The 284,446-nt window shown below is 34.1% G+C and overlaps 31 protein-coding genes, 1 long non-coding RNA gene and 2 other non-coding genes across 53 annotated transcripts; 13 read left to right on the top strand and 21 right to left on the bottom strand.

The window, feature by feature from the left end:
* Positions 1–7,909: 7,909 nt before the first annotated feature.
* Positions 7,910–11,703, top strand: LOC129891692 (F-box protein At-B). The gene is made up of 5 exons (XM_055967137.1): positions 7,910–7,993; positions 8,171–8,429; positions 9,070–9,278; positions 9,892–9,982; positions 10,122–11,703. The coding sequence occupies exons 2-5, from the start codon at positions 8,208–8,210 to the stop codon at positions 11,433–11,435; spliced, it is 1,836 nt and encodes a 611-aa protein (XP_055823112.1). The 5' UTR covers positions 7,910–7,993; positions 8,171–8,207; the 3' UTR covers positions 11,436–11,703.
* A 454-nt stretch (positions 11,704–12,157) lies between these two features.
* Positions 12,158–18,162, bottom strand: LOC129891691 (COP9 signalosome complex subunit 6a). The gene is made up of 9 exons (XM_055967136.1): positions 17,758–18,162; positions 17,321–17,409; positions 16,120–16,213; positions 15,785–15,846; positions 15,610–15,688; positions 15,373–15,465; positions 15,000–15,100; positions 14,669–14,724; positions 12,158–12,559 (listed from the first exon to the last, which is right to left on the bottom strand). The coding sequence occupies exons 1-9, from the start codon at positions 18,035–18,037 to the stop codon at positions 12,478–12,480; spliced, it is 936 nt and encodes a 311-aa protein (XP_055823111.1). The 5' UTR covers positions 18,038–18,162; the 3' UTR covers positions 12,158–12,477.
* Positions 18,163–23,216: 5,054 nt separating this feature from the next.
* On the top strand, positions 23,217–24,919 carry LOC129893197 (scarecrow-like protein 18). The gene has a single exon (XM_055968687.1). The coding sequence runs from the start codon at positions 23,341–23,343 to the stop codon at positions 24,616–24,618; it is 1,278 nt and encodes a 425-aa protein (XP_055824662.1). The 5' UTR covers positions 23,217–23,340; the 3' UTR covers positions 24,619–24,919.
* Positions 24,920–34,099: 9,180 nt separating this feature from the next.
* Positions 34,100–37,878, bottom strand: LOC129891690 (probable protein phosphatase 2C 6). Of its 2 annotated transcripts, XM_055967135.1 has the most exons (5): positions 37,345–37,878; positions 36,278–36,655; positions 35,335–35,452; positions 35,000–35,223; positions 34,100–34,852 (listed from the first exon to the last, which is right to left on the bottom strand). In XM_055967135.1, the coding sequence occupies exons 1-5, from the start codon at positions 37,627–37,629 to the stop codon at positions 34,337–34,339; spliced, it is 1,521 nt and encodes a 506-aa protein (XP_055823110.1). In that variant the 5' UTR covers positions 37,630–37,878; the 3' UTR covers positions 34,100–34,336. The 2 variants fall into 2 exon arrangements, with proteins under 2 accessions (XP_055823110.1, XP_055823109.1); XM_055967134.1 differs by having other exon boundaries at positions 35,000–35,452.
* Positions 37,879–43,218: 5,340 nt separating this feature from the next.
* LOC129891689 (uncharacterized) lies at positions 43,219–45,629 on the top strand. The gene is made up of 3 exons (XM_055967133.1): positions 43,219–44,047; positions 44,668–44,913; positions 45,347–45,629. Exons 1-3 carry the CDS (start codon positions 43,382–43,384, stop codon positions 45,479–45,481), a joined length of 1,047 nt encoding a protein of 348 aa, XP_055823108.1. The 5' UTR covers positions 43,219–43,381; the 3' UTR covers positions 45,482–45,629.
* Positions 45,630–45,972: 343 nt separating this feature from the next.
* LOC129891688 (uncharacterized) lies at positions 45,973–52,733 on the bottom strand. Its single transcript, XM_055967132.1, has 9 exons — positions 51,625–52,733; positions 50,602–50,731; positions 49,552–50,057; positions 49,070–49,150; positions 48,848–48,946; positions 48,143–48,256; positions 47,975–48,058; positions 47,161–47,232; positions 45,973–46,800 (listed from the first exon to the last, which is right to left on the bottom strand). The coding sequence occupies exons 1-9, from the start codon at positions 51,943–51,945 to the stop codon at positions 46,534–46,536; spliced, it is 1,674 nt and encodes a 557-aa protein (XP_055823107.1). The 5' UTR covers positions 51,946–52,733; the 3' UTR covers positions 45,973–46,533.
* A 13,386-nt stretch (positions 52,734–66,119) lies between these two features.
* LOC129891686 (uncharacterized) lies at positions 66,120–85,471 on the top strand. Of its 2 annotated transcripts, none has more exons than XM_055967130.1 (10): positions 66,120–66,309; positions 70,305–70,471; positions 71,733–72,246; positions 72,559–72,706; positions 73,200–73,310; positions 76,025–77,006; positions 81,581–81,760; positions 82,579–82,648; positions 83,971–84,155; positions 85,080–85,471. In XM_055967130.1, the coding sequence occupies exons 2-9, from the start codon at positions 70,334–70,336 to the stop codon at positions 84,141–84,143; spliced, it is 2,316 nt and encodes a 771-aa protein (XP_055823105.1). In that variant the 5' UTR covers positions 66,120–66,309; positions 70,305–70,333; the 3' UTR covers positions 84,144–84,155; positions 85,080–85,471. The 2 variants fall into 2 exon arrangements, with proteins under 2 accessions (XP_055823105.1, XP_055823103.1); XM_055967128.1 differs by having other exon boundaries at positions 66,120–66,330.
* An 842-nt stretch (positions 85,472–86,313) lies between these two features.
* Positions 86,314–88,171, top strand: LOC129891687 (photosystem II 10 kDa polypeptide, chloroplastic). The gene is made up of 5 exons (XM_055967131.1): positions 86,314–86,612; positions 87,313–87,371; positions 87,551–87,606; positions 87,703–87,755; positions 87,923–88,171. Exons 1-5 carry the CDS (start codon positions 86,459–86,461, stop codon positions 88,015–88,017), a joined length of 417 nt encoding a protein of 138 aa, XP_055823106.1. The 5' UTR covers positions 86,314–86,458; the 3' UTR covers positions 88,018–88,171.
* A 3,075-nt stretch (positions 88,172–91,246) lies between these two features.
* On the bottom strand, positions 91,247–97,119 carry LOC129891685 (DNA repair protein recA homolog 1, chloroplastic). Its single transcript, XM_055967127.1, has 13 exons — positions 96,779–97,119; positions 95,890–95,981; positions 95,405–95,480; positions 94,997–95,059; positions 94,671–94,800; positions 94,460–94,545; positions 94,245–94,370; positions 93,819–93,923; positions 93,672–93,728; positions 93,189–93,251; positions 93,039–93,115; positions 92,496–92,568; positions 91,247–92,075 (listed from the first exon to the last, which is right to left on the bottom strand). The coding sequence occupies exons 1-13, from the start codon at positions 96,980–96,982 to the stop codon at positions 91,968–91,970; spliced, it is 1,260 nt and encodes a 419-aa protein (XP_055823102.1). The 5' UTR covers positions 96,983–97,119; the 3' UTR covers positions 91,247–91,967.
* Positions 97,120–100,719: 3,600 nt separating this feature from the next.
* On the bottom strand, positions 100,720–106,006 carry LOC129891684 (NAC domain-containing protein 21/22-like). The gene is made up of 3 exons (XM_055967126.1): positions 105,669–106,006; positions 103,004–103,284; positions 100,720–101,409 (listed from the first exon to the last, which is right to left on the bottom strand). Exons 1-3 carry the CDS (start codon positions 105,853–105,855, stop codon positions 100,852–100,854), a joined length of 1,026 nt encoding a protein of 341 aa, XP_055823101.1. The 5' UTR covers positions 105,856–106,006; the 3' UTR covers positions 100,720–100,851.
* A 7,115-nt stretch (positions 106,007–113,121) lies between these two features.
* LOC129891682 (uncharacterized) lies at positions 113,122–122,182 on the bottom strand. Of its 11 annotated transcripts, XR_008767227.1 has the most exons (14): positions 122,019–122,182; positions 121,772–121,867; positions 121,012–121,092; positions 120,343–120,417; positions 119,738–119,818; positions 118,679–118,818; positions 117,744–117,995; positions 117,091–117,265; positions 116,870–116,953; positions 116,586–116,718; positions 115,927–116,120; positions 114,551–115,051; positions 114,353–114,418; positions 113,460–113,506 (listed from the first exon to the last, which is right to left on the bottom strand). XR_008767227.1 is itself a non-coding variant. In XM_055967121.1 (12 exons), the coding sequence occupies exons 1-12, from the start codon at positions 122,142–122,144 to the stop codon at positions 114,863–114,865; spliced, it is 1,626 nt and encodes a 541-aa protein (XP_055823096.1). In that variant the 5' UTR covers positions 122,145–122,182; the 3' UTR covers positions 113,122–114,862. The 11 variants fall into 11 exon arrangements, 5 of the variants coding, with proteins under 5 accessions (XP_055823096.1, XP_055823097.1, XP_055823098.1 ...); XR_008767222.1 differs by having other exon boundaries at positions 113,122–114,138; positions 114,353–115,051; XR_008767225.1 differs by having other exon boundaries at positions 113,122–114,418.
* Positions 122,183–128,552: 6,370 nt separating this feature from the next.
* On the bottom strand, positions 128,553–128,648 carry LOC129893657 (small nucleolar RNA Z122). The gene has a single exon (XR_008767544.1). It is a non-coding gene; the product is annotated as a small nucleolar RNA Z122 (small nucleolar RNA).
* Positions 128,649–128,911: 263 nt separating this feature from the next.
* On the bottom strand, positions 128,912–130,909 carry LOC129891681 (uncharacterized). Its single transcript, XM_055967120.1, has one exon. The coding sequence runs from the start codon at positions 130,435–130,437 to the stop codon at positions 129,223–129,225; it is 1,215 nt and encodes a 404-aa protein (XP_055823095.1). The 5' UTR covers positions 130,438–130,909; the 3' UTR covers positions 128,912–129,222.
* Positions 130,910–135,547: 4,638 nt separating this feature from the next.
* TRNAH-GUG (transfer RNA histidin (anticodon GUG)) lies at positions 135,548–135,619 on the bottom strand. Its single transcript has one exon. It is a non-coding gene; the product is annotated as a tRNA-His (tRNA).
* Positions 135,620–137,478: 1,859 nt separating this feature from the next.
* On the bottom strand, positions 137,479–143,545 carry LOC129891680 (uncharacterized). The gene is made up of 4 exons (XM_055967118.1): positions 143,248–143,545; positions 140,846–141,010; positions 138,839–138,896; positions 137,479–137,872 (listed from the first exon to the last, which is right to left on the bottom strand). The coding sequence occupies exons 1-4, from the start codon at positions 143,525–143,527 to the stop codon at positions 137,866–137,868; spliced, it is 510 nt and encodes a 169-aa protein (XP_055823093.1). The 5' UTR covers positions 143,528–143,545; the 3' UTR covers positions 137,479–137,865.
* Positions 143,546–146,288: 2,743 nt separating this feature from the next.
* Positions 146,289–148,790, top strand: LOC129891678 (uncharacterized). Its single transcript, XR_008767221.1, has 2 exons — positions 146,289–146,531; positions 148,390–148,790. It is a non-coding gene; the product is annotated as an uncharacterized LOC129891678 (long non-coding RNA).
* A 1,145-nt stretch (positions 148,791–149,935) lies between these two features.
* Positions 149,936–152,445, bottom strand: LOC129891677 (pentatricopeptide repeat-containing protein At1g79080, chloroplastic). Its single transcript, XM_055967116.1, has one exon. It carries the CDS (start codon positions 152,087–152,089, stop codon positions 150,356–150,358), a length of 1,734 nt encoding a protein of 577 aa, XP_055823091.1. The 5' UTR covers positions 152,090–152,445; the 3' UTR covers positions 149,936–150,355.
* A 673-nt stretch (positions 152,446–153,118) lies between these two features.
* On the top strand, positions 153,119–153,874 carry LOC129891675 (SEED MATURATION PROTEIN 1). Its single transcript, XM_055967115.1, has one exon. The coding sequence runs from the start codon at positions 153,283–153,285 to the stop codon at positions 153,685–153,687; it is 405 nt and encodes a 134-aa protein (XP_055823090.1). The 5' UTR covers positions 153,119–153,282; the 3' UTR covers positions 153,688–153,874.
* Positions 153,875–153,961: 87 nt separating this feature from the next.
* Positions 153,962–164,870, bottom strand: LOC129891674 (uncharacterized). Its single transcript, XM_055967114.1, has 16 exons — positions 164,648–164,870; positions 164,374–164,559; positions 163,438–163,617; positions 162,253–162,661; positions 161,918–162,036; positions 161,770–161,847; positions 161,094–161,234; positions 160,551–160,595; positions 159,452–159,618; positions 159,227–159,305; positions 158,273–158,355; positions 157,848–157,977; positions 157,320–157,452; positions 155,987–156,153; positions 155,393–155,585; positions 153,962–154,569 (listed from the first exon to the last, which is right to left on the bottom strand). Exons 1-16 carry the CDS (start codon positions 164,765–164,767, stop codon positions 154,364–154,366), a joined length of 2,436 nt encoding a protein of 811 aa, XP_055823089.1. The 5' UTR covers positions 164,768–164,870; the 3' UTR covers positions 153,962–154,363.
* A 2,636-nt stretch (positions 164,871–167,506) lies between these two features.
* Positions 167,507–177,364, top strand: LOC129891673 (uncharacterized). Its single transcript, XM_055967113.1, has 11 exons — positions 167,507–167,941; positions 168,899–169,087; positions 169,388–169,441; positions 170,171–170,281; positions 172,338–172,400; positions 172,548–172,802; positions 173,261–173,407; positions 173,514–173,541; positions 174,386–174,456; positions 175,720–175,779; positions 176,696–177,364. The coding sequence occupies exons 1-11, from the start codon at positions 167,720–167,722 to the stop codon at positions 176,762–176,764; spliced, it is 1,269 nt and encodes a 422-aa protein (XP_055823088.1). The 5' UTR covers positions 167,507–167,719; the 3' UTR covers positions 176,765–177,364.
* A 1,538-nt stretch (positions 177,365–178,902) lies between these two features.
* Positions 178,903–179,517, top strand: LOC129893195 (auxin-responsive protein SAUR76). The gene has a single exon (XM_055968684.1). The coding sequence runs from the start codon at positions 178,952–178,954 to the stop codon at positions 179,339–179,341; it is 390 nt and encodes a 129-aa protein (XP_055824659.1). The 5' UTR covers positions 178,903–178,951; the 3' UTR covers positions 179,342–179,517.
* A 922-nt stretch (positions 179,518–180,439) lies between these two features.
* On the top strand, positions 180,440–187,095 carry LOC129891672 (protein NARROW LEAF 1). The gene is made up of 6 exons (XM_055967112.1): positions 180,440–180,591; positions 181,664–182,156; positions 182,476–182,619; positions 183,437–183,677; positions 184,894–185,394; positions 186,320–187,095. The coding sequence occupies exons 2-6, from the start codon at positions 181,668–181,670 to the stop codon at positions 186,742–186,744; spliced, it is 1,800 nt and encodes a 599-aa protein (XP_055823087.1). The 5' UTR covers positions 180,440–180,591; positions 181,664–181,667; the 3' UTR covers positions 186,745–187,095.
* An 880-nt stretch (positions 187,096–187,975) lies between these two features.
* LOC129891671 (uncharacterized) lies at positions 187,976–191,596 on the top strand. Of its 2 annotated transcripts, none has more exons than XM_055967111.1 (4): positions 187,976–188,106; positions 188,368–189,457; positions 190,611–190,988; positions 191,271–191,596. In XM_055967111.1, coding segments are annotated over exons 2-4 (1,410 nt in total). In that variant the 5' UTR covers positions 187,976–188,106; positions 188,368–188,427; the 3' UTR covers positions 191,273–191,596. The 2 variants fall into 2 exon arrangements, with proteins under 2 accessions (XP_055823086.1, XP_055823085.1); XM_055967110.1 differs by having other exon boundaries at positions 190,611–191,046.
* Positions 191,597–191,815: 219 nt separating this feature from the next.
* Positions 191,816–195,903, bottom strand: LOC129891670 (protein Iojap, chloroplastic). Its single transcript, XM_055967109.1, has 5 exons — positions 195,591–195,903; positions 194,421–194,547; positions 193,419–193,557; positions 193,209–193,297; positions 191,816–192,307 (listed from the first exon to the last, which is right to left on the bottom strand). The coding sequence occupies exons 1-5, from the start codon at positions 195,789–195,791 to the stop codon at positions 192,174–192,176; spliced, it is 690 nt and encodes a 229-aa protein (XP_055823084.1). The 5' UTR covers positions 195,792–195,903; the 3' UTR covers positions 191,816–192,173.
* Positions 195,904–202,341: 6,438 nt separating this feature from the next.
* On the bottom strand, positions 202,342–207,131 carry LOC129891669 (cleavage and polyadenylation specificity factor subunit 3-I-like). Its single transcript, XM_055967108.1, has 4 exons — positions 206,772–207,131; positions 206,356–206,517; positions 206,166–206,263; positions 202,342–202,781 (listed from the first exon to the last, which is right to left on the bottom strand). Exons 2-4 carry the CDS (start codon positions 206,506–206,508, stop codon positions 202,712–202,714), a joined length of 321 nt encoding a protein of 106 aa, XP_055823083.1. The 5' UTR covers positions 206,509–206,517; positions 206,772–207,131; the 3' UTR covers positions 202,342–202,711.
* Positions 207,132–207,220: 89 nt separating this feature from the next.
* LOC129891668 (porphobilinogen deaminase, chloroplastic) lies at positions 207,221–209,908 on the bottom strand. Its single transcript, XM_055967107.1, has 5 exons — positions 209,652–209,908; positions 208,781–209,186; positions 208,004–208,210; positions 207,716–207,893; positions 207,221–207,615 (listed from the first exon to the last, which is right to left on the bottom strand). The coding sequence occupies exons 1-5, from the start codon at positions 209,843–209,845 to the stop codon at positions 207,503–207,505; spliced, it is 1,098 nt and encodes a 365-aa protein (XP_055823082.1). The 5' UTR covers positions 209,846–209,908; the 3' UTR covers positions 207,221–207,502.
* Positions 209,909–210,680: 772 nt separating this feature from the next.
* Positions 210,681–211,996, bottom strand: LOC129893020 (transcription factor JUNGBRUNNEN 1). The gene is made up of 3 exons (XM_055968510.1): positions 211,701–211,996; positions 211,156–211,460; positions 210,681–211,073 (listed from the first exon to the last, which is right to left on the bottom strand). Exons 1-3 carry the CDS (start codon positions 211,921–211,923, stop codon positions 210,681–210,683), a joined length of 921 nt encoding a protein of 306 aa, XP_055824485.1. The 5' UTR covers positions 211,924–211,996.
* Positions 211,997–214,598: 2,602 nt separating this feature from the next.
* LOC129891666 (molybdenum cofactor sulfurase) lies at positions 214,599–228,771 on the bottom strand. Of its 3 annotated transcripts, XM_055967105.1 has the most exons (22): positions 228,557–228,767; positions 228,351–228,449; positions 228,096–228,154; positions 227,578–227,738; positions 226,371–226,525; positions 225,917–226,043; positions 225,220–225,322; positions 225,082–225,127; positions 224,762–224,800; positions 224,528–224,684; positions 223,723–223,810; positions 223,253–223,369; positions 222,147–222,224; positions 221,943–222,044; positions 219,908–219,998; positions 219,633–219,737; positions 219,368–219,432; positions 218,214–218,365; positions 216,136–216,368; positions 215,475–215,611; positions 215,209–215,319; positions 214,599–215,111 (listed from the first exon to the last, which is right to left on the bottom strand). In XM_055967105.1, exons 1-22 carry the CDS (start codon positions 228,672–228,674, stop codon positions 215,001–215,003), a joined length of 2,454 nt encoding a protein of 817 aa, XP_055823080.1. In that variant the 5' UTR covers positions 228,675–228,767; the 3' UTR covers positions 214,599–215,000. The 3 variants fall into 3 exon arrangements, 2 of the variants coding, with proteins under 2 accessions (XP_055823080.1, XP_055823081.1); XR_008767220.1 differs by lacking the exon at positions 214,599–215,111 and having other exon boundaries at positions 216,173–216,368; positions 228,557–228,771; XM_055967106.1 differs by lacking the exons at positions 227,578–227,738; positions 228,096–228,154; positions 228,351–228,449; positions 228,557–228,767 and adding an exon at positions 227,269–227,535 and having other exon boundaries at positions 226,371–226,490.
* Positions 228,772–239,645: 10,874 nt separating this feature from the next.
* Positions 239,646–241,389, bottom strand: LOC129893191 (zinc finger protein CONSTANS-LIKE 9). The gene is made up of 4 exons (XM_055968679.1): positions 240,856–241,389; positions 240,355–240,495; positions 240,141–240,284; positions 239,646–239,862 (listed from the first exon to the last, which is right to left on the bottom strand). Exons 1-4 carry the CDS (start codon positions 241,315–241,317, stop codon positions 239,752–239,754), a joined length of 858 nt encoding a protein of 285 aa, XP_055824654.1. The 5' UTR covers positions 241,318–241,389; the 3' UTR covers positions 239,646–239,751.
* Positions 241,390–244,748: 3,359 nt separating this feature from the next.
* Positions 244,749–248,812, bottom strand: LOC129891665 (uncharacterized protein At4g15545-like). 4 transcript variants are annotated; one of them, XM_055967101.1, is made up of 9 exons: positions 248,403–248,812; positions 248,189–248,257; positions 247,010–247,063; positions 246,693–246,756; positions 246,485–246,556; positions 246,134–246,400; positions 245,805–245,850; positions 245,643–245,721; positions 244,749–245,530 (listed from the first exon to the last, which is right to left on the bottom strand). In XM_055967101.1, the coding sequence occupies exons 1-9, from the start codon at positions 248,697–248,699 to the stop codon at positions 245,438–245,440; spliced, it is 1,041 nt and encodes a 346-aa protein (XP_055823076.1). In that variant the 5' UTR covers positions 248,700–248,812; the 3' UTR covers positions 244,749–245,437. The 4 variants fall into 4 exon arrangements, with proteins under 4 accessions (XP_055823076.1, XP_055823078.1, XP_055823077.1 ...); XM_055967103.1 differs by having other exon boundaries at positions 246,491–246,556; positions 248,403–248,806; XM_055967102.1 differs by having other exon boundaries at positions 246,693–246,753; positions 248,403–248,806.
* A 634-nt stretch (positions 248,813–249,446) lies between these two features.
* LOC129891664 (uncharacterized) lies at positions 249,447–253,991 on the bottom strand. The gene is made up of 3 exons (XM_055967100.1): positions 253,539–253,991; positions 250,748–250,936; positions 249,447–250,221 (listed from the first exon to the last, which is right to left on the bottom strand). The coding sequence occupies exons 1-3, from the start codon at positions 253,719–253,721 to the stop codon at positions 249,805–249,807; spliced, it is 789 nt and encodes a 262-aa protein (XP_055823075.1). The 5' UTR covers positions 253,722–253,991; the 3' UTR covers positions 249,447–249,804.
* A 1,127-nt stretch (positions 253,992–255,118) lies between these two features.
* Positions 255,119–255,961, top strand: LOC129893190 (uncharacterized). Its single transcript, XM_055968678.1, has one exon. The coding sequence runs from the start codon at positions 255,155–255,157 to the stop codon at positions 255,755–255,757; it is 603 nt and encodes a 200-aa protein (XP_055824653.1). The 5' UTR covers positions 255,119–255,154; the 3' UTR covers positions 255,758–255,961.
* Positions 255,962–256,228: 267 nt separating this feature from the next.
* LOC129891663 (probable LRR receptor-like serine/threonine-protein kinase At1g56140) lies at positions 256,229–264,247 on the bottom strand. Of its 2 annotated transcripts, none has more exons than XM_055967098.1 (24): positions 264,002–264,247; positions 263,257–263,434; positions 262,878–262,949; positions 262,720–262,791; positions 262,558–262,629; positions 262,364–262,435; positions 261,595–261,666; positions 261,416–261,490; positions 261,192–261,263; positions 261,022–261,093; positions 260,857–260,928; positions 260,571–260,642; positions 260,423–260,488; positions 260,222–260,287; positions 260,049–260,102; positions 259,898–259,962; positions 259,191–259,570; positions 258,855–259,053; positions 258,609–258,773; positions 258,144–258,262; positions 257,716–257,926; positions 257,371–257,602; positions 257,132–257,282; positions 256,229–256,823 (listed from the first exon to the last, which is right to left on the bottom strand). In XM_055967098.1, the coding sequence occupies exons 1-24, from the start codon at positions 264,087–264,089 to the stop codon at positions 256,455–256,457; spliced, it is 3,066 nt and encodes a 1,021-aa protein (XP_055823073.1). In that variant the 5' UTR covers positions 264,090–264,247; the 3' UTR covers positions 256,229–256,454. The 2 variants fall into 2 exon arrangements, with proteins under 2 accessions (XP_055823073.1, XP_055823074.1); XM_055967099.1 differs by having other exon boundaries at positions 261,595–261,654.
* A 14,324-nt stretch (positions 264,248–278,571) lies between these two features.
* On the top strand, positions 278,572–279,560 carry LOC129893189 (auxin-responsive protein SAUR71). Its single transcript, XM_055968677.1, has one exon. The coding sequence runs from the start codon at positions 278,785–278,787 to the stop codon at positions 279,172–279,174; it is 390 nt and encodes a 129-aa protein (XP_055824652.1). The 5' UTR covers positions 278,572–278,784; the 3' UTR covers positions 279,175–279,560.
* Positions 279,561–284,446: the final 4,886 nt, after the last annotated feature.

The raw sequence follows: 284,446 nt of genomic DNA, 5'->3' as shown, positions 1-284,446 counted from the left end.
CATCTCATTTTAACCTCAATGAATACTACTTGTGCGTCGTACACGCTCATCTTGCACAAAATAATTATACCATATTTCAAATTATATATCATATGGAGAATATTTTTTTTGTTTTTTTTGAGGAATTTAAAATCTAGAGAGTGTCCAAATTATCAATTGTGGTTGAGGGAACAGTTTTGTCAGTGTATATGCCCACCACACGAGTGAAAATAAAGGACCACAAAGTTGAATCCAATTCTCCTGTCTTATACTCCTCCTTTTGCCCTTTGTTATTACTAGATTCGATTCCCCTCATTACATAATGCCAAAAATTGTCAATATCACTCTATACAGACTCAACAACTACTGTTTTTAAGGCATAATACATAAATATGACTATTAAATTGGCTTTAGCTAACAATTATGATATCTAATTTTACTAATGTATAAATAGACACTTTAACTATCCAAAATTTGAACAAATAGACACATTCGTCCTACATGAAAATTTTGTGTCTTACGTGGCGTCTTACGTGTATTGTGCCACGTAGGACATGTGTGTCTACTTGTTCAATTTTATACAAGTTTAAGTGTCTACTTGTGCATATCCAAAATTGAAGAGCATAAATATGAAATGAGGCCAAGTTAAAGGGCTTATTTATGTATTATGTCTTTTTTTAACTATGTGGTCTAGTTATCACTAAAATAAAAGAGAATTATGATATTTTTGAAATTTGAAATTTAGCAAAGTCAAAAATATGTTATGTGATTTTTTTTCTATTTGTTCAAGTTTTAATGGACAAAATTACTATGTATTTATGTTACTAGAAAGTAGCATATTCTTTAGTGAATTAATCGAGATACACACAAATTGATTGAAACACTAGCGACAATAAAAGGTTTCATGTTCGAATATCAGCAAAGAGTATAAATCTTGGTGACCAAAGTTACTCGAAACTTGTACCCGATAAAAAATATTTCCTTTGTCTCAATTTATATGATGTAATTTGAATTTCGAGAGTCAAACTTCTTTATTTTGATTGTCTATTTGGACATAAGGTTTTTTAATTTATTTTTTTTACATGTTTAAAAATCACATAAAAAGTACTACAAATTAGAACAATCAATCACGATAATTTTTTGTATGACTCTCAAAATTCAAACACTATCATATAAATTAATATAAAAAAAAGTAATCGCTACATAATTAAATTAATCTATGTACGTCCAAACTGACTCAAAACCTACTGTCATTAAATAAAAAAAACTCAACAATATTTGATAGCATTCCAAAGAAGCAGATTATCCACTGCTTCTTTCATCTCGCTTCCCAATCCTAAGATTACTCCCACATTGGGGAAATTCTTGAGGCAATCTGTTTGGTGTGATTATTAATTAAACAATATAAAAAGAAAGTTTTTAAAAAATATAGTAGTAGTATTAATTGAATATAATTTGTTGCACTATGACACACCGGAATCCTCGCAAAGAAACCTGGCTGATTTTTTGACCGTCTTTTTTATACTTATATTCCCTAGTTTGTTTTAATTTAAAAGTATTTTAATTTAATTGGACATGAATTTTTAAAAAAAACATTTTTTTTTGAATTATATGATTTTAAATTAAAAATATGTGTAGTCCTTTAAATTTTATAATCTTAAATTTGCATATTAAAATTAAAAAACTTACTAAATATATATATTTTTTTTAAAAAACAACATTCTTTTAGGATCGATAAAAAAAGTAAGACATTTGAATTGAAATGGAGTACTTATTAAAATGTATCCAAATAAAATGTATCCATTATCCTAGTATAGGCTTTAAGTCTTGTACTAGCCGAAAGAAAAACAATACTAGTAAGGAGAGAAACAAAGATTATATTTATCGGATAAATGATGCTCCATCAAATAGAACAAAATTCATCTAATAAATTGGAAATTTATAAAGGAAGAGTTTCACTAACCATTTTAAATCAACCATCAACATTTAATTAGGTATTTTAAATTCGAGTCATGAGAATGAAAAAATTCGAATATTGCAATGGGTTGTATGAGATGATATCAATCATCAAGAATCATGGTAAAATGAATAAAGTCGCTCCATCCTTTACTAGATGATTTGAATTTATTATGAAAATGAAAAAAATCAATCATAAAAGATTATAGTATGGATCAGGAAGATCTCTCTATTGTTCATTTAATATATTGAGTTTGAGTCATGAAAAGGAGATGAAAAAATTACACTCGGACGTGCTTTTATATTTGATGAACCTTGTGTGATTCGTATTTGAATTAGTTGAAATCGAGACAAAAAAAAACCATTTTAATGGGAGGAAATTAATTTTAATTAAATAATTAATTGGGTAAATGGGCCCATAAATCCCAATTTTGGGGAAGTAGGCCCGTAAGTACAATAGGGCCACCTAATTCCTTGAAAAATGAAGGGCCTGGGCCCAATAAGCATCACGGCAGTCGTGCACGAGTGGCTGTGGGCCCATTTTTGCCAAACATTTGACTTTCCGACCATTTAGTTTTCAAAAGGCTCCAAATTATACTTTTAAATTTTCTTTCTAAAATCCAAATTAGACTGTACACGTGTCCAATTTTTAGTGAATATTGAAGTTAGTTGGATTATTGTACTCTTTAGAAAATTTAATAGGATAATTATGTGCATTAGCTTTAATAAGTTGTACTATGATCCAATTGAAGTTATTGTGTCTAATTAAAAGAGAATATACGTTTTATGTAATCAATTTACCTTTAGAAATGTCTAACAAAAACTCTCAATTATATGGATATCAATGATAAAATAGACATAAAATGATAAATTATTCATTGATTTTATAAACTGGATAACTAGACAAGAATTATTGGACACCTCAACATAATATAATAAATAAGTAAAGTTGGACGGATGAAGTAATATTTAAGGAAGATCATAATTGGGGTTAAAAGAAAAAGACAAGTATAGTGGTGGCCAACACATTATTGCCTTTAATTCACTGTTAACTCTTAAAGTAATATGAATATGGAAATTAGACTATAACTATCCCTCTTTTTCTCTACTCTTTTTTTTCTCTTTCTAATCTTTGGTCTAAATAACCAACTAACTCGTGACTTTTACTTTATATATATATATTTTTTTTGCTCTTGACTTCTTATACCCTACCAAATAAGAATGAAAAATTATTAGCTGACACGTAAATAATTGGGTGAAACAACTATTCAATTGGACTTTCTGATACGAATACTATTCGGTTTATCATCGCATAATTTAGACAATTATTTTTATATTTCAGATAACATTTAGACCATCACTTCTCTGAAAGCATGGTTCATGAATCTTGACCCCTCACTCCTTTGAGCTAGTTCATTCATTGAGTGATCCTATGCTCTCACATTTAAATGTTTGTTCATCGTTTAGACATGTGAATGAGATTCATGTTCATTATAGTTGTCACGATTACAGTTTTTCGCACATGAGTAGTTCTGAAACTAAAATAATAGCAATAATTTGGACTTCAATTCTGGAAATTAGTTGGGCCTGGATTTTTTGCAACATTATTACATCTTAGAAGTGATAAATTCAGCCCAAGAATATATAACTCGTCCAAGATTAAACAGATTGAGTTACAAACTAATAATAGAGATGGGTTAAAATGGGCTGAACCCATCCTAAGCAATTGGGTAATAAAAGGATTGAAATGATGTAACCCGAGCCCAATGGGTTGAAGAGTTGCGCATCTTCAAATTTAATTTTCTCACCACTACTTCATTTCTTTTCGTAATATATGATTTAACAAATTTAAATGCTCATGCTAAATAGTGTATTCAGCATAAGGATGTATAAAATAGTATATTTTTTTATTCTTTTAGGGAATATAACCAAGAAAATGCACTATTACACCAACTTATTTATTTTTGAAACTTTTTTAATGTGGAGGTGAGTTTCTAAAGTGACTAACTAAATCATTCTCTAAAAACTCATATAAGACCATTAATTTGAAGGACAAAAATCGAAGATCATTTAAAAGAAGGGCACTCATGTGAATGACCCCCTTTGTAATCTAACATGTTAATTAGTTCTTGAAGTAACGCCTATATATACGAGGTATTATTTTGTAGATTGAAATATAAAATTCTTCTGAAATAATCTCTCCGCTCCACAAAGGTAGATATAAAATCTACATATATCTTAACTTTTCACGTTTTACTTGTGAAGTTATACAGAGTATGTTTTTGTGTTGTTGTTATCTCTTCTAATATGTTGAATTTTCTTTTAATCTTTTTTTGTTATTTGTTACTAATTTGTAGTTGGATGAACTTAATGAATCTCGGAGATACATTTGATTAGGTTATTCGTTTTAACAGATCTGAGTTTAAACAATCTATATTGATTTGCACATGAATATATATCTATAAAATTACATTAATATGTTATGATTGTACTGCTGAATAAGGAAAAACATGGCGATGTTGATCCAACGAAAAATAATCTTCAAATTTCCCCTTTAATAAAAACACATAATAAAGTGAACTCAAAGTACTTGTGAGTAGCTTTAAATTTCATACAATGATTTTTCTCTATTAAACTGTTTTTAAATGTTCCCATCTACCACAAGTATAATTCATCAAGTGTTCATTAATCAGAAGTCAAATCTAAATGTTTACTATTAATATTAAACTAGTAAAGCTATCCGCATATATATATATATATAATTTCTTAATTTAAATGAAATATTATGTAATATTTATATTTAGATTAGTGACAGAAAATATAATATAGATCTTTGTCTTCATTCTGGATATGATAGTTCATTCATTTTTCTTTAATATGTAAAATAAATTATTTATTTATTTATTTTAACGTACAAATCTTTCATACGTACACAATAAAATAAAATATTAGAATATATGAGTGGTGAAGTAAATGAAATAATTAGAGGTTATATTTTGAAATAATAATCTACTGTATTAAGTTGAAAATATTATTTTTTGTTTTAATTTTCTATATCTTTTGTACGAGTACGATCCTCTATGCATACACGGATTTGTTATAAAAAAGACTTTTGAACTTTTACATTGTGGCTTTATTATTACATATGTTTACTATAGTCTTTTACACATTAAATAAATATTTTTAAAATTTATGAAAATGAAACAAATAGGAGTTATGAATAATGTTTATTAGACATTAAATACATTAATTATTATGCATTAAATTTTTTTTGTAAAAATAAATTTGAACCAAAAAAATAAGAGAGGACATTAAATAATAATAATAAAAAAGATAAATGATTTGACTGCAAAAGATGTGTTACATGGCTGCATAAATCACAATTAAATAATATATAGACAGATTTTTATATTTATGTAGTTAAGACATACAAAAAAAGGGGAAAATTACGCAGATAAGCAAATATATACTAATTAATTAACTAATATAACTAGAATTTAAATTAATTATGGCTCGAGACAAATATTTAACTGTAATTACAATTTGTGTTTTGTATAATTCGCGCGAACGACACGATTATACAGTTGAGTTTTGTATAATTCGCACGATTGATACAAACTTTGTGCGCGAATCAAATTGTATAGCGAAATATACAAACATTATAAATTTTATAGCGAATTATACAAATATTTTGCATGAACTGTACAGTGAAATATACAAACGTTATACAAAAACTGCGAATTGTATAGCGAATTATACAAATGTTGTGCGAATTACACAAACGTTGCTATAACCATAGCTATGAATTGTAATTTGCAAATTATGGAGGATGATTAAGATATTTTTGAGTGATTATTTGCGAAAGGGCCCCCCCCCCAAAAAAAATAAATAAATAAATAAATAAATAAATAAATATATCCTCTTACATTCATAATGTAATAAAAAGGAAAAAAATAAAATTATAAATAAATTTCAACCAAGAAAAGAATAGTTACAAAAATAAAATCTTACATACATAAAAGAATAAACAAATTTTCTCTACGAGAAAAATAAATATAAAATTGATCATCAGAATTTTTTTGGTTGAAATAAGATAATTATATAAATTATGCTTCATAATAAAAATTGGATCGTGAGAACTAAAAAAGTAGTGTTGTCTCGACCTTAGCCTTCTTTTCTATTTAGATTTCCGTTCGTGATCCCAGCCCTGAAATCCTTTGTTCGCTGTCCGGGGAAGAGAAAAGAATCTATTCGGGAAGTGCCTTAGTTCACGGTGGCAACTTCATCCCATGCATCCTTTCACTCTCATTTGGTCTCTTCCTTCTAAAAAATAAAGCGAAGCAAAGCGCATGGCAAAGAAGCAACTAGCTATTTGAAATGGATGGTGTGAGTTTGTCAAATGCTCGACAAGCTGCTACATTAGCGGCATCGGACCAATGATCACCCATGACTTCTGTGGCACACTAGTGCAGCAAAGGCCCCCTCTCCAAGTAGTCAATCTATTCTCTCGTGGAGAAAGCCTTACTCTCATTTTGTTGTCAGTAGGTGTAGCTATAATTCTATTACAAGCCAAAGCAAAAAAATCTCTAGCAAAAATAATTTTTTATTATGCTTCAAAAAATTTTCTTCTAGGCCTTCCTTTGCAAGTAGATCCACCACCATGTTTTGTTTCCTAAATTTATATCAAAGTCCTCCTCATATGCTACTACTTAAAGATTTTTTAAAAACATAATTATGAATAAGGCGTATACTATGTTCCAGAGCCTTTAGTTTAGTTCGTGTATATTGATGTGATTGTTCTGCAAGTCGACATGAAACTAACTTGCTAGCATGGAATTGCAACAATAAGGAATGAAGGTTCCGGTTGCAGTAAATGTCTCAAAGCTAGACTTGAAGCATGCTTCAAGTGGAAACTGTCTCATCCATCTGAACAGGACAACTGAATGAATGCCGCTGACCATTGTGATCGGTCGATTAGTGGCCATGATTAAGACGCACATAAATCAAGCTATTCACGGGAAAAAAGGTCAGAGGGCCAAAAAAATAAATTATTTAATTATACTAACATAAAACACAAGAGAAATATACAATTGTTAATATGATATTGCACTATGTGTGATATTTATAATATTTCTATTCCAATATACCAATTCAAAAATAATTATATCAAAAAAGGAAAAGAAATTTAAACTATACAACACATCTGTAAAATAAAAATAAAAATCGAGTGTATGATATTTATAATATTTCTATTTCATTATACCAATTCAAAAATAATTATATCAAAAAGGGGAAAGAAATTTAAACTATACAACACATCTACAAAATAAAAATGAAAATTGAGAGTTCTAACAATTCAAAATCATAATCTCTTGAGATCTAACAAATATTATAATCGCTACACTTTATAATTATTAAATTAGTGTTAGACGAAAATTGACTTTTCGACCAACCACACAAAATGATACATTAAAAATATCACCACTCAAATGGGTAAATAATCAAATTGTCATCATTCGTTTAAGATGAATTAAAAAATACTATGATGGCTCCATTGCTTTATATGTTTATTTTATTTTATTTTGTCTGTGATTCAGCACCTTAGTATGATTGTCGTGAAGATTTTTTTGATCATATATATACTAGCTAGGAGGAGGATAACAAATATATAAATAAATATATTCTAAAATTAAGAAAACACAACCAAATACATAAAAATGAAAAGAAAGACTTGAGAATGATTTTTTTTTTGTCTTCATATTCTCCTTTCTTGTTATAATTCACAAGCTAAAGTGACGGAGAAAATAAATATGATTAATTCTTTAATTAAAAAATAAGAAAAAATAGAAAAAAATGTCAAAAAAGGGAAAAAGATAAATATGAATGCCTTAGAGAAGTGTCACATCACTTTATCTAAATTTAACTTTATATTATATATAGATTATTCATAGTGGTATTTATTACTACTAGTATTATTTTTTTCTACACTAATTTTTACTGATTTACTGTATTTTTTCTTATACTATTTTTTAGTATTATATGATTTACTTGAATCAAGGTATGTTAAAAATTGTATGCGCACTATACGTTTTCGATTTCACTTGTCAAATTACGCTGTGTATAATGTTGTTGTTGATTCGCCATGGAAAATGGGGAAATTTATGAATTGTTTTCAGCAAATGCAAATTATGAATTGATCGATTTTTTGGTATTTTTTTTGCTGGAAAAATGGCAGGAAATTGAGGAATTAGGTTTTGGTATATGTTTCATCCATGGCCGGAGCTTCCAAGGAACACCATACCGGAGATGGAGGAGGAGGAGGAAGCTCCAATGGCGATTTTGAGCCGTCAATGGATAAATTTCCAGACCATATAATAAGTCGTATATTGGAAAAATTGGATTTGGGATCTCTTTGCACCGCCGCTTGTGTCTCTCCGACTTTCAATTCCGCCGTCGCACAACTTCTCCCTTCTCTATCGTCTCTCGATCTTTCCGTACGTCAATTTTATTTTCCTAATTGAATGCCCTAATTTTATTGATGTAGTAGATAAAAAGGAGTTAATTTAGCAAATTAACAAAAACAATAGGTGATTTCGTGTATAGAGTTACTTGTATGCTGTTGCTGTTCGGAGGTGACAGGTATTGCATGAAATTAGTTGAGTGCATGCAAGCTAGCTTAGACACCACAGTTAACAAAAATAATAATTTCAATTCAATTCTATCGATTTGATGTTAAGTGAAATATGCTGTACCTCGATTATCTAAATCTTTTGTTAGATTTGTATACTTGATTGATTATTACGAAATGAAATGAGTGTGAATAGAGTGGATTAGAACTCCAGGACTTATGTACAGGAGATCATTTAATTTAGGATTGAGATGTAGTTGATTGATTGATTGAGTATCTTAAGATTGCTTTGGCAGCGAGAATTATTTTGAGTTAATTGCTGGTTGATTTGGATTGACCTATTTCTGATGAATCTTATGATTATTGAATAGAGTAAAATGCATATGGAGAATGTGTATAGATTGGGATTGATGTGTAATTGACTGTTCATTTGACCATCTTTAGTTTCGCTAATGCAATTTCTACTTCTGGGATGAAGTTTTAATACTAGTATCTTTGATTTACAGGGATTTTATCTGGATGAAGAGACTCTAAAACATGTCGTGTGTACGGTCCAACGAGCCAAGAGTTTAACTATTGATTGCCTCCAAATGAAGAATGACACCTCCATTTTCAATATTCTTGGTGAACATATTGAAGACTTGAGTTTGCTCAAATGTTCCTCTCTGTCTTACCACATTCTTAGTGCAATTGGAGAAAGATGCCCCAACTTAAGGTATTCTCCCATGTCAAACTTCATTTTTGCTACTTTCAACAATTGATATATATTGGTTTTTATTATGAAATGCTTCATTGGTTTATGGTTTCACATCTTTGATGTTAAGAGCTTTACAAGTGGTTGCAATCATTTTATCAGGGCTTAGAAGGCGTCAATCGCCTCCATTGATGGATTTTCAGACTGTTATTATCCTGAAATTCTCTCTGCATAAATGAATTTTATTTAGTTCTCATAGTTCCCTTGAGCCATTACATTTTAACTTGCTGAAGCTGATTTGTATTTTTTTCCCCGATATATCTGAAGCAGATTTGTTAATTTGTGAACCAATTCATCTATCTGCTGAATTTGAATTTTTTCTTTGTTGACCCTTGATGGTATCTGAATTTCTTTAGGCTGTTTGGGTATAGAAAACTGTCAACTGCGTTAGCTTTTGTGCTTGGCATTCTTTAATTTCACTCTATATGTCCACTTTCAGAAGATGGAACAGTCCAGATAATTAAGTCAATTGTGGTTACACCAACAATATGTTGCTTTCATACTCTGTCATTTATCCCTGGATTTGTTTCCAATGTATGTTTTCTTCTTTCCTCTTTTCCTTTTTCTGAATCAGGTCCCTGCTTATTGAATTTGCCGGGTGTGAAGCACCACAAGTTTTCAAAAAGGAACTTACAGAAATGCTCCAAAAGTTGTCCTTGTTAGAGGTAAAGTATTCTCATCTTTCACATACTTCTCCTCTCTTTCTTCTTCAATTGTTCCTAGTGCATCTTCAACCTTATTACTCTTAAAACAGAGAGTTATTCCTTTAGAGTGTCTATTTTATGAACTTTTCCTTTCCTGCAGTCGCTATCCATAAAAATCCGAGGGAACTACTTTGATATATTTGATCTACGACCTCTTGAACTATTTCTGCCCAAGAGTTTAAAAAAATTGAAGTTACAGCAAACGGAGGGACAGGAATTTGTCCATTGGTTAGATAAGATCAGGGATATCCCTTGGTTCAACTTGCAAAGCTTATCTCTTGTCTTGGACGTTATATCAGATAATCTTCTCATGACAGTTGTGTATTCTCTTCCTCTTTTGGTAGAGCTGGATCTTGAAGACAGACCTTTTATGGATCCACCGCTACTGGACTTGACCAACATTGGACTACAGTCTCTGCAGTTCTGCAAGCTCCTAATTACCCTCGCAATTGTTCGAAGTAGTATGAATTGTCCCACTTCATTTAAGAGAGTGGACAATATGGGCATGTTCCTTCTTTCTGAGGGTTGTCGAAGGTTGGAATCAGTGAAACTTGGTGGGTTCGCAAAGGTTACTGAAGCTGGGTTTTCGTCAGTTCTGTACTCATGCCGGGATCTGAAGAAATTTGAAGTGTTGACTTCGCCTTTATTATCAGACTTGGCGTTTCATAATATGATAGGAGTTGCAAGGTCCTTAATTGAATTAAGGTTGTTATCGTGCAGGCTTCTAACTAGTGAAGCTTTGGAGGATTTGTCCTCATTTAGTAAGTTGGAGGTACTTGACACAAGTGGGTGCAAAAGCATTGCAGACCCCTGTCTCTTCTACATATCAAGTGTTACTACACTCACAAAACTAAACTTAGCAGAAGCTGATATCACTGATATGGGTCTTGCTTTGCTTGGTATTGGAAACTTACCCATTACACAGCTGTGCATCAGAGGCTGTAAGAGAGTAACTGACAAGGGAATTGAGCGTTTATTTCGTGCTGAGGGGAAAATTTGCAAGACGTTATCATTGTTGGATGTCGGTCACATTCCCGGAATAACTGGTGCAGCTATATTTACCATTGCATCTGCTGCTAAAGCATTAACTGATTTATGTCTAAGGTACTGCTTTCATGTGACTGATGCTGCAGTGAAGAGGTTGGTGGATAGACCAAATTACAAGGGTAGTCTACTGCAAAGACTTGATCTTTTTAACTGTCGAAGTCTGTCTGGTGATCTGATAATGCTAGTTATGCACAAGTCTTCTTACCGTGGTTTGCGCTGGCTTGGTGTTGGAGGTACTCTGTTAGTCAATAAAAGAAACGATTTCTCCACAGTATGCAATGCACGACCCTGGCTGGTTGTGTGTTTTGATGGCTGCGAATTTGGGTGCCATGATGGTTGGCAATTTCATCGGACCATTATGAATTAGTTAATAGAAGGCGATTTTTTGAAGAGGAAACTCTACAGATCAAGATGGACCCGCTCCAAGTTCCTTTTTACATCTTAGTATTATCTCAATTAGGTACCTCCATATTTGAGTGTGATGCATGTTGGATTGCTTCCTAGGTTGCAGCAATCACTCTTTTGTGTCTCTTTTTGTTCTGCTTATTTTAGCCTTTTCCCCTAGTCTAGGATTATTGTGCTTTATTTGCTCTCTATTGTAATGAAATTGCAATGAATAAACACCTTGTTAGAAAGATCTATCTTCATTTTATTTGCACTGTTTAGAATGAACCATGATCATTGATAAATTATATTTGCTCTCTTAATCTATATTTATTAGCCCACTATATTAAAAATAGATGTCCAATTTTACTTGTCAAAGTTCAAAAAATCAAGATATAATTTACCCTTTTTGTACTTATTTTACCCTTATTATTTAAGTGCTATTCATTTCCCAACATTTAGATCACAGATTTAAAGTCCAAACGCCAACTTTTAGTAATTAGAAGGGTTGGGGTTGCAGGTTATGGAGGAACGCAAACATGTATTAGTAATCAGTTTAGGTTTAAAAAGGTACAATTAAACAATTTACAACAAAATAAGCCTATTATCACATAAATCATGTCTTCACGCATATTTGGAAGTATAACTAGTGCCACCAGCCTGTAATAGATTTTACAGTTGGAATCGATGCAAGTAATACCAGTATACGAGTAAAATCAGTACTTGCAAAACATTACTGCAACCAACCGGGTAAGAACTGGACCAAAACATTCTCTGATTAAAAGCTTCTAACATCTAAAGACGAAAACCTCAACCACTTTCTGGCACGTCCATAATTGTGCCCACAAGAATCGCAGGTAAATAACATATGGGGAAGCGAAAACTGAGGCAAAAGAAAAAACTAAAGTTACTACTTCGATTCCTATATTCCATACATGTGATTCCTAAACTCGCAAAGATGTGGCTACTTGCCACAGAGGAAACTCAATAAGGGCAAGAAAGCAATCTCGACAATACATTAACTTTCAAATAAAAGCAGTTCGGCCGCCCCTCCTACTATGCCTTTCGTATGCAGTGTTGAATTTGTCAACAAGCTCGTTCATTGTACTGCAACCATCAAAAACAAAAACATTAGATTCTTTATGATTTGGCTCATGGACATCACTAAACCAGAGATGACCAAGCGTGTACCTGCTTGCACTACAAAATTTGTGGTAACACTTCGTGAGAACCACTTTACTTGCAGTGTTCCGCACATACAGGCCCTATTTTAATACTACTGATTTGCAGATGAGGTTTTACTAATAAACAGTTTTGACATGATTGACGAGCTTAATTGACAGATGAAGCTGCCTACTGACATGCTTAATTGAGAAATGAAGCTGCCTACTGACATCATCAATATAGAAGTCTTTTCAAGATTCCTATATTATTATGAACATAAAAGTATAAAACTATCAATTGGAAAGAGGAAAGCCCATGGGTGTATTAGCATATCCTCACTGCTTCATACCTCTCAGTATATCACAGCAGCCTCAATTAAGTACCTTTGATAAATTCTATTCCTTTTTTTTTATCAGGTAAGATAACTACTACCTCCGATGAATTTATTTCTTCTATCCACTGTAGTCATCAGTGTTATCAAAGGCGAAAAGCGCAAAAAAGCTCTAAGGTCCATTGGGGCTTTAAAAGCAGAGCGCAAATAAAAGTGTGGCTTTAGTGAAAAGGCGCAAAGGGAGAAAAAGATACAAATATATATGTTTAGTCCAAGACTAATAATTATAAATATGAATGACAAATATATGACCAAAGAAATTGAAAAAAAGGTATACCTCTCGATGGGAAATGGAACTTAGATCACGATGTGAAGGCCGTAAGTCGGGCGGCGGCCATAACATAAGGGATCTCAGTTTCCTAGCAAGTCAAAGGGAGACCACGAGGGTCTTGGCTGAACCATCTACGATGGGGGAGCTAATGCACAGGGAAGAAGCTTAGATAAAAAAATACGTTCTTGCATCGCTTTTTTTGTAGAAAGCTCGACCAGCGAGAAAAAGTGTTTGGCCGAAGCCAAAAAGAGGGTGACCCACTTTATTCGCCAAGCGAATGATCTTCGCTTCGCGGGAACAACAAAAACCACCATCTTTTTTGGTTGTTAAGTTATAGCAGGACTGAGCAACATCCAACAGCTCCAGTCCTTCTGGTTTGCACTAAAGGGGGCCCTGAACTCAATGAGAGTGGGGATTCGCTCCTCTTATATTGAGTCGAACCCCTTTCCTTACAGTCAAGTGGCCCAAGGGCCCCTTTAGAGATAGGGAAAACATTTGCTTCAGGTTGCTAAACACCATTCGTGGCATTCTTGCCTTGGCTGCAATCTGTCGGTGAAAACCTCCTACTTCACAGCGGGAGATTGTATCGGTGCTATAAGGCTTATACATAATACATAACCAAAGGAATAGGCCATGTGCAACAAACAAAGTACAAGGATAGCACCGTACCCTCGGCCCCTTGGTTAGCTTGCTTGCTTTCTACTAATGGTAGGGGTTTAAGCGAAAGAAAGGAGAGAACGAGTGGGTCCCCTATTCGTATCATCCGGATGAAGTGATAGGAGGTGATTCCGTTCAGTCTATCCAGCGGCGCCTTGGCCGTTATCAATCATCTATCACACTTTTGCATTGTTCTTCGGAACTACTTATGCATCAGGTGTGGTAATTGGTCTTAATACATTCTTGGTTCATTATCCATTCACTAAGAAGATTTCATTCTTGGCAGGGCAGCCTTTAGGCTATCAGTGAAGGACTCTCGCCTCACCCGCCCGTTTGGCTTATGGCATTATCGACTGATAAAGTGAAATATTAATTGTTTAGTGTCACTTCTTCAAAAGAGGTTCATTGGCAAGGAAAAGTTTGCCTTAGAACCTTGATGACCACACTGAAGCGCACATAAAGCGAGGTGAAGCACTAAACACGTTTTGAGCCTCGTTTCAAGGTTAAGAGCGCTTAAAGCACGCCTTTGACAACACTGGTAGTCATTATCATTATTATTATTATTCCACCAAGGTCCACTTTAGTCCTAAAAACTACATTACACTGGAAAATATATCAAGAATGAAAATATGAAAGATAGGAGGGACGAAAAGTTGAGCTACTTTACCAAATCACAAAATAACTTATCTTGATGATCAAATAAAAAAATTTGTAGAAGCCTCAAACATCATACCTAGAGCAGTTGGTGAACATGGCGAGGTAACTAACTAATAATGTGTCATTATACTCCTGCACCAAAAGAAAGAACAAATTATAATGATAGAATCAGAAAGCAGTCAAAATATATTAGGTGCACTACAGCAAATATAAGATCTCTAATAAGCAATTTGCAATCAATCCTTGAACTAGTAGTCAGCATTTAAAGATCTTGAGGTTCTTATCATGGAACCAATAAGAGAAGAAACCCAGTGAACTCTAGTGAAGATACACACACAAACAGACAGACAGACACAAACATACATATGTATCTGCAACTCTACTGAATAAGCTCAAAATGCACTCACCATCAAGAAATCATCTTTAAATTTCTCAGACTCTATAGCTGGTAATCTTCTTAAAAGACTAGAGACCTGCCTCAAAAGTGAATTATCACAGGGGATATCACCTGCACCCATAGCAACTACAACATTAAAATCCTTGGATAATTGAAGAAACTCATGAGGAGCAGAAATGTCAAGGGAAAAGACAATCCCCTACACTCATACAGTTTCTAAGGCTATCAAGCATCTGGACTCACTGGTCCATCTAGGGAAAACTTAACATTTACTCAGGTTGTATAATATAATAAAATTTATCAGGATTAGGCGAGTCCCAGTTAAAGCACTTCCTTCACAATCAATTTAAATGTAACTTCAAGTCCCAACTAGTTCTAGATACCTTTTTGCATTGCAAGCAGATAGTGATGTAGCACTCTGATTCTGCTATTCAGCATCTTAATGGCACTATGTATGCCAGTAAGGTGGGCAGCCACTGAAAAAATAGAACATGTAAGTCCTAAACAAGCTCTGCCATTGTTGGGCAAAGTGGAGAAGATAAATATAGCAGATGATTCTAGTTTTGTTAAGCACTGTTGCAAGCTTGGAGTTGGAAAAAAAAAAAGTTAACGGTGCTCACACTGAGTTGCAGCAGAACCTCCATCAGATGGTTTAAGATGAGCAACATGATCAACAGAAATCCGTTCAGCTTCAACAGTCTAGCAAGAAATAAGATATTTCAAAAACAAAAAGGACTTGATTAAGGTGCTCCCAAGAACTAGCTGATCAGACAACATAAATTGATAAGAATGTACCTCTATCTGGTAGCTTGCTTGGACAAAAATAAGTTGTGGGATGCCATCAATGACGTGCAACTCTTGGTACCAACAAACAGTTTCAAAACAAAAATATTAGGCACCAAAAGAACTTTTTTCACAAAAACAGTGTCCCAGCAGAAGAACCCAGTCCACAAGCTTGTACAAGAGCTTTGAGGTGATAAATTTAGAACTTAAAAGGCTGCAGCTAGATGATGTTAATAAATATATTTTTTTCTAACACGGACAACAAGACAAATTTCTGCAAATAAAAGTTGCCACGTTGATTTCAGATATTCGTCATATAGCAATGGTCATATTGACTAAATACGCACCACTTTCATAGATAGTAAGTGGCAGGTCCTTCTGTGCATGATTGATGGAAGGATTGAGAAGCACGTACACAGGACTTTCATTGATATCCATCAACTGATACAAAGGAATATATAACAAGGTTATTTATCGCCGAATACAAAATATTCTTATTGTGGATGGACAATAACTAGGGAAAGAAATACAATCTATTAGAAAGATAAACGAATTAATCATATCCCCTAATAAAGTAATATTTGAATCACAGGACTTGACTGGCATATCCCATGCCCACCCCACAAAATGAAACTACCTTCACAAACAAAAGGAGATGTTACAATAGCCCTACTCCACTAAATAATGATTGAGACTATGAAACATCAATAGCATTTTTCTTTTCTCTTGTAATTCTAATGTTCAAAGATATATGATCAAATCATTCCCCATAGAGAGTATAATGCTAAGGCATCTCGTATAAACTGATCCTCTTGTGATAGTTTTCCAGTACGAAATCATCCAAAGGTTATGACACAGATGTCAGCACCTCTTCTTCACTGTGATACCATTTGCGCAAGAACAGACAGAGAATATGATCCGATAATCTTTTTATATACAAGTATATGTGTAACACATGCTTGTTATGGTGCCAATTCTCCACCTCCTATTACAATTTTTGCTTCACCTCTATCTACCACAAGTGAATTGAAAATGCAGCCATTTGTTTTCTTGAAATACACATTTTTACTACCCTTTAGATGGCCCAGTGGTTTGGGCTCGGGACTTCCATATTGGAGGTCTCAAGTTCGAAACTCCTTGTCCGCGAAAGCAAGGGGTTTGCCTTCTGTGTCGAGCTTGTCCTAGTGCTGGTTACCTCTCATGTGTGGTTTGTGAGCTATTGCATAGGAGCGGGGTTTTACCCTGTGTACACCCAAAAGGTAGCGGCTGCGACTTTCCCTTATCATCAAAAAAAAATACACATTTTTTACCGCAAAACATTATTTCCTTCATGAATAGCATCATTCTATAGAATTTATAGTCATCTTTTCCCTTTTACCAGATAATCATCCTCTCTTTCGCACACAAAAAAGTACTAGTTATCTTAAGTTCTATCTTTTTCCTCTTAATTAACAAGCAAAAAGAACATAAAGTGATAAATAAGTTTGAAAACGAAAAGAATCCAATAAGATGCTCAAAGACAAGTTTTTGGAGATGATAAAAACTCACAGCTTTGTGAATATGCATATCCAATTCTTGTGCATCACTCCCCGATGAATACCATCCCAGTACATAAAAGTTAGGGAAAACCTTCTTATCTGCACAAAAATCCCAACATTAGTACTATGAAATACAAACTTAACTGTAAATAAAATTTTAACTATCAAGTTATCAAAAACCAGCTACAAGCAATTGTTAGTTTTAAGCATAACTTGGTAATTGTCTATTTTGGTATAGTTTTTTTTTTACAGTGTATGCAAGATAAGCTCATGAAAGGATATAAATTTCAAGCTCAAATTAATTCGAGTCGCATTATGGATGATTGATCATTAATATGCTCTATTCACGCTCATATCATTCTAATACAGAATAATTTGCCTCTTAAAAATCAAATTAACGATTTTCTAGAGCTGGAATCAAGACTTCTAAGGGCGAAGAAAACTCACAGAGCTCCTGCTTCTTCTCGAGGAAAGCGCGGTCGAGGGAGTGAGTAGCGGGATCATAGAGAAGTTCGAAGCTGTTGAAGATCTCGACAGTACGGCCACTCTGTACGCCGATGACACAACCGAAAACCCTAGGAGGTACGGAAGGGGAATCGGCACCGTTAGAGGAGTGGGAAGGAGGAGGTTGAGACTGGGACTTGACACGAGTGTAGTGATCCGATACGTTGAGTATCACCAAAGGATGAAGCTTAAATGTCAAGCCGCTACTCGATGATGACGACATTCTCGCCGTTCCTCTTCTCGGAGTTTCCTTCCGGTTCGCCGGAGAACAGATTTCGGAGAAGAGAAGAAGGGTAAATTTCAATTTCTGCCGTGGGCTCTAATTCATTAATTTTCTTTTATTGTGCCTTTAAGCTATTTATGTATAGCATAAATAAAAAATAAAAAAAGAAGGGAATAAAATAATTTTATGGAGTGCCAACTGTTGGCTTTTTTTTCTTCCGATTTTTATCTCTATCTGGCATCCGATTCTTGCACTGTGATCACAGCTAATTCAAAATCGTGGCACCCAAGACCATTAAAGAGAACACATACATTATTCGTATTTTTTCATATTTATCGTTTAAACGTAAGACCTTTTATTATATAAAGAGAATATATTCATCCACCACAATTCTCGATAGTTATATACTCACTCCACACCACAACATCATACTATTAAGAGAACTAAAAAAAAAAAAAAATTTTTTTTGTTATTGTTATATAAATTAGTAGATTCTACGAAAAACTGTAACTTTATTAATAAAATTTTAAGGAGTTTCCTTTGACTTCTAAAGAAGATATTTAAATCCTCTTAGAGAAAATGAAGTAACACTATTTTTATTTTAAATTAAGTGTTTTATTTTTGAAGGAATTAAAACAACTTGATCTTATTCAAAATTTATTATGTACTTCTTTAGTAACTCTATCTTTAATTTGATCGTGTAACTGGGCTGGGCTTCTTTTATCAAAATTAGGAACATATAGGCCTAAGGGAAGGAGAGTGAAATTTTGGGCTTGAAGTCAATCTAGAAAATATGGGGGCCTGTGTATAATCAAAACTTCATGATTATTTCCATCTTATAATGTAAAATAGCTCATGAGTTTAAGATTTCATAATTAAAACTTCATGATTATTTTTGTTACATGACGAAAATGCCTAGCCCATTATGTTACTACTAAAATGACGTGGGAGAGGGATATTGAGTCCATAATCTATCGTATGTAAATTGTTTGGGCGTGGGTTCCTCAAATTATTATTATTAGAAATAAGCCTTTCGTATTTGGAAAGAAGTATTAATTACAATAAAACACAAATTTATAGTTAAACGTTTAGCATTATTTGAAAAACAATCTACACAAAAAAATAAAAAAATTAAGAAGAGATTTTTTAGTCGAGTCCGCCTAGAAGTCTGGTACAACATACACCATTAACATATTCAGTGTAATATAAGTAGCAAGGTATGAGTAGGTTGGGTAGTTTATTACGGACTTTACCGCTTTATGAAAGGTAGAGGGTATATTTCAATAGACCCTTAAAGGAAAAACTAATTAAAATAGTTTGGTAAAAAAAATAAAGAAAAGTAAAGAAGCCACGATAATATATATAAAAAAATATAATACTATAATCAAAATACAATAAATAACAAATAGTAGCAGAAATCAAAGAATTAACAAGAAACTACTACTTAATCAATTAATGTAGAAGCTAAGGTGCATATATTGAGTTTGAGTTATAACAAATTTTAATATTACAAATCTCATATTTTAACGAGAGTCTTACCTAAATATATATCTTTGAGCAACTTAATAAGGTAAGAAATTAAATTCGTTACACTGACATTATATATAACTTAAATTGCGTATTTAGTTCGACTGGCTAGTTGTTGAAGATAGCACCGACTTCACACGATACCTCTGATTGATCAAATCATGTGTATAGGTTACCCTAATTAGAACAAAGGTTGTAAAGGAACTGGTCGACGTTATGCACACTATTTGGGAGTTTGTAATATTCCCTTTTGTTCTCTTGTCATTTGTAGGCATCAAACTTAGACATCACAGCATTATACTCTTTTACACGGCACATATATATATACTATCACTTTTCACCTTTTGTAATGAGTTAGAAACACAACAACCATCTCTTTCATTTGTCAATACTCCTCCAGTTTCAATTTAATTATGTGAAGGGCGGGATTGGAGTACAAACTTAAAAAACACTTAATATTGATTGTGAATTTGGGAGTTTGAGTTAATAATGTTGAGAAAATCGTAATTCAAAAATAATATTGTTTGACTTCTCAAATAATAACACCTTGATATAAAATGAGACGAAAAGAGTAAAATTATAAGCAATATTTTAGAGAATGAGAAGAAGTGAAGTTAAGTCTTTAGATTTATATGGTTGAATGTATGTGTAAGGAGTATATTTTTTGTACGTACTAAAGTATATATTTATGTTTGTGATACCTTACCCACTACTACAAAATCTTATTTCACTGCTTTTTAAAGTAGATAACGATGCCGAGGACATGAATTATTCTTACAAAGTTCACGTGCAACGTACCACAATCATATATTGCTACTTAATTGATACTTCATCCCTTACCGACTTCTGGTCGTAATCAGACAGATTCAATATTTGGAATTTATAAATTTATATTACGATCTTGAGTTAACATGAATTCACGAGAGAATTCATAAATTACTAGCTAGATTTGTCTCCGGATGTGATGAAAAAATGAGCAAGATAAGTAAGTTTAATTTATAAAAGCGTGTAAAAAAAATAGACAACTAATATAAGACAAAAAAATATTATTTTTCCTCTTTTAGCTAGGTTTGAGCGAAGGTTTTTGTCTTGGGAGTTTAGAGAGGGGTGGGATAGTGCAGAGTTGCCTTTATTCAAGAAGTGTCAATTAACACAATTTTATCAAATCACTACGTTATATAAACAAATAAATTTTTGTTAATACGTTTACTTCTTTATATCGTGAATCCTCCTCATAAATTTTTTAAGGTATATTAACTTTGCTTTGGGATTGTTCCTAAACCCACGTGGTAAGGCAGCCACATGATTTGCATATATCTTATCATCAGAAAGAGAAATGAAAAGCCACTAAAGTCGTATCCAAGCAAAATAAATAGAGACAAACTAGGAAATTATATTATCTTCTTTGGTGGAGGGGTGGGGGTAGGGGATGTCAGTTACTCACCTAGTCTTACATTATATAAATTGTATACTACGTGTGGGGTGCAAGTCTTTGGACATATTTAAGGCTTTGCGTGTATTTATTGTTGTTAGGTGGTACTCTCATTTCACAACTTTTTCCCTTCCTTTCCTTTCCCACACAAAGGGGAAAGTAAATATACAAGAATTTTTTGTCCACCTATATATAGTTTTCTTCACTATGGTTATGGTTATGGTATATGCTTAGCTCTTGATCAAAACATAATCCCAAAAGAAAAATGAAAATGATCGAGGCATATTTCTAAATATTTTGTCTAGAGTTGAGAATCATGTGATCTACTGACGGAAGAAATCTAGTGAAAAAAGTCATAAAATAACACTAAACATAATTTTAGGATATTTTTTTGTATAAAAAATAAATTTGAGCATGATAACAAGAAAATAACATCACATATACGATCCAACTTCCTTTGTCTGGTAATTACCGATTGAGAGAGCATTATATTACTAAGTATCCTATAATGCCAGTCAGGACTCAGGTTCATGGAACGAAGATGCGTCAAGAAGTTCTTTTATCATGATTGACATAAATTTGAGGGTTATATTAACTAGTTAGATCCAAGGTTTCTTAGTATGACATTATTGCCAGACACAATTCTATTATTCCACGTGTCCGTCCCAACTTGGGGACTCATGAACTTATAGCAAAATTAAACGGAGTTATATATAGTTCGGCTTTCGCCTAATCTTTAGTAATGTTTTCATGACATTTCAAATATTGGACCCACCATGTTATGTTTGTCCACGCACCAAAAACCCACACAGTGGGTGTGCAAGAGGGAAAAATGCTCAATTATCTCACATAGGTTGAAGGAATGAGTTGTTATCTCCTCATAATATGATTTTAGGCAATAATTATCTCCTTAATTATAAGCTAGTTTTTAAAGTTTAATAATACGAGAGTTGATGACAAACACCTAGTTATCTATTCTTGAGTTATCCAAATGTCGGACCTCCACGTCTTATACTTCAAGACATATATTCTCTAGTTTGAGTATATCACTAAATTGCATTCTTAAAAAAATAATTAATCTACTCAAACTAGAGAATATTTGTCTATAGGATTTTTATTTTTTTGAATTAAGACAGAGATGGATAAAGCCATTTGATAGAATAGGATCGCATAATTCATCAACATTCATATCATCATCTTTATTTTTGTCGATAGTCTATTGAAAACAATCTTCTTACACTTTCACATAATGGTATGAATAACATTTGTCACGTCCTACCCTTTTCAGATTTCATTTAAAAAATTTCAGTGAGTATATTGTTGTTTCATTGGGAATTAAAGTAGTTTTAGAAAATTCCTATTTGGTGCTATATTTGGGCAAAAATGCCTTAATTTCAAAAAGTCTTTATTATAAGTTTTTCAAAAAAGTTAAGATTTAATTAATTAAGATACATGGAAGCATATTATATATGTCGGCTGACTAATAGTGTGAAGTTTCACACACGGACAAGCCACACATAATATATGGTCAACATAATGGATATTCTATCCGAATCAAGTCATTATCAACCTAATTGGCATCTTAAGTATAACTACAAAAGCTACTTTTTTAGTTTTTGTTTGCAATAAACTTAAATGCTAATTAGCTTTTGTAGTACTAATTATTCTGCTAGATCTCCTCATCTCAGATTATCCTTGTCTAAAAGAATCATTTCCTTATTTATACTTTATTAGCATTGATTAGTTCTGTCACAAAATCATAGAACTCAGAATTAACTCTTCCTTAACATAGTGTCACATATTTGTACGAGTTCGTTCGATTAGTGGGATAAAAATAATAATCTCGATATATTTCATAGGATTATTTATTTTGTGTTTGGTAATAAGTATTATTTAATTACAGGATTATTTTATCCCACTATTTTGGTAAAAATGATGTCATAAGGTAGATAAAATAATTCAATGAAATATTTTTGTCTATCCCATCCCACCAATCAAACGACCTCCGGAGTATAGTTCCTATATAATTTTCACATCCTCTTATTCAAGTCGACTCTATATTTTTCAAAAATATTACCAAAACGTGTTGAATATTCTGAAAGAAATAATTCAAAATATCAAACGCTGATGTGATAATATTTTTGAAGAGCGCGACCAACAAAATATTTTTCAGATGCCAAAACCATAAATTTCCCCTCCTCCATCATTGAACCCCCTCTGTCCTTCTCCCCAGGCCCCCTTTTTCCCTCTCTCTCTCTCCTTTATTTCTCTTTTCATAAGCATATACTTTCTCTCTCTAGGGTTTTCACTTTCACCTGAAATAGTGTTCTTAAATTTGAATGATATGTTAGGATCCTTTGGTTCATCATCATCTCAATCTCACCCTCATCATGATGAAGAATCTTCTGATCATCAACTGCGGAGATTCACCGCTGCTACTACTATCACCACCACCACCACTACTTCGCCGACTATTCAAATCCGCCAGCTACTCATTAGCTGTGCGGAATTGATTTCGCGGTCCGATTTCTCGGCCGCGAAAAGACTGCTTACCATATTATCAACTAACTCTTCTCCTTTTGGTGATTCAACTGAACGGTTAGTCCATCAGTTTACTCGCGCACTTTCTCTTCGCTTTAATCGCTATTTATCGTCAACCACCAATCATTTCATGACTCCTGTAACTAATATTGTTGAAACTGCTCCAACTGATTCTTCATTAGCTCTAATTCAATCATCTTACCTTTCTCTAAACCAAGTCACACCTTTTATAAGGTTTACTCAATTAACCGCTAATCAAGCGATTTTAGAAGCGATTAACGGTAATCATCAAGCAATTCACATCGTTGATTTCGACATTAATCATGGCGTTCAATGGCCACCGTTAATGCAAGCTCTTGCTGATCGTTACCCTGCTCCTACTCTTCGAATCACCGGTACTGGAAATGACCTTGATACCCTCCGTAGAACAGGTGACCGTTTAGCCAAATTTGCACATTCATTAGGGTTGAGATTTCAATTTCATCCTCTTTATATTGCCAGTAATAATCGCGATCACGATGAGGACCCTTCGATTATTTCCAACATTGTACTTTTACCTGATGAAACCCTAGCTGTCAACTGTGTTTTCTACCTCCATCGCCTTTTAAAAGACCGAGAAAAATTAAGGGTTTTTTTGCATAGGGTTAAGACAATGAACCCTAAAATTGTTACTATCGCGGAGAAGGAAGCAAATCATAACCACCCTCTTCTTTTACAACGATTCATCGAAGCGTTGGATTATTATACAGCTGTGTTTGATTCATTGGAAGCTACATTGCCACCGGGTAGTCGAGAGAGGATGACAGTTGAGCAAGTATGGTTTGGGAGAGAGATTGTTGATATTATCGCGATGGAAGGAGATAAAAGGAAAGAAAGACATGAAAGGTTTAGATCATGGGAAGTAATGTTGAGGAGTTGTGGATTTAGTAATGTTGCTTTAAGCCCTTTTGCATTATCACAAGCTAAGCTTCTTTTGAGACTTCATTATCCTTCTGAAGGCTATCAACTCGGAGTTTCAAGTAATTCTTTCTTCTTAGGTTGGCAAAATCAACCCCTTTTTTCCATCTCTTCGTGGCGTTGAGCTAAGTTCAGGGGTAATTAAGACTACTGATAGTTTAGGATGTATCTCAAGAAAATGCGTGAAGTTTTGGGGGAAAGAAAACCCTAAATAATAAGATTTTCTAACGAGGTTGTAGTAGTAGAAATTTGCATGGTGAAGGACAACGAAGAGGTATTGAATTTTCATGTTTTTTTTGTCTTGTTTTATTTATTGATATGAATGTTTCAAAATTTTAACATAGAGGTCTAGGTTGATGATATATAGTATTTAAGTTAACTAATCTTTGTCTAATGCAAGATCCTGATCAACTTATTTTTATTTTTAATTATTTGTTGATGTTGTTGTTAATGAAAGATTCTCATGTTATAACCAAATTGTTAGGTAAGTTGCACTTTGGAGTGGGAAAATGATGTATATTCCAATTAAAGGTTTTAATTAACCCTACCATATATTGTTTGTTTTATTAATGGTGGATGGTTTCATTATCTTTCACTTTATAATGCTAATCATGCTTCACCGTTTCATTTAGTACTTTAGTTGTAGACTGTAGAGTACATTTTTGTTTATTTTATTATATGATTCCTTATCAAAGTCTTTATCTTGTTGCATTTTCTTATTGTACTTCACAAAAGATTTGTGGTATTAATGGAAAGTGGTCACATTCGGAAAAAGATACGGCCAACAAGAAAGTCACTGTCTCTATTAATGAAAATTGGAATCAAGAAGAAAAATAATTTATTTTTGAGATAGTAATAATTATCATGAATTAAATGATCAATCCAAACAAGTTCTGTACCCTATATATTTTCCTTCCCCTAAAATTTCTTATACTATGAGATTTTGTTTCTTCTTTTAAAATTAAGTGTTTTTTATTTAATGGAAAGATGAGGAGGAAGAGATTCTTGAACATGCATGAGAATTGTTGTTATTGTTGTGTCTTTGAAATAGGACCATAATCAATTGCCCTAAATTGTGCCCAATTGTCCCCTCAACAAAACCATCAAAGTTGTCAAAATAGGGTTATTCTTGTTACCCACTTTGCCCCCAACCCCCCTACAATGGGATCTCTCTTGTGTCTAGTGTTCATCCCTAGGACCACCACTCTTTTAATTTAAATTTACATCTTTTAAGCTTTCATTTATTCATAAATTTAGAATCAGATTTTAAACTTTTACTTCAAATATATGTTTGGCCAAGAAATTTGATTGGAGTTTGAAATTTATGTTCAAAATATTTTCAAGCTCTCAAAAAGGGGCTCAGACAAGTTTTTAGAAGAAATTTCACTTTCATATACAAAAATTTCAAAGTTTTCAAAGTTTCAAATTTTCAACTTCAAAATCTATGTTTTTCTTTATATCATGTTGTAACCATGCCTTGTTTCATCATACTAATCAGTGGTGATTTGATGTAAAGTTAACATATCCTTATGGTTTTTAGGTCAATAAGCAGAGAAGAGATGATAAACTGAAAAGCACTGTATATGGTGGGCAAGAAAAGAAGGAAGAGTTTTTATTTTTTGTTAATTATATATTTTTAATGGCTAGGGAGTAGTAGGTGATGTATTTGACAGGTTGATAAGATGGTTACTAATAGTTGATGTATTGACAACAATTCACGCAAAAGAAACTTTACTTTACTGTACACCTTTTTTTTATCAATTGATGATCATAACAAGAATAAGGGGTTCTATTTTTTCTCTGCATCAATTCTTTGTTTGCTTGTGAGAGTTTTATGTTGATGATAGTGATAACAGAATATAAATATTACTCTCGGTCTTTCAATTTATGTGAAAGTATTTCATTGAATACGTACAAATTTTAAGAAAATATAAAAAAGATTCGTAAAACTTGTGATTTAGAATATAACAATAGGCACCAATACATATTTGGTGGAATTCAACAAGTTGGAATACTTGTGGTCTAGAATAGACTATAAAAATTTCTTTGACTATAAATCATACTTCCTCAGTTTTAATTTGTTTAGAATAGGCTATAAGTACTTCTTGTCTAGAATAGCCTATAGAAATTTCTTTGAATATAAATCATATTTCATAGTTTCAATTTGTTTATCTATTTTTTATTTGACAAGAAATTTTAAAAAGTAAAGAAGACTTTAATTATATAGTGCTAGCTAAACATACGTAGAATATATTAGCATATCTTTTAATCTTATTGTTCTAAACATGTCAGGTGAAAAATTAGAATTAAAAAGTTTTTAAAGATGAAAAGAGTTATTTATTTTTAAACGGGTTAAAAAGAAAAATAAGACAAACAAATTGAAACAAAGAGTTAGATTTAAGTTAAATTAGTAATTTCTTCGTCCCAATTTATGTAGCACACAATTTCTTTTATTTTATCCCAAAAAAATATTACTACATTTCTTTAATCGAAAAAATTTTACTTTAAAATTCTACTCTTTTCGTTAATGAAACAATTTAGAATCATAAAAATGTCTAAGGTTTGTTTTAGATATAAAAAAATGACATTAGGGAGTACTAAATATGAAAAAATGACATTCTTTTTTGAACAGATTAAAAAGATAAAAGAATAAAAATAATTTGGAAGGGTGGTGGGGTGGGTGGGGGGGGAGGGATTATTGTAAAGTGATGGATGGATGCATCATACATATGGTTGATAAGATGGTGCAAGCATGGGGGAAATTATGCAACTTACGTCAACTGAGCTTCCATCCATCTATCTTTTCTGTTGTTGTGTCTGATCAAGAGAATGCTTGTATATACTTATAATCTGGTCTGAAAATTCCTAACTCTTTTTTAAAAATTTAGGTTCCCATCAATGTCTTTTTAGAGGAGCATATTATTATAGGTTAATATATTAAACCTAGGTCCTCGTCTGCTAGGTTTCTAGTTACCCTTTGTTTTTAATTTATCTTCCTTGGTAGGGCATAATACTCTTTTTCCTTGGTATGGTCTCTTTTAAGTTTATGACTTCTTAGTTTAGAAAAAAAGTAATTTACTGGTTATGGATTATTACTTTTAATAAATATTTAAAATAATTATAAAGTTTTGGTTAAAAAGTTATTAGATCTGTGAATCCATAGCTAAAATTTTAGTTTGGCTTGTGTATTTGATATTCGTTTTGTAGTTCTGACTAATATGGATATTTAATATTTACTAAAGAGAAAAGCGTTTTCTACTAGCTCAAACTCAATGTATCTAATTAAGGGTAACGGGGATATGTATCTTCTTTTTTTTGGTAAGAAAGGGATATATCATATTAAGTAATATGGCATGAGAGAGGTGAGACAGAGAAATTTCCAATAGTGATAGTTGAATTTAGGAATAATACATAAATATTACCCTTAATTTGGCTTCAGTAGTAACTATGACCTTTAACTATACTAGTGTACAAGTAGGTACTTTAACTATTCAAAACTTTAACAAATAGACACATTCGTCCTACATGACAATTTATTGTCCTACATGGCGTCCTACATGACAATTTATTGTCCTACATGGCGTGCTATGTGTATTATGCCATTTGGGACACTTGTGTCTACTTGTTCAATTTTATACAAGTTTAACTGTCTACTTGTACACATTCAATGTTGAAGAATAGATGTCAGTTGAAATCAAGTTAAATGACATATTTTGTTTATGTCTTGAATTTATCAAATGGGCCGCCCCAAATATGGAGTTTTCCTTTTTATTTGAATGATCCATTCTTATTATTGAACCTTTGACCTTCGTTTGATTTCGAAGGCAGAGTTTGAATTTAAAATTTCCGACTAAAAATAATAAGATCTTATTCATTGCACCATAACTCTCAGGATAGAATATATACTCAATCTCTTATGATCTTGAATACATGCACGATCATATGGGAAGACCAATCTCCTAAGTTTGTATTCATTATCATAAAGTTTTATGAGTATCTAGCTAAGCTTCTTATTTATTTATTTTTTGATTTGTCCTAAAAAGAGTATTTCTTTCCATACTTAGTTTTTCAATTCTAACATCAATGACAAGTTTATATAAGACCACAAGATTTAATTAAAAGACTTCAATACACATTTTTAATTTAAGATACAAAATTCAGTTCTTTTTCTTTATTTCTTATACTTCGTTTCGTCAAACTAAGAATATTTAAATTTGGACAGAGGGAGGTGTAACTTAAACTCAATTTTATATATATATATGCTTGATTCTAGTTATGAGTGGTTTTTGCATTGACCTAATAAAGAGATAGAAGAGTGGTTATGCAAAGGAATCTAGGTAAAGCTGAGGTTGTGGCGTTAGGGGCAATGTAGAAATTAAAGAAATTAATTATTTATACTAACGATCTATATTATTTGTTTTTTTCCAAGTTAACCTACGTTGAAAAAGGATTGTCTGGTACACTAAGTATTCTACAGTCACGTATGAGTTCAGAGAAGAACTGCACTATTAAGAAATGATGTATGCCATATACTTTGATACAAATATCAGTAATTGATTTCATGACTTGAACCCGTTATCAGTGTAAGAGAAAGGAATCTAGGTAAAGAGGTTTGTGGGGTTGGGGGCAATGTAGTAAAGAAAGGTGTAAAATCCAAGAATTATGTTTCCTCTAATAACAATAGCATATCCTACAATTCGTGCTTTTTGTTTCCTCTCTCAAGATAACTACTTTTGATTAATTATTATTAATATAAAATTAAACTAATGAATGACATCCTTATGGAATCTTACGACTCCGATCTTGTCATATACTATTAAATTACTACTTTACAATATAAATTATTTAATTAATTTGTCACTTGTTAATATGATGCTCCTTTAATTATGCTATAGCTTTTTGAGAAAAAGCAAACTAAAAAACAAAAAGGATATACTTATTACTACAAAAAATTATGCAAATGGGGCATCTTCCCACATTTCTTTTTGTGTTGCTTTTCACATCGTCAAATCCCACAATAATGCTTAATGCCCCCATAACTATAAGTCTTTTTTTAATTATTTTTTTTACTAATTAATGATACATTATTCTATTTATTTAATAGGCATAATGGTTATATCAACATTAGCTTATTTTAGTGAAATTAACATAATTTCAACACCTCAGACATACAGAATTAATGTATCAATATCAAATATTATGGTTTTTAATTAAGTGTTAATAGATTCTCTTTTGTCAGCAAACGTCATTGCATTAATAAATTTATGATATATATATATATATATAGGAAATCAACAATCACATATACATAAAATTAAAATTTTAATCTAATTAAATAATGTAATTTTTCAACGAATAAGGTAACTTCGCCACTGATAAAAAATAAACTCATATTCGAATATATAATTAAATTATAATTAAGATTAAGGTTTATATCCTCTTCAATGTTTCTGTTGTTTTTGTTTGGTAGAGAAGTACATTTTAAATCTATAATGGATAGATATATGAAATTGCCGCAGCAGTTCGAAGAATATTCATATCAAACGTACAAGTAGTTTATGTTAGTTTTAATTGGATGCTCTTTACGAACTAACCATAAACATTAGTATTATATTTTTTATTTTAGGATATAGTATTAAATTGTAATAGTACTTAATGACAAATTAAATTAATGTTTTTGTGGACTTCAGAATATCGAAAACATGGGGACAGTCCCCTCCTAAATCCACGGGTTATTGCGCAAAATAAAATATTAATTCAAGTTTTATTTTTATTATAATAACTTAATCTCAATTAGCATCAATTTTCTCATCAAAAGTCAAAACATAGAGAAATTAAAGAAACAATGAAATGCGGACATCCAGTTTAAGGGAAAAAATGAGAGAGAGAGAGAGAGAGAGAGAAATATAAATGAAGGTATAATTTTTTTAAAAAAATTAATCTACGTGAACGAATTTCTCTCTCAAATTATAAATTAAAGGTATAAATTTCTTTTATATTTATTAACCTATAAAGTTTTTTTTTTATTTTTCATCCGGTGTCTTGTACCCGTATTGGAGTCCTGACTAAATTCGGATCGCGCACTACAAGACTCATTCAGGGATAACCCTCCAACAAGATTGTCTTCATACACATGGCTTGAACCCAAGACCTCTCGTTAAAGGTGAAATAGTTTCACAACTGCACCACAACCATGTTAGTAACCTATAAAGTTCATACATCCGAGTTACCTAAGCTTGTTTCTTTCTCTATTGTTGCGGCCAAATTTTGTTAGGAGAGAGGAAGTGGTGGAATTCAAAATAGGAATAAAAGCTATTTGGTTCGATCGAATTCACTAGTAAATATCCTAACTTCGTGTTTGGGATGGTATGCTTCCGTAAAGGTGTTTCATATAGTTTTCCATCAAAAAAAATATAAATATCATATTATATTATGTAAAATCATCATGAAATTGACAAATTTTATGTTGATCGTTAGTCTACAATATTTTTTTTTCTACTAGTGTTTAAGACAAAAATGTGAGCGAGCTCACCCACATAAACCATTTATAAGATTTATGAAAAGAAATATTTAGCTTTAACTCTCAAGATGGCACGTAAATTGGATCGAATGAATAGTAACATAATGCAATTATGAATGGCAGGAAAATGGTTGGTACATTATTTCAGTTGCAGAGTTTTACATAATTTTGTAAAGTGAAAAGGGGGTATGGGGTGTACTGAATCACAAGTGGATAATTCACATCAAATTGCCATACAAGAGAAATATGTGTATAGCATATATTCTACAAATATATAAATATATATATATATATATACACTTGATAGGTGAGCAGATGAATGACATGTAATCCAAATCAATCATTCCTTCACGTAATAGTTTCATTTTCGAAGTGATAGATCCTTGAGCCACCCCCGACTCCTGCAAGCAACACCCCACCCCACTCCCAACTCATGATGAATGATGATCATTCTTCTTTTTCTCCGGCGTAGATATTTATATTGAGAATCGATTAAATTTAAATTCGCACATTATAAAGCGTGACTTGATTGTATAAAAAAATAAAAAATCAGACCTACTGAATTTTTTTAAAAATAAAAACCGGGATATGTAATTATGATAAATAAGACAAATTCTCTATTATAACAGATAGTAGTATTCTAAAGGACAGTCTGGTGCACTAAAGTTCCCGCTATGCGCAGGGTCCGGAGAAGAGCGCGACCACAAAGGTCTATTGTATGCAGACTTACCTTGCATTTCTGCCAGAGGCTGTTTCCTGTTAGTAGTATTCCGATGATATAAAAACTTCTTACACTGATAATGTATATACTCGTTACAAAAACTCGGAAAGATGATGCTGAAATAAAAAATATTTATAAGTAAATCATAAGTTAAAGGGGGTGAAAGTGACCAACTTATATTTTTGTTATTTGGCTTATTTTAACTTAGAAACCACTTTGCATAAACAACCTCTATTTATCAATTTGAGCAAAGACAAAATGGAGCAAAAAGTTAAGGGTATAGGATTTTGTTCATTTGAGGAAACATTAGTAGCAGATTGGATATTCAGAGTTGTTGTGGGTAAAATGCATTTATTTCACTTTGCATTTATGGCGTATTTTGTATATAGGGCTACCAAGTTTTTTTTTTTTTTTTGGGGGGGGGGGGGGTTAAATTTTGGTATTTTATTGATGAAGTAATGAGTATAAACACCATCTTACACTACTTTGGGCAAAGCTCATTTCCTACATGACCCAAGTAGGAAGGAAATAAACAAACAACCAAAAACAAAACACCTAACACTTTGAACCTCCCTGTCCCATCTATCCTTTTGCTGGAGTTACTCTCAAATAGGGACATTTTAGTTTATCACTATTAATGATTTTTTTTCCCGCTACTTCCAAACTGCTGAAATCTTGGTAATTGTACCCTCTTTTATCGATTGCAGTATTTGCCAAGTAGTCTGCTAGTTGATTTTTTTTCCTGAGAATGTGCTGGAATGTATGTTGTTTGTCCTGTAAGGATGTTTTAATTTCTATCACCATCTCTATGATTCTCCAGGTACATGACCATTTTCCTTCTAGAATCTTGTACAATAGCATAAAGTCTATTTGAATGATTATATTATTGTGTTGTTTCTGCCTGCTATGTTTACATGCTTTTAGAATCGTCTTCGCCTTTGCTAAAATGTTAGTGGTGTTTTCAATAATAGCTCCCTCTGCATACAGTAAATTTCCTCTTTCATTCCTCAAACAAAAGGCATAGATAAAGGAGGGACATGCCCAAATTGTTCAATAGATATGGGCGTGCTACATAAGTTAAGCAACACGCACCAAGCAAACCATATGCCCCCTTCGGGCGGCAATCGGAGTTCAAAATTTAAACTTTATGAATTTTGAATGAGTTGCGAAACAAACCTAGAATGATAAAACAAATAAGAACGAAAACGTTAACACGTGTTATTTGACTTTCTCTATGCCAAAACGGTATAAATGACATATACGGTGTTTCTTGACAATTTCTCGACAAATTTTCTCAACAAATGTCATTTAATTTCCCTTATGTTATTTTTTTTAATTCCATAATTGGGATTCATACAAACCACAGGTAACAGCCAAAAATAATTTTGACAGTGAAAAATAATTTTGTATCATTCCCAGGTCTAAAAGAATAACACTATAACTCTACTATATAGAAAATTCACTCCCATCTTTTTCTTGCTCTTTATTTTTTACTCTAGTAAATTGTACTACAAAAAAATAATACAAATATTGTAACCCTTTTACAATTCCACCATATTCCTGACTTTTACAAGAAAAAAAAATATCTTTGGTTTTATTTATTTAATATATGTCCCTACTCCCACTGCAAAATAGCAACTTGGCAATTGTAGTTTTAGTTGGAGTGCAAGCATAAAAAAGCTGCCAATTCTTGGAATTTTACTTTCCTCACATGTAAACTGTAATTGGGATGATTTGACACACTTGAAAGTCCACCCTTTTTTACCATATTGTTCTTTCTTCTTTCTGGTGTTCTTAGGGAACCTTAATTCTGTTTTACAAATTAGTAGTATTTATTCTGCAATTATATTAAATTTTAGGTACAATAAGTAATGTTATCATGTATGTATAACAATAAATACGACTCAATTGATTATATGAATCTTCACTATTCGTGTTGCCTCATTTAAGAAAAAAGAAGATTCCTAACATTTCAAACAACAAAAAAAATACACAAATTAAACCATCCATTATGATTTATGACAAATTCCAGATCCAACCAATTTGACATTTGGGCTTTGATTGAGCTAAATAATGCAGACAAAAGATTTTGGCCCACACTCTGAAAGAATTTCATAAGGGTATATAGGGAAATAGACCAAATATATTTGATATGGAGTGCAATAGAACTTAGCTCAATGGATCAGAATTCAAAGGAGACCTAAAACACAAATCTTCATTGTTCAGCAATATTCAAAAAATGACCAAAACAACCACCCACCTAGAGTGCACCAGAGGGGGATCTCATCTTGGACATGAAAGTAAAATACTACTCAGTAAAAGAAAATGTTATTTCTTTCTGAGACCTCGCGTCGTACTCAGATGTGATCATCAATTATAAATATCCTACCAAAAAGCATTTCCAATTTGGATAGTCATCAAGCATAGAAGCTGTTTTACATTCCGGGCAATTTTCTAGCCTTTAAGCTTATACCACTACTGCTGCTAACATGTTTTGATTTACAAAATCTTTGAGAAGCACAACATCATATATGCAGAAAATGCTAATACAAATCACTTACATTAGCCTTGGCCCTTGAGGTATCATGCCTTGATGTCTTACTACCATTTCCTCCGACTGGCTGACTTTTTGTCACCAGACAAGAATCTAGGAAGACTAAGAAGGCTATTAACCCTGGTAACTCCGTCGAGGGCTGACCATTCCTGATCTTCTGCAGTTGAAAGGCACTCGGCTAGGCTTCTCTTAGAATGTCCAAGACCCTTATCAGCTAGCGGTTCTTTGATTGACTCGTCAACAGGAACTATCTCACTGGCATCTTTCGTAGTACCTGAATGTTCAAGAACTGCAATATGAGAAGCTGAAACAGTATTACTATCTACACTTTCAAGGTTGCCATCTGTAACAATTGTCTTTTGTGTCGCTGTCACTACGGCATCAGGTGCAGGTACACGGTCCAGGAAAAGGCATACCACAGCACAGTCATCAGTCTTTGATGTGGGGTACTTCAGTCTCCAAGCTCTTGTCGCGCAGTCCACAAGAGCTCGGGCAGCTGTAGCACGACTTGGGGCTGAGGCCACAATATCCACGGCTTCTTTATTAGAAAGGACATCCCAAACCTACAGAGAACAAGCAATTACATCATGAGACAAAGCTAAGTGTTAATAAATGGAAACAGACTAAGAAGGTGAAATTTAGTCTGTGTTTCCAAGAGATTAGATATGATTTTCTTTTTGTAGTGAAATAATGTTAGGTGAAATAAATACCCCATCAGTTGCTAGAACAACAAACTCGTTCCTATCAGTAATGCGGTGGTAATACACATCAGGGACAGAAATTAAACCAAAATCTTTGAGACAAAAATCACCAAATGCTCTGGCCATTGCCAAGCCAGGAGAGTCACTGTTTGGCAACCATACACGTGCAACCTCTGGCTCATCTTGCAGTGCAAAAACCCTGCCTTTGTATTTATGTATTCTAGCAGCTTCTCCTACAAGACAAAACAATTGAAAATTAAATTTAAGCACTTTCTTCAAGAAAAAAAGACAATTAGATTTCAGCTTCTCAGTGGTAATGTATTGAATCAAGAAGAAAGAGAGACTTGGAAGATTAGGCTTCAAATCTACTGTCAACTGTACAGCCATTAAATAGTTGTCTTTGTCTCTAGTTGCCAATACTGCTCTTGAGTCACCAACATTACCAACTATTATGTCCTGGCCCTGAGACACCACCAAATGATCAGTTAAAATGCTTTTGGGATGCTAAGCAATTAGGAAAGAGCTACAATAACAAAATATTTGGCAGAATCATATGAAACCCCTCCCGCTCAGGCTTAATATCTACAAGTAGTATTTCAACATCATGTACAAGTCAAGTGAGAAGTTATAAGAAAATTGCTTCAGTATAACAAATAAATATTTTAGACCAAGAAAATATCTTGATAAATATAGTTAACTACAAGAAGACAATATTACAAAACATCCAGTAGAATGAGAGGGCATTCAGTAGAGAACTTTTTGTCAAGGACTCCATCAACCTACGTATGTAACAAAATTTTATTGAATGATATTTGAATGGATAGCAAGACGCAGTACATAAATGAACTGTATCATGTTTTCATGTTTGATGTAACCCATGTAGTAGTACAGGCAAGGACATCAAAAGTGATAATCCTTCAAAAACAAGGACAATGAATAGCTCACTAATTGCCTCCAGGGATATGATCTAGGGGTAAGCGTGCAGCGCGAGATGTTCTGATTAGGCGCAAGTAATGTGTTTACACCCTTGCCATAGACAAACGACTGATAGTTAAGTGGAAAACAGAGGTTTATCTACAGAGCATAGAACCGTGCGCTACTAGTCCTCAGGGATTTATTGGCTATAAGAAAAAAGTAGCTCACTAATTTACTTCAATAATTACTGCATTCCTATTTATATTTATAAGCACCCAAATATTTTTAATTTTTTTTTATCAGTAAGCAGCCAAATCTCTTTGAAACGTTAGGAAAATCAACCTGGTTTATACAAAATAGCTAAATTATTACCTGCATCACCAAGGAAACAGCAGTTGACCCACTACAGAAACAATCAATAGTTGGGTGCAACTTGAGTTCTTTATCCATCGACCGGAAAGCTTTTAACATTGATCTTTTAAGGGGAAGATGTATTTCTGGGAACTTTTGGTTGCTCTCAGCTTCCATAGCTTCAATCAAATCATCATCCAAGACATCATCAAGATGTGAACCTCCATTAGTATTTCCGTTCTCAGAAGTATTACTTTGATCACCACTGGATTTGACTTGCCACTCTGAACACAGGAGAAACGGAAGAGTATCTCGAACTTTCCTTGCCACCATATGGCCATAGGGACCATGTCCATCAAATACTCCGCAAAAGATTGTATCACTTCTCGAGCAGAAATTCTATTGTAGAAACATTCCAACCAAGTCATAAACTGACCCAATAGATAAGAAAAAATAATTCTTTGTTTTGACAAGAAATGGAGTCAATGAACTGCACCATAAAATAACTACACTTTCGCAGGACTTGAAAATTTCGATGCAAAACTGGAATAGTTAATTGGGTGAAGGAAGTATCACAAACAAGAACTACATAAGTTATTTTGCTAGTCCATCTACCATAATTGATGGATGAGAAGATCATAGATATAACTCTATGCATAAGTAAACGTCAATCTACACACTCGAAATTCAGATGATCCATAATTAAACTTACACCGGCCATCAACCCTCCTCATTTATCCATCCGTGGAACTGGCTATGTGATAGATAATTAAAAGGTTCAATTTTTAGATATCTAAGGTCCTATATGCACAAAATAATTGAGGATTTGGTTACTTATATGACATAGAGGCATTCAACGCAGAGAAAACACAAAATTCCGATGATTCATAAGTTAACTTGCACACCGTCCATAACCTACCACAACCCTCCTCATTTTATCCAGCCTTGGAACAGGTGACAGATAATTAAAAGGTTCAATTTTTCGACATCTAAGCTCCTATATGCACAAAAAGTTAGATGATTTGGTTACTCATGACATAAACAGAAAAACACATAAATTAATTGAAGAAACAGAGAGAATTGAGGACCTCCCAAACGATCATGGCATCTTGATTAGTTCCTTTTTTCCCTTGCTGAGTGTGTAGGCAAGCACGGGAGGTGGCTCCATTCCCCAAAATCCTTCCAGGAATATGATGCAGCCCCTTGTCCTCACCCCCTCCTCCACCAACACCACTTAACTTGCTTAAAAATGTGCTGAAATCGCCACTGTAACTGTTCTTCTTCAACTTGGAATCAGACCTTCTGCTGTCATTCTTACCATCCCACAACCCATCATCGCTCTTGCTTTTACTTGAAGAGTAACAAATTCCCATTCCCCCTTTAAAACTCTCTGATTTTGAAATTTATCAAATAAAATTGTTTTCTGCCAAAATTCAGCTGGATTCACAAAGCATAAAAAAATGAAATTACTAAGACTCGAAGAATTCAGTACAGAAAAATGAGAAACTGAGACAAGGAAATTGATGGATCCAAAAGATTGAAGCTGAAAAACCCTAGAGATTACAAGAAAAAATAATTGCAGAAAGTGATAGAGGGATTCAGATATAATAAAAGAAAAGATTGTAGTAATAATAATCAGGTGAGGATGAGTACCTTCCAATTTATGAATAGTATTACTATTTCTTATTAATATTTATTTTTATTTTGTAAAAACACCATATAATTAGCCATGAAATTTTAAGAAAAAAAATTAAAAATTTTGTGGATTTAAAACAAACTTTAAATACCGTCATTTATACATTGATATTGTGAAATGACAAGTATTCATAAGGACGACATATAAATAGGAATAAAGGGAGTATAAATCATTTCATTAAAACTAAAGATAAATTATTTCATAATTATATATAAAAAAGGTAATGTGATCGAACATATTAAAAATATATAGAGATCGTTTGATAAGATGTATTGAAAAAAAAATCAAAAATACTATATGCATTAACTTTGTATATTGTATTACTGTATTTTGTTTGATTGTATAACTAATACATGGCAATCATAAAATTAGTAATATAAGAATTTTTACTTGCATATATTAACATGATTAAAAATGTAATTGTCCCTTAAAATATTTTTCGCATTCTTTATACTGTATTTGTGAAGGTATTGTTATAAAAAATAAATTAGAAATTATGTAATGCGATGTTATTTTATACACCTTAGCATACTACCATACGTTCTCAATTAATTATATTAATTAACGTTGGTCGTGTGCGGTGAATTGAATTGAATTAAATGCAATTGCAAGTTGACTATATTGTACGTCGGCTCCCTAAGTCCCACGCGGCTACGGCATTCCCTTTAAGGTCAATAATGTCAAATTACAAAAGTAGCCCATTTGCTTTGACAATTTGCTTTGGAACCTTGTTTTTAAACTCTCACGTTTTATTACCTCCTATACATTTGAAAACCTTGATTTTTAGCCCCTTTCTAACTTTTTTCTAATAATCATGGTGTTCGAGCTAATTTGTTCACAACTTGACTAATTACACAAAGTGTCTATTATATCTTGATAAGTATAAGTATTTGACAACTTTGTCCATCATGATTTAGTATATTTTTTTCGACTGAAAAATAGATATGAGACCTTTTGAACCTTATTAGCCATTGAACATTTTTCTTTAGTAATTTCTCTAACCACACTTCGAAAAATCGTTAAACATGAAAAAGTTAGAAAAGGGAACAAAATGTATGTGGCATTTAATTAAACGGATTAGTATATAGTAGGATAATGTATCGTCTTTGACTTCATTAACATATACTATATGAAGAAATTAGTAAACATCTCAAAGGAGAGTCTTTTATGAATTAAGAAGAGTCTGATGAAAAACATTTTTTAAAAAAGGTTCTATGCCGGTTTTCTTTCTCAATATTGTTACTTTATCAACTTAGTTAACATATACTATGTCTATTATACTCCCTCTATTGTCCTTTGTAAAATTATAAATATAATTTTTCAAGTAGTATGATTTATCTCCTAGAAAATATAAAACTTTAATAAATGAAAGGGCAAATATAAAAAAAGTTTCAAACATTCATCTTGAACTTTAAACAATTTAATTATTTTGAACAATAAAAAAAAATTAAAAATTTAATTAATATAAAATAGAGAGTGTACTAATTATTTAGAGTGGAAAATTTAATGCAATGTCAATCAACTAGTTAAAGATAGTAAAGGGAAACTAATAAATCAAACCATAATTAAATGAAAATTATAAGGGGTGGTGGCCATAGGGGACCAATATGTTGTAGTCAACATGTGGGAGACCCTCCAATTTATTACTCCATAAGAAACATCTAGAGGTTCAACCATCTCAATTTTAACAAAAAAAATCAATTCTAAAATGGCATATTATAATTTTTTTAAATTAAATTATAAAAAAAACATTTAAAAAATGTAAAATTGTTATTTTTATTTAAATTATAAATAGATATAAACCATTATTTTCTTTTAAGTTATAACCTCCTCAAGATCATAATCACATGTGACATTTATAAACCATTATTTTCTTTTTAGTTATAACCTCCTCAAGATCATAATCACATGTGACATTTCAAAATTAAAAGAATTATTAGTGTTTTATTCGCGAATTGAATACGGTTTATGACTTATATAATTAAGTTATTTTTCACAATTTTCTATGTAATTGAGGTTTGACTTTTTACTTTATAAATAGAATAATGTATAAAGTAGGTGAATTATAGGTAAAAGTAGCTAAAGTTATAACATCATCTCCTACTAAGAGCTTTTGATAAATAGAATCTTTTAAAAGCCCTATCTTGAACAAAGAGCTGAGAATCCAATGCTACAATTCTCTTGTGCCCTTCAAATATGATACTACTATTAAATATTTTTATTTTATCTATAAATGTATGATTTAGGCCCCATTTGGCCTCAAGTTTTTACATATTCTTAGCAAGTTATTTTTAAAAGAAATTTTGATAAAATTGCACCATGCGTTTGGCCTCAAGGTTTTCCAAATTTTGGTGAAATTTTTAAAAATATTATTTTATATCTGTAAGTTTTAAAAATTATTAAAAATACCCATAAATTTGTGTTATCATTTTATAATGAAGATGTTTCGTTAAAAAAAATTATAACAGAATTGATAACAATCAACAATAACAAAATAACATTATATACAATACATTAATTATTTCATTTAACATATACTTAATGATGAAGAATTAAAAGGATCGGTGGATATTTTTATAGATAAGTTTTATTTAAGAGGGATTCATGGTATTGATTGATCATATTAATGGAGTAAATTGATAGATAAATATTTAGTTAAAATTAATAAATGATTGATGTTTTATAAAATATAAAAATTTGGGGTTATTTTTAAATTTTTAAAACTTTTCAAGTTCCCAAGTTCTACTTTTTTTTAGAACTTGGAACTTGGGGATTTTGCCAAAAATATTTGTTAAGTAATGACAAATTTTATGGACAAACAGAAGTTCCCAAAAATTACTTGGGGCCAAATGCTACATTAATATTTGGTATAATAACTTAATCCCTCAATCATTGATAAGTTTTATTTTAATTTTTGTGATATATGATACAACATATTTAACCTTCTAATAAATTAAAATATTTACTTTTTAAAAAATAGAAAATATTTTATATTTAAAATATAATAAAAGTATCTTATCTTCATGTATAGAGTAACAATACAAGTTCAACTTAACACATGGGCGATTAAATTACAAGATGATTAATAATTTTAAAAAATTGTAAAAATTTCACGAGCAAAGAATCAAAAATGCATATTTCCAATAATTAAAGATTAAATATGATTAGTCAAATATCACATGGATTAAAATAAAAAATTTATTTATGAGATCAAAAGTTCTATTAAATGTAGTACTTTGTATACGTAAGCACTAAGTATGTAAATTTTATGTCGTAAATTTGTTTTTTTTAAAAGAAATTAATATCTAAATCCATACCAAAAATTAGATAATCAAGAACTTGTTTTATAGAGAAAATATTTTTAAAGAAAATTGGGAAAAAATCAACAAAAAAAACAGCTTTAATGTGAACTAGTGTCCTCTTGCCTATTTAAGGTATTGTCATGCTGTCAAATGTCATTTTTAACCGACAAAATAAAAAATGAAATTAGATTAATACCCAATCCAGATACATATAATAGCTACATACACCTAATTTAGTTGTGGAGTATATCCATTTCTGTTGACTATTTTAATGTCCAAAGCATACATGACTTAAGCATTAAAACCACATTTTGTAACTCACTTATCTCATCAAGTACGTGATGAAATAGTAAGTATTTAATTATTTTTAATTAAAAAACTTAAATGTTAAGTAGCTTTTGTAGTTTACATATTCCAAATAAAAAGAAATGTTAATTATAGTTGATTTGCAAAGGGGAGATTGTTAAGAGAATATTGTCTTTACCTTAGCAGATTGAGCAATGTGTCATTGGAGGCATGTTGATACCTTTTGTTATGGCAGGATCAACTATAGGCCTTGCTATATATTTCCTCATTCCAAGGCCAAGGAAACATACTCTCATAATCGTGAAAACAAGACTCAAACAAGAATAAGATAAAGAGGATGAAAAAGCCTAGTAATATCAAACTTGTTTATCCTAAATTTAATTTTCGCACAATTCAAATATATTTTATGATGGATAAGAGAAACTCTCATATAGGTCTTGATAGTACTCTGAGTCGGATTGGATATGATTGGTCTTGGCTAAATCATAATCTTGTTTAAACTTAGGACATCTTGATTTAGTTGTTCCTTCTTTTGAGTTGAGATTCTGAGTTGATTTGATCCTACCCTGATGCATATTTCATCCTGCCATTTTACATACTCGTACATTCCACGTACTGACGTCATTTGGCCTGCATCGTTTCATGATGCAGAGACAGGTACTAGAGATCATCAACAAGCGCACTATTGAGGATCTATTCGCTTCCAGCTAGTTGGTGAGTCCTCCCTGTGTTCGAAGGATACCGCAATTATCTTTTTAGCTTTGAGTTAGTTTACCTTTATTTGATTTGTGGTAACCATGAACCTGTCATTGGCACCTCTTAGATTGTTGACAGAGGCTTCATAGACTAGAGTGTGGATGATGTTGATTTGTTCGTTTTGACTAGTTTCATTCTTACTAGTTGTTGATTGGATATGTAGTTGGCCTTTGGCCTTATTTATGAATAGTATTCTTGTGAGTTGAGTCTTCCACTGATAGAATGTGACTGAATGAAAGTGTGATTGGACTAAATGGTTCGCTTGAAGGCCAACAATGGTTTTCGAGTGCCAGCCACTTCTGGGCGTGACAGCTTAGCCCTGAATCGGATAACCATAAATTTTATGAGAGGTTTGTTCACTCCCCTTTAAGATTAAGATTGTCTATAGAGCATAAATCACATATGTGCCAATGATATATCTAATGTTAAATTAGGACAGAATATCTATATTTGATGCTAGGTTAAACGATGGTCATGAACAAGGCAATAAAAGGATAAAATTGTACTAAGTTCGTAATCAGCAAGCAACAAGTAATTAAAGAAGAAACATCAAAAACACTTGCATACTTCAAACGGCGACATGTTCTTTTTTGTATCAAATAACAAAATTAGGTAAATATATAATCCAAACAGATTTGAGTAACAATTTCATGATTCAAATCGGACTGACTGACTGACTGACGAAGAACATCTCTATAACCTAATATCAATGATTATGTCGGTTGAAGAGTTATTGAGGTGAATAAAATTATATAACATATACAAATAAGGCATAATACAAACTAATTAAATACTTATATACCAAAGGCCTAATGAATTTGACTGTATATTTATTACAAATATTGAAATTGTATAACCATAAGTCTATAACTGATATATTGTACAGCAAATCATAGATATGAATCGAAGAGGTTAAAGTGATCTTTCCGTTATTAGTAATCGAAACAAAAAATTTAATTGGACCTCAAATCAAAACAAATAGCAGATAGCGGGTCAAAACCCAACAAAAGAAATGGGGCTAAACTATCCGAAGGAAGATTGAAACTTGCCTGGGTGTCGAAGAAAATGAGGTTGAGCTTCATTCGACCCATTTCATGTTGCTCTGTTTCATCTCCAGCAACCTCAGTGAAACCTCAAATACCGCTATTTTTAAGGCCATCGGCCTTCAAAACAACCATATCAGACCTCAAAAAATGGCACCTTTGGGCTAAATCCCTAACTTCTTCTGTGGGTTCCACTTTCTTGGAACTGGACAATGGTCCAGACTCAGAATTGTTGTTCAGGGAGCTAAATTGGCTTGTTGAAGATGTAATTGAAACACCCAAGTCGTTCTTGCAACAACCCCACAAAAATTACAATGAAAATAGCTCAGTTTCAATTCGGGCGTCTTTGGAACAACTGTATATGTTGTGGAAACAAAGGGTAGAAGAAAGAAGGCCTTTTCAGTATGTGGTTGGTTGTGAGCATTGGAGGGATTTGGTTTTGAGTGTTCAAGAAGGGGTTTTGATTCCAAGGCCTGAGACTGAGCTGATTGTGGACCTTGTGGATGATGCTATTAAGGAGAATGAGGAGTTGAGGGAAGGATTGTGGGCTGATTTGGGGACTGGGAGTGGTGCACTTGCTATTGGGATTGCAAGGATTTTGGGTGGTTATGGTAGAGTTGCTGCTACTGATTTAAGTCCTGTTGCTGCTGCAGTTGCATCTTATAATGTGCAGAGGTATGATTTGGAGGTTAGTATTTTGTGCAATTTGCTTGTTGCTCTTAGTATGGTTTGAAATGAGCTTTGATGAGAGCAGGGATTCATATAGCCGACCCCGACTTGTTTGGGACTGACACGTAGTTGTTGTTGTTGCTCTTAGTATGGTTTGAAATGAGCTTAAATGAAAGCGGGAATTCATATAATCGACCCCAACTTGTTTGGGACTGAGGCGCAGTTGTTGCTTGTTGCTCTTAGTATGGTTTGAACAGCTTAAATGAAGGTTGGGATTCGTAGAGCTGAACCCAACTTGTTTGGGATTGAGGCGTAGTTATGGTTGCTTGTTGCTCTTAGTATGGTTCCTCTTTGAGACTTTACTTCTGTATTACTGTATTTTCATGGTTGATTTTCTCAAGCTGATTGATCTTTAAAGCTAACTGATATAGTTGTAGAATTGGCTAGTTTAGCAAAAGTTGTGATTTTTAAATATTTGTGACTGAAGAAAAATGGGAATTTGGACTTTCTTGATCATAAATCAATATTTTATACATTGTTATAGAATTAGTGAAATGGAGGGTAATCATTGATTAAACTTTTAGGGATGCAAAACTTGAATACATTGTAAACTACATATGTCTTGTTTGTTTGTGCCAGGAAAAAGTCCATGTAAAGCAAGGATCTTGGTTTGAGCCTTTGAGAGATGATGAAGGAGAATTTGTGGGACTGGTCAGTAATCCACCATATATTCCAAGCAAAGATATTGGTGGACTACAAGCTGAAGTTGGTAGACATGAACCTAGGCTAGCGTTAGACGGTGGAGCAAGTGGTATGAATGACCTTATCCATCTCTGCAATGGGGCTGTTTCAATGTTGAAACCTGGCGGTTTCTTTGCATTTGAGGTAACTATCCATGTTCTGGATCAAGCTTTTTACTCTTTCCCGTTTAACTTGTCATTTGATAACGTCAAGCTGTGGCACCCCATTGACTCACAATGACTAATCTTACAAGATGAATTTTAACTTCTCACAAGTCCCCTTGATTTATTCATGAGTGTGCATTCTTTCTAGGATTCTCCACTAGTTTGGCAAGGGTTTAAGTCACCTAAATATTGCAAGAACAACTAATCTGGACTGAAAGATATTACAGGTTTGTAAGAGTATATAGAGACGCAGAATGCTAATTTCTTTCTTAAAAAAAGAATGTTTGCTTATTGACTGTTAAAGAGACATTTAAAGCAGGACCTAATAGGCATGTTTAGTTTTGTACTCTCATTGCAAAAAAATTCTACATTTTATATTTGCTTATTAATGTCCTTTCATCATGTTGCTGCAGACAAATGGTGATGAACAGAGCGAATTCCTAGTCCACTACATTGATACTAAGAAGAAAGGTACCTTCTCTAAAGTGAAGATGGTATCAGATTTTGCCGGCATCCAGAGATTTATAACAGGATTTAGAAGAAGATGATCTATGACATTAGCCAAAGAAATTATACGAGGGAACGCATGTGGAAGAGCCGGGGGTGGGGATTCAGATTCTGTTCTCTTGGGTTTGAACAATTCAGTTTTGCTCTTTGGACTTTACAGAATGATATATTATCTCAGATTGTCTCTGATCTTGTGCAAAGAATCTTTTACTTCTCTATAGGCAAACTTCAGTACTAGACTGTATTCTGAACAAAACTATTAAACTCTTTGCAATTTATGAAATTAGGATCAGATTTAACATGGGCTAGTGTTTCAGTTTGGTTGAAAGATGATTATGATCCAACTAAAATCTTAATTGTTCCCAACGAACCATAACTGTTTAATGCTTATTTGCTCAAACAACGATCTAAAAGTTGGACTACATTTGCACCTGGGAGATCCAATTCTATCTCCAAAAAAAAAGCGAGTCTAGTGTACTAAACTTCCGCTATGGGCAAGGTCCAAACTATTAACTTTCCATAAAGGTATCGGAAGAAAAAAAAACGAAGATCTTGTATTTAAATATGTGGAATGCAGTGGGATAATAGTATGAATTGTCCTACAATTGCACAGAAGAGTACAATTTTTCTCTGAAATTTATTGTACCTCAAGTAGTCCAAGTCCAGGCAGGATCATCAGATGTACAAAGATTTGCTCAGTTTTGTTCCTCCTAATCAATTCAAGGGATCTAGCTCAAAACTAGGCATTGCAATAGATAAATGCTGCTGGATAATTAGGATACGACATATCCAGTGTAATCCCACAAGCAGAGTTTGGAGAGGATGGAGTGTACGCAAGCCGGATAATTAGGATGATATATACAAATGGATCAGCTAACCAGCACATTTATACTTGTTTAGTCAAGCCAACAGATGGGCTTCTCCCTTGATGAGAAGCTCAGTCATCTCCGTTTTGATGCATATGAAACTTTAAGATATCGCATCATGTCTTTTTATCCTCGTTTTTCATTTTGTCCTGATTTTAGGGGCAGTGGATGTTGAATCATCACAAATATGGCATCCGAGCATCGTAGCCATTTTTTATGCGTGTAACTCATGAAGACCTTCTCCATTGCTTCTTTCCTTTCATCTGATTCAACTTGAAAGGACTCCAAGTCTTTCTCCGCTTTGGTGTCTCACAAAAAAGTCCAGATGCTAGAGCTTGCTGGAGCCACAGCTCGAATTCTTCATCTTCATCTGTCATCTCAGCATCAAAATCCCACGGATACCTACTTGAATTGGATCTCTGGGATGATTTCTCTAAACCAACCATGTTCACATGGAAACTCGGCCTATGGGTATTGGGTCTACAAGCCATACCCTGCACAGAGGAGATTGGTAAACACAAGTACTAGCAGCAAACGTCATATTTCTATCTTTTTATAATAATAGTTTTCATCCGAGGAATTCTCTACTGCTTCCACAGGAGCAGTAAACGTCCGGTGCATATTCAATATTTTATTTTTTTTCAATAGGTTGGACAATCTTATCCATCAGCTTCTGTCACACATGTATACAGTAGGTCGATTTACCAAACAAAAAAGACTATGGCAATGTTGTTTAGACTGAATGCCATTTAAGCAGTGATGTAAGAACGAAAAAAGAGTCAATTGAAGTGTCTTACAGACGAGTCTACACTTTTATCTGGTTTGGTACATGAGTAATAACAGAGATTACTGACCTGACATATGGCCCATTCTGACACATCAAATATCTTGCCCTCAGCACATACAAAAGCACGAGGTATCTCCGCCTGAAGGAACATTACAAAGAATGAGCATCTTATCAACAAAATTACATGTGAAAGTAATGGAGACCACTGTTCACATGCAGCTAGATGCTAACTTCAACTCTTTGAGTTGACCTTTGACTAGTACTGGCACACTAATTGGCCAGTGTGTGAACAATTTGCTTGCACCCTCTAAGGACATAACATTTAATTCATAGACATTTAAAAAGTGGAGAACCACCCTACATACAGTAACTTGATCACATAAAGCATGTTGAGACTTGACCAAACCAATTTGAAGCTTTGTAATGAAGTCAAAGTGACCATTAAGTACAAGAGTCCAAAGATTTTGAAAGGTCTAAAAGTATTTTTTTGATAAATTGCTTCCTACAATATCTATTGAGAATCGAACTAGACAATAATGATCAAGTATAACGTGCCATTTTTTTATGACCAAAATATCCATTTGGGGTCAACCCCCCTTAGGACCAACCGCAGCTTTCAAAACGCAGAGACAATGGACCCACTCCTCTACCCTTCTCCATTTAAATGCCGAACTTAGTTCGCATGGTGCAGGGCCTAAGCATAAGATTTTCGCCTTCTTTGAGAACCCATAATAAAAAGTACTCTAATTCCAAGATTTTCAGGAAATGATAATTTGTTCCTGAATGACACTTTTATCTATTGAACTGGTAAATGAACCAAATTGAACACTACTTCACATGAACCTTTCAAGAGAATATAAATTACTGCAAAATTGAGATACCTTTTGTGGTCGATTAAAAACCAATGATCCTTTGTACTCTACCCATCCATCCCCATCTTTGGCTTGGTGATATTGACAACAATCCTGTACACAGTAGCTTTCATTAAAATTTGAACAAGCGAAAGAGAGGAACAGCAACCATAACAGACAATTTAATGATTGCCCAACCTGGCACCATCTTGCCTTGACCTTTGTCCTGTTGGTGCAGATCCAAATGTGTGAGTTGCCACATTTTGTGCAGTGGATACGCCTCGACTCTTCTGAGCAGTAGTTGGAGGATTCCTGCACCATACCAGATAAGTCATTTGTAAAGTTTAAGTCTTCCTGTTGAAGGATCTGAAGATAAAACTTTGGTACCTTATTTATGACCTCAAAGAAATTGACATGGAACTGGTGGTTTGCAAGAAAGGCATCCTTTATTTTTATTTTTTAAATCAATCAATAACTATTTACATGAGTTTCCCTTAGTAAAGATCATAAAGCTGAACAGGTCTTAGATCATAGCATAGAACTTCTCATTCCAAAAGAAATTCTTTCTTCTGAAAGTTCCAGGATACCTTACAATTTCTGCACACTCCTAGAAATTGTTGTTTCACCTTAAAGGCTAATCACGCTTTGACATGGATCTTATTGATTGTGAAACAAGTATCACATAATTTAATTCGGTGCCATCATTGAAGGAAATAGGGCTACAATAGATAGTTCAAATGAAGGACAGGACAGACACTGAATCTACTCTTTCCCAGTTAAACTGATAAAACTAGTTCTCATTGAAACTTTTCCCACTTTGATAATTTTGTTTGCAGGATAAGATGTTGAATCCTGACTGGGTTACTGGAGATTAATGAAGTTTAGCCAGACACTTGAACGGACCTGGTTGGACGTGCTAGGTGATTTTTGCATTACACTCTTAGATTCTTCCTTTCTGAGTTGCTCATCATAGTCTCGCTTCTTGACAGCATCGGAAAGAACCTGAAAAGCAAATGAAAGTATAAGAGAACCATAGCAGTATGTTTGCATCTCAAAAAAATAGGAAGCAACAATAGTATTATAACAACAATTAACAGATAATTTAGCTTTTAAAATAGGGATCACCTCATATGCACATTGAAGTTTCTTAAATGATTCACTGGCAAGTGAACTTCCCATGTTTTTGTCCGGGTGCACAAGCATTGCCTGCGGATTACATGTATATAAAATTAGCATCAATATGTACTTCGTCTTGACAGAAGGTTATATATCATTGGATCAGACATTAAATTTTGTTATCTTGCGTCAAAGAAATGTCATGGACATTTTGATGCCTAACTCAAACCCATCAAACTAATCAAAAGGTTTAACATCTCTCAGATTATATCGTTGCACACAATATTTCCAGTACCCCAAGTTAGTAATATAGATTTGAGAAATAAGGAGATCTAAAAGGCGGATGAGTAATCAACATCAACATGATACATTCTAATTTGTTAGGCTAAATTGCAAACAGGACTCAGGTAGATGTCCCTCAAACTCATCACTTGACTTTAAAGCCTGTCACATGATAGATAATACATAGGCATGAAAAGAAAGTAGCATACCTTTTTACGATATTCTTTTTTCAACAATAAAGTGTCAATTTTCTTATGCCGAGAAACCCCTAGTGCTTCATAATGATCTGCACTATCTAATATCCGCTTCATCTCAATAATTGAATTGGCATCTTCTCTAACTACTGGCTTAGCTGGGGGTTCTATCTGTTTGGTTACAACTGATGAAGTAGAAGTAGAAGCAGCGTCGCTGAATGTTTTGCAAGCGTGAACCTTTTCAAACTTTTGAGGTTCATCCACAGGAACTGATGACTCATAATCTGTGGAGAAATCATCCTCAGTAAATGTTTCAGACTCTTTAAAATCTTCAACATGTGTGCTTTCACTCAAATTGTCACACCACTGGAGTAAGTAGTTCACTAAGTCATTTGAGAGGAAAGAGAGATTTATTGAGAGACAAACTCCAAGCCATCCAACCCGAACTTTAACACAATACATAGCATATATGGTAGCCATTAATACCACAAGTCTTGCGTGGTTTAAGGAAAATAGATAACCTACAAAACCGCAAAGTCAAGTATCAAAGGATGCATAACTTCTGAAAATACGGTATATCATATATACATATATTGCACTGGAAAAGTAAATTTGAGAAATTTATCAGATAGAAGCAATACCGCAAGGTGTTTAAAAACAAGTCAAACAAGTAGGATCAAATCCATAATATCATCTTTCTGTCCTATTTTAAACTTTCCTAGTAAGTTGCATGTGTTCCCAGTGCAGGGAAATTACAAACTAACAACCTAGATTCAGTCCACACATCAAATACTCCAGATATGTCTACAGCAAGATCCACCTGACTGGACTGAGATAATACCTTTCAAGATACTTTTGGTTGCATATAAGATTTAAACAAAATCTCAGGTAATGAAGAGATTCAAGTTAGTAATGGTGTCACCCTTATAACGGTGTCAAGCTATCTAGTTGTGTGTCTATTTATTAGGTCTCATTTTTTACTGAATAGAACGGTTTCATCCATGAAAGAAAAGAACCAATGCACAAAAATTTAAGCAATTTGGTTGAACTACGAAACAAACCTACCTCCAACTATGAACAATACACCAGTAATCCAAAAGTTGGCATACATCCACAAAACTAAAATAGCGAAGAGCCCAACAATGAAAAGCCCAGGAGTGCAACCCAAATACTGAACAGCAGCCCCTGCAGCACCCTGAAAGGCAAATCAACATAAAATATCATCAGCACCTCACTAGTGAGAATTTGAAAAGAAAGTGATTCTGCAAAAGAACACTGAACAGTCATTTTCAAAAAAAAAAAAAAAATAACAACACTGAACAGTCTCAAGAGACCATTTGAAGCGGGAAATGAAACAAGTAGAATAGCATACTGAGTATATTTTTTCACCAAACAGAGAGGCCAATGAGGAGTAGTGGCACAAGACTAAACAAGAAGCTAGAAGAGACTTTTTTTCAGAAACCATCTATTTTTTTCCTTTATTCAAGAACAAGAGATGAAGTTGAAGTTCAAGCACTCTAATTGAGCTATAAATTATAATAACCTATTTGAGTTCGGAAAATTTTGAATTTCAATATATACTTCAGATATCTGCATGGACATTCGTATGGCCTAAAACACGGGGACAAGAGTGGTACTTTGCTTTTATCTATAGTACAACCTTCAATGAGTTGGATATCTAAGTAGGTAAAACTAAATCCCCAACATAATAATCTTGAACATCACTGCGCAACATATAATTGCTCATGTGACAATAAGACAAAGTTAACTTATTTGTTTTATGAAGACTATGAAAAGATCATCACAGGAACCAAAAACTGTAGTACTTGCTCGTAGTATCTACTACAGCATTCAATTCATGTCCAACTTGACCAATGAGCTTTAGGTAAATAACTTAAACATCAATAAACCTGCAGATATGTTCAAGTTCTTATTTTTGATATGTCATTATATGCCTTACTAAAAGTACAATGCATGTGCAATAAAATCCAGGATCAATCTAATTAATCACCAATTAATGAAGAGGAAGCAGATCTTGCTTGCTCACAAATTAGACAGGAAACTAAGAGAAATGGAATAGAAGCATACCATACTAAGGAGCACATAGACCAGACAAGACAATGATGTCAAACTTAGAAAACAGCTCCACATAATAAGGAGCAATGCAGCGGATCCAAGTGCAAAGAACGATCGACAGCCCCGTACTAAACAATCCTTCCAGTATCTGAACAAGATAAAGAGCAATTTTCCCAGTATTGCACATCCACAGCAAACAATTGGCCAAATCCGCTCATAAAAGATTCCAACTTTATCCCGAAAACAGCCAGCAGCTGTCCTTACAACCGAATAACAATCTTTCTTTGATTGCAACCACATCCAAGCTTGTTTAAATAACCCAATGTCCTCCATTACTAAACTAAATATACACAACTAACTGAGGAAAAAAATAACCTAAAATACCCAAAACCCCAAATTTTCAAAAAAAGCTATTGGTACCCATCATTTTGATATGAGAACAACTCATTTGACCAAACCTGTGAAATCATCATAGCATGAATAACAGTCATTATCTGCTAATCTCACTAAAGAACCCTTTTTTGAGCCATATAAAACAAAACCCAGATCATAAATTCGTCAAATCCAAACACCTAAGTAACAGAAACAAGTAAAGACAAGATCCAAAAGATTCCATCTTCACCCAGTATTAGATGGAGAGTGGCAGTTGGTAGATGAGATAAGAAACCAAAAAGACAAAAAACAAAAGAAAACACTAATTTGCTTCACATGTACGTTTCTAAAAAAGCAACCCCCAATAAATATAGACACAAGACTCGCACTTTTTTGACTTGAACAATCACAAAGTTTCCATCTTTAACTGGGTTACAATAACCATTAAGAAAATCAGTTAAAACACAACTGTCCGCCGGTTAGAAAAAGAGGAAATACAGAGTGTATTGTAAACGAATCTTGATTCTTCTTCTTCACCTTTTCTTTATCAAAGTGTGATTTTTCATATTTTGGGTGAAGAAACCCTAGGCTTTTTCAGGGAATCCTTGTGAAAAAGGTGTTAATACATAATGTTAAAAAGTTTCAAAAAGAAAATAAGCCCAGAGACAGTGTGTGTATGTGTGTGAAAGAGAGAGACAAGAGTGATGATGATAGAGAGAATGTGTGGAATTATTTTTTTAGTATGTGATTGTGTGAGAAAGAGAAGTTTAGTTTAAGCTTAACAAATAAACAAAGGATAATAATAATCATGAAGATTTATATATTGCTCTTTCGATATTTATATTAGAGTTTTATTAATTTAAATTACATCCATTTAAAAAAAAAAATATTCATTAGATATTTAATATTTATATTAAAATTCAACTAATTATATTATATATTATGATAATACTAATAATCATTGATGAGACCCGTATTTCCACTGTTTTATCTTCCTCTTCTTTTTTTTCATTTTATTTTGCTTTTTCCCCTTTATCCAGACATAATTTTGGGGGGTTTAAGGTGTTTAGTTGAAATGGATTGCATGACACAAGAAGGTGATGTCTTTTGTTTGGATATAGATATAGTTATAAATCTTAATTAAAAAAGAAGAGTGTTTGAAGTTGAATTTAGAAATTGATATTTAAAAAGTTTATAGTTATGTTTTAACGTATATTTTATTTAAAGAAATTAAAATTATATTTATATGAGTGAAAATAATTAATTACTCTTTTTTAGTATAATTGTAGAAAATTTATTTGTATTACATAATCATATGTGTTGCTGTTTGATTTTTCTGATTTGAATTTAATGAAATAAATATACTTACAAAACATTTAGGGCCGTTTGGTTATGGGATAAATATAAAGCTAATACATGAATAATTTTGGTTATTCGTGTATTAATTTTATACCATGTTTGGTTTACAAATAGAATAAAAGTTATTCACATATTACTTTTATACAATGTTTGATTGCGTTTTTTGTAATTCTGCATAATTAATACTTACACAACTTATGAGAAAATTTATGTATAAGTTATGCCGGATAGAAGGTGGAATAAGTTATGTGGGTATCAGTTATACATGTATTAAAATAACAAATTACACATTTACCCTTTTTCGTCTTGATTGTTTGTTTTTTGGGGTTTTTCATCCGGTGTCCGGAGCCCGTGGAGCTCCGACTAAATTCGGATCGTGCACTGCAGGGCCCATTCAGTGGTGGTACTCCCAACGGAATTTTTTTCATTCTCAGGCTCTAACCTGAGACCTCTGATTAAGGGGGAAGCAGTCTCACCAGCTTAATTATATTCAATACAAATTACTTATTTAGTTATTTGTTATTTACATTAATATCTTAGCTATTGGTATTTATTTAAATTTTAATGTGTTATTTAGATAGTTATATATTTTAGTGAGTGTAATAAATATTAGCTCACTAAATATTTTGAAATTAAAAATAAATAAATTAGCTTACTAATTATTTTTAAACTCTACTAAATAAACCTGCATAACTAATACAAACATAACAAAAGTCTACATAACTAATATTTGCATAACTTTAACCAGTAACCGAATGACCCTTATTTATAAAAAGTGGCAGAATAATCTCCACATGCGTCAAAAATTAATTGGCAGACGCAATTTTTATTAAAGATTTAAGTTTTTAATTTTAAAAACGTTTCAAAAAAGATATATAAAAAAAGAAAGGAAAAAGAAAAGAAAAAAATGACATGTCCAAATAGGTTCTTACTTTACTATAGGAAGAAAAACAATAGTATGTACTAATATTTATATTTGATATTAAAAATTAAAATAAATCTATATACATAAAAAAAATTAATAACATATTCAATATAATCTCATAAATGAGGTCAATCAAAGATATTTATATGAAAATTTTATCTTTATCTTATAAAAGAAAGAGATTATTTCAGAAAAAAATCTTTTATATTTATTACTTAGATATAAACAAAGAATTCGGATAAAATTTTAATTCAAACTTATTCATATATATTCATGCACTGGAGTTAGAAACCAATCATAATTTTTTATTATTTTCGAAACATGTCGAGTCTAGTTTAGTGTAATGTAATATAAAAAGATTAGGTAAAAGATTGGTAATATTCACAACAAATAAAGAGATATTAGTCCAATAAGTTAAACCAGTTGATAAGAAGTTAGATCCAAACAAAAAATAAAAATTATGTTAAAAAATTGTGTTCCTTAATTGGGGCCAATTATTATGTAAGCAGACAAAGCTAGCTGGTTATATATGATTCATTGTCTTCTCCATTAGTATTACTTCCTCCGTTTTAAAATATTTTCACGTTTCGCATTTAATTAAATTATTTAAATTTTTATTAATATTTTAAAATATATTTTTAACTATCTTAATATAATAATACTTATAATTATAATATATTTGTATGATTTTTAAATATTTAAAAAAATAAATTAAAAATTTTAGGAGTAATTTCAAAAATCTCCTTTCACGTTTTAGCTTTATCATAATAATTTTTCTTGTGGTTTACGATATTACACTTACCTGACTTATCTTAAATTTATTATAACAATTCTTTTGATCTGTGAATTATTAAATTGTTTTTTATAATATGACTAATTTGTCCTTTCTAATATATTTCTGTGTTCAATTAATTTTGTAAACTTTTATTAAAAAAAGAATAAAATATTAATAGTTCATCTTCCATTAATATAGATTCATTAATTATATTTAAAAAATAAAATAAAAAATCACTTTGTATATGCTTATGAATTGAAGTCTATACATGTGTGTGATCTCTTTGTGGAGAACAAAATCGATCATTGCATTTACTTCAAAATCAATTGAAGTAAATTCGTTATTCTCACTCTCTATGTTGAAGATGTTTTACTTGATAGTAATATTTAGAATTGTTACATGAAATTAAGTATTTATTGAAAAACGTGATTGATATAAAGTATCTCAAAAATTCATCATGTATTTTGGATATTGAAATTCGATGAGATAAATCTCATAAGTTATTGAGATTTTCATAAAAAGCCTACATTGATGGTATTTTGAATAGATTTTTCATTTTTTTAAAAATGTTAACTGAAAGATGTCTTTATTATGAAACTGATAAGTTAAGCCTAGACTTGTGTTTTAAAAATAAATCTCCAGAAAGAATTCATGAAAAAAGCGTCTTATTAAATGTTGTTGGAAGCCTTCTGTATATACATATTTGCACTCATCCTGACATTTTTTTAATTGTTGATGCTCTTGAGCATTATCATATTAATTCAAAAGGCATTTATTGTTGCTAAAAAATAATGATGTACTTAAAGAAGATAAGAGATTCTATGTTAGTATACAAAACAGTTAATCGTCAGACTTCACTAGATGTCTTTATAATTTGAGGTATACTTTTAATTTTATCCTCACATTAGTAGGGGTACAATATCTTGTGAGGGTGTGAAGTGGAATCTTACAACATTTTCAATTATAGAAGTAAAATTTGTAACTTCTTATAACAGCTACGCAAGTTATTTGGCTTAAGAGTTTTATTTTAGAGCTTGAGATAGTTGGTTCCATCTTTAGATTTGTGAAGATTTATTGTGACAACAAGACTATTGTATTTTACTTAAAAAATAATAAACTTCTAAGCACGTGAAAATAAAAGATATGGCTATGAAAAATATTGATATTGCGATGAATATATATCCACTAATCAAGGGATAGAAGCCTATAATTTTAAGCAACACGTTCATAACATAGGTGTCGTTGAATCGCTTTATCTATTAAGTTAGTGAAAATATTTATTATTATTATTTTTATTTGTTATTAGACTCTTTTATCGTATTGTGTGGGGTATGGTGATATTATTTCCTTTAATTGAGACATTTATGTTATGGTAAATTTTGTTATTATTTATGCTATCGATTATCATTATGCGCATTTTAGTGTTGTTTTATTATATTAAGGCTTGTTATCTTGCATGTTGGTTATGTCTCATGATGTTAAAATATATATACATTTTTAAATATAGATCAAGCTTGTAGCTCATTAATTAAAATAAAAAAGTCCAAACAATTCCAAATGATATGTCTAAAATAGATCCTATCTAAATTACATAAACAAAAATAAAGTAAAAAATAGAATTTGAAAAGAAAATGACATGACCAACATCAAATAATTATTTGATTTTTCAAGAAGCTTCTCCCGGCCTAAGACTTTTCATTTCCTCTAACTTAGATTTGTTTACTGCTAAATCACCTCACTGATTCATTTACCTTCTTCACCGATGAAATTTATAAAGTTATTACTCATTTAGCTACGTTGATGTTCAACTTTGCCTTCTTAACCCAACGGTGATGAGGTATATTACTTGACTTTCCGAGGTATATTACATGCCAAAAGAAGAAAGCATTAGCTTTACATACCTCTTACGGATTACTTTTAACACGTTCGCCTCGTCGTCTCTTGAACCTATTTAACATGAAAGCAATACAAGCATCAACAACCCTCGACTTTCCAGCGTCTTAAGTTACATACGAGTATTCATAGAACTCATCTCCTCACTCGCCTTCTCGACTAGTCCTTAGTTAGTTAAGGAGTTAACGGAAATCAGGCAGCACCTTCCCTATAACATGCCCTATCCGAATTTCCAATTAGATCCCTAATCACTACAGCCAACCAACAACAACAACCTGCAGCTCATATACAACTAAAACACGGCAACATTACACAACATAAGCTCCAAACAACTTGCTGAAAATTACGATATCAAAATAGGGTTTTTAGTCTTTATTTCACAAAATCTTTAATTGTACGAAACGAGGGGTCATATGGCTAAAACCAGCAGCCCCCACACCTCTTTTAGAATACCTTTAGTCTCTGAAACACACCACCACACACCTGCAGCAGCACACCATAAGCACAACACCTTGCTTCGACTATAATTTAACTATAGCGACTCCAATTTAGCTTGCTTCGAACGTTAAATATTTCTATAATATTTTTACACTTCAAGCATCATACAAGGTATGTAATACACCCTATAACAATACCATAAACTTAAAATTGGAATAAAAGATCTTACCTTACCCGAAATTGGCCAAAACTCGCCAAATCGCGCCTCAGAAACTCTTCAAACTTGCTGAAATCGCGCGGACTGCTTGTTATCCATTTGGTGCTACTCCAATCCATGATTTTATACTATTAATACCTCTATACCATCATGGTATATGCTAGATAATTAATTTACGGAATGAAATCAGGACTTACCATTTTTTTCCTCCTGAGCCGTCGCCCTTTTCTCTCTTAGATTAGGTTTTTTGTTTCCTTTGCTTTGCTGAAGTTTTGGGATCAAAATAAAGTTATGAATCATGTAACATGTATTTATAGGCTGCCTAGGGAGGTGAACATGTCATCCCCTAAGGGTGTCACGTGTCCAGCCCTATTAGGCCACCGCATCCATGCGACCAATGAGGGGCTGCCACATGGCAGTGGGGTCCACCCCAAGCTGCTGCATCATCTACTTGACCCTAAGTAGGTGCATCACCTGTTTTTTCAAGTAGATGCATCACCTGCTTGCTTCGAGTAGGCGCATCATTTCCTTATTTCTCTTTCGTGAGCTCGTAATCTCGTCTCACTTCACGAGCCTATGTATTCTTTGCTACTTAAGCTCGATGTGTATTCAAGGAGCTTAGTATGTAAAATGTCCCAAGTAATAGCTTTCACATGTAAGTTGAGTCCTACGACTCACTACTTGACCTTCAACTTCTTCCGGATTCTTATAACCCTAGTTTCAATCTTCTCTCTTATGAAGTATCTCCTTCTCCTTTTCTTAGGATTATTTGATAGCGTTATAGATTATCCGACTCACATGACGACTTCTAAGAAACTTAAGAGCCTTCGCAGAAACTTAAGAAGCTTAAGAAGCATTCCAAGGTACAAAAGTCTGGGGTGTAACACATTGAGTCAGTTCCTAAATCAACCTAAAAAATCTCACATGGATGCTACACTAAGAGTAGTCAGGTACTTAAAAAGACAACCTAGACAGGGCATACTACTCTCAAGCTGCTCAAACCACCAGGTTAGTGCATATTATGATGCAGACTGGGCTGCTTGCCCTCTAACCAGGAAATCTGTCATTGGTTACATGATAAAGATTGAAAAGTCGTGATATCATGGAAGGCCAAGAAACAGTCCACAGTGTCAAGGAGCTCAGCTGAAGCTGAATATAGAAGCATGGCTTTAACTGTGTCAGAGTTGGTGTGGCTGCTGGAATTGTTGAAAGAAGTGGAGGTTGGAGTAGAGTTGTCAGTGCAAGTGTATAATGACAGCAAAGCTGCAATTTCGATTGCTGCCAATTCAGTATATCATGAAAGAACAAAACATATAGAAATAGATTATCACTTTATTAGAGAAAGGCTGCAACAATGTTTAATTCAAGTAAACTACCTACCAACTCAAGAACAACTAGCAGACATACTAACTAAAGGATTGTCTAGAGCCCAACATGAATATATTCTATCCAAGCTAGGGGTGTTGAATATCTTCACACCTCCTAGCTTGAAGGGGGAGTGTTATAATCTAAGAAGTGTAAGCAGGGGCATTTTAGTCCTTTGACAGAAAGCTGTTAAAACTAATTAACTAACTGATCAGTTAGTTAATTAGGTGTGTTGGTTAGAACTGATTGGTAGTTAGAGCTAAACCACTGCTAAATGCATTAACAACAGTGGTTGATGTATGTAAGAATGTGCCAAAAAAAATAATAATACAATGAGCTGAGATCTTCTTCTCTCCTCTGCTTCTCCCTTTTCCCTCTCTTATGTTCTTCATTTTTCAACTATTTTCTCAACAACTTTAGCTTAGTATGAGTTGGTTTCAAAAATAGATTAGTTATACTCAATTAGCTTAGGCCCCAAAAAAAAACTAAGCCCAAAAGGTAAAGGACTAGCTCTAATCTAAACAAAACATACAAAAAATAAAAAATAAAATCTAATTAAGAGAAGCCAACAATCACTGTCGGAACTCTCTAGAGAACACCAAAACTTCATCTTCAACCGTAGCTCTAGCGACCTGTTGACAACGGTGATGATGAGAAAGGGTAGAAGCTCGAGCAAAATTCACATTGGGCGTTTCAGATCCTCACAAACGCTGTGAATTTTATCTCAATGAACACCTCTTCAGCTTTCAACTAAACATCATCTGCTGTAAAATCTAGCTCCCTCTGAAGAACCTTGAAACGAGCTAATAAGGACGTTTTAGCCTATCATTTTCATTATTTGTGCAGGTTGAGTTTCGAAAAATTAATATCACTGCAACAAATTTGAATCTGATAAGTTCAAACATCCTAATAACTAAGCTCACAGACTTTAACTATTCAGACCATTCTTATCTTACACATCTGAATGTTGTATTTGTTATGCATCTTTTCTGTGAATTCATATTGTTATGCTTCATGATGACAATTTTTTTATGATGTGCATGTTGATTTAAAGTGTACATACTATTGTGAAAAATCGTTTGAAGGATCAATAGTGAAATTGCCTCGATTTGAAAGTTTGTAATTTGTGCTATACTATCAAAATTTGATTTATTTATGTCCATAACTGAAAATTATTTTTATTTTTAAAAAAATCAAAAAATACTATAATTAATTTAATATTGTCCAAATGGAGGATATTAGAATTATCTATTAAATATGAACTTATTATTATGTTTTAGTAAAATGTGTTGAATGTTTATAGTTATTGGACAAGACACAAATTAGTATTTATGTGAATTTTATATGGGCCAATACCCATTTCATGTAAATACGTGTGTGGGCTGACAATAGTGTACGGCTTTTGAAGATTGATGAATTCGTAATAAAAAGGCACATTAGATTAAAACTTTTTAAAATAGAATATTAGGTTAAGACTTTTAAATTTATAAATAGAGCTGTCAAAATGGGCTTGGCTCGTGAGGTTGGCACAACCCAACTCTTGAATTAATCATGGTTGAGCAAAAAATTTTCAATCCATTTAGGAATGAGGTTTTTAGCCCAGCCTCTTTTAGTCCGCCAGCCTCATAGGCTCAACCCGCGAACCCTAGAAGCCAGCATGTGGATCTTGAATTTTAAAAATATTTATTGTATATATTTTAAGTAGTGTTTTATTTTGTCAAATCTTCAGCAACTAGACAATTGAAGTTATTATAACTATGAATCTTTGACCTCTTTTCCTTTTGTGTTTATGCCTAATTTCTTATTTCTCTTTTCTTGTCTAGTTTATGAAAAAAATTATCATGTAATGTGTGTTGTTTTGATGAATTGTGTTATGATATTTGTAAGTATTCCACTAAAGTGTGTGCAACTCATGGACATGTGAATTTTTGACATATTGGTGTTGTGTTCGTTAATGTTCGATAGTTTTTTAAGAGGTCAGTGTTGTCCGTCTTTTGATTGAAGGACCAAGCTGTCCCCCTTAGGGATGAGTTGTGCTGCTATTTTATAGGCCCTTTATTAAAAAGGGTCAGCCCATTCTAACCTATTTAACTCGCAAGCCTTTTAGGCTAGGTTGAGTTGGGTCAGCCCATTTTTTTGACAGCTCTACGTATAAATATGAGGATAGGTCTCCCTATCATAGCTTAACCTAAACACATTCTTATAAGATTTGAGCCGTCATAAGCCAAATGAGAAAAAAAGGCAACCCTCATCGTTTTCGATTACTCGCAGCTTTACCAGATAAACGTACGCACCATTTTTTCATGTAGTTCATATTATTATACACGTTCTTAATTTATGTGATTGTTGTAATTATGTTTCTCAATTATTTAAAACGTATGAGATGAATATTTCTGATCCCCCCCCATCAAATCTAATTCTACCTTGTTTGTCGAAGTAAAAAAAATCTTATTCAAGTATTCGTGCAAATTTACGTTTAATTAAGTGAGTGAATTTGGCACATTAAACTTCAATAAATTTTGAAATTAAATTTATTTCACATTTGATTAAAGATATTTGCTAAAATCGATATTAATGTTTATATTAAAATTTTGATAAATTGTATATCTTATAAAAGATGGAACTGATATTCAAGTTATAATCCTGATTAAAATTCTAACATATCTTAGTTTTGAACTAAATTATCTATTGTCCCTAATAGTTCAAGAAGCCACAATATTCCTCAAATCAATGGCTTTAATGAAAAGGTAAATCACAAGAAAAATCATGAAATAATTAAGACTTAGGACTTGTTTGATAGGTAAATTAGAGATGAGTTATACAAGTATTGAATTCTACGTTAATAATATCATGTAAAGGAGCGTCTAGACTGAAAATAGGTTCTTGGAACATTGGAACGTTAACGGGTAAATCCATAGAACTGGTTAGGATTCTAAAGAAGAGGAAGATTAATATAGCCTGTGTCCAGGAGACAAAATGGGTAGGCTCTAAAGCTAAGGAAGTAGACGGGTATAAGCTTTGGTTCTCTGATAAATCGAAGTATAGGAATGGGGTAGGCATTTTAATAGACAATGATTTAAGGGATCAGGTGGTGGAGGTTAGGAGAGTCAATGATAGGATGATGTCGATTAAAATGGTCATTCAAGAGATCAAGTTGAACATTATTAGTGCTTATGCGCCGCAAGTGGGCTTACGCGAGGAGGATAAGAGGCGCTTTTGGGAGGATTTGGACGAGTTCGTGGGAGGCATACCACATACTGAGAAGCTTTTCATGGGAGGGGATTTCAATGGGCACATCGGGTTTATTCCAAGAGGGTATGATGATGTGCATGGGGGCTTTGGCTTCGGGGACAGAAATGGAAGAGAAATCTCACTTTTGGATTTCGCAAGAGCTTCCGGGTTGGTGATAGCCAACTCGAGTTTCCCAAAGAAAGAGGACCACTTGATAACCTTCCGTAGTTCGGTGGATAAAACGCAGATAGACTTTTTACTCCTTAGGAAGGATGATAAAGGTTTATGCAAAGACTGTAAGGCCATCCCGATCGACAACCTTACAACCCGACATAAGCTCTTAATGATGGATTTATGGATCAAGATGACGAGGACGAGGAGGGTCGGGGAAGAACGACCTAGGATCAGATGGGGGAGTTTGACAATGGTTAGTGCTTCAGAGATGGGAGAGAAATTGAAGGATATGGGGGCCTGGGATAGTAGTGGGAATGCGAACGGTATGTGGGATAAGACAACTAGTTGTATTAGGGTTGTAGCAAGGGAAGTGTTAAGAGTCTTGACAGGTAGTCATAGTCGACATCGAGGGGACTGGTGGTGGAATGGAGAAGTACAAGGGAAAGTGGAAGCAAAGAAGGTGGCGTATGCTAAGTTGATGGAGAGCAAGGATGAGGTGGAGAAGTGGACGAATGGGGAACTGTATAAGATAGCGAGGAAGGAGGCAAAGTCGGCGGTTGCAATGGCAAAAACGGCAGCTTTTGAACGCCTTTATGCTGAATTGGAAGAGAAAGGCGGGGACAGGAAATTATTCAAGCTAGCCAGGGCTCGGGAGAGAAAGGCACGAGATGTGGATCAAGTGAAGTGCATTAAAGACGAACACGGAAAAATGTTGGTAGAGGAGACCCTTATCAAACAAAGATGACAGTCATACATCCATAAACTTTTGAATGACAAAGGGGGCAGAGAAATTGTGTTGGGAGATTTGGAACATACAGGAAGTAGTCACGATATTGGGGGTTGTAGGAGTATTAGGGCGATGAGGTTAAAGAGGCCATTCGTAGGATGCGCTGGAGAAGAACGATCGGACCTGACGAGATCACTGGAGAATTTTGGAAGAGTGCGGGCTCGGTAGGTTTGGAATGGCTGACTAGGTTATTTAATGTCATCTTTACGACGGCAATGATGCCCATAGAATAGAGGTCGAGCATTATGATCCCTCTATACAAAAACAAGGGGGATAGCCAGAGTTGCGACAACTATAGAGGTATCAAGCTTCTAAGCCATACTATGAAAGTGTGGGAAAGAGTGGTGGAGATGAGGGTGAGGAGAGGCGTGTCTATTTTAGAGAACCAGTTCGGATTTATGCCGGGATGCTCAACTACGGAAGTCATCCATCTTGTGAAGAGACTAATGGAGCAATATAGAGAGAGGAAGAGAGACTTGCATATGGTATTCATCGACTTAGAAAAGGCCTATGATAAAGTCCCACGAGAGATACTATGGAGATGTTTGGAGGCTAAAGGTGTACCTGTAGCGTACATAAGGGTGATCAAGGACATGTACGAGGGTGCCAAAACCAGGGTAAGGACAGTAGGAGGGAATTCAGAACACTTTCCAGTTGTGATGGGGTTGCATCAAGGATCAGCTCTTAGTCCGTTTCTATTTGCCTTGGTGATGGATGTATTGACGCGATAAATTCAAGGGGAGGTGCCATGGTGTATGTTTTTTGCGGACGACATAGTCCTCATCGATGAGACTCATAGCGGAGTTAACGCTAAGCTGGAAGATTGGAGACGCACCTTGGAGTCTAAATGGTTTAAGTTGAGTAGGACCAAGACAGAGTACCTAAAGTGTCAGTTCAGTGAGACTCCTCAAGAGGTTGGCACGGAACTTAGGCTCGGGGACCAAGCCATCCAAAAGAGAAGTAGTTTTAAGTACCTTGGTTCTATCATGCAAGACAGCGGGGAGATCGACGAGGATGTCACACGTCGTATTGGGGCAGGATGGATGAAATGGAGGCTCGCCTCCGGTGTGTTATGTGACAAGAAAGTGCCACCACGACTTAAGGGCAAGTTCTACAAAGTGGTGGTTAGACCAGCTATGTTATATGGGGCGGAGTGTTGGCCAGTTAAGGTCTCACACGTGCAAAAGATGAAAGTTGCCGAGATGAGAATGTTGATATGGATGTGTGGGCATACCAGGAGCGACAAAATTAGAAATGAGGCTATTCGAGACAAGGTAGGAGTGGCCCCGGTGGAAGACAAGATGCGTGAAACGCGACTGAGATGGTTTGGGCATATGAAGAGGAGAGTCCCAAAGGCACCTGTGCGGAGATGTGAGAGGTTGACCATGGATGGTTTCAGAAGAGGTAGGGGTAGGCCAAAAAAATATTGGGGAGAGGTGATCAGACAGGACATGACGCATTTATGACTTACCGAGGACATGACCTTAGATAGGAGGGTGTGGAGGACACATATCAGGGTAGAAGGCTAGTACATAATGGCATTATTCCCTCTTATCCGTAGGCGTATTAACGCACTATGATTTCTTGTACTCTGATTTATGTTATTAATGTTATGTTATCTTATGTTATTTATGGTATTTATGTTATTATTTGACGATATCTACTGTTTTTTTGTGCTTTGATTATACTGTTGTTTGGAACTCTTCCGTTATCTACTTTCTTACTTTTAATATTCTTGTCTGACTTCTTTTCCTATACTTTTATTGAGCCGAGGGTCTTTCGGAAACAGCCGTCCTACATTGGTAGGAGTCAGGTCTGCATATACTTTACCCTCCCCAGACCCCACGATGTGGGATTTCAGTGGGTTGTTGTTGTTGTTGTTGTTTGACAAATAACTAGGAGGTAAGTTATTCATATTAAAACCAATATTATTTTTTGGTAAGGAATTTGAGTTTTGAATCGTGATTTTAGATTGCATGTCCAAATGCTAATTTGAAATCATGAGTTCCTATCATATGTCCAAACGCAAGCTAAATACAGACACCATATAAAACTACTGTTAATGAGTGTAACATAAATTACAATTAAAAAATAAAATGAATATAAATGAATAAATACACATTCAGACTGAGACTCTAATATCACTCTTTTAAAGAAAATTCACGACCACCACAGTAAAATATTCATCGATCTAACATTATCACGATTGACTTGTCCCCTCCATGATATAACAATCTGACAATTTTGTATAAACTCAAACAACTTCAAATTAGTTGTAAATCTAAAACTTCACCGAAAGAACACATTTTTTCAATATAAAATTACTATCTTTTGTATAGACAAAATGAAGAGTTATTAGCTTGTGTTAGGGCATATGATACGAAATCATGATTTCAAATTAGCATTTGGACATGAGATTTGGAATCAAATTCTCCAGAAAAATGATTTGGGATCCAAATCAGGATTCAACTTTTAAAAATATAAATCTTAACACATAAGTATATATTTTGTAAAAGAAAAAAGGCCACTATTTTAAAATTTACAAAACAAGACTCATATTCGACATGAAGAGACTGTTTGTACTATGTAAAAGAGTTATATTAAAGAATAAATAGTTACTATCATTGTTAACTAGTGAATCATTATAAAATTATGTATATTTAAAAAATTATAATCATAAATATTTATTTATAAATGACGATGCACATAGCTCTTATCAATAGTTACTATAAAATATTCATATGCATTTTGAACTATAATTTATTCATTTAGTAAGATTATATAAAAATATTTTTTTTTTTCATAATTTTAATTTTTCACAGCTTGTGATTAATGTTTACTAGAAAAAGTACTAACTTATAAAATTCAAAATATATGTGTAAACAAAATTTATGTAATCTAATTTCATATTATGATTTCAAGTTGATTTTATATGACATATCCAAACAGATCCCAAGAATTTAATATGGTATTTTAAGCAAAAAAGTTAAACGCATTGATCCCTCCACTTCTGCTAAATAGGATGCATGAACTGCAAAAATATGCAGGAAATCTGATTATTCTGTAGTTGTTTAGTTTAAGCAAACCAAGGGTTTCAACGAAAACTGCTGCTAGAAGCTCAAGTTTCCTTCTGCAATTGTTGCTAATCTCTACAGAGGAAGGTTTTCTGTACCTTGAAATTTGTATGGAAATTGATTTTTTACTTGTTTTTGTTGCATGATTCTGTGTGGAGAACTTTGTTTATTGTTGTTCATTACTTCAGCGAAAGAGTTTCTGTTCCTTGAATTATTATGCAAATGGATATTTCTAGTGTTTCATTTTTCTACTTTTTGCTAGTACTTGTTTTATTTGTTTTGGGTTGCATGCTTATCTAGATCTGTGCATTTATGTTTGGGAACTTTGTATTTGTGGGTTTTCATAAGTAGATTCAGAATTATAAAACCCTGAAGCAATCTGTTTTGCTCTTTTGATTAAAAAAAAAAGAATAAGAATAGTAGGCCTAACTCAATCCTAAAAGCTAGTTTATAAGGGGAGAGGGATTGTCCAAAACCATATAAAGAGACTAAATTCCCATCCTGTGAACATGTAGGACTCCAACACCCCTTGCATGCCCAGGACTGGATATCTGGAGCGTGGGCAATATAATTGAGATGGGATTGACTTTGATACTGTAAAAACATGGTACCTGGCTTAACTCAACCCCAAAAACTAGCTCAAGAGGGGAGGATTGCCCAGATTCATATAGGTAGACCACCAGTCCATTCTCCAACCAATGTAGGACTTTGACCCACTCTAACACCCCCTTCATGTCCAGGCGCAACTGGAGCGTGGACCGGGAGCCCAAACGGGGATGAACCTAGCTCTGATACCATATAAGGAGACTAATCCCATCCCGTGGAGATGTGGGACTCCAACATCTGTTTTTTTTGTGGTGAAGTAATTAAATTGTATTAGAAAGGCATCAAGGAGATGCAATGGTTACAAACTAGAAATAAAGTTGCTTCAAAGATGAAATTAACATGAAGCTAACTGTGCAAAAACCTGTAAAGCAGCCAAAGAGATAAACCCCCTTAAACCCTACTGTGCTAGAGGTAGGGAGCTAACAAAATCCAAAAAATTATCCATACTGTTTACAGGGGAGAGAAGGTGCCAATTATAAAGATTAACTAAAGCATGGGAGTTGATATTCCATCAAAGCATCTGCAGTTTCTCTCTTTCCAAATGCTCCAAAAAATTACTATTGGGATCATCCTCCAGGTACTTTTGATGGTGTTATCAACTCTCTGACATATCCAGCTAGCATAAGCATCTTTGATGGAGTGGGGCATAACCCATTGGAGGCCAAACAATGAGAAGAAGAAATGCCATATGCCAACTGTTATGGGGCAGTGCAAAAAAAGATGGTTGACACTTTCATTTTCTTGTTTACAGAAAAGACATCTGTTGATGAGAATGATGCCCTTTTTCCTAAGGTTCTCTTGTGTTAAACATCGCTTATGAAGGGCTGTCCATGCAAAACAGGAGATCTTAAGAGGTTTCTTGGTCCTCCAGATATGCTTCCAGGGAAAGTCTTCAAGGATGCCATTCTGGGCACACCAATAGTTGTAGCTTTCCTTCACAGTGTAGATCCCTTCCTTGGAGCTGCCTCAAAGTAATCTATCTGGATTGTGAACATCTAGGTTACAGCTTTCCAGTGTTTGTAGCAGGAGAAGAAGTTCATTAATTTCCCAGTCCTGCAGATTCCTTCTGAAAATGGTCTCCAAATATTGTCATCTCTGTATTGGGCCACTGTGGCTTCCTTGTTGGTGGCTATCTGCAACATTATAGGAAAGGACTCCTTCAAAATAGTGCCCCCAATCCACTTGTCTAACCAGAATCTCATGTTGAGGCCATTGCCAGGTTTGAAGAAAACCAACTGAAGAAACTCATCCTGGTAACTACTTATGTGTTGCCAGACCCCTACACCATGGGGATCTTTGCTGATCTTTGGACTCCAATGATCATGAGTTCCATGTTTTGCTTTGATGATGTCCTTCCAATACCCTGCCTCATTTTGCCCATATCTCCAAAGCCACTTCATAAACAGGCATTTTGTTGTGCATCTTTAGGTCTCTAATTCCCAACCCCCCTTGGGCCTTGGGTAGAATAACATTTTGCCATTTCACCAAAGAGAACTTATGAGTTTGGCTGTTACCTTCCCACAAGAATCTTCTCCTTAGTCTGTCTATTTGCTTCATGGCTGAGCTTGTCAAAGGAAATAGGGACATACAGTAAGTAGGAATGCTGTCCAGAACACTGTTGATTAGAGTGAGTCTGCCTCCAATAGATAGGTACTTAAGCTGCCATGTAGTTAGTCTCTTCTCCATCTTTTCAATTACTCCAGTCCAGATCATCGAGGATTTGAATTCAACACCTAATGGTAAGCCCAAATAAGTGGCAGGAAAGGAGCCTATGTTGCAGCTAAGGATGTCAGCTAGTTCCTCTAGATTGGAGACCTCATTAACAGGGTATATAACGCTTTTGAGCATGTTGATGTGAAGACCAGAGATGGATTCAAAGACCATGAGGGTAATGTTAAGGTTGCGTATTTGTTGACTATCTGCTCCACAAAAGATCAAGGTGTCATCTGCATAAAGAAGATGAGAAACAGTGAGGGTAGTGGAAGGATCACTGCCTACCTGGAACCCTTGAATCCACTGTAGCTCTTTGGCCTTTGCTAGCATTTGTGAGAGTCCTTCCATTGCCAAGATAAAAAGGAGAGGGGATAGTGGGTCTCCCTGCCTTAGCCCCTTTTTAGAGGAGAAAAATCCCACAGGGCTCCTGTTTACTAACACTGATAGTTTCACTGTCGAGATGCATAAAAAGATCCATCTGATCCACCTATCTCCGAACCCCATTTGCTTTAAGATGTTGATCAAGTATGCCAAATTTAGTTGATCAAAAGCCTTCTTTATGTCCAGTTTACATAGGATCCCAGTTTCTCCACTTTTGAATTTCCAGTCTAGAACTTCATTGGCAATCATGGAAGCATCAGTGATTTTTCTATTCTTCATGAATGCACTCTGTTGGCCAGAGATTAGAGAGCATACCACTTTTTTAAGCCTCTCAGCTAGAGTCTTTGCCAATATTTTGTAGACACTGCCTATAAGACTTATAGGCCTAAAATCTCTGAGTTCCAGTGCTCCAATCTTCTTTGGGATGAGGGCAATGAGGGAAGCATTGCAATACCTCACCATTTGGCAATTCTGATGGAAGAAGTTAAGTGCTTTCATTAGGTCAGATTTGATGAAGCTCCATGATCTCTGAAAGAAGGCCATGGTGAAGCCATCAGGGCCTGGGGCTTTGTCTGGAGCACAAAACTTAAGGGCTTCCGACACTTCCTGCTCATTGAAAGGAAGCTCAAGTTCATGCGGGACTCCAACGTCTTTCTTCTGTGAGAAGGAGAAAGTTATTTTGTACCCAAAAAGGGCCGCATTGGACTCGCCCAAATAGGTTAAAGGGGAGAAGTTCATGAGTCTAGTGTTCCATTTTCTATTTTTATGCTATTTCTAGTTTTATTTGCTTTGATTGCATGATGGATCTGTGACATTTGTGTGGAGAACTTTGTTTTTGTGGTTTTTTCATTAAGTAAATTCATAATTGTAAAATCCTGAAGCATTCTGTCCTGCTCGCTCTTTAGCGAGAAGAAGAGAATTATTTTGTACTCAGTGGAATCCTTCGAAAAGGGACCACATTGAATGTGCCCATATAGGTTAAAGTGGAGAAGTTCATGAGTCTAGTGTTTTGGTGGTCCCAATGAGCTGCTCATTTATAGAGCCTTTCTCTAGGTAATTACTGTAATATTTTATAGTACCGTAGTTGATTGGATATGGGCTTATTGTAGTGACCCCGCTAGTGTTTTGGTGGTCCCAATAAGCCGCTCCTTTCTAGAGCTTTTGCTCTAGCTACTGTAATATTTTATGCTGTAGTAGATAGGCAATGAGCTTGTTGTAGTGATTCTGTATTTACTTTCGCTGGCCTTTCTGTCCCTCCAACATGATTCTGCATTTTGTGTGGAAACTTTGGTTTTGCATTCCTCTTTACTACTGTGCAATAGTAAAACCATGAAGCAACTCACATTTTGGAGTATCTGATTTTGGTTCTTTATTTTTATTAGCTTGTTTTCTTGCTGAGCAAAGGACAAGAATGGAATCAGAGTTGGTTCCTACTGAGGAAATGGTGAATGCATTGCTGGAATACTTAGTTGGTCCTCGGTTGCCTTTGAAATCATCTGGCTTTAAGGAACCTCCCACTCTGTCTCAGCAGCAGTCTGTAGCCAAACAGGTCTCTTTGGTTTCTTCCCACCCTTTCCTAAGGATGTGGGTTCTCTCTTTACCTTGTATACTCATTGCATGGCGTTTTTTTTGACACGATCTTTGACCCTTGACATTTGAAAAAGGAAGCATGCCTGATTTCATTCTTTTAATAAATTGATTTCATTCTTTTCTTCATTTATTAACTTGTTATTCCTTTCAGATATTCCTTCTAGTTTAACACTTCCGAGGATGTGTTACAGTAGCAATGTGTTTGAATAACGAATAACAGAAGTGCATGTGTAATCATGTATAATGTATTTAATGATGTTGTATAAACTCTTGATGCTTATAAAATTTTACCCTAATATACACAGAGCACAAAAAATCAATAACAATGATCACATTGTACAAATGCACTAATTACTACAGTAAACAATCAAACAACAACTTCTCTGGTACATACCCATGCTATTTCTTCTTTCAAGTGAACAACAACAACAATTAAAATTGTGTATCCTTCACAATCAAATTCAAAGTTCTTTTGAAAATAATTTTAAAAATATGGATAATCGATAAGTTTTCAAACTTATACACACTGATGATCTCAAATCTTTTATTGGTCTCCCTAGTCCCTATGTCAACTAAATTTCTTCCTGTATCAAATTTTGAGGCAGTATTTAAGAATTTTTATTATCAGTTTGGACACAGCTAGTTTGGGATTGAGGGATAGTTGTTATTACTGTTTGTTAATCTGTTTGCTGCTTCATGTGTCTTTTCTCCATTCCGCTGTTTTTCTTTATGTGAAAAATGTTGTCTTTTGAGATAGGTAACAATGTTATTATTCATCGGCACAAAGATTATGCAAAAACCATATTTACATTTCCAAGAAGGAAAAAAAACTCCTACAAGGATCCTATAGTACCTTTCTAGTGTTCAGCATCATTCAATAATTGTTTATACCAAAAGTGAACCAAAAACAAACAGTTCATCTTGATCTTCTGTATAGGGTTGTAGTTATCATCAAAACATCTTCAATTTCTCTCCTTCCACACAGTCAAAACTCACACACAGAGGTACTATTTTGCCTCCTCTTTTCTGTCTTGCAAAACCTCCAGCACTGTTCCAACATTCTAGTAGCCCCCCTGTAGTCTTTGGCATATTCCACATAACTTTTAATAAAATTGAAGTATGGATCAGCTTTGGCAACTTTACAAAAAATTGTAAGTTTTCCAATAAGATCTCCGGCTAACTTTTGAATTCTTTTCCTTCTTCCTTTTTTCCTTCTTCAGTTGCATGCTGTTGTGTTACTTTACAACTACTACCAGAGGAAGCAAAATCCACAGGCACAATATTTGGATTTTGAGTCATTTTGCAAGTTGGCCATGACTCTGAAACCGGCTTTGATGTCATATATGAAGTTCATGAATCAATCTGATCCAACTTCCACCAAGGACATGAATAATGATCTCTCGGTGACTGAAAAAGCAATTCAAGATGCTTGCAACATATCTTGTGCTTTGGATGCCTCAAAAGATGTTCCATCTATAAACAAATGGCTAATTTCGAAAGTTTCTGTCTTATTACTAGACTCTAAGAAAGAAACTTGTTTTCTGAATTATTGTTCTGTCACTGAAGGGGTCTGGTCTCTCATAGAAAAATGTCTTGAGCTTCCCACTGCTGAAATAGAAGGTACGGTGGAGAGAAAAAAGAGGCGAACCAGTATGAGACCAGTGACAGTAGAGCAAAAAGATGATGACTCTGGATTTCAGCAGCTTGCATTTTTGGCTGTCAAGGATGCAACAGGTACGTGAATTTCAGCATTATATTTGTAATGTATATCTAGATTGGCAAAAGCAATTTGTGCCTATTCTGCTCTAGAATAACCAGACAATCATAAGTTGATTTCCTAAGTTTTTTGAATGGCTTTGCTAGCAACAAGCCTCTTAATTAGAGTTTTCTCATGCCTGGGCAGAGGAAGAATTGATTAACAGAGCATTGACGTAGGCAGTTGGATCTTTCTGTTCCGGTTTATAAAAATGAACTGCTTAAGTAACAGGTGTGTCCTGATTTAGAGAGCATTTTATTATGAATGATACTTTGCTTGATGTGGAGCAGGTATTTCTAAGACTGACCTTGTGACTTTGGAGAAGCATGTGGTATATTCACTAACAAAAGAAAAGACTGCGTCTTGCTTTTACATTATGCAATGTACCCGATCAATCAATCAAGACATTCTAATTTCTGTCAAGGAGATTTTTGAGAGGTTAGTTCTTGTCGTGTTAACTGCTTTGGCTAGAGAATATTTTTTTTTTTATCAAGGGTAGTGTAAGAGATGGGCTTTTTCAACAAGAACTCTTGTATATCTAATCTTAGAATAGTTCATTTGTTTAATGATACTGCTACCATTTTTGTGAAGAAATGATGTGATGGTTTCTCAAGTTCATCAATTAGTACTTTCTTTGACACTATCATGTGAGTCAGTAGAATGATTCATTTGTATACACTCTTGTTCTTTGAGAGCAACTCAAAGTAGGTTTATGGCGTTAACTATGCCGAGTTTGAAGATTATACTTTCGTTCTGTGTTGTTATGAGTCTAACATTGATAAACTTAGTCAAAGAACAACCCCTAATTATTCACTACGTAAAGAAGTAAGAATAGATAATTGCTTGTATAATTTGTCGATAGCATTAATTCATGTATTCTGGTACCTTTTTCTACTAGAAAATGAGAAGTGATCACTGTTTATCTGAGTAGCTTACAGGGTCCATTGGTGAAAAGGAGTTCTGGTAGTTGGTCCGCTACAGAAGTAGTTGAGTACTTTCATCTGCTTCCCTATGCCAGTGTCATATCAACCTTTTTCCTGAGGTATCTTCAATTTCAATTGGCCTTTATTTGTGGTGAGCTATCAATAGATTTTTCTTTTATAGTCATTGCTGCCCGGCTTAACATGTCTTTCTATCTCAGCCATATTTGCTTAGTTCCTTGGTATATAGAAGACTTTCAGTCACATCATTCATTCCTTCTGAAGCTTGAGTACATTTGGATACTACTATATTAACCTTTATGATAGAGTTCTTATTCTAGGTTTATGCCCTTCAAGTTGTACATGTATACTGAAATTGAACCTTGATGCTTGGGCCTAGCTGTTCTTGAAGCAGTCCACATGCCTGCTTAACAACTTTGTGTGATCAAATTGACAAATGCCAACATATGCGTAGCTTATGTTTTGTGCTTTTCGCTTGATTCCATTAGGCCTTACAATTCATTGAACAAGACTTGTACAGTAAGGAAAAGATAAGGAAATTAGTTGCGAATATGGTGCTAAAAGAACATCATACCCACCTTTATTTAGAGAACTCTTTTTGATAACAAAGAAATCCCGGCTAGTGGTGCTTGGTTTGAAACTTAGTAGATAACAACCCCTCCTCTGCCCTTCTCCACTTAAATACTGTCTGCGGCAGGGGTTGAACCCATGACGTGCGCCGAACCACACATCACAAGCTGCACTCTTACCACTAGAAGCCCTGGGGATGTAAAGAGCTTTTATTTTTGAGAAACAGAAACAACTGATTTATTTAGTAAGTTGGTACTAATTTGTCATCAAATTTCTTTTAAGGTAATGTATATTAATTGTACATAACAAACTTACTTGTAAGATTGAGCTATTTTCAGTTGAATAATGCGTTATAGTGAAAGATTTAGTGCTCTTCAGTTCTGTTTATGCTGGGAGCCTATACTGTATAAACTATATGTATGTGCATTGACCTGATCAAAATATGTATCCATTGAGTTAAGGTGGGGGAAAGGGGGGGGGGGGGGGAGCCAAGGTAACAAAAACAACAACAACATACCCAGTGAAATCCCACAAGTGGAGTCTGGGGAGGGTAGGATGTACGCAGACCTTACCACTACCTCATTGAGGTAGAGAGGCTGTTTCCGAAAGACCCTCGGCTCAAAAGTCACAGTTCCAAGTACGAGAGAAAAACAATATATATATAGCATAATGAAAAAAAATGAAAAGCAATGCAAATTTTACAAGACAAGAACAATAACGATAGTAAAGTAATGCAATAATCAAAGGCAATAACAACACAACTATAAAGGCACGCCTAGACCTACGACCACCCTAAACCGGCATACGACAAGACACCATTCTATCCCTATTAGCCTTCTACCCTAATCCGCTACCTCCACTCTTTTCTTCTAAGGTCATGCCCTCGGTGATATGGAGTAGCGCCATATCTTGTCTAATCACCTTTCTCCAATACTTCTTCGGTCTACACCTACCCCTTCGCATAGCCCCCAAATCCAACCGCTCGCACCTCCTAACTGGTGCGTCGACACCCTTCTTTTGCATATGCCCAAACCATCTCAGTTTCGCTCATCTCAGTCTCGTCTTCCACAGATGCCAGTCCCACCTTCTCCCGAATAACCTCATTCCTAATCTTATCACTCCTAGTGTGTCCACACATCCATCTCAGCATCCTCATCTCCGCAACATGCATCTTCCGACAATGAGAGTTCTTTACTGTCCAGCACTCCACTCCATATAACAATGCTGGTCTAACCATCATTCTGTAGAACTTACCTTTAAGTTTAGGTGATACTTTCTTATCACACAAGATTCCAGAGGCAAGCCTCCATTTCATCTACGCTGCCCCAATGCGGTGCGTGACATCATCATCGATGTCCCCACTACTCTAGATGATGGATCCAAGATATTTAAAGCTTTCTGTCTTGGGGATAGGTTGGGTGGCAAACCTCACTTCCATGCCCTCTTCATCCATCGCAACACTAAATTTGCATTCCAAGTATTCTGTTTTGGTCCTGCTCAATTTGAACCCTTTGGACTCCAGCGTTTGTCTCCAAACCTTCAACCTATCATTAATTCTGTCCCGAGTCTCATCAATCAAAACTATGCCATCCGCAAATAGCATACACCATGGAGCCTCCTTCTGAATAGACCGTGTCAGCTCATCCATCACCAAGGCAAAAAGAAAAGGGCTCAGCTCAGATCCCTGATGTAGTCCCATCTCAACAGGGAAATGCTTTGAGTCACCTTCCACCGTCCTAATCCGAGTCTTGGCTCCAGCATACATGTTCTTTATTGCCCTAATATACACCATCGGGACACCTTTAGCCTCCAGACACCTCCAAAGAACATCCCTCAGAACTTTTTCATATGTATATTTTACTGTATTGCACATTCTTCTCTGTTCCAATTGTTGGTTTATGATATAAGAGGTTATGCGACTGGAATTTATGGTATTATGTTGCCCATCTGTTCAAGTTCTCTTGAGTCTTTGTCCCTGAAGTTATTTACAATGGAGATAATAGATTGGGTGTAGGTTCTTGAAGTAGCAACAAGTGAAAGCCTTGGTCTTGTCTTGTATTTGATTAGGTTACGTGGCTAGCTGTATGGAAGGTATTTAGATTTCTTTATAAGCTTGCCCTTTTTCATGCAGTGTATTTAGGTTTGTTATAAACAAGATAGAAAATATCCCAGATCTGACATGTCTTTGACAATTATATTTTGTATGGTCTTAGCACTATGTTGACAAGCTACTAAATTGATGCAGGGAAGTTTCTAGTTTGGAGGGCTCAAATACCAGAAGCCATAAGGATATAACAGACAATTGTAAAAAAGAAATTTCTGAGAGCAGTATCCAATTGGTTGATCAAAACTTGGGCAATGTAAGCATCATGACTGCCACAGGTTCAGAAAGTGCTTGCAGTAATGTGGCCAATGACGTGTATGACAGAAAGGTAAACCCTGCAGATTCTTTTGGTGCAGAAGTTGTTGCCACCAGGGGTTGTGAAAGGAATAAAGGTGGTGGTAAAGTCAAAAAGACAAGTGCTAGTAATGGAAGCAAGAGCGTAGAGGAGAAGATAGAAAAGATGGAAGCAAAGACGCGTGATGAAAGTTATGAAGCTTTAATTGGAACCAAGTCAGATTGTATAAACCTTGAAATTTCAGAGGCAAAAAAGGGTGATGGTTGCCATGAAAAAGTTGGCCGTTCTACTGTTGGTCAAGAAGCAACTGCAGTAGGTGGCCGCCATAATATATGGAAAAGTGAAGAAGCTGGAAGAGATAGTTCAATTAAAAATACAGGAATTGTAGTTCCCAGTGGTGATAAGTTAACTGGTGTTAACTTGAAATGTTTAAATGATACAAGTAACAAGGTACAACATGAAAATAACAGAGACTATGAGGATTCAACTGTAAAAGAACTGCATGCTATCATCAACCACCCAAGGACTCCACAAGAGAAAACTGACGAGCTGGTGAAGTCCACTAAAGGCTGTGAAATAAATGATTATAATGATATGGGGTTAGCTGGTGCTCATCTTGAAACTTTGGAGGTGAAAATTAATGATGGTTATCACTTTTCTAGTTCTCCTACAAGGCCTCAGAGGATGGATATTGATGCTCGTATTCCCTGCTCCAAAAATGGAAATAACAGTAAGGATTGTGAGCTCATCAAAGAAGTTTATCATCAGCAGAAAAAGAGGACGAGGGAGAGTTGTGGAGGAATCATTGGAAGTGGTATAATTTGCAAGGTAGACAATTTCAGTTAATGTAGTAAAAAAAATTGATTTCGATGCATTGCTCTTGTTTGTTTTTACTAATCCTCCGTTTCTCTTTTCAAGAGCATTCATGAAATTGCGCACTTGGGATGAGTTAGTGATCAATATTTTAAACGAAAAAAATTTCATCTAGAAATAGCAGAATTTTATTTAATAGACCTCTTTTCTTCTTTTTCAAATTTTTCTAAAGTTGTGTATGCTTTGCGAGTCCCACAGCAGACATTAATCCATTCCTTGAATTGCAGTTCTTAATGATAGTATTAGTAGTAGTGACACTAATAAGCATAATGGTATGACATTAATAAGCAGTAGTAATACTGCTAGTTATTATTGCAGAGATTTTGGATGGTATACATTATTTCTTTTAATGTGTCTTCCTCAAGTCTTGTACAGGGGACGCATCCACTTGATACCTTGATCTAGTATCTGTAATTATAATTTTGCATATAAGCAAAATTTGGTAATCTTATCAAATAGAAGTAACTAGTCATTGTAATGCTTCATTTTCCGACCTCTCCCCCTTCAACTTATCATAATTCATACATTAACGTGTATGGTCCCATTGGTATCAATAGTGTTCGAACACTTTCCTATTATGTGTATTAGCAATCGTTATTACCTTATATAAAAATGAATGTGCAACAAACTAATTTTCCCTAGCTTACATGTTAATTTGCACTTCAAAATAATATCTGGAAATGGATGTATAGGCCTCCACGTTTTCTCTTGCTTTAAAGGATCTTGGTGGGGGTGCATTCTGAGCAATATAATGTAACCATGTGTAGGATTTTAGGTCCAGAGTATGTTAATATCTAGCTTAGGCAAATGAAATCAATTTACTTCGAATAATACAAACCAAATGCTTTCTTAGCTTGTGTTTAGTCAAATAAGTAGTATGTGATTTTCAGTGATATTGTTTGTAAAAAAGCTGGAGGTCTTCCGCTTTGAGATTTCAACTCACTAGGCAATTTATTTATGGCCGATAGGTATCTCAACCTGCTGGTTGTCGGTAAAAGTTGGTTTGTTTCTATCTTATATTTTATTTTACTTTTGTTGAAGTGGTGTTATTTCCAATTTAAGCCTATCTTTTCTTCTTTATCCATGCTATATATGAGACCTTTGTGTTGCTATCTTTGTGATTGTGTTCCACATTGCTAGTGAATCCTTCCCTTCTCATGTTGTTACAATGCTTAACTAGCATGGACATCAAAGAAAAAGAGTTTCCTTATGTTACAAGATTGAGAAGAGCTTCAACTTAGTTAAATGGATGGCAGTTCAACAAAGCAAAAGAGATGGGGGTTTGGGAGTAAGAAACTTAAAGCTACACAACAACAACTTACTTAACAAATGGTTATGGAGATGCAACTTGGAAGATCAAGCTCTATGGAAGGAAGTCATTCAACACAAGTATGGTTAGGAAGGTCAATGGTGTTCAGAGGAAGAGACAGATACATATGGTGTGGGAGTATGGAGAACTATAAGAACCCTATGGCTGGCTTTCAAAGACAACGTAAGGATAAAGGTTGGCAGTGGGAATAAGGCTTTATTTTGGAAGAAAGACTGGACTGGTCAAGGGTCCTTGAAAAATCTATTTCCTGGGCTGTTTTCTATTTGTCTAAATCCTGACAGCAAAATACAAGAGGTTTGGTCTCCACAAGGATGGAATTTGATTTTTAGGAGATTTCCTAATGACTGGGAAATAGGGTGGGTATCAGATATGCTAGCTTTGATTGGAGACTTTCCTGGCACAAATTTGGAAACAGATAAATTGCTGTGGAGGCATCATACTGATGGTCAATTCTCTGTGAATAGAATGTATAAGAGGAATCTAGCCACAACTACATGGAAAAAATCAGTGCCATGAAGTGCTATCTGGAAGAGTGTAGCCCCTACTAAGGTGAAGTGTTTCACTTGGTTGGTAGCCAGGAGAGCTTGCCTGACACATGAAGCACTTCAAAAGAGGGGAAAAATTATTGCCTCAAGATGTTGTCTTTGCAAAGAGGCTCTAGAAACCAATAATCACTTGTTCTTCCACTGCAAAGTAACAACACAAGTATGGGCTCTATTCACCAATTTAGCTAGCCTTAATTGGATTATGCCAGAACATACATCAAACCTACTAAGTTGTTGGGTCAGAAGGGGAGGTAGCAAGAGCCAGAAGAGGTGGTGGAGAACAGTACCAGCTTGTATCTGGTGGATCATATGGAAGGAGAGAAATCAGAGAATTTTTGTACGGAAATAATGCACTATAGAGGAGATTAAGTGGAAAGTAATCATCACTTTAGGTTTTTGGTGTAAAGAAATGAATATAGAAGAAGAAATTCAACTAGTGGATTTCATAGAAGCTCTGTAAGTATACCTGTTTTTTTTTTTTTGTTTCCCTGTAAGTAACACTTTTGGAGGTGACCAGCAGAGCCCTTAATGCTGAGGAATACAAAGTTACCAATTTCAAAAATTTATGCTTGAGAGTTGAGATAACCGATGAAATGGTAGCTTGTAAAAGAGATACTACAAGAAGTTGATAAGGGAAAAATATTGTGGTTTTAATGTGAGTAAGCGGAAATAACAAACTTTGCCTTTGCACAAAAAAAGAAGTTTAAAGATTGGATGGTCTAAATTGGAGATCTAGGTTTAGGGAATTTGTGGTGGAGGTTATAATTTTATTCTTCGGGAAGGACATACAACCGCTACCCTTTTTTGATGATAGTGGTGTCTAGGCCAACCTGTGCCCCACCTCGACAGAAGTACTTGTTAATTTTGCCCACCAAGGCTTGGGTAGATGAGAAGAAATCACTTAGTGTTTTTTTTCTCTGTTATGGGATTTGAACCTGAAACCTAGGTTCTTTACCCACTTCATTTCCCACTAGGCGACGCTCTTGAGTGCCAGCTTAAGTTGATGAATGCCCTTTTCTTTTCCAATTTTTTTCCTGGAGATGGGAAGAGGGGTCTTCATTTTATTGTTGTTAGAATAGGAATAGCTATATGCAATCCAACTTAGAATAATAATAGAAATTGGAATATTAATAGGAATAGATTAGTAAATATCCTACTTGGTAAATGATTGTATTGTAGTGTCTATAAATAGGGTCTCTGTGTGATAGTGTAGATATACTATTCAATAATATTTTTCTCTTATATTTCTCATATGGTATCAGAGCCTCCATGATTTTGGTAGAGAATCAAAAAAGCTTCCGCTTCCGGCGGGCGACTATTACCCATATATGCCGCTCGTCTGAACAATGATTATGTTAGCAAAAGTCGGGGTCACTGTGTATCTTTTCGGTGACTATATTCTCATATCTAATTTGCATAGCATCGTGCATCTTTCCGGTGGCTACTTTATTTTTCATATTTAATTTGCGTAGTAACGTGCATTTTTCTGGACTACTTTCTCATATCTAATTTGTGTAGCACCGTGCATCATTCCGGTGAGTACTTTTTCATATCTTATTTGTGTAGCACCGTGTCATCTTTCCGGTGACTACTTTCTCATATTCGATTTGTGTAGCACTGTGCTTTTCATATCCGATTTGTGTAGCACCGTGCCATCTTTTCGGTGACTACTTTCTTATTTGTGTAGGTTCATACCATCATTTCGACCCTACCTATATAATTTCTATTTTCCAGTAGAGTCGTGTCATCATTCCGACCCTACCCATATCATTCTCTTTCTCAGTAGGTTCATGTCATCATTCCGACCCTACCCATATAATTTTATTTCTTAGATTGTGACCACTTTCAGCCATCAAATCTAATAATCCAGGGCATGAGCATGTTCTAGCCAGTTTTACGTATTTTCTTTCTATTTCAGATTTACTTTTGCCAAAAAAGAAGAAGAAGAAGGCAGACTCAGATATATGGGCTGGATTACAGTGATATTTTCTCTCTCGTGTCTAAAATAGCATATGTCCGCCTTTTTCTATCTATAGTTATCGTTCTCCATAAAGAAGCCTATATAGAGCAATCACCTGATTTTGTTGCTCAGGGGGAGTCTGGTAGCCTTGTATGTCGATTATGTAAGTCACTCCATGGTCTGAAACAGTCTTCTCAAACTGCAATTTGGGAATTTATCACTCTGTGTTTTATCGACATTATGCCCCAAATTCAGTATTTCATGAAAAGACCAAGAAAAGTGAGATTGAGTGACATTATGCGTCAAATACAACATTTCATGAGAAGACTAAGCACATTGAGATTGACTGTCAATTTTGTGAAGTCAAGTGATCAACTTGCAGATATCTCACCAAGTCACTCACCAGTCCTCGTATTAATTACATTTGTAACAAGCTAGGGACATATGACTTGTATGCACTAGCTTGAGGGGGAGTGTTGGAATATGTAGGTATATGCAATCCTACCTAGAATAAGAATGGAAATAGAAATATTAATAGGAATAGAAATAGTAAATAGTATCTTACTTGGTCAAGGATTGTATTGTAGTGTCTATAAATAGGGTCTCTGTGTAATAATGTAGATATACTATTCAATAATATTTTTCTCTTATATTTCTCACAATTGTCATATTTGATACCAAACCTTATTTGCAGGCAGAAAGAGCTGATGAGGTGAAGGCTGAAAAAGATGGGATTTCTGTGGCACATACTGGACTTGCTCATTGCAAGCATGAATCTACGGAGATAGGCGATTTACAAACTGTTTTGGATTCAGAAGAGGAGGCTTTGACAAGAAGTTCCCTTGAAGTTCTTCTGCGAAAACGACAAAAACTGGTAATTTTATGTTTGGAATGAAGTAGAGTATATATGGTCAAGACATTCTCAAAAGAGTATGTGGTCAAGAGCCTTGCCAATTACTTAGTGCTATTAATATTGCAGTTTTCCTTTATCTATTTAAAGCTGAAATCTGTGTTTGGAAAGTTCGGAGATGTCCCTTTTGTTGTGTCAGGTCTTATAGACAACAAAGCAATAGATTCCAAACTAAAATCCAATTGCTGCTGTTTTCAGCTCCTGTGCTCTAAATGGTTAGCAACATACTTGTGGCTTTTTCCTGATCTATGCTAGCGAGCTGATAATTCAATTTATATTGCTTATATGGCCACATTTGTTTTTCCGTTTTCCTTTGATCTTCTTAAGTATATTTTAATCTATCTTAATTCATTGTTTTTTCATCTGACTTTTGTTTAATCCAAAATTAGAAACTACGTTCACCCTTAGTTCCTCAAGTTGGACTGTTTTAAGATGAAGACTATGATTTATATTTTTCCGAACTTGACCACTTAAAACTTGTGTCAATGTATCAAGAATTTCATCCTTCAAAATGTAGTCAGTATTGTTCTGGCCCTTAGCTTTGTACCTTTAATGGGCCAAAAGTCTTGTGGGGTTTTCCTTTTACCGTCTCTTATGCTTTTTGAATTATTTTACTATTAGTTTCCATATTTCCAATATATAAATTCTGTGGAGTAACTTTTTAATTTGATTACTCTATCTTACACTTTATTTGGTTCTCATGTGGAGTAACTTTTTAATCTGATTACTGGATCTTACACTTTATTTGGTTCTCAGTAATATTTGCATTCATTTCCTGGCAGTATGATCAACAACTTAAACTTGGAGAGGAAATTGCTTCATGTGATAAAAGTATTGAGAGAATCTTAGATGGTATGATTTCTATCTGAGGCTTTAGTAGCTTCTTTTTGTTTCAGTTTCTTTGTGCTAGCATTACTCTTTTTACATGGATTGGTACTGTATGGATCAAAAATATTCTCTTCTGCTTGTTGTTTGTTTTTCCTCCCCCTCTCTTGTTTGATTTTCCTTAAAGAAATAGAATGTGAATGAACTAAGTTTCCCTCCCAAATTAGCTGCCTCTGTGTCTCCTTTTATTTTTTTTATTTTTTTTGTAAGTAAAGATATTTATTAAAATGGTACCAAGATTGTACAGAAAAGATTACAGGACCTAAACTACACCACTCGCTCCAAACATACTACATATTTTCCCCTAATAAGTGCAAAAATTCCACTTCCATCGCCTCCGACGGAAAGAGGAATTCTATCCATCAAAGAAAGCCAAAAATCCAGCAAGTCGTTAAGAAATGGAGCAAAGAAAGCATCCCCACATACTTATCCATCCTATCAAGAGTACAACTATTTTACACCAAACATACAAATTCTTGATACATTTGTTTCCAAGTGTAGGTATCTGCAACCTCTGTATTTCCTTTTAGACCCATTTTATTCCAAGCTGACATGATGTGTAGTGGAAATGTCCTAACAAATTCAACCTTTTAGGAGATTCATCATAGCTAGACTGTTTTCATGATGGTTGTCAACTGACCTGCGCAGTTCCTTTAATATATGCTTGGAATGAAGTCAAAACTACAGCAATTGCTCAATTTTTTTACCTCAATTAAAATATATCAATATAAAAACCTTGATGCATTATCATGTGAGAATTTATCAAATGCGGAAAATCAGTATTGCAAAGTTGGAAATGTGAATATGGAAGACTCATAGCATTGTCTTTCTTCTCTCTTTGTTAAGCAATTGGATACATTTACTTGTGCACGAAAGCTGCACTCAAAACAACTAGAAAAGACATCAAATATCTTCCATTGTAAGTGTATTACGAGTTGTATGGACATATTATAGAGTTGATAACTTAACTGTTATGCTTGGAGTATGACAAAGACCACAGGGTGCTTTGTCCTAAGTTGGGGGGGTGGGGTGGCGAAAATGGTTTCCTTTCTCTTGCTTCCTTATTCTTTCTTCTTTGTGTTGGAGGGTGGTTGGGAGGTGAAGAGGAATAGCGTAGTTGAGACCGAGATAGTATCAGGTTTGGTGGCTAAGTTTCCTTTTGGAGGTCTTGATTCTTCGTCAAAATTTGATAGTTTCTTGGAGTCATGAACTGCTCTAAACTGCTGTATCATGAACTTGAACTAAATTACTGCAGGTCAATGTGCTCATGTTATTTTAATGCCTTGTAGGTGGCAAAGATAGTTTGGCTCTAAAACTAGAAACGGTACTGGACTTCTGTGATGAAATGTGCTTGAAGGAAAGAGCTGCTATCCAAGAAGAAGGCAATCAACATGACGAAGAGTTTGGCTTGATTAAACCTATGAGTGGAAGGAAATTTTCCAAAGCTGTACCCACTCCATGATGTGCATGTCAGGCATGTTTTGACATCAGAACTTGCTTATATTTTATATCCTCTTTTATCAGTGCTTGTTCCATGCTTATAACTTTATCCTCTCCGTATAGATTATTGATGTCTTGTGCTCTTGGTCAGGCAGTATGTCTGATAATTTGTTCCTTTGTTGGATGATCCTTGGGCAATGCTTGTGTTTTTCATACAATATTGTCAGCCTTGCCTGCACGGGACTATATATTCTCTGTTATGATTGCTCACATACTTCAGTTTTCTGTTCAGCATCTTATGAAGCACTTACAGTATAGTCATTTCCCCCCATTAAATATATTTTTCTTTTAGCAGGACTTGTGTCAAGTGTTTCCATCATATATTGTGTCAGCAACAGATGGTACGGTAGTTTACATTGATGCAATTTTTTCTTTTCTAATAAGGGTGGTGTAACAGCCACAGACAGCTGGCAGTTGGACTCGAAGGGGGTTCGTTGTGAAACTTGCATTAGGCTAATTTCACATCAAAATGGGAGGGGAAAGTTAGGGGTCATATAAGGTGGTCCAGAGTGGTTGGGCCAACATGAGCAATACCTTGGGTCCTTGATTAGCCCAGAAATCTGTCTTCCTACCATTGCCCCAAAACACTTGAATGTCCTTTGGCTTTTTATTGTGCATGCCACTAAAAGATCACCACCTTTTAACAAGAAACCCTTGACATTTCCTTCCCCGTTGTAATTTTCTTCATTTGTTTCATCTGTGCTACTGAACATACTGCATTGAAGGATCATCTGTCGGACAAGCTTGTAATATCTATTTGTTGTCTTAATCACAAGTTCTCCATGATAAAAGGAAAGCTGAAATTCCCAATTTTGACTGCTCAGAATATGACATTTATTGGTACTCATTCCTTAAAAATTCCCGATTCAACTAATCTTTGGAATTCATTTTCTCATAGGTGGATTTCATGCTGGAGTTACTGTAAAGGGGGTTGGATTTCTACATTCATGCGAGAGTGATCTGCATTCCAGCCCCTCTGAAGCACAGGAGTCGGCTGCATTTCAGATGATTACCCAATTACATACTATGACGGACTACACCCATTATATTTCATGATAGCAAAGAAACATCAACACCTATATTTTCAAATCCTATTTATGGCTACAGTATCATAGTACTTTATTAGTTCCATTACTGTCCAGAAGCAACTATATGTGCCTTTGAGCTGAAATTGTTGTCTTAGAATTTCAGTTGGTTGCAACCGTATAAGTGCTTTGAACATTTATCAAGGCCAAGTACATATCGGTCCCTTGAAATTGACTCTAGTTTATTGAATTGGTGTATTGAACACCTCTATGTGTTGCCAGTATTGCCCAAGCTTAACTTAGCATTCTAGTTAACATGTGTTATGCTGGATGTTCGAATGAAACATGTAGTTTTCATCTCGATTAAAACTATACCTTGCCAATGTAGCCCAATCGTATAAACTTCAGTATCAGAAGGTAAATACAATTAAAACACTAAAATCAGAGAGAAATAAGGAGGATTTTAATCTTTGGATTTGATTTGTCCTCCTTAACTAGCTAGTTGAAATGCTATACAAGGTGGGCATTAATTCATTACTTAGCTCAAAATTGTTATAAATTCCAATTTTTGGTTGAGAGAATTGAGTTGTGCTCTCTAGCATTTGGAGGTGACATAGGTTTAAGGGCTATATTTTCACATGATCCATTGACGGGCCCTGTTTCTTATATGATCACATAAGTTGTGTTCTTTTGGTATGATTTCGGACAATCTTCTTTCTCATGAGCTAACTTGGGTTAGGATACGAGTTATATATTCACAAGTTACTTGACACTATTATTATCTGAGGAAAATTTTTAAAAATCATAACCCCTCATAGTTTATTCTGGTCTCCAACAACCAAAAAAAACAAGGCTTCTCTTCAACCCCTAGACATATAACTGTCCTCTTCCTTGCACGAGTGGACTGAAAATATAATAAAATTGAGAATAACAAAAATGTAGAGAAACAAGTCAATCTCTTGGGTCCCCTAATAATCAAAGAAAGCCAATGAATAAAATCCAAGTGTACAAAACTAAGATAAGGCAAAGGGAAATAATAATTTGTAGTAGTAAGAATGTTAGTATATATTGATAATGTTGGTAATAAGATTATCTAGAAGCAATCCACAAAAGGGGTGCCACTTGTCAACATGTAAATCACAAATTGCAAGTCATCACTAATATTATTTTCAAGGGACCATGGAAAGTGAAAATAAATAATTCATACTACTAAGTGGTGAGAGCAAAAGAAGAGAAAAGGTATAGGAGAAAAATGGCAAGCACAGTAATGAGCTCATTGAGCCTAAAGCCAACTTTCACTTTGGAGAAAACAGCAGTGAAAGGGCTTCCATCACTTGCTAGGTCTTCTTCTTCCTTCAAAGTTGTGGCTAGTGGTGGCAAGAAAATTAAGACTGACAAACCCTATGGTATGTAATTTTCTCTTCTTGCCACTTTTATTTAATTAACTTGGAGTTTAACTTATATACATGAATAGTGTTACAATATTTACATTATTAGTGGAGTTTTAATTTGTCTTGATAGGTAATTTATCATGTCCATGTCCATGTTTACTATTAGAATTACTAGTTATTTAGCTTTTAAGTCATGACCTTATATATAATAGTATATATTCGTCAAACTCTTGGAAAAGGTGCACATTCACTCATGTACAGGGGGTGAGGGTCTTCGACAAAAAATTATATTATTTATATGTGATTAAAATAATTTTTTATGTATATAGTAGATGTCGAACTTCTTCGGCTAGTTCATGTGTTACTTTTTAAGATTTTGAACCCCTTACTAAATATACGGCCTCCGCCGCTGCTCATGTATGAAATGAAATGACTTAATGGTATCATCTGTTGAATTTTGGGGCTATATTCATACGTTTGTTGTTAGCGAACTGTCTTTGTACTTGAGTAAGGGTCTTTTTTTCCCCTCAACTCTTTAATGAAAGTAGCTCGGTATACAAAGTATATCCCACGTTACTCTGGGATGTGGTGTAGACAACCTATCCTAATTAATGCAAACTATGTATATATATGTGTAGTTGAAAAAACTTGAGATAAAATATTGTAATGCAAAATTAATACTATATGCTGATTATGAAGTGGGCTTTGTTACTAGGAATTAATGGAGGCATGGCCTTGAGAGATGGGCTTGATGCCTCAGGAAGGAAGCCCAAGGTTTGTTTCTACTTCTACCTTTGATATTTATAATAATATTATTAATCAGTAGTAATATAATATTCTTTTCAAAATAGAAGAATGTAGTTTATAACAATTGTTTTTTTTGTAGCTTCTAAGTATGTATATTTTATTTTATTACTTTTTCTAACATATGAACAAAACATGGTGATGTTTAGGGAAAGGGTGTGTACCAATTTGTTGACAAATATGGAGCTAATGTTGATGGATACAGGTTAGTGAAAAAAATTCTTAATTTGCATAATGTAATTCTTCACTTATAGAACATGAAGCAATTAATCTGATACTTTGTGTGATTTTGAAAATCCAGTCCCATCTACAACACAGAAGATTGGTCTCCAAGTGGTGATGTCTATGTTGGAGGTATGACAGTTTCCAAATTGATTTAGTGCGGATTCTAAGAATTTACCTGAACTTCCTTTTTTTAAACTCGAACTATGTATATATACACAACAACATTTATAATAAGATTGTACTCATTCTGAATTCACTGACTCTAGATCCTGATTCGCGTTCAATATAAATTGTAGGTACCACTGGCTTAGCCATATGGGCAGTGACCTTGATTGGCATTCTTGCAGGAGGTGCTCTCCTTGTCTTTAACACAAGTGCTTTGGCACAGTAGAATGTTATCCTTGTATTGTACTATTTTATGTTGTATTCCAGCTCACCATGTAATCTTTTCATGAATACTTCAAAATATTTCCTGGCATCATGATTAATATGTAATTGCTGTGATTTTACTGTGGATAATATTACACATAATGTTGCTTGTTTAAGGTCCTTGTAATCTTAATCTTCTAAGTTTAGTCACGAGCGATCGCTTTCAATGAACTAATAACCTACGAATATATTGTAAATATGATTGTTCGGAACTTTTTGAATCCAAATTCTGTAGGATCTTTCGTAGTTATTTAGTGAATGATATTTATAGTTTCTATACTATCCACACCACTTTTTTTAGCGTTTAGGGTGTCAAAGATAAGAATTCAGGTTTTTTCTCAATTTTTCGTGTGTATATTAGCCTATTGATATTTAATAAATATGACCCTTCAAAACTTTTTGACCCAATATTTTGTAGGATCATCACTAATAACATAGTGAGTGATGTTCGTAGCTTCTATAGAATTCAAGCCTCTTTTTTAGCGTTTAGGGGTCACAAAATAGAAATTTAGAATTTTTCTCAGGTTCTCGTGTGTATTAACTTATGAATATTTTGTAAATATGATCGTCCAAAACTTTTAGAAACATATGTTGTAGGACCATCGGTAAGTATCTAGTGAATAAGGGTTACCTAGTGAATACCATAGCTTTTGTAGGATCCCACCATTTTTTTTTAGTGTTTAGGGGTTACAAAACAAGAATTCAAGATTTTAACAATTTATTGCCTCTAGCCTATGAATATATTGTAAATATGATTGTCTGAAATTTTCTGAACTCATATTTTGTAGGACCATCCATAATTACATTCACACCACTTCTTTTAGCATTTAGGAGTTACGAAACAAGAATTTAAGTTTTTTCTCAATTTTTTGTGTGTATTAACCTCTGAATATTTTGTAAATATGAACGTCCGAAACTTTTTGTCCCCATATTTTGTAAGACCATTCATAATTACCTATTGAATGATATTCATAGTTTTTATAGGATCCACGCCACGCCACTTTTCATAGCGTTTAAAGATCAGAAAAAAATAAATTCACAATTTTTCATGTGTATTAGCCTATGATTACTTTGTAAATATGATTGTCCGGAACTTTTTCTCTCAAAATTTTGGACTATCAATAATTACTTAGTGAATGATATTCATAGCTTCTATAGGATCCATGTCACTTTTTTTAGCGTTTTTTTTTTCTTTTTTTTTTTACCCCCCATTTTGGAGGATTTATAGTGTTTTCACACTTCCCCTCCAGTGTGACTCGAACCCAGGACCTACCGATCGTGGGTGGAGGTGCTTATTTTTTAGCGTTTAGGGGTCACAAAATAAGAATTCAGAATTTTTTTCAACTTTTCGTGTGTTAATGCCTATGAATATATTGTAAATACTATTGTCTGGAACTTTTTGACTCTTATTTTTTTAATTACCATCTGTAACTACCTAGTGAATGATATTCATAACTTCTATAGGATCCATACCACTTTTTTTTAGCGTTTAAGGGTCATGAAACAGGAATTCAAAAAATTTCTCAATTTTTTGTGTAATATTTTGTAAATATGATTGTCCAGAACTTTTTGTCTAAAATTTTGTAGGACTATCCGTAAGTATCTAGTGAATGATATTCATAGCTTCTATAAGATCTACACTATGTCTTTTTAGCGTTTAGGGGTCACGAAAAAAGATTTCAATATTTTTCTCAATTTTTCGTATGTATTAGCTTATTAATATTTTGTAAATATGACCGTTCAAAAGTTTTTCAACACCATATTTTATAAAACCACCCATGATTACCTAGTGAATGATATTCATAGCTTCTATAAGATTCATGCCACTTTTTTTTTTTAGCATTTACGAGTAACAAAATAGAAATTCAAGATTTTCCTCAATTTTTCTTGTGTATTAGTCTATGAATATATTATAAATATGACCGTCCAAAACCTTTTGACCCTATATTTTGTAGGACCATCCGTAATTACCTAGTTAATCATATTCATAGCTTCTATAAGATCCATTTTAGCATTTAGAGGTCACAAAACAGGAATTCAGATTTTTTTTTTCTGTTTTTCCTGTGTATTATTGTCCAAAATTTTTTGACTCCTAATTTTATAGGACCATCCGTAATTACCTAGTGAATGATATTCACAGCTTTTAAAGGATCCACACCACTTTGTTTTAGTGTTTAGGAGGTCATGAAACATAAATTCAAGATTTTTCTCAATTTTTCATGTAATGCCTATTAATATTTTGTAAATATGACCGTCTGAAATTTTTTGACATCATATTTTTTTTAGGACTATCCGTAATATTTTGTAAAACCATCCGTAATTATCAAGTGAATCATATTCATAGCTTCTATAGGATCTATGCCACTTTAGCTTTTAGGATGTCACGAAACAAAAATTCAGGATTTTTCTAAATTTTTCATGTGTATTAGCCTATGAACAAAATATTCATGTCCAGATTTTTTTAACTCCTAATTTTGTAGGTCTATCTATAATTACCTAGTAAATAATATCACAGTTTTTAGAGGATCCACACCTTTTTTTCAGCGCATAGGAGGTCATGAAACAAGAAGTAAGGATTTTTCGGATTTTTTTCATTTTTTTTGTGTGTATTAGCCTATGAATATATTGTAAATATTATCCAAACTTTTTTACTCCTAATTTTATAGGACCATTCATAATTACCTAGTGAATAATATTCATAGCTTTTATTGGATATATGCCCTTTTCTTTTAGTGTTTAGAGGTTATAGCCTACAGTTATTTTGTAAATATGATCGTGCAAAATTTTTTGACTCCAAATTTTGTAGGACCATCTGTAATTACCTAGTGAATGATATTCACAGTTTCTATAAGATTCACGCCACTTTTTTAGCGTTTAGGGATCACAAAACAGTAATTCAAGATTTTTCTAAATTTTTCGTGTAATTAGCTTAAGAATATTTTGTTATATGACCGTCCGAAATATTTTGACCTCGTATTTTATAGGACCATCTATAATTACCTAGTGAATGGTATTCATAATTTTTGTAAAACCCATGCCACCTTTTTTAACGTTTAGGGGTCATGAAATAAAAAATTAATATTTTTCTTAATTTTTCGTGTGTATAATGACTTATCTGCCAAGACATACCACACACAATCACAGAGGCTGATCCATGATTTAAAATGTAAGGTTCCCGCAACAATCTCAAATTAATATATAATAATATATAAAGTTCACAGATAGATATTTAATAGATTTCTTAAAACATAGGAACTAATGGATTTACTTGAATCCATGGACGACACTCCAGATCCACGCCTACCGCTACACCTTACTGGGATAATAATACCAACGCAACACTAGATGTTACCTCCAATGCTAATGTCAATTAACTCCATGATACAAGCAAAAATCTTCGTTTGCCTCTGGCACATTCTGAAATGTTCAAATATTGCTTTTTTCGAAAGTCCAACAGAATGGTAATATTGATGCTCTTGAAGCTAATCTACACAAAAAGAGCAAGACATAAAAGTTTTGGCCAACAGTACAACCAAAGATAGGGACAAAATATGCACCAAGGAGCTAACACTCCTTTTCACCATCTTAACTCTAATTCTTCTGTTTTGGCACAGTTAACACCTCGTCGCCTAAGACGTCCAAGTACAAGCTTTCATATTTGCCCAACAGGTAACCAGTCAAGCAATGAAGGACGTATGTATCTCCCTCTTCTCGCCAAGATGTATTAGTGTACAAGAATATACATCCTTCTTCAATAATCTATTAGAGTACAGAAATGGTTTCATACTAAGCAAATCTGGCAGCGACCCTTTCAATTTTGTTCATTTCTTATGTAGAATCTCAGATGGATGTCAATGTTGGTTGTGAAATGCTCTGTTGTCATAATCAGTCAAAGCAGAACTCTGATTCATCTTATTGCATCTCTTGAAATCCATCTTCCTCTAGAAGCTGTGGCAGTGGATGTCTCAATGAAGAAGAGCTTACAACCCCCGTTGTCTCTAGCACCGATGACCGAACCATCTGCTCAGGCAGGTAGATAATGTCATTTCTTAGCCTCCAAAATATTGATAAACAGTGTACAAGAAACCTCTCAATATGTTAATCTAATAACTACGATATGTAAAAATATATCTTCGTGTATGGGTACTCATACCACATAAATTCATTTACTGTCGCTAAAAAACTATGACCACATAACTGGTCGTAGTTTCCATCAAAAACAACAGCCTACAAGCTCAAGATACCAGAACAGATTAGCTAATGAACATACCAAATATGCAAATAAACTTAGGATATTGTGTGGTTATTAGTTCTCTTTTAACATCAGATTATTTATTCATTTAAAACCTCCCAGGTTATGTTTAGGTATTGAACTTGTATCTTACACAATATGACAACTAAAACTCTTCCAAAATGCACCTAAAAAGGAGGGCATGATACCTTTTCTATTTCTTCAGAGAGAAGAGGATTTTCTCTCAAGTATTGCAATGATTTCTCTCGTCCCTGTCCCAGCCTTCATTAAAGCATCAAGAATCAGTGAATGACTCACACAAGATTAGTAATAAAGTAAAACATCAAGAAACAGTGCTGAGTCACATAATATTAGTAATGAACCTTGCAAGACTCAGTTCACTGAAGTACAAGACAAATCTTTGACTAATCTTAGCTTCTACATCAATAATCGGTTACACAGTTTTGAATCACATTGAAAGTCAATTTCTTGCTTATTCTTACTACTTTAAATTATTTCCATCAGCAACCACAAAGTATGAGGTCTATAAATTCTCCTAAGCTGTTTTCTTTTCATTTTGAGTGTAAGCTTTGACACTTCTAGTACAGCATGTGGAAAATTCCCAGACTCTTGAGCGGTCATGACAAAAATATGCAAATATTTCTTTTGAGATATGGAGTTTCATAAATTAAAAGTTTAGTAAGCTTCTTGGGAGTCCCTATATTTTAGCAAAAACTGCAAAATGTACTAACCTATGCTCTCCGTAGTTATACCATGAACCTTTCTTAGCCACCACCTCAATCAGTTCAGCACAATCTAATACACAACCCTGCAAAAAGTCGATTTCAGGAACAGAATTTGAGCCAAACACAAAGGAAAAGAAAGATAAGAATGCCACAAACCAGCTTGCTCACTCCTTCTCCAAAGATAATTTCAAATTCTGCTTGCTTGTATGGTCTAGAAACCTAAGAAGGAAAAGAGTAAGACCAATAAGCATATTGGCACCATAATCAGCAAGAAGATGCAAACAGTAAAAGATCAGATGTATACTGGCAATTTCTTTCATGTTCCTGTATTTGCTAAAAGAGATTTCAAAATAAATAGAGGTCTTCCCTAAAAGAGATCTCTGCATGGATGCACTACTAAAGTAGCTACATGAAGTCTTCGACAGTATACATCAATTTACAATAATCATACAGTGGAATCACCATGCTTCCAGTGCAGGAAATCCAATAACCATGATAACCTTTATTATGCAAATGTCAGCTTTATAGTTTTAAGCACTGAACACTTGTATAACTGAACCATTACCATATGTTTTCCATTCCCACAAACATAATACTGATGCCACCACATTGAATAATTATGACGTGAAGCAGTTTTACCTTACTCTTTTGAACTCTCACTCGGACCTTAATGCCCACTTCCTCATCTCCTTTTGCCTGAAAGGAAGAGTAACAATTTTTTCATAAAGAAATTTAAATGAGTAAATATGAAAAATCCATAAGCCGACTGAGCAGTTGTGCACTCACAGATTTTATCTTCCCTGTAGAACGGATTTCAAGTCGAACGGAGGCGAAAAACTTTAAGGCAATCCCTCCACTTGTGACCTCGGGATTTCCGTAATAAACACCAATCTGATTCGAAGCATAGTTATTACTTTCATTCAGCAAGTAAGTCCAAAAGTTATGATGAGAATTATGCTAAATTATAAAGTTCATCACAGTGGAAGCAAGAATGACAATTTTTCATTGACAAGATTATTCATCATCTGTGACCTATAGCTTATGGGTTCTAGCCGTGTAATCAGTCACTTATGCTTACATTAGGTTAGGCTGTCTACATCACACCCCAATGCGGCCCTTCCCAGGACCCTAGTGAACGAGGGATGCTTTATGCACTGGGGTGCCGTTTCAGTACTTAAAAAGAGTACACTGCAATTTCTAAGTCAAGAATACCTTGTATCTTATCTGATTGAGGAATATAAGAGTACATCCAGCTTTGGAAGCATTGCCTGACATTTTACGTAAAGCTTGACTCATCAGGCGTGCTTGTAAACCCATTTGCTGCATCCCGATTTCTCCCTGGACAAAATAAGAGACCTTGAAATCAGGAACTGGTGGGAACAATTTAAAGCTTTCAAATTATTCAGAAAATTAAAATGTTGGCTTACCTCAATTTCAGCTCGTGGAGTAAGGGCTGAGACTGAATCAATACAAATGAGATCTACAGCACCTGATCTACACATTCGGTCTGCGACTGAGACAGCCAAAAGTTTGGTTGACAGTACAAACTCTAGTAAGACCACCACGATCATTGACAAGGTTGCTAGCGCAAAAACTGCAAAATCATTTCTAATGGTGTAAACAAGGGAAAGGTGTTACTTTCTAGAGCCATCTCTCCATTATCAGGCTGGCAGACAATCAAATTCTCTACATCTACTCCAAGTGCTTTGGAGTATGCAGGATCAAAAGCATGCTCAGCATCAACAAGCATTGCATTGCCTCCTAGCTTCTGCATAACAAAATTTAGCAGCTTATAATCTGTCTAACTTTACATGAGAGCATTTTTAAGTAAGAAGCCTAAGGCAAGTGGTTTCAGTGGATTGGTCACAATAATAGAGTTCCAATGCCCCCTCCCTTCCAAGTGCAGCACCCTGCCTATGGAAGTTCCAAACTGATGGGTAGAATAAATCAAACACATACTGCACCTGTACTTCTGCAATAGCATGGAGAGCTAAGGTAGTCTTTCCACTACTTTCGGGCCCATATATCTGTAAAAACAAATGTGTGGAAAGCAATTAGATAACAAATTGCAGCAACCTTTTCAATATTCCACATGCTCATATCAGTAGAGGAGTTCAGGATAAGTAGACAAACATCAGAATCTAATACCCAGCCTATTAATGAAATACTTTTCTAACAAAGTCACTCTATTTACTCGTCACTATAACTGTTCTATGGATCTTCTTGTAGGATTACTCCACTGATGTGTAATCAAAACCAACAATTAGTAATAACTAAGCAGCCACACTTTTGAAACCAAATAGATGGCTAATAACCAGTAATAACTAATGCATATTGAAAATACAGATTAAAAAAAACATAAAATTTTATACCTCAACAATTCTGCCTTTGGGAAGGCCACCACCTAAAGCAAAGTCTAGAGTCAAGCAGCCACTCGGAAAAGTTTCACTGCATAAAGAAGTAGATACACAAATGTTGTAAGACTGATGTACCTCTACAGAGAGACTATTAAATCTTCCTAAGACAAGTTTTTCTTATAAAGCCACCTTTGTAAAACTCTGTAGTCTAACAAGGATCAAAATTTTGTAAATCTTTTAGGTGGTTGCCAGCATACCCTTATTGCTGAGGAATACAACTTTACCTTTGTCAAAAAAAAAAGAAGGATCAAAATTTTGTGCAGAATATTTTCTCCTTTTTCTTTTTCTTCTTCTTTTCCCCAAAACATGTCATGCTTGTTTCGATATGTTTTCTGTGCAGAAAGTTAATATATTTTTTTGAACTTCATTCCCTTTATTTGGGGTGCGAGGGGGGGGAGGTGAGGGGGTTGAGTTTAAGGCACTGAGGAAAAGTTACGTACACTAGAGCTCCGCCAGCACTACCCAATCTAGTAACGCTTCCTTTTCCAAACGAGCTGTTTATATCATTCATTGCAGCATCCAATGCTTTTTGCTGAAGCAGGAGGAGTTAGGGAAGTCAGTCACATGGAAATTTTCAGTAAAGCAACATACAGAAATAATGATTTTTAACCAGTCCCCAAAAAATAAAATGAAGGCAATTATCTATCTTTTCCAAATATTCATTTTCATAAGAGTGAACAGCCATGATGAAGCATGCCTTAACCAAGACAATCTCAATAGAAAAAGTTTTCAGCAGGCCAACATATGTTGTATGTGTCTAAAACATTCAGAATCTACCAGGCACGTTTCTCTTCACTGCCCCATTGGAACAGGCATTTGGTGTATATTTTTTGCTATTTTGGTCTAAGTTGAGTCATGCGACAGAACATGAAGGATGCTTTTGAAAGCTGTTCTTTATGGCAAGTTGACAGCACCGTCAGTTAAGTCTTGGCAAATGATCCCCTCGTGCATTTTGTGGTGTGTTTGGACAGAGAGGAGTCACAGATGTGTTGATGGACTATCAACTCCTATATCTATCATCGAAGCTAGATATCTTTTTTTGGTTATAAAGTTGGCTTAATTCAGCACCTGTAAACTGTAGCCTAGTTTTCGTTAAGTTTGTATGGCTGACTTTGTCCTCTGAGCTCACTATTTTGTAAAATCTGCATCATCTTGATGCTTTTACATTGTTTTTGGATATTGCCAAAATGACTTCTTTCCTTCTTTCAGGACCAAAATGCATAAGAATATACAGATAGATATAAAAGACAATATCCAGAATGCTAATTACATAAAAACTAGAAGATACCAAATATATATAAACACATACATGTAGAGAGAAAGATATACCCGGTCGAGAAACCGAGCGTCAGAATCAGGAGAGAACGCGCCATTGACTTTGTGGTCAAATTCAGAACGAACCCTAATTCCATGTGCTGAAAATTGAGGACGAGATACTTTCTGGTAGAATTTTACTGAAGTTGAGTAGCTTGGGGACTTGCAACCAATTTTGGAGCCAAAAAAATGAGCTTTCACTGGGAAAGTTAACTCCATTGAAGCTGCTAGTTTAAAGCTCCGTTCTCTTTACCTACAATATTTATGCAATAGTACTATACATAAGCTCAATTCTCCTTACCGAAGAAGGAGCTTAGGCTATGGCGTCGCCGGAGTTCAATGGCTCCATTGTCGACGTTGTTTAGATATTTTTGAAGCCCAAACCATAACCGTGGGCCTATTCTCAAAGCCCAAACCATAAACATGGGCCTATTCTCAAAGCCCAAACCATGTTAATAATATATTTGTAGCTTCAATTGGTCTTCGTTGGGTGAATAAGATATATTCAAGCTGCTATATATGAAATAATTATATCATGTGTTTATGTATATACATTCCTTTCAAATGGCTAGTGTCATATCATGGAGCACACGGGAGGTTTGACTTTGAAATATGCAAATGAATTAACCTAATCGAGAATGAATTAGGAAATAAAAGACAAAAATTCAAAAATCACATTTTCCAAACGAATATGTTTGAATTACCTAAAAATGCCAAATGTCAATATTATATGCTGTAACACTAATAATGTAAGGTTCACAGATGACCTATACCAGTAAGATTTGAAATTTATGAGTTCTTAATTTTAAGATAATAATATCTAGTATTAGTAACTAGACTCTAAATTTAATTTTCGTACAAAATTGGTGAATTTTTTTAAACAAGCTATTGAGTTCTGTCGATCCCGTATATTTTAGTGTTTAAATTTAGTTTGAGGATGTTTCAGAGAAGTTAAAGGAGAGTCATGAAAGTTTGAAAAGAAAAACATGTTGCTTACTAGGACATCAAGAAAAGTTGTTGTTTTCGTCCGATTATTATGGGAGTTTGGTAATAAGTTCCTTTCATTTGGGGATTATATAATACCTTCCCAATAGAAAAAAATAATAAAACTCAGATTCTCAGTTAGACTTTTGGCTCCATAACCCAACCTAACTAATCCTATTCCATTTTAAAATCATTTTCTTTCGTACTGCGGATATTTCTTATATTGTTATGATAATAACAGTTGATTGTATTAATGTTCTTTAATATAATAATCTTACAATTGTTTGATTGGATTTATTTTAATAATTTCTTAAGTGATTAAAAAAATGAAAACTATCATATGGTGAAGCTCGTGTGCAAGTGAAAGCGAAAGAACCGCTCTGACTTGTTTGATTTCTACAATTGAATACGTCTTTAATTTGTTCCAAAATATTATATTAAAATGTTGTAGTACATAGTCGGCTAGATAGTAAGACTAATAACCGGTTGATGTGAATTCAGACATGAAACTTTTAATTTCTAATCATACTTAGTATAATAATAACAATATTATAACTCAGTATATATAGTTCAATAAGTAAAATCTGGGAAGATAGGACTTACAAAGACTCTACTCACGCATTAGATACTTATATAAAAATAAAATAAAAATCAGCATGCATTTTTAAGTATCACTTAATTACCACCGTCGACTAATGTGTTATCTCCTTAATTTATCATTTTCTATAGTAACTTTTATAAGTAATGTGTGTGTGAACATAAAATATACTCTGTAATTAGTAGTTTACGTGTAGAATCAGAAGGCAAACAGGGAATTAAAGATGGAATTAAGTCAGCAAATCTTGGGGTGAGCTAAGAAGGATTTGAGTGTTTTATTTTCTTGATTGTCTTCTTACCTGTAATTAGCTATGAAATGAAAGTGATAGTTAGATTAAATTATGAGTAGTTAGATTAATTACTCATAATTTTTGTGATAGTTATATTAATTACTCGTAAATTTTGTTAAACATTGATTACCCTTAATCAATTTTGTTGTTTTCTAGCGTTTGGCATGACTATATATCTTTTGATTACACATATATAGTACCTGTATTTTAATTAGGAAGTAGCTAAGTAATTTCACTTCTAAAACTATATAAATGTGGAATACTTAATTTTAATTTTTTCCCCATATATTTTTAGTGAATAGTTGGCAAGTGTTTAATTAATTAAGTTGATTGCCCCATGTGTCACATTGATGGAATAGGAGTATGTAAAATTGATGTTTGGCTCTCGTCATCTTCAATGAAAATTAATACAATTGACTTGTATACAATTTAATTTTTATTTTTTAAAAACGATTAATTTCATTTAAAGAATTTTACTAAAGAAAGGGCCGGCAGCTAAGAGTTTTTGACTTTTTTCAGGAATTGATTTGGCCATGTTACATTATTTATTGATTAGACATTCCAAGGGAAATATCATGATGAGAAAGTCAAACCTTCACAAAATTTCATTGATTTCTACTATTCCAAAGATTATAAAACAGCTCCCTTATTAAGGTTTTCCAAATATTTTCAAGGGACTATTTGGTTCTATTATATTGGTGTGCAAATAAAATTTTATATTGGTAGTTAAAAATAAAAAAAGAAGTCATATCTATGCAGTAATACTTTAATGCACTATAGCCTTTTAGACAAAAACATAGCTCATAACTGATATTACACCATGTTAAAAAGTATATTTTAATTGTTTTAACTAATAATTAATTAGTTTAAGAGTCAATGATTCACCGAAAAATATAAAAATGAAGGAGTGATCGATGGTGTGAAGTTTGACTTAGCGCCTTTTGCCCATTTACAAATCAACTTACAATTCCCTCTGTATTATATTAAATAAGCATCTTACTAAGAATATTTATCCCATATTATTTGATCACTTATTAAATCAGGAAGAAATTAATTAATTTTTTTTCATTTTACCTCTACAATTAATATGATTTGGATGTTTAAACAAATTTTGAAGATCTAAAAATTTCTTTTTTCAAAAGACTAATTAATATGAGCAAAGAGTAAAATAGTAAAATTAATCAATCTATTAATAATTTCTTAATCATCGAGTAAAAAAAAAATGTTCATGTAATATGAGATAGAAGGTGTTTCTTGCAGGCTTGATTCAAAGTAATAGTTAATGAATTGCTTTTTTTGGTTTTCTTTTTACAGACAGGACTCAGGAGAGCCTCCTAATTAAGTGTTAAGACTATGAATTTTATGATACAATGAATAAAAGTGCAGCTAAATTAAGCCTATCCAAATTTCATCTTTAGTGTCTCTTTCTATTTTTCTTGTCAAATATGATGATTCCACTTAACAATACGCAATTCCAAAATGGGATATTTATGGACAAAAAGAAGATTCTATATTTGGTGTATACAGTATACCTTTCACTTCATGTCCTACAATTAGGCATGCATATCTATGATACAATGCATGAAGCACAAATGAAATAATTCAAATGCATGAACAATAACTGAATATTGTTTAGGGGACCCCAATGTTCTGAGAAAGTACAACTATCCCCCAAAATTCGGGAAGTTACGCCTATTTTTTTCCTCACAAGTGGCACAGTCATTAATTTTGATTTGATTAAACCAGCTGTTATAGAGTCATTTTCGCCATTCCACTAGAATTTATCGTATACTATATATAGTTTAGAAGAAAAGTTATTTAATTTGAGATGGACAAGATCGACGGATATACTATTTCGTTGATATAGGGAATAAATATAAATTAAAAAATGACATCGCTAATTGTTATACTGATTCATTCATGTGTCGATATCGCTTAAGGAAATTTATACGTACGCCCACTGAGGACAAAGATGAATGCAATCATAAAATGACAATGTAAATAATTCATCTACGGAGGATTCCAATATTCTAGGAGACAATTATATACATTAGGAAAATATCATTATTGGAACATGCATACACGTTTTGGAAAATCTAGTATACTTATATATTCTAATATATCGAAGATTACAATATAATACTAACAACTTAAACAAGACTTCCATATATTATATCCCACATCTAAGTACATTTTTTCCAACAATTCTCTCAAAAATTAATAATTGTTCCACATTGTAGGATAACCCACCTCAGATAAAAAGCTAGTTTCAGAACTTCCTTCACCAAAGCTAGGTGAATTCCCTCCTTTTATGTTAACTATATTTTGGATAGGATTAATAATATTATTACCATTACCTTCCATAACATTCTTGGTACTCAAATGACTTAAAACAGCTTTAATTACTTTGTTATCACACGTAGAGGATGTTGCAGTGGCATTTAGGTAATTTCCAATATCAGCTGGAAAACCGCCGTAGGCGGCCGTGATAGGGTTAGATCCGGTGGCGGTGGGGAGGTGGTGGCTGTGGGAGGTGAAAGTTTGGTTGGGGGTGAAAATGGAGAAGCAGGGCACTTGCTCATAATATGATTCATTCATATTAATATTGTTGTTAGGGTGTGTTTGGTCGAAAGTGATGTAAGGATCCATTAATTGTGGTAGAGATGAAGAACTTATTGTATCGTTATCGTAGTATATGTTGTTGCTTCCCGTTCCTTGTTTGGCAGCAAGTAATTCCTTGTTCTTGTGGAATACTCGGCATAATACCCAATCCTCCTGTTTCAAGAAAACGACAAGACGTTCATGTTTTATACACTAATAATATGTAACCAACTTAACAAACAATAATAATATTTATACTATAGTCAGTTAAATTGTAATTGCAAAGAAAAAAACCAGTACACTATGTATCATGAATGTATATAACTTAAGTATCGAGAAAAAAATATTCACACATGTATATATGAATAATAGTAATATCCATTACCAAGTAATTGATGGTTTATGAGAAAAAAAGATTATTTTCTGAAATAACGTGACGTGCCAAGGACAAGGGGTTAGGTAATTAGGTTGTGTTGTTATCTAAAAAAAAATATGAAAAATGGAATTTTTTCTGATTAACATAGATTATGAAAGAATAATGAGATATTTTTCTTATCATTGTAGCACTGATTACTAACATATTATACCACAATAATTGTGCTAGATATGTCTCACAAAATCTGACATCATTAACTAATAGTATATATATTGGTTTACAAAACTTTCAAAGAAACAAATTCATTAATCAAATTAGAACAATAATGTTCTATTATATTTCCTAGCTACTATTTCTTCCATATATAATTCGAATTAATATTTTAAATTTTATATCTAGTCAAAGACGCTATCTTACAATTCTATGTTAGATATATTTTTATTGAGTTGAGGGTCTACTTGAAATAACTTTTCTATCCCATAAATATAAAGGTAAAGTCCACGTACATTCTGTTTTTTCGGATCCTAAGTAAAATTATACTGAATTTATTATTATTGTCGGTGAATATATAATACCTAAAAGTGAAATGACTAAGGTACTTAACCTTTTGCATAAAGTAGTTGTTGTAAGTTGGTCAACTACCAATACAGTATTTTAAAGATAAAATAGTTGACATATTTGTCATAACTCAAAAAACCATATTCTTAAAATGATAGAAGAAATTTCCAATGATGTTTACAGTTGAATATAAAAAAAGATTCCAAGTAGAACTTAACCGCATTTATGGCGATTGGATTAATCAATTATATATAAGTAGGCCAAACGAAAAGGATAATTCAGATAATTAAGCCAAAAGTTCATTATCATATATATGAACTGTCATTTATTATGTACAGGCACATACTTGTATTTTGCATAGCGACAAATTAAATTCATGCTTATTTCACAATTTCTTAAATCAAATTTTTAAATAAAAATTATAGATGAATGGACAGTTCTCTCAATTGAAAACTACTTTTATCTACCTTTTTTATTTTATTTTGTAGTTTTATGATTTTTTTCATAATATAATAATTAATAAACTTTTTATGGACCTAAATGCTGCAAGTCGTCAAAGTGAATGACCAATGAAGAACTAGTTTACTTTTTTTATTTTTACATTTATACATTGAATTTATACAAAACTTTATATATCTAGTACAATAGTGACTTATGTTTACAATAACATATGGGCTCGAAAAAATTACCCTAGTGACTTATGTTTAAATTATGCATCTCTATTAAAAATTATTTGTATGAATATTAAATTTAAAACTCAATTATTAATATTTTAGATGGTATTTTAGAATTTAAAAATTTTGTGTTTAGTACATATTAAAGGTAATTGTGTACCTTGAGAGAAGAAATTTGAGGACGAATGTTACCAAGGGGACCTTCAAGACGAAACTCATGCATAACCCAATCACTTTTTCTTCCTTTTGGGGCTCTTCCTTGATAGAAAACTAGGGTTTTTCTCATTCCCACAAGGCTACCTTTTCTGATGATTGCCCGATCTTTTCCGGTGGCTTTCCAGTAACCCGATACGGTGGCTCTATTTGTTCGGAGCCCCGTTGCGTATTTTCGGTCACGTTGGCTGTAGAAGTACCATTCCTTGCCTCCAACACATGCTACTTCTGTAAATATACAATTCAACAATAGTATCATAGCAAGAAAAAGCAAAAAATAATAATTTAAAAGGTTAAAATTGTATTTTTATCTAATAGTTTAAGTTTCTAGATGAGGTGCACACACAATTCAACATGATATTAATTTATGGTAAGTCGTTTCTAGGCAATCATATTGTGTTAAGAATAATATGGATTAAGTAATTTAAATTGTGTTTGATTTCACATTTTAATCTTTTAGCTAAGGTGATGATCACGCAACTCGATGTGATATTTCTCATAAATTCTCTAGGCAATCATACTACATGAACTATCAAAAGAAGATAGAATTGACTACCATTAGAAACAATAATAAAAGGATGAGAAAATGAAAGGAAAAAGGAATATATCGATTTCAGTACTATTATGGAGAATTAAGAAGATGATGATAAAAGGGAGAGGGGCCTGTTTTGTTTTGAAAAAATGCCCATTATTGTGGCACCACCGTGACTCACTCATTTTGTCCATAAACGTAACTTTTATGCATGGGTTATTAAGTGATAAATCTCTAACCAAAAATGGAGAGAATTAATTATTGGAGGGCCATATTTATGCAAATGGCTTAGGTAAAAGATGTTGATGGGGAAATTTAAAGTTCAAAGCACCTAGATGTATATTGCATATTATTACTGTTCCTTTGAAAATAGAAATGTAAAAGAAAGAATTATTCTTACAATAAAGGAATGAAGTTGACGCCAAAAAATACTAGCTAGGTGATAGATTACTTTGGTGGGACAAGTTAGCTCGATTAATTTCATTAGATATTTACAACCTTTTATCAACACATATATAATATAAATATCAAAAAGGCAAATTCAGGTTTTAAAGTTTATGGATACTTAATTAGCGATTTCAAAGTAATAATAAGAAAACAAATTTTAATTTATTATATGTGCCTAAGAGGAATCATAACCCACCATCAACCGGTAGGTTGAGGGTTCGAGTCATACTGGAGGAAAAGTCGAAACACTATTGATCTCCTGATAGAGGAAAAAAAGAAAAAAGAGGAATCGAACCCTCATCATGGAGGGTAGCAAATTTAATTTCTACAGTTGGACCAAGTGACTATTTTGTTATTGGGTTCTTAAAAGATAGATTTCTCAATATAAATATAGGGTATGCGCAAAAGTTATTGAGTTTTCGAGAATCCACTCTCGTCGCTCTATATCCGCCCTATAAATACATATCCAATAAAATTAATCGAGATACACATAAACTAGTCTGATCAACTCATCAAGACGAAAGAAAATTTGAGGATGTTGACAAGATAGCTGTAAAGTTACACGGGGTAAAGTTATGACCAGAACTAATTGTACTTAATTTTCTCTAAGTTGGAGTATAAATGTACACGCGTACAAGCCATCAAATAGATAGATGGTTACTTAAGGGATGAATATGTCGTGTTATATGTTAATTGATCAATATTTGCATTAATCTCTATCGCTTTCACCATCTTTTGGTTGAACACAATATGCCAATACTGTCAATTTCTACAAAAGTTAATTGAATGAGAAATCTTATGAGACTACTAATTTGTATATCATTCACCTATTAATATTATTATTATGTGTGAATACATATGTATAACCGAAATATAGAAGTTATACTTTTGAAAAAAAATCAAAGATCTAGAAAACAACTTTCTATAGTTGTATCATAGGGGTGTTTGATCTTGTCCCTCATATATTGTTGTATGTTATTGCATTCCAATGAACTTTGTTGCCAATTATGAAGAAAAAAAAATGATAAGAAAATTCAACGTCTATTATATGGACATAAAAAATTGATTTTATTTTGCACCAAGTAGGAGCATGCTAATAAATGTTCTGTGGTTGTTTTGACAATTTAAAGACTTTGGTTTATTAGACAAGCTAGGAAAAAAAAAAGGTCAAGCTATATTGAAGAAATACTTTTACAGCGTTCAACATACGCAGTGTGAACAAACAAAGGAAAGTTATTTGCATGAATTTATCAATCTTGAAATAATACTGTATAAATGTTTAATTATTTTTTCCAAATAAAAATTAATCACAATTATTAGCAGTATGAGATTCTTATCCACGAAAAATAGAAAGAACAAAAGAAAAAAAATATCAAAACTTTAGACCAATAATCCGGTAGCTATCACTTCATCCACAGCCTAATAAGGCAAACCAAAAAATAATTAATAAAAAACAAATCTCCATCATAGCTGAAGAAAATTCAAGAACTCCTAATCAATAATACACCTTATGACTTAAGAGAATGAAAAATTAAAATTCAAACACGGTTAACATTTAAGATATGAATGAAACAAAATCCGAGTTCTTTCTTGAGAAAAATCAGGAGATTCTCTAGAAGAAATACAGACGTACCTGGAATTTCCCAAGGTTCGGATTTGTTAAGATCAACTTCGATGAGAAGAGGGTATTGTTGTTGTTCTGAGGATTGATCAACTTTCTTCATTAAGTAATCACAAATAAGTTCTTCATCTCTTGGATGAAATCTAAATCCTGGTGGTAATTTTGACTCCACCATGGTCAAACTGCTGTTGCTACTCATTTTGAAGACAAATAAAAGAAGAAAAAAGAGAGGATGTGTATGAAAGTCTATGTAGAAGGTGGTAGATAAAAAGATATGAGATTTCCCTATAACATCACCAAATGGTACTCTAGTTCATCTATATATATAAGTAGTAGTTAATATAATCCCCATGTCTAATTTTATTACTATTTTATATGATGAACGGAACATAAAACTTAATAAAAAAGAAAGATTTTGACATATATATATATATATTGAAAATATCCTTAGAATTTGTGGATTTAAATATATTATATGAATAAATTAAAATAGATATAATACATAAATATGTCTTTTAACTTGGTTTCAGCTGGTAACTATGTGTTTCATCTTTGGTTGTGCACAAGTAGACACTTAAATTTGTATAAAATTATACAAGTAGACACATGTGTCCTACATGGAATAATACACGTATGACTCTACATAGGACACAAAATTGTCATGTAGAACGAATATATTTATTTGTTCAAGTTTTGAATAGTTAAAGTGCCTACTTCCGCACTAGTAAAATTAGCGGTCATAGTTAACAGATGAAGCCAAGTTAAGAATCATATATTATGTATTTAAAATATGCTATGATATTTTTGTAGCTAGTTAATAAAAGGGGGTCGAATAATAAAATGATAATTTAAAGTTAGGGCGACTTTGTAGAAAACATCCAACCACTATCAATGGGTTTGTTTTAAATATAGTAAAAATATTATGTGCAACTTTTTTTTAGAATATACTAAAAGGAAAAGAATATGTTATATAAAAAATAGAACATATGGAGCAATGTTGAAGAACAATTATTATTTCTCCTTGAGTAGGTAATTAGTAGGAAAATACATTCTTTTGTTATTTTTTTATTTTAATTTTCACTAAATAAATCAAGTGGTTAATAAGTCAACCAATAATAAATAATTCCGCGTAATATAAAAGAGAGATCTGTGTGGTTTGAATTTCAAAGAGGATTCTTTTGCTCCACGTATGATGATGACGTGGCTTGCCAATGTTTGCCTACTTGCTGACGTGTTCTTTGATAACTGAGTCATTGCCTACTTGTTGGGAAGTTAAATTGGCTCTTAGCCGGAACGAATATTAAGTATAATTTCATAAATAAAATTCGAAAAAAGTAATATATATATATATATATAATCTTATCTTTTATTTTTAGGAGATAGAGAGATTTTTGATTGACTTCTTTAAATATGGTTCAAAAAAAGAATTCAAAAATTAGAAGATTGTACCTATTATAGAATAATATTGTAGGATTGCTTGAAAAGGTTTGAGACAAGTTAGAAGATTGTGATGAGATTGATGTAAATTATTTATTTTTAACTATAAAATTTAAATTTAATCTGGAGTATATAAGAATTTTTTTGTAGAAAAGCATTTTTGCATGTTAATAGATTTTATAAGAAACTGTAAAAAATTAAGATAGACTTGGTGCACCATACATGTGCTCCTTGTGTATCACAGTATCAGTATCATTGGTACTAGCTTCCTTCGATTTCTATTACTGCTTGTTGTTTTCTTTTTTTTTCTTTCGCTATCACATTATATTATTATTGTTACTATTTCTTTTCTGAATGTTCTACGATGATTTCTCTATTTTGATATGCCTGTTTTATTTTTATATTTTATATTTTTTGAAAAGAATTTTTTGATATGTGTTACTTGATTCGAGAATCTTTTAGAAATAATCTTTTCACTCTCAAGAGTAATGAGATAGGATAAAATTACACTAAATATATATTATAAATTTATAATAAATTTTATATGTGGAAAATTCAAGTTTATTAAAGTCTAGCTATAAATATCGAACATCGAATAAAAAATAGGCGGTGGTCTCGTAGAGTAAAAATGAGAGATTTAGAGAGTTGGCACCGAACCAGATTTTAGCCGCCATCTGGAAATTGAGGTTTCTTTCAGATTACTATTAAAAAAAAAGGCCCACCCATTGGCCATTGTATTTAACTGTTTAGTGACGTGCCAATTGAAAGCATGACGTTTTTGGAGTGTACTGTTTTGGCACAATTAGCATTTGGATTTGGAGCCCATTTCACTTTGAAAGTCGACATTTTTTTTTTGATTGGATCCAATTTCGCTTCATTTTTTAACCTTCAATGGTAAGTCTTCTTGCCATTGGCAATCCTAAATTTGTCCACAATTGACCATCTTTTTCAAAAGGACAATAATGATTAATTTTGAGGGATCCCAGTTTCATTAAAGAGTCAAAAGAAAGTACTCATATTCCATATTGTGTGGTACATTACCAAACTTTATATATTATGTTATACTATCCAATAAGAGTGAAATTCCTTTGTTGTGTAGATTCACACTCTTCTTTTGCTCGTGTGCAGAATGTCTTTTTTTTTCAACTCTTTTCTGGCAGAATCAATTGATTTTGTAGTGTTTTATAAAAAAAATTTTGTTTTATGTCGTTTTAAAAGAGAGTTTTATTTTTACATAATGAAAATGATACATAAAAGATCTTTGCAGAGTTATTTTCTTCTAGTCATTCATCAAATTGTGGATTATGTTCACTTATTTCCTATCTATAGCCCTCGGTCTCCCCCCCCCCCCCCCCAAATTATTTACGAAACAATCAAGCAAATGATTCAAGTCTCAATATGTTTATTGAAGAACATTTGATCAAAACTAGGTAGTCTTTCCTTAGTAGCAAAAGATTAACATCTCTCGAGTCTTTATATAGTGACCATGGTAGTTTCGTCTCGTAAAATAACATATTGATAATGTTTTTTCATGTTAGGCTCACACAAAGGTTGTCTTGCTATCAATCCAACTTTATTAATATCGAATCTGCTTTGTCTACGAACAAGGAAGCTATGCAACACAAGGGAGTTCATCATTTATTATATATGACATGAATTAACCTTATATATAGTGTGTGTGATTAACCTTAAATGTCTTGTATTTGAGTTAGATTGTGTTTGAGTGAATTAAATAATGACACCATATGTTTAGATATTGGATAAGCATTAATTTTTAGTGTAAGGTAAGATATTTTGGTTAAAGAAAATGGTTTTAGGGACATCACGCATGAGATAAAAAGAAAGAAAAAAAATGCTTTACAATAAAGTAAATAAAATCGTCCACGTGGCCAGAAAACTAACAAAGGAATCTAGTCAAAATTGCCATTGATAATTAATACACTTGATTGGGAAATTTTTGATGATTAATATAAGAGGGGAGTTAATCGTTTAACTTAAGAAAAGAAATCGAATTAATGGCCACACTTCAAAAGTGTCCCTTTGGCTAATAAAGAGTGGAGTGAGTGTGTGTTGCAATAATAGCCACACTCTAAAGGTTAACAAAAGCAAAAATATATCCCAAAGAAATACCCAAAAAAGGAAATTACAAAAGGAGATGATAAGATAATGAAAATGATTGACCATCAAAACATTAGCAGTGTAGCAATTAAAGACCATATTACCCAATATTTGGTTAAGTTTAATTTTAAAGCATTGTCGGTAATTAAAAAATATTTATATAATCATATCACGTATTAAGTAATTATAAATAAATTTCTTGATAACTGTTATTGTTTCTATCTCGATATATGTATCATACTTCCTTAATTATTTGAAAATAATTTAACTTTGAAGTTTTTATTTTTTCTTTGCTACACCACAAATATCAAAAATCTTTATTCTTTCTTAAATTTCGTATGCAATTAAATACGCCACATACGTTATGACGGTTGGAGGAATTTGTGATTTGATAAAAATAATAATTGACATGCTACTGTGTATTAATATTCACTTGGTTCCGGACATCAGGTGGACAACCAAAAAAAAAATATTCACTTATAATATACAAGAATGTTTACACTAGCATATAACTTAAATCCTATGTAGATATTCATGAGATTTTGAATAAAATAAACATATAAAGATTTGGCCCTCCCCTCTTCATAACAGTAAACGTTGCCTTAGTTTCAAAGATTATTAAAGAAGCCAGGCAATAATATTCTAACTTTATGATTGTAAAACATGAGCAATTATTGAATCAACCTACTTGTTATAATCGAATCCATTTTATTTTAAAGAAAGCATATGATAGATATGTTATAGGAAATTACTTTTAAGTAATTCTCAGTGAAAAGCAGTCCCAAGAGCAAATGGAACACACATAAATTTTAGAAAATAGTAAATTTATTCATAGTTTAATTTAATTTATAAATAAAACGTGTTCAAGCTAATAATCTCAAATGTTGTTGAAAACATCAAATTTCAATCTTGAATTTATCTTAGCATGCGAATTAATTTACGGGACAACTAATTTGATCGTGTCAGTCTTTATCTTTAAGAAATTAAAATCCCCTAATATAATTTACATATAATAAACTGAATGACGATTTTGTGGCCTTTAATAACAACTTCCAAGTCTCATTTAGTAAAGACTCAATCATAATAACTGTAGTTGTTTATAAGCTTAATTAATTACCTATTTTTCTTTTCTTATAATTTTTTTTGGTCAAAGTTCCATAGATTTAATTTGGTAGAAAGTTCTATTTAGAATAGTGTTGAATATGTCCTCGTCTTGAATTTTCTAGGAAAAGTCAAAAGATTATTGTTCCTTTCTTAAAAAAGAGTTGCTTATGAAACACTCAAAGCCTAAAAATAAAACAATTGGATCATGGAAAAAGATAGCCATTAATATCCAAATGAAAGTTTAATTTGAAAACAATAACTATATAACAAATCTTTTATTATCAGATGACTCGAGACTTTTTAAGCCTAGTCCAAACTCCCAAATCTAAATTCCCTATCAGAAAAAAAAGAATCAAGAACGGACAAATTCTATAGGTAAATAACAAAATTGATCACAAATTCTATTTAACAATAGATTAACGATGAATTATCAAAAAATTATGTTAACTACAAGCACTTAGCTACAAATTTGCAATGAAATTCATTTTTTTTTTGGTAGTGTTTAGATTATCTCTTATTAGACGTGGGTCATATCATGCTAAACTCATTACTTGTATTAACAGTGAACAAATATGTCTTTTTGTACTACTGAAAATATTCAAATTTCTGGCACAAATTCATTTAGAAATGTGAAGGTTGCAAATTGTTTTCGACGGATGTTCGATGACGTTAGACCAAAAAATCCGTGGGAAATCTAGTCATCATAATAGCTAAAAGTTAAAACTCAATAAAAATGAATCATATTCCGGTCCTTACAAAGGAAGATCTAAAATATTGGTTGCGAGTTAGCATTAATTCGATAGCTTTTATCTAAATCATGTATAGATATTAAGAAATTTATTAGATTTTATAAATATTTGACTACGAAACTAATTATGATTATAATTAACATTAGAACTCGAAAACCATAAGCTTCAAATGACGATCCATTAGAGTTACTATTTCCTTATATCACATTTTTATAACTATAACATACCAAGTATAATTCCACAAAGTAAGGTCTGAAAAAATTAGACTATTTCTAATAGAGTTGCAGCTCGATGAAAAACACCACCATTCTATAACTAAAAAAAATTGTTAAACCTATTTGACGATCTATATTACCTATACATTATCAAAAGAATCTACAATTGATGATTTTTCATTGTTTTTAGTCTAAAGCCGCAATATTTAATAGTTTAAGACAAGGATTCGAGATAGAATTCATGATACATACAAACAACTGATAAGATTCAAGCCATTTTCATCCAGCTACATAAGAGTTCAATTTATGACAATAAAGTGTTTAAAGTTTGGAAATGTAAGTTTTTGTATTTTATACCAAATTCCTTGAATTGTTTGAATACTTTCCTTTTCCATTGATAGCAACGTATCGAGTAATCTTGTTTTAAATAGTAACTATTACATCTTTCCTAGTGGGAATTTCAATGTCAATTCTTACTAATATCTGATTTGCCCCACCAACTTATGAACCAACAACTGTACTAAAAGACAAACATTTGTTCAAACCTTCACGTGTGTCCACTCCAAAAACTGACACCTGTTAGATCCCATTTTTCTTCATGGTCTAAATCAAAAGTCTCCTGAACTTAATGCTCTGAAGGCAAGCACGGGGCACTTCACTTTGGACCTTTGAATTCTATCCACTCTAGAATAATATATTTAATTTGAGGTGGAGGTGACAAAATTTACTTCATTTTTTAGTGATTCGTTCAATTGGCTCAACCAGATTACTGACTTAAAAATAAAAATCAAACAAAGACCTTAAAATTAAACAGATAATAACTTTTATATAATTAATTTTTTTTAATATATCTTTTTCAATTGATAATATAACCATTCTTATTTTAAACAAAAGACATAGTACTTCAAATATATCAAGTTTCTTCTAATAATTCTTTTATTTTATATGAAAAACTTGCTTTTTCTACAAATAGTATTCAATATTTGTTAAAAATAATAATTTATAACCTATTATTGTTAAAAAGAAACGGAGACCCTCAAATTTGGAGGCCTAAAGCATATGCCTTTCTTTGGTTCAATCCATCAAAATTATTGGTGCATGGGTAATCAAAGTTCTATATTGGAAGTTGATAAGGAAAATAAGTCACATATCAGGTGTAATTGATACTTCTACTGGTGTATGTGTGTGTGTGTGTGTGTTTTTGGATAAACAGTGAGAGCTTACTCAAAAGTGAACAAATATCACACCTCATGTTAAAAGTATCTTTAAACTGATTTAGCACAATAACTAATATAAGAGCAAATGGACCAACTATCTTTACCCCTAGTTTGAAGACAAATACTACACAAAAAAAGAAGCTTTATGGAATTTGTTGGCGATAAATATAGATGATGTAGGTGAAATACAATTAATCTCCAGATAAGCTCATAGTGATGGATCATGAAATAGTTGGAAAAAAAGGCTACATATAAAATGAGAATATTTTTAATGGCGAAGACCTTGAAAAAAAGGACAGGAAACGGATAATATTAAACCTTGCTAAAGAGTACCATTTTTATATAACGCAAAACAAGGTAACTTGTTTTACAGTATAAAACTGAGCGGGAATATGTATAAAATATTCTAACCAATCATGAATTGAGGTTCGATTTCCTAATATAATATTAGAAAATGGAAGGGAGAATTTGATAATGAGACAGAATTGTTAGGTTTATAGATAAATATATACAATTAGGCCAGTCTCCATCATTCCAGCATCATTACATATACGCAAGTCCAGAAGACTTTGTGTGCATGCATCGGTTTGGCAGAGTATTAACCAAAGGTTAAACAACAAAATCATTGGTGTATTCAACTCAGTTTAAAATTAACACTTTTACACACACTAGTTCTTACATTCCTGCTCGGATACATCCTTTTTGAGCCTAAGGTCTATTGGAAATAATCTCTCTACCTCACAAAGGTAGGAATACGGTCTGAGTACATCCTACCCTCCCCAAACTCCACTTGATGAGAGTACACTGGGTATGTTGTTGTGACTCATACACACTAGTCTACAAAGGAGTAAAATAATTCCTCCTAACCAAAAGATATAAAAAAGTATTAAAAGGAGTTAGCAATGGTACCTTCTTACTTTTGCAAAAATGTACACTTCATACAACTCCCCCGATATCCACAGAAAGTACTCTTTAGAGATTTTGCAAGTCATTTTCTCCAGCAGGTAAACCTGCACTACATTCTATTTAGCAACGGCAATCATGATAAATAATGCACCTTTATAGTTTGTTGCACTTAGTCAAAGTAATCGTATCCCAAATTTCTCACAGGTATACTTAAGAATTAAGCTTCTATTTCAGCCTATACATAGACTATCAACAGAAATATGTATACAGTACATGAAAATAAAAAAGAGAAGATTGAAAAGGCCGGCACACAATCCTGACATTTATTTACTATTATAAGAATTAGTTATCTGCGATAAATTTGACATCATATTAAGGAAACAAGAATAACATATAAAATATAATCAAATGTGTAAGTAGCCTAAAGTTCATGACATAGCCTATCATTTGTCTATTGTCCTGACAGTGGACACAACTGTCGAGCTTATATTATAGTACTCAACTTGTTAAAACATGGACAGTTTCTCATGACATTATATCCTAAGTGAATAAAGGTCAATAAGATAATCATAAGAATACAATGGTCAGAATGTGAAACCAATCAACATTAAAGTTAGCAATAGTTGGACCAATATAAGCTTATAGAAGGTAACTGGTTGATATTAAACAAATCCACATCTTAAGCAAGATAGTTCAATTGATAACCACATTCTCATTCTCAGGCTTGTCTTCTCACCTTAGAGAAAAGACAGCAGTAGACAACTTGAGATCAAATGTGTAAAGATAATCATAAGAATACAATGGTCAGAATGTGAAACCAATCAACATTAAAGTTAGCAATAGTTGGACCAATATAAGCTTATAGAAGGTAACTGGTTGATATTAATCAAATCCACATCTTAAGCAAGATAGTTCAATTGCTAACCACATTCTCATTCTTGTCTTCTCACCTTAGAGAAAAGACAGCAGTAGACAACTTGAGATCAAATGTGTAAAGAGAATCTTTCAGCCAACACCTAGCAAACAAATATCTATAGATAAAACTTCTGGGGGAAAAAGGCCACAATTAGATACTAATCCACTAATGTCTACCAACATGAAGTCTTCTCTCACTTCCATTCACAAAGAAGTAAAGATAAATATATTACCGTTTCACCACTAAGGGGTCCATGTAAATACTTGCTTCCACAAGGACCCTGTAGAAAGCTAGGTCCTGGTTGCAAATTGCTTCCTTTTATTTTTTTCACTTGGTTAAACATCTATGTATACTTGCTTCCACAAGGACCCTGTAAATAGCTTGTTCCTGGTCGCAAATTGCTTCCTTTTTCTTCAGTCATTTTTTCTCTTGGTTAAAGGATTTCTTAAAAAGGATAACACACAGAAGCAGTCAAAATATCTGAGAACAAATCATCGCTACACAGTATATTGAATCACATATTGGGAGACTTTGGAAAAACTTTCTACTTTCTAATTTTCTTAGCTATGATAGCCATATTCCTCGGAGATAACACTGGATTAAAAATAGGCAAAAGGCTTGCTTCCAGATCACTGTCATACTCCTGGAGGAGCAATAATCGGTCAAGCAGTATAAGAGTTTCCAAAACGGGACCCAGGGCAGCACGAAGAGACCAATAAGGCCCTATTAACTCCTGCAGAAAGTTGATTACTTTATCAGAGTAAGAAAAGATTCTCGTTTTTTAAAGGAATCTTTTTTTTGTTATTTATCAGGCCCCAAAAAGAATATAAGAAAGAGCAGACATCTCTATACTATCTCGAGAACGAAACCACCAAGGATCGCACATATCAGCTAACCAGCTTTCTGGATACTTGAGTAGATCATAGGCACCTGATTTTATGTAACTTTGAGCTAGTTGAGACTGGCAAGTTCAACTCCCGAGAATCTGAAAGAACAATGATGCCATACATACTGTACAACCAACAGACCTCCATTCCTAAGAGAAAGCTATTACATCAACTAATAAACAACGAGGCCACAATATTGTGGAACTTCAACTTAATTACGATATTTTTGACCTTTTAGAATCACATCAATCAAATTGATGCTGAGAAGAATTATCTTGACCACTTAAATCATCCAACTATGATCTCCAAGAGGCAATATTGTCTGGGCAAACCAATGAATTCAAATTAAGTAAATTGAACACCTCTTCATTAAAGTCATGTATAAAATCTTGGCCAGCCGAAAATCAATGGAAACCAGAGACAAGTAATATACTGTTTCTTGTAATTTGTCTTTAAAAGGTAAAGGACAGAGAACCTGCTTAGAAGCACTTCGAGTGACAGCCATGAAAATGAGAAGAGAGCTTGACAAGGTCTCCGAAATTGCATTTGCATTACATTTACCACTTATAGTTTTTAAGTACAGTCAGACCCCACTTGTGGGATTACACTGGGTTTGTTGTTGTTGTAGTTTCCAAGGACTGAAGACAAATAATAATGCTCCAAAGAAATCTTTTATGACACTAAAACTTAAAAATAATAACATCATCAAAGATCTACTTACAGCGTATGATTCAGACTCCCTCCAGACTGCACTGTAAGCTGTATCCTCCAAATGAGGGAGATGGAGGCGACCTAACCCAGACTCACAAAATTTTACAAATAGTGAGTATTTGTCCACAGCTCTAGACTCGCGGCTTTTAGAACTTTGAATAGAAGAGTATTCATGAAGAAACGCCACACTCTCTCGTGGTTCACCTGCATAGAATGCACTTAAGAGCTTATTTTCTTAATAGGTAGCCTTCACAGTTAAGCTTCAACACTTGGGTGTATATAGACACTTATGTTATTTCAATTGTTTAGGCGAATGATGTAATGTTTATCTTTAAATGTCATCAAGTTGTTTATGTTTCTTATTCATGCATGGAATGTATTTCAGTATGTCATGTTAGGTTTGGTTTGCTCAATGGAAGTTAAAGGCATCGGGTGCCAGTTGCATCCTTCCAGTTTTGGGGCATGACAATAACATATGTACAGATGCATAAAATGATGAAATCTACAAAATATAAGGCTGGTCAAAAATATATGACACATCTTATTAATAAGCATTTGACATAAATTCTAATGAATAAGTTATTCAGAAATTAATACTAGATATACCTTATCTGGTTTTACCTTGAAACCCAATGAAGTTCATCAATGGTATCCTTTACAAGTACTCACCAGATTCTGAAGGGCCCCCATGATGCAAATTAGACTCCAGGATCCTCTGATTCTGTTGGCGTCGTAAGGCTTTCCCTTGACGCCCTATTGTAGGGCTTTCTAGCAATATGTTTGGATAATGTCTGAAGAGAACCTTCACAATAACTGCAGGTTAGTGGGATACTGCACGGACTAGGTCCACATTAAAACCACCGCTACTATTCGCAAAATGTTTCAATGGAAGGACTTATAGATAAGCCGAACGAAACCAGTTAAAATAGTAGACCAAAATAAATAGCACGTACCATCTGGAAGGCAGCACGGAATGCATGCAACTCAAAGTTGTGAAGCCCTGCGTGCTCATCCAAGCCTCTCCATCTATCAGCACTCTGATAAAGCAACTCAAGATCAGAATACAACTATAATGAAAAGGTGGACAGCTTTCGAGATGCAATAAATTTGAACTGTTAATTCAAGCAAGTTCTACCAGCAAGGGTCAACAAAGAATAGTATAATACTCATCTACCTGACAAGCTAGATCGCGAGCACTTTTGTCAAGCATTACTCCAGCAGATTTAACACCTTGACTTACAGGAAAACCACAACAAGAATCCGCTGTGTCAATGGCTTCCTCAGAAAGCAAGTTATAACAGCAACCAACGCTAATCACCGCCTTAGCATTGTCACATTCCAAGAATGTCCTTAAATTTTAAGAAATATTGAGTCAACAGCGCATCACACAAATATCAAATTGGGAGGGACTATCATAACCTAAAACAATTCCGTAAAGCAAACTAAGATAAGAATAAGCCATTTAGTAATAATTATTCACATAACAACAACAACAACAACAACCCGGTGAAATCCCACAACGTGGGGAATTATTCACATAAAGCTTCTCAAAATATAATACCTAATTTGCTAGAAACATAAAACCCAGAGGCCTGAACTTATTCCAAATGGTATTTTAAGGTCTTAGAATGACAAAGGAGAATACACATGGGATATCCGTCTTTCTGGACATAGTATTTTATGCACTACAGAATGCAAGTCGAACTCCACTGACAAATGGAGTAGCCCATGAAAATTCATGGTCATCCTAGCACCCTTTAGTTATTGTTAGGTCAGTACCACCTCATGAGACTTAGAAAGGAAGACAATATACTATATGGTACCCACCTCAACATTGTCACTGAGAGGTCTCCGCAGGCATGAAGTCCTGCAATAACCAATGTAGAATCACTATAAGACCGAGAAGGTAGTATATCCTCAGCAAATCGAGATGGCTGAGAGACTGAACATTTTTGGTTCAAATGTTGATTCTGTGCATGATCGTTTTCTACTGGTGAGTTACTCAAGGCCCTCAGTGTATCAGAAGACAGCACTCGGCATGTAACTGTCATTGGCACACTAAACTCTCTCTGTTCGGAGCTGGAAAAAAGGGAAATGTATTACAGATAAGCATTCTGAAAGAGGAAGACCATCCAATAACATGACACAAAATACTGATGCAAACTAAATGTAACCATGAATCAGGTTGATGTAGAGCATTGACGCAGAGACATATTTTGGTCAACTGGACAATAAATACTGCCAAATTTTCTGCAATAAATCAGCTTTTCTTAAACACCCCAACCAGTGTACCTAAATAAACATACTTCATATGCTACTGCTCATAAATTGCTTTAGAAAAACTAAGACAGCATTGTTAGACTTAACCTATGTATTTTTGGATGTCTGAAAATAACGTGAATAATGTAGTGGAGATTACTGCTCGCCACTGTTATTTATTGTGCAGTGTTCAACCAATAATTCAAATTGCGCCGGTTAAAAAGTTTATTTCCCTATCTGATGAAAACAAGAAGTTTATCTCTCCAAATGCAATGCAAGAATCTTAGCTATATTCAGTTTAGTTTCATTTCCTCTAAACCAAACATAAAACAAGTCAGCTATAGTCCTCAACTTTCAAGTTACAGCCAAGATTTTCACACCACTTTTTTAGTGCTATATAGGTTAATTTATCCTAGTTCACATAAATATTTCATTAGCTTAAGGAATACGTGCTGCATATATATGATAATTTTGACAAGTACGCGTTCTGAGACTCCACCCACCAATTTTTGCGCATCTTAGCTGCATAGTGTTTCCTGATTCGCTCAGCACGTGCATCAGTAATCTTACCATGATATGAACAGGCATCAATCGCAATTACAGAAAGCTGGTAGTCAAAAGCAAGCACTTGTGCAAGATAACCCTACACCACATCAACAGTCTAAGTAGAAGCAGATAGCAGAAAAAGCAGATAACCCAGGTGATTATTTCTCTGCAAACAGAATTACTAGAATATTTCTTTTTTCTATTTTATTTTAAATCAGGTATGCTCAGAATTTTATTGATATTGGATCGAGTAAATGCTGAAAATTACATCAGTGGAATGAGTTAGCTCTTTCATAATCAACCTTCCTGTATGAATTCTAAGGAATTAACGAAGTCAAAAAAATTCATTGGAACTATTAGTAATTTGAAGGTTACTCCAGCAGAAAAGGTTCACAAGGCATTTAGTTTTCAGCTGATGTGAAGAAGTTCAGAATTACTACAACTTTAATTCTGTTTTGTATTATATTTGAATGAGATGGCCTTAAATGGAGCGACATGAAGAATGAAAATTCTACCTGACCCCAACTTGCTTGGGATTGTGGCATAATTGTTATTGTATTTAGAAATACTAGAAAAAGTTTTGAATTTTTTTTTAAGCCCACCAGGAGTAATTGCACCTTAAGGCTGTCTGGTGGTTAATTTATTAACCCAACATGGAATTACTGCAACAACAACAACAACATACCCAATGTAGTCCCACAAGTGAAGTTTGGAGAGGGTAGGATGTACGAGATCTTACCCCTACCTTTGTGAGGTATAAACCCAACATGGAAATGACGCAAAAAAATATAAAAATTAGCACCATCTACAAACTCACACAAAAGTCTTTGGTCATGTAGAGTCTACCTATGTATTGAGTCATTCTACAGAATGAATTAAGATAAAATAAATTTTCAGTCATAATTTTAATATGCAAATATAAATACACACACATATGTATCAACACCATAAGAGGCAGAATATCTGAATTGCATAGGAACAAGCCTGATAATTGTACAACGCAGAAGGGTACATACCTGTCCAGCACCAACATCAACAACTGTTCGGGCTCCAACTTGCTTTGCGACTAAACTGACCAGAGAAGAAAGCGCTTCCACCTGCTTAGACAGTATTTTACTATTCTATCATTCAGGTTGAGAATATTAAACCCGTAGAAGGAATCTGCATAGTTGGTTTTTCGAACTTAAGCTAAAATTAGGAAAAGCATTTAAAATCGAAAAACAACCTCTTTTAAATCCTTTGATCCATTTTGTCAATACTTCTGAAAATTTATTATGTTCTTTCATTGAGGTTGAGAAGACAAAACACCAAAAGGAGTATGCTTAGAAGCTCTATCGTGCATAAATTCAATATTACAAAAACTATTCTGCAATCACATACTGAGAGCAGAACATAGCTAGCAAGGTAGGCCACTTCTCTGCTGTACCTAAAAGCTAATAGTAAAAGCTTGATGGTAAAAAAAAGAAGCTTCCCTATATGACCTTATATCAGCAGGTAATCATCCACAAAATCAAAAACTCAAAAGCAAAGAGGATAAAATACTGTTCCACAGGTTTGAAGCCAACCAATTGAGCACAAAAATAGGTGTGTAAGAGGACTAAGCAATAATTTCATGCCTTACTTCATGCTTTTTCTTATGATTCATGCCTTGAGCTAAAACGTTACTTAGTAAAGCTGTGTGCATTCCTGAAAATTCCTGCAAGCAAACAGAAGAAGTGAAATTCAATACCTGACTGCCTTACAAAATGGTATTGGACGTCTTGAAGAAAAAAGAACTAATTAAAGGAAAGAACATGAAAGGTATCACTATCTCCAAAGGGCGTACAACTACCAATGGAATGGGTCATCGAGCACCTTTCAAGAACTCATTAGACTTTAGACAAAACAACAACAACAATATACCCAGTAAAATCTCACTGGTGGGGTCTGGGAAGGGTAGAATGTACGCAGACCTTACCACTACCTCGTGGAGGTAGAGAGGTTGTTTTCGAAAAACCCTCGGCTCAAGTGTAGTCATTAGACTTTAGACAGAAAATTATGCAAAATGAACCAGCTATGGCAGGAGGCAAAATATCCTTAGTCTAGATCTATAGATATCATAACTCAGAAGCCACCACAACTAACCAGAAGAAATGCCACCAGTACAAAAAGCTATGTGTACAAAACTTCACTATGGCAAAAGCATAAGTAACAACAATGGAAGTATATAAGTAGAAAAGCTCTAATGGTAATTCTATAACTACCATGTATCACAAATTTAAGAAAAGAATGAAAATAAAAATAAATATACCTGACAATCTGCCTGTTCACGTGAAAGAGAAAGAGACCTCAGAGTAAGGATGTACTCCTTAAGTGAGCCAGGCCAGTGATCCTAACAGCATAAATGAACAAAGTCAATTAAAAACGAAATATAGGTTATCTTATTGTTATAGATACTAGATACTTGGGAGACAATAAAGTTGTTCTGTTTTCTTTTCTTCTTTTTTTCCTTTTAGTTCTGGATTGGTTACATTAAACTGAAGTATTGAGAATCATATTATTTAAAAGTAATCCATACAGTGAAAGGAATAGTTACCACACTAGAAAACTTATGGCTGCGTTTATCCAAATTACATTTGATGGTTAGTGGTTAATAATCGACAGCAACAACTACAATGATTACGCCTCAATCCCAAACTAGCTGGGATCAACTATATGCATCCCCTACTATTCATATGGCTCCATATGAACCAAGCAACCAATACTCAATTCAATGAAACAGTGCTATTTGTTGAACTAGTTACATTCAAAGATTAGCTCAGATACTAGTAGTGAGGAGTGAAAATATGTGCTACTGCAAGCAATTTCTTGCAATAATGTGCAATTCCTCTTCCTCGAAGCAAAACAGCAAATGAACCTCCTAGTAGCTCTACACTTTCTATAACTCCAACTAACCACACGAATTTGAATTAGAAATGGTCTATTAACAGGCAACAGAACAGTTCATCTAAATACACAAGAAATTATCCATATAAAGCGTAAAGGTAGGAAGTATAAGCAATTAAATACACCTGAACCACACCAGAAGGTATTCGGAGAAGATTTTCAACCGATTCCTTCCGTAAACAATCCATCCATTCCTTATCAACAGCTTCCCATAGTCTATCCTGCATATATTATTCGCAGAAAATTTCAAAGCTCTATGCATAAGACAGCAGAATGCTATATACAAAGCATAAACAGTCTCAAAAATAGCTCATTAAGCTTAATTCACAGATGAATCATTTCGTAGATGTAAACGGAATAGAAGGTGAAGACCTTGAAAAAGTTGACGACATGAGCATCTAAGAAATAACGATAAGGTGCAATGAAGTTGATAATTGCATGGATCCATTCTATGGTTTCACTCGCAGTGTTGCAAGAATACTTGAACTCTTCCGCCATGGAGGAAAGATTTGCACTCTCCAGCCACAGTTGCCTTAGCTCAGATTGCAGCTGAATTCAGTCCAAGTTCAGGGAATTTCAATATAAGGGCCGGGTCGTAAGGCCTTTCAGCCCAAATATTTTGAACTGGGCTTGTCCAGATATTATTGTGTGGTCATGAGTTATTAGAGTGGGCCGGCACTAGTAGACGTATGGGCCGTTAGAAAAAATTGGATAAGCTAGCCATTTTCTAGGCTGATATTTAAAGTTTGATCACCATTTGTTTTGTAATTAAGAAAAAGCCGAATGTAAATAATTTGAAACTTTTATAATTAAAATTTCAGCACATGGGGTTAAAGTTCAAAAACTCCTTTTTAGGTGAAACTTTAGTAGTGTGTGATGAAGTTTGGAATTTTTAGAAGTGAAACTCTAACATACAATGTTAGAGTATAAAAGGTTACTTTCTATGAAAACCCAACAAAATACAATGAAATTTCGAATTTTTACTTGTGGAATTTTAGCATAGTGTCATGGATTATCTAGACTTTAACCTTAGTAATTACTTGTTTCAACTACTCCCTCTGTCCCTTGTATCTTTTTTTCAACTACTCCCTCTTATCTTAATTTTGTAAATTAACAATTTATGCCATATATTTTAGTAAATGAGATGGGGCCTAAGGAGTAATACTTAAGATATTGATGCCAGAAAATTCCATATTAGTAGTAGAGGGCTTTATAATCGAACTTGAGACTTATGGTATGGTTAAGGAGGAAGAAGAAGAAGAAATATCCATCCTTCCATCAAACTTTTGTTGATAATAAAGTTGGCATCTTGATTTAGAACAGATAAATGCACATTGGGTAATACCCTACAAAGAACCTCCAAAGACCAAATAAAGAAAAAGCAGAGAACAGAGAGTGTTGCAAAAGCAGATGCACAACAAGGAGACATAAGAGTACTTTCAAGTTACAACTCATAATAGCACGCCAGAAATTGCAACAGTAGTAAAACAGATGAGATAAAAGTACTATGTACTACATACAAAATTATATTATATGTTTAAAAGTTCTCAATCGTTATCTCCTTTTCCTTTTTTCTTCAACAAATATAGCTTTTTCACTGTTTACCCAACTAACTATTTCTAATTGTACATCTCTTTGAAAGTTTCCTTTCCTTTTCTTATTATTTGTTCAAATTTTAAAACAAGAGAGGAAGATTTTTCTGTTGGACGAATCAGTCGCGTACAGTTTTCACAAAAAAAGGCTTCATATATTATTATATGTTTATAAATAATTTAGTTTCGTGAGAAAAACAGTTTTTAGAATAGTAGGACTGTTAGCTAACAACAGCAATTTGTCGTTTACAAGTTACACTTTTGAAATCCCTTTCATATACACATTTACCATTGTGGTCTGCATGTAGACGTGACCACTCACTTCTCCTAACATTTACCACTGCTTCTTTTTAACTTATTCATGAACCACGCTTTTCAACAGATTTAAATACGACAAAGAGTAAGATTTTTATTAAAAATTACGACCTACCATGTGTAAGATTTGCTTCCAATTTTGAAGAGTAATTTAAGATTACAACTCAATAACCTAATAAACTAAAACTTTCACAACTTATTAAGGATAAAAGTTTTAAAATATTTTTAATATATTAAAAATGATTCAAAAATATCCTTTTTTTACTTATTAAATTAAATTTGCTCTTTTTTCTACCTATTAGGTAAAAAAATATTCTTTTCGTATTAGAAATTGTTCAAAAATATCATTCGTTCACCTATTGGATTACAAATGTCCTTTAACTTATTAGAAATGATTCAAATATGCCCTTCCCTCTATCTATTAGATAAAAAATTCTCTTAATATATTAAAAATGACTTAAAATTTACTAATTCTAATTATATATGTCAAAAAAAATTAACAGTAATTTGACAATTATTTTGTTTTTTTATTTGTATTTTTTTTTTGAAAAATTCTTGCTTGTTTATCTTACCTAATAGAAGTATTTGCTTTAAATAAAATACATGAACTAACGTGTGAATTAATCCGAATGTATGTTGTATAAAAACATTGTCTTACTCACGGAAAAGAGGAATTTCATTATGTATGCCCATAAAAAGATATTTTTTATTGAATTTTTTCTGAATGTAAATATAGTATCAGTTAACATAATTTATACAAAAATTTCAGTAGTTTTAAAAGACTAAAATTTTTAGACAATGAAAAAAAAATATAACTAAAATGCAAATAGAAGTAAAGCGAATTAAAAAATTGGAGTTTTAATTTATTCAAATTTGAAGGCTAAAAATAATTTTGATGTTATAAAAATATGATATTTTTTGATAAAACATATTAAGATCACACAGAATGAAGCATATCAAATAATATTTAATAGTTGATAAGCATACTTTTAGGTAGAATGAAGCAAATTTGAATCATTTCCAATAGATTATAAAAAAAATTGATCCAATAAGTAAAAAGAAGACATTTCTGAACCATTCTTAATACATTAAAGACATTTTTGACCATAATCTCTACTCTAGAAAATTAATAGAACTTGAACAAAACAAATACCTGACAAAAGCTTCTTAAAAGCAAAGACTCAACAACTTATACGAACTAACCTAAAAACTCATCCCATCGGGTTCTTCAGTTCAACTACTCTGAAAACAATATTTTATTATAACGATCAATTTTATTTTAGATCCTTTTTAATGTCATATACTATGTTTTTATTCTTTATAATAATATTTCGTTTAAAATATATGGGGACAAATTAAACGATTGTACTATGTAAATGAAGTGGATGCACTATTTGAGTCATTCTTCCTAGCTCTGTGGTGTCTTAGAGAAAGTAGCAAAAATAGGGATCAATGTTGAATTTTGTCGTGATAGATACATGGAATTTATAAATTGGGTCGATGGATTTTGTAGACGACCGAATATTTCTAAATCCCACTATTTGTCCATAATAAATTAGCACCTACATCACCATCACTATAGTACTTAAATCACTATCTATCTATTTATTTATTGAGGTAAAAGAGAATCTCGTGAACCGACAATTTCATTAAAATCACGTTCCTAATAAATATACTACTATTATAATTTACAATCAAAGGTTACCGATGAAGCAATAAAGAACCCTTTATTCTTAATAAAAGATTTTGAATTAAAATTATTTTATTTCTTAAAATGGGATTTTTCAATTTGTCAGGATTCGAAATAAGTATCGAACATTTGTTGGAAATTAAACAAAAGTATAATATAAGTATTGTAATATATGCAATGTCTTGAGTAACTTTTTTAAAAAAAGTTTGTGATACAAAAATATTAATTAAAGAGGTATTTTTTATTTTAATCACTTACAAATATTTTTTTTTGAAAATATCGTATATCAAGAAGAGCGAATATATGTGCTTAGTATTTAAGCTATATATATTTAAATTTTGAAAACTATAGTTTTGCAAAAATAGAAAGCAGAATAATTAAACCGAGATAGGGAGGGTTTAAGACAATGATATAGTTGATCACATAATTTTGTTGTGATCAACTTTTAGTATTCCAAATTAAAAGTCGGATATATACGTAGAACAAATATTATAAATAGACAATAATTATATGAATTAAGTCTAATATCTATTGAAAATAAATTTTTTTCTTTTTGCGAAATAGAATAAGATATTCGTATACATCACCGTCCTCACACCTTATTTGTGGATTTACGGTGAGTAAGTTTTAAGTGTTAAACTTTGAGGTAATTTAAAAGCTATCATAATCATAGTTAAAAAATTAATTTATTCAAATCTGAATGAGAAAAACTCAAGTATGACAAAAATCAATATTGGCTCATTCCATTCACCACAAGACAAATATATTGCATTCACCCAAGACATTTCCTCAATCTATATGTCTCCTTTCGAACTAAGAAAGAGACACTAAATATTAACAACTCTCCTATTGATTTATATATAAAAAGACAGACAAATTCACTGTGAAATCATAGTATATAATTAAGAATGTAGACAAATAAAAACATTATATTATTAAGCAAAGGTTAAAGAAAAAGAAGAAAAAATAAATAAAGGCATGTTGATAAAATTAAGGCAAGCTGCAGGGGGTTTGCCTCACTGTCTAAACTAAACAACAAACTTGTGCATCAGCTTTTTTCAATTCTAATATTTGTCTTTGGTTTGCTCATTATTTGTTTAAGTATATACTTAAGTACATGCTAATCCACTAATCTCTTAATAAACTATTCAAAAATATGTTCGTAGTTTTTTTCCAAAACACCTTTTCTCATTTAATAATATTTTTCAATAATTTACACAGATTTAATTGATCTTTGCATGTGCACCTGAAGATGAAGCCCCACTCGCTGGCAATTTTCTTTAATCATATCCTATAGATTAATTTTATTGATCGATTAATTTAAATTTGCGTCTCATGCCTCTATAGTGTTCTAAAAGTTATTAGAGTAAACACAATAATTTTGTAGTCGGTAGTTCATTTGGATGCTGCTATTTAACATATATCTAAAATAAATTAACTTTCTGTATGTCTATCTACTTTAAAACTACTTTCGAAATTTCTACTTGAAATTCAAATAAAAATAAATGAAATAGGAAAAAAAAGGTTGAATTTCAGAGAACAATAACAGAATTTCAGCCATATATGTTTGAATTTTGGCCAAAAAAACTCCAAACACTTCATATGAGAAATTATTTTGAAATGGATAAGACTTGCAATTTATAATTCATTTAATGTAGAGGAATATATATAGACCGGAAGATAATATTTCTCTTTCACATGTGAAAAAAGTTTAGATTATAGCATATACATAATTTGATAATTGATACTGACTAAATGACTAAGGCGAAACACTCGCTGCCAAAAGAGGAGGATGCCAAAATGCAAACGAATATTGCAAGCTAAGGCTGCAACATTGACTACTGCGATAATTGAATACTAAATGCTACGGAGAATTGGTTAATTTCTTTCTGTATAACTTTTCCTTTACTGGCACTAAAAAAGAACCTTTAGGCTGCTCCACCAACACTATGCTGCCTAAATGAATAAATTGGGCAACGCCACTAGATCTGCATATTCAATGTCAATATCAAAATTATTAATACAAGTGACACAATACTCTCTTTGACAGAATTAACCAAAAAAAGGACGGAAAATGTGAATTATGCAAAATTGAAAAAAATGTCTTGATTTAATAATTGGTCTAAAAATGTCCTATAGTTTGGTTCAAAAAGTCTAGTTCCACTGTGGTTGGTTGGAGTAAATTTTGGTCAAATGAGCAAAGAATAAACTAGTATTCCCAATGCCTAAAAAGCACTGTTATCTGAGTGAGTAACCCCATGAGTCCATTAGTAAATAGTAAAAACCAGTGGTCAAAGTCAAGCAACTTATCATGGAAATTCTAAGCAGATAGAATCGAGTAACCAACTTGAAATTTGTAAAAAAAAAATACATTTTTCAATACAATGAAATACCTAACTACAGAATAGTGAGGAGTTATATATGTGTTGCTCGTACTTTTTAAAAATATTAACGTACTCACAGTATTCTAAAGAATCCACGCAACATAGGTCAAAGGTGGACAAGAACGGTGAAGGATTCAATCGCTCATGAATTCATGAGTTTGGAGTTAATTTCAATACGAACATTTGAAAAAATGAGTATCATCAGAGTTAGATATATAATTAATGTGTTGGATCGGAACTCAAACACTTTACTGATCAGAACCTATAACGTTTCAATTCTATATTGGTAAGAAACAAAGAGATGGTTAATTTACATAATTTAGATTGAAGGCTTATATATAGGAAGATTATAATAAAAGAATGGGGACACGAAGAGAAGACAATGACAACAGAAAGAACTGTTATATCTTTTATCTGATAATTTACACTTCAAAATTCACACATGCATGGACCTCTTTCCCCACTTTTTTCTATATTTTCTTCAAGTAGAAAAGGCACGGTTACTATTTTCAATTTTTAACTTTAATTTGGATGTACAAATTCCATGTTAATATTTACTTGCAAAAGCTGCAACATCCTAGCCACAGGGTAAAAATTTTCATGTGCTGCATTAACTCAATCATATTGATTTGAGGTAAATATCTAAAAATTCTGATAAGTTTTTAGAGCAGAAAGAGAGTGGAATTTGGGTGTTGAGTAGAAAGGTGTTCTCCAACAACATTTATTTCAGACTTATCACTTAATGGACTGTATATGCACAGTTTCCACATGCTAGCAAAATATATGTGTCAATCATCCAACCGTTACCAGCTCTCCATTGCATCGAATATATTATTGCTTTAATTAAAAACAGAATAAAATTCCTTTTTTTTTTGAAATCATTACGCCCATACAATAAATACCAGGTCCTTATAAGGTATAGTGAGTAGAGATCAGACTGACGTGCAAAAAACAGATGGATCAGCAAAACCTGCCACTTTCTCAGTGTGTATTCAAAAATAACTTCTCACCATTTCCCAAATTTCAACACCAAAAAAGTTAAAAAGAGAAAAATAAAAAGAATAATATTACAAAAAAAATAAAAAAATTCCAGTAAAGCATAGCAGAGAAAGATGCCAATGCATGTCACGTTACCTTCTTCCTTCTACCCAGAAAATGCTACAGTGAACTTTAACTCCATCACCACGAATATCCATCGCGTGTGGCTCTCAAACGCGCACCACACACATCATATCATGATTCATGATTCATGATTCATTCAAGAATGAAAAGAAAGGGAAGAACTTTTTGAAAAAGTATAACAGAGATTCCCATAGCTTTCAGGTACAAGAAATATAATAATAGTACTTACTCCATTAATAAGATACATAAAAAAATGAAAATTCAAAAAACATTAGCTTTCAGCATTAGAGTTAGCAAAAAACAAAAATGAAGATGAAGAAGAACAATGGAAGTAAAACAAGCCAAGAGTTGCCTGCATATTTACATCATTTTTTTGCTAAGCCTGTAGAAATCTGGAAAAATTGCAAGAAAAAACCCTCAAAAATCTAATGGAAAAAGGGTGAGGATTACCGAGTTTCTAGCCTAAAAAACTCTCATTCTTTGATGCGATCTGTTCTGGGTCTGCTGTTACTGTGATGGTGTCCTGCCTTGTTTCCAGTTACAGTAGAAGATGAAGATGAAGAAGAAAACAGAGGAAATCCAAAGACCCCTGATTTTGAAGAACCTCTAAGGGAACAAACGGGGACATTGAGAACAGGAGTAACACGGACATTAGCTGAATAAGATCTCTCCATTCCTCTGTGTTTATACCTTGGTCCACCATTGAAGGTGCTGGGACTGCTTGAACTTCTTTCTAAGCTGTGGAAAACAATCTTTCCCGACGAGTTCATGCGCGGACTATCAACAGAGGCTCCTCGGACAGTGGTGACAGTAGAGTCTGATTGTTTACGAACTGGACTTCTGCTAGCTCTATTAACAAGGGGATTTTCAGATGATGATACTCTGTGCTTCGCAACTCGAACTCTACGGTGATTCGAGATATGATTTGCATTTCGAGAGAAACTGTTTGGTTTATCTGAATCAAGGGAGAGTCTAGGAAGATCATCGTAGTCGTGGCCAGAAGAGGAAGATGAAAGAGATAATCGAGAAGAAATTGAAACGGACTCGGTATCGGAGTCCTTCAACAAGGGAAGGTGAAGAGACGAGTCTAGAGAAGAGCTTAAGGATTTTGAGTTGCGATGAAGAAAATTTTTCAAGGATTTATGAGCGGCATTGCTGGGTAACGACAACGTTCTCTGAGTTTCCTGCTTGGCTTTGTTGTTCTGCTGCTGTTTCTTCAAGCCTAACAGCTCCCTCCATCGTGTAGTACACCTCGGTGCTTTCGGAGAGAACAAATACGGATCCGCATAACAAATCTCATTTCTCATCCGAAGTTGAGGTGTATCCGGCGATCTTACACCAGCGGAAACAGCAGCCGACGTCGTCGTAGTAGCCGGTCGTACCATGGAAAGGTGAAGCGGCACCAGCTTTCCATCGAAAAAAAGCTCATCCGCTGGCAGCATATTTACCGGATCTTCAAGGCGAAACTCAAAATCCACCATATCTTTAGAAACTTCTGGATCTAATTCCTCCACCTTATCATCTTCAACACTCGTCTGCTTAGCTCCGGTAACCTTGGAAGCTTCGCCGTCCCTACTGAATGATATCCTTGGACTTAACCAACCATATGACTTGTACTTAGCAGTCGGAGAACAATCCAAAAACTTCTCCGGCGACATACCCATTTTGTTTACGCAAGCTGAAGCCATAATTCCCGGCGTACATACAAATAGAAGAAACGTAACGTCTACAAAATGGAATATATATAAAACGAAAGCGTCAAAGATGCCCAAAAATATGCAAAACAAATAGGAGTAGAATAGCTAGGTAGGGTTTTTGAATAGTTGTTATATTAGCGCAGCGCAGTGTATGTGGCGCTCCATTGTTTAGCAGTAAGCAGCAGGGAGGGAGACTGTCCCAGTGGCATTATATGAGAAAGGGAAGCACATAAATAGAAACATCAGAAACAGGTGGGCCCATTGTTTACAACAAATGGGGAGTTGAAACGTGGAATATGGTCAAAGATTTAAAAAGCCCAACCCGATGTGACGACTTTGGGTCCAAAAAGCCCAAACTGAAAAAGCGGGATAGTTTTGGGGATCATGGCGGCCACATAAATATTCGTTTTTATTTTTTATTCAAATTTTATCTAAAAACATATTAAATAAGGTAAATTACCGTTGTAAACTAACTTAAAATATTTGATTTTTTTCTGTTTTTTTTTTTTTTTTATATATATTGAGAGGAAGAAGGCAAAATTAGGATGGTTCGTGGAAGCAGATGCTGAACTGCGTACTGGTCACTTTGCCTGCTTTGCTTTTAATCAACTTGAATAATTAAGTAGTAATTGTTTAAGAGATCTGTTGGATTAGCTAATTAATAGTAGTTGGTAAGTATTACGGGGTTGTTCAGTAGCTAGTTAAAGTTAAGTGGGATCAATCACTAATGTATTAGTTATTCTATTTTCTATCGTATATAAAATTACATAATATAGATTTACATGTATTAGTTATGCGAATTTCTAAGCTACAAATCAAACACCGTATTAATTTTATACATGAATAATTAACCTTTTAACCAACTACCAATGTACTCCTTATGCCGAATTTAATACTTACATAACGCACCTCTTAATCAGTTACCAAACGACCTGGAGGAAAATATTTTATTTATAAATTCAAAATCTCTTAAATCTTACTTCAAGATCTATATATTTTTTTGTCTTCTGTATTTTCTATATTTTTCTTGTGTATTGAAAATAACCTAGCAACATCCTTGTTTATAATAGTAAGAAATCAAATTAAACTAGTACTAGAAAACATATTTTTATATAAATTAGGACAGACAAATCCTAATTAGAGATGAATTAAATAAATAGCAAATAACAAATCTTAAACAACTTAAAATTCTCACTTCAACTTTGAATTATTATTCCAACACGACCCCTAGGTGTTGTGAGCATTATCAAGTGTTTAAACTAATTTTATTAATAAGCACTTGATAAAAGAAATGTTGATAAACATTCTTTCTCACACTTTTTTATTGAGGAATCTATTTATCTTTTGATCTTCACATGCTCGAATCATCTCAATTTTATGATCTTTTTCATTTTATCCACCATAAAGAACACTGCCACCTTGTTCTGAATAACTTCATTTTGATCTTATCTCTATTATTATGTCTATGCATTTATCTCAATATCCTTATTTTTATTACTCTCATCTTTTAAATGTGTATCGCCGATTCCTACAACATAATTGATATGATGTGATCACCACTTTATAAAATTTATTTTAAAAACTTAATGACATATTCTCATCATATAGGACATTAAATACGTTCACCCACCCCACTCCAGTAAAAAAAAAAAAAAAAACTCTAATGTGGAGCGACTTTTTATAGCTAACCAAGTGATCATAGTCTACCTTCTTTGTTTTGTGCAAAAAGTTATGAGTTTCATTTCTTACGAGAAAGTTAGTTGTTGTTATGTTAAGATATGCCTTGGAAGACCTCTCCAACTTGACTGCATTATTTGTATAAATACAACACTAGCAATTCTAGGTTGCTGTTAAAAGTACACCTCGTTTACATAAAACGCATTGGATGTTTTTGGAACCTAGTTAAATTATTTAAGTACTACTACTTTTTATTTCTTATAAAAAGAGATTTGATGTTTTTGGGATCTTTGCACAAATTAATAGCTGGTATAAATTATTAGTATGAACTGTAATTTTATTTGTACAAATAGCAATAATATAAACATATTTAGTATAATTTATACGTAAAATTTGAATCGAAGAAATTGATGTGTACACAAACTATATTTTTAATTTGTGATAATAAAGAGGTTGTATTTGATCGACCCTCTACTAATTTGTTCATTTGCTTTAATTTGTCACGTGAAATACTCATTACACATGTCTTGCAACTTGTTCACTTGCTTTTTAGTTTTGAGATCACTATCTTTAATTCACTACTTTGTTCTTTCAAATTTGATTAATTAATACAAAGTGTTATTTATTGCTGCTAACCCCATGTGCCAAACTTAGAACAAAACAATTTGAAGATAGGTAATCATGTTCTTGTTGTTTGATTTGTTAACAAGGAGTATCATAATAAGCTTGTTTGCTTATGGGGAAAATTTTAAATTTTCACGTGTTTTTTTTTTGTTTTTAGATAGGAGGGGAATGTAAGATTATTTTCCATTTATATGATTTCACGTGAAGGCTTTTGCTGTATTTAAGTATAAACTACCAAATTTTGTCTTCACTTTTCTGGAAGAGACATTTTTCTTTTGTCATTAAGACATAAAATATTCTTCTTTTGAATAATCATTTTTCTGGCTTCAACCTTTACAACTATGTGAAAATATCACTTTTGTAGGTTCCTAGTTATGAGAAAATGAAATGTTTGTCACAGCTAACTTCAAACCTTATATATTTCAATGTTATATTATTTGAAAAACTTGGGTTTAATCCGCACAAGATCACAAGTAAATTAATAGATAGCAATAAACACTTACCTTATTTCAATGAGAATTAAATTATAGAAAACACCTTCTTAAACTGATGTTTTAGTTATTGAAGGATATAATACATAAACGTGTCATTTAACTTGATATCAACTGATATTTATGTCTTTGATTTTGGTTGTGCAAAAGTAGGCGTTTAAATAATTGTATAAAGGTAAATAAGTATACATATGTATTCTATGTGTAAAAATTAGTTCGAGTGTATCTCACGTGAATTGTCATATACGATGTCACGTAGGACGTCTGTGTCTATTTTTTTTTACCTTATATAAGTATAAGTGTGTATCCAAGATATTGATTTTATGGATTTTTCTCTTAAAGTTAATCTAAAGTAATAATTAAATAATTATATTCCCTTCATTTTGATTTATTAACGGTGTTTGACTAGTCAAAAAATTTAATAAAGAATGAATTTTCAATTTTGTGGTCAGAAATAAATCATATAGCTCAATAACATTTTTTGGCATTTGCATATTGTTTATTTATATAGCGCAATGACATTTTTAGTCATTTAAGTATTGTGTGGCTATAAATCATGATCTCTATGAAACGAATTCGTATACCACGATGACATTTTTTGGCATATTGTTTATTCGGAAAGTCGAGTATGTACTTTGATTCTGGTACAATTTTCTCTTTCATATATTTTGACACTGAGAAAGTATTCCATACCTTGGTCTTTGAGATTCGTGAAAATGATGACTCAAATTAGGATTTTTCATTAACGAATTAATCAGTCCTTTTATGTTTGTTAATCAATCATTGAAAATATTAGGGTACGTAAGAGTGTACCTTAATATTAGCTGTGCTTTTTATGAATTATTTTAAGATCTTTATGTAATTTATTTTTTAATTGTACAAAACAGGCCATTAAAAGTCGAACGAATAAAGTACATTATATATAAAGGTTAAACACACAAATTTGTAAAAATTACGTACATAATTGGAAATACGATACAACACATTGTTGGAATCGAAATAATTAGGGATCATTCTAAAACTAATAAGTACAAATCAGATGAAAAATGAAAAACTAACAAAAAACTTTATGATATGAATTTGATCAATTGACCTACGTATGATATATAATACTAATATATATAAAATAAAATGTTAAAACTATAAAGAATAAATTCCCTCTTAAACAAAATTCTCTAAACGACTACATTGTGTGGATGCTAATGGAACTTTATAATTAGTTCTCAGAAGGTGTTGGGGTGGATGGAACAGAAGTAGGGATTTGGGGGAATGATGGCATTGTGAATCCTGGAATTGTTGGCATTGATCCAATTATTGGAATTGAGGGCATATTTGGGATATTTGGCATGCCTTGTATTTGGAGTTGGAATGTTGAGAAGATTTTGATATGTTGTTTAATGGTGATGAGAAAGTAACAAAATGGGTTGAGGTATTTATAGTGGAATATTTTTTTATTTTTTTCCCCTTCATTTTGGAGGATTTATAGTGTTTCTACATTTCTCCTCCAGTGTAACTCGAACCCAAGATCTACCTGCCGTGGGTTGGAAGTACTTAACCAACTGAGCAACGCTCACTTGTCTTTATAACGGAATATTAGTTATTAATTTATTGGTTTTGGTTATGACTTTTGATTGGTTGGTTTGGAAACTCTTGGTAGATTGTTTTTGATGCTAGTTTACCATCACCTAGGTGTTGTATTAAATTGAACCAATTGTCAAGTTTAGGTGTCTTGGTGGATACCTATTTGTGTATGTGTGGTCAACTTTCTTGGTTTTAAGCTGAAATAAAATGGTTGTCCTCATAACTTTATTATAGATTTTTCCATATGATTATTTTTTGTGAATTCAATGTACAAGTTCAATTTGTCTCACTTTGTTGAGTATTGGCCTAAAGGCAAGCGCACGCACCTTTTTCTCTATAGTCCTAGTCTTGGTATTTTAACTTTAGAGTTATTAAAAATATATTCTTAAACTTAACGTGACCTACAACTTCATATGATCTTTTTAGATCTTCTTTAAGGTAGGATAGAGAGAAAATTATTGAACCAATCAGTCATAAACTCATAACCAAGCAAATATTGATAGATAGCTCTTCGAAAACAATTGTTTAGAAGAGACAATTCTATAACAGAAACATAACTATTTAGTTATGAACCCATCAACTATAACTGAAAAGTTAAATAGATTCAATTATATTATTGTCTTCAATGTATAGTATGTGTATCAAAAAGCCTGTTTTCTTGTTATACACATTTTTCGTCTTTCGGAAACAGTGTAAAAAGTTTTTTTTTTTTATAAAAAAAAGTGTTGTGTGGCTGCTGGGATTCGAGCCCAGGTCTCCACGGCCACAACGTGGAATTCTTACCACTAAACTACAGCCACTTTGTTGATTAAATGATTCAATATTTTATTTACTATTTATATCAATCATTATTTACATAATCTTTTTCCCCCCTCTAAGCTACACGCACAATTCTTTAACCTTTGTCCAAGCTACTTGCTATGTTTAGAATTAGGACATGGAGGATTTAAAATGTTAAACTTCATGAATTTCTATCTCAAGTTAATATACAATATTAATCAAAGTTTATGGTTATGCTCCTTCTATTCTGATTTATGTAGCGGACTAGTCACAAGGAACGAAAAAATGAGTTTTGAAATTTGTGGTCAGAAATAAGTCATGGACATTTGTATGGTTATAAATCATCTCATTAAGAATCAAGATCATACAACGCGATGTACAAATTTTTGCATTTGCATATTGTATATTCAGAAAGCCGAGTATGTGCTTTGAATCTAGTACAATTGTTCACTTTCACTTTGAAAGTACATTTCATACCTTCGTCTTTTAGATTTGTAAATATGGTGACTCAAATTAAGATTTTTTATTTAGGAATTAATCTATCCTCTAGTGTTTGTTAATTGAGCATTCAGAATATTAGGGTACGCTCTTATTAGGATATGTGAAAGCATACCCTAATATTAGCTATGTTTCGAATGAACGATAGTAATTTGTTTTTCAACTGTACCAAAAAAAAAAGTCGAATGATAGAAGTGTCATCATAAATACTAAATAAAGGTGAAACACACGAAATTGTAAATATATAACTGGAAATATATATGTTACAACACACAACTATATATAGTCCCCCAGGACATACAATGGAACACAAAGACAAATGGCCTGAAAACTAGTAACACAACTAATGGAAATGCAAATCATATCATCAGCAAAAGAAAACAAAAAGAACAGTACAAATAATAAAACAGTAATATAATTAGAATAATTAAGTAGAATAATCTACTTAATCAGTTCTTAGAAGGTGGAGGAGTGAAAAATGGGATAGATGGAATAGAAGTAGGGATTTTTGGGAATGATGGCATTGGTGGCATTGTGAATTTTGGAATTGTTGGAATTGATGGCATTGGTGGCATTGATCCAATTTTTGGAATTGAGGGCATATTAGGAATATTAGGAATGTTTGGCATATTTGGGATATTTGGCATGCCTGGTATAGTAGGAAAACTTGGGTTATTGGTTTGCAATAGGTTACGACCAGCTTCAGACTTCCCACTAAGTGCTAGGGAAATAATAGCAACTATGAACATGCAAGTGTATGTGTTTCTAACCATTTTTCTTTTTTAATGTGTATGTAGTTGGAGTTGGAAATGTTGAGAAGAATTTGAGATTTTGTGTTGATGGTGATGAGAAGCTGATGGATTGAGGTATTTATAATGAGAGTTTTGGTTAAGATTATGATGTGATTATGAAATGTTAGTTAAGTTCTTGGTTTTAGTTGTGACTATTGATTGGTTGGTTTGGAAAGTAATGGAGGCTAGGGGGTAGATTGTTGTTGATGTTAGTTTACCATCACCTAGGTGTTGTGTTAACATGAGCCAATTGTCAAGTTTTAGTTTCTTGTTGGACACCTATTTGTGTATATGTGTGTACAACTTTCTTAGTTTTAAGTTGAAATTAGATGGTTGTTAAACCACCTCATAACTTTATTATAGATTTTTCATATGATTATTTTTGTGAAATCAACGTACAAGTTCAATCCCTTAAGAGTTCTGGTTATGACTAATCGAAAACAGACCCTCTACATGTCTCATACTTGTCCTATAGCAAATTCTTGCTTAAGTAGATGTACACATGCAATTATTTTAGAAGAATAGAGATTTTAAACGCGATAGAAAGGATTGTTCTCTTATTAATGATCGTTGTCAAACGACGAGAGAGATGAGCAATATATTAGAGCAATCTTTTCACGGTGATTCAGAACCAATTACTGGTCTTGTCAACTATCATGAATACACATTATACACTAAACTTTCAAGTTGAAAAACAAAGTACGCCCATCAGATGCAAATGCGAAACGATTAACAATATGTTTCGGAGCAGAATATTAGAATTCAGTTTCACAAAGATACTCCCCCTTCAAATGGTACCTACACTAGCTGAGCTTCTAACCAGTCCCATACGTTTTCCATTTTTATAATGTTTCGCTTTCCTGGGCAACTCGGACATACTATGCCACAAGCTGAAAACGCACATTTTTGACAGGTAAGAGAACATCATTTCAGAATGCCAGAGTGTCAAGGACATGTGATCTTCTCCTGGATTTTAATCATGAACTGCCCCAAAACAACCACAGAGTAACTGATTTAGAAGTTTGTTGATGACATAAAACCCATACGCTTCTTTTTAGACATTATGAAAGCAATACTGAAAAAGATTTAGCTCATCTAAAGGTTATCACATGTTGCGTCTTCCAATAATATTACACACTTTATTAATGCTCCAACTCGCAAATGATTTTCTCAGCAAGCAATTGCAGCACCAAATTATTGAAACACAAGACAGAATGCGTACATTGAATTAATTCATTTGATGCATACCGGGAAAGGTTAGAGATAGATGGTAAGAACTAAGAAGATATCACTGATTCCAAAGAAGGCTGGAAATAGTTTATGTTAGAGGGCTCTACCTGTAGCCTGTTCTAGGTTTGGGTATCACTTACCATGCAAGATAATGCCTCCTACTTAGGACCCTCGTAGTCTTGTTTTACATGTTAAACTTCTCAACTTAGCCAAAATTATTGAGACATTTACTCAGAAGTTACTGCTGTGCAGCTAAGAGTGGAGTGCTTATTCTTTTTCTTTATCGAGTAAGAGGCATCTAAGTATGGGAGGTCAAGATTTGCCAGTAACATTCTCCACAAAACAATGGAAGTAACCTGTTCTTCCTGCTTCCATAAATGTACAAATAAAGGGAGACTGTGGATCACTGGCTTATCGACGCTCAGCCATGTTCATCCTACTAGTCTCTGGTGTTCTCTCGAGGAGGAAAACTGTTGTAAAAAGTAAAGAGGTTCATATAGTAATCAACTAATACACTAGAATTGTATGTTCTAGATCCTAATAAACGTGCACGGGATAATTAGATATGACCCGATGAACCTCAATTACCTTTTTGCATCAAAAGATTAGGAAATAGATCACAAATCAACCTCCTACGTTAATTGTCCCCTAAATGTTATCACTCATGCATATCCAAAGTGAAGAAATTATATGTTCATCGAACACCAGAAACAGAATTACCTCTTCAATGAAGACTTATGATCCTCATGGTCTCGCGCACCATCTCCTGTGGATTTCTCTGCAAAATGATATAACAAAGGTATTAGTGGATGAGAATCTCCGGCCAACTCAGCAAAATTGTGCAAATGGAAAAGCAGATGCTCTAATTGATGTTGTAATTAAGCTAGTCTAATTCTTCAAAATGCTCACTATGTAAGGTGGTATTAGAGGCAAACAACCACTTTTTCCAACATTTTAGAGTCACAGAACAAGTGTGGGCACTATTCATCAATTTGGCTAAGATGAACTGGTCTATGCCAGAGCACACTGCTGATCTTTTAAGTTGTTGGATTAGAAGGTGAGGTAGCAATAGCTAGAAGATATGGTGGAGAATACTGCCTGCCTGCATCTGGTGGAACATTTGGAAGAAATGAAAAGATTTTGAAGGCAAAGAGAGCTCCAGACAGAAGATCAAGTGAAATGTCATCACTTCTTTATGTTTTTTTTTTATGATAAGGGAAATCCGCAGCCGCTACCCTCCAATGTAAAACCCCCGCTCCTATGCAATAGCTCACAAACCACACAGGAGAGGTAACCCGCACTAGGCAAGTCCGGTGCGACGAGCTCGAAGAGGAAGTTCAGTTAGTTTTTGGTGTAAAGAGCAATGTATAGAAGAGGAAGTTCAGTTAGTTGACTTCATAGGATTACTTTAACTGGTTTCTATTAAGTGCAAATTTGTGGAGGTGACCAGCATTAACATGCTGAGGAATACAAAGTTACCGGTTTTAAAAAATAAAATTAAGCCAGTCTAATTCAAACTACTTCACTTTTAATACCCTGAAACATCTTTAGCACACCACAACATATTTCCCATGTTGTGGCAGACAACCCACAAAGAAAGAAATAGATAGAAACTGGACCTGTTTCCTGTTTGAAAAATATGCACCAAATAAAAGCCAATTTGTTTAGTTTGTTCATCATAAACTGGATCATGTCAAGATTTTGGGTCAGATGGAGTAATTTCCACATCACAAGCAAAAGTTCGACTGTGTTTGCTGGTTATTACGCAAAATAGATCAGTACCAGTTACATATATAATATACCAGATGTCTCAAACCGCACAAGGGACAACTAATATCCACAGAATGCACTTCTTGACTATCAGAAAACCACATCAATTAAACAATATCATACATCCATGCCTACCAAAGATACAATAACCCGCAATATCACAGAGCAAACGTTCAAACCATTGTAAATCTAGACCACATCAATAACGCAACATCATGCATCCATGTATAGCCGCAACAAGACGCCAATGACAAAGAAGAAAAACCATTATTGTAAACTCCAATATCATCATAGTGAAATCCCCCAAGTTCATAACCCTCCAGATATACGACTTTTTCTTTTTTACAACTCTGTATGTTTCAATTTATATGATATTCTTTCTATTTTGGAATGTTTCAAAAATGTTTAACGGCATTCCATTTAAAAATATTATTATAAAACAACATCCAAGAATTCAAATTTATTTAACTACTCAAATTTTAAACTTTGATTAAATTTTGTTTTGTAAAATTAACTTTTCAACCACTTAGTAATTTCTTTTATAACCGAGAAATCCCCCAAGTCTCGTAGCACACTGTTCGAATCTCAGTGGATCTATAAGTCATATGACCATTTTAAACTTCATGCACAATCAAACACATCATTTAAAATACAAAGTAATAAACATTTGTTTCCATACCTAGAGTGGATATAAGCTTCCTTTAAAACTCTATAACCCCATGGGAAAAATTAAATTTCCAAGATAATGGAATTACTGTTCCACAGAACTTTTATGTCCAACAACTTGGACAAAATACCAAATTCATGTACAGACCTAATTGAAAGACTACACAAGTAAAGCATTCATATCGGAGTGCAAAGTATCAATCAAGATAAAGAATAAGAACCTGCACACATCCATCCGAATTTCCATGAAAAACCTTGACATAAGATGTATCAAGAAAACAATAAGTGTACCATGTATCAAGCCAGCAGCTAATGTGTGGTCGATTTTATCAAGACGCCTCTGTATAGACTTCAAAAGAGAGTTCAATGATGTAATTCTTTTCCTAACACCAGAAATTCTGGCAGCATGTTGCATGATAAAAGGCAATGGGGCATCTTCCAGCAGCTTGTCAAGCTCTGCAGGTAGAAGCAGGACCATGAAAGAACAAGAAAATCAATCACATAAAAGCAGAATCTTCGATTAAAACACCAAACTTAGCAACCTAAATCTCTATTCCTAGTAGCCCATTTAATACTTTATATATTATATTAGAACAATGTCTTCCTTGCATCTATAGAGCATACAATAGTTAGTGAACCCACAGTCAATTAGACTAGTCTTGAATTAACTTCCGGGGGCTTGTATATATGTAGCTGAAGTTCTATTCTGTCTGATCGCTGTTTCCCTTTACTCTTCTCCGGAATTCTCTATCCTATGGGTCTCAGAGCCATCACTCTCCTCTAGAGAAATCATTTAAATATTTTCCGTAGGTATCAAACCATTCATCAGCAAGAAATGGTAGATAGAACTGAATCCGTCTAAAAAAATAGTAACACTGGAAATAAACTACCTGGTCGAAATAATTTCTTCCAAGGAAAGTTCCTACAGAGCAGTCAAAGGGGTGGCTAAAAATGTAAGAAGCACTGTCAGGGGACATCTATCAACTGTTTCAAGCAATCATGTGCTTGCACCTGGATCTAAGCATCGGCTAAGTGAACATTGTGTAGTAAAATTAGTAGTAATGGACTCTATAGACAATCGCTGTGGGGGTGGTGAAGGGAGAGTTCTGTATACAGAGAATATGTTTTTTGATTGATTTAGGCGCTAACCCTTCTTAGAAGTAGAACCCATTGAGGGGGGCATCAGTCCAGCAAGGGAGAGTGGTCGAGTGGTCAAAAGGAGCAGACTGTAAATCTTTATAGTAGTAATATTTATCTTATGCTCCAGCTTTCTAATTAGCTTATTACTTGCTCTTCTCTACTTTTGCATCAAATAACTAACAGCTAAGAGCATTAAAACTTTATTACCAGCCTCTAAACCTTGTCAACTCTGAATTGTTGCAAAGCCAAATTGCAGCGCAGTTATCATCGTCTAAAAGATGACTTAACACACATTCGGATAAAGTTAGCCAAAATTACTGAGATTTTCTAGGAAACTGTTTCAGGCATCTACTCTTAACAAAAGCGACACTATTTTCTAATTCTAGAATGGTAAGGAAGAACCCATGCAATAGTAGAATCATCGAAAGACCTACACGATATTAATGTAGTTGATGTGGATAAATGTAGAGAAGATTCTATTGTCTGTCACTGGGAATTCGACGTGCAGAAACAAAACTTAAGGGAAATATAGTTTTACATCCATTTTTGCAATTGCATGACGCCACAGCCACTAATAATCAGGTATAAAGAAGAACAGGCGACATGTCTACTTTACATAGAGAACACAAAAGCATGACCGTACATACCAAAGGGAGAGGAAGGAGCTAAAAAATTATTTCATGATATCATTTTTTTCAAAAAAAGGCAAGTTAAAATTATTTCAGGATATAACTCTAATTTTTTTTCACACACTGAAATATAGTCCACTAAGTTAATTTGACTTTTCAAAATGTATGGGATAAAGATTGACCTTTTTCCAAGCAACAATGTCATTATACTTCTGTGAATATATACGGGAACAATGTGTATTTTTTTTCCTTTTCTTTTTGAAGCTTTAAGGTTCAATGAGAACTTACAATATAATATAGCAACAGCAAAAAAAGAAGAAGAAAGTATATGTCTTCATTCTCATGGAAACAATGCTGAGCTGCAATGAAACTAGAAGGTGCGAAGAAATTACATAAACAACTATTGCCGCCCAGCAAACACACACACACACACACACGGGTGATTTCTCTAACATGAGAATAGTGTGAAGGCATCTTGTGCTCATCTGTTTGGGTAAGCCTGCACATCATATTGCAGCTGGATTGTTTCTCCTATGGCTCAACCATTCAGTCATTCTGTTGGAATACCCACCTTAGTGAAGATTATTTGGACTCTTTCTAAGATGTACCGTAATAGAGCAATTTTGTGTACAAATCTTCTTCCTTACTTTTTTTAACCCCTCCCTGGGAACTCCCACCCGTTTTGCTCCATTAGTAACTCAAACCCACAACTTAAGGGTTGAAGGTGGAGGATACTTATCATCCAAGCAATCTCTTGTCAAGCTTCCTACTTTATACTATTCAACAACAATTGGTGACAAAAATGAAATGTTTCAGCCTAATAAAAAGTAAATGGATCCCTAGCTCCAATTAAACAGAACATCGGAAATGAATATCGAAATTAAGTCCAGTGAATACAATTAGAAGAAGGTGATGGAAAGGTACCTCCAGTGAGACGATCGAGAGTGGAAGAGAGCTGATCTTGACTACAAGAAGTGGCGGCAGCGCTGTCATCAAATTCCCGGATTATAGAAGATATTATAGTGGAAAGGCCCTTCGCTAAGGAAGAATTTGTAGTGTCGTTGTTGTCGTCAGCGCCTTCGCCGTCGACGGCGGTGCTGGCTGAGTTATGCTCCGGTGTGTCGCACGGTGGTTTTAATGAGGCTTCGTTAGTCATTGTCTTTTCCGGTACTCGTCGGCAGGAATGCTCATCTTTTATACTCATCCCTCCCAACGTTTGATTTGACATGACCTATAAATAAAAAGAAGCTTTTAAAACTTACGGTATAAAACAATCTGTTATCGATTGGCTGACATCGGTACCTTAAAATTCGCATTAATTTTAATTTAGATATCTTAATTAAATTTTGTTTATTATAGACATTTTTGATATTTTTTATTTACATGGCAGTGAATATATGGTGTCATACACTCACTTATCGCGCGTAAAAGGCTTATTTAGCCAAATTTTTTTTTTGTTCTTCTTCTTTTCCATTTTTCAGCCACCATTTTTCCAAAAGCTTAAATTTCAATCATGGTGAATAAAGATAGTTACGACAAAATTATGAAAAATGATGAAAAAAGTTTTAGAAAAATAGGAATATTGAAAAGATTTGATAATTTTAAGTTTAGATAAAATATGATTTGGTAAAATAGAAGTTTGGAGAGAGAAAGAGAGTGGCGACCGTGGTGGATCTCCATTATTTCCGATGAACATAGTGGTAATGATATTTTCAAGATTTATGAAAATGATGATTGAAGAATATATTTAACTCACAAATAATTTTTAAGTAAATAATTTAAAAAATAAAAGAATAAACCCAAAAAAAAAAAAGAACAGCCGTCGGAACTTTAGGATTTTTTTGCAAAATGGGTTATTTTGGGGAAGACAATCAGCAGGAATGGTGCGAAGTGCTTTTGCAATTTATTTTTTTTTTCAGTTTGGTCAAATCTCTTTTTTGAAAATTATTTGGGCAAAAATTCGAAGTGTCATGGATTCATTGATCTTTTTAAAATTTTTTGTTAAAATTCATTATTTAATAATTATTTTGGGTATAAATGACAAATGTCGTCATTTAATTTGTTACATTACACGTTATTCGTGAGTGTAACACACACATATTATATATTTTGACTGATTGTGTAAAAGGTATCAAAATGACATAGCGGGGCCTTACATGAGGTGCCTAAAATAAACAAAGTTTTGTTAAGGTGTCTAAGTAAAAATTTATGTCAACTTTAAGGAGCCATCGAAGGATTCAGCCTTATATATTTATGTGATAAATTTGTTTTTCATGGTAATTTGATTACAAATATGTTCTTTATCTATCTATCTATCTATCTATTTATACTATATTGAAAGTACGAAGGTCCTTAAAATATTAATTGTTTTTTTTGCCCTTCATTAAAAAACTCTATTTTAAATAAAATTGTCTTTTCACCACTTTTCTCAAATAATTATTATTTTGATATTCAAGATTTAAATTTATTTAATTTTTTAATATTTAGTGATAGACATTAATTATATATCCCTAAAGTTTTGATTTTCTTCCCATATAGGAGTCCTCTTTTGCTTTTCGATGGATTTTTTAGTAAATTCCTTTAGAGCCTTTTTGTTAGGAACTTCTTGTAATAAAATAAGTAATACTATTAGTATACTAATTCGTACGAGTTTAAGAGTCTTTTGTACAAATAAACTACACTTAGGCCATTTAATTGTTGTCAAGTATAAGAGTTTTTTTGTTAGTTTTTTTCCTAATGTTCTGATTATAATTCTTATTATAAAACAAACTAACTTAGCTAATTAATAAGAAGGAGAGATAGTAAAAGGAAGAGTAATAGAAAGAGAGAGAGTTTAGAGAATTTTTAGTATTCGTGTTGGTATTTCCCTTCACAAATTGAATGCCTTTTTATAGGCAAATTTTACAACAACAAAAAAAAGGCGAGCTACAGTGTAAAACCGTTATATCCCTTTATTTTAACATCAATTGTTATTTTTTTTATTAATTTACTTTTTAATATAATTTTATTGATTAACGTGATACACATGTGTAAAACACGTACATTAAACTAGTCATCATAAATAATTGGACGAGTTGATAATTGAAGGTATTCAAATTATTTAAAAATTATCATTTTACCTTGTTTTCATCGTGATACAATTTCAAGTTTTATGACAAAGCACAAGGAGATTTATCATCAATAAGATGATTAAAATAAAAATCAAAACACAATCGGAATCCTTATAATCCAAGATAATCAAACTATCAATAACAATATATAAGCATGAGACTTTTTTAGTATATGGATGAGTTAGAAGACTATAAAGATGGAATCAAGGACAAAGAACTTGTAAATCTCTCTAAATTTGGCAAAATTTAAAAAATTCCTAGCATAATTCGAATGGAGATTGAGCATTGAGCGTTGAGCTTACTATAGGATTGCAGGGCAGACCTCAGTGATTGCTAGCTAGAACTGCCATAACTTATGATTGTAGCAGAGGCCTCCAATAGTTGCGATCTGGAGCTGCCATAATGTATGACTATAGCAATGGGAGAGACTCAACAAAGAAAAGATCAAGATAACAAACACTTTGCTCAAAAAAATAATCAAATGTCATATTTATTTATTAACATTCTTATTATAAATAGTAAAATTTCAAATATAACACAGTATAATTTATGAAACAACCTCTAACACACAAAAAATCTAATGTTATGTGAGCATATGTTAAATTTATTGCATTGTTAATCATAAACATACTCAATATTGCTTTTGTATATATTTAAGAGGATAAAATTTACTTTGATAAAATTTTTCATAATAATTTAAAGAGAAGCTAAATAAATACTGATTTTTTTCAAGAAAAAAATGATTTTTAATTTTTAGCACACGAATATGAGTAATTCATATTTACCAAACTAATTAATTAATACATTGGGTAACTTTCTAACTTTTTCTGGATGATCTATTAGATTTTTATGTTATTTTCTTTGCGTTTTTTCTTTTTCGTAATTTAACACTTAAAGACCATTTATTTAGAGAAAAGAAAGAAAAAAAAGGGAAAGAGAAAAAACGTAAAGGTGAAATTACCAGAATCTCCTGCTAGGAACTAGGGTTTGTTACCACCCTATAAATACAAGAGGAGGCCACATTTGCACAGTGGAAGCGGCGGAAGACGAGATAAAGAGAAAGTTGACGGTGAATTTTGAGCAAGCATGAGGGCCAAGGTCTATTTTCTGATCCTAAATAATGCATTTTAGTGTTACGTTTTCGGTTTTGTCAGCTCGAGATTGAAATTTTTGTGTTGCTGTTCAGTTATGTTTTTGCTTAAACTTCAAATTTGCAATTGCTATTTGCTAGTAATGAGCTGGTTTGTGTTGGATTAAACGACCTATTGGCTATTGTTTTCGTTGAATTTGTTATTACACATCGTTCTGTATCATGCTTATAGATTTATAATACATGATACATGGTGATTCGTAATACTTGGAGATGATTCATTTAGCATGTAGGATGGTAGACCTCTCATATAGAGGAATTACAAACCATATATAGCATGGAAGCTCACAAAGAGGATATATTGTATAAGAGACTCGTTTAGGGATTCTCGAATTGGGAGGTTTACGTACTTTGATTCTGGCTTATAATGTACCACAATGCTTAATTACTCCTTCACAAATCACAACTTTAATCTATAACAATAGTGATTATAGGGAGTAGGGACTCGTGTTAGCGATCATACATCACCTAAGCCACTTAGGCAATTTGTTGGACACTTTATGAGCATAAAGCTCCAAGGTCTTTTGCGATGGCGTTTTTCCACAATCATCCTTTGTCCTAGCTCACAAGAACCTCTTATGAAGTTGGCCAACAACCAAAACAGCCCCCTACATACACAATCCTCCTCAACTCATCTCTTTAAAAAATCAATACTTGGACTCACTGCTTTTGATCACCGCCCTGAGTCCTAACCATAGAACATACAAAACATACATACATGAATCTATACATGAGCAAACCTTAGAAATTCTTTACTTGAATCCTTTGGGAAAGATCCTTGAGTTTCCTATGACTCGGGGAGAAATCGATGTTAGAATCACGTAATCAATGAAGGAGTAGCCATAATTGATCTTAGGATTTCCTTACCTTGAATGAGGAGAATGAGAATCGGAGCTATGGAACTTTGGTTCAAAGTATAACAACAACAACAACCCAGTGAAATCACACATCGTGGGGTCTGGTGAGAGTAAAGTGTACGCAGACCTGACTTCTACCGATGTAGGACGGCTGTTTTCGAAAGACCTTCGGCTCAATAGAAACATAGGAAAAAAGGTCAGACAAGAATATTAAAAGTAGGAAAGTAGATAACGGAAGAGTTCCAAACAATAGTATAATCAAAGCACCAAAACAACAGTAGATATCGTTAAAACTTTGGTTCAAAGTGAGAAATGAAAATATGAGCTCAAAAATCTAATGTGGTGTATGAAAATATTTTGCCTTGGTGGACCTCACTTTCTATTTTATAGTGTCTTCTTGATCTTAGCCAAAAAGATTGGGAAAAGTGTTATCCTTTGTGCATTTGTTAACCCATGGGGAATTCTATATTAACAAACACTCAGTTGCCTTACGAGGCATACTTGCTATGCAATTTGTACTTTATCAAATGCCTTTGAATAAAATATTCTAGTATTTGTTTGAAGTTGGACCATGTTGGGTCTTTTGAGATCTAATGGTGGGGGTAGAAACATTCTGAAATCCCGTGTCTTCCATGGAAGAAAGTATTTGTTAAGTCTTTATTTTAGAAAGAATGGGAAAGAATGTGTTGGGTTACTGTGTGCCCCGGAATGGAATGCGTTTTTTTGGATATAGATGTTTTGAAAAGTGTGGCCTTTAGAGATTTAGAGGAAAGCTGAGACGATGTGATATGCCTTTTTAGCCTCTTCAGATAACAACCAAGTGTCGAACTCTATTGGCACCGCAATACACCATAAATTTGTTTTGTGAACAAAAGGGAATGAGCTAAGATTTTGTTTTCTTGTACCATTGTAATTGCAACAGCCACTAATGTTTTTCTTTTAAATGCAGTGGAAGAAGAAGCGAATGAGGAGACTGAAGAGGAAGCGCAGAAAGATGAGACAGAGATCTAAGTAGAGCAGCAGAAGTCCAGATGCCTAGGATGGTCTCTTGATTGAAACTGCTGCCTTTTACTATCGCTGTCCATCTCTGTGGCAGCTCCAAAGAATGGAGGTTGTCTGTTGTTTGAAGCTGTGCATGAGTTAATCTACTATGTTCTATGAAGGAGCTTAGTTTTAGTTTCTAGTATTGTTAGTAATGATGTTGATTTGTGTTTTTGTGGTTACTTGCTAGTTTTGTGAACCAAAGATATCTGTGATATTATCTTGAACCTATTCTCTTTTAAGCTGATGTTATTAATAGGATTAATGGAGACTACATTTCATTTGAATAAATTTTGGCTTTGAACGTTACTACTTCATGTGATGTTCTGATGATGAACGAGTGTGAAGTGAAACACTTGATTGGTTTTGATCTAGCGTGATCATGCTTGGTTCAAGAATATGAAGGCATGTTGAATCTGAATCATCTTGAAGAGCATCTATCATTTAAATTGCATGTGTTTATACCAATTTAATGTACAATAACTGAATAAGTTGTAATTGCATATTTACAAAAGACAAGGGGTTTCCGTAAGGTTGATTAGAACTAGTAATCGCCAAATTAAAGCCAAAAATGACAGAACAATGCTGCAAATCGTTTAGAGAAGATTAGTGTGTTGATACCCAAGGGGAAAAAAGACATTAGGCCTGGTGACTTGTGCAATATATTCGTATACACAAAAATAATAATAATTAAGATCAGTGTACTGAACCTCGATGTTGTTGATACTCATAAGTATACTTTAGGCTACTTGTTTGCTTTTACAGGGAAGCTGTGTCTTAGCAATCTAGATTGCAAAAATGTACTTGGTTGTGCTTAGGAGAGGTATGTGTTTTATTGCGGTAGTCAAAGTGCTATTCACCTTGCAAAAATTCTACATTTGGTCTAAACACATTGATATAAGATATCATTGGATTCGAGATGTGTTGGATTCTAAGATGCTTAAACTTGAAAAGATTCATACGAATGATAATGGTTCCAACATGATGATTAAAGATGAAAATTCTCACTTCATCAGACCAAGTCACAGAAATACACACTAGCTGAAGCTGCAGAATCTATAAAATATGTTAAAAATTTCCACACATGGAAAAAGAAGAGTTTCAGTAAATCCATGTTAGGCATCACAGCTTGGGCGACACCAATTCTCTCATGCTCAACATTTACTTAGACCAACCATGGGTGTCATTTGAGCTGAGGGTAGATCAAAAACTACCTCTCTACCTTCACATGATAAGGGTAAGGCTGTGTACACAGCACTCTCTCCAGACCCTACTTGTGGAATTACATTGGCTATGTTGTTATCGTTGTAATCCTGGGTGTCATTTGTTGCATGCTCCAGGCATTGCCTCTTTCCTCAGAGACTGAGGAAGGTACTAGGCCCAAGGCTCTTACCAATATGGAGGTTCAGTAGAAATTAGAAAACTAAATTGGAACTGAACAATGATACTGAACCTCAAAAAAATTATTGTTGGCACTGCAATCAAAAGCAGCGGCCGTTTCTACATATAAGACTGAGTTAATATACAATGTTTCCAGGGGAAAGAAGCTGCGAGGTTTCACTTAGAAAGCAAATACTGTATGTTCTATCATACAATTGGCAACTAGAAAGAAAGCTTTAGATAAAAGAGATATACAGCTATTTTTGTAACAGCAATTCAGTAGCAAGAGCAAGCTAGTGAGAATCCACAAGTTTCACCACTCAATTACCATATCTGAGAACCAATTATTCCAAAGGTTTATTAGTTGTGTAAAGTTCCCATCTGACATACAGCATGTGAATAATTTTGTTGATTTGGTGTATTTAGCATTTGCTGATGAATAACCGTTGTTAGTTTCTCATCCTGTGACCACACGCTGTTGTTTTTGTGATAGATCAGCATACTGCCATATCCTCAAGCTCATATTGCATAGCAAGTCTTTCAACAGAATTTCTACTTATTACTTCTTTCCGGTGTAATTCCTTTAGGACTACTGATGCAAGCTCCTTGTGTTCTTCATGGATGATGCCTTCAACTAGAATGGTATATGTTATCTCATTGGGCATATAACCTTTGATGATCATGTCCTCAAATACCTTTAGCGACAAGTCTGTTCTTCTGGACTTGCATAGACCAAGCACAAGCGCATTGAAATTGTCAACGTCAGGCCTATATCCATTTTCTTCCATCATGTAGAATACATCAACGGCAGCCACCAACATCTTTTCCAAGCACAATCCTCTGATCAATGATGAATAGGTGTAAGAGTCTGGAGTAAATCCATGGGCTGTCATGTCATTCAGAAGCTGAAATGCTGCAAATGTGTTCCCTTTCCTACATAAACCAGAAATCACAGCTCTGTAGAAATCATGACTGGAGGAGCTTTGTTTAATCCTCAAAGCTTGGAGAATTGAGAAGGCCTCGTGAACCAATCCTTCGCCGCAAAGCACAGCGATGGAATTATATGTCCCCTCATTAGGACTACAATGTCGTTCTAACATTTGGTCAAGACACTTAATTACTGCATCCACTTTCCTATCTTTGCAGAGACGGGCAATTATTGGATTGTAGCTAGCAGCAATTGGCTTGAACTGTTCTCCAAAGTACATTTCATCCAGAATCTTGACAGCGTGATCCGTTTGGCCATGAAGAGCAAGCGAACTAATCAATATATTGTATGTTACTATCGATGGTGAACGATCTTCTCCAACCATCTCCGCCAGAAACTCATTTGCTTCCTCCCAACGTCCTTCAAAACACAAGCTCCTCAACAAGATATTATAGCTGACAACATTAGGATTAAACCCTTTCGATGGCAAGTTTCTAAAGAATTGTTTCGCTTCATCTATTCTTCCTTCTTTGCATAGCCCAGTTAAGAGAACATTATAACTAACCAAATTAGGCTTTCCACCCTTGGCAATAATATTGTCTAAAAGCAACATTGCTTTATTAACCCCTTTTTCTTTATAACTAGCCTCAAGCAGTATAGAATAAGTATATGCATTTGGTACCAACCCTTTCTGAATCAACTTTTCGACAAACTGCAGGCTTTTGTTCAAGTTCCCCCTCATACAAAGTCCTCTTATAAGAGAATTGTAAGTCACAGTATTTGTGGGATATCCATATTCTTCCATTTTATCAACTAATTGCATAGCATGACCAACATTTCCTCTCTTACACAAGTTATTCACCAAGAAAGTATATGAAGCAGCATCAGGTATAGTACCAGAACTCACCATCATTTCCATAACTCTAGCAGCTTTCCTAAGTTTATTACAATTACAAAGATCATACAAAAGCTGAGTTGCATGAGTTTTATCAGGCTTTTGGCCCTTTCCCACCATGTATTCCAAATACAAAAATGCATCATAAAGCCTAAGTTCTTTGTTTCTTGGGTCATTCTTGCCAGACCTCCAATTGGGCAGAGTGAAAATACTGCCCTTTGAAGCTACTGGTACCTGTTCTCTTAGAGGTGGACTTAAATGGGAAGAAGCTAAATTTCTTGAAATGGACCTACTTTGGAAGAAAGGAAAGAACTTTGGTATGTGGGTGAAAAATCCATAAGAATTTCTTGCATTTTCAGGTGATGTATTTGTCACTGTGGACACTGAATTTAACGAGACTGCCATGAAATCAAGAAAATAATTGAAGCTAAAATGTCTAACGGAACCAGAAAAGAATCATAGAAACCCAAAATATGATCTGGGTGTCAACTCTCTACAATCAAACATATAGAAAGACAAGGAAACAGCACAAAAGAACATACAATATAGGGTCTTTTAGAGAATCTATGCCATTCTTGATTATGAAAAAAGAGAGCTTCTTCTTCTCCGTGCCCTCTAATTGTACATTATTCTGTTCCAGATTTCCCCCCTTTTTCTTTTTGTAAAGGACTAAATCAGTTGAGCTCCATCTAGTGTGGTGTGGGTCGAGTCTGTCCACTCCCTCTGGGAGTTATCCAAAAGATGGGTGAGGAAATAATCATAAAGTCCCCTTTTTTTTTTCTTTTTTTTTTTTTATCTTTTATTTATTATTGGTGGGATCGTAAATAATAGGCATGGACGAGCCATAGATACAGATTCAGGCGAATTCATTAGCTTTTAATTAAATTTGTATTTATATTATAAATTTATAAAATATTTAAATTTTAAACCTTAAACTTCATTTCTTAATCTAAATTATAATAGAAAGAAAAGGTACAAGATGAAATGATATTGGTAAGGATTGTACGGGACATTTGATAAAATTGAAACGATATAAAAACGATGTATGACTTTTATGCAAGGATGACACGCACAAATTTAGAAATGGTCCAAACTCTTTTCAAACATCGTTTGTGGATTATATTGGGTATGTTATTATAATACGAAAATACCCAATATCAATTAGCTTGAATTGCTTATAAAATGAATTATTTTTAGGATACACTTATATTAGATTCACACTCACGAATCACGATTAAATACCCTTAAAGTTCTGGAATGATTTTATTAAGAGAACATATATATTTTTAGCTTCGCAGAAGTTTGTATGTATAAGTTTTGAATCCGCTAATTTGTAGGCTACGTATTGCTTAGCAAGAAGTTAGTAGTATTATGTATTAGCCTATTAGGCAGTAAGAAAGACTGTCCACGTTTTCACAAGTAGAAACACTTGTCTCCCTATCTTACAGAAACAGCCATGCTGACTCCTACTCGTCATTTCTTATAAAACTCTGAATGGAACTAATAATACCAAAGTCTATTCTAGTGCCAATTTGATACCCCTCCTAAAAGATACTAGAAAATAGAGGAGTAATCAAGGGTTATACTTTGCAAGAGTAATGGCAAAGAGCAAAGATGAAATTACTTCTGGGACAGCTCAAGCAAGACTATCTGAAGATGATGCTCTTAGAATATGGTACAAAGCAGGCACTCCTCTTGAAGGAGGAAAAATTGCTGACTCTCATCCTGTGGATCTTTTCTCAAGTGCTCGTAATATTGAGAATCAACACGGCAAGATTGCTGATTCTCGACCTATTGAACTCTCCTCAAGTGCACAAAAAATTGCAGCAGCAAAACAAAAACAACCCCAACAAGAAGAAAAACCTCAAGATTCTTCTGATCTGGAGGGAAAGAATACTTGTGTTTATGATGATGAGAATATGGATAAAAATCTGCCTCCAGCAGCTGCAACTCTCATGTTTGATAGCAAGAAGGCTGACAATTGGACAACAAATCCTCCTTGAGTTAAAATAGACATCATCATCAGCCTTTAAGTTTTATTTGTTCTGCACAAGTTTGTGAAGTATCTTTGGATCCTTTTGTGCTGTTGATAATAGTTATAAAACAGTTTCAACCTAAATAAACAAGATAATGATGCTATTATCATGTCTACCTAATTTTGTAACACAAATCAAAGTAAATTCTTTCTATTACCTCTTTTCTCTTGTAGGAACAGGAGCAACAAATTAATGGCAGCATATTTAAATAGTGACTATTGCACTTATAAATGTAACACAATTAAACACAACACGCCTAAGCATTGGCCAAAAAGAATCCGTACATCTATTCAATATTCGTATTCCTGCTTAGCCTTGCAGGCTCAATAAGTTACAAGCTACAAAAATTCAATATCCAGACAAGACATCTAATCGTGCTACCAAAATTTTAAAACCACTCAATCTGGGCATCTTTTTCTTGAACTCGACAGCTTTAATGGAATGGCGCCTTGTTCTTAGACCAGATTATAAGTCGACCCTACTGTTCAAACCCTCTAGCTAGTATTACTATGTGCATGTCAGGCAGCTCTCTCTGGGCTACAATGGGATCAAGCCTAACAACAATTTCGCGGTATCATCAATGAGCGTAGATTACACCAGCAAGTCTGCCTTTCAACAAAGCTCAACCGGACACAACCGGCAATCACTCAACTGCACTACTCCTCTTCTGCAGTAATGATTCCAGGAATGTGGAACACAATTTAGCAAGAGGAGGAAGATTGTGAGATGGTCCACTGAATAGCGTCTCCCAATATCTATCTGATGGTACTGATGTGATCGATGGAGCTTGTTTTCTCTCTAAGCTAAAGTCTGGTAGGTCCCCGTACAGAGATGCATAACCGAACTTCCCTGCAAATTGGATAGCATATAGTTTCATCAGTCATGAGAGTATTTATCTTATTTTAAAGAAACGCTGTTTTCTGAAGATTATTATCAAACATCAGGATATTCCACCTGCAGAGAATTGCTCTACAGCTCTGCCAGGTAGGTGTTTAATTCCCTGATGCAGCCCTTCCCCTTGGCCCTTGTACCCAACCACCCCATCTCCATGTTCTAAAACTAAATAATGCACCATCTGATTTCTCCAACGAGTAGATACATATTTTTACGTTCTAGAGCTAAAGGTTGCTTCCTCTTAATATCTTTAATCCATAGATAAGTTTGGTAAAGATTTTCTAGAATATGTACTTGATCTGACAATGATGCCATGGCGAACCAAGGACCTTGTTGTCGGCAGAGGAGAATAAATACATCAACCCATTCGCTCACTTTTCCTTTCTCATTTAAGGTTATCACAAGACATGTCTTTTATTTTATTTATTATGATGATGATAGGATATGAGTTTAAATGACAAAATGAGGATTAATATAGTTGATCCAACTTATTTGGTAATGAGATGTAGTTGCAAATAATGAGATGTAGTTGTTGACTACGTGCAGCAACCATACATCTTTGTGCCTCTTGGCTTGTAGCACCCATTATAAAGTTTTTAAAAAGGTTTATTTTAAGTATTTTAGTATATTGATCCAATCCAAAGTATTCTGAAGCACCCTATCACATAAAATAAACAAAAAAGGGCCCATGTACATCCCCGATTTATAGACACCAGAAACTGAAATGCACAAAAGCTTTGTGTTAGACATGAACTTAGGTAGAGAAAATGGGACACACCTGTTTCCTCAAGATCAGCAAGATTTCCTCGGCTTATCTTATGTATATGGGTGCGACTGTCGAGTGGATCAAAAAGCACATATTCATGATCAACGTTTAGGTAAGCTAATAGCAACTGCACTGATCTGCCATCAGTAACACCATCCTCCGACTTAGGACTTCTGCGAATGAAAGCAAGTGAAGCACCTTTTGCCTGTAAAGAGAAAGGATGAGATGCAAGCAAAGTAAAGATGTCCAGTTCTCGTCCCATATATAGATAGAGCTTCCACCTTAGAAGATGTGATACCTCTCCAATATATGAATTAAATTAGGAAGGGAAGAAACTGTCAGAAGGGTGAAGGTAACAGAAAATTAGAATAGAGGCATCAGAAAACATCTGTACACTGGGTGCAGGTAACTCAAGGGAATGAAGACGGACAAAACCTAGGTCAGGGTGAATGTAATTATTTTCTCAACTGCCTCCACAAGATCAAGATCTACCACCTCTTAAACGAGTGCAAGGTGATCTGATTCCCCATTATAACTGACATCACGTTCTCAACTAAAAACTTCGGAAAGAAAAAAGAACTCAAACTTTAAAAAAGGAGTCGATACCTTTCTTACAAACCAGATCGCTATGGGAACATGATCTCCAGCTCTGAATAATAAGATGACGCCATCCCCATCCGGAGTTGTGGCTCCATTAGACATCACAGATCCAACTGACTTTGGGAGAGGGGCCAGGATGGCAAACAAGGAGTCATCCATCGCACAAGTTACAGCTGCAGTGATGAACAAGATACCCGTTAGGATGAAACATTAACATATGTTTTACAGTAATGTATGACACATTACATAACAATAAAATGATTGTGCAGACAGAACTCCCTGCCTACAAGTTTACCATTAATCTGCTAGACTCATTCAGACCTTGTAGATTATACATATAGGTGCAAATTTAGGAAAACTTATTTTAGAATTTGAGTCTTTTTAAGTCATTTCCTGCTTTCCTATTCCAAAACAGCAATTCTTTTTTAATAGGAAACACAATGCAGCAAAATTGTACTGTTTTCACAAGCAAAATAGCTTAAAATTTCCCCAAAAGACCTGCCTTAAGTTTGGCTTGAAAAGAGAATTAGTGTACTAGAAGTAGTCCAAGCCATGCAACTCTGATAATTATCATAGAAGGGCAGTGAGATCCATGGTATAAAAAGACTATCACAACGCATAATCTACCATGGGCCTGACTACAGAACTAATAAATCAATACATCCATCAGCCCTTTGCTTCAGTTAACTTTTTAGCAATGCATACTTCAATTTGCATACGACACCTACTAATACAAATTCAAGAGCCAAGCTCGTATTATCAGAAGCAAAAATTATGAGAACTTCAAAAATGGAGAAATATGGTTGGCAATTACACTTCCGATGCCAGTGTTTCGAAGAAAATCGCAAAAAAGCAATAGCATCCACGGGGCTTCAAGCAAAAGTGAAGCACACGCTTCATGACATTGAAAATACTGAACATAGAGAATTCAGCACTATAATGATCAAATTGCACTTAATAACAAATTCCAGTATCCAACATACAATTGTGTTGATATTAAGCCAATTCCTCGAAGTTGAGATTCAAGGAACCGATCACTTCTTCTTAGGATTTGTTTGTGGTCATTATTTGAAGGGCACTCTTCAAATATTATTCCATTCACTTTGCAGTTTCATTGCTTTGAACGACAAAGCGAATAACACAATCTGTAATACATTGTCTCCATCCTTACTCGAGTCTCTCTCTCTCTCTCTCTCTCCCTTTTTCTCTTTAACTAGAAGCAGAACGTTAGAAATATATGATAAGGATTAGAGAATTATCATAAGCTGCCAAAAGCAAGTGGTTTATAGTTTCCAGAAGTTTATTGGGGCTAAGTATGATAAACAAGAGATATACAAACCTTCTATCTTAAGTTTGTAAGACCATGATACAGACAGCTTTGACATGCTCCACACTGATACTTGTGCATTATAACCTTGTGATGTGGTTACAACATACTCTGACTTCCCAATAAATGCTAAGGAAGAGATTGGCTGCACAAAGAAAATAGTTCAAATAAGAAAAACATTGTATAGATTAATACAGAAAGAATGATAAAGGTGTACAAAGTGCCACAAGGAAAGCATCAAAACTGCAAATTAAGATTTTCAAGATTTGTTTTCGGTTGTTTCATGGGCCCATATTTCCGTTTTCTGTTTAACAAAAAGGATAACCTCAGAGCTTAGCTTCTTTGCTGTCCAATGAAATTTACCAGACAGCAACTCAGAAGTGAGTCATAAAGAACAAATTGGGTAAAAAGGTTTCAAATACTAGGTAAAAAACTTTCTTTCCCCAAGGCAAGTGATTTTAATTTTGAACTCGGAAGTGTCATTGTTATTTTTTGATAGGTCAATAGTGTAAAATTAATCCTGGCATGTCAAGAACTTACCTCAAGACTTTCCCCAACTGTCGCCACAAGAATATTCCTCTCTGGATCCCACAACGTAATGACTCTTTCTGCAGCTACAGCCAGCACAGAACCATCTCCAGAAAAGGCAGCAGCTGTCATTGGCTTTTTCCTATGAAAGGAGAAAGTTATGTCAAACAAGAAAATAGAGGTCCTATCAATTTATTATGTTGTAGTCGTCAGCACTGGCAGAGTTCAAACAAGCCGCCATAAATCATAGATTACCAAATGCAAACGACAGCTGATTGCTAGTGTTCATGTCCAAATGAAATGAAACTGAATGAACCGCAAAGGAAGCGGCATTTTCATCTAAAATCTTTTTTCTCAAACAGTTGGGGATTTTATTACATGGTTGGTCAATTTTTTATTTGACCATTGTAGTCGTTTAAAATTTAAGCCAAACATACTTGTAGGAACCAACAGAATGGCATGTCCATCCAGCGTTTTGCATCTGTTTTTTTTGTTGCATCTCCTGACTGCCGACCCAAACCTACCAAAAAACACAGTGACGTTAGTGAACACAACAACAACATACCCAGTGTAATCACACGAGGTTTGTCTAGTCTGGGAAAGGTAGGATGTACGCAGATCGTATGCCCCTACCTTTAGGGGTAGAGAAGTTATTTCCGATAAAACCTCGGCTCAAAAGAAATGTTTTCAAGAAGGATTGAAAAAATAATATGACAAAAAAATAGCAAGATATAAAGCAAATGAAGCAACATCTATTAATACACATTGAAGAATAAGCGATTACGTGACTACTAAATAGCCTCTAACTCTCCCACACGAAGTGCAACAACACTAAGCTACTTACTAGCCTTCTACCCTAATCATCAACCTCCAAAACTTCCTATCTAGGGTCATGCCCTCAGTAACCTGAAGTTGTGGAATGCCTTGTCTAAATTCTAATCACCCCCGGTTCTTTTTCGGCCTACCTCTGTCCCTCATAATTCCTATTACGACCAACCTCTCACACCTCCTTAGTGGCGCATCTGCGCACCTCCTCTTCACATGTACCAAAAGTAGCAAACCTTTCCATGCATAACTTTGTTCCTATCCATACCTCTCCTAGTATGCCAACACATCCAGCTGAACATCCTCATCTCTACTACCTTCATCTTCTAAACATGGGTGTTCTTGACTGTAAGCATTCTACCCCATACAACAATGTCGGTTTAACCATCCCTCTGTCTCATACAATAATGTTGATCTAACCACCACTCTGTAGAACTTACCATTAAGCCTTGGTGACACGTTCTTGTTGCACGATACCCCGGAGGCGAGCCTCCATTTCACCCACTCTACTTTAATACAATGTGCGAACACATAACTTCACAATTTATCTAAATCTATCAACTTACCTTGAAATCAGCACCCCGTGAGGTGGTAACAGCCATGTGACGCGAAGGATGGAAAGCAATGGACGAAATACCAGAATCTCTGCAAACCCACCCAGGCTAGAAAGTCAATTTATGAAAGAAAGCTAGAGTATTATTTACAAGAGAGAAGTACTGCCCAATTTATTAGAGCACAAGCTAATAGATATTTGAGACCAAAGGAGCTCAAAGAATTAGATAAGAAAAAACCTGTGGGGCTCATAGACAACTGTGGATAAGCTGAAGTCTTTATTTGAAGAGCTGCATGACCAGAACTTCAGACTCACAAGACCTCCTATTCCTTCTTCAGCAAACCTGGTTTCTACTGTAATCATGAAGGAACCCTCTGGAGAGAGGGCCACCAAATCCACTACCACCTGCAACAGACCAAAAAAGAGCTCTTCAACCCTCAACATTTAACAGCTTGTTCATATTATTACAATAATTTCAACAAAAGTAATGTTCTACATAGAAGGGTTTCTAACAATCTGGGCAATGTAATATTATGAAGGCTATGGAACTCGAGATGGGAGTGTAAAAGATTTATTGATGTGAAGCACGAGCTGAAGTTCAAAAGGAAAATTAATGCCAATATCAGCTATAGCTTTTTCGTTCTTCTCTATTCCTTGGAAAATTTGTTGGGGAGAAGCATTTGATACAACCAATATATACAAAGGGAAAATCCACATTCTGGTCCAAGCTCTTGAACTTCTAGCCTTCCTCCATCTACAGAGTTCATAGAAGGTACTTTTTTCCCCAAATTCGAGCTCAAAATCTGGGAAACTGAGGTGAGGAATGAGCTCTTAGTGAGAGTGGCAAGATGCCGCAATTGCTTAAAAGAGATCATTTTTCAAACATCTCATGGGACCATATATATGCCGCATTCTTGTAAGCACACTCATGAGTATCATGTAAATTCATTAATATCACATTAGGTTCCATTTCCTAATTCTATTGATGACATGAAACTTGGTGCAGAGGCACATGGTACAAGGTCGTAGAAGAGCTGATCAATTTCTTGGGTTAGTTAATTCTAGGATATAGGAAATGTGTACAAAATTACGGAGTGGACTAGTCAAATACACAGACGAACTTCCATTCAAACACACACATCCATATAGACAAATATAAATGCTGATTCAAATACTGGAACATAATACGAACTTCCATTCAAACACACACATCCATATAGACAAATATAAATGCTGATTCAAATACTGGAACATAAATATGTATGTATGTATGTATGTATATAGCCATTCAGGACTTAGCAAATAAAATAAGAAGATCAACACGAAAAATTCTATACCATGACTTCATCAGCTGGTTGGTGGCTTCTTTCGCAAACTTGAACCTACAAAAGGACAGATTGGGCAAAATCAACTACTAACTCTAGTAAAAAGAATACAAACTTTAAACACTAATACAAGAGAAAACTGTTTGCAAACTTACAAAAGTACAATGTTTAAATGTTTGTGCTTCTCTAACCCCCCTCCCCCACTAATCATTGGATATATCTAAAGCTTGACCGTAAAATAAGAAAGCATTGATCCTAATCATAAATGTGGGTACATCAGATGTCCAAGGAAACCTACAGAACCCCTCTCTGTGAATCAAAGCAAAAGGTAAACACTCCAATGGCGCAAGCAGACGAACTAACCGACACACAAAAAGATAGAAACAACGTGAAGGTGTGCTACTGAAAAAAGGGTGAAACAGAATTAGGTTGTAAGTTTTACTTCCTTTTTTCAATTTATCTTTATTTTTGTGAGGATGGGGGTTAACTGAGGAAGTTTAGAGCTAAATAGAAAAGAAAATATCAACTGATGCTACTTACTTCCTATCCACTTACCTCAGAAACCTCACGGTCATCAAACAAGCTATAGAACTGGATACAGTAATTTTCTGAACGTATGGCAACTAGCCCAGTGGCAGAGTCGAAAACAATTCCTTCAGATGAGCTATCAGATATATCCAAGATCGTGCTACGAAGCTGAAAATTAAAGCTGTAAGGTCTCCCAAAGCAAAAAAATCCATATATCATGTCAAAACATCAGGTAAGATGGAAATAAGTGTTTTGAATGGATTAACCATACACTCCAAGCAAAGACATTATAGCACATGCATGCAGAGGATCATCCAACCCACTGCAACGGTGCAACCACTGGGCTGGAGGAATCTTTATTATTGATCTCTAGTCCACATAAACAAGCTAGAACGAAACCAAAAGGGAAATGCAAGCCAATAGTAACAACTAACATGTACGACTGCAATAAGAATAGATTTGTTCTAGCGCTTGGAAACAATATTCCAGATGCTTGTTCATCAAAAATCAGCATTCCAGATGCTCATATATATATATATATCAAACAAAATCATTAATGAACTTGAAATATTTTTTCCTTGGAAAGTATTATGAACACAAAACAATATCCTAGCAAAATGATGACAGGCATGAAGTCTTCTCTTCTCCACTCTTAATCTTTTCTAAGATGTTTAGCCTCCCAGAAAGAAAAAGAAGAACAAACCTTGATTCCTTGAATGGATCTCAATACCTCCATCGAGGGCATTTTAAGAAGGTGAACTCGGTTATCTGCACAAGATATCTGGACAAATTTACTTAGTAAGAACAAATCCAGTGGCAACTACTTTTACTTTATGGACAAATCTGCTTACAGAGGACAGAGAAGGATCAGATGAGATGGTAAAATACGAAAGGGGGGATCCTATTCGCGGGAGGAATTTCTGCTTCCCAGAGTCTAACTGCCAAACCACGAGAACTCCTTCCTTCCCACCTGGATCAAGTTAATAGTTGCTAAATCAATGAAACGTTGAATTATAATACATTTTTTACTCTAAATTCCAAGTAAATAAAAGAGCGATGATCCTAAAAAGTTTCTACTAGCTATGACTTTGTATACATTAAGTTGTCCACAAGAACATCCCCATGAGTACAAGGTTCTAAACTCAACTTTATACAACTAACCATGCTACTCATACTAATTTTATACCTGAGTACAGATAAGCACCGTCGGAAGAAAAAAAGAGAACTTTCACTTCTGCAGAGTGCCAATGCCTTGTGGTACAAGAATCAGAATCATCGATTCCCCTAACTCCAGGATTCTCCTCCATGTCTGTCATTAGTCCTCCACTTCTCTGTTTATTTCTAGATGAGAAATTATGCTCCCCAACACCCCTCCATATTAAGATCCTTCCTGTTACATCTCCAGCTGAAACAATTTTATCTGTTGGATGAAAAGCTAGAGTGGTCAGAGTTTTCGTATGATGTAATCTGATTTTCTGAAGCACTGATTGATCAGAATCTTTTGTTGGTATTTCCCAAATGCGAAGCTTGTGCTTGTCACAGATGCCCATGTATCTTCCAGAGCAGCTTAATGTTATCGATAGTGCGTTTTTACTCTGAGAGAAAGTTATAAACCTTGGTTATTTTCGATCGCATGCAAAAATGCTATTGTGTGCTTTTACTTTGTACAATAAGGTAGGTCAATATTTGACAGTGGCAAATGCAATGACGTGAAAGATCAGCAACACCTTTCTGACAGTAATTAATGGTGTGTACGATCTAGAAGCATAAGATAGCTCAGCCAACTTTTAATCAAGCTAGAAAGAGTTCGACCTGAAACCATATATTTTGCCCCGGAAAACACTTGCAAAATTGTTAACATTAGTTGGTGTGATATATTTTTTATATAAGATAAATAAACTTTTATTCACGGTTGGATCTGATAGAGAAATGGAGAAAAAGGTATCTTCATAATGATTTAACAAAGAAGTTTTTAAAAAAACTTATGACTTTTGTAATAGATTTTCTATTTGGGACAACCTAAATTGGCAAAGTTCTGAAGTAATGAAACACTGGTCACAATTTAAACAATTCAACAACGATCTACTGTTTTAGACCTAAACCATCTTAGCGCACAATTACTTTTTTAACAAGGAGCCATCTTTTAATATCCTTTATTTGAGCCGGGGTCTATCGGAAACAATCTCTCTACCTTCACAAAGGTAAGGGTAGAGTTGCGTACACATCACCCTCCCCAAACCCCACTTGTGGGATATTACATTGGGTAAGAAGTTGTTGTACAAAGAGCCATCTTAGTGTAAGAACAACAACAATCAACATATACTTTTTCTTCCCTGTAAAAAGAGAAGGCAAGACGGACAATTTTGCATACCTCAGCCAGAGTCACTCCACCAACCAAAGTAGACTTGGTTAGGTTACACTTCCTTATCTGCGACCATAAAGTTTTACTCTCTCCCAGCTGTTCTTTCAACACTCTTATAGATACATATGCAAAAAGATCAGAAGGCTTTTCGCTACTCTCTCTGGGTTGTGATGATAAGCCTGGAATTACCTGATAAAGAGGACAGAGGGATGATAAGATAGATATGCTGCAATGTCAGCACACAGTCTGAGAAAGAGATGTTGCTACACATGATTAGTACTTAGTGAACAACATAAAACAACAGCAGAGGCGAAGCTGGAAAGTGGCTTCGTCTTGACGGTTTGTAGCTTTGTTCATATATAGTGCAATTCGTGAGTTCTGGGAATCTAGTCCTACATTCCTGGTATCTAGGCAACTACCATTTCCCAAGTACGAAACGAACCCACAGCTAACTACTCCTAATTTTGTCCGATCAGATACTTGTGTGCATGCCCAAATATAGTTCCAGAAATTCCCATGCCTTGGCATGGCCGTCTATTTAGCAAATTAGAGCACCACTAGCACCTGATGCTAGATCCTATGCTTCACTAACAATCCCTTTTCTCCTTGTAATTTCAGTTAATATATTATTACTTTTCAGTAAAACCAATATTTTCTTAAGAAGTCCAAAAAAAATGAAATTCTCAATTTCAGAATTGATATAGTATCGATTCCAGATTCAAATCCTAGCGGAGGCACAAAAAGGTGCTTTTTTACCCATCTGTCTAGGCCTTGGTAGGAGGTACCTGTGGAACGGTCAAGGTGCTTGAGCCAACTATATACAATGTATAACTACATCTAGAACGTGCTTTTCACTTCCAAATCCACTGCTTTATAGTACTTGGTTCGTGTCGAAGGTTTGATTGGTTAAACGTTGAGGCATTCTTAAAGTGAGAAGCTATTTACCATTGAGTGAATGGGGAACTTAACATCAATACTTCTCATCAGCTCCGGCACCGAAAAGTCCCAATATTTAATAGTACCATCATCAGATGATGTCCAACAGTAGCACAAAAGTTTGCCTACCGGAGTAGTAGATGGTACTACCACTACCGATGTCACCAATCCCCTATGACCTTCCAATTCAGTAATCTGTAAAAATTACGAACATTAGCAACTTACAATGACTTATACAGCGGATTTGTTTAGCTATAGAGTTCGTTGACAACGTAAACTGAACCTGTAAGCCAGTGGAGGTGCTAAAAATAGAAACGGTGTTTCCTGTGCATACGAGAAGCTTCTTCGCATCATTTGAAAATGCCGGCTGTGAAGAAATCAAACTTCTTCCGCCTGTAATCATCTTGAGAGCTCTTCTGCTTAAAGAAGAACAGTGGCTTTGTTTTATGAGTGTTAGGTTTGCTGCTTCTTTCCCTGAACCCTAAACCTCTTAAGAAAATGAGGGGAATATTGTTAAAAATCTTTTTGTATGAGTTACGTTCAGCGACTTCTAGTTTCATTACTTGTTCTTGCGGACCCCTCCAAGTTCTGAAAAGTGAAAAAGTTGACTTTGGTTTGGGAAATTTGTAAAGAAAAAAAAAAGTCATAAGTGAAAAATTACCGATTATGATTTTTAATTTATTTTTATTATTTTAGCTTAAAATCAAGTATTTATGACTATTTTTTAAATTTACTCAAGCACTGAAAAAAAGTGTTTAAAAATAATTTTGACTTAAAAGTATGTAAAATAAATCAATTGACACTAATGTAATTGAACTTCAAGCAAATTAAAGTTGTTTAATTTCAAGAGTTATTTACTCCCTCCACCTTAAAATAAGTGGCACCTTAACAAAAATTATGTTCACTAAAAAATTAGTAAATACTACGTATGATTTACTGAACTAATGTTTCTAGAAAGTGGAATAAAGATAAAATATAAGGATATAGTTGGAAAAAATAGTTCTTTATTTTCGGACTAATACAAAAAGTCATCTTTAATTTGTTATTTCACATGGAGTACTAATAGTCCTTCATGTTTACAGTATTGACGCACTTTTGATCTGCCCTCAAACTTCTATAATTTTTTATAAATTTGAGAAAATCGTCATTTCACATGTAATAATACTAAATTTTCTTTTCTTGCAATATTTTATCTACAATAAGTTGATATAGTTCGGAAAGCAAAAAATGAAGATGCTGGTGGAAGTCCAAAAAGAAACGAGGGGAAGAAATTTTGAAGGTGAAAAACATTACGAGAATCAGAGTTCTAAACGTAGAGAATTGAAAGATGATGGAACCACAAAGGGTAGAAAAAGAGAGGGATATGAACGCCATAGGCAAGAGGAGAAAAGTAAAAATTACAGAACCAAAGAAAGGCACCGTGGAAATGGGACGAGAGCAAGTGGAGAGAATGAGAGAGAAAAGAGGCATGGAGACAAGGGTTATCGAAAGGAGAGTGAAAAGAGGGATGCAATTAGGTACAGAGATAATTAGCGGAACAAAGGAAGAGGGGAAGATCAAGCTAGAGAATAGTGAAGGTCGGATGGTGATGATGCTCGAGCTCACCATGACCGTGACTATTGTCGTGATCGAGCTCGTGACGTCATTCACTTGAGCCTAGAGAACTTAGTTGGATAATGATATTTCAATGTATGATGTCTTTGTGTTTTGACACTCTTTTTTGGTGCATGTAACTTTTATGAATTAGTCATTAATTTACTTTAAGTGCTCGCAAAAGAGCTTAGTAAACAACGATGTTCCTAAATAAAAAATGCATGCACGTATGAACTGAAATCAAAGATAATTTGAAAAATAATATGATAATAAAACACAAAAGAAATGTACACAATTTCAACTATTTAAATCAATTATATCAATAATGAATCAATTATATGTTCTTGTTTCTTCTAAATTTGTTTTTGAATTTCTCAAGTTTCAGCGTAAGTTATGATTATATGAGAGAGTTTGAATTGAATTTAAAACATAGCAAGAGCAAGTAAGTGATTGAGCTTAATTTTTATACAACTCTTACTAAGGTGTATATAACTCTTGATTTTCTAGATTTGGCCACGAAACAAAGGTGATTTTTTCGTATGGAATATGAAAGCAATAATGTGAAAGGCAAAACAGACGGAAAGATCCATTATCAAGCGCGTGAATTCATTCACGTGGATGTCGAAACAAGTGGGAAGCGTAAGAATAAAAGGATGAGGAGGGACTTATAAAATTACTGACGTGAAAAGGCAATAGTGAGAGAATAGGAAAAGGCTTTTAAAAGGATCAAAAATAGAAAAAAATGAAAAGCAAAATGACGGGTATACCTTTGATCGTCCAAAGGCAAATCCCTCTTATATAGAGGAAGGGATGGTGATTTTTTCATATGGATTATGAAAGCAACAAGGAGGCAGAATAGATGGAAGGTCCACTATCAAGCGCGTGGATTCATTCAAGTAGATGTCAAAACATGTGAAAAGAGTAGGAATAAAAGGATGATGAGGGATATATGAAAACTGCGGACGTGGAAAGGCAACAATATTAAAAAGGATCAAAAACAGGGAAAACGAAAAGCAAAATGACGGGTATACCCTTGGTCATCCAAGGGTAACTCCCTCTTACGCAGAGGAAGAGATAGTGATTTTTTCGTATGGAATATGAAAGCCACAATTTGGAAGACATAACAGATGGAAAAGGCCACTATCAAGTATGTGGATTCATTCACGTGGATGTCGAAAACATGAAAAGCGTAAGAATTAAAGGATGAGAAGAGACATATGAAAATTATGGACGTGGAAAGGCAAAAGTGAGAGATGGAAAAAGGCTTTTAAAAAAAATCAAAAACAGAGAAAACGAAAAACAAAATGATGGATATACCCTTGACGTCCAAGGGTAACTCCCTCTTATATATAACGATGATGATAAGGGTGCGTCTCTTATTTACTTCTTATGTCATTTTTATTAAAATAAATAAAATAAATTTAATTTAACTCTATTATAGTTTACAATCAAGCCTATCTTCAATATTAATTGTGTTTTTTTCTTTGCTTAAACTAAAAAGCCGCATGTACTTCATCATTTTAAATAATGCAATGGCAGGGACTTGTTCTGTTTCATTTTTCCCACTTTTGGGGCTCAAATTCAATTCTGGCTAAAGTATTTGGGTAATTTTCTAATTTTATATGTACCGTCGTCACTGAGTTCGAACTCGAGAAAGATTTGTAATTGTAGCACGGTGATAGATAGCCGCAACGCTGTGTGCGTTTCCCCTCCACTTAAAATTGTTACCACTCAATAAACACTTCAACTTTCTAGTGGTAAAATGGCGAGAATGGCTTGCTCTCATCTTCTTCCTTCAATGGCTACCCCGCTCAAGTCTTCTTTCCTCAATGGCTCTTCTCATCAGTGGTTACGACTCTCAGAATCTATGCATCCTGTGGTACTCATCAAAAGGCGCTTCTCCGTCGCTAAGATAAGCATGAGTTTACGTGCCGGCATCGTTGGCCTTCCTAATGTTGGGAAGTCTACGCTGTTCAACGCCGTTGTAAGTCTATTTTCATTCTTATCTTTCCTTTTGTAACGACGCACTTGAATGCGCACTACATATTTGTAGAAATGTCAGTTGTCATGCTGTTGAAGCTCAGAAAATGGACGTAGAAGCTTAGAAATTCAACTACAAGTAAGAGTGTGTAGTGAGTTAGATGTTTACTGGAGTGTAAGTATAGTTACTTATGTTTCTATCAGAAGGAATTGAAGGTAGATGTTGTTAATTGAAAATTGGATAGCTGTTCAGCTGGAAAACTACAATCTGTAGGAAATTGATGGAAAATTGATATTGCATATATTTCTAGATGCTCCTAGAGAGCCGAATTGTTTTTCATCTATTTGATAAATGCATACTGCATATCTGCATGAAGGATATTATTCACTAGTTAGAGGGACTGTAACTGAGGTTTTGAGTTGATGAACGCGTTATTAGTTCTACTTGCTGGGAAAAAATATCATATTACTGAAGAATTTGTGTGGTTACTTGCATTCTGTGGATTAAGCGGGTATGAAACTAGCTTTTCTTGACAATCACCTTTATATTTAAGGGGAGTCAAATATCATTGTTCGAGGAGTTGGGTGTCAGTTCAAGTGTTAAACCATCAAAATGGCAATTGTTGTGCTGCTTCTTGTTATGGTTGTCAATGTAGATCACCCTGTATCTTAAACTTCAGGTATCTCTGAAACCTCTAGCATTAACTGACAAAATGGGTTATGTGTTCGACAGTTCTTAAGTTTTTGTTTGCTAGCAGGTGTCAGCTGCATATGTAGTATTAGTCTGTTATTATGGTCCATTCTCTGCGTATTCCAGTCTGAAAAGCTAAAAAATGGTAACATATGCTGGAAACTTGACATTTTACTGTTGTAGTTTGCTGTCAAATAACTCCTTTGATTATCTACTGGTATGTTTGCTGTTGCTCACTTATCCTAATAGCCATTGCCAATGTTCTTGCAGGTTGAGAATGGAAAGGCTCAGGCTGCCAATTTTCCTTTTTGCACAATAGAGCCAAATGTCGGGATAGTTGCTGTCCCTGATACACGTCTCAATGTTCTTTCTGATATAAGCAAATCCAAACGAGCAGTCCCGGCTTCGATAGAGTTTGTCGATATTGCTGGGCTTGTAAAGGGAGCCAGTCAAGGGGAGGTTTATTCTCAATACCAAAAGTTTCCTAACATCAATTATTATTAGAGCCTGCTTGGATTGACTTATTTTAAGTGCTTTTAAGCACTTTTGGAGTGTTTGGGTAAATTAAAAAAGTGCTTATAAACTCTTTCTCAAAAAAAAGGTGCTTATAAACACTTGGTTTAAAGCTAGAATGATAAAAATAAGCCAAAAGCAAATCCAAACAGGCTCTTAGTCCTGTTTTTACTTGTTGTATCATTGCATCAGTGGCATTATAAATTGAAGATGCGACAATAGTTTTATAAAATATTTCTATGGCAGGGCTTGGGGAATAAGTTCTTGTCACATATTCGTGAAGTGGATTCCATACTTCAGGTTTATATACTTTCTAGTTCCTTTATCATTATTATCCATAATCTTATGCTAATGTTGAAATATATGTTGCTTGGACTCTTTAAAAATGTCGACGGGGTGCGTGTTGGATATCTCCAAAAGTAGTGCATTTTTGGGGGATCTGACACGGGTGCGACAACAATTTTGGAGAGTCCGAGCAACTTAGATTTGAAATCCATGTTAGTGCCCACTTCCATGGAAGTAATGAATCTATTTGATTGACCTTATTGAAGAGTGTGACTTGATCCTGGTATAAAGAGGAGAGAAAAATATTAAATATTACATAAATTATTGATCTTGATGTATCCCTTTTTGGTAAGAAATGAAGAAATTGTCATCAGGTAGCATCCTTTGAAGGATCACTTAAGATTGCCATGGTCAACTTGAGATCAAAGTCAGGAAAGAAACTCGTCTGAACCTATTCGGTTACTGTCTGTATATGTAAACTGTCTTACTTTCTTTTCTAGATTTAATACTTCAATTGCATTACAAATATGAAAATAATCATAAATAAATCATTCCAAGGCCTTCTTTTTTCCTTTGAGTTGTAAGGCGTTATTTTGCTGTTATATTGCACTCCTAGCCTATGAGCATGTAAAGAGAAGGAAGGGTGCTCCATCAGTACGCTTTGAATTCCTTACTGATTTTAAAACAGTTCTGTCATACATTTTGTCTTTGTTGCTTGCTGAAACTGCTTGTGTACTATTTTAGGTAGTACGTTGTTTTGAGGACAATGACATTGTTCATGTGAACGGGAAGGTTGAGCCAAAAGCTGATATTGATGTAATCAACTTGGAATTAATATTCTCAGACTTGGATCAGGTACTTGTTACAATCCTGTTTTACATTTACAGGCTGCTAATGTGTGATCCTTAAAGAAACTGTGTGAAAATCTCCCAAATAATTAAGGAAAAAAGTAGTTGTATTGGGATCCATTTAAACTTTCTTCCTTCTTATTTTTCACTACAGCTCAGGTAGAACTTCATTCCTTTCTGAAATCAGTTCCAGTGGTTCATTTGTCACTGGAATTTTTGATTTGCCAAGGGAGAGGCTATTAGCATATGGTTTTCATGAAAGCTGGGGTGCTCTTGGCTATTATACTGACAACCAACTTGTTAGATTTTGTACTGTTTCATGTAGGTTGCTTTTTAAATATATTATGAAGAAGTGATATAATCTGATAGAGAAAACAAGATTGCATGTTTGAGATTTTAAATTAGTATCTCTTGCTTCAGAACAGGGTGTAGTACTAATAGTTTACATTGTTATTGAAACTATAAGTATGGTCATTTACTTTCTGGTGTTTGTGCAGACCAGTGTCAGTTCTAAGTTTCTTTGTCTGATTAACATCATAATTTTGATAAGAGAGTTGAAAAAAAGAAGAAGTCAAGTTTATTTATAGTACTCTGTCGGTGTAGGATGAACATTAGTAATACAGTGGTCGAGTTATCCCTTAGAATTAGAAAATTCAATGAATTTGATGTAGTTATATCATCTCACAAAATCTCGCACATTCCAGAAGGACATTCAGTAGATATCCTGTGGGTCAGTAAATTGTCTAGTGCAGCAGACTTCAGAATAATGAACACTTTTTTTTTTGATGAAGCAATAAGAAATTTCATTGTTGGCATCAAGAAGATGCAGAATAGTACAAAAGTTAGGAAGATGACAAAACTTTGTTAGCTCAATTACAAAAAAGACTAAACTAGTACCAGGGAGCTATTGAAGTTCAAAAAGTTCTCAGATGAATCAATGGGTGAAAGACTATGCCAACTATATAGATACAAAAGACACATAGCATTAAGGGAGTGATTTGGAGTTGATAAACCTGCAAAACATCTGCTGTTCCTTTGGTTGAGGGGAGTGATTTTCAATTAAGCTCTACACAAAAAAATTGGTTTATCACTTGATCTATTAACTTGCTTGGCACTGAGGTGTAGTAGTTGTTGTACTTGATCTGCAATAAAAAATCTGAGGTATTCTTGAAAAGGCTACCACATGTTAAAAATAAAATTTCTCCCACACCCTTTCAATATGACCTGAAAATAGAACTTTTGGTCATGCTTTTGAACCATCTCGCTTTACCTAATACAAATTTGCCGTCTGATACTATGACTAACACATTTAATGGAAATAACAAAGTAAATGAAAATTTACTGTTGTCGTCTAGTCTATTAAAAATCTCAAAAAGTATTAGTTTCATTACTATAAGGGATGAATATAATTCTCCTTTTTTAAGAACATCAGGTGGAGAGGAACTGTGTTTCCTATCATACATAAAGTCCTCCTGAATTGATGTCTAAGTTTTAGTTGAGAATAAAGTGAATTACTTAAAAAATGCAGATGATTTATTTGCAGTATAACTCATTTTGTTTCGGCTCAAGTAAGACAGTGCTGCTGGATATATAGAAGTATATAGAATAAGAAATGATCACGGGAATGACTGGAATTGTTCTGCTCATCTTTGGTTGCTTATAGAGAGGCAATCACCTATCTGAGCCTCCTCATTTGTCTAACATGAACTAGGAGTACAGCTCATGGAGAGGCATGCAGAAGAATCTCATGATTATAGTTTGGAGGAAAAAGAGAACATAAACATAAACAGTACTTGCTTTTTATTAAAATGAACAAAAGAAAGTTTCGATCGCATGTGATAATGATAGTATTGCTTGAGAAGTGTATATGAATAAAAGCTTTTTATGTACCTATGAAGCATGCATGCCAGGCTCCTGATGGTGTCAGACAAAATGCGCACAAGACAAGGGGTGTGGATGATATATTCTTTCTTTTCTTCAACAGTAATTTTATATTCCTGTTCTCCTTGTAATGTTTCTGGGTATGCGAGTCAACTAATGGCACTAAGTTTACAAGAATGCAGATTGAGAAAAGAATGGAGAAACTCAAAAAAGGCAGAACCAAAGATTCACAAGCTAAAGTAAAGGTAAACTTAACTTTTAGTTTCTGGGAGATTAAGTGAGTAGTTCATCCTTGTAAGGTTTTAAAATGTTAATTTTTATATGGTAGGCATCCTAGTATTACGTTACAATCGTTGTCTATGGGATATCTATGTTTGATATAATCGTTTCAGGAGGAAGCAGAAAAGTCTGCCTTGGAGAAAATACAACAAGCACTACTGGATGGAAAACCAGCACGATCAGTATCTTTGTCGGAATTTGAAAAGGAGGCTATAAAACAGCTTTGTCTTCTAACAATGAAGCCTGTCATATTTGTGGCAAATGTAGCGGAATCAGAGGTAGCTGAGCCTGAAAATAATCCTCATGTCAAGGAAGTAATAAAAAAAGCTTCCGAGTTAAATTCTGGTGTGGTGACTATTTCAGCGCAGGTTTGTTGACGTTTTCATCAGACCCTTCCCTTTTGTATTTGAATCGATCAAAATTCACGGCTTATTTCATTCCAAGGGGAGATCTTTATCCTATTTGCTCTATTGGAAATTACTTTAATTGTCATATCTTGTTCTGGTCCTCAATACGAGTCTAGAAACTCTTATGATAAAACTAATACCAGAAGGAAATTAGGTATGTGACATTACCTATCTATGAGAAGCATGAACTGACTTCAATGGAAATCAGGACCTGTCAAGATCTCTTAACCATTTTAGGGAGAGGAGCAAATATTTGCGAACTTGTTTTCTCTGTCATACGTATCCTTGACTTTTTCCTCCTTTAGGGAGTAAGAGTTATGATGTGCTATAGTGAATCTAGCTTTCTACACTATAAAAAATCTCTCTAGCATCAGAGGGTTACTTTCAGTTGTTACATATTTCTGGTCTTCCTATTGCAGGTTGAGTCTGAGCTATCTGAACTTCCTTTAGAAGAAAGAATGGAATATTTGAAATCTCTTGGTGTCAATGAAAGTGGCCTTGGAAATCTTATCAGAGAAACTTATGGTCTCCTAGGGTTGCGGACATACTTCACTTCTGGCGAGAAGGTGAAACAAATAAAAGAGCTTTAGTGATTTTTGATTGTCGGCATAGTTTTTTCCTCTTTGGTACCATAGTGTATGAGTATTGAGTTTATCATTGGTCAACTTGCAGGAAACCAAAGCATGGACCATCCTCACAGGTTTGCAGTATATTTCTCTATTTTGTTCTTTTCTTAAAGTGAAAAACAAGTAGTTCTGGTCCCTCTCTTATATTACTTCCAATTTTGGTAATTTTTTTATCTGGCTAAGCACATAAAACCTCCACTTTTCCTGTTTTTGCTCTTTTGATCCTATTGTTAATGGCACTTCTACAAGTTAATAGAATCTTCACTTCAATGGCATTTTCTCTTAAATACTAGTGTCTTTTCCTCTGATTAAAATGTTCAGTTTTAATCACTTAAAGGGCGAAAAAGCGGAAGCATAAAAATAATGTCCTTCATGCTTGTCCTCTCACATTGTCTCTGCAAGGCTCATTCATTCTCCCCTTGCAATGAGCAACCTTCCCATTTATTCTCCCTCTCCGCGCTGTTGCATTTTCTCTCCTTTAGAAGCTCATGCAAACAACCATATGCAACATTTTTTCCCCCTTCCTCCACATGGAAGTTCTTCTTCTCCCTAGTTCATTTTCTTTTTCTGATGCCGGACTCTTCCTTGTTATGGGTCAATTTTCTCGAGAAAAAAATTCTGGATGGCTGTTTAGGTCAATTTTCAAGAATAAATAAGAAGTTTTATGTGCTTAAAAAATAGAGGGACTAAATTTGGAATTTGCAACAGAGGGACTAAAACTGTTCTCTAAAAATTTCCTCTACAAGGAACTTATAACTGAGTCAGTTGAGCTTATAGAAAAGAATAAACATTCCTTTGTATTTTGCTTAAATTGGGTACAGATTTGAATAATTGATAGGCTCTTGACAACCCACGTGGTATCTAACCCTTTACATCCTTTATCCTGAACATGTTTGTCTAACCATTATGATTATATAGGAATGACTGCTCCCCAAGCAGCTGGGGTTATTCACTCCGACTTTGAAAAGGGCTTCATCAGGGCAGAGACGGTGAGTATCATGTAAATATAGGGCAAGTCATAAGAAACAGTAAACTATGCTTTGGTTACTTCCAAGACTTTCATCATGTATGTTGATTTTGTTTTAGAGGACAACCATATACTCAATATTTCTGATAAAATTTAGTAGGCATGGAAATATATCCTAAACATTGTGAAGGTAATGATTGAGAGCTTAAAACTTCACATTGGTTAGATCATAGATGATGAAGATATACTGACAATGGTGAAACCTTGTACTTTTGTGAATACAAATAAATGTGATTAATCTAGATGACTGGATGTAACCATTTCTGTGACCTTAGATGGATAGGCCAAGTCAAAGTAAGGTTTCACATGATAGGTGGAGCTTGATCGAACTGTTCTGTTATGTCATATTTTATTATCAGTGACTATGAAGAATTGAGTCTATTTTTTCAGCTGGAAATATAAGACTTTACTAACATAGTCATAACTTGTAATCATCAGTCTGCATTTGCCCAATTTACTAGACATAGAAGTTCTGTTTAAATGTTATTTTGGTGCTGATAGGATCATTTGTGCATAAAATAATACCTAAAAGATATTCAAATAGAAGCTGTTAATAAGGTGGATCTTAGCTCAACCAACAACAAATACGAGTGAATCCAAAATAATTAGGTCTTATATGAATCCTCAGCATCCAGTTAGCTCCATTCATCAGACAAATAGTAGTGGATATATGAATCCTGAGTAGGGTGGATCTTAGCTCGATTGATTTAGGATTGGTTTGTCTGGTAGTGAATTTGAAGGTTAGATCCATTATGTTGCCATTTGTTTATGCTTGATCGTGTGGTTATCTTTTGTCTTTCATTTAACTCACCACGCTGAATATGTGGAACTGTTAGACCTGTCTTATTAGTACTTGTTGAGTTGTTTTGCTCATGGAAGAAGGCTTAACTTACCACAAACTAGATGTTGGAACCATTTCAGCTTAGTTGACCATCCCCTTCCAACCTCATACGCACACCCAAGCTCAGATGAGCTTGTTGTGAACAGACTCAACCATGGCTAACGTAGAACTATAGTAGTTATCCTTCATTATTTTTAGGAGAGATGAGCCTTGGAAATAAACAGTTTCAATGATTCGTTATCTAGGTGTATTTTTATGGTCTTGGTATGTTATTAGCCAAGTGTTTTTTCACTATACGTTTTTGAATGGCCCTTCCCTTTACCTATTAAAACAAAAATATTTTTTTAAGTTTTTAAATGGTTTGCCAACTTTACGTCTTTGCAGGTTACTTATGATGACTTTGTTTCTGCTGGTTCATTTGCAGCTGCAAGGGAGAAAGGACTTGTAAGTTGGCACTTTCTGATCATTTATGGTTCTTCTTGAGACTGTTACTTCTGTTGATTTTTGACCTTAGATGTCGGGAAGTGTAATAAAATGTCTTTGTAGTATTTGATTGAGACAGTAAAGCAGTTAATATAACCCATTTGATAGTCTACGGTCTACCTGAACTAAGTGTATGATTGAAATCTAAAAACTCGGTGCCTTCTTTTCAATTTCAGATATATCTGAACCTAACAGGGTTCCTCTCCCATGTGCCAAAGGTACCTCAGGTATTCCTTGGGTACCTGAAATGTCTCGAGGAATCAGTTAAAAGTTAGGACAAGTGATTGCGGTGTAATTTAAAAAATAGATAAATGTTTAAGGTAATGGTAAATAAGCTAAATATTTCCATGTTAGTAATCAAAAAACTTTATTTAGAAAATTGCCCATAAGATAACCTTAGATATCTATCTTTGGCTTGTAAACACATGCAGTGGTAACATTAAAATAGCTTCCTGAAGCAAAAAGCTTTGGAGAACACAAATAAACAACCCATGGTTGTTTTCTGGTGTCATTTCTTGATTAGTGTTGATTGAAAAACATTTTGCTGGAGTAAACCTTTTCAACTTTTTTTAGTGAACCACTTCATTATCATGTCAGATACCTCAATATCTTTTGTTTATGTAAATTGGATATTGGTAGTTGTTACCTGACCTTCTTACTTTGGCTCCAGCACTTAAAAATAAGATGTTTATTGCCTCCCCTACCCCCAAATTGTAAAGAGGCTGCTAATCTCATGTAACTTTTACTAGTATGTAGTTTTCTTTTACAAAGATAATTACTTGTGTAACAGAATGTAATTAGTGCTTCTTTATGACTTGACCCGTGCAAACAAAAAAATAGATCAAGCTGGTCACAGGATTTGTCTTTGTGTATGCAGTTGAGGTTAGAAGGGAAAGATTACGTTGTGCAAGAAGGGGATATAATGCTGTTTCGGTTCAATGTCTAATTGAAACACAACTGGTGAAGGAGATGTCACAAATTTTTATGATGCCCATTGTTGTTCTGAACCATTCAGATTTCAGAGACAACAAATTTTGCTACGAGAGCTTTTTTTCGTGAAGCCTATATTTTATGAGCTAACCAGATTTGTGAATTTTAAGGCACTGCAACTGGTGCTGATGAGATATATTTATGGTTTTCACTCAGCTGCTACAAATCTCAATTTTGGCTCGTCATGTAACATTCAATGTCCATAGGTCTTTTGACTTCATGTATTATTGTTGTAATTCTTTCACCCTTACTACCTCCCCCATACGCCTTAGATGGGCACTGCATATGATTTAGAAATAAATGGAAAGAAGAAGATTCGAAGTAGAATTTTTTGACTGTTTGATGGTTATGAATTGTCCCGACAGTCGGTATTCATATAATTCTATAGCTTGAAAGCTTAGCTGCATGGTTGATGGAGATACTTGGAACTTCTTTTTGCTCATTTGTCTTCTTGATTTAATTCGTGAGAGTATTAAATAAATGGATTTTGGTAGCTTGACCAAACAGGGATAAATATAGATGACGTCCTTGCTTTGACTTGCTGCTTTCACAGTTACTATTAGTCTATTTTCAATTGGAATGTCTAGTTTTTGCTGTGGTCAATTATTAACACCATTTGATATGCTCTTGCACTATGGCAACTTGCTTTCCTAACGAACAAAACAAAAATTGCCAGTTGTAGTTTTGCTTGGAAGCTAAGATGGAAGGGGTCTTTGTTTCCCTCCTACCAGCACTGCGCAGGTAAGGCGTACCTATTCTTTTATGATCTTGGTCACTATCTGTTAAATAATCAGATAGCAATGAAATTTTGTAGGTGAAATGTAACTTTATCTGCAGTTTATGATGTATGAGACAAATAGTAGGCGTGTTTGATTCCCTTCTAACTACAAAGACAACAAGATAATGATTGTATCTTATGAAATAATTCTGTCCTAATCGACGGGATTTTGTTTTTGTTGGGTAGGATTCTCGTACAAGTGAACCAATTGCCGAAGCTGCGTTTTGTTGGGCTGTCTATTATTTGTCCAAGTGGTAGTTATCAGCAAATGCTTTGGCATTTTTAAAAAGAGATCCAAAAAAGGACAAAAGGTCCAGACAATATCTAGTACTATTTCTTCTTTTCCTTGGAAATAATGCATGTAGTGACACACTTCAACAATAAAAACGACACGGATTTATAGAGCCGACAAAGATATTGGAGAAATGTACGCATGAAAGCACTAACAATATTAATATCCAGTCAAAGAGAAAGTAATACATAATCGTACAGTGACTTGAATGTTCTTCTATTGTTAAAAAATCAGGATGTAATCTGTTCCAAGATCTGTTGGTGCCCACTAAAACAATATCTCATCTTCCTTGGTACACGAGCCTCTATTACAGTTAACAACACTGAAAATATTCAGAGAGAAAAATAATTTCTTTTTTGGGAGATGGAAAGACAGGCTTATTTTTAGATTTGGGAAAAAAACACATTGGTAGTCAATAAAACCATAAACGAGTGATAATTCATGATTTGAATTGAATTTTAAGATGCCGTGCTAATAATTGAATTTTAATTATATATATATATATATATTTAATGAATTTATAATACATATACATTATTTAGTTTTGAAGCTATTGAGTTATGCTAAGTCCATATCTTGAAAGCTACTTCCGCCCCTGAAAGTCATAGACGATAAAAGAATTAATGGAGTGACATCTCAACAGGCAGGATTAAGTTTGTTCTTGATATTACACTATTTTATGGTATGCCTATGATTGCATATGTAGAGGAAAGACACAAGAGGACTAGGCAAGCCTAATATTCCTAGTTGGTTAAAGAGCTAACTTGTTACTTCTCGACTACTAATCACCTTAATTATAGTAGGCCATACTTATCTTTCCTCCAAAGACATAATGAACAAAATCTTGATCATAAGTACACACATAGAGCAAACAGCACATGAGACCCCATCTGAATAGACTAAAAGATAGCTTGTCTTTGTCATTTGAAATAATTTAGGTCCCCAATTAGAACCATAAAACAATGACCTCCTAACCATATTCACCTTTCCATCTAGCAATATTCATCTTCTCAATATCATATTTAAGTCTTTTAATTGATGAAACCAAGAAGGAAGGAAGAAATTAAGCGAAGATGAAGAAGCTGAATTTGTTATTGAGGAAGTGTAAGACTTTGTCAAGGCAACTAGGAAGAAGTTCATCTTATAGTAGTTTAAGGTCAAAGTCTTCAAGAGAAGATTTTTGGAATAATGTGGAATCTCATCAAGATAATAAAGAAGATTCTGAGACAATTTTTGTTGGCAACTCAAGAAGGAGATATGTGATAAAATCAAAATACTTGAGCCATCCACTATTGAATGCTCTAATAGAGAAATCAAAGCAGAAACATGGGGAAAAAGATCATCTTTCAGTTAAGTGTGAGGTTGTGCTTTTTGATCATCTTCTTTGGTTACTTGAAAATGCTGATCCCAACAATCTTAATTCTGATTCATTTGAGGAATTGGCTGATCTATATGTTGTTTAATTCGATATTATTACTTTTTCTTTTCATTCTCTAGTAAAAAATATGTTTTAGCTACAATATTTTTTTCATGTAATTAATAGAATGTTAAAGAGTGATTATCTTTCTCATAAATAATGAGAAGGATCGTAGTTTCCCATTATATGTGCATTCATCATTCTTTATTCAAGTTGTTGACATCCAATGTAAGAATTACAAATCAATAAAGTTCATTGTGTTTGGTATATTGTGATTGTGGTATTAGTTTAAGGAAATTCTTCCCCAAAAGTGGTGATGAGATGGATATAATTCCTCAATTTTCAATCAAAGCTATAGATCTTGTGTATGAGCTTCTACGAATGAAAAGGTTATGATAGGAAGTACTTCCTCTGTTAATGGACCTCCTGCGATGAGAATTCAGATTATGAATGTGATAAATATTGAATTAAGGAAATGACATACACCACTAAGGATTGTGGTTGGATTGATAGGATCCCCATTCTTAATCATAAGTCTCAGTTCAATTCCAGTAAATAAATAAAAATTACAAATAAAAAGTCTTATGCGATGCAAATCTTTAATCAATGCCAAAGCAGATATCAAATATATACCAAATGAAAACACAAAAAAAAAATTGGAAGGGAGATGCCAAAACCAAAGTTTATCTTAACGCACTAAAACTATAGTTAAAAGTTTGCAAAGATTTCTTAATTGGAGAAACTTATATTGTGGTATTAAACATCAACACCTTTCTTATAGAGTGTCATTAAAGATAAAATATTTTTTTTTACTAATTATATAAATGTCTCTCTTTTAGAAATTGATTGAAAATATAATGTATAACAGAGAATCTTAATAGTTTAGTTGCCATTTGAATTTTCACTTTATTGGAGAAAGTTCGAATCATAGCTTATAATCTCCTACCCCAAATTTAAAATAAATAAATAAATAAAATATAAAAACGTACCAAAAAAATAAAATAAAAAAAAAGAGAGAAAGATGGTCTTATGAGGCCTGAAATTCAAATTGGGCCCATATAAGGCGACCCCAATTATTCAGTGGCCCGCATATGATCCCCACCCCACCCCCACCCCGCGCATTCCTCTTCTCCAAAGTTGCCAATGGACAACATAGTATTTGTCACACTCTCCAATACTTGTAGTGAAGAGAAAAATATAATACTCTTAACACTGGGGCCTCTCATGGCGTAGCGTGGGTTTGACTATGTTTGCAGCTTTCCCAATTTCATATCAAGTTTAGGCTGTCTATTTGAGGTAAAAAGTACTCATCTTTTTTCTCTCTCCAAGAATCCATCACTGTTGCGATTGATCTTCTTTCTTTCACTTTCTCTTCTTCATGCAGAGCTATCTTCACACACCCATGTCTTTTTTTGGAATTTTCAAGGACCCCATTAATTTTGTTCCCTCAATTTGTACTGTGCATAATCTTTATCAAAATAAGTGCTTTTTCTTCAATAGTACTGTATTTATTAGAAGTGTTTCTTTTCACTTTTCCTATTCCTGGTTCTGTTCCTTTTCCTTGGTTAAACATGTTTGGCTGAGAACTTTTTGTTTATTTTGGTTGTTGGAGAAATAGGATATATTGGACCTCAACTAGTTTGGGATAGAAGCATAGTTGACAAATTGTTGATTGATTATGGTTGTTGTTGAATTTATTTTCTATTTCTATAAAGAAAGATACTTGTTTTCTTAGGGTCATGTTGATTGTTGTGGCAGTTTTATTATCTTATGAGGCTCATTCTTTCAGTTTTTAAAGTAGCTAAGAGAAATGATGTGAAGGACAATTTTGTTGTCAGCTGCGACTAACTAAAGAAAACAAAAATCTTTCCATATTTATCTGGTGCCATAACATATTTGACGGATCTAAATAGACTTTAAATTGCTGAGCATTCACTTTATAGAGTCTATATTATCATGACTCGTATTGGACTTGAATAATAAAGTTGCTCAAGACCAGGTGTTCTATAGCTGTTTTCATCGTTTGGATCTTTTAACGGTCTTCCCTTTGGTGATGTGAACATGATATTCAGTAGATATGTGCTTTTTGACTGTCTGAACTTCCATTTTCATTTCCGAGACTCTGAGTTTACTGGATATTGCTAAATCTTTTAAATAACGTTGTAGCAAATTGGACTCTCTGTTTAATTGTTGCATTGGCTGTTCTCTGTGGTTTGAGCAGTGCTGTTCCTTTATCAGTTTTGACGTAGATTACTGGAGCATACCTCTATGATAGCAAAGATCATGTCCTTGAAAGTCAGGCTTTAGGGTGAATTTTTGGTTTTCTTCCTGTTGGACTTTGAATAACAAATTTCTCAACTATGAGCAGAAATATGGATCGAGCAAGGTTAAATAAAAGAACCCGTTACTCAGGTTCAACACCGTCAGAGGAGTCAGCCTTAGATCTTGAAAAATACTGCTGCAGTTATTCTAATCTTCCTTCACTTAGTCCACCAACACTTCAACCTTATGCATCGGCTGGACAACACTCTGAGAGTAATGCTGCATACTTCTCCTGGCCTAGTCGGCTAAATGATGCTGCTGAAGAGAGAGCTAACTATTTCGCGAATCTTCAGAAAGGAGTTTTGCCAGAAACTCTTGGCCGATTGCCCGAGGGGCAGCGAGCGACAACCTTGCTTGATCTCATGACTATAAGGGCATCTCATAGCAAACTCTTGCGTTGCTACAGTCTTGGTACGGCAATTGGTTTTCGTATTCGACGTGGTGTTTTGACTGATATACCAGCAATACTAGTTTTCGTATCCCGGAAAGTTCACAAGCAATGGCTTAGTCCAATTCAGTGTCTACCTACTGCTTTAGAGGTGATCAAAAGGATGCCTAATTATCTTTTATCCTATTTTTGTCACCCTCTTTCCAAAGATTTTCCTGAATTAGGACAAAGAAAGATGATGAAATGTTTACTTCCTTACATAAAAAAAAGATGATGAATGTTACTTCATTGATTTTCTTTTATCTTTTCTTGCTGTATTCCTCTCCGTCAGTTTTCCTTATAGGAATTGTTCAATTGTTTGAATTCAACTATTATTAGAGCCCAAGAAATCAACACTTTCTAAGAAATGTTATTCTTGCATCATTTATTCCTTAGTTTGCTCTATACTTAAATATGTTACTTATTATCAGGGTCCTGGAGGTGTGTGGTGTGAAGTTGATGTGGTCGAGTTCTCCTATTTTGGTGCACCAGAGCCGACACCGAAGGAGCAGTTGTACACAGAGATAGTTGATGACCTGCGGGGTAGTGACCCATATATTGGTTCAGGATCTCAGGTAGTTTGATGTTTTTCATAACTTTGTACTTTGAGGATGCTGTGATTGAGGCTTGATGAGTTCACATGATAGTTGAAGTCTAAGTAGAGTCCTAGAAAATGCATCAATTAATTTTCAAATCCCGCAGGTTGGGCAAATTTATGATTAAGTATAGCTATTTTCATGAGTCCTGTTAGTAGATCACTCTAAGCATCTTGCATAGAACAACTATTTGGTGTGGCAGATCCTTGGAGTCATCTGTTTCTTTGCTTCTGATTACATTTTGTATTTTTCTGAAGTGCTTATCATTCAGTATCAGAACTAGGTTTATGCTTACCATACTTTTCTGAAACTTTGCAGTAAGGACAACTTATGCTAGTCTTATATTACTAAAAGGCATCAAATAATTTTGAAAAGGGTGGAAGAGATGGATGATGATTTCCTGTAATGTGTCTAAGAGCCCATAAACTTTATATGTGCACAAAGACATTTTTTGACACCTTTCTCCATTGTTAGGTTAGACTCACATCCCTTCTGAGTAAATTGGTTAGTCATCATCAGTTGAGTTCCTTTGAAATCTCCAGCATTTTAAATTGCATTCTAGGTTAATACATTAAAAAGGGACTCGGGGAAAGATTTTGTTTGTCAACAAGTTATTTGACCTTCTTTGTTGAGATCTCCAGTTATTTTAAACTGCATCTTAGGAAGATAAAAAATTAAAGAGTCTGCTGAAGAAATCAGATGTAAACTACTTGTTTGGCTTGTCAATTCTTTCTTCCCTAAGGTTATCACTCTGATTGTACATGTTAAATCACCACATTTTATTGGAAACATTTAGGTAGCAAGCCAGGAGACATATGGAACCTTGGGTGCTATTGTGAGGAGCCTGTCAGGCAATCGACAAGTTGGTTTCCTAACAAACCGGCATGTTGCTGTTGACTTAGATTACCCAAATCAGAAAATGTTCCATCCTTTACCTCCAACACTTGGACCTGGAGTATATCTGGGTTCAGTGGAGAGAGCTACATCTTTTATCAGAGACGACCTTTGGTATGGCATATTTGCTGGCATAAATCCAGGTTAAGTGTTTCTTCTTACCTTCTTTTCTGATTTGATGTTGGAAGAATGTTCTGATCCTACAAATCATTATTGAAATTCACTAAATGAATAGTTGATTATGATGCCTTGCCTTGTGATTTGGTAAATACGTCTTGTGATACTAGTCCTTTCTCCATCATGAATTTCTTATCTATCATTTTCTGATAGAAGAAGATTATGTAAACACTTATTCGAGATCTCACTTATCAGATTCCACTTTATTGATCCATAAGGTGTTTTATGAAATGAAATATAGTCAAATGATAGAAACAAGGTTGTCTTGTTAACTGGTCAAAATGTACTGTATGTAAGAGTTTCAATTTTGATCGTAATTATTATATTGAATTTGATTATTGGTTCTTGGCCTTGATAAAGAATGGACTATTAAGATTCTCGGGCTTTTGTCTATGGGTAAGAGTGCAACACGTGATGTGTAGGTAAGACATATAAATGTAAGGGGTTTGAACTGTGCCGCAAAGAAAAAGTTTGGGTATTGAGTGGAAAAGGCTAGAGAGGTGGACCCATTTTCTACCAAGTCTTGAACCATGCACCATTTTCCTTGGGGGATTTCTCAGTTATAAAGAAGTGGAATCTTAAGATTCCAAAAGGCCACTTTTGGTGTTGTTGGAAATCTAATCAGAAAACTTTTTCCCCTTAGTTTGTTAATTAAATAGACCTCCCTTCAAGCACATAAGGGTGTGGTGTAGTGATCAATGAAGTGGGTTGGGAACCATGAGGTCTCAAGTCTAAATTCCAACAGAGGAAAACCTATTAGGTGATTCTTCCCATTTGTCCAAACCTTGGGGACAAATTTATCCGATACCCGTGCTGATGGGTGGTAGCAGGTACACTGTGGGATTAGTCAAGGTGTGCGCAAGCTGACCTGCACACCACCTATTATAAAAGAATGTGTTAGACAATGTCTCTTTGTCCCATGTGATTATATTGTCATCCTGCCTCCACAACATATCATGGATTTAGATCTCTTTTGCTATAGTAGAACTAACTGCAAGTGCAACCCATGCTAGAAATCTTCATTTTTGTTTCTTTCTATGTTGTTGGATAGATGAAAAATTATTCTTTGCTCACTTCCATGTTACCTTCTCTGCTCCTGAAGGTTCTTAGTTTGTTAGAGTTATAATTTTTCTTGTAGCATTAGTAAAATTTCTAAATGTGCCGAATTGATTACTCGTGCAGAGACATTTGTTAGGGCAGATGGTGCATTCATCCCTTTCACAGATGATTTTGATATGACCTCTGTTACTACTTCTGTTAAGGGCATAGGGGAAATTGGTGATGTCAAAATTATAGATTTGCAATCTCCTATTAGTAGTCTCATTGGAAAGCAAGTGACGAAGGTTGGAAGAAGCTCTGGATTGACTACCGGGACTGTCTTGGCATATGCCCTTGAATACAATGATGAGAAAGGGATTTGCTTCTTGACTGATTTTCTTGTCAATGGAGAAAACCAGCAGACGTTTGACCTTGAAGGAGACAGTGGTAGTTTAATCGTTTTGAAGGGTGAGAGTGGGGAGAAACCCCGACCAATTGGTATTATTTGGGGTGGAACTGCAAATAGGGGGCGGCTTAAACTAAAGGTGGGACAATCACCAGAAAACTGGACTAGTGGAGTTGACCTTGGGCGCCTGCTCAATTTCCTTGAACTTGATATCATCACAAAAGATGAAGCTCTAAAAGGTTTGTGGTCTTCAGCACTTGATTTCTGCCGATAAAGCAAGCTGATTTTCTCTTTTTTGGTTACATGCACAAAAAAACAAATCTCCAATGTGTTTTCCCCCCTAAATGTTTCTTTTACCATTGCACTTTTCAATTTGTTTATCAAGTATAGGGCTTACAGGTAGTATGTGATGTTGAGAGTGATACATCCTAAGTTTTTTCAGAAATGTGGTTGTAGAAGGAAAAACATGTGCGTGTTTTAGAGTGGGCGAGAAGCTCAACGAGTTGTTAGATCTAAGTCTAACAATACTAAATAGGACTATTAAAAGACACTTGGCAGTTGGCTGATTATCTTTCTCAAAGTGGAAAAGTTTCATTGATTGACATCAACAATAAATTAACCATCTCTTCATCAAAAACCATCTCTTTTTGATTTAGTAGTCTGTAGATTGACATTTGTTGAAAAATTTGTGAACGCGAGGAGTTCCAAGAAAGGCATGATAAATTGCATTGTAGAATTAGTTAATTAGAATCCCATTGTTTGCACGTGAGTTCTCAGGCATCCAGTAGGTCTGTTTAGCTTCAGAAGCACCTGTATAATGACTTGTCCTCCTTGAAATGACATGCTCAATTTCCTCTAGTGACGTTATTTGGGTAGACGATGTTCCTTTCTTCATTTGTATAATGTTTGTATGATAAAGCAAGTGAATTCCATCCCTTCTGCTAACCGTTAGTATTTGCACCACAAGATGGAATAGAACTAAGCCGACTCCCATTCTTAATGCCAATCCTTGGAGACAAAATAATGTCTCTTCAAAGTGATGTAGGTTCCGTTTCTTTAACTCTGATACTTTACCATTTCATTGAAGTCCCCTCTTTTTTCCGATTAAATCTTCAATTCTTTGAGGGTATGCTATAACCTTGTCCTTGTCTATCACTGTTGTAGTTGCAGTGCAAGAACAGAGAGCTGCCTCTGCCACAATGGTGGGCTCTACAGCTGGGGATTCTTCGCCTCCTGATATAATGCTTCCAAAGGACAAAATAGAGCCTCTTGGGCTTCACATTCAACAAATTCCCATGGAAGATGGCATTGGTGGCCCTGATATAAACTCTTCGCCTGTGGAAGCTACATTTAACTTGGAAGAAGGCGGGATCAACTTTGATGCAAATGTTGAACATCAATTCATTCCAAGCTTCAATGGGCAACCTCCGGCTAATCAAGACGATCATCGTGACAAGTCAGCATATGAGAATCTTTCAGCTTTGAGGAAAGGCTCTGATGAAGACATCAGCTTTTCCTTGCAGTTGGGTGGTCATGAATCCAAGAGAAGACGTTCAGAACCTCCACCAAGCGCAGATGAACCAGAATGATTTTCTCCTTTTATGTGCTGGTTCATTTTTCTTTGAGTTCAAAGGAAATGCATTTGTTGTTTGTTTCTGAAAACAAGAAAGAGGTCCAATTTGGTTTTTGAGGTGCTAAATTTTCATCATGTGGCCATTGATGGCAACCTGTGTATGAGGAGTTTTGTATTTGAACATGTCAGTACTGCAAAATCCAATTGTAAAATATATGCAAGTTAAAAAAAGAGGCTGCTTTCTTGAGCTATTTAGATTCATGGTACTCCATGCATCTCTCTGTGCAGTCTCAAAACTTGCCTTTGATGTATATTTATGCTGGATATCCTAAGAAAGGAAGAGTTGAACGAAAAACAAAACACAAAAGTGTGTGTATACACTATACATATTGCATGTGCGTGTGTTTTTATAGGCAGTAGGGGTTACATGGACGGGTTGAGTATAATGAAAACCACTTTTCATTTAATTGTTCTTTTATTATTTGTTTAATTCTCAAATTAAGTTAATAAAAAGCATTAACTTCTACTTTTCATGACTAATATATCAAAAAATCAAACACAGGGAAAAAAATATTTTTCTATTTTGGGAATGAATTAATAAGAAATTGAAGGTATATGAGCATTTTGTAAAAAAAATAATTCTTATTTGGACACACTATTTTTCAAAACTTTTGCACGTCTTTTCACTTTGAAACGAACTTTAGACATGACATGTGGTGTCTTAAATAGATAGATAGACAAATTTTTACATACTACAAGTATAGGGAGTATACCTTAAATGAAGAGAGTTATGTATGTTCAATTACGCCCAGTTTGAAGTTTGGGTCCAACATTGTCCATCTATAGGGCCGTATCGTAGAAGCCCAAATGCACCAAAACGAGAATGGGCCGGCAAATAATTTCGTAAATTTTACCTAAAAATATACTATTCTTCTCAATTACATTCTATTCATACTCTTTTAAAAAATACCCAAAATTTCTTATTTTTAGTGAAATGTGGATACATGCATGTCCTGATACATTACGTAAAGTGATGTATTCAATCAATTCATTACGTAAAGTGATATATTCGACGTCTTGATATATCACATAACTGATATATCCGATCGATATATCGCGTAAAGTGATGCGTGTGAGGTAAATTAATGTATCCGATAGATATATTGCGTAAAATAAAATGGTGTATTCAAATCGTAGAAAATTTTAAAAAATATAATAAAATAAATTGTGTATTTAAGTAATTTTAGCAATAATTTCACTCTTCTCCTCGGCTGCTTCTTCTCCGGTGTTCCTCCCTTTTCGAGTTGTGCGTCTCCAGAGTGACAACTCTAATTACGTAGGCCTCTTGAAATCGGTTGCAGTGTAACGTCTGCCTCTGGTGCGTAAAAAAGCCTCAATTTTTTCTATCCTTTTTCCTTATTTATAGCTTTTTCTCTGTTAATTTTTTTATCAGGTAGTTGGGATTAAGATTTAGTGATGTTGTTATGCTTATATTGGTTGGTTGATAATAGTCTGTTGAATATAGAGAAAGAGAACCCAAATTATTGAGTATTGGTAGGAATATTGATATAGTCGACCTCAATGGTGAAAGTTCGTTTTTTAAAACTATGAATTGACTGGTTTTCTATTTGCCATTCAGTGGGTATGGTCTCAATTTTAAAATAACTCGGCACAAGCAGCTTAAAATCTAGAGGATTCCATGGCAGGCAATGGCCTGCCAGCTCTGGGTCGTGTGAAGCTTAGTGATTTGGTACCATTGGAAGGTCTTCCTTCTGATTCGTATAAATTATCGGTCTCAACTTTGTCACAGTCATTGGCTCAGTATTCAGCTGCCATTATCCAGCTGTCCACGAGTGATGGAGCTCTTTTAAGGTCTAGTCTAGAGTCTGCCCGACTTTACTTTCAACACAAACCCTCTTATCCTCCTGTGGATGTTATTCATTCTGATGATTCTCGTGACTGGTGTAAGACCTCTGGTTACCATGCTGATCCTCAACAATGGCAAGAAACTTATGATTTCAGGCCAGGGCTCACTCCTACGGAACCCATCAGTGATATTGAATTCCCTCCTGCTGCTTTGTCTGACATATTCTCTTTGCTTGGAAGAGCAGCAAGAGATATATTGGACGCCATCAGCTTCTATTTAAATCTGCGTAGCTCTCCATTTACTGAAATACTTGATAATGTTCCCCTCAGAAACCGAGAAATATCATCCTCTGTATTATCCGTCTGTTGTCATGCCAGGCCATCTTTTCAGCACCATGGCCTGACAACACAAGAGGATGGTCAGTTAGGGATGTTTTCAGATCATGAACATCAGGTTGACAGAAGCCTTGTTACAATTGTTAAGTCGGATAAGCCTGGTTTACATGTGAGAGATTTTCATGGTCACTGGGTTCTTGTGGATGGTGATCTTGGCCCCCATGAAGCAATAGTTTATCCTGGCCTTGCTTTATATCAGGCAACTGCAGGATATATCAGCCCTGCACTTCATCGGACAGACATTGGTAATCAGCAGGGTAGCATATATGGACGATGCTCCCTTTCTTTTAAACTTATGCCCAAGTCCATGAGCAACCTCAATTGCTCAGAGATGCGCGCTGCTGGTCATGGGGTTGAAGCTCAATTCCAGCTTCCCGTACCAGTTGATGACTTCATGCAGAGATCAACTGATCAGTTGCTTAACAGGAGCAATTTCCCAACATTCAACTTTCCGACAGCCCAAGATGGTATGGCATCCTTTTTCTTCTGTTTCCATTATCAGTATGGAAATGAAAATCTAGAATTATTACTTGTTTGTTTTTGTTCTCTTTTTTATATTTATATGAATCAGTAGACTTGATAAGGATAAGGTGGCCTAAATTGGCTTTACGGATGGTGCTCCCTTATGTTTTCATTTGGAGTGCCAGTTGACAACTTGATTAGCAAAGAAGGTTCTTGAAACTTCTATGGTTTTTGAAAAATGTGAGTCTAATAATAGTGTCTTTGCTAGAGTTAACATGATTTTCTTGAATTGTTAAGAATGTAACGTATTCATGTATATATATAATAAAGCACAATGATTGTGCTGGAAACTAAAACGTGGGTGTTACATTAGAGAAAAGAACCTCAAAAACAGCATTCTTCTTCTTACAAAGAATCTAAGATATCTTGAATTGTTTGAGGATCATCTATGCGTTCAGATTTAAGACCAAAAACTCAAAAGAAGGATACGATTCATCTTAATTTTCTGTTAGAAGCTGCTTTTATCTTCAAAATATCTTAAATTCCTTTCCTTCCAAATACACCTGAACAAAATTATTTGGTGTTAATTTTGAAGATTTATTTAGAACCAAAATACATTTCTGACTGAAGCTGGTTTGAATTGGTGTATCACGTATGATTGTGGTCAGTAATATGATTTTTTTGTGACAATCTTAGCCATTACAATTTTTGAAAACTTTGAAGTGAAAGGTCTTAGCTTTGCTGGTTGAGGACCTGAAAGTCTGTTATTTATCTCAAGTATCTGGAAATGACTCTTTCAAACATGGTCAAAGTAGATAAAGCAGCTTCTATTGGTTAAATTATGAGTTAAAAGGTGCCAGACTCTGTTAGTTTCTTTTTCTGTATCACTGTGAAGGAGGTTCTAGAAGCCGAATCTACTTAGTTTCAAGTAAGGGAACTAAACAAGGATGCCTTTTTATTGTTTAAACCTTTTTATTACGCTCTCTGCCATGTTTTCTCGTAATTTTGATTATTTTGGTGTTTTTTTCTCCTTGTCCTTGAGCAATATATTACTGCTGGTTGGATTTTTTAAAAATTGAATTGAGCTCTTTTCTGCTAGTATTCCTTAGTAAGAAGCTTTTAACAACAGGTCCTTGGATCGATGAAATGCTGGTACAGGATCTATGAAGCCCATGATGAGGAGGAGGAAGAGTAACTCAAGATCTAAACCTCTTCCACCTTCAAAGAGGTTGAGATTGGAAGCACAAAGAGTTCTCAAAGAGAGAGTTCAAGACATAGCTGATAAAAAGGGCATCAAGCTGAGGTTCTGCACCTTAAAGGATTGTGAAAGTCACATCCAGTCACTTGATAGCCCGTGTACAAACATAAGAATGGAAATTGGATGGCCACCGGGAGTTCCATTTGTTCACCCACATGATCTCCCAAATAAGGCTAAGATTGGATTTCTTGAAACATATGAACCTGGTTGGTCTGCAACTCATGATATGGAGTTGAGCCCAATCGATCCCGGACAGCCAAGTCAACACACTGCTAACTGTAACTATCATTCCCCTAATCAGCGTTGCTTTTCTGCATCAGTATCTATATTAAAGCGGTAGATGTTTCTGGTTTCTTTAGTTGCTTATGCATGAGAGATTGCATATAAGTTCACATCTTTCCTATCCTCTGCATTAGCCATGTTGCTAGTAACATTAATCCATTTGAAGAAGTGGTAGACCATTTCTGTTTATCTACTAATGCATTCTAGAAGTTCACACCCGCCCTGTTCTTTTCTTTTTTGGCTCTTGTATATACTGAAAGCAAAAATGTGTTTTGCAGGAATCTATATCGGTATCAGAATGCTGCTTGATGAGCGCTTGGATTCTTTGGACCAATATTTGGCTGCTTTAGTTACGCTTGTCTCATGCAGATCTTGCTAATTGTATACGAATTTCAATTAAGATGTGAAGGCACAATGAGCTGTTCCTTTGTTTATCCTAATCGCTGTCCCTGTACATATTAGTTTGTAAAATTTTGATGAAATATTAGTTTTAAATTCCGAATGTGCTTGTAGTTTTCTCAGCTTTCATTCTCTTAGCTCTCGTGGAGCATTTTATGTTGGCCAAAGAGTTTGAATTTATATAGTGGTTGGACCTTATCAGCAACGTTAACTTCCGTTTTCATTTTTCAACCCCTATTTTGCTTTCAACCTATTGGACCATTATGTTGATGTTGGATCAGCATTGCCTTTTTCTTTAATTCCATATATGATGGTGTTTGTAAACTTTTACTAATTGGCATGTTTCCTCTACTGAAGAGAAATGTAAGAGGATAGTAGACCAACAACAAATAACAATTACGCTATAGTCCTAAACAAGATGAAGTCGGCTATATAAATCCTCACGCTTCATTTAAACTCAACTCACGTCAAGGAAAAAAAGAACAAGGATGTTAGGTTCTTTCATCAGACGTGACAATGAGCCTTTTGGCACCCTTTTAATTCCGAATGAATGTAAACTGTTTCTTTACCAATATTTCTACAGAAACAACATAGTACAGAGCTTTATCTTCTACAAGAGCAATTACATTACTACTAATTAAAAATATAGCGCAACGGGTGGATCAACAGAGTTTGCCCAAATATGTTAATCGTTCCTTGTCAGCAATCAGGAGAACACTGCAACTGCCTCTTAATTTGATACAGTTTCTGTCAATCACCACGAGGCCAAAACTGCTGGGACTTCAATAACCGGTAGGTCCTCGCAATTGTTGTTGGTTCTCAAATGGTAGTTCGATGGATGCTGCATTGCCATAGAATTCTTCCAGGTTGTAGTACTCACGCTGCGGAGGAAGAAATATATGAACGACAACATCACCTGTAATTAAGAGAGGCATGGGGCGACGTATCAGCAAGAAGAATAACACATTTCATGGCATTCTACATGGTTGCTGCAAGGGTCAAACCGTAACACTGAAGCAATGTCATAAATAGAAGCATGCTTGCATTGTCTGCTGTTGCTATAATCTTCTTTTACAACCTCCTCTATAAAGGACTAAAATGTCAACGAGGAGTTGCAGCTAAATTAGATAACACTAACGCTGAGTGGAAATGATACAGCTTGATCAATATATAGATTTCAAATGCACAGTTTAAATTTAGTGAAAATACATTGTGGCAGAAGGGATTTCGAAGGGTACATAATATAGCATCGCCTTCTCAAAACAAACCACTCATGTTTAGTCCTTACAGCATTTCTGAGCCTGACCATAACATGTTTGCCCCCCCAGGATAGCTAGTGCAAGTTGAAACCAGAAGTTCACCTTATTGACAGGATGATTTTTGAAAAGCACTACCCATATGAAGCAGGGCATTATACAAACTAATGCTCTCTGGCATGGGTCAGAGATCTCTGTGCCGTGAACCTTTAAACCCCCTTTTCTTGCTCACCTGAATAATAACGGATTTTTGCAAGTTGTTTGATAGTTTGATACCTTAAAACAGTTGAGCACTATGTTTGGGTAAGTTATGTTGGACAATTTGAAGCAACACAGTTACATTAAGTAGTCAGAGGAGTGGGTTAACAACAAAGTTACTCCCTTCTAATCCTAATGTGCAGAAGGATACTGTCGCTTAACTGTACTTGATTATGTATGAAATAAAAACATAGGGGTGAATCAAGAAGGAGGGAAATAGAATAGATGAATTCATATCCACTGAAATTCTTCAGCTGTGACACAAATAATAATAGGACTATTATACTACCATAAATTACTTACCAAAATCCAGTAGCGTCCATGAGTTGGGTTTTGAATCTCCAGAAGCAACTCTTCCATATTGTTCCTCAGCCATATCTCTTACTCTGGTCCTTTATGAGAAATTTAGATAAAATTCAGAATTACAAAGAACAATCCTCAATCCTCTTTGTCTATTTATTCATTTGCGATTATTTAATATCCAATAGAAAACCTCAAGATATGATATCATACCCAATGGCATCAATCTGTGGGCGAGAGAATGCGGTAGCAATAATGAAAAACCGAGTCCAATATACTAGAGGCTTGACAAAGAGAACTTTTATATCTCCTGCCTTGACATCACTTGCAACTTTAGCCACAGCCATTGCAACTGCATAGAGGGAACAGCACTGTCAACGACTTCTGCCTAAAGTATCATCATATTCATTCTCAGATTCTGGTGCACTTTTTTGGATTATGTCTTGTCTAATTTTCTGTAGTTTGTTGATGATGATTCAATAGTTTAGGTCAAAATATTTCACCACAAATATACATTAAAAGTAAGCAACATTATCAGTAAATGTCACCAAAACAAGACAAATTTATAGTAAGCAAAATGCTGTGAATCAAATTGCAATTACCTATGGGCTATACTACCTTAAATTCTATAATATAACTTACAATTATATTAAGGTAGAAAAACTTAATATTATGTTAGAGAGTTCTGATATAAATAGTATTATCTGAAAAACCTTCTGGTAGTACTACTATTAGATTGAAGAGGCAATGAAAGAACATGAACATTTTAATGCATGTAGTTCCTACACATAAGAATGGAGGATATTCATGACATTTTCAATGAGACTTTTGAAGGAACAAAAAATGTGACATGTATGGAGTTGATTAAGCGAGTAAAATGGAGGGTTTTTAAGCTAAAAGGGTTCTCAGCCTATTTCTTCACTACATAGAGGTATAATGCAAGTACAGCAATACTATTCTTTTTTCCCATAAGGAAAATAACAAAAACAAGAAAAGAGATGCTCCATGAGTTATGAAATTAAAGTTGGTCAAACACGTTCTTTGATATCATCAAAACAAGGTAGCTAAAAGATAAAAATCAACCGATGTTCCTAAGATAAAACTATAAGCTAAGAGGTACAGGTCAACATAAGAAGCAAAACTATAAGCTACGAGGTTCAAAGCTTCGGCAACATGAGAAGTAATCGATTCGATTAACAATTTAGAGCAACTTACAGGACAGGCTTTCAGCATCATCATCAATCTCCTCACTTGCAGGTTTTTGGTCATTTCTTTTGTATACCACTTTCCCATGCTTTCTTAGGAGATCATCAAACATGTCATCTGTATCTTCACTTACATTCTGGGCCAAAAGTATTCATGTTAAGTGCAGCATCAAGCAGAAGCATTATCATACATTCATAGTGAATTACAGACTAATCAGAAGAAAGCACACATAACGAGCCTCAAGAATAGACTTTGAACTAAGATTACTAAAAAATATATTCAGTGTATCGGTCATTGTTCAAACAAACAACTTTATCTCAATCCCAAATAATTTGGGGTCAGCAAGTGTATGATAGTTGTTCACCTTGGAAAAAACTCTTTTCTGAAAAAGTACATGGTACTACTTCCGGTAAATATTATTTTCCATTTTTGGCAAAGGATTTGTTCTAAAATATTTGATGTTCTAGAAAAACAAGAAGCATTTAATCCTTTTTCTCCCAAAAATTCACCCTTGCTGCTCCAATTAGTGGAGTGTTGATTAAGTGATACATTTTAGAGAGAGATGAAAGATAGTTTGGACATATACAAAAACCTTAAAACTGTCATAACTCACTTTATTGAGTATAAATTGTCTCTTTTTCCAAGTTCACTCACTTTTACAGGGACTTTTATCATATCTAAGACAACTAATCCAACAGCACCAAAATAAAGGCAAAGACTACAGATTTTCTAAATCAATGTCTTCGTAAGGGGCAGTAACAGTGAAATGCAGTTAACTTTTTCCTCTTTCTAATAGCAAAGTCCAACAATTAGAGAAAACATTCTTTGAAACCAGAAAAATAAAAATTGAGACTTGCAATAACAGGTTCCGTGTAAAATTCAGATAAATTGGCGTTTAATTCACAAGAACACCTTCTAAATCACCAATTAGAATAGTTGCACTACGAATGCAACAAGTGCAACTTCAGTAACAGCCCAAACCAAATTCAACAACAACAACATACCGTAATCCTACAAGTGGGGAAACAGTTTTGAAAAGGGGAATATGGGAGCAATAACAACAATGAAAAAATGCGAAATGGAAAGCATTCCACCAAATTCAAAAAAGCAGACAGCTCAATTAAAGAGCAAATAGCGCAAGAACCAAGAAGGGGTAAAGCTTGAAGCTTTAGGGAATACCGAGCCAATAGCCATCGTAGAAAAATCCGTAGAGCTGCTTGTGGCAAATTTCTGAAATGGGGCATAATTAGAGGAATTCAAAGTTAAACAATAAAACTTTGTTGGGTTGACAGCAAGCTTAGCTTCCGTACGACCGCCGGAGAACAAAATTCCGGTGGAGAGAGTGCAGGGAAGAGGATGAATGCAGGAGTGTACTTTCATTTTTTTCAATATAGGAAGAGGATTGTATGAGGAGACTCTGTTGCTTTTGCTTGCACAAAATAATTTTCTATCTTCTCATCCTATGTATAAAAGTCTCTTTGTCCCATTTTCGTCCTATTCTGGATAACATTAATACTTTCGTGTTAATTCCAATATTTATATTGAACTAAAAATGTTATACTTTTTTATTGAATGAGTTTCACTTTATGGTTATTTCATATCATGTATTTTTTAATTAAGGAGAGGACTTGGGATAAATTGCTATTTTCTTTAAAAAAATGTTGTAATGGTTAATAGAATGAATAAAAAGAAACGAACATGGTTAGAGTGTGTATTTGGCTTAAAAGTGTAAGTTCACTTGTTAATCAAAGACTCTTTATTTGACTTTCTTGTGTAAATGATACAAATTATATCATGGTTCTGCTCATTTTTTGTAAAGCTTCATCAGCACATTCTAAGTGATGTTGCATATTTAATAACAAAAATATAAGAATAATGGAACCCACAACTAACTTTGTACTCAATAACAGAAAGATATGTTTAGCAATTGGAAGGAAGAATTGTGATTCAAGATTCTTTTTCTCTAACTATGGCCACGCACTGACAATGAGGCCTATCCATCTCATTGGCCGGACTATAATTATATATGTTGGGAGGCATAAGTTGGGTATTTGTCTGAGCATAATCCAATGAAATATAATGAACCTTCATATTAAGCGGAGCCATTAATTGTCCTTGGGTTCATTGATGACTACATACATTCTTGTCAGAGCACCATTTATCCAACAATTCTAGTTGCAACAAATGACAAATTTTCCAATTATTAACATGACCTTTAGCATCTTTACTGCGGCTAATGTGAATAAAGAAAACATTTCATTGGACAATTAACAAGGGCTTATGCTATTCATCACAAACTTGTGCCTCTTTAAAGATTTCAATTAACAATCCGGACAATCACAAACCAAGTCATAATACCAAGAAAATTGGTCAGAAGCCAAACCACCAGCTTTCAAAAATTGGTCGAGGCCATTCTTCGACCTCTTGTCAACCATTAGGAACATAACTCCACATACAATATACTCAACAACAGTAATCCAGGGTGCAATGCAGAATAGATCAGTGATAGATAAAAAGGCAACCAAACTAATAACAACATCCATCACTAGTAGAAAGAGAACCACAAGCATGGATAAATTACTACTTAATTAGTAGACAACATAAAACATAAAATTCAAGGGCCAATTATTTTTAAAAATACGACAAATTCAAATTACAATTACACCCGATCCTTGAACTCTTTCTGCATCTCCCTGTTGCTATTCTTCGGTTCTACTTCTTCCAATTTTTCTAACAGCTTGTCCAACATTTGTCCGTAATGCTTTTGCATTTGTTCCATTTCTTGATCTAAACTTGGTCTAGTTTGATAGTAGACCAGAGTGCACTACCTGCTATCGTATAGATAACGAGATCCTGAGCAGCCTTCTCTATGAATTCCTTTTCCTCTTTTTGTTTTTTCTGAGTTGTAAAGCAAATTGTTAATACATAGTTGATTTTCAAACAGGAGATTGTTAAGAGAAGGAGAATTAATGTTTGAACATTTAAGAGTAGTGTTTACCTTAGCTGTTTCAGCAATGAATCCTTGGAGGCTGGGATGCATGTTGACACCTTTTCTCATGGCAGAAGCTATAGGCCTTGCTACTTTCCTCACTCCAACAATGCCAAGGTAATATACTACCATAAGAGTCAAAGAAGAATAAGATGAGTGCAGAAAGTAGGGATGAAACAATATTTACACTAGTAGTTGATGGATTTCAAATTTTAAGTTTCTAGTAGTGTAGCACTATAGAAATCGATATATATTTTATGATGGATATAATATGCATTGGATAACCAACTCCTATCGAATCTCAATGCTAAGAAGGGCAGGATAACCACCCAGGGGGAATATAATGACAAAAGCAAGAGGTTTGTTAAGAGAGTTTATGGAGGAATATGAGCCAATGAAGCCATTTTTCGGAGATGAAAGGCCAAACAACTACTGGTGGTTTGTAAAAGGCACGGAAGGATGTACCGGTGTTGTGATGGTTGTCCTTATGATCATAGCCTATGTACTAGCCCAACCAAGGTTTCGTCGGAACCGACTTAATCTTCCATCAACAATCAAAACACTCACTGGATTTAACGCTTTTTGGTACTCCCATCACTTATTTGTCATAGTCTATGTCCTCTTCATTGTTCACGGATACTTCCTCTACCTCTCCAAGAAATGGTACAAGAAGACAGTAAGTTCTTAACAAAGTAAATTATATCTAATACTACTCATGCCCTGCCTTGCCATAAAATGGATCTAATATTTTTATTTTTATTTTTTTTTATGAAACATTGAGCAGACATGGATGTATATCACGGTTCCTATGATACTATATGCTTGTGAACGTCTGCTTCGTGCATTTAGGTCCGGGTACAAGGCAGTGAGGATTTTGAAGGTACATTCAGAGCCTAGATTATTGCAAGCATTAAGATCAGTAATTTGATTACATGTGAATAGAATCTTTATCTGATATTCGTAGCTGTATACCCTGGAAATGTAATGGCAGTGCACATGTCTAAGCCTCAGGGTTTTAAGTACACAAGTGGACAGTACATTTTTGTGAACTGTTCTGATGTTTCTTCATTTCAATGGTAAGTTGAACTAAACTAAGCTCTTGATCAAATAAACTGTATATAATGTTAAATTAGGACAACGAATTGGAAGCCGGGCTCGCCAATCTATATTTGCTGCTAGGTTTAACGGCAATAAAAGTAAAAAAGGGATAAAATTGTACTAGTTCATAATCAGCAACATCAGATCATAATAATAACTAATCAAAGAACAAATATCAAAAATACTTACCAACTTTAAGCACCGACATGTTGCTTAGAGAGCTTTCTGTATCAAATCACAAAACTAGGTAAATATATAAGGGCGGCTCAACCCTAAAGCCCCCAAAAATAAGAAGCAAAAATCCCCCAAATTCAGTTCGCTCAAATACGAAAACATACCGAAGATGCACAAAAAGGAAATAAATTCGACCGATTAAAGGAAGAACCAAAAGAACTGAGCAGACAAAAGATGGAAGGAGAAACATACCTACATTATATATTATATATTATATACCTACTTTAAAATCAATTAAATATTATATATTAATTATTTCCTTATTTGTATGGGCAGCCCGGTGCACTAAAGCTCCCGCTATGCGCAGGGTCCGGGGAAGGGCCCGACCACAAGGGTCTATTGTACGCAGCCTTACCTTGCATTTCTGCCAGAGGCTAATGGATCACGGCAAGGAGAATCCTAATTTGCCATGAGTTCTAAGTGGTAAAATCTATTTAAAAAATAATAAAAATTGAATAGAAATAAATAATAAATCATCATATTAGTACATGAATCAACCACCATAAAGTTTTTTGAATATGAATTCTTTGTATTAATTTCATGTTTGAGTAATTCATGAATTTTTTGATTTGTTCATCTTTCAATTGAAAATATGAATAGTTAAGTTAGCCCTTCACAAAAAGAAAAAAAATCATACAAACCGATATATATATATATATATATATATATATATATATATATATATATATATATATATATGTAACTTTACTAATTACGTTCATTATGATTTTTAATCACACATTTCATCCTCATCCATGATCTCAAATTGATTAATGACATATTCATGTAACTCTTTGTGTTCCTCAATCCTATTTTATAAATAGTGATATTTGACACAATATCAATTGGAAAAAAAATGACACAGTTTGTATGCTCTCTTCTCTTGTCTCTTTTAATTTGTTTTGTTTAGTGTTTATGTTTCTCGTTTCTTGTTATTATACGACTTTCTATTATTATTTTTGTTGTTATTATTATTGAGAATTTACCATAGTTTGTTGCTTTGTATAGATTATCCTAACATGTGGTTTTTTTGTAACCTCATTTGAAAATTGCATTTGTACAATAGTTAATTATTTTTACTTTATCCACTTTTAGTCAATTTTATAATTAAGAATGTATTCTTTTTATTAGGAAGATATATGTATTTACTATCATAAAAATGATGGATATTTTTTAGTAAATACCAATAGATTTGAAGGGGATGAAATATGTTATTTGCAATATAAAATTGATGAAATATTTTGGGATAAACGTGCAAAGCATGTTACCAAAACTAGTATACATACATACATACATATATATATATATATATATATATATATATAAATGTGAGAAATGCGACTGAAATGGTTTGGACATGTGAAGAGGAGGGACACAGATGCCCCAGTGCGGAGGTGTGAGAGGTTGCTCATGAATGATTTCAGAAGAGGTAGGGGTAGGGCGAAGAAATATCGTGGAGAGGTGATTAGACATGACATGACGCAATTATAGCTTACCGAGGACATGACCTTAGATAGGAGAGTGTGGAAGACCCACGTTAGGGTAGAAGGCTAGTACATAGTCTCGTTATTCTTCCTTATTAGTAGGCGCATTAGTACAATATGATTTCTTGTGCTCTAATTTATGTTATTATTTATTACTTTATGTATTTGACTACTCTATTTTATCTGTAACGCTTTCGTTATTTGCTTTAAATTTTTTAGCCTTATCTAATCTCTTTTTATGTTTTTTATGCTTTTTTTGAGTCGAGGGTCTTTTGGAAACAGCCGTCCTATCTTGGTAGGAGTAAAGTCTGCGTACACTTTACCCTCCCTAGACCCCACGTTGTGGGATTTCACTGGGTTGTTGTTGTTGTATATATATGAATGTGCTTTGCACGTTACTCCTTATTAATAGTATCATACAAAAATGAACCCTAATGACTAATCCGGAATCCCATTCCGACATCCAACTCGAGACTTGACCCCAACATCCAAACTTGACACACGACATCCGAATCGAGACTCAACTTCTAAACCAAGAATCGACCCCGACTCCCGACCTAGAGTCTGATCCAACACTTGATCCTGACTCCTGACTGAGGACCTAAGTCCCGGTCCGACTTCGGACCCGAGACCCGACCCCGACATCAGACCCTTGGACCTAACTTGCAAATCGAGATCTGACCCTAACACCCAACCCTCGAGATCTGACTTGAAACCCAACCCGACCCCCAAACCATAATCCTAATCCGACCCCGACCCTCGACAACCGACCCTGACACGAGACCCAAACCCGACTTGAGAATCGACCCCGACTCTGGCTCGAGAACTAACTCCCGATACTTGACCCAAAACTCGACCCCAACCAGGCCCTCGATACCCCACCCTAATCCAAGACCCCATTTAGACCCCGACCCGAGATCCGAACTCGATCCTCAATACTCGATCTGAGAACAAAACCCGACCCGACCCCCACTCGAGACCCGACCCTCACTTTCGAGACTCGACCCTGACCACGACTCTAACCCGAGACTCTACTCTTAACACCTGACTCGACACCCGATCTCCACCCGAGTACTTGTCTGAGCATAATCCAATGAAATATAATGAACCTGCATATTAAGCGGAGCCATTAATTGTCCTTGGGTTCATTGATGACTACATACCCAGCCACAAGCATGCATTTTTCTTGTCAGAGCAACATTTATCCAACAGTTGCCTTGACAAATCAAACCACTGCCTGCACTTGCCATCACAAACTCCACATTCACTTCCAGCCACGTTTGAAGGCAAGAGTTTGAGGGCTTATCACATGGCCAAAGGTTTTGAGGAGCAACTCGATATTGCCAAGTCTTATTTGGACAAGGCAGCGGAAAAGATGAAGAAGTTTGTTGACCGTAAGCGTCGTCTCACGAATTACAGAGTTGGAGACATGGTCTTGGTCAAGTTCAACCCAAGGTAATTTAAAGCATTGCGAGGCGTGCATCAAAACTTGGTGCGAAAGTATGAGGGCCCGTTCAAGATCGTTGCCCAAGGTTGGCAAGAACTCATATAGGTTGGAGCTACCACCACATCTTAAAGCCGTACCATGAGGACAAGGATGATCCTAGTCGAGGAGAATCAAGTCGGGTGCTACTCACAATTACCCCCTCCCATGATTGAGACATCGAGGCCATTATGGACTACCAAGCCAAGCGAAAACGGGGACAACATGCCACCGCTATGTTCCTAGTCCATTGGAAGGGACAATCTCCGGAGGAGGCCACCTGGGAGAGATATGAAGACCTGTGGCAGTTTAAAAACAAAATCTGGGAGTTCTTGCAGCAGCAGTGGGCCGCCGTCGTCGCCACATCAGGTGGGGGAGAATGTTATGACCCGCCACTTGATCTTGAAGATGGGGGAAGAACCTAGAGTCTTGGAGAGGTTTGTAGAAGACTCTAGATTCTTGTAGAATATTGTAGAGAAGTCTTGAAAGACATAGAGTCCTCTAGAATTCTCTAGAGTGTGTAGAGAATTCTAGATTATGAATTTCTTTGTAAAAATGGAAGGACTTGTATAACAATTTTTATTTACACTTAAGCACCTTAGGAGTAGTATAAATAGAGGAGGCATTCATTTGTAACATCCATCGAGAAATCAAGCATTCTTTCAAGTAATATAAAACCTTCTTCAGAAAAAGCTCTCCTGTCTTTCTTACAATCTAGCGTTCCCTTAGCGATCTAGTCTTAAAGGCTTACTTGAGCTTGCAAGATCTTGAAAGATTCGTGAGTAAGTTGTCAAGTGCCGCATGGAGGTCTTAGTTGAAATCTAAATCCGTGACATTATGCTATTCGTCACCCGATCCTTGAACTCTTTCTGCGTCTCCCTGTTACTCTTCTTGGTCCCGTACTAGTTGTTGCAATTTTTCTAGTAGCTTGTCCAACTCTTGTCCATAATACTTGTGCATTTATTCCATTTCTTGATCTAAACTTGGTCTCGTTTGATAGTAGACCAGTGCGCTACCTGCTATCGTAAAGATAACGAGATCCTGAGCAGCCTTCTCTATGAATTCCAATACGCTCCAACTCCCTGGAAAAAAGTATAAATAGTCAACATGTTTTAAAATCAAGGTTCATCCACTAATTGACAAATACTCAAAAATAGAACATGTAATATCAGTTGGTTAGATTACATACTCTATAGATAATAATCTACGTAAAAACATAGATACCAACAGATAAAGTCTCAAACTCCTTTATTTCTTTTGAAAGACTTGGATCACACGTTCGACTTACATAATGAGAAGCCTGAAAACTCATTAGATATAAGGTTGAATTGTCTATTTCTAGCATTAACATAAAAGAATCTACTTGCTTATTAGACTAGTTTTGGTGGAAAATTTTGCCACTGAAGGACTGTACTTTGCAGTTTAATGAAGTCCAAAAGAGACGGGAAATGATAACTTCTTCAAAACCAGTGAAAAGAGTTCTTCCATTAGCTTCAATCACAGATTTCTTTGCAAATATTTCTTCAACCACCATCGTCCTGGTGGCACTATATATAGAGTTTAAAAGCAAGAAGAAATGGCGCCCAGGAAACTTATGGCATATATATATATATATATATATATAATAAATTATTAATATGGAAATAAAGTTATTTTATTTAAACAGAATAAAAATATTAGTAGGATAAATATGTAAACGTATTTGAATTATTTGATGTTTTATCAAGGTAAAATTACCTTTGCCTGAAACAATGACTCAGAAAAAGATCAATGAGGTGAAAAATTATGTGACACTGATTTAGTTTTAGAACTTAAAAACACGTTGGACATATATATATTAGAAGTTGATACAAATTATATCATCGTTCTGCTCAGTGACTTGCACTTTTTGTAAAGCTTCATCAGCACATTCTAAGTGATGTTGCATATTTAATAAAATGTCAACACTAACAAACATATAAGATAGTATAATCAGAAAATGGAATCGTTTTAATTGAAAGTATGTAATCACGAAATAGAAAATATTAAGAGGCAACACAGAGAGCATATTGTAAAAGTTACTTCCTTTGTCCCATATTATGTTTGAACCATTTCAAATGAATAGAATAATGAAAGTATTAACTTTGATAATATTTTTCTTTTTGAATTAATCAGATACAATGTAACATTAGTTCGGACAGCTTGTAGCTAAAGGGAAAAGGAAAACATTTCATTTAGTTTGATTTTGAGTTGTCTAAAGAATTTGAATCCTTAAAAGAAATACATTATTCTATTATTGGAAGTAATATGTCAAATATTTTAGGAAAGGGAAAAGGGTCAAAAATGTCCCTTTACTGTTAGCTAAGTTTGTCCCTAGTTATACTATAGGAATTAGGGCCAAATATGCTCTAACCAAAGTATGCAAAAATACCCCTTTGTGGATGGAATCCCCCAACTTGACTTAAAATACCCAACTTACCAAATATAACCTGTTCCCCTATTTAACCCAACCCAAAACCCACCTAACTCTAATAACCCCTTACCCAAACACACAACCCATTTCACACATATAACTTTCTTTCCCTTCTTTATTTTATAAGAAAGTATAAATGAAAATGAAGCTAGCAAAATAAATCTCATCTGAGGGCCACAAAATCTTTTGTTCTCTCTTCATAAGGGGTAGAGGAATTTAATAACAAATTAGGCAGCTATCTTTACTTTTCTTTGGATCTTTAAGAAAGGAAAAGTTATATTTTGCTCTCTCTTATTTCCTCATTAAGCAAAGTTATTTTCTCCTGTATTTCCATCTTTCTTACCCTCTTCTTTTCTCTAGTCTTCCACAAATATTTTAAGCTGGAACAGGCGGGGTTAAATAGGCACATTATACTAACAAAAACAAAAGCAAAAAATTATAAGATAAGAAAGGGAAGACCAAGGAACCAAGCTAGTCAAACAAGGGAATGAAGAAAAGCTAAAAAGAAGCAAAAAGGATACTGGCAGCGAAAACATGATTATAAAAGTGGGAGATGGGGAAAAAACAAGTTTCTGGGGAGATGCTTGGAATACCCAAACACCTCTGAAGAACGATTTTCCTGACCTGTTTAGCATATGCAACAACCCTAAGGCAACTGTCAAAGAATGTTGGACTGATCAGGGATGGGATCTATCTTTTAGAAGACTATTGAATGATTGGGAAGTGGATAGGGTGGCCAATTTGCTTCTTGACTTGAGGATTTCACATGCACTACCCCAAATCCATATTCTATGAGATGGAAACACAATAAGGATGGGAATTTCTCTGTTAAGAGGGCCTACGAAACAGGTAATGCACAGCTAAACAGAAGACAACAATTTTTGTGGAACAATGTTTGGAAAAACATAGCACCAACTAAAGTTAAATGTTTTACTTGGCTGGTAGCAAGAAAGGCATGTCTGACACATGAGGTTTTGAGGAAAAAGGGGAAGATTATAGATTCCAAATGTCAACTCCGTGGTGAAACAAATGAAACAAACAATCACCTTTTTCTACATTGCAAATTCACTACACAATTATGGGCTCTTTTTCTTACACTCACGGAAACGAAATGGACTATGCCTGAGCACACTGCAGACCTACTAAGCTGTTGGATAAGAAGAAGAGGAAGCAAGAGCCAAAAGAGATGGTGGAGAATCATCCATTGGTGGACCGTATGGAAAGAGATAAATAGTAGAAGCTTTGAAGATAGGTCCAATTCCATTTACACAGTTAAATGGAATTGTATTGTATCTTTCTATTTTTGGTGTAAAAAGATAGACATAGATGAATTAGAACTAGTAGATCTGTTAGGGGAAATTGTAAGTAGTTTCTTCCTCGTTCTCCCTGTTTATCTTTTGAAGGTTGCCAGCATATCCTTAATGCTGAAGACTACAACATTACCAGTTTCAAAAATAAAAACAGGATACTGGCAGTGAAATGGCAATATACAGCAAAGAGAGCAGAGTAAGAGAGGAGAAGACGAGTAGGAGAGAGGATATGAGAAAAAAACATTGGGAGAAAAAGCAAATCAGAATTGGCAGTACTTAGTTGTCTACAAGAGGTTTGCTCGGATCAATAATCAAAAGGATAATCAGCATATTGTTTCACATTCCTATGCCGGATACTACCTGAACATGTCTTCTCTTCCTCAGACATTCGCACAGCCAAGTTGAGAATCAGAGATAAGAGAAATAACATCTTAATATAAAGAAACTAATCCAATCTGATCAAAGAATATGGAAATGTATCTAACACTCAACATTTAAAACAGTACACCAAGATATCAACATTTAAAATCGCCCACCGAGAGAGAAAACAAAACGAAACAAATAAATAAAAAATCGGTAGCCCATCAAATATTGCTTGGAAAAAGAACAGAGAAAAAACTTGTGCTGCTGTGTCAAATCGAGATACAATATTCCAAACAATAAAAGGAGCATCATAGCACTGAGATCTGGCACAGAAAACTTACTCGACAACAAGAAGAACATCAATTGATGAAGGATCAATTTCATCAAAATAGGGTAAAGCACACATGCCTGAGTAACCTGGATGAATGCCACAATCAAACTGCCAAAAAACATCAAAAGTAGTTGACCAAATTCAGAACTTGTGGCCTAAAAAGAAGTTTTTGAAGAAGAATGACAAAGCGTGCAGCCTACCATGATTGTTTTCCCTTTAAAAGTCATGAAAACACAGGACCGTCCCACTTCATTTCCAGCCCCTAAAGGAGTAATAACCAGTTTATCTCCTTCTCTATTAACTGCAGGATTAGGTCTCTTCAAAGATGACTGTGGTTGTCCAGTAGATGCCATTCTTACACCCTAAGAACAAAGAATTAGATTATCCTCGATACCAAGACAACACAGCTATCCAGATTGCAAAAAGACAAAATTATAATCGTGGTGTCCGGGTCAGGTATTAATTGCAAATTAAATTTCCAAAGAGACCCAAAAGGAAAACAAGACAACCCGAAGAAAAAAAAGGAAAGGTATCAATCAGTTTTTAATCTATCAGAAGAAACAATTTTTTTAAAAAAATTATGTTGTAATGGTTAAGAGAATGAATAGAAAGAAACCTCAATTTAGAACATAGTTAAGAATTATGACTACTATTTGGCTTAAAGGTGTAAGAATTGTATGATTGGTCTGTGGCGCCTGAATGCTGAAGCATCCTTTGGGGTGATCTCATCTTTCTTATAGGGTGGATGATGGGGTCAATTCATGAAACTTTTTTTTTACTTTTGCTGCATTTCGTTCAAAGGGTTCAAGGGAGATAAGTGCATCAAGGTGTTCACAATGATCAACTTGATAATCTATCCCAAAGATATCATATGAGGGAGCAGTCTTATTACTAGTTGTGATACAAAAGTTTCATAAAATTAAGCCAATGATAGATTGCTAGAGTCCATTTTAATGGAATATTCAATTTGTACAAATCCGTTGGATAAATGAAGCCAAAGATAGATTACTCTTTGGTTAGTTTACAACAGTTGCACAAATTGCTCAAAGTGGTTAACAATCCATATGAAACAGAATCCGCCAGCACAACTTTTCTTACAAATCTGCAAACATTCAACATTCCTCGGATACATTGAAGGCTAACAATGAGCTGAACACTTCCAATTGAAGTGGAAATGCTACACTAATATACAAAGTATTCAAATTCTATTGCCGATACAGTAACACGGATAAGTGGACTCATAATCCTCTCGTAGGGGTGAAATATCAAATTCCGATCTCTCTCCCTGTTATTAGACACATCTCTGCACTCATAGGCAGAGGTCAACGATAATAGCATAAGCTTTACTCAGTTGCCAAAAAATCCTGGACCTGCTTTGGAGAGTAGTTCCTTGCCAGCATCTTCACCCATCCGTATCATGTCTTCAGACGTATAGGGTCCCTTTCTAGAGGTTTCAATAACTGAAATTGAGGGAGACAAAAGATTATACAACAAACAAACATAAAAGAATAGGTAACTCACACATCCCTCAGAATTCTGTCACTAAGGAGTTACGTTTACCTCGAGTTCCATCTGGAGAGGCAACCAATCCTTTGAAAATACAATCTCCATCTTCACCTCGACAGGCATAGCCAGCAATTGGGGTGCGACAAGACCCATCCAAGGTCGTCAAAAATGCTCTCTCACAAGCTATTGCTAATCTGGTTTCTTCATGATTTAATGCAGCAATGTAATTGGCCTATAATTGCATCCGATAAGTATGAGCAAAACAAAGCCCTCAAAAGAGGAGAAATGAACAATGGTAGAGCAGGAATTTTTTTTGTAATAACAGATATGACTGCTAAATACCATTGTCTCGTCATCACTTCTGCAGGCAATACCGATAGCTCCTTGAGCAACAGCTGGTAGCATATCCTCTATAGAAAGGATCGATGATACATTTTCTGTCATATTCAGACGCTTAAGCCCTGCCATTGCCAATAATGTAGCTTGAACTACCCCCTCATTCAGTTTCTTCAACCTTGTCTGAACATTGCCTCTGAAATTCTCCAACACCTATAAACAAAATTCACATAAGATAATTAGCATGACTTGTCAAACTAAATAAAACTAAAGATGAAAACTTGTTAGATTGGCAGAACTGAGCTAAATAAGAAAATTCAGGCCAGAAGTAACCACCATAAAAAAATTCACCAAGAATTTTGCTTCATCTAAAAGATATTCAGATATAGAAAACTTGAGCTTCACATTTGGCTTATTAAGAAAACAATTACTCCTCCTGGAGCATACCCAGCTATGTAACATATCAGAACAAGTAACACACAATCCTCAATTTACTCTTTCTTCACTTGTTGGGCATCCTAACCATCTCTTTGAGCACGTGGAATTTCTTTTATTATTTTGGCTCATCTCCAACATATTCCTAATTGTTGCAAACAATCTCCAAGTAATTGCATAAGTAACCTATTTAACTTTCTAGTTTTTACCTTCATAGAAGGCATATATGTACCAATACAATACATGAAGCAATGACTCAAATAAATTATTGTTGCAGCTTGATGGGAAACTTTACGTAGACTGGTGGGTCTTCTTCAGAGACTATGATGTGATATGTAATAGACTTACATTGAGTGAGGGATAGCGGTGGAGAATCTGAGACTTTCTCCTCAGTGAAGCAGTACCAATTGTGCTTCCTGATGGAAGATCAGCCAGGGAACCTGCAGTTAAAGAAATGAATGCATCCCTCACATCTTCACGTGGAAGGTTGCAGGGTAAGATTGTCTTCTCTGGCAGATATGTGGGCACATCTTTCATTGAGTGGACAGCAATATCAATATCGCCATTGATGAGGGCTTCGTCTATTTCTTTTGTGAACAACCCTTTTCCACCAATATCTGCAAGAGGCTGACTTAATATCTTATCACCTGTGGTTTTTATTATTACTATTTCAATGGCTCCCTCTTCAGCCAGGTCAGGATATGAGGCTATTAGCTTTTCTCGAGTCTCATAAGCTTGGGCAAGAGCTAGGGGGCTGTCCTACACAAGTAATTCCATATGTAATCCATAAGAGAAAGAGTTTTAGCGAAAGCACTTGATAGATATAGCAGTCAATTTCTATCATCCCACCCCCCCACACACAAAGGAGGAAATATATGCCAGGAGGAAAATGCAAATAGAAAAGAAGGGTATATCTACTACTAAGAGTAGTCAATTTCTAGTAGTCAATTTTTGTTTTCCCCATAATGCCAGATCCCCTTGAAAAGCTTGCATTTTGACTAACACTAGTACAAATCATAACTAAAATACAACACATTCTCGATAAAAGCATAAACATGAGCATTAACAAATGAGGAAACATATTGGGATACCCAATTAGGTAAAAGCCGCAATCTTTTTTACATCCAATTATTTTCAGTTGAAAGACTGTAACTTTAATCTGAGATGAACCCAATTAGGCATTCTTGTACAAATAGATTGGGTAAAGAATTGACAGTACCTTCCTCGTGTGCCAACTCTGATGACGGCGACCTTAGTTTGAGCTTGCTGTTCTACAGCAATGGAAGCCCTGGTGACGTGGACCCGCCGGCGTTGAACTGAAACTGCAAATTTCCGGCATGGAGAAGAAAACCCAATTGGTAAAAGGGAACCGGAGCCCAAATTTGAAGCATTTAGAGTGACAAATTTCTCCATTTTCGAAGGAACAGATTTGAGAGAAAACTGGGGTATTTGTTCTTGTTCTTGCCTACTTATCCTCAAAGGTCATCCACCTAATGCCAGCTGTTTAAAAATCTTAAAAAGCGGCTTTTGGACCCACTTACCGTGTGTTTTACCACTAAGATGCTGCCACGTCATTTCCTCAACCAAATCCACGATCCAAAAAAAAAAGAAAATCAAAATGTTTTTAACAAAGAAATGCAAATATATCATCGACTAATTTTAATAATAAAAAAAAGAGGTCTCATCTCATTACCTTTGAAATTTGATATTCCCTCATGCAAGAAAATTATTTGGACTAGGGCTAACTACTATTATAAATTTAAAGAATATAATATGCACAAAATACGAATAAATTTATATTTATAAGACAACTTTAAATTTGCATCAGTCTTTAAGGAATAAAATTCATGTTATTATCAAATATTTCATTTAAAGTTATCTTTGTGGGATAGTAATTGATAAAGCACATAAGTGATTTTATGCATGAGGCATTTCTATAAATTGGATGACCATCCAAATTAGCTGATCATTCTTTTTGATAACAAATAAATAGTTTGATAAGTTAAACGAAATAAAGTAAAAGTTGAATGTAAACTTTTACACAAATATCCGATTAGCTATGTTTAGTGTAAGTTGCTATTTAATTAGGTCAATTCTTGTAATTCTAATCAAAAGATATCCATATTTGGCAAATTAGTAGAAGTATATATAACTCGATTAAGCTTCATGTTATTTCAGTGTACAAAATCATATATACACCAGCATCAAAATATATATGTACGTTTACATATATGAGATGGAAGAATGATCAATAGTGATCGAGGTCTAAAATAGATCTAAGTTCATCCCAATAATCTCCATTCTTTAACAAAAAGTCAAAGTTCATTTCCGATGAAGGTGCTTGAGTACACAGTATTGATGATGAGCTCCGTAGTAGCTGCTTGTTATTATTATTATTATTATTTGTTGATATCATGTCTTGATGAACATGTCCGCGTTTGGTTTCATTTGTAATATTATTGTGCTCGACAATTGGAGCACCAAAGCTTATTATATAATCCGAAGAAGAGTTGGCGCTGCATGTTTGTGAACTTATTGTGTCAACTACTGGGCTTCGCTTTTCTATTCCCCATTCTGCAGATAGACACTTATTCTTATATGAACCGTTTCGCTTAAAGATTCTGCAGAGAGTCCAAACTTCCTGCAAACATCATGAAATCAATAATTTAGTGTGAGACATAACATATATATAATTAAAAGTATATATGGATTGATTTACTTACAGCTTCTTGAGCAATGCTTTTAGCTTCAATGTGTTTAGTGGATTTTTCATTTTCAGCAGGAAGTCGAAACTCGTGCATCATCCAATCACTTTTTGTGCCTTTTCCAGCACTCCCTCGATAATAAACCAATGATTTCTTCAACCCAATGCATTCATGACGAGCACTAGAATTATAAATAGGTTTATCAATACCAGTAGCCTTCCAGAATCCACAACCAGTCACCCTATTTGGCCTAACACTATTCCTGTATTTTCTCCCTCTTTTGCAAAAAAAGTACCATTCCTTTTCTCCCATGTTGCTCGACTCTGCACCCAAAATTGAAAAACACACATCAAAAGAGAACAATATATATGTACGTCTAGAGTGCGCGCTGGAGCGCTAAATTCAATAGTTTTGGTCAAAATTCTATGTTTGTGAATAATTTATTCAGAATCTACAAAGCTAATATGCTTAACTAATAATTCAGAATGCATAAACTCAAAATTCTAAATCAATCGTGTGTAAATATATATAAGAGAGATTTAATTAAGTAGATAGATACATACTGGGGAGATCCCAAGGTTCATATTTGTATATATCAATGTGTTTGATGAGTTCAATATTGATTGGCCTTTTCTCAACTTTCCTCCTTAGATAAAACCCTACTAGCTCTTCATCTGTTGGATGAAATCTAAATCCTGGAAGTGCCACGTCATCCTCCTCTTCTTCTTCTTCTGCTGTGTAATATTTACTTGTTACCATGCTGCTCATTTTATTTCCCACTTCCATAATTTTTATTTCTTCAGATAATTGATCTTTAATTGTTCTTGTTCTTGTTCTTGCTGATGAGTACTTAATCACCTTTAAGAGAAGCATTAATATAATTAGTGTGTATATATATACAAATATATAGGGCATATCCATCACATATATATATTAAAAGAAGAGTGATGTGGAATACTAATCGACTTGGGTCAAGTCATGATTTGTATTGTCTTTTTTGTTTGAGGGACCAAATGATATATATATAAATATATCCACTCAAGTTATATTGGAACAAGTCTTCAGTCTTATATTTGGGCTTGTCATCATTATATTTTATCACTATTTTACGACTTAGAATATAGGTGGCCAAATTCCTTCCCCACGTAGAAACACTCATTTAGTGGCAGAATCAAAATATAAAAAAATAAATATATTTAGAAAATTTAACATAATAGTATATATGTAAAAAGTAATAATAATAATATATAATATATAGTCTATCGTATAACAAAGTCTCAGCTGATTGCTACTATAGGTGACGTTGAATTTTTAGACAGTTAGTAAATTGCTAAAAATAGCTATCATATAACAACGTCGATATCCCATTTCCATTTCTTCAACTAGTTAGAAAAAGGTTTACACTCCTCAACTAATTCATTTGACTAAGCTTTATGCTTATCATATTATTTTACTGTGCTACTTAATATAGAGATTTATACGCAGTCATAATTACTTGAATTTCAATTCTGAGTAATGACAATTAATGTAAATGTTTTGTGTATTATGATAATCTATGCCTAATAATCAATATTATAGTAGGTAATTTATTTTCAATTTCCTTTTGACTTAATTGGTTTTTTATCATAAAGGATATGTTGAACGATAAAAAAAAAAAAAAAATCATATTGCTTCCACACAAAAAGAGAGAAAAAAAGATTCTGAATTTGGAATATGGAAATCATAATTAAGTTCATTTTAGTTTTTTTCTAATCAAACTCTGGAAGCAATCATAATCCATAAATATCAATTAACACATGAATAATTGAGCTTAACCAAGTCATAGAATGCATATAAAATTGAATGGAGAATTTTGACAAGAGTGAACCAAACCAGCAAAGATACATATATATGTGCGACAATTTTGACCAGCCAAAAGTTAAGGTTCATGAAAGGAATATTTATTATAATTGAGTACTACTGGAACAAGTCCATTTTGAATTACTATGCTTGTAATTTTTAACCACTAAAATTGCCGGCCGTTTTAACCTTTTCAACCAACAAACCTTCAATCTTTTAGGGTGTGTTTGTTATCCAAATGTTTTTCACTTTATTTTTTTTATACCTAAATTATATACAAATAATGTTGTTGAAACCTAACATTTTATATATATGTATATTTATTAAACATCAAAAAATAAATAAGAAAACAATTATTTCCATTTGTTTGAGTGTTGGTGGACAAAGTTACTTGATACATACTGCTGGTTAGAGGTGTCATATATCCTCGGACACCACAGTTATAAAAGAAAAACAATTTATTTTTCTAACAAATATTTTTCATAGATCATACCAAACACACCCTTATTTCATATTGCTTTTCATGAGAAATCAACTACTTGCTTAAGTTCTTGCGTGGACAAATTTCGAAGGTGGACGACTTCCCATCAACCAAGTCAATTTGACTTTCGTGGTAGCTACTATAGCTTTCTCTGCTATCTCCTCTGCTTGTTCTCGTTTGGGCCAAAGGAATTGTCAATTTCAAAAGATATTACGTTGTGTCATAATTTGAAGCTTATGAATTTGATATTATAGTCTATTTAAATTATTATATTCTAAATTATAAGTAATCGATAAATATTTTAAAATAAATATAAAATTTGAATCAAAGCTACTTGTAATTTTTTAGTTCATATTAAAAGAAGGAAATGAATATATCAAAAGTCTCGTGTGAAGACTATTTGTGGAATTTAGCAGCAGCCTCAAAGTCAAACATCTACGAAAGTGAATCAAAACAGAGACGCAAAAAAACACAATTAAAGGATTGAGAGAATAAAGAAAAGGTCAAAGTCTTTAGTCAACACAGAGTTGATATATCTGTCCTTTTAGTTCTGAAATTTGAACCAAATACTTAAAGACACAACACAAAATGACAAACACATTCTGACACTTAGGCTTGTAATATTTTTATAATTTGATACCTAAGATACATATAAATGTTATTGATTCTCAGTTTTATGACAAGGACCCAAGTGGGTGATAAGTGATGTATGAACTTTGGTTTATCAAGGGATACATCAAAGATATATGAACCAACCTCCTTCAATAACAACCTTGTAACTTAAAATTGTTCTTGCAGGAAAAAGAGGGAAGGACAATATTATTCAACAATTAGTTGATGCAGTTAATCTGCTTCCACGCAAAAATAATTTCCCTTCTTTCGAAAACTACATAATATAAGTTTGAAAACTGAACATCATGAATCCATGATGTAACATATTACAACCGCAATCATTGACAAAATTACAAAGTATTTACATGTATTCATAATTGACCTTAATAGTTGAGAGGAATAAAGCTTTCAACGTTCATGTCAAACCACAATCTTTTCCAACTGTTTTGGTGCACACAATGGAGGCATGTCTCGAGAAAGCACTGTTAATAAGATCACGGCAAAGTCCTGAGGATTTTCGCATCATTCATAAATCAAGGAATGCCATGGGTTATAGTGGATATGAATGTTATTGATACATAAGCCAATACTGGCAACTTACAACATCCATGGGTTGCACTTGCACACCAAGTTACTATACAAACTATAAACTTACATATCCCGCACATAAAACTGTACGCAGCCCCAAAGAACATAAACATTTCAATTATTTATTAGCTTATAATTGCACTGGTTACAAAGAATTAAGATATCAGCGAGTTCTTTTAGAAGTACATACTCATGTGCATACAGAGAACAACAACAAAGTACAGTTTGATGTATTGACCCGGCGAGAGCAAGTATTTCTGCCGCTGTTCACAACAATGAACACTTGTATCGCCTCTGCTGTGACTACTTACAAGTCTCAAATAGGGACTTCCATGAAAAACAATCAATGCCGCTCTCCATTTGGAATTATTTCTTCTCCTACACGAATCCATGTGTCTGACTCGGTCTTCGTGTTATTCTCATATCTTAGCAGTATGCCAAACATTATTTTCCCCTGTTTGCAAGGGCAATATGGTAAGAAGCAATTAACTCAGTTAAGTAAACAAACTGCATTTATTTTGGGTTTTCTTCATTTTTAGGTGGGTTCTAACCTTTGCTCTCCTGTAACCTGCTAAAGTTGCCAAAGGTTCACTAAACCTCTGCACCTCCCCAGCCTCTGGATTTATATTTATCATCTGGCAACGATTGCAACCACCCAATGACTGCACTTAACAACATCAGTGTGAACACAACATGAGGAACTTTTAGCATCTCTGCTGACTTGCTAGATACAGGAATACTCATATACACTTTTATGACAGAATGTATAGTCACTTCATGTTTCCAAAACTTGATTTTATAGGGAGCTAGAACTCACCATAAAATATTTGCCTCCAATATTTAGATTGCTCCATCCATCTTCTGCATATGGTTCACCACCAGATGCTACAAGATTGGGTCGAAATCTCATTGCACCAACTTGAACTGCTTGTCCACCATTGCTCTTTCGTCCATCTAGATTTAAGAAAAAAAAAGTTTGTATGAATTTTTGATAAACCTATTTGCTTTATAGATTCAACTTTCTGTAAAAATCACTAACCACCATCAGAGGAAGCACATTAAGTGATACAAGTGACTTAAGCAGAAAAAAATTCATGTATAGTGGACTATACAAGATACCGAACAGACAGCAAATCCGGTTGTTTTTTAATTCCTTTTCAATCCTACACAACAGTCATGCTACTAGAGGTAAGAGTTTCGAACTCTAGTCTCCTATAAAGAGAGAAATACCACCTTGTCTAACTTAAATTCAAGTAATGCAAAGCATCAGTATCCACTGAACTGAAGTTAATCCACTTATTATTGTATAGACATGGTTTAAAAGTTATTACGCATTCAGCTTAGAGGAACATCCTCAAATTGACCAATTGTATTGGGTGCAATCTCTAATTACCTTATATCCCTATTCCAGAAGAGTTTAATACCAGAAAGAGAGTTTGCACACTACAAAGAAAGAGGGAGAAGATAAGAAAACATACTTGATTTCAGCCTAGAGTTGAGGTCAGCTATGCTTACTTCAGATACCAGCAGAAACTGGGCTTCATTGACAAAATTCAATCTAGCACCAACATCCCTGCACATGCCAGGACTCCCATTCTTGTTTATGCAGGAGTGACTCTGGGAACCGGAATTCCTTAATAGAGTGCAAGGTCGATCAATTGCCCTGCTGAACCAGATATCAACCTCATTGTTGTAACTTCCAACTTCATATCTACCCAAATCAAAAAGACATGAAAGATAATTGAGCATTACTATAATACTGCTAATTCAAAAAGCACCACTTACATAAACTATATTCATGAACTACAATCTTCTTTTTAGATTTTTATGTGGTGAACACTAAAAGAGAGCAGTGCTTACATAAATATAATACTGCTAATTCATTTCCACGTGAACAACAACAGCAGTCACAAATAATGGTAGCTTTCTTAAGAACATGCAGACTAAAATAATGACATCCTTCTCAAAAGACTGTTCACTCCTTTTTTTTAGTTTCTTTTTGTCTTTCTTTTGTCTTTTGGCAAGTATAATAAAGCAACTGATTAAATCACAATTTTAAGTGACAAGCATAATGGATATGGTAAAGGCGGATCTTGGGTCTAACTCAATCCCAAAAGCTAGCTCAAGAGGTGAGGATAGCCCAAGCCATATTAAAGAGTCCACATATCCCTTAAAACATCGATGTGGGACTCTTCACACCAACACCCAGGGATGGACATTAGGAGCGTGGGTTAATATGGGGACCCAATATCAGTAAAAGAGAATAGCATGTACAATGGATCTTGGGCCTAACTCAACACAAAAACTAGCTCAAGAGGGAGGAATGGCAAACCAATATCAAAGAGACCACCCATCCCTTAAAGCACAGACGTGGGACTCTTCAGATAAAATCTGCTTTGGATCAAATAAATTGAAGTATGAAGCTCGACAATCAGCCAAAGCTTTAAAAACAGTTAGTTCCCATAAACTATATCTTTGTTCAGATAAGAAATATACCAACTTTATCTTAATTAGATGCTCTATTGCATGCCAAAGAACATAATTATAGTCTCCAATGTACAAGGAAAACAATGAGTATAATCTTTGAAAAGCAAACACAGCAAAGGCCAAAGGGTGTGGCCTACTGGTCAATGAAGCTGGTGTGTAAACCTTGGAGATAAGGTTCAAACAATAGTAGAGACAAAACACTAGGTGATTTCTTCCTATCTGCCTAACCCTTGGTGGACAAAGTTACCCGGTACTTGTGTTGCTGGGTGGAAGGCAGTTGGTACCTGGTTGAACAGTCGAGGTCGCGCAAACTGGCCCCGACACCACCGTTTAAAAATATTAGAAGTCAAACATAGTTAAGATTTATAATCTTCACATGCTTCACTAAAGGCAACCATACTAATATGTCAACAAAAGAACTTACATAAGTATGACGCATATACCATAATCATCTTTTCAACCACAACATCTAAGTGGTTAGAAGCTTGCATGCAAGCCCCCAAACAAAGTTCTTCACCAAAGTTCTTCACAAATATTAGAGCAAACTTAAGGAGTTCTATTTTTCCTTTTTTACTTTTTCTACTGTACAGGAACCGTGCTATCTTAATGAAACTTCACCTTTCTGATTAAAAGATTACAACTGTAAAAGTGAAGAAAGAACCATTCACTTAACGGACGCCCAAAATGAAACTGCAACACAACATTGTTTAAGTCAGTTAGGATACACAATCACAAAGTTTAACATACAGAAGATCCACAACTTAAGTTTCAAAATACAAATTTTAGTGCTACGGGGAAAACTGTAGAACTCAAGAATAGAAGAAAAGTTGGCATCTCACAAATATGGCCAAGTAAAATAGTCTGAAAAAACATAGATGCTCATACATGTTAACAAGATTTAGATACTATAAGATGGTCATTGTATACCTATGTACATAGAGCTGTTTGAATTATTATTTTTTTGTGACTGCTATGTATCTCTTCGTTGACTTAAATATTATCAAGAGGTAGCATGCTTTTTATCAAGTATTTAATAAAAAAAGGCAAAAAGTGAAGATGAAGCTCAAACCTATGATTTTGGATGTCCATTTCATCTCTTCCAGTGACAAGTGAGCTGGATTTGAGTTCAATCTGCAATTTCTCCTTGCAACGAGGTGACTCTACAAACAGTTTCCCCAAATTGAGATCAATCAGTGTGGAAATATAACACATTTCTGGAACCTAGAAGGCAAATACACCTGACTTAGTTATTGATCAGAAGAAATCAACACTGCATTGGAGATAATAGTTAAGATGCAATAGATAGTAAATACTGAATAATCATTAATTATCTATTTATAGTATATAAGCTTCCCACAGCTACTTGCTACTTTTACAACATTATGTGTCTAGCTATAAAAGTAGAGATCATAGCCCAATTGAAAGAATGGATACTCATATTTTCAAGAATATTTTCGAGAAAAACAAAAAATAAGAAAATCAGATGACAGGCTAAAATACATGGAGTGTAGAGATTAAGACACTTAAAAGTTCGTAGTGAAACACAGGAGAAAATAGGATTTAGATATTGAGAGAGAATGAAGAGTTATTCTAGGGAGTTGAAATGTTATTGGTAGGACAGATTATAGGTTATTCAACTTCTTTTTAAGACCACAGATTGTTGAATATCTAGTACAAAAAGGCATCTAATCGATTCTGTTATATAATGAGCATCGTAAGGCTTCAAAAAAGAAGCTAAGATATAGGCTAACCACTAGTGACTCATTTATCAAAATTAAAGTGCATTCCTAGATAACTTTAATCCAAAAAAGTTTTAGCTTTCTTATGAACTGTGAGAAAATCAAGTTAGAAAACACCAACTACCCCTTGGTCTCAAAAAACATAGAAAAACAAATTAGAAGAAAAGAGAAAATAAATAAATTCATTGGGAAGGTTGAAAAATAGACCTCATGCAGCCTGACTATTCTAATGCACACAACCCAAGTTAAGAAGTTACATGCTACTTTGAGAAAATAGCCATTATTAGTAAGGCTCGTATTGGGGATTTACAAGGTTAAAACCAAAACACATTGAAGGATGGGTATATCAAATGATAAGCTACAATGCTATGTTTTCCACTTCCCTGAATTCAATTATAATAGGTGAATGAAGGTAGTTTTACCATAGCTTTGCACATGGATAACAGGCATCAACACACATGATGTGAATTATAAAGTATTCTACCTTCTTTTGGGTAAGAATTTCACCGGTTGTGCTCTTGAGAATCCATTCACGATCATGCAATAACCCTAAATTCATAGCGAAAGGAATGGACAACTATGTAAGAATGATACATTGAAATTCAAAATACTTTGATATTCCAAAGAAAACGTGGACCAATTTCTTATATGAAATTAAAATGAACAATATCTCTTAATTTTGACAAAATCATATGTGCCATAAAATTTGAACAACTGAATTTTCCGATGAGATATAGCAGAATAGCTACCAGTAGATGTTAGAGGCCACTGATCCACACTAAATCCTGCACAAGACTTTATTGGATAGACAGTAATAGATGTGAGGAAATGCCGTGCAGCAGCTTTTGCAATCCCTGCAATTGGTCAATGAAATGCATAAGTTGACTAAACAAGTGCGCACACTATCTTTTGTGGTATTAAAATGACAAACTTTCACACTTACAATCAACTTCTGGTCTCTAAGAAGCCAAATCAACATATATATTTAATGCATGCCGAATAGTAGAAAGGTAAAAAAGTTAACCTTCAATTGGCAGAGAGATGGAGCTTGGCTGCAATGCACACCGATTAGACGATAATATTACAAAATTATTTTCCACAAAGTTGACGAATTTCTGCATAGACAAGTAGAACGAAATGAAGTAGCGACTAAGACTAGCTTTCAAAGGAACATCCAAAGCAAATATTAGTTTGCTAATCAATCATTCAGGCAATTATAAGATAACTTCATAGAAATTGAAACTTCTGCCCAGCAATATCCGAAACAAACAACAGAAAAGGGAATTATAGAAATAGAAAAGAACAAAAAAGAATTAGGACTAGCAAGCCATTTTCCCTTTTTCAACAATTTAGCTTTTTCAGCACACTCTTATTGCTGTATTAGATATATTCTTTACCATTTCAAAAAAAAAAAAAGTAGCCTTTTTTTATCCAAATAACTAGAAGTTGCTCTTTCTTCAGACAGAAACTTGAAGAACTAGAAAGATCATCTTGTTTTAGTTCTTTATTCCTTTCCTTTTTCAGCTTGCCCGTCTAATGGCCAAGTGAAAGTAAAAAACCGGAAGTTGGCAATTGTTGTTCTATGTAACCATTAAGCTACATATTTCCCTTTCTCTCTCTATTATGAAAATACATGTTAGGCTTAACTCAACCTATAAATTAGCTTATGAAGTGAAGATTTACCAAGACCATATAAAAAGACAACAACACATTTCATTAACTAATGTAGGGCAATCTCTTTTTTATTGATAAGTAACTAATGTCAAACACTCTAACACCCTCCCGTCCCCCCGCCCCCTCCCATGCATGCCCAGGACCAGACATCTGGAGCATGTGGTGCGCAAGAATGGGCAAACCAAGAATAGGCATTCTAACCCCTCCTCCCTCCCACTCCCATGTATGGCTCTGAGGCCATGTTAAATTAGGAAAAACTTCTCATTGACGTGACTAAGCAACAATATACAAGAGGTGTTCCTTATATAGAAAGTCTTAAATTACGTACGATTAGATAGGTAATCAATTTTTATGCTAATAAAGTAAGAAAATGTTCTATAACTATATCAAAAGTATTCTAAAGTATCCTATAACAATGTTTTAAAAATATTTACTTATTCAAATCTTCAAGTATATAATGAGTCTCTAGACACGTATCATATATGAATCTAGACATATCATTTTAAACCAGTGTATGAATCTAGAAACATATTTTCTTGATATTCTAAGGGAACACCTTAAACTTTAAGTAATGAAACCAACTTGAGTTTACTCATATTGAAACATACAAAGTTGACGCTAAATTTCAGCTGGAATAATGCACAATCACCAAGAAAAAGCGCTATTGGAATTCTTCCTTGTAGAAAGTCTTGAATAACTGCACAGAGAAAGGAAGTGTCTCTTGCGCTACACGCGGATAAAGATCAATTCTCTATCACCAAAAAGAGCTATGATATTGCAAATCCCTAGGACATGCCATAGCATAACTTGAATTGGTAGAACAATAACAATAAATTCATAGAAGAGGGCTCCAGTCGGTGTAGAAAATAGCAGCCCTAGTTGCAACTTGCAAGATAGATGGTGGCACCGGGACAGAAAACGAGAGTACTGAAACCACACACCAAAAGGACGACGAAAAGAAGTCGGCACCTCCGGTAGAGGGGAACCTATTTGAGTCTCTACCAAGATTCTAGAGGTTCAGATACCATGTTAAGAAAATAGACCTTAGGCCAAACTTAACCCTAAAATCTAGCTCATGAAGTGAGTAATACCCAAAACACATCAACCACCTATTCCCTCCACCAATGCGAGACATTCTAAGACTTTCTATCACCCTTTTGTTGGGGGATTAAAATCATATAAAGCTAATTAGCAAGAGAAATGTAGTCTAAAATTAGTCCATTCAAATCATAAACTATTTGAGTTGAACTGTAAATTGTTAACTCCAATTGTTCAATATTTGGCACATCAAAATCTTGAAGAAAGAAGCATGTCCTACTGTAAAAAAAAATATAGAACTACTCTTCATTTAAGGGAATTAGGTTGGGAATCGTGGGTTCCCTTACCATGGCATCTTCAAATGTTGACATGTAACCAAAAGATACTCTGACTGATCCAGTTGGTTTTCCATGTAAAATGTCACGATCATCCCAGCACACATGCCCAGCCTAAATGAAATGATAATTTGAATTTGTTACCATTGGTGGTCCCTTTTTCCCATGCAACAGAAGACATAGAACAATTAAAATGGGGGGAAAGGAAACACGTACCTCAATGTTTGAAAGAAGATCCAAGTGTGACAGACCAAGATATTTAGCACAAGCACCAGGATTGCAAAAACATCCTGTCTATACAAAAATATATGGAAAAAGAAGCAATAGTTTAGTCATAGCATATAACAGCATTATATATCTGAGGTCTTCAATTACCAGTTTCACAAGTAGTGATGACTAATCCTCCTCCCATTCCTTTTAAGAATTAAGATGGACCATTCTTTAGGGGCTTTCTCATAAAATATTTACCATTTCCTTGTATTGCAAACTCCTCTTTCTCTGACAATTCCAGCTAAGATAATTTGTTATTACTTTCTATTATTTCAAACATGTTACATCTTTTACCGAACTACTACGTTGTTTCACATTCAAACTCTTGTTTTAGACACTTCTCGACCAATATTATGTCACGTATTCAAATACTTTACTCTTGACTTTTCTCCAGCCAAACAGGGTAATCTTACTTGGAATGAGGAGTAATATCAGTAAGTCTTATTGATAACCAAATGTATAAAACAAACCTCAGTATTTGTGGACAAAAGCTTAAACATAACAAGGAGACAGTAACCTCGTCATGTTAGTACGGATGCAAGTCATCCCTTATTTGATCTCCCATAGTTGTTACTACAACATGATGAGATATCTGTTCATTCCAAAAAGTAAAAAGGTTGCAGGTATTGTGAAGGGCAATAACTGAGGACTGAGCAACTCCTCTAAATGTGGCAGTTCACACATCTAACAGTGGTGAAGGCGGTTAAAAGAGTAAGTGACCCATACATGTGAAGGACCAAAACTCACAAATCAAAGACAAACTAACAGAAGTTTAACTAGAGAACTTCATAAAGCGAGATAAGCATATCAAGGCATTCAGATATAAGTGAAGACGAATGATAAATCATAAAAAGACACCTCTTATAAGTCATATCATCCTTCTTGACATTGAAAATAAATAACATATGAAAGTAGCACATTATACCAGAAACAGCAGTATCAAGCTGCTCTGGGGATATGTTTCAAGAGCATAAAGTAGCAAGCATCTCATCCCCCAAGGGAAACAGAACAAAATCCATACTTCATAGACAATATGGCCTTTGAACTCTTACCCGCAGTTGAATTCCTGCCAAGGTTGCCAATTTTTCCACCTCACGATATCCATACCATGTTCCATCTGGTCTTTTCATGTTGAATGAAACTGTGGGACCCATTTCACTCGATAATAACTGAGGTAAAAGTCATATTAACTTAGTCACCTTCGGAACCATATGACAATTTCATAACAAACCATCAGAGACAATTTATAGACTGTGACAGAATACCAAAGAAAAAGTCAAGTACAATGAAAATCAACAAAACAAAAGCCACCCATAAAGAAAATCATTGCATCATCACTGCACGAATGAGCAACAGTTATAAACTTGCCTTTGCCTAGGACATAAAGGAATTTCTTCACATGAACTCAGGAGGACTTTCTCATATCATATAATTGCAATTGATAAGAATAAGATCTAAATTCCAATCAAATTCCAAAAACATATGCACCTAGTCACGAGAATGCTATGTTCGATATATTTACCCCATACAACATGCAAACAAATTCTCCATTTTCATGCTTCATTGCCAAAAGCTTATTCCTCACATATGCTGCAATTGATGTTGTATGCCTGGCAGAAAAGAATAGCACATTTCAGAACGTTTTATTTTTTGCATTAGGCTCCAACTTCAATTAAGTGGAGAGAGAGAGAGAGAAATGGGGCAACAGCTTCCGTAAAATTCTTAGAATGTTTATGTTGGCACTGAATTAGATGATTCAAAAAGGAATAACTAGTTTCTCTACCCACAAAAAAGATACCGTGAACTATACCCATATATCCTCTAAACAAAGAGGAATTTATCAGCCAAGTCAAATAGAGACAAAAAAACACAGGAAAATTTGAAGTCCCAAAATTTTAAACCATTAAAACAAAGTTTTCTTATTCACTCAAAAGATAATTAGCCTAACAGCTAAACCAAAATTGACTTATTTCAGTTTTTCTGGAAACATCTAGTTATAAAAAGGTTGGCAGTACCTATGTAGTAAAAAATTAAAAGTTCAACAATACCTACCAAGTAGTGATGAGCAGGATTAATCAAATAACATTAGCAGGACTCACTCACCAAGATAAGTCATAGAAAGATTAAACTATAAGAGGGAAAGTGTGCAATAGATCTAGTCACTAGTGTAAACAATATAATGTCTCTGTTCATGTGTAATGACAGCAAAATATGTCCAATCTCAATATAATTCTGATCATTATTCAATTTCAGAATCTATTCACCCACAAAAGAAGTAAACTCTCACCTTATCTGGAAACAAAAGAAAAGAGTAAGCTCTCACTTACCGGGAAATCGAAGATGTTGTTAGCATATTAATTATTTTGAACCCATGTTGAATTGATGCTATGCTCAAGAATGAAATGGTTCCATCCTCAAAAAATTCCTCTACAGCTTCTCTTCTTTTGAAAAAGTCAACATCAGCAATAGCTGCAGCCACCGTGCCTACAAGAATCCAGGTTAACTTAAATTGCTAGAGTTCAATTATATAATCATAACACGGGGAAGGCACTAAGAAAAACCTCCACTAAAGTAGGTCTTCTTCATCAGCTTAGCAGCATCTGATCAATAGAAAGAGATCAGGAAATTTTGTTAATGTTCACAGTGAAGAAAAGGAAAAAAGGGGAGAAATATAGGTGTATCTTGTTTCACAACTAAAAAAACATGAAACCTAGGCATCTTTTCACCCTTTCCACCCAAGATTTTCTCCATAAACAAAGAAGCAGAGGGATAGAGGCAGAGAGAGAAACAAGAGAGAAATAAACTACACGAAGAAGAAAATTAAACAAGAATAAGTGAGGAAACACACAACAAAAATCTGCTTTCTTATTTAGCTGCTTACCATTTCGAACAATGAGTGCTCCAAGGCCAGTTGGGTAGCCGAATAACTAAACAAGAAATAAATAAACTCTTTTCAAGCTCCGTGATGTGATTCGTATGTTTGTGTAATCTTAAAACAGCAGGTATCAAATATAAGTACCTTGTAGAACGAGAAAACAACAAAGTCTGCTTTAGACTTTGATAAATCTAGTGGATCAGTAGCACATCCTTTAGCAGCATCTATCAGAACCAACCAGCAACCTCTGCATTCAGAAAAGAGAATTTATGTTTGCCCATCTGCACAAGACCAACTCAATGATGGAGATATAAAAAAAACATTGAAGGCATAAGAACAAACGTGTCAGCTAATGAGATAAGAATAGCACACATAGAGGACAAGAAGTCGATCATTCAATATTTTAAGTCAAATCCCTGACTGAATCAGCATACATTGTTCAAAATGTAGCATGTCCTCTTGTAGCTATTGACAAACAGACAATCTTCTTTGGCACGGCTATACTTAAGAATGATAGACTGGTTACTATATGCCATGTTTTTACTTTTTGGTAGTCAAACATATCAAAATCATTAGAAACACCCATAATTTAGACCAAAAAGAACTGAAGAGTGTTTTGAGCCAGCATAAAAATAAATATCATTTTGGTGAATGTGAGGCACTAAAAATCTATTCTCAACCAAGCTTAAGAGAGAAGGTCTATTTTCTTATAGACTTTATTGGGAGTAAAAATCTTACAAGTACAGGGGAAAAGAATACCTTATACTATTCAGATAAATGTCAGAACTTTAGTACCTCGGGTATTCTCAATCACAAGAGTCTAGTTTTTTTATTCTTTTACCTGCAATACTGGGAACTTTCTAAGATTCTTTCAGACCCTTCCTTGATAATCTTAACCAGGTTAGGGTCGAATTTTCGACCTGAAAAATTGCATTCTGATGGGAATGCAAACAAGTTGTACGCATTACCTGTAACAAGAAGAAGACAATTTCAGATACAACAAGTCGGAGTTCATAAAGACATTGGAATATGTGCCTCATTAGTGAAGCAGCTTCTACTTCACTTCCAGGGCATTTGATAAAAACAAACAAAAGAAATAGATAATCCACCTAATAGGTATAAGGCCATACATGCGCTCTTGATTGATGGGATTTCATGAACTCAGACTACATTTAATTTGAGTTGTACCTTTATAGACTTGGTGGGTGGAGGGGGTTGGAAGGTAGAAGTTGATGAAACTATTGTAGAGCCTAGTTTCTAAGGGAAATTGGCTGAATTTTGTAATAAAAAGCTACCTGTCATCCCTTCTTTAGGAACTCCACCTTCACTTCTTCTCTGAATGTGGTGCTGTGTTAGTTTTAAGTTAGACTTGGGGCTTTCTGATTCACCAAGATGTGTGCCCTCTTCAATGTCAACTGCAAAAGCAGCAGCTCCTTTACTGAGAGCATATCTAGTAACTCTTAAGGAAAAGAATACTTGAGAAACACACAAATGTTAAAATGAACCAGATCGAAAATCATGCAAAATCTTCCATCTACTCAACTGTTTCTGCAAACTCTTCATACTGTGTAAAACCTTTTTCTTTTTTCTCTTTCAATTTTCTGACTTAATAGGTTATCTGTATGGAGCAAGTATTAACACATAGATAATAGTGCACAAAATTAGAGATGAATTGAGTCCCTCATTTTTTGTCTCACTTCAATAACAAGAATAGAATTCTTGTGGCTGGTTAGATAGAACTATGATCTGTCAAGTATAAAAGTTCCCTTTGGAGGCAGTGGCGGAGCCGGGATTTTGACTAAGGGAGTTCAAAATTTGAAGAAGTAGACACATGAACTTGCCGAAGGGGGTTCGACACCTACTATATACATATAAAAATTTATTTTAAACATGTATAAATAGTTATAATTTTCCGTCGAAGGGGGTTTGGATGAACCCCCGACTATTAGGTGGCTCTGCCCCTGCTTGGAGATACAGTGAATTCTACCATAAACATGTATAACCATATCCATGAGATAAACAGTAGAGTTCTACACCTCACATCAGCAGCGTGGGACAAGCGATTTTAGAACTTAAAAAAGAACCACAATGATGAAATGCATCAGAACATCAGTCGATAAGAGCAACAATGACATTGTTGAACATATCCACAAATCAGGTCCGCAAATATGAAACATCATTGATAACACGTACAAGTCATGGTAATTCTTTCAAATGTCCAAAGATAGCATGGTCCAGATGCAGTGACATGTAGAGATGCGATCATGTGCTGAAATATAAAGCTGGCACCTTTCTCATGAAGAAATGTTTCTTATTTATAGAATCTTCGGGAGCCTTTGATTAGGTGGACCGGTAGTTCAGTGGAAAAGAGCAGCACTTGAAGCAGGAAGTAGTACCGTAGATTAAGAAACTAAACATACAACCGAAGAGGAAAGCTTTCATAAATTAATCGGCAGCAGAACTAACAAAATTTGAGGAAAAGGTTTAATCCATTCAGGATACTCCCTAATCCCAAGGACGCTGTTATGATTCTCCATTGAGTACATAAAACTGCTGTTACTGCTCCATGGGAAGGTCTCCCCAACAAGCTTTAGTGCAGCCGTTGCCCCAGAAGTGAATATACAGCTATATTCTCTTGGTGATGCATTGAAGAAATTAAGGACCTGAATATTTTGGTGAAAGTGAAACCATAGGAATAAATCACATGCGGCACACGGAATATGAGAGAACATATGGAAAAGGAAATTTAGTGGCTCTTATTAAATTGACATTGACAAACATGTTCATTTATTTAAAATTATCACCTCCCCACAACATTGTGGTGTTTATGACTTGATTGTTTGGCATTTAGATCATATCAAACACTTAATTAGCATACATAAAGATATATGTGCAGAGTATTGTGGACTATGCATACATAAAGATATATGTGCAGAGTATTGTGGACTACTTTTAGAGGCAGATGAAGTGTGCTTTTACAAAAACAATAATAACAACACAACAAATATAAAGATGTTCACCTGTTGGCGTGCTTTCCCAACAATGTCCTCGCTAGCCAAACTACAACTACTCTGGCTATCTATTATTTTTCATAGAATTAAGGAATGGAAGGGGCAGCTAAAAAAGGTAATGTAGAGTGAATAAATGCGGAATCAAACTCTCAATAATAGTGAACAAACGAACTTTAAAACTACTTAGCTATACTTGAAGAAAGTCCACAATTTTAATCCAAACACAGCAAGAGAAAGTCTACTCAAATGTGATAGGAAGGATACGAGGATTTCCATAAAGAGTAGTATTGAGGTCCTTAAAAACAGCTTCCATTTGAGACTCCGAATAGAGAGTCGCCCCAGCATGATCCAAGTATACCGTATCTACAAGTGAATTATAGTCAACGTCAATATGCTGAAAAAATTTCATCAAAAATTATGATATCATCTTCCTTTCTTCCGCTTGTAATTCTGCAAATGAAACATCTTACCGTTTAAGCGCTTAAATTCGGTAACTCTAATTTCATCAATGTTTTTGGGGGCATTTGGATAACCATAATCGCTTCCAAATTCCTTCAAAAATTGTTCTTTCTCCGATTTGATGTTCATTTTGCAGATTCAATTAGAGACTTGGAATTTCTTACTCAAGCACGGAACATTAATTAAGATGAAAAAAAAACAACACTTAAAGAAGATGAACTTAAAATAAACCTATTTCTTTTTTATATGTTGTTTTACACGTTAAGCACATTGGTAGGGAAAAAATCTTTTAGCACGCCTTCTCTATATCCTCTTATTAACCGATTAAAAATACCAAAAATTATGCGGATTGACAAACATTATTATTATATTTTGTGATAAGGATATAGTTTTAATTAATTATGTGAATTGGCTAGAGTTTAATGAAATTACGATGGCTAATTGAGGCCTAAGGTAAAGCAGTAACTGTATTAAACGTACTAGCAATGACTTTGCTATTATACAAATTGGGAGCTCATATGTAAATCTGAAAGCAAATATAAAAATCTCTAAAGCAAATTTAGAAGCGAATATATATAATCTCTTTGAAAGTCCAATTTGTATAATGCAGAAAGATATACAAACGAGAAAACCTAATTTGTATAATACATGAGATATACAAACGGAAATTGACATAACAACTAAAACTATAGCTATGAAACATAATTAAATAAATTATAACTAAAAAGCATAATTATATTTCAAATCTTTGCTATTTTTGAAAGTTTACTATATACATTATATTTAGTGGAACACAAATAGTTTTAGAAAATAAAATTTGTGGGATATAGCTTGAAATTATATATTAATGCACGCAGCACAAAATAATGATCAAACTAAAATATAATAGTAAATTTTACCTAAATCTCATAGTGATTCTTTTCAATTATAATATATTCCTACTCTTTTAAACATTATCCGAAGTCTCTTCTTTTTGGTGGAAGCTGGATAAATCACATACGTCCTCCCGGAGTTCGCTCCCAGAAATATAGCCATTTCTGGTTCACCCCAACATTTCCCACTTGTCCGACTGTTGCTGAGCAGTTTTTGGATATCAAACGGACCTCCCCAGAAGGTAATTTTAATATGGCCGATTTCCCCTCTTTTGCAATCAGTTTCGCTACAGCATCCGCTGCTCTAGCTAATTGTCCACCCTTTCCAAGTGTGATTTCTATGTTATGTATGGCCGTGATTTTACGGTATAGACGCTTATGAATTCATCGCGTAAAGTGATGTATCTGACGTTCTGATACATCGCGTATAGTGATGTATCAAAAAATAGAAAAGAGTAGGATTTTTTGTAATTTTTTCAAATAACATGAAATTTTAAAAAATATGTAGAGATTTAAAGAATGAGAAGCTGAAGATTGAGAGAATTTCTGTGTGTATTTTCATCAAAATATACATCTACTTATATACAAGTTGTTGCAACCAAATGTAATATAGACAAAGAGAAATGGGTTGGTTTTGTCCTATTCTAACTTGTCATTACTTTATTTTATTTACCCATAACTATATGGGCATAGTCATATTTTAATTTGACTGTGTTGTGTGGATAGGATGAATCCACTTGTAGGGACAAGATGAGGCCACGTGGTGGAGGATTATCATATCATCAGAAGAAGTGGAAGAGTCTTCTTGAGGCTTCTGTCTTCTTCTTCACTCTTCTTCTCATTTTTCTTCTTCATTCTTCTGCTCATTCTTCTGCTCATTCTTCGTCTGCTTTCTTCTTTCTCCAACATCCCCCCTCAAGTTGGAGGGGAGATTCATGACCCCCAACTTGTGTAAAAGTGCACGGTGAGAAACCCCAGAGAGGGGTTTGGTGAATAGATCGGCAAGTTGATCCTTAGAGGGAACAAAGGAAAGAGTAATCAGACTGGATTGAAATTGTTGGCGCACAAAATGACAGTCCAATTCAACATGTTTGGTGCGTTCGTGGAAGACTGGGTTTCGAGCGATATGGATGGCAGCTTGACTATCAGAGTGCAGCGGAATTGGGAGCGAAATTGGAGCAGAAAGGTCCTCAAGAAGACGAACTAACCAAGTAAGTTCAGCGACAACACGACGCATGGACCGATATTCTGCTTCTGCGGAGGACAAGGAGATGGAGACTTGTTTCTTCTATTTCCAAGAGATGGGGGCACCTCCGAGGGTAATGAAAAATCCACTAACTAATTTACGAGAATCCTTACATGAAGCCCAGTCTGCATCGCAAAAGGCCAGTAAGGAAAAGGATGAATTGGAAGATAGTAGTATGCCTTGACCCGGATCTAAGCTCAGATATCGTAAAACTCGTAAAGCAGCCGAGAAATGTGATAAACATGGTCGTTGCATGTATTGACTCAGAGCAAGAACAGCAAATGACAAATCTGGGCGAGTGTTGGTCAAATAATTCAGCTTGCCTATCAAGTGTCGATAAAGGGTGGGGTTATCCAAGCGAGGACTATCATCTGCGCGAAGCTTGGAGGATGGATCTAGTGGAGAATGAACGGCAGGCAGATGAGAGACATTGAAGTCATGAAGCAGATCCATGGCAAATTTGCGTTGATTGACAATGAAGCCATGGTCTTCGCGCAAAATTTCCATGCCCAGAAAGTGGTGAATTTCTCCAGGTTCTTAATTTTGAATTCTGTATTGAGGAAGCATTTGATATTCTCGAGTTCATGCAAATCATCTCCTGTGAGAAGAATATCGTCGACATACACTGCTAGGATGGAAATTAGTGGCCCAGTGTGTTTAAAAAAGAGAGAGTAATCGTTTAAAGAAGAGGAATAACCTTTGAAAGCCAAAGCTCCTGCAAGCCGAGCATACCACTGCCGTGAAGCTTGCTTTAAACCATATAGAGACCTTTTCATAAGACATACATGGTTAGGACTAGGAGGTGTCAGTCCTGGGGGAAATTTCATAAAGACCTCTTCTTGGAGGTCACCATGCAAGAACGCATTGTTGACATCTAGTTGCGAAACAGACCACCTCCTCTTAGCAGCAATGGTAAGTAAGCACCGTATAGTGGTCATTTTCACAACAGGTGAGAATGTCTCTCCATAATCTATACCTTCCCTTTGTATATCCCCCCTCACAACTAGTCGTGCCTTTAATCTTTCAATACTACCATCAGAGAGATGCTTTATCTTGTATACCCATTTGCAGGGTAAAGCTCTTTTTCCTTTAGGTAGCAAGACAACATCCCAGGTTTGATTGGTCTCCAAGGCCTGAATCTCTGAGTTCATGGCTTCCTGCCATTCTGGATGTTGAGAGGCCTGGTGATAGCAGCTAGGCTCAGTAACATTGGAAAGGGAATGGAGTAGTTGCTGATTATGGAGAGATAAGGAGGAGAAAGCATATCTCTTAGCCTTAGGAGAGTGATCAAAGAAAGTTTTCCATAGATCAGTGAGTATCACACTATTGCAAATGTAGTCTCTTAGATATCCAGGCTCATGAGATATTCTACCAGACCTTCTTGGTATAGCTGTTATAGGGACAGGAGGGGAAGTATCTGATGTAGTAGAGCTTGGATAAGCATGTTCAAGTTGTGGTAATATAGGTTGTTCAGTAGGGGTTTGCTGAGAGGGACTTAGTGACAGATTAGGAAGTGTAGATTCAGGATGTGGATTATAGCCAGAGGCATTATGTGGAGATTCTGAGGGTGTGACTGGGTAGGAACAATCATTTACAGGTGGGGCTGAGTGATTGTGGAGTGATAAATCAGAATGATGATCTGAGGAAGAGGGGGAGTTGAAAAAAATAGGTGTGTGTGAGTTCTCAGATGAGTTGAAAGGAAAATGTGATTCATGGAATCTCACATCCCTAGATACAAACACTTTCCTTTTATCAAGAGACAACAATTTATATCCTTTCTGTTGTAAAGGATATCCTAGTAAAACACAAGCAGTAGCCTTTTCATCAAACTTGTTTCTTTCCTGTGCCAGGGTGGAAGCATAACACAGACACCCAAAATTCCTCAAATGATCATAGGTTGGTTTTTGTCTAAGCAATATTTCATAAGGTGTAACTCCCTTTAGAACACTAGATGGCAGCCTATTAATGATATGAGTAGCAGTTAAGATGGATTCTCCCCAGTAGCACATAGGTAATTTGGATTGAAACATCAGCCCTCTTGCAATCTCTAATAGGTGTCTATGTTTTCTCTCAACAGTTCCATTTTGTTGAGGTGTAGCTACACAAGACAATTGATGCAAAATCCCCTGAGAAGCAAGAAATGCTGATTCTTGTGTGCCTTTCCCCAATTCCAAAGCATTATCAGATCTGATCATCTTAACCTTTATATTGAATTGTCTTTCTACCATAGATAGAAAACTTTTCAGTACAGGAAAAGCATTACTCTTAGTACTCAGTAAGAATGTCCATGTACCTCTACTGAAATCATCTACTATGGTGAGAAAGAACCTAAAACCATTGTAAGTATTACACTTGTATGGTCCCCAAGTATCTATATGAATAAGATCAAAAATTTGCTTGGATTTTATGCTGCTGGTAGGAAAAGGTTGTCTAGTTTGCTTAGCTCTAGGACAAATGTCACAAATAAAATTGGAGTTGGATTCATTAGGGAGAAAACTTAAATGTTTCATTGCTGAAAATGGGATATGTCCCAACCTCACATGCCAGAGCTTTACATTAGGTGCAGCATTAACATAAACTGAATCAAAATCTGGAACTGAGATGGAATTTCTTCCTTTTGGGATTGAAGATACATCATTTGAATTGAAAACATTTCTACACTTGTCACTATTAGAATTCAACAAATAGAGACCCTCTCTAACTTCACCAAAAACTTGAGGACTCTTCACTGAAAGGTCCTGCAAGAAACATCCATTAGCAGTGAACAAGACATCATATTGAAACTGGATACAGAACTTGTGAATTGACAGTAAATTGTACTTAAAATCTGGCACAAGTAACACATCAGTTATGACATGTCCTGGCAGGATGGAGATGCTGCCTATATGGGTCACACTTACCATGAAAGAATTAGGTAAATTAATGTTCAAAGGCACAGGGAGAGGTTTCAGAAACAAAAAGGAGTTGGGATCAAAACACATGTGTTCTGAAGCTCCTGAATCAATTATCCAGGAATTCTGTTTAAGGTTACTGAATACATAATTTGAGTATTTAAGAATGGTACCAGTTACTGCATTTGCATTGATTCCTGTTTTTGTCAATTTGCTTTGCTTGTACATTTCCATTATTTCTGCAATCTGTTGTTTGCTATACTGTTCTTCAAAATCTCTATCATTGACTGCAAAATCTGTCCTCCCAATGTCTTCATTTTTCTGCTGAGTTAAACTTGCATTTGCTTTAATCTGAGGCTGATAGTTCCTGGAGTTAGTGAACTCAAAATCTGCAGGGAACCCATGCAGCCTGTAGCAATCATCATGCACATGTCCTGTTTTCCCACAATAAGTGCATGACAGATTTGGATCATATTTTTTCTTACCCTTAAACTTGTTTTGTGGCTTGTCAGATCTCTGGTTCTGGTTTGGGTTAGCATACTTCTGATATGTGTTTGTTCCTTTCATTGGTTGATATCTGAGCCTCTGTGCATATCTTCCCTGTCCATTAGCCATGAATGCTGCAAACTCAGCAATTAACTTGTTGTTTGGCTGGTTTGCTTGGCCTACTGCCATAAATGATCCAGAATCAGGGGTGACATTTCTGTTTGTATATACTTCCCTTTGGTTCTCATCCTGCAAAAGCAAAGAATATGCAACATCTATTCCAGGTAATGGATTCATCATAAGTATATTTCCCCTTGCCTGAGTATATACATTATTTAGTCCCATTAGAAATTGAATCAATCTTTGATCTTCCAGTGATTTTGTTAACTTTGCTTTCCCATCACAGGTGCATTCACATGAGCAACAGGCAATCGCATTCATCCCATCTAATTCATCCCATAATCTCTTAACCTTGGTGAAGTAACCTGCAATGTCGCTATTGCCTTGTACTAATCCTGTTAATTCCTTTTGCAGATGGTAGAGTTTGGCACCATTTGATTTCCCAAATCTCTGCTCCAGGCTGTCCCAAAGTTCTTTTGCAGTTTTGGAACTCATTACACTATCTGCAATATCCTTAGATAATGCATTTGATATCCAACATATGATCATGTCATTGACACAATTCCATTGCTCAAAATCTGCAGATCTCAGGTCTGGAACCTTGCAAGTTCCATTGATAAAACCAAGTTTTCTCTTGGCTGATAGAGATAGAAGGATAGATCTTCTCCAACCTAGGTATCCTCTTCCATCAAAAACACTGTTGACTAGAGTCATACCAGGTGAATCGGAATTGCTTAAGTAATAGGGATGGTTGTTTTCATATATGATTCCTTTTTCATCACTGTCTGATTTGATTTCAGTTGTTTCAGGCATTCTGGGATTTTGAAGATGACTTTGATGTTTTGACACAGATTTGGATGGAGCTTAGAGGTGCTCTGATACCATGTAGAGATTTAAAGAATGAGAAGCTGAAGATTGAGAGAATTTCTGTGTGTATTTTCATCAAAATATACATCTACTTATATACAAGTTGCTGCAACCAAATGTAATATAGACAAAGAGAAATGGGTTGGTTTTGTCCTATTCTAACTTGTCATTACTTTATTTTATTTACCCATAACTATATGAGCATAGTCATATTTTAATTTGACTGTGTTGTGTGGACAGGATGAATCCACTTGTAGGGACAAGATGAGGCCACGCGGTGGAGGATTATCATATCATCAGAAGAAGTGGAAGAGTCTTCTTGAGGCTTCTGTCTTCTTCTTCACTCTTCTTCTCATTTTTCTTCTTCATTCTTCTGCTCATTCTTCTGCTCATTCTTCGTCTGCTTTCTTCTTTCTCCAACAAAATATAATAAAATAAATTACATATTTAGATAATTTTTTCAATATAATATGACACCGACGAAATACACGTTGTCAGATGGGCTTTGGAGACGGTTTTCACGTGGAAATGGCAACATGTAGCCACTTGTAGCAATCTATTTAACTCTTAGCCCTCTTCCGGTGTGGGTTCTACTTTTTTAATACTATCTTCTCAGTTAGCTGATCTTCTATTTCAGAGATTAGAGTAGAAGAATTTCATAACGGCGGAAAAAAAGCTTGAAAGCTTTTGTCCCTCAAATTAATGATCTTTAATTTTTATCATTTTTCATTTAATAAAAATTTGTATGTGAAAATACTCTTAACTATGATTTAGTTTCTATAGTATTTAATTCGCAAGATATAAATTTCAGTCATACCTTTGCAGATTTTGAAACTATATATATCTCTATCACATAAATGCATATTACCTTTTAAGTGATTTGCGACCATTAGTTAAAACTTAAATAGCGACCCAGAAAATAATCATCGGTACACTTCGCTTACGGATAGCCCTTAAATGATTGTCGTTTTTTCTTGTTACGTACTTGGGTTGTTCTAGCCCAAAAGTGTACACAACAAAAACTAACAATGATATACAGTCCATGGGTTGTTTTAAGAAAAAATTATGCGGATAAGCAAATATATACTAGTTAATTAGTTAATATATTTATAGTTTGAATTAATTATGCCTCGCGCTAAACATCTAGCTGTAATTACAGTTTGAATTTTGTATAATTCGCGCGATTATACAAACGCTGTGCGCGAATACAGTTTGAGTTTTGTATAATTCGCGCGATTTATACAAAACGATGTGCGCGAATCAAATTGTATAGCGAAATATACAAATACTACAAATTTTATAGCGAATTATACAAACAATGTGCTTGAATTGTATAGTGAAATATACAAACGTTATACAAAAACTGTGAATTGTATAGCGAATTATACAAACGTATACAAAGTCTGCACGAATTATACAAATGCTGCTATAACTATAGCTACGAATTATAATTAGCAAACTATAGCTATGGAGTATAATTAAGATATTTTTGAGTGGTTATATGTGAAAATTCTCCTTATTTTAAATAGGGACATTCTAACAAATACTCATATTTTGTGCTGATTTTTAATTTTCAATTCTTAAATTATTGATTTTTAATTTTTGTTCTTCAACTGACAAAAAAATGGCTGAAAAATACTCTTGATATCAAAAAGATAAAAAAGAAATCGTAAAGAAAAATTAAATTTGCAAGACAAAAGTTTATATTTCGGTATCTTCATATAACACAAGTAATGTCTTCAAGGCAACAAGTTATGTTAGTTAATTCTTACGAAACTTATGATGTTAGAGGCATAAGTTTAGTTCATAAGTCACAAGCTATGTCTTGTAGAATTTATGATATAAGAGACATAAATTCAATTCAGAACCAACAAGATATAATTTGATTCCTACAAAACTTATATCGATTAAGTTCATTTTTAGAACGTTATTAGGCCATAGCTAGCTAATAGTACTTTTAACCCACAAATTTAGCTAACTTCTAACTGCATGTCTGAAGTTGTCCCGAAATTAACTAATCCACATAAAATAGTCAAAGTTATCATGATGAAGAAGCTAGCTAGCTTTTCAAGAACAGTGCCCCACCTTCCCAATTTGGAATATAGGAACAAACAGAGAGTTCAACTTATTGCCAACCTTGTAGTAGTCGATCCAATTACCAAAAACATGGAGATTATGAAGATGTGGCTTTCTTTCATGAGGGTCACAATTAATTATATATATATGTGGTTGCTTGTCACCGACAAATCTTAGGGGGATAATATATAAGTGATCCTCCATCTCTTTCTCATATATATTAAAGTTTTATATGATGTTGATTGCCATGCAATAAATAAATTACCCATTTTCAGCCACAGTTCATGAGAAAGTTTTATAATGGAGATGGAGTAGTACTCAAAAGATTTCCATAAATTGGCTAGGCTATCATGTTATAACTATAGCTATTTATCATTTGATCCCACCAACAGACTTGTTACTAATAATATATAACCTTCCCTTACTTCAAAGGACATTATACTCGAAAGTAACATTTTGGTTACTTTTGTAATCATTTTGATTTTTGGTCACTGAAAATGACCTTCCTTTAAATTAATTCCTTGTTCCTATACCATTCATCACCATTTTTGGGTAATTAAAAGTTTAATATATATTGGCAGCATAAATAATACAATCAAGTGATTGTATTTAGGTTAGGAAATTCATTTAATATGTCTTTATCGATAAACTCAGTTGATTGGTGAGTGGGGTTTGAAGACTTGGAAGGTGCTGACTGGGACAGTTCATTGATAATGGGGTCACATCAATTTTAGTGCTTTGTTACGATTGGAAGAATGCAAGTTTGTGATCCCCATCTTTTTGGCCTAGCTAGGTGTGCCTATATTATTTTGTTTGTCGTTCTAGCATCTTATAATTGTCAATATAACACACAGATATGTTGATTTATTTAGCTCCATTTTGACCTCCCATTAGGTCTCTATTTTATTTTCAAATGTAAAATCAACAGATCGATGGACCGGCTCAAAGAAAGAACATATTCTTTTGGCTTGATTAATCATTTTCATTTGACATAAACAAGATTGATCATGACTACACTTCTACTCTAATATATATTTAATTAGCTCATATAAATACTAATTAATTAAGGCTGGAAAGGAAACATCAAAATATATATCAGTCAACAGAATCCTTTTTCTTTCTTATTTGCTACCGAAAACTGTTGCTTTCTTGTACTTCATAAATATATTGTTTTAGATCAATTTTCATTTTTAGTGTAGATCCTTTAGTTAATTAAGCGATGCCTTTACCCTCTGAGAATTTAATTACCGCAAGATTTTCATCAAAATTGACAATGATCAAATGAACCCTTTCGGTCCCTTTAACTCCATTTATGTGTGAGACAAGTAATTTGTCGTACTAATTTTAGCTTATATGAACCGATAATGAAATAGGTCACCTAATGTACCTTAATAATTTTCAAGATTGCAAATCGAGAACATGATAGCGTAAAATTAAGAAGATGATAAGGGTAGAGCTACTTGTTGTTTGTCGCATTTCACCTGAAAATGCTTCCTAATCTAAACTAATCTGTTGCAGAGGAATAAAGAACAAAACACCATATCAGCAGCCCTTAGATATATACTAATTTAATTTGTACTTGATAATATATATATATATATATATATATATATATTATATCGAAAGAAATAAGAATTATATTATTCCCCTATTATATTGTCGAAGCTAGGTAGCTTTCTCTTTATCAAGGCTTGTGCTTGTCCATCTTTTTCAAAGAAAGCAGCTTCTGGAATAAAAATAATCTAAATTCTTGCCTTTTTTAATTCATTCAACGTTATAATGATGATGTTGATTCTAGTTAAGTACCAAAAGATGCTATAACGGTACCTTACAAAAGTAACTCCCTATAATCGCTGGATACAGAATTGATGCTAACGTTGAAAATAAAGTTGTTTTGATTCTTTAAGGTAATCAAACCTTTTTATTAGATTCTAACCCTTTTTAATTCTTACCTTATAATCTACACTATTTAATTGGATCACTTGCATGTAACGTATTGATTAGCCATACTTAATAAAGTTAGCAATCTTTTACTTTTCTTTAATTAGGAATATTGAGCTTTAATTCGGATGATCAAAGACGTGTGCTCTCTATAGCCAATTAGATCTACTTCCTATAAAAAAATAATAATAACTATAGTGTCCGGACTATTGTTTGCTTACATATTTTGACTATTTAATTTAATGTCTATCCAATACAAAGAAAAGAAAAAAACTGATGAACAAACTTTTGTCGCTAAACATCAATAGTCCACCACTAATCCAATATATTAATACGATGTGGTTATTTAATGGTAGATTAGCGAGGAGCTTAGCTTCTTAGGTAATTAAATTCCTTTTTATTTTGTAGTGGTCAAGTACTGTTTCAGGCTCTCTATAGAGTGAACATTATCGAGATAGGATAGAGTTATGCACGAAGTATCTCATGTTTACTTAGACATAGGAGAGGGCAATAACCTAGCTAAATCAATATGTATGATGTAGACAGTTTATCTGAATACGAGTATCGAGAGACTATTCTTTTGAGTAGGAACAGTTGTATATTAAAGAAAGTGGACCATAACTATTCATTCATAAATAATGGAGTACATCAACTTTATAGTTAGGGACTTAAGTAGTGGGAGTAATAAACAAATGGCTGAACTGATATCAGCTCATGAAACTTCCATCATATGAGCTACCTATATAAGGTATATACATAAGATTTGTGATTGCCTCTTCTAACCAACCCTCCTCATTATAATGATCGCCATGTTTCATCTGCAAATTAAAACCAAGAAAACAACAACTTCATCAGAATTCGTGCAAGAATATTTAGGCATTAAATGTTAAAAGTCTGTAACTAAAAGCTTAAGCGGTTAGAGATAGATGAACTTTTATTCTTTAGTTATATTCTCAACGGTAAATATGTATGCAACTGTTTTATTAAAAGCTTAAGTTGTTAGAGAGAGTACAATTTATTAAGTTAATTGTATTCTCAACACTAAAAACAAAGATTGATCGTTCATTATATATTAAGTAATTAGAAATTAATTAACCTGGATTAATGGATTATCACAGCAAACATCCTTGTCTCTAACATTCCCCTTCATGAGGACTTCATCATCACAGGCTTCATTATTCTTAGCAAATCTTCCACGAACTCGAACACGTTTGTCTGCTAGGGTTTTACGACAAGCATACTGTAGATTATTTAAATTAATTAATGTTCATACATAGAACTATATACTAAACAAATTTTTAGAGAGACACCTTAATAGTTTTGTTGAAATTCCTTTGATTTCTTTTCTTGAGATATCGAAGAATTCTGTCCTTTCTCTCCTCTTCTGAGTACCTGCCGATTTTCATTGCCGGCGTTTCATTGATTTTTGGACTTGTTTCCCTTTGAGCCCCCTGGAAACAACAATTTAATTTTAATTAAAACATCTGCTAAAAGCAAAAAAAATCTTGGACCTAACGAAAAATAGTTCATGAGGTAGAGATTATCAAAGAATACATAAGGAGACAACTCCTCAATCCATGCACAAAATGTTACACTATAGCTAGTTTATGAAAAAATATATATGTTGACTATATATTAATTTAAGTAAATAAAAATATTATCTTTTTAGAAGATCAGTTGATCAGGCTCACTCATGATGTGGCATGCTGAAAACATATATAACTAAGTAAACAAAAAGATGGATGTACGTTTTATCTAATAATTTAAACTTTTAGATGATTTGATCACTCATTTAAGCAAAATAAACGTACCCAATTATTAGAGGTAGCGAGAGGACAAGGGGACCAGAGGGTGGATTCAAAACCATGATCAGTATTTTCATCCCAAGATTCACAACCGTCGTGGTGTTGGCCATTGCATCCATTATTATTATTATTATTATTGTTGTTGTCGACTGCATAAACCTGATGAGTAGTAGTATTCAAAGAATAGTCACTAGAATTAGACGATGCCGGTAGTAGTACTGGCACCGTCATGTCGGAAACCCCGAGGCGCTCGGGGAACCATGGCATCATTGAAATTGATGGTGGAACATAATGATCATGAGACAGTGAATTAATATTGAATAGTTGTTCATTAATATTATGATCATAGAGTGAGCTGGGGCATATTTGTGGGAGAGGAGGATTATTAGCAACAAGAGAAGAATTGATGAATTCATTGGAGAAAACGCCATGACTATAGTATTCATGATCATGAGGAGTGAAAGCCATTTTTTGATTGAAGAAATGTATAATTTGGTGTTAAGACTATACTGATGTTTTTTTAATATGAGTCAGTCAGTTTTGGCTTGGTTGGTCGATATGGATTTTGTGCTCCTAACTATTTATAGCTATATTAAAGCTTTTTGGCAACTTGCTCTAGCTGTATTCTCTATGTTTCTCTTGTCTCTTACTTTTTCTAATTAATTTTCATTTTTCTTTTAAAAAAAATTGTTTACTATTGGTTAATATACCATGTTTGAGCTTTGACATAATATAAGTTTTGTTTATGACTTATAGATTGTTTGATCAAACGTCTTTTAAATAATAAAAAATGCTCTAATATTTTTCCTTTTTTTAAAAAAAAGAAGAAGAAAGATTTGAGGTATTTGATCAAAAAGTAAAAATGTTTTTGAGAAGCAGCAGAACCAATTGTCACTCGTGAGTTTAGTTTTTCAATCACATTTTATAATATTAATTAAGCCTTTGGTCAATTAATCTAATTTCTAACCTACAAACTGTAGCATGCATATATAAATATAACTTCTATTACCTTCTAATACGGCTACTAATTTAAACGCATTCACGTCCATGATTCTATTTGTGCATTTATGGGTGCAAAGGGTTCCATATTATATTTTCCACAAAATACAGCTTAATTACTAGTGACATTGATTTGAATATGTTCATACATATATTGCTATACTACTAATACAAATAGTGGGGTATATATATAACCTTTTACCAATGGAGAAAAAAAGATAAAAGATTCTTCTAGCTCATGATCATATCTCTACCAAAATTTTCACTTTCTTCCAATTTTATGCTGCTAATATTCACCAACAGTAAAGTTATCTTCCTATGTGAAGCATTTAAAGGTATAGTTTTAATTCGAAGTGTCACACTAAAGCTTTGTGTTAATAAGAAACACATATATAAGCTGCATAAAACTTCCATTAAGGTATCAATTTGTTATCCGATAAAAGGTGGCCGGTCAAGATATATAAAGAAAGGGGAAAAAAGGTGGCTAGATAAAAGATAGGGAGGATTCCGCTTGTGTGCTGGTTCACGGGAGCTCAATAGTTTTTGATCAAATTCTATATATGTGTATTAAAATATTAATTAAATATCTGACTATAAACTTGATTATTATTGTAAACTAACTTAAAATCGTTGTAGAAATTCATAAATTTCAAATCTTAATCTACCTTTGTGCAAATGTGTTATTAGTGATACATACGTTGTGCAAATGTGTTATTAGTGATACATATGATGATATTGGAACATAAAAAAATATACACACTTAATTAGTGTTGGAAGGGAATCGTTGGGGGCAACTCAAAAAGAGAGGGGACTCATGTTCATGGTTACTATTCTGATGCTGTTGAAAAGCTTAACACTAATAATTTTGTGAAAGATGTGGCCTACTATATAGCCTTAGAATCTAACACATGGGTAGATCAAGATTTATCAACGTACAATATATACCTTCTATATCATCATGCATTAAACTTCTTTTTTTATTTTATTTTATAATATGCCTCCTCTCTTTTGATTTAATTTACTACTGTACATGTTCATGACTTTGGTGTTCAATTTAATTTCCTCTTTTACGTGGAATTAGATTAAGGTCTCATTTGTTTATTTTAGATTAATGTGATTTTGAATATATATTTAAATATTAAAAAATATATGCTTGAATCTATATATACATGTGTCTATACTAAGATATCGTATTAAAATGTTAATACTGAATACTTAAACTATTTTAGATCTTAATACAATATGTGCGTATGTTATTAATTGTGGTGGAGGTAGCGATATATGCAATTAATTAATAGTGGTGGTTGATCATATCTAATAGTGCATGAATGATGGCTATCTAATAGTGGTGGCTAGTGGAGTTGACGATGGTAAATACTAGCCAGTGATAGTTATGACTAATTGACAACAGTGGCAGTTGTTGATACTGGTGAGTGAAATGAGGCAACAATTAGCGTTGAAATGAATGAACTGGTGGTGAAATATCATCTTCATAAAAATTCTTAAACGAATATCATCTTAATTATATTTAAGACTTTATTATAGATGATAATCATTTGGATGTATTCCCCAATTAAGTGAATGAAATCATGAGATCAGTAGTCATCTCTATGTGCTACCAGAACTGGATTATTAATTATAGGGTTGTTTACGTAAAATGAAATGTAGGAAAACAGTTGCCATGATATAATGTAGGCAAATACTAACATATACAGTGAAATAGTTAAAGGGGAAACAATAACACGTGTATGTAATCTTAGAAAGGAATCAAAATGGATATAAGAATCTGTTCCCAATACCAAAAAGAAATAAGAAAAGAGAAAAACAAGAGAGGAAAAATGTTTTCTGTCTTTACCAGCCTATTTTCCGCAAAAAGCATGCAGTTAAAGTAAGTGAAAAGGGCCAAGTATCAGGTGCTAGGATTTAAGGACTAACAATAGAAGAAAAAAAGAGACTATGAAGAAAGAACAAGTTGAAAATTGGTACCAGTTATGCTCCAAATTGCCTAGCCATATATATGCTCTATCCAGTAAATCTACTCTCATATTGTCATTATTCATTAATCATTCAATCATGTACTACACACAAAAGCCATTCAATCGACTAATTTATCCGGAAAGACAGATATCTTTTCTACTATATGACTTTGTAGTTTTATACCATTTCCGTCAATTATCATTCCTAAAAATTCTACAAGAGAACTAGCAGACCCACAAAAGATTTGATCCCTTTTGATTTGACTAGTTTTTGTTCCTCCTTGGTTCTAATCCTAGATAGCCCCGTAAACGATGGATACTAAGCATTAAGTATATGATCTCAGATCAAAGAAAATCAGCTCTTTCTTCTTTTCTTTATTAAAATCACTTAGGCGTCTCAGATTTTACAAGAGTAATACACGTTCCTTTTATTTCTCCAAGTAAAGCTCTGAGCTCCATTAAAGAATTCGGACCTTTAAAGCCGCTTATGGGGTCAAATAAATGCATCCTATCACTGCTTATTGATTCCTTTCATTATTTGAACAAGAAAAAAGAAGAAAGCTTGTAGTCTTTATAAGATCACTGCAGATATTGGGTTATCCATTGATTTAACAGCCATCATAAAAAGAGTACAACTTTTCTTTTGGTAAAGATGATCAACAAAAATCATACAGCAGTATTCTTGTTCAACAAATATATATCGAGAATCTACATATTCCAATTCTTTGCACACTATTATCAAGGCATGATTATCCTCTTGTCAAAAAGTAGGATCAATTGCATTTGCAGCCCACATGCACTCTTGAGCTTGGCATTGAATTATTTTTAACTTCAATATATTGTGTTTGCTATAAATAGTGAGGAGAAAATATTGACAAGTACCCACCAACGATAGAAGTTCAGATATGAACAGAGATCCTGCAATTCAATGAAACTGATAGTGTATTGTATTAGATTCTTACAGTAGATACAACTACAACATTAGAGTTTTGGTTTGCTAGTTATGGATGTTAAGTATCAATAGTATACCCTTCAATTTACATATTAATGTACGCATGATACCAGAAGTGCCAATACAGCAGATACATTTCTCCATAGAAGAAAATTTCAAGCTGCTGACAGTTGAGCAGAAGAAGATATACATACCCATACGCGTGCAAATGAAAGAGCGAGAGCAGCAACAGAAGGAAATCCAACTCACGAGTTGATTCAACTGTCATCTGCTGGCACCACCCGCTCCTCTCAGATGTGCCACGCGTGATGGTAAAATTGAAAATGCAAAACTGAAATGAGAGAAAAAGAAAGGAATAATTCACAGCATGCATACATGAGCTAATGAGAATTTAAACTTGAGATCATTGACTCATCAGCTAGCAATAGCATAATCTGCACCAATCCCAATTGTTTGAATTTCTGTAAGGGTGCAGCTCAAAAGATTTCTGAGCTGATGTTTAGCGATACTGCACCTCAAATTGGAACATAGTTCGAGAGTTTCACGTGTCCTTTGCTCAACTTTAGACGGATGCAAAACAACAGCCACTAAGCAAGACTTATGTTAAATGTCTAAGCTACCATAAGATGGGAATATACACCCAAGATGACTTTTTGAATTGTCAACGAACACCGCGGTTAAGCATCCCTTGGAATGATAGATAGAGATCCTTGTTATCCGTTCCAAAAATCTGTTCTGCTTTTTTCAAAGTTTCCTAAAAAATTATGATGGGCAAAAAGAAAAAGCAAAAAAAACATTTAGATATTGAACTAAACAAATACAAGGTAATCATAGGATATTCTAATAACTAAGATTATATTCATCACCTCACGAGATTGCTTTTGAGCATTTAGTTCCTTTATGTTTGCTAGAAACGCACTGAACTGCTCATAAGACAGACGACTCCTGAATCAACACATGCTGATCATCAGGAGAAAGATCTTTTACTCGAAAAAATTAAACAGAACAACAGGCAAAAGATTAGATACCTGGCTTGACGGAAGAACTCCTTTCCATCAGCTCGAGGAGTTTGAGCTTACAATTCACACACATGAACTAATCAGTACAACTATAATTTGTCCAATTGGAAACGTTATCAGCTAGAAAAGGCAGTTGAATGTTTGTTACACACATAGAGAATCATTCTTACACTTGAGAAAAATCGTGTACATAGTGTAAATATTGGAGTCAACACAAGTTTGCATCTCATATAAAGAATGAGCCCCTATGTGTGTAACGACAAGTGCAGATCTATAGCAGTAACATTTGCATAGCTTATACAAGGAAATTGGAAAGAAAAAAGACAGTTCTTGGCAACCTGGTTTCGGCCGTGCCCTTGGAGGAGAGTTAGCTGCTGAGGACTGTTGACTTGACTGTTGACTTGAAGGATAGAATGATGACATTGAAACTCGGCGTTGAAATTGAGGGATTGTTGGAGAGGAGCTGCCAGATGTCCTCCGAGGAGATACTGCAGCAGAATATCGTCTTGGGGATACACAAGCAGAAGTTATTTTTGGTGTGTCACTTGGAGTAAGCAGTGGTGTTATGTAACGGCTGGAAAACCTTTGCAATGCATGCTTTGAGGCTGGATCCAACAAAAAAGAATAGTAATTAAACAGCTTTCACAACATTCTAATATTGTCATGTAAGAACATGTAGAGTCAAATACCGTCACCATTGCTTCCTATACCGTCCACAGAACCTCTGAAAGAATGATGCGCTGTGTAGCTATTCACCTCCTCTGCAAGATAGAATTATCAAGACCAAACTAAGAACATGAGGCTCCATAGCTTGAAGCAGCTAAGTTACATGATATCTGGAACATGAAAAGCAAACAAAATTCAATGAAGGACTAAAAAAGTCAATGGTGAAGTTACCTTTTGAAGGATACGACTTGTGAACAGATTGATCATAAATGCCAATATCAACAGTTTCGACCTGCTGCCAAGGTGGGAAAAAAAAAGATCATCACAGTCGATAAAAGAAAAGAGGAAAATTCTTGAAGAGAGACAAAACTTCTAAAAGAAGAGATTGAGCCTCAAATTTTTGTACTGTCCTACAAGTCAAATGGAAATCACGTTCATTCTTGTTTAGAATTTTCCAGATTATACCCAAATTTTCTTTTTGCAAGTGCTGGTTACCCTCTCATAATACTCTCAAAAGAAATGCCAAAAATGAATATGTGTAATCTTACAGATGAGTCATCGTCACTCAAAGACTGCACCAATTGCCTTTTAAAGGTCTCCAACTGTTTAAACAAAAAAGTAAGTAAGTTTCATGCAGTTGAAATGAAAATAGCAGATGAATTAACCTATGAAATTTCCACTTTCAATATCCTTTTCTTAGAATGATGACAAGAATACTATCCAATAACAGGAAAAAAGCACTGTAAAGGAACCAAAAGCATATAAAGCAGAAAACATACGTCTCTGCTTTTTTATTTTTTAACACTTCACAATCATTGGCAGTATTTAGTAAGTATAATAACAATTTTAGCTGAGATAAAGGGAAAGGATTCTTCCCTATTATGTGTATTATAAATGTCACTAACGCTAAACTCACGAACCATGTGCTTATTTTTTACATTGTCATCATGAAATGAGCTCTATTTCAAACATTTAAATGAACTAATTAGTAAGCAGTTTCCTTGCTGGTATTCCATATAACACAAGAGCAATGAATCCAATTGCTGCAGTTCTTCATTTGCATCCCAAGAACAAAATGAAGCATAGATGCCTCCCCACCCCCTCCCCCCCACCCTTCCCCCTCCCCCTCCTCCCAAACAAAAATTATCTCAGGTTTATAAATTGACACCAAGAACATGTTGGACCAAATGTGTGATGGAAGACATGTAGTCAAGCATTTAGGTTTAGTGAAAATGGTCATTTCAGGGTGCTCAGAAGTATGAACGAGAAGTAGGTATAGAATGCCAATTAGAACCATTTCATTTTTTATTTGGCACCAAGAATAAAAAGATGATGATGGTGCAATAGCATGATTTTCTCAAATCAACTAAGCAAGTAGCAAAAGTTCAGTGTCATTGCAATCCCAGACATATCCACAGATGTTTAAAATGGTGCTTTTTCCCTTCAAGATTTTCATGATTACTACTAGTTTCCAGTGACTTTAGCCTAATAAGAGTTACTTTAATATTACAACAAAAAGAAAACCTGTTTCACTAGCCTGCTTATGAATTGATCATCTAAATCAGCAATTGAAAGTAACCCCCAAAATTACTTTTAAAAAAAATAAAATAGACCAGAATAATCTAAGAAAGGCTAAAGCATAAACAGATAAATAAAAACCATGGTCCATGAGACAGTATTCCAAGAATTGACCAGGAGAAGTCAAAAAAATAGAAGAAAAGTATAACCTTTGCTAAGTCGCGACCAAGCTTCTTTGCAGTAAAAGCCAAATTATCTCTCTCCTCCGACAGTTTCATCTTTAATTCCCCCCCCCCCCCCAAAAAAAAGTAACAAAGAAAAGATTAATTTATTCATTTATTAAAAAAGAAAAGATTTCCTTTTAAATGGAAGTGAAAATCAAAAGCCAAGGGAATGAAAAAATAGTTATTTTTGCATTAATACATTATCTTGGAGAGTGATGTTCAATCGCAATTCAGCGTTGTGACAGGCCTGTTCGAGCTGAGAGACCTTATCCTCGAGGTCGAGGATGACGCGATCCTTGCCGTTGAGCTTCTGTCGGAGCCTGCCCATCTCAGACTCCAAGATTGTAACGCGAGAAGCGATTGCCATGGAGGTGATCTTCCGGGCAAGGTCCAATTGGTCGTATGGGTCAGTCGGAATAACTGAAAGTATTTCATCGGGAAGGTGAAAATCCGGCCCGTCACTCCGACTGCTTCCGATGATGCTGCTGTCCGACATCTCCAAAATTTCCAAACCCTAATTTCTGAAAATTGAAGGAGGAAAAGAGGGTTTGGAAATGGGAGCCAGGAAATGTTCGTCAGCTAAGCACGACGATGTTCTATCTTTTTTTGTTTCTAAAAAGGACCTATTTACGGTGGGTTGTCTGGGTTTAAATTTTAATTGGGTTTTCCCTCCAAAGGTTTGGGGTCCTTTTCTATTTGGGCCCGCATTGGGCCAGTCCATGTCTTTTTATTACACTAGAAAACAAATTAATAAGGACTTCTGCCTATAATATTAAACTACTACGTATTTTTAAATATCGGATGAATTCAGTAGCTTAGACCTTGTATTTATACTAAATAAAATAATTTCTAATGTCTATAATTGCGAATTTAGTAACTAAAACAAGCTACGTTGACTTCGAATTCTGATGTCTGAAACAAGGGGTAAAGTTGCAATCAACCCTGAATTTCAAATGCTATAATTAGTTTCTTTGACGTACTTGAACTTTATCCCAAAAAAGAGGGCTTATAATCCTGATATTATTAGTAATTTAATAAGGAAAATTATGATTCATTAGCCATACAAAATATGAATCATCAACAAAATAGACATATCCCCTTTGCTAATGTAAAAAGATACAACACACACACACCAAAAGAAGAAGAAAGGTATGTTCCTCTTCCCATTTCTGAACTTTGATCTAACGGATAAACGCACTGTGGTGGTCTTACAACTCATTCGTTCAACAGAATCACCCATCCAAAGAGGTAAATCTACACTATGCCACCAAAGAGAATTGTATAGCAGTTTCCGGGACATGGGAAACAATCAAAATAGCACTAGAATCATAGTAACACTGCCAGAACCAACGCGGATCTCACTCTGGCAGAGTATATCTCACTTTTTGTTGCTCTATCACTTCATATAAAATGTACATTGTTTCTATGCTCACAAGTATTAAGGAACTATCAACCATGATCCAGAGCTTCCACACACTATGCTGAATGAAACAAAGCTAGCATCATTTCTAAGCCCAATAGACTTTCAGCTCTCTTCATATGAAACAACAAAGAATGGTATCGCCCAATTCATGCAATTTGCATTAAATACTTTTTTCATCTTACTTAACAGCTCGCACACCAATAGTTTTGACACGGAATCTATACTGAGGTTGAGAATCATCGTCGTCGTCCTCGTCGTCATCATCGTCATCTTCACTAGACTCATCTTCAACCCTATCCCATCTAGAATAGTCAAGCCGTGAATGTCCTTTTGGCTGTGGGATTGCTTCCCAGCTAGACGACTGTTGTTCAGACGATTCCATTTTCTGAACATCACCGACTTCAGTTGTTTGTTTGACACTTCCAGACTCAGCTTTTATTGTGGTTGCTTCCATAGCTTCTCTGTTGTCTTCTCCTACATCAACTTCATTGGTTTCTTTATTAGTACATTGTTCTTCCAAATCTACCTTTAGGTCGCCATTTTCGTCATCATCTTCTTCAAGCTCTGCTTCATCTTCAGGTATTGGAGCAAGTGACTTTCCTTAAACAAAAGAAGAACCATCTCTAAATTACCATCTATGAAAAGGGTCAGATAGACGAGGAAAACAACCTTGTTTACTTTGAACACTTTTGGCCAGAAAAGAAGAATCATGAAACCACTACTCTATATGAGGACTTAAATTCGACTATATGGTGACTCAATCACAAAGGAGGAAAGAAAATCAGAATATAATGAGAGTCAATTCATTTGCTTGACCAATTTATGCCAAAATGTCTGTCCTAGTTATTTGGTTGATGTTGAATTCTCCCAAGAATTAGCAAACATATGACAAATGCTTTAGCTATGATATTTTGCTAAAGTTAATGGTAGCATACAAATAGATTGTTGAAAAAAATATACATGAAAATTTTACCCCATCAAGCAGCACCAGTAATGTAAGTATAAGAAACACAAGCCCATTATAGTTAAGCCATAGACAGAGTCGCAAAGGGTAGAGAGGAGCTGGTGAAAAAATTAAACAAATATAAAAAGGAAACCCAAGAGAAAGGCAGAATGACTACCAATTGTGTCTTCAGACGGACGTGGAGGTTTTGATACACTTCTGATGACGGATTCAATTCAATCAGCCTGTTGACATCGAAAAGTGCTGAATGGTACTCCTTGAGGGTGACTAAGGTTTGAGCGCGCAACATCAGTGCGCCTGTGTGTTTTTGATCAAGTTCAAGTACCAATGTACATTCATCTGCTGCCTGCAGCATGATATAATACCCAACAGTAAGCTCAAAGCAAGCACTGAACAGATATATCCTCCCTCTTTTCTCTATTTTAACTTTCGTCAAACAATACCAAGAGGAAAATACAGTATACTACAGCAACACAACCTATAGCAACCAGGCTCATTTTTTCGATAAAATATGCTTAGGAAAAAGGCCGTAAATATCTGGCAAGAGACACGTTTGACGCTGTTGGAGTACTTTTCATTATTAGGATCATCATCATCATCAACTGCTTCCAGTTTAACAATTTACTAGAAATGAGACTTGAGTGATCACTTCTTCTTCCGCTCACTCATATGCTTACAACATTATCGATAAAGGGAAAACCTAAAATAAAAAAAAATTGTTCAAGCCAACTTGGATAGTTCTATTTTCTAACAGGAAACACAATATGCTAGTTTTAGTAATTAATAAACAAGGTATTCAAAAACTTTTGCCTGTATTCGGGTATCAACCAAACCTTGGATACATAAAACTCTGCAGTGACCCAGTTACCAATTATGTACACAGCCACGCCACTGAAAACAAATTACTAACATCCACTGGCAGAGCTACTGCCTTGGAAGATGGGTCAACCGAACACTCTTTGTCAGAAAATTATACCGTATGTAGAGGTCAACTATCGTTTTAAGCATACAATTATTTATTCTTGAACACCCTTGACACAACTCAGAGTGATAACTCAGAGTGATAGCTCAGCGGCCAAGGGTGGTCAGACTTTCTAAAGTAGCGCGGGTTCGATTCCTGCAGCTATCATTAGTTTACACCTTTTTAAAGCAAAATAGAACAAATAAAGTAAGTTGTTCACTAACTGTTGTTGCTTGTGCCGAGAAAATATTCTCTCATATAAAGTATTCCTGTTAACAACATATTCTCTCATATAAAAATATTCTTGTTAATGGCTTCTTGTGTTATTGCAAGAACGCAATGAGAAATATTTTATAGCTATCTAAAAATGGGAAAATATTTTTCTTTAAAAGCTACTCCCTCTCTTTCAGTTTATGTGATATATTTCGCTATTCAAGATTCAAACTATGTAAACTTTCACCAATATTTTAAAATGTATTTGTAAAGTTTCTAAATATTGAATTGATCTAATCCAATTTAGCTTCAAAGATTAGTCAACTTGACTCTCGGAAAGCGAAAAGCATCATATAATTTGAAACGGATGGAGTATTGATTTATCACAAAACTAAATGCAAAACATACTCCTTTTTCATTATTTGTAATATTTTGGTGACAATTACATAATGTCTTAACATGTTTTTCAAAAATAAATTTGTTTGGTTATTCTATAGCGCCTTGTAATTATTTTTCTAATTAGAATACCTTATTGTTAAATAGGCCTTAGGCCAAGCTCAACTCAAAAGTTAGCTTATGAGGGGAGGATTGTCCAAGACCATATAAAGAGTCTGAATTCTCCTCATCCCACCGATGTGGGACTCAACACTCACCTCACGCTTAGATATGGACATCTAGAGCATGGACAATTTTATATGGGGGCCCAACATTGGTAAACCACAAATTGGAATGGAATTGGCTCCGAGACCATGTTAAATGGACCTTGAGCCTAATTCAACCCAAAAAGCTATCTCATGAGATGAGGATTTCCCAAGACAATATAAAGAGTCCAAATTCTTCTCATCCCACCGATGGAACTCTTCAATAGAAATATATTTTTCTTAAATACCAAAAACTTTAGTCTTACAATTAAAATGCTGTACAATAAATGATGATCTTTTAGGTGATTTCGTAGTGCCTAATGTAAAAAGGAGATATTTAGTACTATTTCTAATGAGTCTATTATAAAAAATTTTAAAAATAAAAATCAAGACATGAAATCTCCTCGAGTAGGATTGAATAATATATTTGGATTATGCTTTCACTAGAGAATTTCTTTATTCATGTTTATGTTAGTTTTAATTTATATGATTGTTACTACTATAACAAGTACTTTTATGACTTAGCTAACTATTATGTAGCTTCACTTAAATTTTTCGCGCCCATTCATCGATTTTTTTTTTTGTATTTACCTCTTCGAAGTTTGAACACCCTTCGCTAAAATCCTGGCTATGCCTCTGCTTACATCCAATACAATATTCAGTTCATGATGTGCACATCGGTTAAGACCTTAAGCTACTTCATCCAAGCCCTTGTATTTTGAGATATAAAAAGGCAACCAACAAGGAAAACCAAGGACCTAGAAAACAGAAAAAGATCATTCATTGATTTGCTATCTATGGGTGTAAACAATCAAAGAAAACGAAAAGTTAATTTATTGATTTGCAACTTAAAGTACTACAAGTAGGGTCAACAAAAAGGAAATCCCTTTTTGCTTCATTTGAACTATGTTATCGCTGAAAAGAGAAAACTTTACAATCCATGCTGAATTCAGCAAGATTGAATTTCATTTTTAAGCTATTTGCGAAAAGAGCAGGCATTTATTACATCACAACACTGTACCAGCTAGCCATTCGAAATCAGAAAGCTGAAAGCATCAGGTTCCAAGTTTCAGAACTCGAAATCAACAAATGTTTGCTGTAATTATCGATTAAGATAAAATAAAAGATCTAACCTTTTTGAAATCGTGAAGTTTGAGGAAACAAGCAGCACGATTGCTGTGAAGAGCAATCTTTTGGGACTTGGTTTTAGCCAAAGAAAGTGCATCCGTATAAAAACCCAGAGCTTCGGCATATCTACCTTCCCTGTACATCTGGTGAGCTCTTTCGATCTTGTTGATGGTAGCTGATGAGGCCATTTTTGTATACACGGGTACGGCTAATTCAATATATAAGCAATTAATTGAATCGAGTAATACAGAAAACAGTAACTTGAATTTGAAGATTTTGTGGGAATTGAGGTTGAAGAAACTCCAACAATCGGAGATAACGAAGTAGTCGTCGATCGGGCCAAATAGCGAAGCGGCAATGCGTGTCTGAACGAGAGCAAATTTACGGGTCCACCTTTTTCCAAAATGCTGAAAAGGAAAACAAATGATAAAGGAAAAAATCTGATTCTATTTCCCATATACTATGGTAAAACTATTTAATTTTGAATATTTTATTTCAACTTTTACAATTGCCCCTTTAAAGATATTAGGCAATTTAAGCAAATATTATTATTCAAGTAAAAATGATTAATATATGCGTGATTTGTTACATAAATAGCTTGCTTACACAATTAGTGTTTACTTTTGAATAATGAATATATAATTAATATTTTATACTACTATAATTTTATTTCGTAATCACAATTAATTGAATATATGTAATACCATCTTGATCAATTGATGGACAAAAAAACTGTGTGACTCTTGTTATTGGAGTCAAAGAAGCTTGTGCTTGTCTAATACCAAACTCTAAAAGAGTTGTCTTCAAGCGAGTAGTCTTGCCTAAGAGAGCTGGGGACCAAGAAAGCTTTCATTCTTTCTGAAAGAAAGGTTAACTTTGATTCTCATCCAAAAAAGTCACAAATCTTCTCATGAAATACATATGCCATTTTTAGTTTAGATGTCTTTGAACTATAAAACTAACTTTCTTTAGATATTAAAAGCAAAACTATCTAATCAAAAAAGAGAAATAATAAGGAAAGATGATGACATATATAGATATAATTTGTTATAAATATCGAATATGAATAAGCAATTTCATCACTAAATAATCAATTTAAACTTCTTCAGCTTTTGCAAAAAGTTCCCACGTGCTATTTTTCATAGTGCAACATTCAAAAACCTCAAAAGGAAAAGGAAAAAAAATCTCAAAATAAAATAGTTTTCCTCCGTCTCATATTAGTTGTTCATTATACTAAAAAAGATTGTCTCATATTAATTAATTTTTTTCTAATATTATTCTTTTTGAAACTGTTCATATTTGTTTGTAAAATTTTCAATAAGTTTTTAAAAGGGTGAATTAATAAAATTATTTTAATTTAAAAATGATTAATTAATATGGGACGGGTGGAGTAGTTCATTAATAATTCTAGGTTTGTCAACGAAACAAAAAGGAAAGAAAAAACTATGCTCTCCAAAATTGAATGGATCCGGATCCAGATCCAGCTAAGATTTCGTAGATCTGTCACACTTGACGAAATAAATCGACCGTTACATAATTTCAAATCCGAAAGGACCGTTAAAAAGGGGGCTCCTCTTCCTCTCCCCACCTCTGATCCCAAAGCAACTTTCATCAATCTCCAATGGTGAGCAACACTTCAATAATGGAATCCAAGCCTTTACACCCACTTCACCAAATCGCAGAAACCCCAACTCACAAGTTGCTTCTCAAACAATGGCTTAAAGAAGAAGAACTCATCCTAAACAGAATCGCCACCAAAGAAACCCAAATCGACTCCGTCCGCAACGAAATCACACAGCTTTACTGCATTTTCTTCTTGTTCCATTCCATTTCCCTTATGCTTTTATTCAGTGCCTCCTCCAAATGGGCTTCGAAAACCGCACTTTGCCACCGATCCTGGATCCCGTCTCTCTGTTCTCTCCTCTGTTCTATGGGTATCATTTGGGCTGTTAGGTACAAGACGGATACGGAGAGTCACTTAGAGAAACTGCTGGAGAGAGAGAAAGAGGACGGGAAATTACTGGCTAAGTGCGTGGAGGAGCTGAAGAGAAAAGGGGTGGAATTTGACTTGTTGAAGGAAGTTGATGCTCTTAGGAGGGCTAAGAGCTTGAGGGTTGAAGCTAAGGTTGTTCGAAAATGGTCAGCTAGAGACTTTGTCTCTCTGTTTTTCTTCTCTGTTACTTGTCTGGTACTCGCTTTAACCAGGACCATTTTGTGTGGTTGAAACTTGCATTGCAGCAAAATGGGGTGTATATTCTCTTTTATGCTCTACAACTGAAAAGCCTGAAGCTTTTGGCTTCTGTAATCATGTAGTAGAAGAAAATTGATTTCTGAAGTTGCAGCAGAATCTACTGTTCTGCTTTTTGTTATTTGGGTATTCTTTTTGTATCATTGGCAATGAATTCTTAACATTTTCAGCTTTGCTTGATTGTTTCTGCCTGTAGTTGCTGGTTATTGGAACACTGCAAAGGCAATTTCTTTAGTGTGTGCCTGCAACTCAGTTCACCCTCATTTGTTTTCTTTATAAGCTTTGCTGCTAGTTTATCCATCAGATGCCTTGTTGGATTATGCATTTTATATTGATAGGGATCCTGATTCATTCCTAGATTCCTGTCACTACGGACTGATTGTCCCTACTTAACTAGATGGTAGTGGTCTAGGGAGCATAATAGCTAGAGCATGGGAGAATAAAGAGTTCTCAATATTGTGTACAATCTTTGTCATAGCCATTTTTGAGTCGTTGAAGGATCACTATCTTTCAAAAGATAGTTCAAGTATTCCTTAAATCGATGAAAACCTTTACACAAATGGTTATAATACATGCAGAAAGAATCTAAAGAGAGGTGAAATCTTCAAAGCAAACAAAAGGGTAAAAGTTTATCTGATAACTCCCTTCATCTCTGACTGAAAAATAGAAGATTTCATCTACCCTCTCTAATGATGTCACTAAGCATTGGTGTGTCAGGACCTGATGGTGAATAATTTGTAGTCGCGGCTGTACTTGTACCCACTGATGAATTTTGCATTTGCGAAGAATGATCACTCATGAAGGTTGTTGTATCTTTAAATTTCCAGTCGGTCAGGTATCCAGGTCTGGAAGTCACAGCGGCAACCTCAGCATCACCTGTAAGCATTGCTATTACACGGGACATTGAGGGTCGTAGTCCTGGAGATGTTTGAGTGCATAGTAGAGCTATCCCTATTACTTTTTCCACTTCGTCTACATCAAATTCAGATAAATTTGCATCCACTAGCTCGGTTTCCCGCTTGTTCTCATGAAGCTGCCAAGCCTAGAAGAGCAGTGTACACAGGAGTCAGTGATATGCGATGAATATGGTTATAACCAAACCACAGTACAGCATTATAAGTCAGTCTTTAAAGATAATAAAGATAAAAAGTAGAAAAGCATGAATGCAAAGGAAGAAATTCTTCCATTTCGTTAATCCAAGTGGTATATGTTGAATCTTCCTTTCTTTCCTTTGAGTGAAATGCCTGACAAGCTAGAAGTTGCATAACCACTTGCAGCAGCAACCGAGATGAGTACATATATTTTATTGTTCTAATGCTTTACTACAAGCAAAGAAGGAAAGTACTTTACCCACTCAAGAAGGTAGATCTTGTCTTCTTCCAAGCTCTCGTCAGAGTTTGGTCTACCACTGACAATCTCTAGAGCTACAACTCCGAAGCCAAACACATCAGCCTTCTCCGTCAAATGTCCGCGCATGGCATATTCTGGTGCAAGATACCCTCTACAAAAAAATATTAACGAGTTCATGAAACAAAACTATAGAAAAGGAGTGAATGAATACGACACGTCTTCAATTTTGAGGATCTTACATTGTGCCTGCCACACGAGTGTTTATATGAGTCTGTTTGTCATCATAAAGCTTTGCCAATCCGAAATCTGAAATTTTAGGGTTTAGGTCTGCATCAAGCAAGATATTACTGGCCTTGACATCTCGATGGACAATACGGACTCGAGATTCCTCATGAAGATAAGCTAGACCCTTTGCTACTCCCAAGCATATCTGGAAGCGTGTTGGCCAATCAAGATATAAAGATCCTTTCTCTGCGCAATTGAAGCCATAATCTCAATAATCATACTATAAAAATCAGGAAGTGTTTTTTTCCCTCTTATATGAGGAAAGGAAGAAATTCCAAAATATTGATATTCATTAGTACCAAATAATGCTTGATCAAGACTCCTGTTTTCAAGATACTCATAAACAAGTAATCGTCTGTCCCCCTCGATGCAGCAACCATAAAGTTTCACAAGATTACGGTGTTGTACAGCTGATATAGTAGCAATCTCTGCTACAAACTGACTCTTTCCTTGATGTGATGCCACAGATAGTTGTTTAACAGCAACAACCCTCTCATCCTCAAGTGTTCCCTATGGACCACAAAAAAATGGTTAAAGGTTCAGACAATTTCAATAAAATCATTTTCTGTTTGCCATAATTTATAGCAAAACTAAAGCAAACAAGAAAGCACAAGTATTTAGTCATGATTTCTTGATATTTGAGAAACATGTACGCTATAGGTGCGACAAAAATTGCAATATAGGGAACACTAGTTACTTCTGGACTTCATGTGGAAGAAGGGATTACCTTGTAAACTGGTCCAAAACCTCCCTCTCCAAGCTTATTAGAAGAAGAGAAGTCACCAGTTGCAGCTCGAAGTTCTGAATAGCTGAAAGTGTAGGGTCTGGTATCTATCCCCATGAACTCTGCAAATTTGAAGAGAAAATGTCCTTAATCAGTCTAAGGAATCAATTTCTGGGATTTACACACTAGAACATACATTATACATTATACATTATACATTATTTCATAAGGAGAATAAACTGAAGGAATGCATGTGCTGACTCCTTGCATTAACTCTTGCTCTTCTAAACCAATTTGTCGAAATCAAGAAATAAAAATTTCCAAGAAACTTATACAAAAAGAATCTGGAAATGGAAGTGTTGTTAAACCGACTTTCCTGTAAGATCCGGTCTCAGAGTTAAACTTATAGATGAATTACTTAAAAGTCAAAGACGGAAGAACCATGCGAGATCAGTTTGCGTTTCTTACCTTCATCCTCCAATGCCTTCTGCTGTTTTCTTTTCTGAATTAGGTAATAGACAGCAAATAATGAAATCAAGCTTATGATTCCAACTCCAACAACAATACCCACAATCAGACCAGTCCGGTTCTTTTTTGTAGTAGGAGGCTGGTTGCTAACAGTGGGAACAAAATCTGTAGAAAAGCTAAGCAGTGTCAGTATAGTTCTGAATGTCTCATTTAAGAATCTATTTGCTGTCTGTAATTGATGGATACCTGGGGTTGCACTAATTGCTGATATGGAAGGTCCATATGTGCCTTGTATAGGTACACAGCAGGTCCCTTTTCCAGCCCAAAAGAGATGTATCTCAAGATGATTTTCGGAGACCTGAGCTTTAAATTGCCTTTGAACAGCTGCGAGGGATCTTCCCCCAGCCTCCCTCTTAATGTCAAAATCTTTCAACTGCCGAATTCCCTGGAAAAAGATAACCATAAAATTATTAAAGTGATGCTCTTTTCGGACCCAAATCATTCCGATACTTCTTTGTTTATGAATAATATATGTCTTCAAGGCGAATCAAGGTTTCTCTATTTTACAAAAACAATGCATACCTGTACATATATGTCAAATACACGTCTTCCAAGACTACGCCAAGTTGGGGGATTTAAGATTTCTGACTCAGCAAAGTGGAGGGTCACAGTGTAATTACCATTCTCAAGGCCCAAGCCATAGTATCTGAGTGATCCAGCCGAAATTCGTGCAGTTTGGTAGAGCTCAGAGTCCAAGGTATTTGTAAACTGAGATGAGGTGAAGCTTGTGAAGCTCTGATTTGGACGGTCAGAATGCAGACCAGCATTACTAACAGCCCACCTCCCTGTACTAGTCATGAAATATGTTGCTGGACCCAGAGTCTCATTCTCCCTCTCATACGATATCTGATCACTAGATCTTATTGGACGTCCTCCTCCACATTTAATTGCAAAGTCAGAATCTGTGAATTATGAAAAGTTACATGCAAGAGAAGATAAGAAACCAGTACACAGTTCTATATTAGAACATTAGCAGTAGAATAGAGTAGCAGATGTCCTTGTTTCTTGGTAAGCGACATATCATAAGAACAGAAAATGTAGGACAAATATTATAGATTTAGGTATATTACCTTAAATGAACGAATTCAACTAAATTGATATTGAACCATTCTGATATTGTGGTTTATAGACACAAAATGTAGAACAAATATTTTCAAACTTATTCATACTAATGAAACCAGAATTTGGAGTAGGATGTTTGTCGTCAAGAAATTGTAGGAAGCACTTACATATTGGACGTGCTGGATTGCAAGGGAAATTCCGTTGAAGACAATTTAACCCTGAAGGCAAAGAACTGAAGACAAAGGAAGTATCCGCCTGTTTCAGTTCTTCAAATAAAGAGACAATTATAATTTTGTTGTCAACTAAATTTCTGACTACCTGCTGTCTGATTGATCTATTTGTTCTGTTGTGAAGTTGTTGGCAACTAAATTTCTGCAAGTTGCCAAGTACAAGTGTTAGCATGCTGATCACAGTCGAAACTGGGACCAAAAGGTAGGGAGAGAAATGATTAGGTGAAGCATTATATAAACTTCAGCTATTCTCATACGTACAATTGCAGATTTTGCTCATTGATCCAAGAAGGGAAGTTTCCAGATAACTCATTGTATGATAAATCTCTACATGAAAAGATGGTAAAATAACTTAGAACAGAAATAGTCCTCCATTCTGCTTAAAAGATGGTGAAAATGTTTGAAAGTTCAGCATATTCATTCCAACAGAAAGGATAACATATAAAAACAAGAGTTACTCACATAGTCTGGAGAGACCGTATCTTCTGAGCTGGCAGGGCGCCTGTTAGCTTGTTATCACCAAGAAACCTGATGATTGGAAAGGGCATTAGTACATGAAGACATCATCAAGGTGATATCAAATATAAGCAATGATTAAATCATCTATTACAAGTGAGTCAGTAAAGTCAGATTGAAAAGTGCATCTGGAATACGCCCAGTCAAATTGTTGAAGCTCAAATCCCTGAGAAAAGATAAAATAAAGGTTAGACCAAAGGAGTAGTAATTGATCAATATAGTAGCACGTGAACTCGAGCTGAAGATAGTAGCACGACACAGTTAGAAGTGTTTATGCTCACATATGATGACATGGCCATATAACTGAGATAATTAAAGTTCAATCCAAAAGAGTGAGGACTTAAAATGTTTATAAGAACATTATCATGCTCAGAACTCACAGTAGTGACAGACTCTGATATTCTCCAATATTACTTGGGATGGAACCTGAAATATTGTTATTTCGTAAAACCCTGGAAATACCAAATTTAGTTGGTCAGAGAAGAAGAAAAGAAATAAAATGTCAAGCTTTGTAGCATGTGGTGCTATGTCATATTGTTCCTTACAGCTTGCTTAGAGACTTCATATTCCTGAGAAAGTCAAGTGAAGAGCTCCCATTGGATAGATCACTTATTCTCCTGATAATTATGCAGAAGATGAAATATCAGATTCTGCTAAATGTAAAAGGGGATTCTAAACTATGAACAAGAATGATAAAACATTCTCAAAAACTCACAGGTCGGTCAAAGAGGTTAAGTTGGAAAAAGAAGCTGGGATTGGACCCTCAAAAGCATTTCCTTCGAACCTCCTGTGGCAATAGAAAGATCAGTCGCAGGCTATGCTAGAGAGGAGATGCAGTAATGGCGTTATAGCAATGCTGCATGAAAAAAAGTAAGACACCATTCTCGAAAGAATTCAAGAATAAATAACTGGACATAGTTCAAGTAACTGTGGTCTCACAGGACAATAAGCTTTCGCCAATTATTTCCAATGAAATCAGGAATCCTCCCGGTAAAAGCATTATCTGAAGTCCACCTGAAAGCCAAATAGTTAATTTTCCAGTTAGATTTATTATACACAAGTATGTCCAAGTAAAAAATGGGAAGCTGTAAAAGAAACATGTGACAAAGAGCTCTTACACTTGTTCCAAGTTCTGCAGTCTTGCGAACGTCAATGGTATTGGTCCACTAACACCAGCGCTGTTGAAATAACTAAGCAAAAAAATAGCTTTTTTGTTCAATAAAAAGAAAATCAAGCTACAGAAATGACAGCAAAACTAAATATAAAGATGTTACATATATTCTGTTATAAGAAAACAGTTTCATACATCGCAAAAAACCTATGAACATATGAAATTTCAATAATCAAGAAGGCTGTATCAGGAGAAAATAACTTATATACCTCAAAAATAACTTTCATTTCCTATGTTTGATGGAAACTCTCGTGTTTGTTATGTTTTATTGTTTGGCATCTGTTATGTCTCAAATGTGTGCTAAATATTTCAAGTTATACTATTTTTCTTTTTCCTTTCTATTTATGTGTGTTGCAAGTTCAAATTAGAATTTTAAATCTTCACACATGTAGAATGTAAGGAGAAACAACCTAGCATAGCTTATCATACTCTTCAGATAAGGAATGATTATTGATACAGAAAACCAGACAAGGATTTAATCAACTATACTCCTCCTCTAGCATGAAAATGGAGCAAGAAGAACATAGATTGCATTAGAGCGTTGACGAACTCCTGCTCTACTAATATAACTTCAGGGTCTTGTGATATATATATATTAAAACAATGCAACACCATCCAGATTCAGAATGATGTTCACGAACAAATAACATATTTCTCATGCAAACTGCAAAATCTAACAATTAAGTTTTGATGTAAAACAATGCATCATAACTTACATTTGTGTCAGTTTTGTTAAGTTTCCAAGTTCTGAAGGCAGAGGCCCGGAGAAGTTGTTTGTGCCAAGACTTCTGTAGCACAAGGAAATGGTGAATAAATGAAGACGAAACGATGAAGATTGATGTTCTTCATACGTTGATAGATGATATATCATAAAACCAAGGGTTCAAAGGACATAATTATAAGAACATACAATGATAGTAACTCTGTCAACAACCCAAGTTCCTTTGGAATCTCCCCTGACAAAGCATTGATGCCAAAGGTTCTGAAGACACCAAACATTTAAATTATTCCAAACATGTAGACACACAAAATATCATGATTGAGCATAAATAACTGAAATAAGTAGACTTACAGCCATTTCATCCGAGTCAAATTGCCAATGGATGGGGACAGCGTGCCTGTTAAGTAATTTTGGCCCAAATTGCTGCAATTTGTAACCAAAATATCAGTAGTTGGCAGATAAAACATGAAAAGTATAGGATGAAACTACAGTTAGGAGGAAGCACGTACAGATCATCGAGGAAAGTAAGACTCCATAATTCATCTGGGATTTCACCCACGACGTCCAATGCATAAACTCTCCTGTAAAGAACGATTGGTGAGAGTTACATGGAAAGTAAATACTTAAATAATGAGAACTAGACAATTTATCCTTTGCCAGCCATTTCTCCTATTGCTTACAAGAAGCATCAGCAGCTCTATTAAGATTTTTTTGGGTCAATACTAAAATAAATTTAAACACAATGTATAGACGAATCCAACATGTAACTAGTAAATGTGCAAGGGGTCCCTTTTGCCACTCGACCAGAAAATTACATCGTACATAGGAGTTGTTTGTGTATATATAATAGATGTTAAAACGATTGTATAGGGGAAAAGAGTGACTTACAAGCCAGTGATGTGACAAAGAGTACGGTTGTTGGCAGAACAATCACATTTGATGGCGGGATTGAAATCTAATATGGAAGTTGAATCAATGGCGGCTCCACTGCATAACTCACCACTAATATTCCACTCATTTGTTGCAGAAATCCCCCAATTTTGGAAGATGGAGTTCAATATACGGGCTGCACTATCAATAACTCACAAATTCAAATGTCACAAATTCAAAAGTATAATTAAATTGATAAAATTAATTTATAAAAGTTGACGAGCTGAAGTCTTTGACATGGACCCCACTGGCAACTAAGACAGCAGTCGTTATCCAAATAAATAACTCCGTATAATAATTTTCTTAATACGGCGAAAATTTGGCTGTCCTTACTTTGTCATTTTCTCTGATATTTTTCATTTTTTAAAATTTGAAATTCAAATAGTCTATTTTTAATGGAGTGAGACTTTCTGGAAAAATTGGTGTTGTGTTGTACCAAACTTCAAAAGTGTATGAGACAATGTAAAAGTATATGTTTGTGTTGAATTAGGCAACAGGATACTATGTTTTTGTTGCAAGGATAATATGTATTTCAACCTAGGTTACTCTAACAAGACATACATGATTAACCATAATATGATCAGGTTTGGCATATGCCTTAATTATCAAGTGATGATTAGGAATGTTTGAACAGTAATTAAGAAGTCGAGGGAAAAAGAGATAAATAAAGAAAGTAAATTTCTAGAAAAAAGAGTTAAGTGACCTTCAGAAGGATCAGTTGTTGTATTTGTTTGAGCTAAGGCTATCTCAAACATGATTAGGCCAAATATTAATGGCAGCGCCGTCTTCATGTTTAATTTCTTCTTCTCCCAGAGAAACTTTCTTCTTCTTCTTCTCCCAGAGAAACTAGCAGGAAGAGAAAGAGAGGCCTCAGTTGCCAACTCCCAAGATGAAATAAACAAACAATAAATATTCCTTCGTTTGCTTGTAGGATAATAGGAAAATATATATAACTGAACGTTGTCAATGGTTGACTAATTATAAGGGCTTTGCTTAATGGTACCTACTTGCAAATGAATATATTACACATTTACCCAACACATGCAACTTTTCTATAAATCTGTCTTAATTGACTTTTCTTCTTCTGTTTAATAAAAATTAAACTTGCACTACTATAACTATATTGAATATATATGTGTGTGTGAGATGATGGGACAGCTCTAAAAAAGTTTAATTTTCATTACACAAAACAAAATAAGCCCAAGGGTCAACAAATTAATTAAGATGATAAAATTAGTTCATAAAAAGATATGTCGCTTTTGCTTAATGACTCACGTATTTGTTAATTCATGTCATTTAGATTCGTCTATTTAAAATTGAAAAAAAAATTAAAATAATAATATTTTAATATTTAATAGGACTCCTTAGCTACACTTTCAATATTTATTGAAAATAGCTATATTTTCACCTGCTATGAAGCGAATTTATGTATTATTTTTTTTGGTTTAACTTATTAGAATATAACAAAGAATCAACAACTTAGAGAAAATCATGGAAAAAATCTTTTAAATTAGGTAAATACAACTGAAAATAATTAATTACTTATGTTACTTTATAGAAGTCAAAAATATTGACAATTGACAATTACAGGTATCAATTTGGTGCTTTACTCATCTTCCCTAACGAGTTTGTATTCTCCATTGTTGATCCTTCTACGAAACACGTTTGATAAACTTTTTTGGCTGAAAAAAAGGAGACCGATACAGTGAAAATTCAATCGAAAAAACATAATGTAAATTATGATGAATCGTGAATTTGTTTTAGATTAGTTTCGAATTCAATTTGTTTCGAACATCAAGTAATTGATAGTTTTCTGTCAAATTCTATATGTTTTGGATGCAGAAATTCAAATTTTTATGCTTATATGTTTCGAATTATAATTCTTATGTGTTTTTTTGTTCTTTGATGCAGAGTTTGTATGGATATTTGATTTGAATACACATTTTGAACATAAAAAAATACAATTTAAGGAATACATGTTTGTATGTGTATATCTTTCGAATTTATTCTTATTTGGTTCTTTGTTCTTTGATTCAGAGTTTGTATGCTTATGTATTTTGAGTACATAATTGCACCTAAAAAATACAAATTTGAAATAGAATGGTTGAATGGTTTGTATTTCTTGTATATCATATATTGAAATACAAAATAATTTAAATATAAATATACGAAATACAATATGTTTGTAATACAATTGTTTTTGATCTTATTATGATACTAAATTTTGTATTTGTGAATGATGGAAATAATTTTTTTTGGGTTGAAATACAGTTTATATGCTTATGTGTTTTGAATACATAATTGCACATAAAAAATACAATTTGGAGGATAGAATGGTTGAATGATTTGTATTTTTTGTTTGATATATATTTGAAATACAAAATAATTTTGAATACAATAAGTTTTGTTCTATAAATTCTTTGTTGATTATAATCTATTTCTGAAATACATAACAATAATGAATACAATAGTGGAATGCAATGTGTTTGTAATACAATTATTTTTGAATCTTATTATGATACTAAATTTTATATTTTTGAATGATTTAAATACATTTATTAATGGGTATTAGTTGAGGAAAATTAGGAAAAGGGAATAGGGAAGAGAGAGAATGTGGGAGGGAAAGGGAATTGGGAGGAGATAAAATGCGGACAATAATTTTTTGTTTTAATTTTCCCCCAAAAAATGGATATCAATTGAGGAAAATTAAGGAATAAATTAGGATATTATTTTTAATAATATTTTTAAATTATAGTTGTTTTCAATAAATAAGTTAGAAATTTTGACTAGTTCTATAATTTTTTCTTTAAAATTTGAATTGATATGTAGTCTAAATTAATCCATAATAAATTTTGTCATAATGATTCAAAGAGACTTTTCTTGTTAATTATGTTATGTACAGTCACAAAAAAAAATGGGTATTTGAATAAATTATATTTAAGAAATATATTTAGGCTTGATAACAATTAGAGGAATTGAATTATGATATTTTAACTCATTTTAATTCATGTCATTTCAGTTCAGATAAACTTTTATCGAGTTATGATTGGAGTATTTATTTAAACCCATTTGACACCCCAAACTGCTTGGCAACTTGGCAATTGGCGAAAGATGATTACTACTGCAATTATTTATTTGAAGTGGCACATCATTATTCAGTACGTTGCACTCCTGGAAAATAAATACTTTTTCCGTTTCTCTTTATTTATCAAAAAAAAATGATTTTCCTTTTTATTTGTTAATTTTGACAAATTAAAAAGTAATAAAAAATTTTATTCCCTCAATTTATTAATATATAGTTAATCTCTTTAAAAAATATAGTGAGTAAATATGTTTAAAACTTTAATAATTACAACAACAATCCAGTGAAATCTCATAACGTGGGATCTGGGAGGGTAAAGTGTACGCAGGCTTTACTGCTACCAAAGTAGGACAGCTGTTTTCGAAAGATCCTCGGCGCAATAAAAGCATAAAAAAAGGTTAAATAAGGCTAAGATATTCAAAGCGGAAATAATAAACTCACCGTATCAATCATTCTTTTCTTAATAAATGTGCCAAATCAAAATTTTATAAGTAAAAAGAAATGTAGGGAGTATTTGTCTAATGAAATAACTTATCCATATATTCAGAAATTGATGTTTGAGGGAAAATGAAGAGTCAAGGACAAATTAACACATGGGAACTCAGAGGCTGATATTAAAGTAATATAAAGTCAAAAAAGATAATAGAGACATAACCATTGAATTGAATTGAGTTAGAATACAAAGTCAATGGAGAATATTATTTCAAAGGTAGCCATCAATATTCAGCTAATGTTTCAACATTCAAATTAACAAAACTCAGAGTTGGTGTGCAGGAAAGCGTAGGATAATTAATTAATAGTAGTTGAAGAATATTATATTAGAGTATACCAATATTCTAATTTAGGAAATAGTCGATGCGACGACATACGTGTGATCTTTGTTCACATTATGACAAAGATCAGTTCAAATTAAACTTCAACTAATGTTGTCTGTCGAACATAGAAGTGACAAAATTAACTCATAAAATTACATTATTTATCCAGCCCGCTTGAGTTTTGTTGGGTTAATGATTTGTCCGTTTAATAACGCAAATAATTTTGACCCATTCAATTCAACTTATCTAAAAATTATACTTATTAAGGCAAAATATGGGATAGTTGCATGAATAGTTAATTTGAGGATCGTTATTTTAATCATAGTTGAAGTTTATAAGTTTGTGTAAGTTAAACATCTTTATAATCAATTTCAGATGTATGAAGTTGAAAAATAATTGCACCCAAAGCCTTAACTTCAGACCAAAAAAACTGAAGTCGAAGTACAGATTATTAGTGCAAGCAAACTTTCAATACTTTTTCGTATATTTTGTTATTAATATTTACGTTTAAAAAACAAAAAAAAAATCTAGGAAATTTGATTCAAAACTTTGGGCTAATTCATGGGCTTTATGTTTGATCGATTACATCTGTAGTATATCATAATTGGGCCTTTAAAATGCCACCTCTCTTTGGTCCTTAAATGGTCCATTTCTCAATCAATCCATCCGTTAGAGCGTTAATCTACAACAACGACAAATAACAAAGCTACTATTAACAGCTAAACAATATAACAAGGGAAAATTACTCCGATAAGTAAATACATGCTAGTTAATTAACTAATATAGCTATAGTTTGAATTAATTATGGCTCGCAACAAACATCTAACTGTAATTACAGTTGAGTTTTATATAATTCGAGCGACTATACAATTGAGTTTTGTATAATTCGTGCGATTTATACAAACGATGTGTGTGAATGGAATTTTATAGTGAAATATACAAACACTACAAATTGTATAGCGAATTATACAAACGTTGTGCATGAATTATCTAGTGAAATATACAAACGTTATACAGAAACTGTGAATTGTATAGTGTTATACAAACGTATACAAATGTTGTGCGAATTATAAAAACGCTGCTATAACTATAGCAACGAATTTTAATTAGTAAACTATAGATATGGAGCATAATTAAGATATTTTTGAGTGGCCATATGCGAAAATTCTCCATATAACAAACGCTTGAGGAGCGGGTCAATAATAAAATTACATTATTCTCCATGCAAAAGGAATTACTCTGTCACTATTTGTTAAGTCAAATAGTTTTTTTTTTAAAAAAATTAAAGTTTCCCCAAGCATATGATAATACTTTTTTACGTAATTTTTACATTATCAAAGATCAATATGCCGATCTTATAACTTGAAATTATACATAGGAAAATACAGCAAAACTCTTATACTGGGCCATGAAAATAATGTAGGGACAATTTCAAATATATACAATAAACTAATTAGTTTACAACAAATATAGTCATGTTTTATTTACATTATTTATACATGAACTATATACTGAATATACATTATAATACACTCAAAAACTGAATATCTAACTATACATGAAATATATACTGACTATACATACCTATATTTTTTTGATAATTATTTTTGCCGAGTGACTATATGGCGTAATTATCCCAACAATGTATTGATTCTCAACGATTTTATGCGAGAGATCAAAAGTTCGTATTGGCCCAATTTGTCATAGAACATTTCACAGAAAAGGCCCATCTGATATGTTATAGGGCTTCGTCTTCTAATGCCCAAGTCAAAAGGAGACCTTATGGATTTTGAAAAATAAAATGGAAATCTGATGAGCTTACAAGATTATAGTAACAACAAAGAGAGTCAGCTTTACTAAGTAATTGTATTAAGCAATTTATTTTTCTCCACATTATAGTGTCCTGGAATGTGCACAATGGATTTTGATCTAAATTAATATCTAATGGGTAAAAAGGTATAAATTTAACCTATTGTGGTTAAAAGTTTGGTTCAGTCATGACCTCGTTGCTAATGATAAAATCTTCAATTTCGAGTCAAAATTATAACAACAAGAACATGAATGGGTGAACTCTAACGGAGGGCAAAGTTTTTCCTTTTTGCAAAGTACAAGGGCTAATCTAAATCTTTTCTCTTTAAAAAAAGATACTGGTGAAATTGATCATTCCATCCTAAATTAGATATATCGTGTTTGAAACATGGAATTGAAGAAAATCCCTTGCTTTCTGTTTAATGAGCCATTCTCATTATCAGTAAGTTCTGGACAATAAATGATTATAATTAAAAGAAGAAAAGACTTGTAAAATAAAACTTAGACTGATACTGTTTGAACTTTGAAATTAAATAGTGAGTCAACATATTGTAGCAATCCTTGATTATAAGTAATAATTATAGTTATTATTGTTATGTCTGTTAATTATTCTTTAACCCTGAATATGAGAAAAGTCGAATAAAATTATGGAAGCTGATAATTAACAGACAAAGAGAAAATTGTATTTAAAATTATGGAGTTAATGTTTTGGTCGTTTAAGGCCAAATATATAACTATACAGGTCGTGATTATATGATGACCTATTTGTAAGGAATATATAAATATGAGTTGGAGACACGTTAATTAATGAAAACAAAAAAATAAAAATAATTTAATTAGTAAACAAGTGTTTGAATGAATAGTCAACATAATTTTAATTTAAGTGGCGTTCACATGTTATTGTGGATTATTTTCAAGATTCATGATGTGTACAACACATTAATATAATTAGTGGCTTATTTCTTATCTGTAAAGGCACCATAATCTCTCTCAATACTCTTAATTTTTAGCTTAATTATTCTTCTTTATGATGTCAGTCTTTGAATTTCTCTTTCATTATATATGTGTGAACAAAATAAACAATCATCACCTATACCTTCTAGCTTGCTATTTCTTGTGTGTACGTATCAATATTAAAAAATGATCATTATCAAAAATTTAATTATGATATATTTTTATCACCGTAATATAAGCCTACTTGTTCCCTTGCGGTGATTATAACTATATATAAGGATTAATCAAAGTTCACTTCTAAATAGGTTGCACTAAGATTCTGTTTTAGTTTAATTTCCAGTTTGACTTGTTCAAGTCGGTATTTATGCAAATTTTAATACTAAGATTTTTCTTAGGAAACATTAAAAAACACGAAAATTCAAATGGTATCATGGAATTATACCCGAATAATTTTGAGTTAAAGAGCGTACCGTACGCCAAACAAATATATACTTCTTCAATATTATAATATCCTGAATAAACTATACCAAGTTAAACTTTGAAAGTCAAAGTTATGAATTTTAGTTTGACCATTTTGGAAAATTGTACTTTTAGTCCCTTAAATATAACTCTATTGTTTGTCCTTTTGTTTAGTGATTAAGTATATTTAACCTCCATTTAATTGATATATGCATTTTCAGTTTTTCTTCTATCTAACTGTGAATCTTCACAAATTTAACGAATTATTAAGTACTATATATATTATATCATTATCGATATGTTATGTTAAAATTGTATTGTTAAAACCATATTTGAGGGTGAAAGAATTCTAGAAACAGTAAACATTACTACGTGTTTCCGATATAAAATGTGCATATATACACATTCTAATTAATTAAAGATAATGTATGCCTAATCAAGTAATATAAGGACTACAATTTAAAAAACTCAATAACTAAAGGACCAAAGGTGCAATTATCCCAGAGTCTTATTTAGCCGTTTGCAACCAAATATAGTTAGTGCAATAGTTTAATAACAGATTGATAGGTGTTAACCCAAATAAAGCCGATCTAATTATAATTAAAAAGGTAATTAATAGGAGTTAGAAAGAGGAATGTATAGGATCTCTTCATTTTTAACAAAATTTCTCAAATACAAAAGTTGAAAATAAAAGGCAAAATCTTATTAGGAAACATTTTTCTCATTTTATAGGCATACAACCCTATCTAAATTAAAGAATTTGAAATACCTAATTCATAAAGACAGAAAAAAGCAGGTCATGGGAGAAGAGCTGTAACGTTATTTTCAAAAGATAACCCTACCTTTTTTGTTATTTAGTCAGCATTCCACTGATGAAGGCGAAATTGATAAAAAAAGAAGATACTCTTATATATCGTCAATGCACAAAGTTGATGACTCCCTCACATTCCTAAAGGACACACTGCCAACCAACAACTTGCTCAAAATGGGTCCCTCTGTTCATTTTCTTTTCTATTTCATTCGGTATTTGATATCCACATTAACGTTTGACTAATTTAGATTCATGTCGCATAGAGGAAAAGCGCTCTATACAAAGAATTTTCCATTTCGAGGATTCAATGTTGAAACCTCACTTTGATTAAAGAAGAAGAAGCCCATACATGGCACCAGTTAGATGAGTCTCTCTTCAATATTCTCTGCGTATTATTTTACGAAAGTAACTAAATTAATTTACTACTGCCTACCAAAAATACAAAAGCAAGTTAGAGTTTAAGACCTTTATTATCACTAAATTTTTGACTTCATTGATTATGACAAATGTGTATGTTAAAAAACTTTAATTAAGCCCAACAGATAGAAATTTTAGCGTATAATTTTGACTTTCAATTACTACTAAATTATAAAATGAGTTTATTAGCTTAACACCAAAACTAGAATAATATCTATATCTTTTCTTGTCTGTTTTTAACTCAGAGTCCAAAGTCTAGTTATTTTCTGGTCCAAAATTCTCCCATAAATTGCGAAGCAAATATGACATATTGTGAAGTAGAGAGGACCCAGTCTCACCAAATTTGCCTCTTTTGCATTCAACAGAAAAAAAAGTGGGCCTCTTATGTCCCTTTCCTAACATGGTGACCCAAGTTAACTGACCATCTGTTACGTTTGGTTAGTCTTCAACCAAATGTCCATTCAGAAATAAATTCGACCTCCAAATTTCAATTTAAATGTCTTTTCATTTAATTTTGTGTACCATCTTTTACGAAATAGTCAGCAATATAGAAGAATCTAGATTGATTGATTTTATGTAGTATTCACGAGATTATGTATAATCTATTATTTTAGTATTAATAAGACTTTCTTAGTCACTTGACTTCAATCAATTAGTGGCGCATTTATATCCTCCCCTAATAATTATTGGGTTAAAATAGTATACGCATATGATATTGTGATATTGTTCGTTTTGTAAGTCAAACATGCATGTTTTTCTCAAAAATGTCTTACACAATTAAGAATAACTTTACAATTAATGTATATCAGGTAACTATATATATTGTAAGTCGTTGTTCACACATCCAATGCACTCCTCAAATTAGCTTTGTATAGCTCATCACGAGAGGTGTATATATAGCTACTCATTTAATTAAGATGTAGATAAAATCCAAGCAGGAACGATTTGACACAACTCATGAAGGCGGCTCTAATTTAATTCCAAACGATAAAGTTGTTAGTATTGAATTTGAAGGAACTCATTGTTAATAACTTTATATATATTTGTCTATAGTCTCTAAAGTAAAATAGATGAGATTAAAAACCTTATCTTTATATGGCTTTTTGTAAAAGTTGATTGGATGTCGATCGAGTACCCTTTAGATGACTAAAGTGGACTACAACGTAAGCAAAAGTGGTTTGGTGAGTCATTAATACATCGATCGATCTATTTATCTATGCACGTTGCATGATAATCCTAAAAAGAGAAAAGACGTAAAGAAAATTAAATGGCAGTGTTATTTCAAATGCAAGGTCGATTGCGGGTCAAGCAGGCAAACTTACAACATACAGTATATATAGTACAACAATAGTAGGAAAGGGAAATTAATTACACACATTTGATCAATGGACTCCAGTAGTAGAAGAGTGAATATATTTATCAAAGGAATTCAACATATAGCGACGACTATCGTCAAACAATATCTTATAATAATTTTGTTTGATTATTTTTTGATTATTATATAAGGGAGAATTTGATTATTGTTCAAAATTGAAGAAGGAGGGTGATTTTAAAAGCAAAGTTGGGGTAAAAATGATTCTCATCCTATATATAATACCTATATATTTTGGATGCATGTCATGGACTTTAATGTATAGCCATTTCGTAAGCCAAAAAGTCGTGTGTAGGGCATAAATGTAAGGAAGTAGAAAACATCAACAACTTTTTGCTCCTCAAATTAAATACGTATAATTATTCAATTAAATGCAATAATAATGCTTTTTATCCTTTGTGGTTTATCTCAAAGCCCTTAATTTAATTCTACTTTAACCTTTCTTCAATAAAGTAGGTCACAATTTGTCTAATTCCAAGATAATATATTTATTTATTCTCTTTCATATATCTAATGATACTCATTTTCTTACGGCGTGTGCGTGTATTTAATTTGAACATTCCTTGGAGGATGAACTTTATGACATTCTAATATTTTTGTGAGATGTAAGCAATATATAAAATTTAAAAATCGATTTTGTATTTATTTTCTAGATCCTCCAAGTGTGAATAAACGGAAAATTCAATCAGCATTCTCCTATTGTCCTACTTTGGCTGTTTAATATGTGAGAGATTTTCTTTCATCAATTACTGTAATAGTCAAGGCTTCTATACAAATTTCTGCAAAAGTGGGCCCAATGAATATTATGAACCCTTTGTTAAGAACAATCTGAATCATCCGTTTCACCTTTTTAAAGCGTTACGAGTAATATTCAGTAATAATATTTTATTTATATGTATTGAATATGTGGATAATATAAGTGTTTTTTAATTAAAGAAGTGAACACAATCTTTTAACAAGTTAGGGTTAAAAGAAAATGAAAAGCAAAATATATTCTTTTACCAAAAAGAAGAAAAAATTAAAAAGATGAGATATACAAGAAAAGAGGATTTTGAAGGCCAACATAAGTTGGAGTGTACTAATGAGATCTTTAATTGGAGATTTTAAATTTAAATTTTGTGTATGAAAAAAATGATGTTGATAAAGTAAATTCTAAATGAATCTTATGAAGAAAAGGGCATCTTTGAGTGGCACGTAAAAAGCAGCGTAACTGACGCAAAAAGAGAGCCTAAATGGAGCCGCTTCGTGGATATTCACGTCACGTCCGATTGTCTCTTTCTTTTGCCCTTTATACTTTTTATTTAAGAAAAATAATTAAATTATTATAGTTGGGGCCTGGGGGGAGAAGGAGGGGTAGGGGGTCGGTGCTTTCCGTGTACGATTTGACTGTACGGCAATTACGAAAAAATCACGCCACCACTAACCTATCTGTTCACTTGTTTCTTTAATGCAAATTATTTAAAAGAATCCTATGAATAACAAATTCATTTCCTAATTAAGGGGTCCTGTGGGTTCCCTATTAATGTTTTCCGTACTGAAGGATCTTCAAATATAAAAATTAACAAATGGAAGAGAAAATTCAATTTATGTATAGTTTAAATTGAAAGGAAAACTATGTATAAGGTCTAGTGTATTCTTAATTGTATGTGAGATTGTTTGATGAAAAAGAATTGTGCCTATATGAAATTAAACGAAGAATATCACATCATATTATGAATATATTTTAAATCTAATATTGTTCAATTAAAGGATTATGGAGAGGTGTAGTGATAGTGTAAAACCTAACTTAGTGTCTTTATCCGTCAGGCTATTTTGCTACCCATAGTTTTAAATAAGCATAAATAAAAATGAAGTAATTACGTGAGATTGTTGGCAAAAAATATATTCTATTTAAGAATAGCTTTGAATTATTTTAGCCGAACACTATCATGCTCTATTTACATTTTATAATAAATAGCGTGACTTAACGAGTACAAAATCTCATTTTTTAAAACAATCATTTGTACATTTTTTTGTCTAATCAAACAATATATAGTTATTATTTGAAGAATCAACCATTTTTACCATGGGGATTGTAACATACCTTACTCAAAGCAAGTTAATTTCAAAATTTGGTAATAGTCAAATCATTCAAAAGGACACCCTTTTTTAAAGTCGTGGCGTGACATTCATGTGAAATGGAACTATCAATGTAGTTTTTTAAGAAATAATATCCACATGGTGGGATAGGGGACAGATAACAAATTAAAGGGGGTATAAATAAATGTGCATAATTAGTATTGTTGCTCAATCGACATTAATTTGTATTCAGTAGTTGTCTTATTCACTAATTTCATCTATTGGCGTGCAGGCATGTTAGTTTCTTCAATCAACAACTACCAAAAATGAACTTGTCTAAAATACCAACATAAGTCTATATTTGATTGGTTGTGCATATTTATTTTGGACCATATTATACTTAAATAAAATAGTTTAGCTAATTAATATCCGTAATCGTTGGATGTATGTCCTTTCCAGATAATGAATTACATGTCCATGCTTTAGAATAAATGCAGTACATACTCTGTATAAGTAGTTATCCAGCTTGTCTAGAAGATCTTTTATCCTTTTATCACAAAAGATCATATCATATATAGGTGAAATATTTGGTTATGGCTGTCTGGCTGTTCAATGTATCTTCTGAATTATGATAGGATTGAAGAATGGCAGGTGATCATCTGAGGTTTTTAGAGTTGGCCACGTGCTGCCATTCTGCATCAAAGCATGGATAATATTACCCCAAAAACTACCACAGTAACATTTCTGACCAAAAAGAAAAACATTTAATACTCCTTACTAATAGCACCTAAGACTAAAGTGGATCAAGAATCATTGGTGAAGACAAATATATATATTTGATGTTGGTGGGAGGTAATTAATATGTATTTCGTGGGATTAGCTGAGGTGGGCATAACAGTATGATTATTAATTAAAAAAAAGTACTCCATAGTAAGTATGTAAGTTTCATGTTTTATAGACAGGGGAGTACGTAGTATAGTAGTGGGACATGAATGGGGTGTTAGAATTGGTCAATTACAGTTTTGTTATAGTTGCAATGATTTCATTGATATATAGTAGGGGCTTGGATTTGGATGTCAGTTGACTTGTTGCATTGTGATCTGAGGAATGGGGGATTGCATAATTCTTTGTCTGCAGATTAGAATCCATCTCTTCCCACTTCTACACTCTCTTCAATTCCCTAATGGACCCATAAATTAAAAATAATCAGCTTTTTATTTCTTATTCCTCTTGTAAAAGAATCAATTTTTTTTTGTTAAAATCACCAAAGTTGCATAGATATTGTCATCAAATATTAGTGTAATTCTTTGTAACAAATTTTGTCAAATCAAAAAATAAATGAAAAGAATGTACAATCATGTTCCGCCCATGATTCTTCTCTTAGATAGTTGGTGCCTTGATATTTTTATGCATATTTTAGAATTTATGTGAATTCGAGATGGCTCTTCAAAAGAATAAATATGTTCGCTTTATATAGGTGTGAGATAGGATTTAAGATAATGCAATCCACAAGAATGAACAAGTCCCACAAATTTTCAAGAAAGTCCAAAGATTATTCTATAAATATGACAGTGCATTTTGTTGGTGTTATACAAATTGAATGAGTAAAGACGTAGGTAGAGAAAAAGCAAAGAAAGGAGAATATTGATCACGGAAACTTTGCTTGCAAAAATGGATGACACACAAAGCAGGCTACGCTTGCCTTAACAAACACAACTTTTCCATGAGAGAATAAGAAAAAATAATAATATCACGAGTCCAACGTTTCCACTACTTATTTTTGGGCTCATCCTTTTGTTTCTTTCCATTATTGACTTGTTTTTTCAACCCTTAAAAATCACCTTAATTATAGTCATTTTGAAATTCAATTAATTCAAATTCACACTAGAAAATCTCATTTTAAAATAGATTCATAAAACACTCCTTAACAAAACCAATTTCATATTCTAAGAGTTTGAACATATCGAATCTCCCAATTGGTTGGTGATCGATGAGATTAATTTATTGATTTGGGCTATTATCACCTTTTGAGTTGATTTTGAATACTTAGATTCAATGTCCTTTCTCTAATCATAATATCAGAATTAGACCCATCTCAATTATGTTATTCACGCTCCAATTATCAGGTTTGAACATGAGGAGATGTTTAGTATCCCACATTTGTCGGTGATATAATTAATTTTTTTTCTGTATATGGTATTGAGTAATCCACGTCTCCTGAGCTATATATTAGGGCTAAGTTTGAGGATTAATTTTTATTTGATGGTAAAATTCCTATTATTTTGCATATTCGAAAAGAAAGATATAATGTTTTGTGTTAACGTAAGACGCAAATTAAAGGAGTGGATTGAGAAGATCTGTTTATCAAAAATAAAGCAATGAACACATTATTGAACAAATAATGCGGTAGATTCAATTCCATGAATGTGGCACCTTAGGTCAGCTTATAGATTTTATTGTTTTACCATATGCCAAAGTTTCACTGGTAGAATTTATTTATTTTTTGTTATCTACAACAATATCTATTTGCTTAATTATTACTCATTCCAATTATTCTATAATATTAACATTCTTTGTTTAATTAATGATGGAGCAAATTGGTGGTAATTAACGTCAAACCAATCCCTAGGTATGCGTGCACCCCATCAATCTCAAACTTGTCTAAGTACACAAAGCGAATGCTACCTAAAATTAAGACAATTTCCCCCAAACTTTAATTTGTCTGGATTATAAGGTAGGTATCGTTAGTTATACGGTCCATTTGTACTCATGTACCTTGTAACCAATATTCTTTCTTAATTAGATCTTCCTCAACCAATATATACAAATTTTAGTTTCTCCTTTGCCTAGGGACTAGAATATATATAAATAGGGACAAACAATTAGTAAGCTTGTAATTGTGCTTAATTGTTTATTCATAGTTACCTGCACAAGCAGAATAACTAGTGGCGATCCACTGTTTATTACACCAATGTATTTGACCCAAACTTTAGAGTTCACGCCTTTCTTAATTAAAGAAAATATAAGTAATTCGAGTTCTCATTGCTAGAGATCATTTTACTCCTGTATTTTTTCATTGTTAAAGAATATTTTTTGATGTGAATTCAAATTTAATTAGGCTTCGATGTGATTGTCGAATAAGAGAAATAAAAGAAAATTCTATATTGATAGAATTTCACGTTTTTTTTTTTACCTTTTTAGGTGTCATGAAAAAGTTTTGACATAACTTTTAAGAAAAAATTAATTAAAATTTTTATCTATATATATGTCTATTAATTCTAAAATAATTAATGTTAAAAAATAAAATTAAAAAAAGATAATTAATTCTAATAACTATTTTGAGATAAATATTTTTAATATAAATGATGACTAAAAATGAGAAGGGAGTAAGTCAAGTCGATGGATCTAGTCAAGTTATAAGTGTTTTCTTAATGCACTGAAATTACTAGGTAATTAAGGCTAAAAAAATTAGAAATGTACACACATCCCACTCTGCCCTTTCTCCCCCACCCCACTAACAATAATTGTACCTGCCAAGTACGTCTCTCTGTACCTCTCAACTATCCCTTCTTTCTTCAAACTCCCATAACACCCATCTATATAAACACCAACCCCCACACTCTTTCTCCCTCAACTTCTCCACACGCACTTGTCTCGTTTCTCCATTATTACCCTTTTCTCCCCCTTCCCCTCCCAATCAACACGAAAAATGAAGAAACTTATTCGACGTTTATCCCGTGTAGCTGATTCTTCCTCTAACTACTCCTTGCTCCGTTCCGAATCCCGGTCCTCGTCTCGTCCCCGTCGGCTACAATCCTTCCGTACTGGAAAGTTCAGATCCGGCACCGGAGTTCCTGAAGGACACCTCCCTGTTTACGTCGGTGATGAGATGGAGAGATTTATTGTTAGTGCTGAACTTCTCAATCATCCAATCTTCGTTGAACTCCTAAATAAGTCGGCTCAAGAGTATGGTTATGAGCAGAGAGGTGTTCTTCGTATCCCCTGCCATGTACTCATCTTCGAACGAGTACTCGAAGCTCTTCGGATCGGCGATGACCTTCAGGATCTTCTCAGTGCTCTCTCCGATGACTTGCTTTAGCGCTAGCTGTGTCTAAGATTTTTCTTCTGCCTTTTTTTTTTTGCTCTGCTTTTTTTCGTCGTTGCTACGAAACAGTGGAATTTGCGGTTAGGTAGAGCAGATCTCGATCGAAGATACTATTAGTTACTAGAGCGAGCGTGTTTTCTCTGTTTTTCCCCTTTCTGAGTCGTGTAAATATTCTGTGATCGATGGAAAAGGTGGAGGAGGATTTCAGCAAAAGTAGAAACACGAAAATGTGATTCACATATACTACTTCTTACTGTACATTTTTAAAATATTTTTACGTTTCAATTTTGTTATGGTATTTATCAATTGCAATTCATCTTCCATATTAAATTTGAAAACGCCTCAATGGCGATTTGTAGCAGGTGGGGACCTTTCTGTAATTTCCGAGATTCGCGGCCAAATTTCATTCTTTTGAGCTGGGATGTTACAATCTTTCAATATTCGGATCTGTAAAAGTTAGGGGCAGTTTCGTAATGACAAAACAACAACTCATACTCATGATATAATACTTCCCGGTGTTGAAGAGTCGTGGACTTAGGAGCACTGTCCTTTCGCTCAGTAAATTCTTACCTGGAATATTTACTGTACTTTAATTATTTAATTAGGCAAATATATATGATAATTATCTACAGTAAAAAATTAAGAATCATGTTAGTAGTAGTAGTTGTCCACGGGACTCACTTTAGAAAAATTACTCCCTCTCCCTTATTCCTTCTTGTCATCTCGGCTATAAAAAACCATACACGAAAAAGAAAAAAAAACATAGGCAATCATCTCCCATTTTCTGTTCTTCTTAATTTTTTTTTATTCTCTCTTTATTTTATAACACGTTATCTGTCCGAGCCTCTATCGCTTTGAGCTATATTTTTAAGAAGGTAATAAAAGAAAAAAATATGGATATGCCTCAAATTTTGTTTGGATCAATGATCGAATAGGTCATCCTCGATCAATAATGATAAGATGCATTCTTGAAAATTCAACTGGACATCCGTTAAAGAACTAGAAGATTCTTTCGAATGATGAATTTTCATGTGCTGCTTGTTACCAAGACAAATTAATTGTCAGGCATCGACCCTGAAGGTTGACATCGAATCTCTCAGTTTTTAAAATGTATACATGAAAATATATGTGGACCTATTCATCCACCTAGTGGATTGTTTAGATATTTTATAGTCCTAATAGATGCATCGTCTAGATGGTCTCATGTGTGCCTCTTATCATCTCGCAACCTGGCGTTTGCGAAGATGTTAGCACAAATAATAAGTTTAAGGCGCAATTTCCAAATTATCCAACTAAGGCCATTCGCCTTGATAATGCTGGAAAATTTACATCCCAAGTTTTTGATGATTATTGCTTATCAATTGGGATAAAAATCGAACATCATGTTGCTCATATTCATACTCAAAATGGCCTCTCAAAGTCATTTATTAAGCGTCTACAATTGATAGCAAGATCTCTACTAATGAAAACAAAATTGTCAATTAGTGTTTGGGGTCATACTATCTTACATGCAGCAACACTTGTGCGTTTTATATCGATACATTATAATAAATACTTTTCATCACAATTAGTATTTGGTTATGAGCCAAATATAGCCTATCTACGAATTATTTATTGTGCGGTATACGTGCTTGTAGCACCACAACAACATACAAAGATGGGCGACCCTCAACGAAGGTTGGGCATATATGTTGGGTTTGACTCACTATCCATAAATCGATACCTTGATCTGTTGACTCGACACTTATTCACTGCTCGATTTGCAGATTGTTAGTTTGATCAAACAACTTTTCCGCCATTAGGGGAAGAGAAAAAGAAATCCGAAAAAAAATTACGTGGAAGTTTCACCACTATCTCATTTTGATCCACGTACCCGCACATGTGAGCAGAAGGTCCAGAAGATCATCCACTTATAAAAAATAACAAATCAAATTCCTTATGCATTTACTGATTTGAAATGGATAACTAAGTCACATATCCCTATAGTGAATGTGCCTACCAAATTGATGTTCTAAAAGGACCATTTACTAGTATCATAACTTCTGAATCACAAACACATCTGAAGCGTGGTAGATTATTGGGTTCAAAGAATAAAAATCCTAGAAAGAGAAGCGTGAGGAATAATAAAGATGATACTACAAAGTAACCTTCTAAAGAAGGTTAAAATTTGAGTAATTCTGATAGTCCTGAAGAAATCAATGAACCCGAGACTCAAGTGATTGATGAACTTTGAGTAAGTTCTATTGGAGATGAGATAAATTTAAATTGATCGAAAATTATGGTGGATAATGTTTTGCATAAAATGTTGCACTTAACTTCATAAGAGATAGTAAAAGTCTTGAGCCTAAATCTTTCGAACAATATCGACGTAGATCTATTGGCCAGAATGACAAAAGGCAATTCAATCAGATTAGACTCACTTGCTAAACGTGAGGTTTTTGGACCAATAGTCCAAACCCTTGAAGGTGTCAAACCAGTTGGCCATAAATGGATTTTTGTGCGAAAATAAATGAGAGAAATGAAATTATAAGATACAAGGCACGTCTTGTTGCACAAGGATTCTCTCAAAGCCCCGGGGTCAACTCTGAAGAAACATATTCACCTGTTATGGATGGAATAACCTTTTGATATGTCATCAGTTTAGTTGTATATAAAAATTTTGAAATACATCTAATGGATGTAGTTACAGCTTACCTTTATGGTTCACTTGATAATGAAATTTAAATGAAAATCCAGAAGATCATTATATGATCTGAAAAATTCAGGGCGTTTGTGGTATAATCGCCTGTGAGTACTTGATAAATGAAGGTCATATAAATGATGTCATTTATCCATGTATTTTTATTAAGAAAGCAAAATCAGAGTTTGTTATATTCGCCGTTTATGTTGATGACATAAATCTTATTGGAACCTCTAAAAAGGTCCAAAAGGCAATTGAATATTTAAAGAAAGAATTTGAGATGAAATACCTTGGAAACACAAAACTCTATCTAGGTCTGCAAATTGAACATTTAGTAGATGGGGTCTTTGTACACCAATCTGCATATATTGAGAAAATTTTAAAACGATTTTATATGGACAAAGCACATCCATTAAGTACTCCAACGGTTGTTCGATCACTTGAAGTGGAAAAAGATCAATTTTAACCTCCAGAAAAGGATGAAGAACTTTTTGGTTCTGAAGTACCATATCTCAGTGTTATTGGTGCACTTATGTACCTTCTTAACGCAACCAGGCCTGATATAACATTCTCTGTTAATTTGCTGGCAAGATATAGTTCATCCCAATGCGAAGGCATTGGAACGTTATCAATCATATTTTGCGATACCCAAAGGGTACTATTTATATGAGTTTGTTTTATACTAATAAAGGTTGTGTAAACCTTATTGGTTATGCAGATGCAGATTATTTATTAAACCCACATAAAGCTCGATCTTAGACATGCTATCTATTTACATACGGAGGAACTGCTATATCATGACGATCTACAAAACAGTCTATTGTTGCTACTTCTTTAAATCATGCTGAAATAATAACAATTCATGAAGCAAGTAGAGAATGTGTGTGGTTGAGATCGATGATACAGTTTATCAAAGAAAGCTGTGGCCCGGAAAGTGATGTCAAAATACCCATAATTATATTCGAAGACAATGCTGCGTGCATAACTCAATTTAAAGGTGACTTCATAAAAGGAGACAGAACGAAACATATTTCACCAAAATTATTCTTCAGACATGATCTCCAGAAGAATTGTGATATTGATGTATAACAAGTTCGTTCAAGTGATAGTTTTGCAGATTTATTCACAAAGACATTACCAATATCAACTTTTGAGAAGCTAAGGTATAAGGTTGGAATGCGCCGTCTCCAAAATATCAAATAAAGTTTTCGTCAGAAAAAATAAAATACGCACTGTACTCTTTTTCCCTTAAAATGACATATTTGGAATGAAATAATTAAGTTCCAATTTCGACAAGGAAAAGAGTGACTAAGATTATAGTCAGAGAGAGGGAACCACCATTTTACTACTTGATCCCTCTTATTGAAAAGAAACAACTGAGAGTGACAAAGTTGTAAAGGCCATAAAATTAGTTCATATGAATATAATTTTTTTTATTTTTTAATAGTAAATTAACGGTTAGTGATCCGTCCATTTGGTCTTGATATAATTCTCAGATGAGCCGTAAAAAAATTGCGTCAAAATATCTTTTTTTGGGGGGATGCATTATATATAATCATAAAAAGAATTAATAAATTTTATTTGGTAAACTAGAAAAATTATAAGAAAATAGATTGATAAATTAAAATTTAGTAAACGTTGAAAAGGTGGGTTATGACTAATTTTTAATGCATCTTTACCCATCTCATTTCAAATTAAAAATTAACCCACTCATTAATTAACTCAGTTTATTTGTCTAAAAAAAACTCAATTTATTTTGACTCACCACACTCGCGGTCCATTTAATTTGATAATTCATACCAATTTTACAGTGATTTTCATGAAACTAGCTTTAACGAAGAGTAACGTCCAAACAAGTTCAAGATTCTAAATGAATAAAATTTAAAAATGATCAAGATGAGAGTTATAAAATTTGTTAAATGCATGATTATTATAACTAGTCAAGCAGTAAATGATATTGATTTAAAAATATAATTAGATCGAGTCTAACAAAACTGTAAATCGTGAAGAAAGTGTAAAAGTTAAAGAAGTGTATTAGGTTTGTTCCTGAATTGTCTTACCTAAAATAATGTGGACATCTTTGATCATCTGTAAAAACTAGTGACACCTAATTTGATTAGTTAAGACTTGGACCTCTTAATTCACTATATTATGTCAACATATTGTACCCCATGCCGTACGGCGTACACACAAAATTTCTTCAATTTTAGAAAAACAATGCCACCAAAGTCTATGTGGACTATCCAGTGACAAGTGGAATACTTTTTTGATCAAAGGGTTTGAATTTGAATTATAAAAATAAAAATATCTTTAATAAAGAGTAATATACCTCAAAAAAGTAAAAGTTATTAATGTAAATTCAAATTATTAGAATTCGCGAAATGAATAGGAGATGATGGATGAAAAGCGTAAATAAAAACATAAGTTTCTTTATGCATCATGTAAACAGAGGATCATAGCTCCTTTTTTCTTTTCAAGAATAAAATACGTCTTCCTTCATTTTTTTTTAATTTTTTTTTTAATTTAGAAGGCTTTGGCCTGTCTAGATTTAATTTTCTCGAAAGTATAATGTATTGTTTCATTGTA

This window comes from Solanum dulcamara, chromosome 6 (assembly GCF_947179165.1).
Source record: "Solanum dulcamara chromosome 6, daSolDulc1.2, whole genome shotgun sequence".
NCBI lineage: Eukaryota > Viridiplantae > Streptophyta > Magnoliopsida > Solanales > Solanaceae > Solanum > Solanum dulcamara.
Note: the sequence above shows the minus strand (reverse complement) of the source record. Positions and strands in the feature narration are given on the sequence as shown.

Bases quoted from the DNA above. Each gene is read 5' to 3' on its own strand.
- LOC129893195 (XM_055968684.1), top strand. From the start codon at position 178,952: ATGAAGAAGCTGAATTTGTTATTGAGGAAGTGTAAGACTTTGTCAAGG.
- LOC129891666 (XM_055967105.1), bottom strand. From the start codon at position 228,674: ATGAACATCAAATCGGAGAAAGAACAATTTTTGAAGGAATTTGGAAGC. The intron at 225,128-225,219 runs GTACTTATATTT...TTTCTTGTTTAG, and splicing joins TTGTTTTCTCGTTCTACAAG to TTATTCGGCTACCCAACTGG. The intron at 223,370-223,722 runs GTAAATATATCG...CTTTTACCTCAG, and splicing joins TTGTTTGCATGTTGTATGGG to TTATTATCGAGTGAAATGGG.
- LOC129891688 (XM_055967132.1), bottom strand. From the start codon at position 51,945: ATGGAGGACATTGGGTTATTTAAACAAGCTTGGATGTGGTTGCAATCA. The intron at 50,732-51,624 runs GTATGCTTCTAT...TTTGCCTTTCAG, and splicing joins TCTATGTGCTCCTTAGTATG to GGTGCTGCAGGGGCTGCTGT. The intron at 48,257-48,847 runs GTCCGTTCAAGT...GGTATGGTGCAG, and splicing joins CACCTAGCACGTCCAACCAG to GAATCCTCCAACTACTGCTC.
- LOC129891685 (XM_055967127.1), bottom strand. From the start codon at position 96,982: ATGGAGTTAACTTTCCCAGTGAAAGCTCATTTTTTTGGCTCCAAAATT. The intron at 93,924-94,244 runs GTATTCTTGACT...GCTTCGAATCAG, and splicing joins TCAATCAGATAAGATACAAG to ATTGGTGTTTATTACGGAAA. The intron at 92,569-93,038 runs GTTAGTACATTT...GCTTTAATGAAG, and splicing joins TATAACTACGGAGAGCATAG to GCTGGGACAGGGACGAGAGA.
- LOC129891689 (XM_055967133.1), top strand. From the start codon at position 43,382: ATGAGGTTGAGCTTCATTCGACCCATTTCATGTTGCTCTGTTTCATCT. The intron at 44,048-44,667 runs GTTAGTATTTTG...TGTTTGTGCCAG, and splicing joins TGCAGAGGTATGATTTGGAG to GAAAAAGTCCATGTAAAGCA. The intron at 44,914-45,346 runs GTAACTATCCAT...ATGTTGCTGCAG, and splicing joins GCGGTTTCTTTGCATTTGAG to ACAAATGGTGATGAACAGAG.
- LOC129893189 (XM_055968677.1), top strand. From the start codon at position 278,785: ATGAAGAAACTTATTCGACGTTTATCCCGTGTAGCTGATTCTTCCTCT.
- LOC129891663 (XM_055967098.1), bottom strand. From the start codon at position 264,089: ATGAAGACGGCGCTGCCATTAATATTTGGCCTAATCATGTTTGAGATA. The intron at 261,667-262,363 runs GTAAGTTATGAT...TTTTTTGCTTAG, and splicing joins TTAACAAAACTGACACAAAT to TTATTTCAACAGCGCTGGTG. The intron at 258,263-258,608 runs GTAAGAAACGCA...TCAAATTTGCAG, and splicing joins GAAGGCATTGGAGGATGAAG to AGTTCATGGGGATAGATACC.
- LOC129891672 (XM_055967112.1), top strand. From the start codon at position 181,668: ATGGATCGAGCAAGGTTAAATAAAAGAACCCGTTACTCAGGTTCAACA. The intron at 183,678-184,893 runs GTTAAGTGTTTC...TTACTCGTGCAG, and splicing joins ATTTGCTGGCATAAATCCAG to AGACATTTGTTAGGGCAGAT. The intron at 185,395-186,319 runs GTTTGTGGTCTT...TCACTGTTGTAG, and splicing joins AAAAGATGAAGCTCTAAAAG to TTGCAGTGCAAGAACAGAGA.
- LOC129891673 (XM_055967113.1), top strand. From the start codon at position 167,720: ATGGCGAGAATGGCTTGCTCTCATCTTCTTCCTTCAATGGCTACCCCG. The intron at 169,088-169,387 runs GTTTATTCTCAA...TTTCTATGGCAG, and splicing joins AGGGAGCCAGTCAAGGGGAG to GGCTTGGGGAATAAGTTCTT. The intron at 173,408-173,513 runs GTGAAACAAATA...GTCAACTTGCAG, and splicing joins ACTTCACTTCTGGCGAGAAG to GAAACCAAAGCATGGACCAT.
- LOC129891682 (XM_055967121.1), bottom strand. From the start codon at position 122,144: ATGGCGGAAGAGTTCAAGTATTCTTGCAACACTGCGAGTGAAACCATA. The intron at 120,418-121,011 runs GTATATTTATTT...GTTTGCTTGCAG, and splicing joins GTGAACAGGCAGATTGTCAG to GAATTTTCAGGAATGCACAC. The intron at 117,996-118,678 runs GTGGGTGGAGTC...CCTTTTTTCCAG, and splicing joins GCTAAGATGCGCAAAAATTG to CTCCGAACAGAGAGAGTTTA.
- LOC129891671 (XM_055967110.1), top strand. From the start codon at position 188,428: ATGGCAGGCAATGGCCTGCCAGCTCTGGGTCGTGTGAAGCTTAGTGAT. The intron at 189,458-190,610 runs GTATGGCATCCT...ATGCTGGTACAG, and splicing joins CTTTCCGACAGCCCAAGATG to GATCTATGAAGCCCATGATG. The intron at 191,047-191,270 runs GTAGATGTTTCT...TGTGTTTTGCAG, and splicing joins TCAGTATCTATATTAAAGCG to GAATCTATATCGGTATCAGA.
- LOC129891668 (XM_055967107.1), bottom strand. From the start codon at position 209,845: ATGGAGAAATTTGTCACTCTAAATGCTTCAAATTTGGGCTCCGGTTCC. The intron at 207,894-208,003 runs GTATTTAGCAGT...ATGCAATTATAG, and splicing joins GAAGTGATGACGAGACAATG to GCCAATTACATTGCTGCATT. The intron at 207,616-207,715 runs GTAAACGTAACT...CCTCAATTTCAG, and splicing joins CTCTCCAGATGGAACTCGAG to TTATTGAAACCTCTAGAAAG.
- LOC129893197 (XM_055968687.1), top strand. From the start codon at position 23,341: ATGTTAGGATCCTTTGGTTCATCATCATCTCAATCTCACCCTCATCAT.
- LOC129891670 (XM_055967109.1), bottom strand. From the start codon at position 195,791: ATGAAAGTACACTCCTGCATTCATCCTCTTCCCTGCACTCTCTCCACC. The intron at 193,558-194,420 runs GTAAGTTGCTCT...CCCTCTATGCAG, and splicing joins TGATGCTGAAAGCCTGTCCT to TTGCAATGGCTGTGGCTAAA. The intron at 193,298-193,418 runs GTATGATATCAT...TTTCTCATAAAG, and splicing joins CCACAGATTGATGCCATTGG to GACCAGAGTAAGAGATATGG.
- LOC129893020 (XM_055968510.1), bottom strand. From the start codon at position 211,923: ATGGAAGTGGGAAATAAAATGAGCAGCATGGTAACAAGTAAATATTAC. The intron at 211,461-211,700 runs GTATGTATCTAT...TTTTGGGTGCAG, and splicing joins TGAACCTTGGGATCTCCCCA to AGTCGAGCAACATGGGAGAA. The intron at 211,074-211,155 runs GTAAGTAAATCA...TGATGTTTGCAG, and splicing joins AAAGCATTGCTCAAGAAGCT to GAAGTTTGGACTCTCTGCAG.
- LOC129891680 (XM_055967118.1), bottom strand. From the start codon at position 143,527: ATGAGTATAAAAGATGAGCATTCCTGCCGACGAGTACCGGAAAAGACA. The intron at 141,011-143,247 runs GTACCTTTCCAT...TTCTACCTGCAG, and splicing joins TCTCGATCGTCTCACTGGAG to AGCTTGACAAGCTGCTGGAA. The intron at 138,897-140,845 runs GTACACTTATTG...ATCATTTTGCAG, and splicing joins AGCTGCTGGCTTGATACATG to AGAAATCCACAGGAGATGGT.
- LOC129891677 (XM_055967116.1), bottom strand. From the start codon at position 152,089: ATGGCAGTCTCGTTAAATTCAGTGTCCACAGTGACAAATACATCACCT.
- LOC129891691 (XM_055967136.1), bottom strand. From the start codon at position 18,037: ATGTCGTCATCATCGAGTAGCGGCTTGACATTTAAGCTTCATCCTTTG. The intron at 15,847-16,119 runs GTGCGTATTTAG...GTTGGTACCAAG, and splicing joins ACTTACTATCTATGAAAGTG to AGTTGCACGTCATTGATGGC. The intron at 15,101-15,372 runs GTATCTAGAACT...CTATGGGTGCAG, and splicing joins TCTGCTTGCAATGCAAAAAG to GTGATATCCCCTGTGATAAT.
- LOC129891681 (XM_055967120.1), bottom strand. From the start codon at position 130,437: ATGGCTTCAGCTTGCGTAAACAAAATGGGTATGTCGCCGGAGAAGTTT.
- LOC129893191 (XM_055968679.1), bottom strand. From the start codon at position 241,317: ATGGCTTTCACTCCTCATGATCATGAATACTATAGTCATGGCGTTTTC. The intron at 240,496-240,855 runs GTACGTTTATTT...TGTTGTTTCCAG, and splicing joins TCGCTACCTCTAATAATTGG to GGGGCTCAAAGGGAAACAAG. The intron at 240,285-240,354 runs GTGTCTCTCTAA...AATAATCTACAG, and splicing joins ATTTCAACAAAACTATTAAG to TATGCTTGTCGTAAAACCCT.
- LOC129891692 (XM_055967137.1), top strand. From the start codon at position 8,208: ATGGCCGGAGCTTCCAAGGAACACCATACCGGAGATGGAGGAGGAGGA. The intron at 8,430-9,069 runs GTACGTCAATTT...TTTGATTTACAG, and splicing joins TATCGTCTCTCGATCTTTCC to GGATTTTATCTGGATGAAGA. The intron at 9,983-10,121 runs GTAAAGTATTCT...CCTTTCCTGCAG, and splicing joins AAAAGTTGTCCTTGTTAGAG to TCGCTATCCATAAAAATCCG.
- LOC129891674 (XM_055967114.1), bottom strand. From the start codon at position 164,767: ATGATTACAGGCGGAAGAAGTTTGATTTCTTCACAGCCGGCATTTTCA. The intron at 164,560-164,647 runs GTTCAGTTTACG...TAATTTTTACAG, and splicing joins GCACCTCCACTGGCTTACAG to ATTACTGAATTGGAAGGTCA. The intron at 162,037-162,252 runs GTATAAAATTAG...AACTTGATCCAG, and splicing joins CGGTGCTTATCTGTACTCAG to GTGGGAAGGAAGGAGTTCTC.
- LOC129891664 (XM_055967100.1), bottom strand. From the start codon at position 253,721: ATGGCCTCATCAGCTACCATCAACAAGATCGAAAGAGCTCACCAGATG. The intron at 250,937-253,538 runs GTTAGATCTTTT...ATCATGCTGCAG, and splicing joins AACTTCACGATTTCAAAAAG to GCAGCAGATGAATGTACATT. The intron at 250,222-250,747 runs GTAGTCATTCTG...GTTTAAGGAAAG, and splicing joins TCCGTCTGAAGACACAATTG to TCACTTGCTCCAATACCTGA.
- LOC129891665 (XM_055967101.1), bottom strand. From the start codon at position 248,699: ATGTCGGACAGCAGCATCATCGGAAGCAGTCGGAGTGACGGGCCGGAT. The intron at 246,557-246,692 runs GTAACTTCACCA...TCTATCTTGCAG, and splicing joins CAAGTCGTATCCTTCAAAAG to AGGAGGTGAATAGCTACACA. The intron at 245,722-245,804 runs GTATCTAATCTT...GTGTTGATTCAG, and splicing joins GAGTTCTTCCGTCAAGCCAG to GAGTCGTCTGTCTTATGAGC.
- LOC129893190 (XM_055968678.1), top strand. From the start codon at position 255,155: ATGGTGAGCAACACTTCAATAATGGAATCCAAGCCTTTACACCCACTT.
- LOC129891690 (XM_055967134.1), bottom strand. From the start codon at position 37,629: ATGGGAATTTGTTACTCTTCAAGTAAAAGCAAGAGCGATGATGGGTTG. The intron at 36,656-37,344 runs GTCCTCAATTCT...TTTCTACAATAG, and splicing joins ATGCCATGATCGTTTGGGAG to AATTTCTGCTCGAGAAGTGA. The intron at 35,453-36,277 runs GTAATAATTTAG...GTGGTGTCTCAG, and splicing joins CTGTTTCCTTGGTGATGCAG to GGCCAGGACATAATAGTTGG.
- LOC129891669 (XM_055967108.1), bottom strand. From the start codon at position 206,508: ATGGCATCTACTGGACAACCACAGTCATCTTTGAAGAGACCTAATCCT. The intron at 206,264-206,355 runs GTAGGCTGCACG...GTTTTTTGGCAG, and splicing joins TTAAAGGGAAAACAATCATG to TTTGATTGTGGCATTCATCC. The intron at 202,782-206,165 runs GTAAGTTTTCTG...ACTTTTTTCCAG, and splicing joins GATGTTCTTCTTGTTGTCGA to GGAGTTGGAGCGTATTGGAA.
- LOC129891684 (XM_055967126.1), bottom strand. From the start codon at position 105,855: ATGAGTAGCAACAGCAGTTTGACCATGGTGGAGTCAAAATTACCACCA. The intron at 103,285-105,668 runs GTACGTCTGTAT...GTATATTTACAG, and splicing joins CGAACCTTGGGAAATTCCAG to AAGTAGCATGTGTTGGAGGC. The intron at 101,410-103,003 runs GTACACAATTAC...TTCTTGAAACAG, and splicing joins CTCAAATTTCTTCTCTCAAG to GAGGATTGGGTATTATGCCG.
- LOC129891675 (XM_055967115.1), top strand. From the start codon at position 153,283: ATGGCAAAGAGCAAAGATGAAATTACTTCTGGGACAGCTCAAGCAAGA.
- LOC129891686 (XM_055967130.1), top strand. From the start codon at position 70,334: ATGGAATCAGAGTTGGTTCCTACTGAGGAAATGGTGAATGCATTGCTG. The intron at 72,707-73,199 runs GTTAGTTCTTGT...TTATCTGAGTAG, and splicing joins GTCAAGGAGATTTTTGAGAG to CTTACAGGGTCCATTGGTGA. The intron at 81,761-82,578 runs GTAATTTTATGT...ATTTCCTGGCAG, and splicing joins TGCGAAAACGACAAAAACTG to TATGATCAACAACTTAAACT.
- LOC129891687 (XM_055967131.1), top strand. From the start codon at position 86,459: ATGGCAAGCACAGTAATGAGCTCATTGAGCCTAAAGCCAACTTTCACT. The intron at 86,613-87,312 runs GTATGTAATTTT...CTTTGTTACTAG, and splicing joins TAAGACTGACAAACCCTATG to GAATTAATGGAGGCATGGCC. The intron at 87,607-87,702 runs GTTAGTGAAAAA...TTGAAAATCCAG, and splicing joins GCTAATGTTGATGGATACAG to TCCCATCTACAACACAGAAG.